Source organism: Hyperoodon ampullatus (genome assembly GCF_949752795.1).
Source record: "Hyperoodon ampullatus genome assembly, chromosome: 1".
Lineage (NCBI taxonomy): Eukaryota > Metazoa > Chordata > Mammalia > Artiodactyla > Ziphiidae > Hyperoodon > Hyperoodon ampullatus.
Window position 1 is genome coordinate 203,986,771 of NC_136914.1, and position 230,932 is coordinate 204,217,702.

At 41.8% G+C, this 230,932-nt stretch overlaps 3 protein-coding genes across 9 annotated transcripts; 1 reads left to right on the plus strand and 2 right to left on the minus strand.

The window, feature by feature from the left end:
* Positions 1 to 2,202: 2,202 nt before the first annotated feature.
* Positions 2,203 to 39,016, minus strand: STN1 (STN1 subunit of CST complex). Of its 2 annotated transcripts, XM_079701738.1 has the most exons (10): positions 38,922 to 39,016; positions 38,362 to 38,554; positions 31,005 to 31,100; positions 26,167 to 26,235; positions 21,224 to 21,382; positions 20,374 to 20,497; positions 19,079 to 19,250; positions 14,226 to 14,348; positions 11,236 to 11,308; positions 2,203 to 2,989 (listed from the first exon to the last, which is right to left on the minus strand). In XM_079701738.1, the coding sequence occupies exons 2-10, from the start codon at positions 38,492 to 38,494 to the stop codon at positions 2,832 to 2,834; spliced, it is 1,107 nt and encodes a 368-aa protein (XP_079557864.1). In that variant the 5' UTR covers positions 38,495 to 38,554; positions 38,922 to 39,016; the 3' UTR covers positions 2,203 to 2,831. The 2 variants fall into 2 exon arrangements, with proteins under 2 accessions (XP_079557864.1, XP_079557865.1); XM_079701739.1 differs by lacking the exon at positions 31,005 to 31,100.
* A 42,944-nt stretch (positions 39,017 to 81,960) lies between these two features.
* SLK (STE20 like kinase) lies at positions 81,961 to 134,801 on the plus strand (the record flags this gene model as incomplete). Of its 2 annotated transcripts, XM_079715042.1 has the most annotated exons (19): positions 81,961 to 82,110; positions 99,808 to 99,972; positions 102,176 to 102,224; positions 102,556 to 102,705; positions 109,183 to 109,255; positions 109,418 to 109,612; positions 110,157 to 110,238; positions 112,208 to 112,336; positions 112,683 to 114,059; positions 116,272 to 116,402; positions 116,629 to 116,752; positions 118,222 to 118,401; positions 120,871 to 120,963; positions 128,133 to 128,262; positions 128,886 to 129,010; positions 129,529 to 129,717; positions 130,272 to 130,397; positions 131,353 to 131,466; positions 134,655 to 134,801. In XM_079715042.1, 19 exons carry the CDS (start codon positions 81,961 to 81,963, stop codon positions 134,799 to 134,801), a joined length of 3,729 nt encoding a protein of 1,242 aa, XP_079571168.1. The 2 variants fall into 2 exon arrangements, with proteins under 2 accessions (XP_079571168.1, XP_079571169.1); XM_079715043.1 differs by lacking the exon at positions 120,871 to 120,963.
* Positions 134,802 to 139,352: 4,551 nt separating this feature from the next.
* Positions 139,353 to 191,036, minus strand: COL17A1 (collagen type XVII alpha 1 chain). Of its 5 annotated transcripts, XM_079706294.1 has the most exons (57): positions 190,897 to 191,036; positions 183,679 to 183,741; positions 181,732 to 181,776; positions 180,374 to 180,478; positions 179,239 to 179,373; positions 176,978 to 177,025; positions 176,036 to 176,071; positions 174,782 to 174,829; positions 173,240 to 173,383; positions 171,873 to 172,031; positions 171,191 to 171,262; positions 169,563 to 169,634; positions 168,679 to 168,747; positions 167,433 to 167,594; positions 166,979 to 167,059; positions 165,792 to 165,836; positions 164,549 to 164,761; positions 163,744 to 163,965; positions 163,355 to 163,384; positions 162,950 to 162,976; positions 161,568 to 161,594; positions 161,403 to 161,465; positions 160,534 to 160,638; positions 159,699 to 159,761; positions 159,011 to 159,046; positions 158,323 to 158,376; positions 157,916 to 157,951; positions 157,349 to 157,384; positions 156,635 to 156,697; positions 155,392 to 155,427; positions 155,053 to 155,124; positions 154,188 to 154,214; positions 153,192 to 153,227; positions 151,332 to 151,367; positions 151,018 to 151,098; positions 149,648 to 149,683; positions 149,042 to 149,119; positions 148,077 to 148,130; positions 147,916 to 147,957; positions 147,702 to 147,755; positions 147,181 to 147,237; positions 146,847 to 146,873; positions 146,484 to 146,516; positions 146,329 to 146,403; positions 145,969 to 146,019; positions 145,386 to 145,511; positions 144,768 to 144,905; positions 144,362 to 144,430; positions 143,913 to 144,053; positions 143,319 to 143,408; positions 143,108 to 143,218; positions 142,480 to 142,626; positions 141,852 to 142,196; positions 141,232 to 141,369; positions 140,926 to 140,988; positions 140,690 to 140,770; positions 139,353 to 140,329 (listed from the first exon to the last, which is right to left on the minus strand). In XM_079706294.1, exons 2-57 carry the CDS (start codon positions 183,728 to 183,730, stop codon positions 140,277 to 140,279), a joined length of 4,545 nt encoding a protein of 1,514 aa, XP_079562420.1. In that variant the 5' UTR covers positions 183,731 to 183,741; positions 190,897 to 191,036; the 3' UTR covers positions 139,353 to 140,276. The 5 variants fall into 5 exon arrangements, with proteins under 5 accessions (XP_079562420.1, XP_079562417.1, XP_079562418.1 ...); XM_079706291.1 differs by lacking the exon at positions 190,897 to 191,036 and having other exon boundaries at positions 183,679 to 186,590; XM_079706292.1 differs by lacking the exons at positions 147,916 to 147,957; positions 190,897 to 191,036 and having other exon boundaries at positions 183,679 to 186,590.
* Between the last annotated feature and the right edge of the window lie 39,896 nt (positions 191,037 to 230,932).

The window sequence follows — 230,932 nt, forward strand, 5'->3', positions numbered from 1 at the left end:
AGGCAGCTATTAGCAGGTGGAGGGCAGCCAGACACACACATAGAAGTGGTATTGCTTGGAAGATGTGTCAGGCACTGTTCTAGGTGCTGGGACACAGGAAACAAAACAGAGAAAAAGTCCTGCCCTCATGGAGCATTTTTTCCATTAGGGAGAATAAATATTGAATAATAAGCAGGGTAAGTAAGAAACATACGGAATGTGTTCCACGGTGACAAGGAATGTGGAGAAAAATAAGTACTGTGGAGTTCTGGGGAGGAGGGAGAAGGGGATGGTTGCAATCAGCAAAAGAGGGATCAGGGCAGGCCTCACTGAAAAGGTGACACTCAAGGAATGACCCAGAGGAGGGGAGGGGGAAGCCCACCACATGGTTATCCAGGTGAAGAACATTCCAGGCAGAGGAAACAGCAAGTCCAAAGGCCCTGAGTCAGGAATGTCCCTGGTGTGTGTGAGGAACACCAGGGCCTGAGAAGCTGAGCAGAGGTGAAGGGGAAATGGCAGGAGAGGAGGCCCTGCAGAGCAGAGCCCTGGTGACACTGTGCTGCCTCAGGTGCCGGAAGCAGAGGACGGCAGAGTCTGAGTCAAGCTGTGCTGCTGTGCTGACAGTGAACTGAAGAGGGGCCAGGGGAGCAGGGAGGGCAGTAGGAGGCCCCACAATACTCCAGGTGGTGGCGGTGGAGGAGTGAGATGCTGCCGCCATTGTGCGCAGGTCGGATGTGGGATGTGAGAGAAAGGAGTCAACGGGTTTGGCCTGAGCAACTTGAAACATGGAGCTGCCTTTTCCTGAATCAGGGAAAACTTCAGAAGCAGCACGTTTGGGGTCAGGGGTGGTAGGGGGCCTGGCTTTGGGCGTCTTATGTGTGTGATGTCTGTTGGACACCTAAGTGGGACTGTCAGCAGAAGGCTGAGTGTAGGTCAGAAGTTCGAAGAGGTCCGAACTGGATGTAAACTGGGGAGTTTGTCAGCGTACAGATGATCTGAGACTGGTTGAGATCGCCATGGGAGCAAGGTAAACAGAAAAGAGGCCTGGGACCAAACCCTAGGAGTGGAGTGGTCAAATGTATGTACGTGTATACACACTACATTTATACAGATGGATATGCAGAAACACGCTCTCTGTTTAGATATATACATACACACACACACAGGTAGTTTCAGATCAGTGGTATTATATAAACAGATCTCAATTTTCTTCCCACTAAATCTACTGGGAATACTGCTCCATTAAATTAATGGCTGCATAGTATTCATAGTGTACATTACCATAATTAATTTTCCTCTATAGACAAATATTTTTCCTAATTACGGAATTTTAAATTACACAGCAATGGGCATCATGTGCATTCATCCTCTCCCATCTATGTGATCATCTCCTTGGGATAAACCCTAGAAGTGGGGCGGTTGTGGGCGAGGATGTGTCCTTTTTATGTTCTGATGCAAGACTCCTTCCTGGCAGCTCCAGTCATCTGAGATGTATTCAATATGGATCAGCTGCCAACCTTACGGAAGAACTACTGGGATGTCATTCTAGGTAAACTCTGTTCTACAGGGACCCTTCTCAACACGGGGCAGCTTTCTGGGTAATCGCTGTTAGCAAAAAGGCACAGAGGTTTAGGTCAAGTCAGAAAAGTCCAAGACAGGAAGCAATCTGTCGGTACTAGCTTTTGGTCTGACATATGGAGCTACAGCCAATTTCTAAGTGTAAAGCCACTCCATTTCCACACAGAGCAGAACAATGCGCCAGGCCTGCAGGCTCTCCAGCAGAGCCATTAAAAGCTTGTTACATCAAGTGCAAATGCAGCAGCCAAAGGCAGATGTGCCTTTTGTGAAATGACTGTAATTAACGCCAAATCTTTCTCCGAACTTTCTTTTCACTGGCTGGATTTGTCATCGTCCTGTAAGAACAAGCCTATTACATACCTTGGATTTTTTCCCTTTACCTTGTCGTTCTGAGCAAAAGCATGACCCATCACCTGTCTAGGCAAATACTGAGTGTTTGGATGGTGTCAGGACGCCCTGCACGTTCAATGGTAACCTTGAAAATAACATCTACCACTGCCAAGTAATTGGTCAGCAGCCTCTGCCAAGAACTTCAGGGTATTAAGGGATAATGTATTTAGTCACAGTGTCCTCAAGCACAGGGAAATGTACTGAAACACCTTCTGATTCAGAAGGAAAATAAGGAAAACGACAAATACAGAGCCATGCCTTGGATCCTGTTTATTCCCATCGATGGGCTGGTCTGTAGACAGAATTCAACCCAAGACTCTGGACCCATCACTGGTGTTTGACCCACAGAAATTGTAGGTCAGCGACACTCATCCAGGGAGAACGAGTCCTCTATAACAGGTTCTTAACCATCAAGATACACCAAGAAAGTACCTGATAGTCTGAAGTTTTAAAAAGTGTCTGAACTGGTGATCTGTACGCTCTTCAGCTCCCGCAGTACAAACGCCTTTTCCACGGGATGCCCCTTTTCCATGGGATGCCCCTTTACCACAACAGAGCCTCCAACCAGTTCAGCTATCAACACTGTTTCTTCCTCTTCTGCTCTGTGAGTGATGCTTGGTCCAGCCAGGAGGTCAATGAGGAGGGTTTTCTTGTATGTTGTGGCTGAGATAAGTCTTTTATCCCAGGATACAGCGGGCAGAAGGCAGCCTCCAGAATTCATGCCAAGTTCCATTCTTCAAATGACCATATTTCATAGTTTATTATGAGATAATTGCCACCAGACCTATAAGCCTCAGCACCATGTTAAAATGAGAGCCCGGGAGTGAACGCCACCTGTTTTCTCCTCCTCCCCTGCTCCACTCGTGCTGCCTGCCGGCCTCTCCTCAGAACGCAGTGTAGTAGTTCTCTGTGGTGCTGACGATGTCACTCTGGTCCTCCAAGAGCTCCAGCACTTGCCGCAGCACAGTTTCACTCAGGCCTGGGCTGAGGCTCAGGCGAGCACAGGCCAGGACGTGCAGGAAGTGGCAGCCCTTCTCCACGTCTGCAGGAAAAAGGGAGTTGGCTAAGCTTGGACACACCTGTCAGACCCTCCTCTCTCTCTCCTGTCCTCTCCTCTAAATGGAAGTCCTTCTTCATAGTTCCTGGATCAGAACCTGCAGCTTAATAAGATCCCCAGATGATTCTTATGCACATTAAAGGAAGAGATGCACTGGCCTAGCTTATCAGTGAGAACGAACCAAAACGCCTGTTCTCAGGTCTGTGCCATGGACCACTGCTCGGGGATGCAGACCTTCAACCTTCCAGGATTCCCAATCAATAATTTTATACTCGTAACCCAGTGGGGATTTAGTGCTTGAGAGGCTTTTTTCTCTGATGAAGTTACATGTAGGAGCACATGCATTCAGTTCTAACCCCCTAGCTTCCCAGGCGGGAGCCCTCTTGTGGCTGACAGCAGAGCCAGCTTGCAGCAGCCTCCATATTCCTTCTGTAAATCCTGGACGGTGGGACTGCGGTGGTGACCTTTGGCCTGTTCTCACTCCTCTCTGCCTAGGCTTCCAAAAAGTCTGCCTGTGACAGCTGTATTCTAGGAACCTCTCACCCTCTACCCAAAACAAATGAGACCACTCGTAGCAGTTCAGGATGAGTGACCGCTTTCCTAGTTGAAATCAATGATTTGGAGTAGTGGTATTCACACTGAAGTTATGACCATTAGAGGATCATGAAATCAATTTAGTGGGTTGTGGTGAGCATTCTTTTCTTACCAAACAGACTAGAGTATGAGATTACAGAATGTATTGCATTTCAGGTATGATAAATATTGAGAAACTTTATATTCAACTATATATGTATATGTATAGTTGAAATAAAATTTATAATAAAATTATATAATTTACTAGGTGATGATGTAAAATTTATTTGTAACATCGAGTCAAAGTGAAACCTCATTCCTGGAAACAAACCCTCCCCAGTTTCCACCAAAACCCCATTCACAGGGCCAGGCCTCTCACCGCCGTATCCCCAGCATCTGGCCCACTAATGCTCTGCACAGTCACTGAATGTTGTTTTCAGATGATAAAATGCTTTAGGCTCCAGGAAAGTCCTCAAAGAGGGGTTGTGGTGATGGGCAGAGCATGGTTGGGATTCTGTGCACCTTTGTGGCTTTGGGCAAGTCACTGCATCTTTAAGCCTCAGTTTTCTGACCCATGGGGAGTGGGGCTGGGGGGCACCTCTGAGGTCCTTCCCAGCGCTAAGGGTCAGGGATGCTCACAGGCAGTGGTCCTGGGCTAACAAAGACTTGCAAATTCTGACCTCTAGTGGCTAGTCAACTCATTATTCCTCCCGACTGGGTTACTGTTGGGAAACTTGCCACCTCCCCTGGTCTCCATATTTCCAGGCTATTTCTTCAACATTCATTCGATCAAGATTTCCTGAACGGGCTTCCCTGGTGGCGCAGTGGTTGAGAGTCCTCCTGCTGATGCAGGGGACGCGGGTTCGTGCCCCAGTCTGGGAGGATCCCACATGCCGCGGAGCGGCTGGGTCCGTGAGCCATGGCTGCTGGGCCTGTGCGTCCGGAGCCTGCGTTCCGCAACGGGAGAGGCCACAGCAGTGAGAGGCCCACGTACCGCAAAAAAAAAAAAAAAAAAAAAAGAAAACAGATTTCCTGAACACCTACTACATGTTCAGCGCTGAGCAAGGAGAAGCAAGTACAGAGTGCAGACAGAGAGCTGACTCTGGAGTCCAAAGGACCCGAATAAAAATGCTGGCTCTATGACTGGGGCAAAGTGGTCCAGGTCTCTCGCATCCTCATCTGTTAAATGGGAAGAAAAGCACCCACTTCACTCGTGGTTGTGTGGGTGAAAGAAGACCCATGGTGGGGGCTTCTTCCATGGAGAATTACTATGATTCTATCGTCATATCCATAACCTAAGAAGATGAACATAACCTTGTCCCTGCTCTAAAGAAGCTTTGACTCTTCCCGAGAGGAAGGGTTGATGATGGAGGGTGAAGGACTCCAACCAAACTGGCCTTGCACACGGCAGAGAGGAAGCACTGGGAATTTCAGCACTGCTCAGCTTGTGATCTTAGTTCTTTTAAGACCTGGGTGCTCAGGCTCAGGGCTCAAGGTGACTTACAGGCATAAGTGGTCAGCAATGCTGACTGCCCCAAAGGCCTTACACTACTTCTTCACAAACGCCATTCTGCCGTCGAGGGTTCTCTGGTAAGGTTGTTCACAAAGTGACCTTCCATTCACGTGGGGAGAAGGATTGGTGTTAGTTCTTTAAATGTTTGGAATTCACCAGTGAAGCCATCAGGTCCAAGGCTTTTCTTTGTTGGGAGATTTTTGATTATTGATTCAATCTCCTTACTATGTATCTATTCAGATTTTCTATTTCTTCAGGATTTAGTCTTGGTAGGTTTTGTGTTTCTAGGAATTTCCATTTCACCTGGTTATCCAATTTGTTGGCGTACAATTGTTTACAATACTTTGTTATAATCCTTTTTATTTCTGTAGAATCAGTACTAATGTCCTCATTTTCATTTCTGATTTTAGTAACTGGAGTTTTTTCTCTTTTTTCTTAGTCTACCTAGCTAAATGTTTGGCAATTTTAGGGATCTTTTCAAAGAACCAACTTTTGGTTTCATTGATTTTCTCTACTGTTTTTCTATTCTCTATTTCATTTATTTGTGCTCTAATCTTTATTATTTCCTTCCTTCTGCTAGCTTTGAGTTACTTTCTTCTTCTTTTTCTAGTTCCTTAAATTGTAAAGTTATGTAAGTGTTCTTAGCTATACACTTCCCCTCATACAAAGCTCTTCTGTGTCCTAGAAGTTTTGGTACTTTGTGTTTTTGTTTTCATTCATCTCTAAGTATTTTCTAATTTCCCATATGATTTCTTCTTTAGTCTACTGATGAAGAGTATGTTGTTTAATTCCCACAAATTTGTTTTCAGTTTTACTTCTGTTATTGACTTTTAACTTCAGAAGATGCTGGTCAGAGAAGATACTTTGTATGATATCTACCTTTTAAAATCTATTGAGACTTAATTAGTGGTCTCTCCTGGAAAAGGTCCCATGTACATGTTGTATGCTGTATGTATGCTGTTGTCAGGTAGTCTTTTGTGTGCGTCTGTTAGATCTAGCTGATATATTGTGTTATTTAAGTCCTCTATTTCCTTATCTTCTGTCTAGTTGTTCTATCCATTATTGACAGTGGGATACTGAAATCTCCAACTATTATCATAGAACCATTTACTTCTTTCAATTCCGTCAGTTTTTGCTTCATATATTTTGACGGTCTGTCATTAGGTACAAAATGTTTTAAGATTACTATGTCTTCTGGCTGTATTGAACCTTTTATTAATATATAATGTCCTTCTTTGTCTCCTGCAACATTTTTTTAAATTTAGTTGTTTATTTATTGGCTGTGTTGGGTCTTCGTTGCTGTGCACGGGCTTTCTCTAGTTGTGGTGAGCAGGGGCTACTCTTCGTTGGGGTGTGCAAACTTCTCATTGTCGTGGCTTCTCTTGTTGTGGAGCATGGGCTCTAGGCGCACAGGCTTCAGTAGTTGTGGCACGTGGGCTCAGTAGTTGTGGCTTGTGGGCTCTAGAGCGCAGGCTCAGTAGTTGTGGCACATGGGCTTAGTTGCTCCGTAGCATGTGGGATCTTCCCAGACCAGGGATTGAACCCATGTTCCCTGTATTGGCAGGCGGATTCTTAACCACTGTGCCACCAAGGAAGCCCTCTTGCAACATTTTTGATTTAAAGTTTATTTTGTCTGACATTAGTATAACTGCCCCTGTTCTCTTTTGGTTACTATTTGCATGGGATATATTTTTCTGTCCTTTCACTTTCAACCGATCTGCGCTTTTGGATCTAAAGTGAGTTTCTTGTAGTTGGCATATAGTTGGAATTCTCGGGGTTTTTTTTTTCAATCCATTCTGCCAATCTCTGTCTTTTGATGGGAGAGTTCAATCCATTTACATTTAACCTAATTACTGATTAGAGGGACTTACTTCTGACATTTTGCTATTTGTTTTCTAGATGCCTTATAGCTTTTGGTCCCTCAATTCCTGCATTACTGTCTTCTTTTGTGTTTAGCTGATTTTTTTAATAGTGAAATGTTTAAAATTTCCTTTTGTGTATATTCTAGAGTTATTTTCTTTGTGGTTACCACAGGGATTACATTTAGCATCCCATAGTTATAACACACTAATTTGAATTTATTCTAGTTTAACTTCAATAATATATAAAACCTCTGTTCCTTCTCCTTTGCAGCTCTGTCCCCACCCTTTTCAGGTGTTGATGTCACAAAACCACAACTTTATACACTGTGCCCAAGAACACAGACTAATAATTCTTTTAAATGTATTAGGCTCCTAAGATTCTTGGTTTACAGGTTTTTTTTTCTTTTAGCATTTTGAATATACCAGCCTACTGCCTTCCAGCCTCCAAAGTTTCAGATAAGAAATCTGATCATCTTACTGATGTGACAAGTTGTTTTTCTCTTGTAGCTTTCAAGTTTCTTTCTTTTGTTTTGACTCTCAAAAGTTTGATTATAATGTGTCTTGGTGTGGTCTCTTTGAGTTCATCTTAATTGGAGTTAACTGAGCTTCTTGGATGTTTATATTCATGTCCTTCATCCTATTAGGGATGTTTTCAGCCATTATTTCTTCAAATATTCTCTCTGCCCCTTTCTCTCTTCTTCTGGGACTCCCACAATGCATATGTTGGTCCATTTGATGATGTCCCACAGGTTCTTTAGGTTCTGTTCACTTCAGATTCTTCCTGCTCAAATCTGCCTTTGGATCACTGGTAAACTTTTCATTTCAGTTACTGTACTTTTCAGAACCTCTTTTTGGTTCCTTTTTAGTTTTTGTATCTCTTTATTGATATTTTCTATTTTGTTCACCCATCATTTTCTTGAGCATCTTTAAGACAACTGTTTCAAAGTCTTTGGGTAATAAATCTGCCATCAGGTCTTTTTCAGGGACAGTTTCTGTTGCTTTTTTTCCCCTTTGAATGGGCCATAGTTTCCTGTCTCTTTGAATGTCTTTCATTTTTAGTTGAAAACTGGACATTTGAATCTAATAATGTGGTAACTCTGGAGATTAGATTCTTCACCTTCTGTGGTGTTTGCTGCTTTTTGTTATTGTTTTTATTTTTTTATTTTTTGGTTGTTGTAGGCTATCTCTGTGTCAAGGAGCAGCCTGAGATGGAAACCTAAGGTCTTCTCAGGTCTATTTCTGAGCCTGTGCCTTTTCCTGGGCATGTGTGGTCGCTTTCTAATTTTCCCCATATATGCAGGTGCTTCTGAATGTTCTAGTCTTTCTTTTCTGGCTCCAAAAGGGGTAAAAAAGAGAAATGAAGGGGTTTAAAAAAAAAAGGGTGCCAGTCTTTTAAACCCCCTGGAAGTCACTTCAGCTGTTGGGTGAGGAGCTTACAACAATGGGAGGAGATACAACAATGGCCACCCACCTCTCTGCCTGCACCTCTGTGATCAGAAGCAGCAACTGGTGATCAGAGCACAAATCCCTGATACATGGAGGACTGGGTCCTTTTTGCCCCTGCTAGCTCCCACAAGCTCTGTACAAACTGCTCCAGAAACACATGCACAGCCGCCTGCCATGTAGCCGGGGATGGGAGATGAGTAGCTGTTACTAAGATCTGAAAATTGACTAAAATTAACCCCAATTTATTGTCCAAACATTCCTCTGGAAGTTGCTAGCCTTGACAGACTCCAGAGTTCCAAAACAGCTACATCAGACAGATGCAATTGTTGTCTAAGTGGAGGGAAGGATTCTTGGTGTTCTTACTCTGCCATATTCCTAAGAGTTTCATAAAACACCAATTTATTTCATCCTCATAACAACCCACAATGTAGGTATGATTATTATCCCTGCTTTGTGTATAAAGAAACTGAGGCACAGACTTGCTCAAGGCCACACAGCTACAAAGTGGCAGAGCTGGGATTCAAACCTAAGCAAGGTGGCTCCAGAGCCCAGCTCTTCGCAACTATGCATGTGGCCCATCTTCAGACAAACCCTATATCAGTGCTTTAGGGACCTAAAACTGGCCCATGTTTATAATCCTTTCATTATTGTAGGTTTACCCTCTGCTGAAATATTCATAAGTGACTAAAGGTTTTAAGTTCTCCTACCAATCATACTGCCAAGGAAAACTCAATGGTATGTTTCATACGGAAAGGTTAGAAACAAACTGAAGGTTCAGTAGGAATACTTAAATAAATGGTTGAATATCTATCAATACATATAGTGGAATACTGTGCAGCCATTAAAAAGACAGGTACTTTTACACATACTGTTGCTGAATGACCGCTAGAAGCCAATGTTAGATTTAAAATACAAGGTATAAAACACTGAGTATTGTATGCTAAGCTTTACTTATGTTTTTTAGAAAGGATAAACTATACAAACATGTTTATAAGTGCATATAACATCTCTAGAAGGATATGCCAGAAACTAGTAACACCCACTGCCTTTGGAAAGGGGAACACAGAGCCTGGGGCTCAGTGTTGGGAGGGAGTCTCACTTTTTCTGTGTGTGTTTTTGTACTTTTTGACTTTTTACCCTGTGCATACATTATTCAGAATAATTTTTTAATGTCATAGGTATTTCTTATGAAAAGGGGTGGCTGTAACAGACTCTGACAGTTCCTACAAGGTATGTTTACTGGTATTCTCAGTTACTCATGCTCCAGAATTTGTCTCCTGGGAGTTTACTAGTTCCAGAGAATTGGCTTATGTTTTTTAAAGGCTCCCATTTACAGACTGAGTAGCAGAGCCTGTCCACCTTGACACACACACTCACCAAAGCAGGAGCTGGCCTGTGGATTAGAAGTGGATATAAAACCTGCCACTTTATAGGCCCTCAGGTCACCAAGGCTGTTTGGTTCTCCTAAGAAATGAAGTGTGAATTGCTTTCATTTGCTTCAGCAGGCCCTAGGATTACTTTAATCCACCCTGTTCCTAATACACATCAAAATGAGAATCTAGCCAGATGGCGTGGGACTACCATGAGTGCAGGAATGTCACCTGGGGACCAGCCTCTCCTCTCATCCCTTCTTGGTTGAAGAATCCCACATTTCACAGCTCTAAAAAGCTCCTTAAATTGTGGATAGGTGGTTTCTCCCCCAACTAAAGGATATTTATCCTTCTTGTTCTGAATGACGTGAACAATAGTTAGAAACCTTGCATTAAAATAATAGATTGCTTTCAGTTTATTTTAAGAGCTGTTGTCACACCACTCTGGGAGGTGACTTCATGGGTCCTTAAAAGCTAAATAAGGCTGCATACCATAAACACCAGGGCTGGAGATCTGGTCCAGCTCCACCTGCTGACTCAGCCTGGAACAGGTCCAGGCCCCAGGGATATATGGGCTTTAAGGACTGGAGATGGACCTCCCGAGAGAGAAAGAAAGCAGAATGAGGAGGCCTGTGCTCATTAACAAGCCTTTCCACTTTTCTTCTGGCGTCATTTGTTGACATATGCCAACATTTTTTAATAGCACATGTTTTCAAAAGGTAGACTTTGAAAAGTCACCTTTAAGAGCGATCAGTGTACACAGGATTTAAACATAGGACTAACGCTTTCTTCTCTTTCTAACTAGTATGAAAATGGTAATGTCTGTTGTCAGACTCTCTACAGTTTGAGTTTCTAACCACTAGGGGCCGACCTAACTCCACTAAAACCAACTATTTTCTCAACCATTTCTTTTGCAAATTATCAGGTTTCAAGATGACTGAATTACACTGTTCACAAACTGTAATGTCTAGAACCATTCCTCCCAACCTTGAAGGGCTTGATGTTAGAAGAGAGGAAAATGTCAGGTTTCGGTTCAGAGACAAGAAGGAAGAGTGGAACAAGAAATAACACAAATTACAGAGGACACGAAACCAGAAGGATGTTAAAAAGTCCTAGCCTAACAGCTGACCTTGCTGTATCAGAATCACTTGAGGAGCTCACCTGTCTAGCCCCCATCCCAGCCCCTAGTGAATCAGAATCCCTAGGGGTGGTACCTGAGTGTTGTATGTTCAAAAAAGCTCCAAGGTTGGCTCTTACGTGTGGCCCATGTCAGAACAACTGTGCAAGGCTAACGCTCACTTTAGAAAGGAGGAGTCTGAGGCTCAGAGAGGGCAGGTATCTTGACCAGTCATGCTTCCAAGTTGTTACTGGGAAAGGCCCCAGGTTTCTTGACTCTCCATCTAGTGCTCTCCGGGAAGGAACAGCCCCCTCCAGGGCACCGAGACACATGTACATTACACCACTTACGATTTGGTTTCTGGCAGTCTTCTTGAATGATCTGGTGGATCTTTCTGTGCAATTCTTTGTCTTCTCTGGTTACCTAAATAGGAAAAACAGTTCGGAAAGAAATGTTAAGTAAAACAGAGGTTGTGTCATCCAGACTCCCAAATTAGTCTTTAGGATAGTTTCTAAAGATTTCATAACAATCCGCAATCCTACACCAACAATGAGTGTCGCTTTTGATACCTGGCTAGTTGTCAAACCAGTTCTGTCCCTAAGTAGCTCACTGCTCTGAAGTCCACCCACAGGCATATTCCCTCGGGAGGTGGTTTACGGGGGGCCGTGATAGAAAGAAAAGCTGGAATCCCTTGCTTTCAAGGGGCAACTTTCTTCTTAAATATTCATAAAATTTCTCTTATTCATTAGATTCTTGGGGGAGGCACAAGTGATCAAACCCGAGGACTCTTTCCTCTTGTGTTTCTTCTTTTCTGTCTTGGGTTTCACATTCCTTCACCCAACCATGGGGAAAAAAACAAAAGAAATAAAACTGTAAGGCAAAGCTAGCAAGAGAGTAAATCTAGCTTATGAATGGAAACACTGTCTGTTCTCAAAGGCAAACATAACCAAGGTTCCTTTCTCAGCCAGCTCCGGTAAGAGGGAAGCAGCCATCAAATGGGTTTCACCATCATGTTCAACAGTAAATCTAAAATCAAAGAGAAATAAAGGGAAAAAGAGGAAGAAAGGAAGGGGAAAAAAGGAAGAACGGAAGGAGAAAAAAAAAAGTACGCAAACAAACACATATGTCAGGAATGCTCCTTGGACTGACGGACTTGGAATGAGCAGATTTAAGAATGGGGATTCTGATAAGGACCCTTCTCTGGACTTACAGGGTGTTGGGAAGATTAAGTAAGGTAATGTGGGAGAGCTGCTGAAAGCTGGAAAGCACTATACAGAGAGAAGATAACTCTGTCCCTGAGGCAATGCCCTCAGGAAAACAGAAACCTAGGAGCCAGGGTTGAGGTAGAGGGGCGGAGTGAAGTCAGAGAAGGGGGGTGGCTCTGCTGAGGAAAACAGAGCTATTAGAACTGGATCACCCCATTCCAGCTCAGACTGATTCACAGGAGGAAGTGCCCCAGCCCTGCCACACCTCATCCCTAGACTGCTGCCCATGGTCTGCTGTTCCTCAGGAAGAGCGGCTTCCTACTGACCCAGGAGGCCACGCAGAGCCTCCCGGGGGGCGATGTGAGGGTGCGGGTGGGGGTGGGAGGGTGTTAGGGTGAGTTGCCCAGCATGAGCTTCTCCAACCCCCCAAGAAGCAACCAGCTCCCACCAGGCCTGCCCATCCTGGGAGGTGGGGGGAGTGGGGGGCTGCCCTCACCCTTATACGGAATGGAATACCCTTTTCAGAAGTTATTTAAATAGTATTTAAAACATATCTTAATTGTTCTAAATGTTCTAAAATGGGGAATCACTAGAGTTAATCAACATCAAGAAAATGTCCTATCAAGGAAAGCTTCCCCTCGGGAATCATGCCTGTAAAGAATGAGGCTTCTGACTCTAGGTCCATCCACCTCACTACAAATTTCGTTTCTTTTTATGGCTGAGTAATATTCCATTGTGAAGTAAGTCAGAAAGAGAAAGACAAATACCATATGCTAACACATATATACGGAATCTAAGAAAAAAAAATGTCATAAGAACCTAGGGGTAAGACGGGAATAAAGACACAGACCTACTAGACAATGGACTTGAGGATATGGGGAGGGGGAAGGGTAAGCTGTGACAAAGTGAGAGAGTGGCATGGACATATATACACTACCAAACATAAAATAGCTAGCTAGTGGGAAGCAGCCGCATAGCACAGGGAGATCAGCTCGGTGCTTCTTTGACCACCTAGAGGGGTGGGATGGGGAGGGTGGGAGGCAGGGAGACGCAAAAGGGAGGAGATATGGGAATATATGTATATGTATAGCTAACTCACTTTGTTATAAAGCAGAAACTAACACACCATTGTAAAGCAATTATATTCCAATAAAGATGTAAAAAAAAAAAAAAAAGAATGAGGCTTCTGGGATCTCTCAGAGTTCTGATCTGTCTTCAGGAGAATCGCTCACAGCTGGAGCTACATCTATGCTACTAAAGTGGACATCAATATCGATAACAATATCAGTATCAGCTTGGTTCCTCCCATATTAAAGGTGGGCAGTGAGAGGTGAACTTTTAACTCAAAGTATGAGGTAGACAAGCACTTGTACCCCTGGTGGGAATGTTAATTGGTACCACTTTTGGAGGAGGCAATCAAAAGCTTAAAGGTACATGCCCTTTACTCCAGCAATTCCCCTTTTAAGAGTCAATCTTATGGAAATACTTACATAAGTCCACAAAAAAACAGACATAGCAACACTATATGTGAGTTGGAAACAATATAAATGTCCATCAGAGATAAGTGGTTAAACAATTTATGGCAAGTTCCCACAATATGGAAAACCATGCAGATGTCAAAAAGAATGAGATAGATTTATAAGGACTAATATGGAAAGATGACTGTGATGTGCTATTTTGGCATCCCAAAAAGTTGCTGAGCATTATTTAGAGCAGTGGTTCTCCACTGTGTCAGGGGACACTTGGCAATGTCTGGAGTCGCTTAGGTTGCCACAGTTGGGGGTGCTGCTACCGGCATCTAGTAGGTGAAGGCCAAGGATGTACCAAACATCCTACAATGCAAAGGACAACACCCCACAACAAAGAATCATCTGGCTCAAACAGTGCTGAAGCTGAGAAATCCTGATTTAGAGGAAGATCACATTTTTTTGGTAACAGGAGCATATATTTACATGTGTGCCGAAGGCTGTACTGTTAAAAGCGGTATCTTGAGGAAAGATAAGGGCCAACTTTCACTCCTTACTTTGTGTACCTCCTAATGACTGATTTTTAAAAAACAGTAAATAAACAATCCTAAGTAATAAATATATTTGCAATTGAAGCTAAGAAAAAAAATTAAGTTGCAGGTCTCTTACATAGAATAGGTTATCAAAACCACCATCTTTCTGGAAAACAAGTCCTTCTTCCTGCAGCAGCTTTATAGCATTCCTAAATATACTATGAATTGCCTTGGAAGTGGTGTCATTCTTAAAATCCACCTGTAGGAAGAAAAAAAGGAAAAAAAAAAAGAAGAAAAAAAATAAGTCCCATCTTACAGCACTTGAGGGCAACTCCCTAGACCAACTGGTTATAAATTCACCCAACAGGCTTTTTATCTGCTGAGTCAAAAAGATTCAGGTACGCACGGGTCTAGCAGGATGGTATTTAAGGAGGATTGGGAAGTTTGCTCCGGCAGAATCACACTCGATAACTGTTCCACACCTTGGATATGATTTTTTGTTTGTTTAATTCATTTAACTCAATGATATAAAATGGAAATCTCAGAATGACAATCTTTGATTTATTTTTTTATACAGAGCCAAAAATTCTACACCTACTGGCTCACTTTTTTCATTAAAATTGTGGCCATATATACAACTTCTTCCTACGGACATCAAAGAATTTTACACACATTGAAATAATAAGTTGGGGATTCCAGCACATAGAGAGTATTAAATAGACTCCTCATTTTAAATGGAGGACAGTGGAGCAAACAGCTGTGCAGAGATCTGTCAAAGGGGAGGGTCCATGGGCTGAAGGTGGACAGGGCCCTAGGGGAAGCAAGAACACCATGAGGAAGGACCCTCTGCTGCTGTCAGTTTGCTCTCTCCTCAATTTCAGTATCCCTTCCCTTCTCTAAGAGTCAAGTTTGCCTAGAGAGGTTACCAGGTCATCCTACTTCTTATTTCAAGGAGGCCAGGTTTTCAGCTATGTCCTACCATGGTTAACTAGATTGTGTGCTTCTTGAGTTGGGGACTCATCTCGGCCACCTGCTCCCTGACACATAGTGGGTGATGGAGAAAATATGTGTGCAATCAAGGGAAATACCCCATATAGGTAGGCGATATCCTCCTAATTATTCCATTAGGGATTTTCAGTTCATTCCTAAAACAAAGGAAGTGGTAAGTAATAAGTGTCCTTCAAGGTACAGATCCATTTGTAATGTGACAGAAATACATCAAGATACTAGAAAGATCAGAGTGCCAAAGAAACAAGGCAAAGCTTCCAAAAGGGTGTTGGAAGGCACAGTCCTACTCCTCTAATGGAAGGTCCTTATGGAGGCTGTCTGGGGCAGCACCCACAGATGTTGAAACAGAGAGCGGGCCTGGGATTTGCTGATGACATTCCCACAAAGTGACAGGGAGAGGAAAGGAACTCCCAAATGGCCTCAAGTATTGACAGTTCCATCCTGAAAGAAACCTTGGCTTTCTAGAAGAGGCCTCCCAGACAGGCACTGTTTGAATCTAACAGATCTTGGTGATGTTTCACAAATGTGCTCTCCCGAGCTGAACAGGAGAGACTAACATTCTTAATTAATAGCCTAGGTTTTTCCTCAACAGAACAGGCCTGGAGAGCCTGGCCAGTAGAACAGGAGGGCCTGAGAGTTGACAAGCACTCCAGGTTATGACAGCACCCATTCTCTGAAGGGAGAATAGGTTGAGAAATATTTGATGACTCCCACGGGCAGAAAAGCTATCTGGGTGTGTGTAGAATAAACACCTCACCCAGCGATCCTCAGTCACATATCTTTTTATTCAGGGGGGCTTGAGGCAAAGCTGTTTTTAATTTCATACGTGAGTGCTCTGACTTAGGAAAAGAATGCTCAACCCAACACAGGCTCCCCTACCTGACTTTATAACTACTTCATCTTCATAATTCTCAGGAGATTCGTCTTCTTTGGTCAATTTAATATAAGGATCCTAAGGGTTGAGTTTATGAGGTCTCTTACCAATATAGAAATAAATTGGAAACTGACTAGAAATGTTGTTGCACGATTATTCCTGTCATTAAAAATGACTCTTGGTTATCCTCAGACCATACAGAAAGCCCGGTTCCTCCTCCCGGATTTCAGTCAGATCAAGCAGCAGGAAGAGAGGGTGTGAGGCCTGGGAGAGTAAAAGCAGTTTCTGCTGTGAACAAGGAGGACCCAGCAGAAAAGGTTCTCTGTAAATATAAACAATATGTGAAGCTTCCTTTCCAAAAACATTTGCCTCAGCTGACCTCAGGACATAATTCCCTGCTGGTTATAAAGACACAGTCTCAAGGATAAAGCCTCCAATCGTCCCTCTAGCTAGTAGCTTTTCCTGGCCTGAGATGTGTGTCTTTCTTGTCTTTTTCTAAAGAGCAATGACAGACTCATCCCATTCAGGAAACCAAAACTGTTCAGAAACAAAAACAGTGACCGGCTGAACGGGCTGAGCCTTAGCAGGGCCTCTCCTTGTGGCAGGTCAGGAACTGGGTGGATCTCTGAAATATATATATAGTCTTCATTCCCAAACAAACTCAACATTTATCGAGTTGTCAAAGAAACAATGGCTTTGCAAGGTTTGCTTATCATGTTTCTGGATTTGCTAAAAAGGGCCACTGTGGAAAAAAAGAAAGGGGGAAAACATTCAAACCCACTCTCCCCAGCCTCTAAGCTAAGACAACATCACAATGATTTTTTTTTGTTAAGCTTTCATCTGTATGACTACAGAAAGTGCCAAAGGATCTAAGGTTTCACCATCATTGTAAAGCATCCTGGGTCTCCCAGGCTCTATTAAACAGAATTCAATTTAATGACACTGACCTCCCCAACCAGAGCCATGTGAGGGAATAATTCATAAATGATGGAAAAGTAGTTTCCAAAGACAAAACAGATATACTGCCATATTCATTTCTTTTTAAACATATAGCACCGGGCAGACACAAATTTCTGCTCTAAGCATTCTCAAAAAGATATCACACCAAAAGTCCTCCCTGGAATGTTCTGAATGGAGAGGCCTTTTAGTCCTCAATTCTCCCTACTTAATTATCGCAGAAGAGCTGGCTCACAGGAAGAACACGGTCTTTGTTAAGCTTCAAAGTTTCCTTCTAAACATGCCAGGAGAGTGGTCAGAAGTCCTGGGAGGCCAAGTTGGCATTGAGCCTCCTCTAAATGATTAAATGGGAGGAAGGTCACTCCTGCTGTCAGTGGACAGCTGGGGAGCTACAACTGTGCAGAAGCAACGGTGGCACAGAACAAAGCGGCCAGTCCTGACCCTCCCCACCTCGGTGTTTCCTGAGACAATATCCCTCATCTCCATGTATGAAATTGCGGGTCACTGGGCACGCAGCCTGGTGACAGGAAGAGATAATCAAGTTCACGAATGAAACTGAGAAGCAGTGGTCATGCTTAGGAGGTCAGGACAGGGACCTGGTATCTCTTCCACCAGAATCACAAAGAATAATTATGTTACCTCACAAGGGTACTCATGGCAGCCCTGGTGGTAATGGCAAAAGACTAGAAAACATCTAAACAGTCCAGGAATGGAGAGACCCCTTAAGGAAATTATGATACACATAGTGAAAGATTATTATAGAGTGGCAAATATGTAAGTATGGCTAGGAAAGGACCTATAAGACATGCTGTCCAGTGAAAACCTAGGTAGATATCGTGTTTAGTATGATACCATTTGTGTAAAAAAGGGGACACAACTACTTCTAGTTTATATATGCAGATTATCTCCAGAAGGATACTCATGAGACTAGTAATGGTGCTCGTCTCTGTAGAAAGGGGAGGAGGAAGGAGGATGGGAAGGAAACTTAAAAACTAGACAGTTTCCTGGACTATTCCAACTTTTATTTTTTATTTATCTAGTTTTGTTTTCTCGTTTTGGTTTTTGGCTGCGCCGCGCAGCTTGCAGGATCTTAGTTCCCCGAAAGCAGTGAAAGCACCGAGTCCTAACCACTGGACCACCAGGGAACTCCCGGACTATTTGAATTTTTAAAACCATTCATTCCTTCAATCAACAAATAATTGTGGAGAGCATGCTTTATGCCAACCCTGTTCTAGAGAGCAAAGAATGAGACAGACAAAGCCTCTGCTCTCAGAGAACTTAAATTCTGGCGGGGTAATAGGCACACAAACAAATAAATGCCAGTGCTATCACGAAATGTGGAAACAGAGTGATAACACAGTGAGGAAGCTGGTGGCTATCAGAGCAGAAGGTCAGGGAGGGCAAGAAGGTGACATTCAAGCAGAGCTCATTCCCAGTGGAATAAATGAAATAAATAAATACGAGTCGTGTTACAGCAACAAAAAAACTAAGGAGTTGCAATGAAAAGGAAAGCCTAAAACCAAAGTCTCAGATAATTCTTAATTCCAAGCAAATAAGTAAACACCAGACAACTTGAGTTCACCTCTAACACTATGGGTGTTAAAAAATGAGGACAGCTCTTTCTAGGATGAATAAAAAATTACTTGAGTATTCTCTGCAATTTTTACTTATAAACCAGACTGAATACAACTTGATCTTTATTCAAACTCCTAAGACATGACAGATCAACCTTATTCTGGAGAAGACAGAACAAGCCATTAAAAACCTTGGTTCGAGTTCAAGAATCATCTTGCTGATCAAAAAATAATCTTGGAAGGATAATTTTAGCTCTTCTCATCTATTTCCCCCTCAGTTGGTTCCTGCTGACATTAAATACTCATCTCAGTGAGTACTAAGTGCTATGAACCTTATACTATTTTTTTTTTCTACCTGATGATTAAGCTTTATGAGATTAAGGAGGGGAAGAGGGCATGTCCATTCTCCTTTCAAATTCTCTGTGGTCAGTGACCTTTCCAGAATAGAATCAACATAACCTCTATACTCCGGGTACACCCTATGAGTCTCAATGCCACAGTCATGTCCACCCACACCCTCCATCTGCAGATGTGGGGCAGGGGCCTCGAATTCTCACATGGGCATGCCGCACTTACTCGCCCGGAGCAGTCGCTGTGAATCACAGGCTGGTTGGCAAGGGATAGCAGGGACTCCACCGTTTCCAACTCCTGCTGGTAAAAGGTTTGCACTCTGTCCTCCACAAGGAATTCTTTGACTTTTTCACTCAGCAGATACGTGAGACTGTCAAGGTCCAGGGCGCCTGGATTGCTGCTGGGGGAAAGTTTTAACAAGCCCTGAAGAAAACGATTACTTTTGTTCCTTTTGGACACATGTAAAACTGAAACAGCCAGCAAGTGCAATACTACACTGACGCATGTTTTTGACATAAGGAGCAGTTCACCCAGTGAACACTGTGTGGTTGTTTAAAAGGATGAGGCGGAACTGCAGGAACTGATATTCCTGATAGATTTAGAAAAAAGTCAAGCTGCAGAATAGTATGTAAGGGATGGTACCATTTTTGTAAGGAAGCAAATGACAACCCACACAATACGTGGGTGGATAGTCATGCTTGTGTATGCAACCAAAGAAAAACGTCTAACAGGATACACACATCAACCTCTGCACAGTGGTAACCTCTGGGGAATGGTACTGACCGCGGGAGACAGGAAAGTGGAGAACTTCCACGTTTTACTTTATACAGGTCTACAGTTTGGGTTTTTTTAATATAATTTTTTGGAATATGTAATCTATAAATATTGAATATGTTTAAAAAATGGAAGGGTACATGGTGGAGACTCTCCTTTCTATCCTTCTTCCAGTCCCCCTCCCACTACCCCCCCCACCAGCAGCCACTATGATTATTTCTGTCTCCTCTGAGTTATCTGAGGCGCATAGTAACAAATATACATATATTCTTACTCCTCCTGTTTATTTTTCCATCCCTGAAAGAGAATAAAATCATCCCTGGTTGAGAGCGACTGGTATTGTTTCTTTGATTATGATGTGCCTTGGTGCAGTTTTCTTCAGGTTTCTTGCCTTGGGGTTCATTGAGCTTCTTGGATCTGTGAGTTTACAGTTCTCATCAAACTTGGAAAATTTTCATCCATGATTTCTTCAAATATTTTTTCTCTGCTCCCCCCTCCACTCCTTCAGAGACTCCAATTACACATATATCTTCCTTACCAAACCTTAGAACACCTGCACTATGAACACCTTCACTTTACAGGTGAGGACACTGAGGCGTCCAGAGGGGGACAGACTTGCCCGGAGCCCCACAGTGAGTGAGTGGACAGTTCAGGATTTGGACCCAGGCCCACCCCAGAATCTGGGATCCCACTGGTTGGCCTCATTGCTGTGGTCACATCCTCGGTAGTCACAGTCCAGAACTTACCTCAGTGCCTCTTTTTTCTCGAGGGCTGGGTTGCGGAAAGGCTGGTCATAAACTTTCCTGTAGATGGTGGGCAGCTCAAGCATCCTTGCAATTTGAATGTTGCACACTGGATCATCCACTTTATCTAACAAGCCACAGGGGAAAACATGCCACAGAAATTACACTGAGATTAGTTCTTTCCCATGTCCAGATTGCTGCCAGGACAACAGTAAACGTTGCACTTGGTGGGTCTCCTTCCTCATGGATGCCCAGGATCACAGTCTAAACGCACTGAATGGTTCCCAGTCATCCTGCGAGAGGGGATGCAATACCCTAAGTGACACAGGCATGGCCAGAGTAGACCAGGGCTAGGGAAAGCGCATGAGTGTATTCACTGATCTGGTACAATGGTGGACAACTGGGATGTCCTTGAGATTTCCAAGTACAAACCAGCCAGAGCGGTGCAAAGGGCACCACTCAGATGACAGAGAACTGTCACACTTTTGATTAGCTGTTTTCTTTCAAAGTTAATGGAGTCAATGGTGTTCAAGAAATTTCCATCATTTTGAAGACTATGAACACTCTTCCCTAAATGGATTCACACTCAGAGACTCTACTATGTTGCCCAAATACTGAATAAAATTTGTCAGCCATAGACAATAAATCACTTGTTTTCTTTCCCAATTTATTTATAGTTACCTCTTCAAAATAAAATTAAGAAATGCTACTTTTCTAAAGAAAGCATGTTGTTCCTTCATTAGAGTTAAATCTTTTTATTTGAACTTTTTAGAAGTTTGACTTTTCGCTAAATGAGCTTACTGGACACACACACAGAATAACAACCAATTTGGCAGAGATATCTTGTGCTTACAATAAGCAGTGGCATAAATTTCTCGCTCTCCTCTGTACATGCGGACGTGACCTCTGATCCGGATAATGTCCCCAATTTCTACCTTTGTTCTCTGTGCAATGGTCTCTTGCAGCTTCTTAAGCTGTGAGGTTAAGCTCAGCTCTCTTGCACTCGTAGCAGCTGTAGTTGTTGGGGCCAGAAGGAAGGAGAGAAATGCGTTAACACAATCACTCCACCACATTTGAGAGAGAGTCTGTGGTAAGACCGACATGAGACATTTATTTATTCTACTTCTGATTGGTTGCTCTACTGTAGGAAATCTGCGTAATCTTTCGAAATCCTCTACTGGATAAAAGGCATAAGGCTTGACAACCCAGTGGGTGAGTTCCAATGTCTTCTTTCCTACGCCTGCATCGCCTGTGCAAAGGGCTCTACGCCTGCCTGAGCTGAATTCTGTGTGAGTTCAGCCGGGTTTGGTGGCAATAGCTCTAAACAACCCTTTAAAGTGTCCTTGCTGGAAGATAGAGGCCTGGCCTGAGGGGAAAGGTGCCCAAGAGTCTACATTTGTGGTTGTTTATGGGGAAGGCGAATTAGCCAGAGTTTGATTTTCCACCAAGGTGCTCAACACCCTAATCTCTCTCTTTTCTTTGTTGAGTAGCTAGGCTAACCTTCTCTTTCTCTCTCTCTCTGTTCTAAGGACTTTATAACCTATCAGTGCATCCAATCCTCACAACCACTCTTATTATTAGCCCCATTTTTCAGATGAGGAAACTGAGTCACAGAGAGGTCAAGCAACTTGCCCACAGTAAAACAACTAGTTAGCAACAAAGCTGGAGTTCAAACCCTGGCAGTCTCTGACTCCAGAGCCTTCCTACTTATTCTTTATTCTCTGCTGCCTGCCCCATGAGTATACTTATATTTTCCATGGTTATAGCTCATGTGTATAAACAATTTTGTGTTGTTTTTCTGTCTAGCATCACTTCAAATACACATATGTATCCACAGAATCTATACAACTCAGCATTTTAAATAACAAAATAGCATCCTGTCATGTTCATATGCCACAGTTTGTTTAGCTAATCTTGTTAAATATTTCTTCCTTCTTCCATAATTTTTTATTTTGGTTTTTATCACTAGCACTGTATGGGGCTGAGAGGTCAGCTTGGGTGAAGGGAGTCAGACAGACCTGGCTTGAATGTCAGGTCACTTCTTATTAGCTGTGTGACCTTGGGCAGACTGCTTAACCTTGCTGTACCTGTTTCCTCAGTTATGATGTGGATTTAACAGTCCCCTTCACATATGGAGCTGTTGTGTATGATCTTAGTTAACCCTTACATCATGAGCTTTAGTGCAATGTCAGATCTACAGGAAACATTCAATAAATGTCAGCTACTTGTGAAAATGAACAATTAAGCCCTCAAGACAAAAATTTTGTTTTCTTTGGGGTCTTTCATTGGGGATTACTGGATAGAAGAGTACAAACAGGTTTAGAGCTCCTTACATATTATCAGAATGTTTGTCAAAAAAACCCAATCAAACCATTCTCTTTTTACAAGGTGTCACCAGCAATGTGTGTAGGCTTGCAGCTCCTATACTGGCTTCAGTCATTTGGATTTTTAACACCTTAAAAAATACATAATGATTCTATAATGTTTTATTTTTGCTTTTAAATTGCCAGAGAGACCATGTGTTTTTATATAAGATGATCTGCTCTCTGCATTTCTTTATGTATAAGCCCTTCATCTCTTTTGAACACTTTATGTTCATTTCTGAAAAAAATGCAGGGAAGCTTTATCAGTTATGCTTATTACATCCACTCTCCCCATTCTACTGCTTTCGTTTTTATGTTTATTTGATTTCATTTTAATACATAAAAGTCTGAAAAAAATGTTTTAGTTTATCCCTCTTGTCACTGATGATAGCTTTCATTGCTTTAACAGCTTAACATATAAGAGCTTAACACAGATACCCCCATATTTATTGTGATAAATACACAACTCTATCTTCTTTGGATTATTTTATGTAAGTTGTAAGACAGTGATCACAGTTACCTCTTTTTTAATATTGTTATCTACTTGAACCAACAACATTTGTTAAATGCTTACTTATTTCCTGCTGTTGTATTATTTCTGCTTTGTCATATACTAGGGTTCCTATAATGGAATGAATAATGGTCTGTTGATCAAATTTTGTGCTTCCTAATCTAATACAACTTAGATAACCATGGCTCTGTAATGTGCAAAGGCATTATTACTTTTAACACACCGACTATAGTAAGGGAAACAGCAACCTAAGGAGCCTGGAGAACTTTGCATAGACCAGTAACCAATAGCTTGGAATCTAGACACAATCAGCATTAATGTTACTCAACTTACTGGGTTTCTTCAGAAAATACCCAAGTATTACTTTTTAAAAGGTTATTCTGTCTGGGTTCCTATCCCTAAGTCCTCTTCCATTTAGGCTGAACTTTAAAAGTATTTATAAATTTCACTGCCATGATTCAGACATTATAGGTGATAATAAATGCTTCATATAGCACTGCTGAAATGATCAGACTGAGGGCTGGTCTGAGAAAAAGAGGCTCAGCTTTCATTTAAAGGGTGAACCAAACTGCCAAAAGAAGGTCTCAAGCTGTGTAATTTAATGAGTATAATGAGATAGTTGGAGCCTGACAGAATTTCATTTTAAGTAGCCTATTCCACGCTGAGAGATAAATCCTCTTTAAAATTCTAATATTAAGCTCCAAGCTTTCTTAACTTTTCTCATAAGCTAAGTCCAAATGGTACAATCAGTGTGACATTTATAGGAGTTAATATTATATTTTTATACTGTAACTGACTAGAACATGATTTTGACTCAGACTAAATTTTGTTTAAAAAAATCAGTCTTCAATGGACACTTTCCAGTGGAAAGCTTTAAAACCGAGGGCGATTAAATTAAAGGAGAGAATGGGATAGTTGGGAACAATTTTAAAATATCACTTCATATATAACATGATGAGAATCACTTTCAGGCTTTCTCCTTGTACCCTTACCCTCACTTCTTATTCTCAAAGCAATTTCTGATTAAGGCTACCAACTGTGACTGTTCATCTATTCATCTACTTACAGATATTTTAAAAATCTCACTTTCAGTATTAATAGACATTTTATCTAAAAAATTACTGAATCATATAATATTTCTGCTGCCATTTATTTTTTAAAAAAGAGTTGATTTTGAAAATTAAAACAATGTCGAAAACAACAGTTGATAAACTACAGCCCATGGACCAAATCTACCCACAATCTGTTTTTGTAAATAAAGTTTTATTAGAACACAACCATGCTTGTTTGTTTATGTACTGTCTATAGTTGCTTTGGTGTTAACAATGGCAGTGTTGAACAGTTGAGATGCAGACCATACGGCCCACAAACCAGAAAACAATTATTGTCTGGCCCTGTACAGAAAAAGTCCGCTGACACTTGGTTTAAAACAAGAATGCGTATTGAAACTACACCTTCTGATTGAAGATCGTGACAATACCACAACCATAAATCTGCAAATAATTTTAATACCCTGGACATATATGAAAGTTCAAATATCTGATTGTCTTATAGGTTTATTTCTTACCTCTGAGATATCTGCACAAAAACCTGTTGTCTGCCTTAAGTTTTTTCTAATCTACAAAGCTTCCTAAGCTAAGTAGTACCACTGATATAGATGTTCCCAAATTAGGAAATAGGAATACCGAAGTTATATGAAAGTGATGGCCAAATTCTAAATATAAATACATCAGAAAATTAAGCAAAGGAGCATCTCACTGGTCAGTACAGTCAAAGTAGGAAGTTGAGATTCTGACAGGTAATGTCAAAAAAAAAAAGAAGAAACTACTCCAAGTGTTACACATTCTTACCACGCGTATAACAGGAGGACATAGATAGTAGATGTTAGATATCAGAGCAGGTAATAGTTACTGAATAACCCCAGTGTATATGGCATCATAATGCATATGCTATAAAACAGAGAAAAACAAGGCCCCAGTTTCCATAGCTTCTCTAGAACCAAAAATGATCACCACTATTGCACAATATATATTTTTTTAATATTATGAACTTATGCAACTCAAAAAACTACCTAAGGGGGCTTCCCTGGTGGCGCAGTGGTTGAGAGTCTGCCTGCCGATGCAGGGGACACGGGTTCGTGCCCCGGTCTGGGAAGATCCCACATGCCGCGGAGCAGCTGGGCCCGTGAGCCATGGCTGCTGAGCCTGTGCGTCCGGAGCCTGTGCTTCGCAACGGGAGAGACCACAACAATGAGAGGCCCACATACCACAAAAAAAAAAAAAAAAAAAAAAAAACTACCTAAGGACTATTAAAACAGGCTCAAGAAATTCCAAATGCTGTTTCAGTTACAGTCAATGAGTTCAATATACTATTTTAAAGTTCTTTTTTAGTTTATATTATTTAATGGCTAACTTCAAGGGAATCCTATCTTACCTTCTCATCAGTCTTAGAACTCCTGGCATATTTGTTTGAACAAGCTAGAGGTTTCAGAAAATTTAGATCATGGGAGCATAGATGTTAGTGGCAACCATGTCAGGGCAAAAGCTTTCAAAAAAGCTTTGGTCAAGTGATATGCCCAGAGCAAGGGGATTCTCACCTGATCAGCAATTAGGCTAAACTATCTTGACCTGTGGAATAACTGGCATGGTAAAAATGAGACACTGAAACTTCTAGTAACCTATTCACATTCCTGTAGGCTTAGGAGGAAGTGAGCTCCATAGAAATGAGAGCAAGAAAAGCAACTGGCTGCCCACTAATATCAGTTTGCAGAGCAGCCAAAGTTCTGGGTGTAGTGCTTCAAGTTGATCAGTGTAATTCACCAATGAATAAATGTGAAAATTACTCCAGCTAGTCTGCTGAGCTACCCTGAGTAAAATCTACTGGTTAGCTGTAAAGGTAAAGAAGCGTGGCAAATAAAATTACCTGATGAGGATATGGTATTATTCAATTTCTTCCAGCAGATGCAGTTTATAACTCCAGTGCTATCATCCACTGCAAGAGAAGCGTAAAAGTGTAGAACAGAGATATGGGCATTCCAGGTGAATTAGCACATTGCCATTGCATTCAGCCGAACTGGAAGATGACATTTTCAATAGCCTGGTTGGGCAAATCCCTGAGCACACTTTTCTTCCACCCTTAGAAATAATCTCTCACCACACTCCAGTGGGAATTGCTTGTCTGCAATGTCAGTGTAATACATGAGCCCAGCAGAATGTAGTCAGCGTTTCTCTTACCCCATCTCAAGGGTATTAACCTCTCCTAAAAATGGTGTCCTCAGGAAGTTAAGTGCAAAGATCTCAATATCTGCTAACATGTAAAATCAGCCTTGCACTCCAACCTGCGACCAGAGACCACTGCCTGATCTGTAGTTAGAGGCACTCAGAGCACAGCCATCTGTCACCATGTGCCTCTCTCGCTAGCTTGCTGACTTACCAAGACAAAGCATCCCAAGTCTTTTGGCCTGGGCTTCTCTTTGAAAGAGCTTCTGCCCAGTCCTTACCACTGCAGGGGATGTAAGGAAAGCTAAGCATATCACAGAAGGGCAAAGTTTTATTTTCATAATAAAAAATAATTATACTTTGGTCACACAAGCAGTACTGGTCTGGCTTATTTTAGCCACAGTGCAAAAAAAAAAAAAAGAATTTCCATTGTACTTGGATTTATAACTGCAGAAAAATTTGCAGACGTTTCAAGGATGATAGGATCAAGGAATGAGAGGTGTTTCTCTTGGCCTAATTTTTGACAATCTCAGAACAGAGGTTGATCAACATGGGTTAAGTGGGCTTAATGATTTTTAAAAAATCATCAGCTAGACTGTTGTAAAAACGCATGTAATTTAGAAGAAACATATGGCAAAATTCCTTTATTGCTTGTTTAAGTCTGTGTTTAAAGCAGAAGCTGAGAAGAATACTTCTTATACTGAAATAAATTCTAGATGGATTTTATTTTATTAAATACAATATAGGTAAACTTAAGAAGATGAGAAAAAAAATGGGTGAATACTTTCAATCCTGGGCTTACAGTTGGTGGGGGGGAGACTTCTTTAAACAAACCTGAAAATCACAACTCATTCTAAAAGTCTGATATATTTGACCAACTAAAAACTAACACTGTATAGCAATTTTCCAAATAATGGAGTTAATATCTTAATATATAAAGAACTCATATAAATTAATAAGGAAAAGACCAAAACTATAAGAGAAAAAGTGGCAAAGAAAAAGAATACGCCATTCATGGAAGGTACAAAAATGACCAGCAGACATATGTCAGTATGCTAAATCACTAGTTACCAGAAAAAAGAAAGCAAATTTAAATAACTTCTCAACTACTAGAATGACAAATATTAAAAATACTGATACCCTCATATGCTGTTAGCAGGAGTGTAAATTCATACCAAATTTCTAAAGACTAAGTTTGGAAATGTGTATCAAATTTTGAAATGTATATATCCTTTGACTTAGTATTTACTTCCAGTAATTTATCCTAAAGAGAAAAATGGAACAAATGCACAGATATATATATTTTGTATAAGGCTGTTCATTATAATATTGTTTATAGTACTGGAAGTTGGAAATAACCTAAATGTTTATAAATATATAAGTGGTTAAATAAATTACAATGGCAAGGCATATGAGAATACAAAGTTATAATGAAGATCCACGGTCATTGCTATTAATCTCATTGCAAAACAGAAATTATATATATATAGTCATATATATCATATATAATCTAATTTATGTAAAACATTAAATAGTGTGTTTTGACAGAAATGATCTTAAGACATGAAAATGCTAACAGCAGTTTCTTTTGGAGTATGTAGAAGGAACCCCATATTCAATGTATACATTGACTGTAAGCCTAATTCCAGAAACATTAAAAACAGAAAGAAATAAGGCATATCTATATTTCTTCATATTAGGAACATGTTAGAAAAACCAGGAAGGATGTTCACCTAAACACTGATATTGTTTTTATCTGATTTACAGCATTTCACATGAGCTTTATGTACTTCATTAAAATTTTCTCTAGCTTTAAATTTTATTTCATAGTGAGTATCATTTTAAGAAGCAAAAAAAAATCAATAAGGAGATTTTGAGTTAAAAAATAATGTATGACACTTCTAGGCACACTATTTCTCTGGCCACTTTAAAATTTTGCCTTATAATTCTAAGTCAAAAAATATTAGCACATGAGCATTTGTTCTAGAAAACGTGAGGTCATTCTGGTCTTGACTGTAGTCTCCCAGGGTTCTAGGTCTGAGCTTGAGTTGCTGCCAGGTGCTCTGTGTGCTCAGGGCACCGCCACCAAACTCTCTGACTTCCTGGTTGGTAACCTCTCCCAGCAGACACTGCCCTGGCATCCCGAGGCCTGGCTACTGGAAGGCCCTGGAAGGGGAGTGTCCTTGCCATGCTGGGCAGTGTCCTCCCTAGCTAGGCAGCATGGCCTGGGCTGCCGGCCTTTTGTTTCAGCCATGGGACGAATCAGGGTGAGCAGGAAGTAACCCCAGCATATAGGCCTGCAGTGAGTCAGGAGGAACAGGACCTGGGACAGCAGGAGTAGCCACCTGGCAGGTGGCCTGAGAGCCAAGCTGGGCCTGAGAACATCAGGGTATGTGCAGCTCTCCCTTGAACAGGCCTCACAGGAATTAAAGTCCCAAGTGTTTATACTCTCAATTACTTCAGCCTTCAGACACTTTTCATTTCCCCACAAACCACAGATGTGCCATGCTCTCACGACATCCAGTCTAAGAGAAATGTTTACTGGGGAAGAGTCAGCCATATTGCCTTCATCTCTTTATGATGGGAAAAGGGGTTAAATGAAACGCCTTTAGGTCAGAGGCATTATATCTGGCCTGGTTCTACAGCCAGGACTGATGTCCTCAAATAGCCTCATTCTGATCTAAAAATCAGAAAATTAAAAACCAGATGCAGCTGATTTTTGGGGGGGTGGGAGGAGGAGCATGGGACAGAGAAAAATCTTTTTCTTTTTTAAAAAAATTTTTTAATAGACTTTATTTTTAGAGCAGTTTTAGGTTCACAGCAAAAGTGAGCAGAAGATACCGAGGTTTCCCATTATCCCCTGCCCCCTCACACATGCAGCTTCCGCATTACCAACATCCCCACCAGAGTGGTACGTTGGTTTCAACTGATGAATCTACATTGACACATCATTATCACTCAAAGTCCATAGTTTACATTAGGGTTCACGCTTGGTGTTGTATATCCTGGGGGTTTGGTCAAACGTATAATGACACACATCCACCATTAGAGAATCATACAGAATAGTTTCTATGCCCTAAAATTCCTCTGTGCTCCACCTATTCATCCCTCCCTGCCCCCTAGCCCCTGATTAACACTGATAGAAAAATCTCTTTTTCTTTTAGAGTTTGAGTTATATGGAGACTACACAGCACACTGGAGTCAGTAAAGAGACTGGACCCATCAGTGGAACCTTGAGCAAGTAACTGAGCCTTAGTTTTCTCATCTATAAAATGGAAATAATATCTGTCTTTTCCCATTTCAAAAGACTGGGAGGAGAATAACATGAAATTATGCATGCATACGTGCTCTGTAAACTGACAGATACTATCATTTCATCACTGGTACTTGGAGAGGAAGTACTATAATGTACCACAGATAATGTACTTGCCAGCAGCTGGGTATGCTGTAGGAACTTAGTGAATGTTTGTTGAACTGCCTGGAGAAAAAGAGAACCAGTATCTTTGGTAAAATAAAGCAGAGAAGAGATCCAGTATGGGGATGCATGACAAGATAATCTATTTCAGAGTTTTAAAAAAATATAAGCTGTGAAAAAGCAGAGGGCATGAGAAATCTCATCTCTCACACGTTATTGTATAAGCACAAGACAATCATCCCCAGGAAAATGAATATATGTTGAAGAAACTGTATCTGTAAATTATCAATCATGCACAGACTGCCAATGAAATGTTCTTGGTCACCTAGTTCAACTGCCTTCTGTTTTTCCCCAAGTAGAAAAAGAATACAAATCCAAGTGAATACAACAAAAAATGACAATGTTAATTATAGCAAAGGTTGGAATTCAAAGTTAAGCTTCCCACAGAATATCCAGCTTGGCCTCTTAACTACAGAGAATCTTAGGCAATATATTAAAATGATTACATTAAACTCAATGCAAAAAAAAAAGTCAAGACCCATGACACTAAAATCATATTCTAATAGTTCACTGGTGTCCAAACTACAGAAACCCTTTACTTAGTTTCTATCATCATAAGGGAAGGGAAATTTTCTGATAATGGATATTTACCCCTTTGGGTACTAAAAAGCTTTTTTTTTTTTAACTGTTCTGGATATAAATCTTATAAATTATTTTTCATATCTCCCTGTCTTCTTAAAGAGTCTACTTTAATGTTAATCTGGCCTTTTATTTTAAAGGTATCAATATAAACATATATTGCCATCCTTTGCTATTTATAGCTATGCCCTAGGTATCAGGTATCTGTCCCTGATCAACCAGTGACCCTAGACTGTAGTTTAATTCTTCTGCCTCCTAGCTCCCCAGCAGCTGTCACCTGACAATATTCATCAGTATCATTCCCACCCGTTGCCTCATTTTACACTTAGTCCACGTTGGTGGCTGCAAATGGTTCCCAATAGAGGACAAGCACATGGGGGTTATGAGAGGCCCCAGCTGCTCTGAAAGGCTGGGGTTGCTTCAAATTCAATGTCCAGCTAAGTGGGGTCCTTCCACATAAACTCAGTGTCAGACACAATTGTTCTTACCTCCACAAATGTAGAAAGCATCTCTTTCTCTCACTCCAATTACAGTTCCCAAGATATCTACCTGTTTTATTGGATGCCCATTGTAAAAAAATACACCTGAAATTAAAGGGAAAAAAAGGCAAAGTCCATATAACGTATGATGACATTTTCTGCTTCAGTAAATGTTAACTGTGTCAAAAATCAGTGGCATGCTGCTTGCTAAAATTTCAGACTTAAGAATCAGCTCTTGACAAATGCCAAACCCCAAGAAATTCAGATGTCTTTTCCTCAAGGGTTATAAGTAGAAAGTGTGGCTTTAAAGAAGCTTGTACTAGCACAGAAAAGAGAAAACCAATATTGTCCAACTAGATCTGGTTAATCTTCTTTCCACTTGTGAAAATGAAATGCACCTGCCTGTAGAACTCTCATAAGGGGCCTAAAAACAGCCGCAGTATTATGAGACACAACACAGTACTATGTTTTGAGGGACTGGAAAAGGAAAGAGAGAGGAAACCAAGAGAAAAGGCTTTTCTAGGAAACCAGTCATCATTTCTACGAATTAGCAGTAGCACTTTTTTTTTTTTTTAAGAAAAAGAGAAGATAATTAGGTTACAAAACACTACCCTTTGGGGCCAGCAGATTACGACTCAAAAACTTCTCTTTTTAAAATTCTATTTTCAAAGCCTAGGCAACAGATGCCAGCAGGCAGGTTCCCGCCAGAGGAGAAGCGTGAGAGGAAGAACCCTACCCACCGACTCCCAGAGGCCTTTTTTGGACTCTGTGACGGAGATGGAACAGAGGGTCTCCTGGCAGTGGTGAGCCCTCAATTCCCACCCGAGACCCCAGCGCTGTCCCGGCTCCCGTGGGGCCCCCAACATCCTTACCTGAACTGCCTGTTTGGGCTTAAGCTACTTGCATTGTGTTCCTGTCACCTGCAGCTAAAGAGTCTGGACTAAAATCCTCTCCAACCTTTTTTTTTTCCTCCCTACGATGAAAGACTTCTTTACTTTCAGAAAGAGGCTATAAACTTTTAAATGGAGACTTCCTTTTCAAATAAATACATGAATCGCAAACAAAGAATCAGTCATCACTTCAGGTATTTGGCCACCCTCACCCTCTCCGGTCCTCGCCAAGTCTGGTCAGAGTCTGTCTTCTCCACATCCATGGGGGGAGGGGACCCTGCAGCCTGAACCCTGAAGCCCTTCAGAACCCCCAGAATGGCCTCCACTGATGGTTCTCGTTTCCCATGTGGACAAAGGGGCTGGGGACCAATCGCCCATGGCCGCGTCCCCAGGGGATGGACAAGGAGCTTCTGAGCCTCAGTTAGCCAGAGATTCCAGGGAGTGAGATGTGGTTTGAAGATGTCAAATTCAGCCGAAAGAAGGGCCCTCCCCCTAGCAGAGGCATACTTCTAAAGATGACTTAGTGGACTGGAGACCGTGCAGAGGGCAACCTTGGGGGCCAAGAGCTGAAACGGCAGGGCCACATGAGGGAAGGAGCCTGGGTCCCTGTGTCATCCCCAGAGCAGAGTCGCTTCCCTCCAGGAACACTTGGACTGAATAGGGTCAAACTGGTTCCACAGAAGATCCATGAAATCTTAAGAGCAGGACGGTTCTGATTGACTTCTCCTGAGTTCTTACCATTGAAACCCAGTGATGACCTGTGGGGAGACCCTCAGTCCTCCAGCCCTGCCTGCCTGCACTGATCAGACACAAAGGAGAGAGGGCACCTTCAGAGGAGGGTGACCCCCATAGGACCTTTGCTGGCAGACTTGGGCCTACTGCAGCAGAAGGGAAGTTTAAATGGGGAGAATGAGCCTACCCCAGGGTCAGGGGCATGGCATCCTCTGCTGAATGAAGTGTGCCCCACCATCATGCCCTGACACGCTTGTGTGCAGAGACAGGCTATGGTATGGCCCTGCTTTGGTCCAGCTTTGCTGTAGGGCTAAGGCGGGGGGATGAGGGTGGCCTGAGCTCCACACTGGTCTCTGGCTGCAGTCAGCCCTTTCTGCTTCCCCAAATGCGCTGGACTTTCTATCTGTGTGCTGAGCAGAGCCAAGTTAGAGAGAGCTCTTTCCTAGAACCTGACTGGCCTCTGTCTCCCCCAGCCTAACTGATGGTCTGTCCTGGTTGCCGGGCATTAGAGACAGTGTGCTCCTGGTGCCATCAGAGACGGTACACCCCCCCAGGGCTCTGCGTGGCTGGTGTGGCTCCCAGGACACCAGCAGTGGGAGGCCCTGTGGACCCATGGAGGGCCTGCTGCCTGCCCCTGAAGAGTCTTTCCAGCTGGTCCAGAAGCCACTGTGGGGTGCTCTGCTGGTGATGTTGAAAGCTTGAGACAAGCCCCAGGATTCTTTGGGTCTTCCTGGGACACCCTGGTATGTGCCGCTATGGTGGTTTTTATAATGAAGAGCCGACACGCTTTAAGAAGGGGAAAAGAGCCAGCCAAAAGGTGTTCTGCCTGGGCTGAAGTATACAGAAAAGGCAAGTATACAGAGAAGACTGGACTGACGACACAAGCCAACAAGGTCGTCAAGTCACCTGTGGTAGACGCCAGTCCTCCAATATTACCAACTCTGCACTGGGCAACACTTGAAAAAACCTGAACAGGTCTCCACTGGAGGGCACAGTAGACTTTCTTGAAGAAATACAGAAAAGGGAGCCCCCTAAACTTTCTTTTTTTAAATTTATTTTATTATTTATTTATTTATTTTTGGCTGTGTTGGGTCTTCACTGCTGCCTGCGGGCTTTCTCTAGCTGCAGTGAGCGGGAGCCACTCCTCGTTGCGGTGCGCGGGCTTCTCATTGCGGTGGCTTCCCTTGCTGCAGAGCATGGGCTCTTGGCACACAGGCTTCAGTAGTTGTGGCTCATGGGCTCCAGAGCGCAGGCTCAGTAGTTGTGGCACACGGGCTTAGTTGCTCCACGGCATGTGGGATCCTCCCGGACCAGGGCTCGAACCTGTGTCCCTTGCATTGGCAGGCAGATTCTTAACCACTGCACCACCAAAGAAGCCCCTAAACTTTCATCTCATAGACTGACAATGCTCGTCTTCAAGGAGAGAGTCGCTCATAGATGCGAAAAAACAAGGAAAAACATCATAAAAGCAACAGAAAAAGAACAATGGAGGACAAATTAGCAGAAAATAACAGATGGTTTGAATAAAATCACAAAGAGAAAATTGATTGAGAAGGATATAAACTGCTTGAAAATAGAGAAGAAAGTTGCCCCAGTGTGTAGAAACTTGAACTATACACGTCAGAAGCACAACCTGCACAAGAAGAAGGAGGACATGGATGGGACTTCCCTGGTGGTCCACTGATTAAGACTCCACGCTTCCAATGCAGGGGGTGCAGGTTTGATCCCTGGTCAGGGACCTGAGATCCCACATGCTGCACAGTGTGGCCAAAAAGTAAAAATGAAAAAGAAGGAGGACATGGAAAAAGCAATGGAGAGAACCACTTCCTTCTATTAACACTAGAATCTCCTCTATGAGAAAAGAACTTGAGAAAGCTGGATGGCAGCTCTATCGACTGAGAGAAAGCTTGATGAGCTAAGAAAAGAAAATAACAACAACAGATACTGGCTAATGCTGAGTTTAATTTGCAGCCTTTCCCAAGTGGTCCTTTCACTCCTGCTGCCTTTGGTCTACATGCAGCCCACAGAGCTCCAACCATATCAGGGGATCCATCCCCTGGATCATCAGGTCCCCAGGAAGGAGGAGGGTCACTCTGGAAGGGCTCAGGGACCCAGGGTCACAGGTAGCTTTGATTCAGCTTTCACAGCAGTGACAGCTACATCCACAGCAAGACATCTGCCTTTTTTCTCTTTTTTAAAAGTACTTTTGGGACTTTCCTGGTGGCGAGGTCGTTAAGAATCCGCCTGCCAATGCAGGGGACACAGGGGACACATCCCAAACCAAACCACCACAGTCAAGCTTCACGATATTCTATTAGTTTAACTCTAAATTCACAGGTTAATTTCGGGGAGGTGACATTCTACAACCACTTTGCAAGGCAATTCAGACGCTAACTAGCCAGAGTAAGGTTGAATTTCACAGGTTAAGGATACTGCCTCCCTCAAGAGACTCTCACTTCAAGCATCAGCCCCAAGTTTGAGGGTCCTCAGGCCATGCACACTTCTGAGCAACTGGCTACCAACACCCTCCACAACAACCTCAGGTTTGATACTTTAATAGAATGACACACAGGACTCAGGAAGGTGCTATACTTAAGATTACAGTTTTATAATGAAGGGGACAAACCAGGACTAGCCAAATGAAGAGATGCATAGGACAAGGTCTAGGAGAGTCTAAGCATAAAGCTGCCATGTCCTCAGGACACATCACCCTCACACATCAAGTATGATTACCAACCAGGAAAGCTCATCTAAGCCTCAATGTCCAGAGTTTTAATTAGGGTTTCATTACATAGGCAAGATTGACTGAATCACTGCCCACTTGACAACTCAATCTCCAGTCCCCCTCCCCTCCTGCGGGGTAGGGTTGATGTCACCTGGCTCAAAACCAACCCTCTACGCACATGGTTGGTTTTTCGGGCCTGAAAGGCCCCCACCCTGAAACTACCTAGCAGCCCAGCATGAGGCACCTCATCAGCATAAACTCAGATGTGGTTCAAGGGGTCCACCATGAATAACAAAAACACTCCTATCATTCCAGAAATCCAAAGATCTTCCAGGAACCTCGAACACAGGCCAGCCAAATTCTTCATTACACATTTGTTTCTTTGTGTGTGTGTAAGATACTCTTTGCTGTTTAAACATTTCTAAATTTTATGCAGTCAAAATAAAAGGTTTATTTTTTTTATGACAACCAAACCAAACACAACAACAAAACAATACAAAAATAAAACCTAGACTAGTAGCATTTCCCAGCCCTCAGAACCCTAGAGTATAGTCTAAAGAAGATCACTCTATGAAATTATGGTTAATGTGTTCTTCAACCATGAGGTTTTGAAACCAAGCAGGGCCCTCCTGGATACAAAAGCATTTCCGTGTCCCTCGTTTCTTTTTTGTAGGAAAAAGGCTTCAGGATCCTAGACCTTCCCTGAGTTCCAAAGGGCAGATTCAAGTAGTTACTAATTAGGGGAGTGAGGGAATGCAGAAACAAAGAAAAAGCAGTCAAGAAACAATAGTGCAGCAATAAAACAGAGTCCTAGTTCCCCCTCAAGGGATATACCTAATAATCTGATATACATCTTTGAGTTGTTCTGCAGAAACTAAGACCCTCACCCAGGTGGAGGATGGTAACTACAAGCTGAGACCCCAGACTGGTCAGAACCAGAAGGTTGATGATTGAGATTCCTGGAATACCACCCTGTTACCTCACCACCAACCAATCAGAAGAAAGTCATAAACCCTGTAGCCCTCACCCCAAATGTTGCTTTTAAAAACTCTTCCCTGAGGGGACTTCCCTGGTGGCGCAGTGGTTAAGAATCCGCCTGCCAATGAAGGGGACATGGGTTCGAGCCCTGGTCCAGGAAGATCCCACATGCCGGGGAGCAACTAAGCTTGTGTGCCACAACTACTGAGCCCACATGCCACAACTATTGAAGCCCATGCGCCTAGAGCCCATGCTCCGCAACAAGAGGAGCCACCACAATGAGGAGCCTGTGCAACGCAATGAAGAGTAGCTCCCGCTCGCCGCAACTAGAGAAAGCCCACGCACAGCAATGAAGACCCAATGCAGCCATAAATACATACATACATACATACATACATACATAAACTCTTCCCTGAAAACCATGAGGGAGTTCGGGTTTTTTGAGCCTGAGCTGCCTGTTCTCCTTGCTTGGCCCTTGCAATAAACCTCTCTCTGCTCCAAACTTCAACGTTTTGGTTTGTTTGGACTCACTGTGTGTCAGGCACACAAACTTGGGTTTGACAACAGTTTCATTTTAAAAACTACATCTGAAACATTACCACCAGTGACATAACAAAGATCACTGGGAGAAGTTTTCCTTGGTTTGTTGTTACTACATTATACAGTTCTTCACCCACAGGAAGAGTTAAGCTTCTATAGCATCCCTGATACTTCCTTGAGTACCTACAGAAGATCTTTACGCAAGCCTGGCATTTGGTGTGAATGAATTTCTTCCTGAGGAGATGAGCTATGAAGACTACCAGACTGTTCTGGAAAACAGACAACAGTGGGGGAGGATGGCTGCCTTCCAAGGAAAAAACCAGATCATTTCCAACAATGTTTAGAAAATGAAGGTGTGGTGAAAAATCTGCACAAAAGACTTTAGTATAAGGTCATCCAAATATATCTGTACATAGAACGGGAAACACACAAAACGTGGTCTCATTAAAATTGCATGCTTGAGATTCTTAACTACTTCTGACTCATAGCTTTCTATTCATTCAAAATAGCAAAGAGAGTTTAACCAAACTTCTCATATAGCACAGTAAACATGTGAAGATACATCCACAACTATGTAAATTACTTAAATTTACCCTAAACTATATTTGCTATATTTGGGGGTATGAAGATCCTATTTTTAGTGACCACCACTCTAATTTAAAAAAATGAGTTCAACTTTACATTTATAATGCTTTGTTGCTCCAATTACTACTACTTGAGAGCCCACCAGAGGCCAGGCACTGTTTAAGTGCTGGGATTACATAGATGAACAAGGCACATGATGTCCTCCCTCTCAGGGAGTTTATTTTATTTTGATTCTCATCTATTCAAAATAAAACCAGGGCTTCCCTGGTGGTGCAGTGGTTGAGAATCCGCCTGCCGATGCAGGGGATACGGGTTCGTGCCCCGGTCCGGGAAGATCCCACATGCCGCGGAGCGGCTGGGCCCGTGAGCCATGGCCACTGAGCCTGTGCGTCTGGAGCTTGTGCTCCGCAACGGGAGAGGCCACAACAGTGAGAGGCCCGCGTACCGCAAAAAATAAATAAATAAATAAATAAAACCAAACCCCACAAGAAAATCAGGCATGGTTAATCCTCATTTTACAAAGAAGACACCTAAACTTTACAGGTGAGTCACATGCCCAGGCCAGGTAAGTGGTGAAGTTAGGAAAGGGAGCAAGGCCTGAGCTTTCCACCACAAGCAGGCCCAGAGAAAAACTGAGTATTTTTAAATATGAAAGACCTCAAACCCAGGTAAAAAACATTCTTCAGTACAAAGTTACTCCCCCAAGCATCTATTTAAAAAATAAAAATAAAAAAGAGACTGTTTTTAACTTGCACAGAAATGAACTTGTTTGAGGATCCAGGTTATGTCAATTTCAAAGGCTGCAGCTGGAAAGGCTCTGCTAAGCCCCTAAGCCCCAGATTTCTGTAGCTTTGGGGAAGGGAGGGTGGGGTGCAGATGCAGCACAGAGCAGCCACCAGGCCGACCAGCCACATACCTGGCACCTGGTGGGACTCCTTCAAGTCCAGGATATCCCTGATGTAGAGTTTTGCGAAGGCTAGAAACACAGGATCCAAACCCCACAAGAGGGAAGGAGTTTCCTCTTCACACCGGCTGGATTCAGACTGCATCAGGAGGCTGGGCTGTGGCTTCCAGCCAACACTGAAAAGCTCTGCATTAGAGCCGAAGAGCTGGATGGGAGACAAAAATCAGGACGCAAGGCTGTTAACGTGGATGAAATCCACACGGCCCCTAAGCTATTCCCAGACGGGCATCCCGAACTCTGGAAGGGGTAGATCAGGGGTCCGGGGCCTGTCAAACTGCACGCCAGGGGCCTCCTAGAGCCGGCGGCCTCCTAGCGCCAGAAGGGCCGGGCCTGCGTGCTCCGAGGACCTGTAAAGAGGTGCTTCTCCAGTGAGGACCCGTGAGTTCCTTATGGCTCTTCCCCAGGAAACTCCTCTGCCCCATGGGAGTGTTTCTCCTTCTCCAAAAGTACCAATTTCTAAACGGTTAAACACCGACTTTTCACTCTGGGGACAGATGGCCATATATGCGTACCCTGAAACCGCTTTAATGGGTGGAGTCCAGAGAGGAATGGGCGTCCTCGTGGGCACACAACAGAGAGGTAGAGTGGGTGGGTCTGTCCGTAGCCCTGCCGCTGCACCTTCCGGTGTTCAGGATGACACTGAGAAAGGGTGGAAAAGGAAACGAAAAACAGATCAGCCGTAGCCCCTCCCGCCGGGCCCGCGCCCGCGCCGTCGGCCCGCAAGTCCCTGGAGCGCGCAGGCCCGGCCCTTCCGGCGCTAGGAGGCCACTGGCGCCCACGGCCTGGAGGCGCCGCCGCCGGCCCCGCCCGGAGCAGGAGCGCTAGGCCGAGGTCACCTCTGCTTGCTCCCAGCGGGGGGTGGGGGTAGGGCCTGACACCCTCCCTCGCGCTAAACCAACCACTGTGTCCCCGCCCCGGCCTTTCCTTCGCACCGCCCGCGGCCTCGCCCCATCCCCACGAGGCCACGCCCCACTCCGCCCACGGCCGCGCCCCATTTTGCGTCTCGCGGCTGCTTCGCCGGATACCCTTTTCCAGGTGGTGGCGGGGTTGGTAGGATTACGCGTGGTCCGTTTGACTCTAGCAGCGCCCTCCCTGAGCCTCCCGGGGAGCGCAGAGCCCAAATCACCGAGGCCTGGGAGCTGGCCCTGAAACTCCCGCTGCCCAGACCCCGCCTTCCAAGTCCTCCTTTCATCCGGACCCCACCAGTCGTGGGACCCTGAGCCATGACCTCCGAGAGGTTGGAACTGGTTCAGACAACTTTTTTTTTTTCAGTCCCTGATATTGTAAATGAACACATAAACAAAGCAATACAAAAGCAGGATTACATTGTGGCGTATTTAAAATGTTTATTTACACTTGATAAATGATTTATTAACACACGCAATCTCTGGTACTGTACAGTCTCACTTTAGATAATGTCAGGATCTAAATTTGAGCCCATGAGGGAATGCGAGGCCTTTGCTCTGCCCAAGACTAGCCTTCTTTGCAAGATCATGACAAAGTTTGTCTCCCTTCCTCTTACAATGTCTATACTACGGAATGTTGTACATTTAAGAATTTTGAAAACTGGCGTTCTGGTAAATTATGGCCACCTTGATGGTGCCTGTCCCCAGTAGTCCTAATTTAAGGTGAGAAGAGATAGCCATGTTGCACTTTCATAAATAAATAAATAAGCCACATCATAACATTACTTGAGATGGCAGGAGTTCTCCCTAATTTACAGGGACTCTGTAAAATGGCAGGAGTACAGGTCATGTTGGCAGGCCATTCCCAGGCGAGGTAAGTGGTGGCCAAAGAGATAATTGCTAAACTATTTAGCAGAGAAGGAACTGCAAGCAGCTGGAACAGAAAATGTATGTCATTAGAATCATGGCATTTAATTACATCCCTGGCCACTGAAGAAGCTAAAAAACAGAATCCTTGGTAAAGCATTGCCCAGACTCTACTGCGATGAACAGTTGGATCTGTCAGGTTTAAGATTTAATTAAGAGAAGACACCTTTCTAATAGGGGGAGGTCCTCTTCAAGGAAGGACACCCAGTATGACACCCAGTAGGACGGGTGCTTCCAGCTGACTTGTAAGATGGGGAAAGACAGGTTGGGCAACATTTTTTGACTGTACACATCTGCTCCAGGGTGGCACTCAAGAAGAAAATCACTACTGGGTGTACACAGAGCCTGAGAAGTTTTCGGCAATGACTCTTATGACTCTCAAGTGTAGAGTGCTAGAAACAAGGGCCCTTGGGGACTCCAAGCTTACTGCTGGCCTTGGGGAGGGTCACACCCAGTTGGGGTGACCAGAGCAGACTGCCCCTGAAGTCATCATTTACAGTGAAGGGAGGACTCTTTGGAGTCTAGGGATGCTCCTTTTGATCTGAGCTCAAAATGTGGAGTAGGGTGTGGAATGGAATTTTCTAGACTGCTGAAGCATCTAGAGGAGTATGGGAGGATCCTCTTCCCTGTCATCTCCATCAGGATAGATTCCAGTTTCCCCAGGCCACTGCCTAGATGTGCAAAGGGACTGGAGGGCTCTTCAGCTGGGGATTCCACAACACGGCAAAGCAGATATTTCAAAACTCAACAGTCAACACAATGCTAGGAACCTTTCTTATGGCTTCTCAATGTGAAATAACTTGGTTTTGCAAGCTTTTTTGACAGACTAGACAACCCTTTCTAGAACGTTAAGACTTTAGGAAATTCTTCTGGAAAATGAGGTGTTGAACTGCATGTCTTCTACCTCAAAACGCAAACTGTCTTGCCTTAACCATTTTCGGCATTTTAGAATGTCTTTCGACAGGTAGAATAGAGTTTGTCCACTTGCAAGCTGAGTTAGATTTGAAGTTTAAATTAGCGGATGAGTAGTTTGAAGTTTATAATAAAGACAACTTATCAACATTCTTACTATGTTAATGTTATAACCCTGGGGGGCCATTTTCAGCCGCTCAGCATACTTTGAGCACTCTCTGTATGCTATGGGGGAGCACTAAGAATTTTTATTTCACTGGAGCAAAAAGAGGAATATATTAAATAACAAAGCAAGAGGCTAAATTGCATGGCCTGAATAATAACTATGGTGGATTACAGGAGGTAAATTGGAAGGGAAGAGAAGGGGGCTCATCAAGTAAGATAATATATGTAACCACTGGAACAAGGTAAGCACTCAATACATATAAGCTATTATCATCATTCACTATGGAGTGGGGATTTAAGCTGGAGTTTGAAACTATGGAGGAACTATTCATTCATTCATTCGTTCATTCATGAAACGTATTTGTCAAGCACTTGTCAAGCACTGCACTGGACACTGCGGGGTAAAGAGGAGATAAGACAGATCAAGTACAGCCCTCATGGAGCTTCCATCCTGTTGCGGGGAAAGAGGAAAGACAGTAGACAAATAAATGAATAAAATAAGTACAGATTGTTCTTAGTGCTTTGAAGGGATTAAAAGTATATTTGATCACTCATAATGGGGTGGGGGATCTACTTTATACAGATCTACTTTGATTGGATGAGATGAGACCCGAAGATGGGAAGGAGCCAGCCACGAAAAGTGCTAAGGAAAGAGCATTCCAGGCAGCGGTCAGAGTAAGCGTGAATATCTGGAGGCAAGAAAATACTTCCCTATTGGAGGAACAGAAAAGAGCAAAGCGAGAGTGGTTGCATTCGTAATTGGAGACATAAGCAGAAGGCAGAACCCAGAGGACCTCGTAGGCCATGACAGGTTGGAATTTTATTCTCAGTCTCCCTATAAGTAAAGAGAGGGATAATATTGTGATGGGGTGAGAGCAGGGCAAAGGCGCAGGATGAGCAAGGCATGTCTGTGGGCAAAAGCCAACACAGCAGCCTGGCTGGGGAGGGCAGCTGCAGCAGAAGCAGGCTGGAGACCAAGGTTTTAGCTAGATTCTGAATGGCTTGAATTAGTTTTTATTTTTATTCCCTGTAAGCAATAGGGTGTTGTTGATTATTGATCAGAGGAATGATTTAATGAATTTAAAAAATTTCAGGGAGGGCTTCCCTGGTGGCGCAGTGGTTGAGAGTCCGCCTGCCGATGCAGGGGACACGGGTTTGTGCCCCGGTCCAGGAAGATCCCACATGCCGCAGAGCAGCTGGGCCCGTGAGCCATGGCCGCTGAGCCTGCGCGTCCGGAGCCTGTGCTCCGCAACGGGAGAGGCCACAACAGTGAGAGGCCCGTGTACCGCAAAAAAAAAAAAAAAAAAAAAAAAAAAAAAAATTTCAGGGATACCTGCCACATCTAACATACTACGGTAGGGAATCCAAAAATATGTAAGAAGACTTCTCTACTCAATTTACTGAATCTATTCTAAAAATTGCGTCTAGGGATATTCACCAAATGACAGTGAAGACTAGTGTAAGAAAATACTGCTGGGTCTATTGCAGGGGCCTCACCTGTACCACTTCTCCTGCCTCCTCAGCGGTGTTGCTCAGTCCCCTGCCATGTCACCTGCTCCCGCTCTCTGGCTTCCCCTGGGCACATCTGCAGGCTTTCCCCTCTTTTTAAATGTCATTCAACTTTAAGAAAACAGCATCTCTGAAAACCCCAGGCCTTGAATTACTGTTCTCTCGCTCTCTTGCTCTCTGTTCAAAGTTAAATTTCTTGGAAGAGTTATATGCATTCCTCATCCACACTTCCTCATCTCTGATTCGATCTATCATCATTTGGCTCACCCTAACTTAACTTTCAACTATCTCTACCCCAGTCCACCACTCCACTGAAACTTCCCTCCTGAAGTTAACAATTACATTCAAATTCTCAAATACAATGGTACTTTCCTTTCCTTATCATGCTTCATCTTTTTTTCTGATTTTCTAGCTTTAGATGTTGATCTGATCGTATTCTCTTCCTACCCACCTTGGTTTCCTGTTATCCTTTTGGGTTTCCCTTCTAACTTTCCATTTCTTCCTTTGCAGTGTCCTCTTCCTCTGTTAATCTCTTACATATTGATGTTCCCCAAAGTTCAATCTCCTGCCCACTTCCTTCTCATCCCATGTACTGTTACTGAGTAGCCTAATCCAAACCTATGGCTTCAACTGAACCAATATTCCAGGGACTCTCCCCTCTTCACGTTTAGCCCAGAACTTTCTCCTGAGCTCCACATCTGAAGTTCCAACTGGACACTCCTGGGTACTGCAAACTAAACCTCTTCCTCCATAGTTCTGTCTCTCTCTTCCCTGACTCATGAACATCACCACCACCCGCCAAGTCAGAAAACTGGAATGTTTCACGGATATCTCCCTCTCTCTCACCCTTAGATGCAATTAGTCACAAAGATCTGTCAACTCTGCTTCCTAAATATGTTTTCTTAATTTAGTCCCTCCTCCCTGCTCCCATTTGCCATAGTCCAGACTTTCATCATTTATTGCCTGGATCACTGCCATCACCTTCCAACCAGTCCTTCTGCCTCTAGTTGTGTCTCCCTCCAATTTATCATCTATGTTACTGTCAGGATGATCCTTATAGAATGTAATTTAGACAGTGTTACTCCCTTGTCTAAAATCTTTCAATGACTATATGTAGTCTGCAAAGTAAAGTTCAAGTTTCCTTGTATTTCATACCAGGTTCCTCATGGCCTGGCCATGACCCAACTCTGTGGGCTCTTCTCCCACCAACCCCTCATAGCTATCCTACTCTCTAGGTCAGCATCCCCAATACTGTTCTGAGCTGCACTTCCTCAAGATATTAATAAAAGTCTGGGCAAATGAGTTTGAGAAAGGATGAAAACACATTTCAACACAGTAATATGCATTGAGAATGTCCAAGAAATCAACAGAGTGGGTCAAGTTTGAGCACCAAATTCCTTTAACATTTCAAAGAGTTCAATTTGGGAAATGCTACTGAAGGCATCAGAGTTCCTGGAATATGCCATACTCTTTTTCATTTCTCCCCACTCTGCCTGGGTTGTCATTCACTTATTAATCAATTAATTTTTAAAAACAAACTGTATGTCCTAAAGAGTGCAATATACTGGGAATACAAATGGCAAAAAGGCTCTAAGTAAGCTAAATAAGTAAACCCATGATTACAACAGGTCACGATAAATGCTATGTAACTTGGCAGAATAAGGTGGGGGACCTGATAGAGTTGGTGGGATCAGGAAACAGTAACCTTGCCTCCCCTTTTTTCACCTGGGTTATTTCTGAGATAGGTGTCAGTTTTCACTTTGTGTATTTTGAGTCCTAGCTGTTAAGTGCACATATATTTATAATTGTTAAATTTCCTGATGTATTGACTCTTATCTTTATGAAATGTCCCTCTTAGTCTCTAGTAATATCTCTTGTCTTAAAGTCTGTTTTGTCTAATATTAATATAACCACTTCAGTTCTCTAATGGTTACTGTTTGAATGGAATATCTTTTTCTATCCTTTCACTTTCAACCTACTTCCGTCTTTGAATCTAAGATGTGTCTCTTGTAGACAGCATATAGTTGGATCTTGCCTTTTTATCCAGTCTGACAATCTCTGCATTTTGATTGGGGTGTTTAGACTCTTCACATTTAATGTAATTATTGATATGGTTGGACTTATATTTGCCATTTATCTATTTGTTTTCTATAGCTCAATTCTCTTTTTCATTCTTCTTCTCTGCCTTGACTGGCTTCTTTTGTGTTAAATATTTTCAGTGTAACATTTAAATTATTCTGTTAATTTTGAAAAATAATTTAGTCTTTTTTAGGGATTATAATCTAAGGATTACAATATGCATCTTAATTTATCACAATTTACTTCAGATTAATACTAATTTAATTCTAGAAAAATATAGAAACTTTGCTTCAATATATCTCTATTCCTTTCTCCCCTTTTGTGCTATTATTGTTGTATATGTTACATCTATATATGCTATAAAACCAACAATACAATGTTGTAATTATTGCTTTAAATAATTGTATGTATTTAAAGAAGTTAAGACATGAGAAATAGATAACTGCAGTCTTTTATATTAGCCCATATAATTATCATCTCTGGTAATCTTCATTTCACCCTGTAGGTATGGGCACGCCAAACTGAATGAGCCCCTTCAACTGTGGCAGAGGTACTGTTGGTACTGACAGCCTGCTCTGCCCTGACAGAACATCTACATTGGCCAACCTGGGGTGGGGGCAGGGAGGAGAATGGGAGGGGCCAGAATGCCACAGACTCCCACTGTTCTTACCTGAAGTTCAAGCATGAGCACTTTTCAGATTGTTTTGTGTCTTTGATCTATTCTCAGAGGGCTGAAATGGTTATTTTGGTCTCTTTTTTTTTTAAGGCCTGCAACGTGCGGGATCTTAGTTCCCTGACCAGGGATTGAACCTGTGCCCCCTGCATTGGGAACGCAGAGTCTTAACCACTGGACCACCAGGGAAGTCTCGTTTTGGTCAGTTTTGTCCAGTTTTATGATTGCATTTTGGGGAGATCATTGCTGATCTTCTCAACCAGCTATGGCTGGAAGTCTCTGATGGCAGGGCTTTTAGTTAACGGCAGATCCATTGGGTCAGGCAGGATAAGGTAGCCAAGAAATAAGAAGTAAAGGACTGAATCTTAGAACAAGGTCAGAAATTACCTAGTTGGAGAAAGCAGTTACTCACAGCCCATCCTGCCACATGGAGTTTGAGAAGATTCCTAAGTCAGCAGAAGGCACTGTGTGAACCAGTGCAATCCACTGGAGCACTTTCTGGAATGGGAAGAACTGGAATTGACATTAAAAGATGGCTGAGGGTGAAATACTGTCTAGGTCCTTACATTTAAATGAAGTAACCTCTCCTTCCTGCCTAAGTGGTCTGATTTCACCAAAGGGGATCCAGACATTAGGATGATGACCTCTGTAAAGATGAAGACAGCAGGAGGTAATGAGCTGGGGTTCATCCTGGAGGGCAGAGAGCGACTTCCCATAAGGAAAACTTGTGTCCCAGGAGCCTGGCTTGAGTGCATGAGAAAGAATTTTGCATTTTGTATTTTAAAAGTCCGTATCTCAAAGAAAGAAGAATGGTGGTTGCCAGGAGCTGGGGTGAGGAGTGAATGGGGAGTTATTAGTCAGCAAGTACAGTGTTTCAGTTTTGCAAGATGAAAAGAGTTCTGGGGATAGATGGTGGTGATGGTTGCACAACAACATGAATGTACTTAGTACCGCTTAGTACCACTTAAAAATGATTAAGATGGTAAATGTTATATGTGTATGTTACCACAATTTTAAAAATTGGAAAAAAAAGCTTGTATCTCAGGGCAATACTGGGCATGGTTGTGTTTCACGGTGAGTTAACTTATGTGACAGGCATCTGTGCACTACATTATGTCTGGTCAATTAAGCCACAAATCTACACAATGTCTTGCCAAGGGTGGAGGTTCCTGTGCTTACTGGGTAGTTTATGAGATAGATGGACAATTTTGAATTGGAGTAATGCTTATAATGAGGTGAGTAGACACAATCAAACCTTGATTCTTGACTTTAAGTCTTAGATGCACATCCACTCTTCTGAGCAAGCCCTAGAGTGTTGCTCTGACAGATGACAGATGTCCTTACAGGGGCAGAGCTGGCAACATAACTACTTCCCTAGTGGCTACCAGCTACCAGTGAGCACACCAGCTGGAAAATAAACTTCTGTATCTTATTCTTATATTCCTCTTCTTACTATAAACATGCTGCAAGGATTGTAAAGCACTAGGAGCTGACTAAGGATTAAGTTTTGGAGAAATGGGATTAATAGTCATAATAATAGGCCAGGATAAAAGGATTAATAAAAAGGTCAAAAAGAAATGAGAACTTTTCTGGGGAAGGAGGTGGGAGGGAGGGATAAATTAGGAGTTGGGATTAACAGATACACACTACTATATATAAAATAGATAGGGCTTCCCTGGTGGCGCAGTGGTTGAGAGTCCGCCTGATGATGCAGGGGACACGGGTTCGTGCCCCAGTCCGGGAAGATCCCACATGCCGCGGAGCGGCTGGGCCCGTGAGCCATGGCCGCTGAGCCTGCGCATCCGGAGCCTGTGCTCCGCAATGGGAGAGGCCACAACAGTGAGAGGCCCGCGTACCGCAAAAAAAAAAAAAAAAAAAAAAAAAAAAGATAAACAACAAGGACCTACTGTATATCACAGGGAATTATTGATATATTCTATATCTTGTAATAATCTATAATGGAAAAGCATCTGAAAAGAATATATATATTATATATATAACTGAATTACTTTGCTGTATACCTGAAACTAACACAACACTGTAAATCAACTATACTTCAATTAAAAAAAAAGAAATGGATATTTGTGCTCTTTAGAATTTAAAAAAACATGAGAACTTTTTATGCAGGACCTTTGTAAAAACTTATAATCTTGATCAAATAAATTATGTACAGACATTAAACTAATTAAAAATGATGGTGTGTTTTCCAGTTTTTTAATGTTGGCTAAATATTACTTATTTAATAACAAAAGTCATTTTAAAATTAGCATGCCTTGAATTTCACAAATGTGATGTTGGGTGAAACAAGCCATACACAGAAGAGAGTACATACTGTATGACTCTGTTTATATAAAATGCAAACCAGGCAAAAGTATTCTATGGTGTTTGAAGTCAGGATACTGGTTACTTTTCTGTTGGGGGTGGTGACTTTCCAGAAGGGAGCATGAAGGGGGTTTCTGAGGATACTGGTCATTTAATGTTTCTTCATCTGTATCTATATTTTATTTCAATAAAGTATTTAAAATTTTTTCATCCTTAGTATTTGAATTAGTTGCATTTAAAGTTGAGAGGAACCTAATGAGATTGATGAAAACATGATCAGTAGCCAAGGAAAAAAAATAAATAAATAAAGTTGAGAGGAATTAAAAAGCGAAAACTTATTAAATTATAAGACCCCACATTTTGTGTTATTGTCACTTGCATAGACCATTTTAATGTTAATGTAATTCAAGAGATAAGATACAGCATCATCCTTCATTTTTCTTAATTATTTGACATGTGCCTATAGGCTCAAGTAGCCATAGCATTTCATAAGCATTAGCATAAAGCTGGCCGATGGAATAGAATTTTATTTCTCTTACCAATTTATAATTCTCCCCAGGGCTACTTTCAATCAAGGAAAAATTTAACTCCCCAGTGATGTCAAAGACAGCATATTGCAGAGGTTAACTGACGAGTCACCCGGAGAAGATGGAACAGCCATTGTGCTGACATGTTCAAGAGCTAATCGGTTCTGATGATGTAATTTGCAGTAGTGCTTGATGTCTATTAGCCTGATGTGAGACAGCTGCTGTGGGCCCCGAGGATTAAAGTGTGAAGCATGAGGGGTGAGTGCTTTCAAATGGAGAGAGACTTTTATAGAGCCAAGTGAATAAACCTGGTCATGCTGGTTACCCTACCTAGACAGCCTGCTCACTTCTTCCTTATTTATACAGATTTTACCAGGCCTAACACAGTCTCACCTCCAGGCTCACTTTATCCAAGACCACTTCAGTCAACACTGATGCTCCCTTCCATGAACTCCTGTGGAATTTACAGTCAGAATTATATGCTTTAGCACTTACCTCTTAAATGTTTATCATGTACCCTCAACTTGACCAGAAGCTACTAAGGCCATAATTTTTTCTGTATCTCTCACTGCATAGAACCTAATGGTAGGCACAAAATTTAAATAAAAAATAATTGGGCAAAATATTGATAATTGTTCAAGCAGAGGAATGGTTACACATGGGTTTCTGCTACTATTCTTTCTACTTTTGTGTGCTTGGAAATTCCCTTGATAGCAGGGTTGGCAGATTTAGCAAATAATCATGCAGGATGCCCTGTTAAATTTGAATTTCAGATAAACAATGAATAATCTCTTATTATTAATAATTTATATTATATTTTGATATATCACCCATAATTTTTCATACCATTGAATTTAATCATATAATTTATAATAATATTATTCATGTATATATTTTATTAAAACATTATATTAATATTATATTATATTTTTCTATTATTATTTTATGTTCCTATGGGACATATTTTTACCAAAACATTATTTCTTATGTATCTGAAATGCAAATTTAACTGGGTGACCTGTATTTTATCTAGCAACCTGACTTGCTAGAAACTTAAAAACATAATTGGTGATTAATCCATGGGCTTGGAGAAAGTGGATGGTAGAAACAGTGCCTTTTCTCTTAGAGTGTGATCTGGTGTCACTTACCTGTTAAAAAGGCAGCTTCCTATGCTCCCCTACTCTGCCCCAGAGGTGCCAAATCAGTATTTCTGCTGGTGGGACTCTGCACTTGCAACAAGATCCCAGATGATTCTGATGCTGTTGCTAGCTAACCTGATGTCTATGTTTTTGGTTTTTCTGATATGATCTTTTATTTCCTTATAGTGGCCTTATTTAAGCAACGTCTACTCTGTTTTTTTTTTTTTTTAAAGGGCTTCAAATGCTTGGCTTTTTATTTATTTATTTATTTATTTATGGCTGTGTTGGGTCTTCATTGCTGTGCGAGGGCTTTCTCTAGTTGTGGCAGGCGGGGGCCACTCTTTATCGCAGTGCGCGGGCCTCTCACTATCACGGCCTCTCATTGCAGAGCACAGGCTCCAGATGCGCAGGCTCAGTAGTTGTGGCTCACGGGCCTAGTTGCTCCGCGGCATGTGAGATCTTCCCAGACCAGGGCTCGAACCCGTGTCCCCTGCATTAGCAGGCGGATTCTCAACCACTGCGCCACCAGGGAAGCCCTCTACTCTGTTTTTATGTCAGAGACTTCACTGAAGAGATGTTGATATTCTTGTTCCATGACTCACCCACTAAAGTTTACAAGTCAAATACTGTCACAAATATTCTATTTGCCTTTTGCAGTAAAAGTTCCCCCTTGAATATTCATCCAATAGCCCAGCATCTTAACAACTAATTTATATTGTACTAATATTTATTCATTGTTATGAGAACTAGTAGTTGGCAAATTTTAGGGTAACAAAACATCCTGATTTGCTTGGGACTGTTCCAGTTTCAGCACTGATATTCATATGTCTTGTGCTGTCCCTCAGTCCTGGTTGCCCCAGCCGCCCTACCTGTAGTAAATGTCTCGGTAAACCACCCAGATTCCTACTTCAGGACCAAGGCCCTCTTTTCACCAGCTGCTGGTAGTGTCAGCTCACAGTTGAGACCCTACTCAGGCAACTGCCTCATTCCAAATTATGCCCTGCCTCCAGGAGCTGTAAGCCATTGACGTAGCCCCAATCCTCAATTCAGGATGTCTCTGATTGGCCATCCCAGCTCTAGAGCTCCCCGTGGGGACAGCTGAGGCCTCTGTTACAACTGCCTTGCAATTCAACTTCTCCTACTACCCAATCCTGCTTCTCTTGCTCCCTCGCAGAGGCAGCTCCTGAGGGCACTCCCTAATATACCCCTACAGGCAAATCACAGAGTTCGAGTCTGGAGAAATCTGCCCTCCAATAGCTGGCACAGAATTGGGGTGGTCCTAGGAAAGAGATTCTGGAATAAGATTTTGGAGCTGGGTTACCTAATGACTGGCTGGTAATGAAAACCCCTCACTAGTGGTAGGTGGAGGCCCTGACAAAGTAGCAGTGCAATTGTGAAATTTTCATCAGCAGCAAACTGGGGCGGGATGCCAGCGGAAGGGAATGTACTGGAGGGTGCAGCATCCTGGGCACCCAGAGGTTCAGGGAGAGTAGTAATTTAAGGACAACGGAATGGGTGTTACTGGCCACTATCTATGTATTGGGCAGAGACAAGAAAGGCTGACAGTGATTAATCACCAATTTGAGAGGCTGAACCTCCTTAGGTTGAGGCCCAGAACTTAAATCATAAGGTAGCAGAGCTCCAGTGAAGACAGAATTCTCAATCCTAACAAGTCGGCTGTGTCAAAATCATGGCCTTAATTGAGAAAGAATGATGAGATCCTGAGATATGGAATGAGGACATGTGGGCCGATGTCCTTGTAAGTCTCTCCAGATTTCCTATGAATCCTTTGGACTATAGAAGGGACCTACTCTCCAGGTTAAAAGTTAGCACTCTTCGCTTTTGAAGTTTATACAGGGATTTTTGCCTTACAAGAAAACACTTCCTATAGATACACACCACTTTATATAAAATAGATAAACAATAAAAATTTACTATATAGCACATGGAACTATATTCAGTATCTTGTAATAACCTATAATGGAAAAGAATCTGAAGCTGTACACCTGAAACTAACACAATATTTGAAATCATCTAAAGTTTAATAAATAAAATTAAAAAAAATACTTCCTTTCCTCAAAGGATCTTAAGGTACTCTGCCACCTCCACTCCCCACCCCCAAAACCAATAACTAGGTTTAAGTCACAACATAAGTGATGGGAAAAAAAGAGACTGTGTCTCAGAAAAGCTGTATTGGCGGAAGCTGGAAGAGTATATATAGATCTTGGGTATACGTGGTCAAGGCAGGGAAGAACGTAAAGCTGGGTAAGGAAGAACTCATTTCTAAGAGAGCATTCACCTATGATATAGGAATTCACCCTGGGAAGGACCCCAGGAGATGTTGCCATCACACTGCTAGGATGACTGTTTGAAGCTTGGAGAAAACATCATATCAAATCGGTCTGCTGTATCAATGATATCATATTCATCACATTAGGTGAGCGGGAAGTGCCAATAAGTTGAAGGCTTTGGTGAGATACTTGTGCATCAGAGGGTGGGAGTTAAACCCTACAAATATCCAGGGCTCTTGTACATCAGTGAAGTTTTTAGAGGTGTAGAGGCTGGGCTATACTGGGACATCCCCTCCAAAGTAAAGGACAAATTTGCATTTCATGCCTTCCACTACTAAGAAGGGAGCACAATGCGTGGTAGGCCCTTAGGGTTCTGCAGTCAGCATTTTCCACACTCGTGAATACTGCTTTGGTCCTTTTGCTGGTAACTAAGAAGACTTCTAGCTTTCAATGGGGTTTTGAAGTAAGTCCAGGATGTGGTGACAGCAGCCCTGACAGTTCGGCCTTTCTAGCCAGCAGACCAGTGCATTTGAAGTTGTTTGCATTGCCTTGTAAACTCCCTCTCCATCACCCCCTAAAGTCTTCAGTGAAGTGGTACCTCCCACTGTGGGTGTGAGAGGCAGCGGAGTTTCACGTTCAGATTCTTTTGCTACAAAACAGAGACTCTAATATGGAAGTTAAAACCCCAGGCAACAGAGAACCTAAGTACCCTGGAAATTTTCAGAAAACCAGGGAAATGGAGCCAAAAATGGATTGGCAGAGAGACCCCATCTGACAACTGTGTTGCACATCTAATTCATCATTATACAAATTAGGAAGGTGGGGAGGAACTGTTAAAAAGCAGCCAAATGAGTTATAAAAGGCAGCAAAATATTAATGCTTTCCAGAGTTGTTCTCCAACAATTTGCATGGAAAATATAAAGGTGCTGCTGAAGCTTTAACCCATGTTTCCTGACTAGGGGATAAAATTGGGATCCTGATATAAAATCATGTTTCTCTTGTTCTTCCCCCAGATACCAGGTGGCATCACCATTTCCCTCCTCTGACTCTGTTCCAGCTCCCTGGGATTCTGTCTGTGGCCAAGGCAGCCAATGCCTGGGCAAAAAGTGCCCGATTTCTCCTACAGATGCCCTTGCTGTCCCCTGCCAAGGCTGCCAGTCCCCACGCGGCCACTGCAGGTGCTGCCCTTTGGGCTCTCAGTGCCCCACAGACAACCCAGCCAAATTGCCTTCATGGCCTTGACCTCCCTCCATCACTGCCTTTCCCCAAAACCAGAGCTGGGCCAGGGGATACCATGGGTAACCCACTCTGACTTGTACTCAGCAGTGCCATATTTAGTGATTTGATACCCAGAAGTGATCATTTTTAAACACGCTTCCATCTGATAAATTATTTTCAGTAATAATCATGAAAAAAATGAATAGTGATAATGGCCAGAAGAGAAATGCAGCAGTGAAAGTTTTCTTTTTTTGAATTATGTATGGATAACCAGGCCTGTAAATAAATAAGAAAGGAAAGCAGAAGGAAAGCTTGTAGTACAAAAAGGAAGAAGTTAGTAAGATTGCTTTTAATTCCATGAATGTATTTTTGCCATTTTATTATGAATTTTTCCAGCATACAGCAAAGTTGAAGAAGTTTTAATGATAACGTATGACCAGCATGTAGATTTTACCAGTAATATTTTACTATAGTTGCCTTATCAGATAGTTACCCACCTATCCATTCCTCTATCTATCTATCAATCTTATCTTTCATATTTAAACTATTTTAAAATGGTGTTAGATATATAGAAAAGTTGCAAAGATAAGTACAGAGCTTTCTCACGTAGCCTGCACCTAGTTTTCCCTATTATTAACAGCTTATATTAGTGTAGTACATTTGTTACAACTAATGAAACAATATTGATACATCTTTTTAAACTAAACTCATACTTTATTCAGATTTCTGTAGTTTTTTTCATAATATCCTTTCTCTGTTCCAGGATCTTCTCCAGGATATCATATTACATTTAGTTGCCATGTCTCCCTAGGCTCCTCTGGGATATAACAGTTTCTCAGACTTCCCTTGTTTTTGATGACCTTGACAGTTTTGAGGAGTACTGGTCAGGTATTTTGTAGAATGTCCCTTAATTTGATGTTTTTCTCACGGTTATCCTGGTGTTACAGGTTCTGGGGAAGAAGACCACAGAAATTAAGCCACTTTCAGCACATAATTATCAAAGGTCCATGCTATCCACACGATTTATTACTGAGGATGTTCACCTTGGTCACCTGGCCAAGGTAGCGTTTGCCAGGTTTCTTCATTGTAAAGCTACCTTTCCCTCTCCTTTTCATACTGTGCTCTTTGGAAGCAAATCACTAAGTGTAACCCACCCTTAGGTAGTGGAGGGAGGATTATTTGGGGTTGTTTTATATGGGGAGATTTGTCTCTTCTCATCTATTTATTTATCTATTTAATTATTTATTTATATTAAAATAGATTCTTGGGTATTTATTTTATACTTTGGACTAAAATCCAGTCTTTTTTTTTGCCCCAGTTTCTCCTGCTTTGGCGTTTGGGAGCTCTTCCAATTAGCTCTGGTATCCCTTTGATATACCCTCATAGTTTTATTTTTTGAGCACTTCCTTACTTTCTGGCACTACAAGGTGCTCCAGGCTCATCTTGTATATTCCCAGACCCAGTCCTAGAATCAGCCATTTCTCCAAGGAGCCCTGGTTCCTTTTATTGGAGAATGGTGTCAGAAACCAAGATCTGGGCACAAGGGGTGCTTGTTGCTACTAGAGTATTGTTCTTTCCAAGCCCTCTCAGCAGCTAGAGCTAAGAAATATATGCATGTATACTAACCTGTGTATAAGAACATATATAGATATTTAGATATAGATTATTATAGGTTATGTAATCTATATCTATATAAGGATGCAGATTATGTCTGTATCTATCCATCAATATCTGCATTAAGATTAACATGAGTTCATACTAATTCTTCTATTCTAATCCAGAACCACAAGGCTCCTTCTAGCCTCCTCCTTTTGCTGATCTGTAACCTCTCTCACTGATAGTAGGAAACCTGGCTATCCACCAGCCATTTACTTATTTGCTCACTCCTGGCATACACATATAGCAGTTTTAGAATTGTTAACTTGTCCCCCTGGAGAAACACCTTTACCAACCAGAGTATAGTCTGATGTACTCTTTCTTTTGTCTTTAGTCTTACAGTTTCCAGTCATTTCCAAAGTTAGGTAGGTCAGCATCTCTTTTCCCTATTTCCCTTAGTGAGCTCATGTTGCACATTAGTAATATAGTTAGATTCTTTTGTCACAGGCTGTATTCCATCCCAGGATTCCCCCACCCTCCTAGTTGATTTTTTTAAAATTTTGCATAATTAAGGTTCACACATGTTCTGTAAAGTTCTATGGGTTTCTACAAATGGATAGTGTTGTGTAGCTACTGCTACAGTAATATGCAGAATAGTTTCATGGCCCTATAAGTCCCCTGTGCTTAATCTAGTCAGTCCTTCTCTCTCCCCAAATCCTTAGCAATGACTGGCTGATCAGTTTTCCATCTCTAATGAGTTTTGCCTTTCCCAGAATGTAGACTATCTTTCTGCCTTCTTTCATTTTGCAATATGCATTTAAGATTCACCCATGTTGTTACACGAATGAATGCTTGTTCCTTTTGAAAAAATGGAAAGAACATATGCCAATTTTAGTTCAATCTCAATAATGAGTAATAACATTTCAAGACTTAATGTCTGCAAATTAAGAACTTCATCAAAATTGATCTGTGCATCTTCATATTTAAAGGACAGTACAACCAGATTTGACAATCTATCTATTCATAGTTGATCAAAGAACTTTTTTTATTCATTTTAACTTTGAAAAGTTTCTTTCATATAAAGTAACAGATGTGCAAATTTCACAGTAAAACCTTACCACTGTTAGAGCTGTAGGAAAAGACGTTCAATTTCACTCTAAGAGAAATGCGAATTAGAATTATGCAATAATATTTACACTTCTCATTTTGTCAAAGATCAAAGAGTTTGATGACATAATATGTGAGTGAGAATGTGAGATAGGAGGAACTCCACTATATTGCAGATAGAAGTGTAAATTGGAGTATCCTTTAAAATTATGGCAATAGCTATAAAAATTACAAATGCACATGCCTTTTGGTTCTGCATTCAACTTACAGGATTTTTTTCTGTAGAGGAGCTTACATATGTGTGAAATGAGGTATGTAAAGATTATTTACTGCAGCATTGTTTGTAATGGCCTATAATTAGAAATAACATAAATGTCCATCAATAAAGGACAGATTAATCAAATTAAATCAAATCAAGTCAATTTAAATTGTACAGTGTCATTAAATAGCCTATACGAAAAGATATAATAAGTGAAGAATGCAAGGTACAGAGCTGTGAGTATAGTATCTGTATTAGGGCTTTTTAGAGAAATAGAACAAATAGGATTAATGGATGGGTGGATAGATAGATAGATAGATAGATAGATAGATAGATAGGAGAAGATTATAGGAATTGACTCATGGGCTTATGGAGGGCATGAAGTCCCACAATCTGCCATCTGTAAGCTGGAGAACCAAGAAAGCCAGTGGTGTGATTCAGTCTGAGAACAGAGGCCTGAGAAACATGGGGGCTGATGATGTAAGTCCAAGTCCAAAGGCCTTAGAATCTGGGACTGACAATGTAAGTCCCAGTCTGAGTCTGAAAGCCTGAGAACCAAGAGCACCAAAGTCTGAGGGCAGGAGAAGATGGATGTCTCTCCTAGCTTTACCTTTTTTTGAAGATTTACCCTTTTCCAGCCTTTCTGTTCTATTCAGGCCCTCAGAGGATTGGATGATGCCCACCTGCATTGGTGAGGGTGGATCTTCTTTACTCAGCCTACTGATTCAAATGCTAACCTCTTCCACAAACACCCTCACAGACACACCCAGAAATAATGTTTATTATCTATTTGGGACATCCTTAGCCCAGTCAAGTTGACACATAAAATTAACCACCATCGTATCCTTCCATTTATTTACAAAACATTTGCTTGCATATGCAAAGCTTATCTCTTGAAGGATACTCAAGAAATTTATAATGGTGGCTGATTTGAGGGAGAGAAGGTAGACAACTGGGCTGCAGGGTGGAAGGAGACCTACTTTTCATTGTGTACCCTTTGTCCTTGTAAAACTTGTACCATGTTAATATACATGTAAATGTGATATAATAAATTAAATGTGAATTTAAAATCCTTGAAGAGTATAAAATAACTGCAGAGAGCAGTAGGGGAGTGAGAGCCTTTAGCTCTGGATTTAGCATAATCTTGGCAACAGAAAAAAGAAAGAAGATGAATGGCATTGAGTGCAACAGGCTTAAATGTGGCCAGTGTCACAGTGATTCCCCTGCCAGATAAGAAAACATCTGTATCTAAGGATAAAATGCTTATGCAAGGAATGCAACAGTACATAGATGAATATGAGTATTTTGTAAAACTGGATGAGAAAAAGCATTCTGAGAAAATGAGGGGAAGTTTTATATTGAGGATTGATCCTGAGAGTCATCCTGGACCTTCCTTATCCCTCCATCTACATATCTATGAATCATCAAATCCTAGCAATTTAACCACTAAAAGATATCACAAATATCTCAACTTTCCTCTACCACTTCCCTAGCCTAATCTACCACTAGTCACTAACCCAGACTGGCAGTCCTGAATCCCTTCATTCTAAATTAGAATCCTTAGTAGTCTCTATTCTCTTTCACAGAACCCTTTATTTGTCTTCATAAGTCTTGTCCATATATGAGAATACTTATTGGTGTACTTGTTTGATTAATGTCTCTTTCCCCAACTGGACTATAAGCTCCAAGAAGTCAGAGACCATGTCTGTTTTGCTAATCACTATATCCCCAACTCCAAACTTTGTGTTGAATAAATGAATGAACTAGATTATGGAATTCATTTGATAAACATAGCTGTATACATAAGGGGAATATTTTAAAACTGCATTGATGAGAATATAAGGAGATAAATTATCAGAAGCAGCTATGTACTTGGTCATGAAGGATGGTCTAAAAAATACACTAGGTTTTTTCAGTCTCTGACCTCCACAAGTGTGCCATGCTTTGAGAGCTGTCTTCCTAGATGCTTCAGCAAGGCATAAGACTTCAATACTAGTAAACTGAACAATTCTCCTTTTCACTATTTCACTCTACTTTTGTGTACAGCAAAGAGCTTCTTATTTGAAGACGTGAGGTCAAAGAAGACTGTATATATTGTTTTAGCATCACCTCCCTAGCAAGTCTGTACAGGTTGAGTATGAACTGGATGGAGTTCATGGCGAAGTTTTGCTTCAGGAATTTCCTGAAATAACTCTCCACAAAAGTTCGGCTCTCAGAATTGAAGATTACATTGACCTCATGCACTGCTAGTGCCCATTTAAAAATTTTCTGGGAATCAAGACCACCATGAAGAAGTTTCCAGTGATTGTTACCAGGTTTTAATGACCAAAAGTACTCTGTACATACTTTTTTCCATGTTCCATTGTGATAATTGTAATGTATTGCAATAATTTATGTGTCTGTTTCTTCTGCTTTTGTAATGTGCCCTTCTCAAGGACAGGAATGTAATAGGAACTCAATATATATGTCTTAAATGAATAATCTGAATTCAGTACCTGCATTTGCCTCTTGGAGGAAAATTTTATTAGAGAGAGAACAGTTCTAGTGTAATTCACCACTGATTAGCACCGTAGCTCTGGACAGATCATTTAATCTTTCTTCATTTTCCTCCCTTTTAAATAATTATGAAAAATGTAAATATAAAGAATAATAAAATTAACATCTACCTACCACCCAGTTTTATAAAATTTTAATATTTCATCAATTATGACAGAGAGAATGCCGTGTGTTCATCAAATCCTATTTCATTTTCCTCTTCCCTGGACACACAAAAAGATTGCATCCCCCAGCTTCCTTTGCAGGCAGGTTGGTACCATGAGACTCGTTGTGTCAATGGGCTGTAAGCAGATGTGGTGTGTGTGTGTAAGTTCCAAAGTAAGCATAGAAGAATGAATTCTCTGGGCTCTCTTCCCTGCTGCAGAGACCATGGAAGCATGTTTTAAAATGGCATTATTGGAAGATCTGGAACCTCCATCAGCCTGAACGACTGATGTATCCCTGAATGACTACATGGATCAGTGTTTGAGAATATCCCTTGCTCTACATCTTCATCAACACTGAATTTATTTATTTCTTTCTTTATTTATTTGCGGTACGCAGGCCTCTCACTGTTGTGGCCTCTCCCGTTGCGGAGCACAGGCTCCGGACACGCAGGCTCAGCCGCCATGGCTCACGGGCCTAGCCGCTCCACGGCATGTGGGATCTTCCCGGACTGGGGCACGAAACCATGTCCCCTGCATCGACAGGCGGACCCTCAACCACTGCACCACCAGGGAAGCACAACACTGACTTTTGTTAGCTTTTAAAACTTTTCTGCCAGTTTGAAGGTGTGAAATCATTGTTTTAATTTGTGTGTGTGCATGTTTAAAATATTTTTCGATTTCTTTCCTTATTTTATTTGTTTATTTTTTGGCTGTGTTGGGTCTTCGTTGCTGCACGTGGGCTTTCTCTAGTTGCGGCGAGTGCGGGATACTCTTCCTTGACGTGCGCGGGCTCCTCATTGCGTGGCTTCTCTTGTTGTGGAGCACTGGCTCTAGGCACATGGGCTTCAGTAGTTGCAACACACAGGCTCAGTAGTTGTGACTCACGGGCTTAGTTACTCCGTGGTATGTGGGATCTTCCCGGACCAGGGCACAAACCCGTGTCCCCTGCATTGGCAGGTAGATTCTTAACCGCTGCACCACCAGGGAAGTCCTTAATTTGTGTTTTGCTGATTATGAGTGATCCTGAGCATCTTTTCAAATGCTTGTTTGTCACTGAGTTCTGTGAGTGCCTGTCCCTTCACCCATGATGATGGTGGGTTTCCTTATCCTAGTGTTTTGTAGGAATACTTTTTTATTTTGGAAATTAATCTTTTGTCAGTTACGTTCACTGTAAATACTTTCTCCAAATCTGTAGCTTATCTTTTTTACTTCGTTTAAAGTATCTTTGTTAGATAGAAGTTTAATTTATTATAAAATAAAAATAAAAAAGAAAGAAGTTTAATTTATTATTCTCCTTCTTCTGCAGCTTTGTGTAAGAATTCTTTCCTATCTCATGGTCGTAAAGATATTTTTCTGTATTTCTTTTTGAAAGTTTTAAAAACTTCTCATTTTAAGTCTTTAATCCATCTGTAAAAGTTTCTGAGCCTGTATACACGTGTGTATGCATGTGTGTATACATGTGTGTATGCGTGTGTGTATGCACGTGTGTGTGTGTGTTTAGTACGGTATTAATGTTATTTTTTTCCATAAAAATAGCCAATGTCCCAAGACCATTTATTATTTATTTATTTTTTGGCCAAGACACATGACTTTTGAGAACTAGTTCCCCAACCAGGGATTGAACCCGGGCCACGACACTGAAAGCCTGGAATCCTAACCACTAGGCAAACAGGGAACTCCCCCCAAGACCATTTACTGACTAGTCTATCATTTCAATTGATGGTAATACAACTTTGCCATATATCAAATTTCCATTTGTGCTGGGTTCTGTTTATAGGTCCTTTAATCTGTTTCATTGGTTATTTTTCTGTCCCTGGGTCAAAGCTATGCTGTCTTAATGGCTATAATTTTATAGGTCTTGATATCTGGTAGTATGAATATTCCTCTATCTTGATTTTCATTATTGTCTCTGTACTGCTGACCCTTTGTATTTCAATGAAAACTTTGGGTTGAGCTTGTCAAACTCTACCAATAGCTAAAGCTGAGATTTTTTACTATCACATTTTCTGGTTAGTACTAATGATGCATAGAAATTCTATTGATTTTCATATTTTGATTTTGTACCCAGAAATCTTGTGCCCTAATATTAATTGTATGTAGACTTTTTGGAATTTATAGATAACCTATAGACTGTAAATAAGAACAGCTTTGGTTCTTCCTTTCCAAATCTTATATTGCTCCTGTACAGTATTAAAAGGAAATGGTTACTCTTACTCTTTATTTTAATAAAAATGCCTTTAAAGATTCACCATGAAGTATTTGTTTGCTCTTGTTTTGTCCCTCTATGCTTTTCTGGTGAATATACTTAAGCTAAAGAAGTATATTCAAACTTTTTATGCTTCATTCTCCTCGTTTGTAATATGTAGATATCACCACCTGTTTTACCTATTTTGCTAGGCTATAGTGAGGATTAAATGAGATATCTTCTAGAAAAACCTCTGAAAACAGCAAAGTACTATATTCAAATGTCAGTTTGTGTGTGTGTATATTTTTTTGTTCACTGCTGTATCCTTAGTACCTAGAACATTTTCTGGGACAAAGTTGGTGCTCAATAAATATGTGTCAAATGACTGTAAAGAAAGAGTACTAATAATAAACAAATGTTTCATGTAAAGTAATATTTCCTTACATCTTAGCAGAGACGGCAGCAAGGGCATGCATGCTGCCATTCCCTACCAGTGGCAGAAGCCACTAAATTGTCTCAGAACCTCTTCTGAACTTGAACGCTCAAACTCAGAACCCTTTTCAGCTCAGTGTTCTAGCCAGCCATTTGCAACTTATTGTAGTTGGCATATGAAAAAGAACTTGTTTACCAATGTGCCTTAAAATTTAACCAAACGATAGCATTTAATCTCTACTTGATTGGGCATATGGTACTGTTTGAAATTGAGGGCTTAGTATTTACAAAGGTAAATAGCCATGGGAGGGTTACATAACAACCAGCACATAGAAATTCCATTCTGTTTAGTTGGCTTATTTTTCTCATATAGTTCTTCAAAAGTTGAAAACAAAAGATATCTGTTAAGTTAAAAGCAACATTAGGCCTACACAAAATTTTCCTTTTTATTAGTAAAATGCTCCGTTCATAAATTTATCTTTATTATTATATTGCTAGCTGGAAATGAATTGTGAGCATGATTTTAATAATTGGTTAAAGGGCTTAATTTAAAAAAAATTGTTTTCCAGCAAAGCTTACTGAATCTTCTATTTCTGATAGGTAGAAATTGAGGTGAATCATAATAAGTCATTCTCTCACATACAAGAACAAATAAGCATTAAATTTCCAAAGTGATTGTTAAGAACATAATTTTATTTTGTACGTTTATATTGCTTCTCATATTACATTTGTCATGTTCACTTCTTCTCATGTTATTAATCTGCAGTTTCATGTAAAAAGGGACCTTGTGTGTTTCTCTTCCCAGACATTTCCACCTGTCACCTCCCTCCCACTTATCACAAACCCCTGTCAATTTTTGCCCTAGAATATACAAAATTTAGTGATTAAAAATAGAAATGTAAGATGTGTGCACTGGAAGGACACGTTCATTTACTGAGAGGTAGGTGATCAATGAAACATATTATCTTGTATTAAACCACGAACACCTTACACCTGGAAAGATCTGTGATTTCCCTGTGGTCCGTGATGCCTGTCATTTCTCAATTCTTGGCTTCCTGGGGAAATGAACGTGTTCCAACTTTGCACTCCTGCTGCTGGGCTTTTAAGAAATGTGTCATAACATTCAAAAAAATTCAGGTGCTATTTTCTCCACTAACCAACTTTGCCAAAATCAAGACTTGAGGCTCTTATGAAAGATTAAAATTTCAAAGCTAGTACTTCGTAGAGAAGGGCATACATCATTATTTCGTTCTAATCTGCAGCCACCTGACAGGCTCAAGAAGCAATCATGGCCAGGAACCAGATTTCACATATTGTAAAGTCATTGTTGCTTTTCAATTTTGATTTAGCCCATACAAAAGCTAACAAGTAAGGAAATTTGCATGATAAAATATTATAGGAAAAAAGAGAGTTCACAGTAGTATGGTTGATATATATACATAAATATGTGTATATATATGACATTAGGCAAGTTAGCTAAGGCCTCAAATTTCCTCTTCTGAAAAATGGAGATAATAGTATCTATCTCATAGGATTATGGTGAGTGTTAAATAAAATAATCTATGCAAAGTACATAGCACAGCACCTGGTAAGAATGTGTACAATAATATATAGTTTATGTAGACTACGTATTATTATCCATATTTTAGAACAAAGGTTGGATGGATATAAACCTAAATCTTAACAATGCTTATTTTGGGGTGGTGGTATTATAGGTGATTGCTTTTTTCTTTCCTTTGCTTTGACAGTATTTCTAAATTTTCTCCCATGAGTCTATATTACTTTAAAAAATAATAAATTTATTTTATTTTATTTATTTTTCTTTTTGGCTACTTTGGGTCTTTGTTGCTGTGCATGGGCTTTCTCTAGTTGTGGTGAGTGGGGGCTACTCTTCATTGCAGTGTGTGGTCTTTTCATTGTCTTGGTTTCTCTTGTTGCAGAGCACAGGCTCTAGGCACATGAGCTTCAGTAGTTGTGGCACTCAGGCTCAGTAGTTGTGGTGCACAGGTTCAGTAGTTGTGGCACACAGGCTTAGTTGCTCCATGGCATGTGAGATCTTCCTGGACCAGGGATCGAACCTGTGTCCACTGCATTGGCAAGTGGATTCTTAACCACTGCGCAACCAGGGAAGTCCCCATATTACTTTTTTCTTCAGTAAGAAGTCAGTGTCTGGGCTTCCCTGGTGGCGCAGTGGTTGAGAGTCCGCTTGCCGATGCAGGGGACGCGGGTTCGTGCCGCGGTCCGGGGGGATCCCACATGCCGCGGAGCGCCCGGGCCCGTGAGCCATGGCCGCTGAGCCTGCGCGTCCGGAGCCTGTGCTCCGCAATGGGAGAGGCCACAACAGTGAGAGGCCCGCGTACCGCAAAAAAAAAAAAAAAAAAAGTCAGTGTCCCTTGACCAAAAGTAGTCAGGTGGTTCTCACTCACCAGAATGATGGGGCATATAAATGAATGTCTGGAGCTGCCTGTGTTAGGTCATGATAATGGTCCCCAATGAATCCCAGCTCCCAGTGTCCACGCCCCTTTGAAATGTGGCTTTGCCACTCCTCCCATCAACAAAGAGAGTCTAATTTTCCACCACTTGAAACTGGGCTGGCTTTCTGACTTGCTTTGACTAACAGAATGTGACAGAAGTGATGCTGTGTGAATTTCAGGACCTAGACCTTAAGAGACCTTGCAGCTTCTGGACTTCCCTGTTAGTGTAGTGGTTAAGAATCCGCCTGCCAATGCAGGAGACCTGGGTTTGAGCCCTAGTTCAGGAAGATCCCACATGCCATGGAGCAACTAAGCCCTTGTGCCACAACTACTGAGCCTGTGTGCCACAACTACTGAAGCCCGTGCACCTAGAGCCCATGCTCTGCAACAAGAGAAGCCACTATAATGAGAAGCCTATGCACCGCAATGAAAAGTAGCCCCTGCTTGCCGCAACTAGAGAAAGCCCGTGTGCCGCAACAAAGACTCATTGCAGCCAAAAATAAATAAATAAATAAATAAATAAATAAATAAAAGAGACCTTGCAGCTTATGCTTTTGCCATCTTGCAATCCTGAGATGCTTCATGCCGTGTGGAAGCCCAGTTTAGCATACCTGAAGGATAGCTTTTGTGTCCCAAAAGACAGCCAGCACTAGCTGCCAGACATGTGAGTGAGACCATCTTGGACCCTCCAGCTCCAGGCAAGTGGTCAGATGACTACAGCCACATAAGTGACCCCAGCTGAGCCTGAAAAGGAGATGCCTAGAGATTCAATACACAAGATTGTGAGACATAATATAACACTGATATTTTAAATTACCATGTGTTGGGTTGGTTTGTTACACAGCAATGGATACCTGAAACACTGCACTTCATAAATGCCTAGGCTGCCCAAACAGCTTCAACTTCACAGGGGATGCTGCAGAAAGAAGGGATTGCTCTCCAAACATATTAATTTACTGTACAGTTGTAGAGAGTAAAAAAGTCTTCTTTTTATCTTCGATTTGTTACCTGAACTTAACCTTACGCTGTTGTAAATCTATACAGCTGTCCCTTGGTGGATATGGAATTGAGGATTTCCTCAATCACCTACCCCAGGGGCAAGAGTGCTCATTTCCAGGAGTCCCTGTTTGAAACTTTTGAGAAGCATTGTCTCACTCTTATTTACCTATTGTGTGTCCCCCATTTTCTGGAGCTACCCTGGCTGGGATATCAAGGGACAAAACATTCATTCATTCATTAATCTGCTTCTTAAATATTTATTGAGCACATTGAGACTGGGCTAAGCAATAAAAGAAAGCAAGTGACTTTAAGACATGGTCACTGCTCTCCAAGACAGGAAGATAAGACATGCAGATAACGTCAATAGAAGGTAATCCATGCTAAATCACTGAGCGAATTACGGACAACTCATAAACCATATGAGTTTAGGGGAAGAAGGCCTTCCAATTAGAAGGGTCAGGATTGGGTTTATAGGAAACACGCAATTTGATTTTAGCCTTAAAGATTGAATTAAGCATTTGGTGGAGGTGAGATGGTGAAGGGCCACCCGGACAAGGGAATTTTCATGAACAAAGGGCAGGAAGGAGATACAAGACACATTTGAGAGGTGTCCAGGAGACAAATTTAACTGAAGTGGAGGGTTCATTTACTGAAATAAATGAAACAAACATTTTCTGAATGCCTGCTGGGTGTCAGACACTCTGCTAGTCTCCGAAAATATTGAGATAAATGACAGTGGACCAATTTCTAAGGAATGAGTAATCTAGTGTGCCAGTAGCAAATACACCATTGTAGTGGATAGGATGATAAGCTTGTGGCTGAGTATCAAGGAAGATAAGTCTGGAAAAGTAGGTTGAGGCCAAACTATTGGAAGACCTTGAAAGCCAAGATTTCCCCCGTATGGTTCAGAGAAATCTCCACTTTAAAAAAAAAAAAAAAAAAAAGAAACTTTTTTTTTTCCATATTAAGCTTTCTTTGGAACAGTGTAATAGATAAGAATGGAACTATTCTCTCTCAGTCCTTTTCCCTATGGCAGCCCCAGTGTTCCTCTACAGTCCCAGATAACACAGTTTCAAAAACAATATTATTGTGCTGGTAATAGGGGCTTATTGAAGTTTTTTGGTTAAAATCAGGAGAGTCACATAATGTATGTAACATGTCCAGTCAAAATAGATCACAATTGTTGAGCAATTACTAGGTAGCAAGTATCATATTAAGTGTTTTCGAACATCAGGATGGTACTATTATTATCCCCGTTTTAGAGGGGAGGGGTGTTTTCAGAGAGATTAGGTAAATTATCCAAGGTGTACGGTGGCCAGAGTAGAGTCAATGAGACCTCAGAGTCTGTGTCATAGGTTAGGCACAGCTGGGAGGGTGTGAAGCCTCTAAGCTATACTGCCTTCTAATCTGCTCAGCTCATACCAGATACTTGATTAATGGTATCTATTAGTATTATCATTTTTTCTAGTGCTCTTAAAAGAGGACAAGGGTCTAGGAATTGCTTCATACATTTGGATATACAATTTTAGTTGAGGCAGATGAGTTAATGGCCCAGAATCACTAAATTTAAAGACAATTTGGAACGTCCCTGGTGGTCCAGTGGTTAAGACTCTGTGCTCCCATGGAAGGGGGCACAGGTTCAATCCCTGGTTGGGGAACTAAGATCCCTCATGCCATGTGGTGAAGCCAAAACTTTAAAAATAAATAAATAAAATGAAAATAAAGTCATCTGGTTTCAATACAGTAAATAAGGTACCAAATGATATCATTATTTACAATTCATCTGTTCTGCTGGGATATTATACAGATTCATGAAAATATCACCTTGATGGGTTTTGAGCTACTTAGAACAGTTTTCTCCATAAAGAAAAATGAAAAAAAAAATGACCAAGAAAAGTACCAAGGGTTGTATGGAGGAAATGCATAGTTAAAGAAATGCAATTTCAAACAGTGAGGTTCCAAGGCTGCCATGTGGAGTTGTTCACCTTGGGCAATGTGCAAAGGTGACTGGCCAAGGGAAGAGCAGTGTGGAAATGGAGTTCTGAATGGAAAATTCCACATTCTGGCATGGTCTGTGTCCATCTAGAAAGTTGGGAGTGGGGAGGGAACTTTTAAAATTTATTCACCCAGAGGGGACACCTTTAAAAAATTTAAACAAAGGCATTCTATAGGTTTGCAGGAGTGTGAAGTAATATTTCCCACCTATTATTATTGGCAAAGATGAAAACCTTTTTGTTAAGCTCACAACTGGTGAGAGTACAAGGGAAAGAGGCATTCTCTTGCATTGATTTTGGGAATTTTTGGAATTTAAATTGGGACTGCCTTTTAGGGAAACAATTTAACAATATCTTAATTTTTTTTTAATTCTCACAGCATTTGATCTAAGAATTCTACTTCTATGAATCTATGCTTTAGATATACTACACAAATAGGCAAAGGTAACATTACAGGATGCTCCTTGCAATATTATTTGTGAAAAGAAAAACCAAAAAACCACCTACATATTTGTGTAGGAAAGTCTGATTAAAAAATTATGGTGGGGCTTCCCTGGTGGCGCAGTGGTTGGGAGTCTGCCTGCTGATGCAGGGGACGCGGGTTCGTGCCCTCGTCTGGGAGGATCCCACGTGCCGCGGAGCAGCTGGGCCCGTGAGCCATGGCCGCTGAGCCTGCGCGTCCGGAGCCTGTGCTCCGCAGTGGGAGAGGCCGCAGCGGTGAGAGGCCCGCATACCACACAAAAAAAAGTTTTTTTTAAAAAAATAAATAAAATAAAATAAAAATTATGGTGTATCTATATAATGGTATAATATGGAGCCACTAGGAGGAAATCTGTATGTACTTATATGAAAAGATATACAGAATATATCTAAATGAAACCAATCAGATTGCACAACATTTTAGATATTATGCTCTCATTTGTGCGAAAAAAGGGACATACATGTGTATAGGGTTATGGATTTATAGGGCATTTCTGGAAGGATATACAAGCAATAGTTAACAGAGGTTCCTTCTGGGAAGCTAGGAGAGTAGGGGTATGATTTTAATCTTCCATTTTATATCCTGTTTTGTTGTTTAACTATTTTTTAAAAAAATAAGATGAAAACAAACAGGAGGGGTTTTGGATCCCATGTTCATCGCAGCATTATTTACAACAGTCAAGATACGGAAACAATCTAGGTGTCCATAATTGGATGAATGGATAAAGAAGATGAGATACATATACACATACTTACATACACACAATGGAATATTATTCAGCTATGAGAAAAGACATTCTGCCGTTTGTGGATAGACCTTGAGGGTATTAGGCTAAGTGAAATAAGTCAGAGAAAGACAAATACTGTACAATATCAATTACAAATGGAATCTAGAAAAGCTGAACGCCCAGAAAAAGAGACTAGAATGATTGTTACCAGGGGTTGGGGTGTGTGGGGAAATGGGAGATATTGGTCAAAGTGTGCACACTTTCAGCTATAGGATGAATAAGTTCTGAGGACCTAACATACAGCATTGTGATTATAGTTAATAATACTATATTATATACTTGAAACTTGCTAAGAGAGTAGATCTTAAATGTCTCACCACAAACAAAGAAATGGTAATTATGTTACATGATAGAAGTGTTAGCTAATGCTATGATGGTAATCATTTTGCAATATATAAATGTAACGAATCAATACATTGTATACCTCAAATTTACACAGTATGTCAATTATATCTCACTACAGCTGGGAATAACAGGGGATTTGAGGGAACCCAGCTCTGAGACAGAGATAACTGTGCTGCAAGTTTATTACTTGCTCATGCTTGGGTTCAACACCTGTGGAAGGAAGGGAAGGAAGCAGGATTGGGCAGGAAGAAGGTGGGCTGTGAAGTAGTCTCAACAATGGCCTCAGTTAAGCCTATCGGGATCTCTGGAGCTGGGATGGCTCTTCAGAGGTGTCCTGCATCGGGGTGAGAGGGCCAGACCTTGATGTACCCTGGCATCAACCAGTCAATGGGTGAGGCTGTCACAGGAAGATGTGACCTCGGGGGAGGAGACTATTGAGCTGAGTCAGTTCTGGTCTCCCATCGCCCAAAAGGAATAAGTCCTTCAGTTCTGAAGAGGGAACTGGGTGGCCTATTTAACACCACTTCTGTTGCAAAGCCCATTGTCCTGCAGGCTCAATAGCATTTTAAATTTGTCAGGAGAACCCCACATGGTTAACCCTTCAAAAGACAGCTGAGGGCTTCACTGGCTGCACAGTGGTTAAGAATCCACCTGCCAATGCAGGGTCCCGGGTTCGAGCTCTGGTCCGGGAGGATCCCACACACCGCGGAGCAACTAAGCCCATGCGCCACAACTACTGAGCCTGTGCTCTGGAGCCCGCGAGCCACAACTACTGAGCCCGTGTGCCACAACTACTGAAGCCTGCGCACATAGAGCCTGTGCTCCGCAAAAAGAGAAGCCACTGCAATGAGAAGCTCATGCACCACAACGAAGAGTAGCCCCGTGCTCGCTACAACTAGAGAAAGCCCGTGCACAGCAACGAACACCCAACACAGCCAAAAAAAAAAAAAGACAGCTGATACAGCTAAGAACAGCACTGGCTTTTGGCTATTGATCCTCAAACATTGCCTCCTCATATTAAAATATCGACCAACACCATTTAATTGCTGGTCTTCTTGAGCTCTTAACTTCTCATATTAAGCAAATTGTAAAAGATGAAATGTCTTCTATATCAAAAACATCACTTTTTCTTTTTTTAAACCCTACTTCCACCCACTCATTGTTTGACTCTTATTGGAGTGGTTTTAAATCCTCTGTTGAATTTGCTACCTGCTCTTGGGAATTAAGGGAATACTGAATTTTTCCTTCTGTGTAGTACATATATAAGTAATACTTTGACTACACAGAAACCCTCATTCTTTAATAAAAATGATGTTTTATTGAAGCTGAAGAAGCACATCAGTGCACGTACAGTGCTTTTATATTAAAAATCAAGCTAGCTTGTTTTGCCAGTTTAATAAAGGGGTGTGTAATTTGAAAATAATTAAGTTGGCCTGGTTTACAGGAGTGTACCACCTTGTAAATGAGTTTATCTGGAGAATCTGGATGCTATCAAAACATAATGGAACATAACCTCCCTTTGGGAAAATAAATCATGTGGCTTGAGAGGAAGACAAAGGAAAGCTCTGGAAGAGAGCTTGTGCTTCTGAGTTTGTGGGTTTAGCAAGATCCGTTCTGGGGTTGGATGGCAATAATACTGGCGTCAAAGCAGTCTTTATCCTTTAATAATTCCCTAATCCTTGTTGTTATGTGAACCAGCAAACATTTGAAAGGCAAAGCTGTAGAATGGAATTAAGATGGTTTCCTGAATGAGGCAGAAAGTTTCAAGGGGAGCAAAGAACTTACAGTTTTCCACTGGAAGCCTACATTTTGAGAAATTTAGTGAATACCAATTAGAAACAAAATGTTCTACAAATCTCAGTATAAATATTGGTGCTAATCAAAGGCATAAAAACCACCAAAGGGGCTTCCACATTATAGGAAGAGTCACTTAAAGGGGAGATCTCTCCCAGTGGTGGCCCAGACTTGTATGTCTGGAAGCTTATTGGTTTGGATTTACCTCTAACCATTTACATAACATTGAGAAAAACTATGTCTATAATATTGGTCCATCTCAAAGAATGGAGGGGGTCATTGCCAACAGAAATGATGGGGGGGCCAAAGCCCACTCAGGTCACCCCTGCATACTACCACTTTTCTTTCCTATGAAAATAACTTTTCAATAAACAAAGTTATCAAAGGACCATTTCTTAATGTTTTGCTTAGGGACCCTGACTGTAAACTTAAGTTAGCTGCATATCCGTAATACAAACCTGGATTTATTATTACCATTACTAAGGAGAAGCCTGTGAGTTGCCTTTGAATAAGATACAAGGTCACAATAATTGATTATAATTATTAATTGATTATATAACATCATTAAAATGTATTTTTCAGTTTCATTGGGGTATAATTAACACAGTAAATAGCACGTATTTAAAGTGTACAATTTGGGCTTTCCTGGTGGCGCAGTGGATAAAAATCTGTCTGCCAATGCAGAGGATGCAGGTTCGATCCCTGGTCTGGGAAGATCCCACATGCCGTGGAGCAACTAAGCCCGTGTGCCCCAACTACTGAGCCTGTGCACTATAGTCCACGAGCCACAACTACTGAAGCCCACATGCCTAGTGCCTGTGCTCCGCAACAAGAGAAGACACCGCAATGAGAAGCCCGTGCACCACAACGAAGACCCAACGCAGCCAAAAATAAAAATAAATTAATTAATTAAAAATTAAAAAAAATAAAGCATACAATTTGGTAAGTTTTGACATAAATATTCACCTATGAATCCATCACCATAATCAAAATAATGAACACATTTATCACCCCCACCAAGTTTCCATGTACTACTAAGTCCTCTCCCTCTTCATTCCCAACAACCACTGGCATGATTTTTATCACTATAGTTTAGTTTGCCTTTTAGTTTCCATGTACTCCTTTTTGTCTGGCTTCTTTCACTCAACATGGTTTTTGAGATTCATCCATGTTATTGTGCACATCAAATAGTTCATTCCTTTTTGTTGCTAAGTAGTGTTCCATTGTATGGTGTGATGGTTGATTTTATGTGTCAACTTGACTGGGCTAAGGGATGCCCAGAAAGCTGGTAAAACATCATTTCTGGGTATATGTATGTAGGAGTGTTTCAGAAGAGATTAGCATTTGAATTGGTAGACTGAGTAAAGAAGATCCACTCTCACCAGTGTAGGTGGGTAGCATCCATCTGTAAAGGGCCTGAATAGAACTAAAAGGCAAAGCAAGGGTGAATTTGCTCTCTGAACAGGGACATCCATATTCTCCTGCCCTCGGTAAGGAACACAACATGTTACAATTATTTTAGGTTTTCTCTGAAAAAAAAAAACTCATTAAAAAGTAACCATAGTTTTCAATTATTTTAAAAGTTGTAATAGAAGTCAATAGGATTTACCTTTGCAATTTAATTGGATGTCTGCACATCTATATGTGAGGCTGTTGGAAAAAGGGATAATTTGGGGTGGGTTTGGAAGAACGAAACTTCTGCTGCAGCAGTGGGTAGATGACAGCTTCTCAGGTGGAGGGATAGGGCACTAAGTCCATAAGAAGAGGGGAGACAGGAAGAACAGAATATAGAGTCATAGAACTTGAGGGCACAAAATTCTTTAGAGGTCACCCCGTCGAATGTCTCATATTTAAAAGACCTTTCTGAAATGCCATGGGATAGCACAGAGCCTAAGACAATAGAAAAGATGGAAAGAGAATATCCCAGATGTTTCAATGATGACACTGAGGTCTATGTTAGAGGCCAGTGATACCACCACTTGATGAATCACCTTTGTTAAAACCAGAAAAGATGTCCCTTTGGGCTGACAGACTCACAGGCTCTCAGCCTGATTAATGAAATGTGTGCTGGATTTCAGCCTTCCCAGACCCCTTTGGTGGTGTGCTTTTGTATTTTGGCACAAAAGCCAAACAAGTGTCTTTCCCCAAGCCAGAGAGGAATCTAGAAACCAGAATTTCTAACTCAGTTGGTTTGAGAGGGAGCTGATTAGAGTCAGCACAGTTTGAACACAAAGGTTCAAACAAAATAACTTTTCCAGCAATCAAGTATAGATCAGGGTGGCTAAGACTTGATAATAAGGCCAGGGGATGGAAATCAAGGTGCTGTGGATCCAGGATAAGAGGAGACTAAGGACTGATTGGAGAACTCTATCTGCAGAGGTCAGGTTCTAGTGGAGGATCTGAAAGGCTAAAGGAGAATGATGACAGGGGTATTTGTGAAGCTGGTCAATATCCTACTCGGCACAATGCTATACTTTGATGCTACAGTTTTTAATCCAAAGTTCCCTCATGCTGAAGTGATACATCTGAGCTGAGACATGGGGAAACTGAATATGTGTGGGGACTGTGAATTGGTCTCTGATAAGAAAACCAAAACAAAACCTCCATTTGATTTTGGATGATGACAATATGAATAAACTTGAGTTCCACTAGATATGAGACAGGATATAATTTCTAAATTTATCCACTTCAGTCCAATGTTTTCTTTTTTAAAATAATTAATTAATTAATTAATTTTTGGCTGTGTTGGGTCTTCGTTGCTGCACGTGGGCTTTTTCTAGTTGCGGCGAGCAGGGGCTACTCTTCGTTGTGGTGCGTGGGCTTCTCATTGCAGTGGCTTCTCTTGTTGCGGAGCACGGGCTCTAGGCGTGCGGGCTTCAGTAGTTGTGGCACGTGGCCTCAGTAGTTGTGGCTTGCGGGCTCCAGAGCGCAGGCTCAGCAGTTGTGACACACGGGCTTAGTTGCTCCGCGGCATGTGGGATCTTCCCGGACCAGGGCTCAAACCCGTGTCCCCTGCGTTGGAAGGCAGATTCTCAACCACTGCGCCACCAGGGAAGTCCCCAATGTTGTCTTTAAGGACAAATAAACAGACAACTTTGTATCAGTATATTAGAAGTATGTTGTGTAGTTCAATTTAAGATCAGGTGAGAATTTTAGGAAACATTCTATAACATTCAACACCTAAACTGAAGTATACATACACCTGAAACTAACACGACATTGTAAATCAATGATACTTCACTTAAAAAAAATAAATTGAAGTACACATTGCTACTATTACTTTCCAAGCAAAGACAGAATGTAGAGGTTTTTTTTTTTTAAACTTATGTAGCCTTTGATTATGACCCCAGGGACTTTGAAATAGCTACTGAGATGCCATCTACGCTTTTTAACTGCCATTAAAATAATTTTAAATTTGGTTAGGCAAATTTAAGGTATTTCACTTTATTACCAGAATTAACTGGATTACATATGAATTTTTCTAGTTAAAACTATCTTGATATTAACTCTTCAATTTTAAGGGTTAGAATTTCAATTACTGAATTACTGAAAGGTTAGTCTGGTTTTCTTAAAGTCTGGTCTATTGAACACCTTTCTTGCAAGATGGCACTTTAAAATACAGATTTTACGGTTAAAAATGTTTGAGAAACAGTGGATAATCTTGTGCAGAAATGCAAAACACGTTAGCCCATTAAATGTTCTGCAGTAAGAGAAATTTTAAAACTTTATTTAACCAAGAGTTTCCCAAAGTTATATGGCTGTAGTACTCCTTTTTAAAGTAAAGTTTTTTGTTTGTTTGTTTGTTTGTTTGTTTTATTAGTTTCTGCTTTATAACAAAGTGAATCAGTCATACATATACATCTGTTCCCACTAAAGTAAAGTTTTGATTTACTTAACCTTGTTCCAGTTATAGATTGCTGCTTAACAAACTTTCCTAAAACGTAGTCACTTAAATTAACAGCAGTTGTTTATTTAGTTCATGAATCTGCAATTTGGGCAGGGCTCAGTGGGGAAGGTTTGGCTCATCTCCACTGGATGTCAGCTGGGGTAGTTTGAATAGAGTTCACTCGCCTGGCTGGCAGGTTGATGCTGGCTGTCAGGTGCGAGCTCAACCAGGACTGAGGGTCTGGGGCCTCTGTTTCCTTCCACACAGTTTCCTCCACATGGGCCTCTCCGTGGGTTATTTTGGGCTCCCTTAGAGCATGGTGGCTGGGTTCCAAGAGTGAGCGTTCCAAATGACAGGAAGTGGAAATTGCCAATTTCTTAAAGTCTGGGTCTAGAAACTGGCACAAGTGTCACTTCTGCTGTATTATATTGGTTAAGCAGTCACAGATCTAAGATTCATGGGGAGGGAACATAGATACTTCTCTTGGTGGAAGGAGTTTCAAAAAATGGAGTGGATATATGTTAAAATTATACACATAGAAAAATGCACAAACCACAAGAGCAGAGTTTAGAGAAATTTTGCATAATAAATGCACCCGTGTAATCAGCATCCAGAAACCTCCCTCCACCCCCACTCTGCTCCCACCCCTTTGTCCTCTTCCAGTCACTACTCCCTCAAGGGTAACCAACATCCAGGACTATAATACTAAAGGTTAGTACAGGGTTTCTCAACCTCAGCTGGATAATTCCTTGTTGGGGGTTAGGTGGGGAACTGCCCTGTGCATTGCAGGATATTTAGCAGCATCTCTGGCCTCTACCCACCAGATGCCAGAAGCACCCTCTCCCCTAGTTGTGACAACCAAAAATGTCTGCAAAAATTGCCAAATATCTGGGAGGGGGGCAAGCAAGATCACCCCCAGTTGAGAATCACTGGGTTAGAAGATAATTCCTCTCTTTTATTGTTTGTCTAAATCCCACTTAACCATCTAGAATGTAAGTTCCTAGAATATATGCCTGGCGTATAGTAGCAAATGGAGACTATCTATTGAATGAAGGGCTGAATGAAAGGTAGCAATTCTAAATAGGTATTTAAAGACTTAACTCTATATATTTACACAGCTGAACCCTCAATTACAAATAATTTGTTCGTTTTTGGGAGAAATGCCATTTTATGAAGTTCACATGGATTTAAAAACTCGAGAATATATATGCATGTAAATAGAAATATATATTGGTTAATTTCTTCCTGCAGCAACATAAAATACAAGCCACGGAAATAGAAAAAAAACTGTGATCACCCAGACAAATAGGCAGTATCTCATGATAGTGTTAATGATTTACTGTAATAAGCCACAAACTGTGGTTTGTAATTGCTGTGACAGCTTCGTGAAACAGGAATTTGCAGTAACAAAGTTTTCGTTAAAAATCTGGGTGAGGCACTAGGTTCTAAAAGATTAGAAGGGGAGGAGGAAGAAGGACAAGATGGTAACAAGGGCTTGGAAAGTTATTTCTTTACAAGAAAAATCTAAAAATTTCTTTTGGAAGATAGCCACTGACTTTACTCTGAAAATATCCCTCCCTCCCCCCAGCACATGTGACAGTGTGACATCTCACTAGGTAAATTTTGTAAGGGTTATCCCAAGAATAGTTTTCAGTGGAAATGGGATTGTCAATGAATTCAGCAGACATGCCCTTCTTTTTGAAATTCCTAACTACAGTTATTACTCTTCAGTCAAAATTGTGCCAGAAAAATGGACACAGTTACTAGTAGATAAGGCAACTAAAGTTAGGGGCACCATGAAAACAGAATTTTATAGTTGCCAGAGCTCTTAGAGACCATACAATCATTCTGAAAGGGCAAACTACTACCAAAATTTTACCTTAGCAGTTATCCTGTTTTCTGGGTCATTCTGAATTGTTTCATCTCCTTGAAAACACCTCTGTTAAAAGTGAAACTCGTGTAATCCTCAGGGTGTAGAGCAGTGACTTGCCCACAGAGCTGGTTAATCACAGGACAAGTAATTTTGAGCCAGTGCTCAAAACGATCACATCCAACATATGTCTTATGTAGCAAAGAGAGAAGAAACATAATACATACAACTATGGAGCCATATTAGCACAAAGGCTTCTATCAACCTCACAGGCTTGGTTGCCTGAATGCTGTGGCTAGTTAACGTCTGAATGAAATAAATTTGATATGGATCATTCAAATCCTTAAAGTTCAAAAGATGTTATGGTGTCTAGATTTTTAAACTGGAATTTGAATACCACTTATAAAAGAAGTATGTCTGTACAGTTTTGTTTTTTTTTAATTTCCTAAGATCTGAATATGTTAAGACTTGTCCTTACACTGTGAAATGCTTTTGATTCATTTGAGCAGAAGCAGCTAGGGATGAGGAGGGGGGGGAGTGTGAGTGTAACAGTTCTGTATGATGCAGAAAGGGAGATGAAGTAGAAGGGAGGAATTTTTGGATTCCCTTTTTGAATCAAAAATAGCTTAAATCAAGTAATTTGTTTACTTTTAAAACAGGAAAAAATGACCAAAAATCTGTAGTTTCCTGAATGACACACAAATCCTATTTCAGGAGAATAATTGTCATAATTGCAGGTTACTTTCTTAAAATACCTGAAAAAATTCCTTCCTAAAAATGTAACTTCACAAGGATAGAAAAATATATTTACACCACAGGGTGCTCGTACACCAAAGGAATTTGCTCCTTCCATGTAACCTCCACAGTAGCATTTAAAGAACTTATTAGCAAATTTACTGCCTAAATTAAGAATATGGAAGGGAAAAGGAATTGACATGTACTTTGATTTCACTAGGTATAAAACTCTTTTATTTTCATTCATTATCCAACAAAAATTTATGGAATATGACAAAGACATTAGGCTAGATGCAGGGGGTGTAAGGATGAGCAAGACACAGTCCCTGCCCTCAAAGTCTAGAGGGAGAAACATACATATACTTTCAGACACATACTCAAATGTACACATGCTCACACACACAAACAGACCCACATATACCCCCATACACATATATTCACATACATATTCATTGCTCATACACAAACACACCCAACACCCATACACTTTCACATACTCACACACATTCACATATAAACATATTTACACATACACACACATGTACATATGGGAGCTCACAAAGTGGAGACCATGAGTAGAGTATGTTTCCAAGTTACAAAGGGAAGGAGAAAGAAATAACAGTGGCAACAATCCTGTGAGACAGCTATTCCAGAAGCTCAGTACGGCTAAGGAGATAGTCATAGTGGAGTTGTTAAATCCTAAGGAACTGGTTTACCAAGATCTAGATTCAAGTTCAGATCCTCCATTACTACCTCTGAGGTCATGACTATGTTATTTATATTTAATGCTGTCTCAGGTTTCCTCACTTTTATTTGGGAGCTATCACAGAACTTACCTCAAAGGGTTTATATGAGGTTTAAATGAGATGATACATGTAAACCACTTAGCACAGTGCCTGGCATGTAGTAAGCACTCCATACATATTCAGTTTTTAATTTTTAATGAGATCCTTATTATTATCAGTGAAGGTTAGTTACCTGGTAAATTGTGAAGACAGTTCTCCCCTCACCAATCTGTTAGTGAGTGGAGACAAAACATTGTGTATTAAATGAATACTTTATGTGACCACTGTTTAAACTTAATTTTTTTTTTTTTTTTTTTTTTTTTTTGCGGTACACGGGCCTTTCACTGTTGTGGCCTCTCCCGTTGCGGAGCACAGGCTCCGGACGCACAGGCTCAGCGGCCATGGCTCACAGGCCCAGCCACTCCACGGCATGTGGGATCTTCCCGGACCGGGGCACGAACTCGTGTCCCCTGCATTGGCAGGCGGACTCTCAACCACTATGCCACCAGGGAAGCCCAAACTTAATTTTTAAAGTATTAAAAATTCAAGGAAGGCAAACTATTATTTACAGATAACACGAACATCTAGATATAATGGTCATTATTGGGAAAATCTGAATCTGACTAAATATCATCTCACCTGGTATTATTAAATAATTTCTGTGGCTGTAACTTCATGGAAAAACTATATAAGCTATTATTAACTCCACGATCATTTCACCAAAGTATGTTGGACTTGATCACCTCATTTATACACTACTGACAATGTCATTTGATATTATTCATTGATATGATGAGGCAATTTATAAGATAAGAAATAAAGGTGGCCAGTATACATCTGAAAAGTTGTTACATCACCAACAATCAGAGAATTGTAAATGAGAGATTATTTTGGACTATCTTGGCAAAGTTTAAAAAGATGGATTGGGTGCTATTGAGGGGCTGGTGACACTGGCATTCTCATACATACATTGTTAGTAGGAGCAGAGATTAGTACAACCTTTCTAGAGGCCAATTTGGCAATACAAGTAAAAACATTTAAAAATATGTTCTTTGATTCAGCAGTTCCACTTCTTGAATTTTATCTTAAAGGAATATAATCAGACAAATACACAAAAATGCTTGTATATGCATGCTCACTGCAGTGTTGTTTATGATGACAAAAAATTGGAAACCACCTAAATGCCTGTCAGTAGAGAAATGCTTAAACAAATGATGGTAGAGCTATACACTGGGACTCTATGCAGCTATTAAAAAGATAGATCTATTTGTGTTGACATGAAAGATGTCCATGATCCATATCAGATACCATTTTTATATTAAAAAAGTATATGCATAGAAAAAAATTTGGTCATCTACAACTTTTTAAAAGCAGCTTCATTGTGGTATAATTTACATACCATACAATTCACCCATTGTAACTCTACAGTCCAATGGCTTTTGGTAAATGCATACAGTTTTGCAAACATTACCACAATCCAGTTTTAGAACTTTTTTGTTACCATCCAAAGTTCCCGCCTGCTCATTAAGGCTTAACTCTTAACAGTGGTTAGGTTGGGGGTGAAGTCTGGGAGGGTGAAGGCAGGAGGGGAGAATTATAGACAGCTTCCTAGTTTATCATTTCTGTCTCATTTGAATTAATTTACAACAAGGATATACTATCTTTTAATTGAGAAAACAGTTAAGGTTTTTCTATTTTGAAAAGAACAAAAAAAGGAAACAGACTTATACCCTTTGACCCAAATCTACTTCTGGTAATTTATCCCAAGGAAATAATCAAATATGTGGAAAAGGATCTGTGAACAAAGATATTTATTAATGTTTTATCTGAAACAGAGAAAAGTTGTTAAGCAATCTAAATATCTCATGATGGAAGAAAACAATTACTAATCACACTGAAATATGAAAGGTACAGGATGCAAATATTTATATGCAATCTTTATAATTTTATCCATGTAAAAAATCTTAATGCACAGCCAGAAAGTCCTGTTTGGAAATATAATGAAATCTTGCCAATGGCTATCTCTGGATGGTAAAATTATAGCACTTTAAATTTTTTTGTGCATTTCCCACAATGAGTATTATCTTTACATCTAAAGCCAACTACATAAATGATACTAATTAAAAATAGGGCTTCCCTGGTGGCGCAGTGGTTGAGAGCCCGCCTGCCGATGCAGGGGACACGGGTTCGTGCCCCGGTCCGGGAAGATCCCACATGCTGCGGAGCGGCTAGGCCCGTGAGCCATGGCGGCTGAGCCTGCGCGTCCGGAGCCTGCGCGTCCGGAGCCTGTGCTCCGCAACAGGAGAGGCCACAACAGTGAGAGGCCCGCGTACCGCAAAAAAAAAAAAAAAAAAAAAAAGATTAATTATGGTATTGTTTTCACAGGTGTTTCCATTTGTCAAAACATAAAAGTGTATATTTTATTTAATTTATTTTTACAATAACTTATTTTCTCATTTTTATTGAAATGTAGTTGATTTACAATGTTGTGTTAGTTTCAGGTGTACAGCAAAGTGATTCAGACCATATATATATATATATAAATATATATATTCTTTTTTAGATTCTTTTCCATTATAGGTTATTACAAGATACTGAGTATAGTTACCTAAAAGTATATATTTTAAATATGTACATTTTATTGTATATCAGTTATACCTCAATAAACCTATTAAAAAATAGTCTTGAGAAACAAGATCATCATATCCCTCTTACTACAAGAGGGGTTTTGTTATGCCATTTTGGGGCTGGAGGACAAAATGATTTGGTAGGGGTACTTGGACAGCAAAATGGCCTCTGCTCCAGATAGCATGGATTCATTCATTCATTCATTCATGGGATCTGCCTTCCTATCACATGCCAGGAATGTTGGTAGGTACCTGGATATCATGATGCTTAACCAGCCACTGCCCTGAAAGTGCTCCCTCCTAGTGGAGGGGAAGGCGCGGCATCATCTGACAGATTGCAGCCAGCACCCACATGAGGTCATCTTCCACCAGTGCTGTCCAAGGGGCCCGGAGCCAGATCAGGAAGTGAAGGCCTTAGTAAGTGGTTCAGATGGAGTCAAGAAGGGTGACACCAGGATTACGGCTATGGAAGTGGCCAGAAGAAGGTAGATTACCCTCAAGGGAGTGTCGTGATCATCACTCAAGAAGCGGGCTTAAACAATTTTTATATTTTATGGCTGTCTTACGTGCACACTTGGAACAACAGCAGGAACTGAAATTGAGCGTTTGCCGGTGCAGGCACCTTGCAAAGGGCTTACATCCATTGCCTCATTTACTCCTCGCCACAACCCCCAGGTCGGGACTTTAAGGACCTTCATTTCACAATGAAGAAACTGAGGCTCGGAGAGGTTAGTCGCCCAAGGTCACAGAGCTCGTAAGCTCTGGATCCAAAGCAAACAGCTACCACAGATACTTCCCTCTCACTCTGGGGCCCGTTTGAGAACGAAAAGGTCCAGATCGGGACAGCTCAGCTTTCGCTCGCTACGCATTTTCCCAGATCCAGAATGGAGGAAACATCCGCTAGCACAACCAACAGGGTCGTGCGCAAAGAGGCAACTCCATCAAAGCCGTTGGCTGACAAGAATTTGGGGCTTGGAGAACAAACCCGGAGCAACCGTCAACCAGCTACCAGCTCAAGCACCAACAGGGAACCCCGCGCCGAGGGCAAGCGAGCCTCCTAGGGCCGCCAGCTTGCGGGGCTCAACGCGCGTGCGCGGGGCCAGAGGGGCCACCCCCGCGCGAGTGCGCGGAGAGCCTGGCGCGCGGCCGGGGGAGCGCGCGGGCGCGCTGCGGCGTCGGCGTTGGCGCGCACTCTAGGCCGAGGCTGCGTGGGCTGGGGAGGGAGCTAGGCGGAGGCGGCGGCGGCAGCGGCTGCGGCAGCGGTGGCGGCAGCGGCGGCAGCTGCGCCCCAGAGCCCAGGGGGACGCGCGGACCTCGCACCGCGGGTGCAGACGGCTGCGGAGGAGACCCCGGGCTCCCGGCCCGGGGCGGGAGAGCTCGGCCAGACGACTGCCCGCCTCAGAGGCTGCCGGCCGCGTCCCTATCCCGGAGTGGCCGACGCCCCTGGAGACTCGCCGTGACACGGGCCTAACCGCGGTGGCCGCGGGCGTCCGGACCACTCGGGCCCGTCGGGCCGGGCCGGTCGGGGAACAAGCGTCCGGGCAGGTGCCGCCCCCCGAGGGCCGGCCGGGGGCCAGGCGCTTAGCCGCGCGGCCCACGGGCCGGGCTCGGCGGAGGGGCCGCCCGCGCAGCGTCCCCACCCCGTGGGCCGGAGCGGGAGTCGCGCCCCGCCTTCTCCGGAGGCGGCCGGGCCGGAGCGGCGGGATCCCGGACAGCCAGCGCCCGCCGTCGCCCGCCGGGCTCGCGCGGGAGAGGAGGGAGGAGAAACTTTGCCTCTTATTGTTGTTTTTACTCCTTAAGTGTAAGGAACTCTGTTGGGAGGAAGAATGTCCTTCTTCAATTTCCGTAAGATCTTCAAGTTGGGGAGCGAGAAGAAGAAGAAGCAGTACGAACATGTGAAGAGGGACCTAAACCCCGAGGAGTTTTGGGAAATTATAGGAGAATTGGGCGACGGAGCCTTTGGGAAAGTGTACAAGGTAAGAGGGAGAAACGGGAAGTTGCACTTGTGAGATCAAACAGCCTGTGGCCCGGAGTGGCACGAGGATTTCTCGCTCCCGCGTCCTGTTCCTGTCTCTTGGACCTTCTTCTGACTTCGTAAACGTACGTTGGAACTTTATTTAGGTTATCATCCAAGCAGCAGCTAAGAGGTAGGGTTTAAGGTTGAACAAAATGGGGCCTGGATGTAGTTTAAAGAGTAGTTGCCAAACGGAGGCAAAGTTTACCGTCTGCTCTGTTAAACGTTAAAGGAAATGAGGGTGTTCTTTAATTTAAAGGAGGGGTCTGGTTGTGGCCCTCAAGCATTTTCAAATCAGAAACTCATTATACTTTTCAGTGGATTTCAATTTGTGTACTAGCTGTTTGCATTCGTATGTATACTTACACTAAAGCAGTTCCCTTTTGGGGTCCAGAGTATATATTTGGTTGTATCTATTGCTCATACATAACCAGTCTCTTGGGGATGAGAGCAAAGTGATTGCTACTTGCAGACTATTCTTGAGTTGGTTGCTTGACAGCATACTGTAAAATGGAGTGGAATTTCTGATAGAAAATTTTCTGAAGAAAACCTGCATCTGGTATTAGTTTCTAAATATAATTATAATAAGCATTGACTAGAAGTCAATTTAAGGGCTTAAGAAATTTTAAAAAACATGCACTTACATATATACACACACATATTTTTACATACAGATGTTCATTTCAGTAGAAAGAGGTTTGCCGTTTCAATAGGAAGGCATGGGTTAACTGTTTACTGTCTTGTAAGGAGTATATGAATGATGTCATCAGATATTTTCATCCTGAAGGGTGAGGATTTTATGAGACAGTTTAAGGGGAAGGACCCACAGGGTTGCCTAGAAGTGAAAATATAAATAACTTAAGTTTATACAGGACTCTGCGGTTTTTAAAGTACTTTCACATAATTTGGCCCCCGTCAGAGTTCTGCGAGATATGCAGGTCAGTAGTATCTACATTTCATAGATGAGGACACTGAGACTCAAATTGTTCACATTCACACAAGTCACAGCCTAGATTTGATTTCAAGTCTTCTGACCCCGTATTTACTGTTACTTTTTTTTTTTTTTTACTTTAATGTCTATTGGTAGAAGTGATAGCATTTTTCCTTCTAAGCATCATCACACTGTCTGCCTTTGCCCTGCCTCTAATGCATCTCAAAGCCCCTCATTCTTAGTCTGAAATATCTACTCTTTTCTGTGTGCTTTCAAAACACATTGTTCACCTTGCTTACTATGGCACTTGTCACATGTTAATGTATTTATGTTTTTATGATAAGACTAGGGGCCAAAACTATATACATTTGGGTTAATTCTATTGCCTTAGCACATAGTGCATTTCTCTTTATATTTGTGGAAACGAAAGAATGTGTGTTACCTGCTTGTGAGCGCTATTGAAGCTACTGTGTGCTGTGAAAGTTGACAAAGTAAACTTCAGTGCCTAATGTGGAGGGTAGACTATGGATTTCAACAAGAGCTTACAGTATAGAATGTATGGTAGACAGGGCTTTTAGTGCAGTGGGAAGATCACTCCTGGGAGTTAAGAATTGTGTTTTATTGCTGGTTGTCACAAACCAGCTTCGAGATCTTCGAGAAATTTAATGTCTTTGGACCTCCTTTTTCTGAGGTGGAAAATCATAGATTTCCCTAAGTGTTTAGATTCTTTTACCCATTAATGTTTTGTGAGTATGCAGTTATCTAGGAAAGGCAAAAATAAATCCTCAAGGTATCTGGGATCTGGTAGTTGGCAGTAGGTGATTATGGGCAGTTTTCGTGGTATAAATGTTTTATTGAACAGAAACAGTGTAATATTAAGACACTGGCTCCAGAGTTGGACTATATCTTGGCTCTCTCAATAGCAGCCTGTGACCTTGGACAAGTTACTTAATCGTTCCGTGTCTCATTTTTCTCATCAGTAAGACCTCCTCCTCAGTGTGTGTGAATTAAAGGAGATAAAAAATGTAAGACACAAAAAAGGGCTCAGAACATGGCAGAAAATTACTGTTATTACATTTACAGCTCGGAAACAAAATATGGGATGGGACAGGAAAAGGGACCTACGAAGATAGTAAACCATTTTCTGGCACAGGCAGATTGTGTGGACATGATAACGCTATGTGATTTAATTCTTTAATGACTCTGCAGGGGGAATGTATCTTCCTATAGTGGGAGACCAATTGAAGAATTTTTGAAAAGCAAGAGACTTACTCCATGTAGTTGAACACTATAAGATTGTGTCAAGGATAATTTTTGTGGGCTTGGTATCTATTTTAGTGGGATATTTGAAGAGTGTGAGTCCTTTGCATCTTTTCTTTTCATCTTTCTATTTTATGCTTTCAAGGAGTAAGCTCTGAGATATTTTTAAAAAGAAAATTTAAAATTTAAACTTATCTGACCTGTTCTGCCTTTTTTGTAACCTTTTTTATTGTACAAGATTCTCTAGAAATTTTAAATTTATAAACTTCTGTGTAAGAGAAAAAGCTTTGATAGCTTTTTTTTTTTTTACAATTGTATGTATTAGTATGTAATAGAAAACTATTTCTAAAGTTGATTCCAACTGTCATTTGCTTATGGAAATTAGTAACTGTTACAAAGGTTAAATTTCTAAATAGGCAAAATCACTTTTCCATCATATTGTTGTATGCTTTGCACCCAGTCCTGCACTATACAACTCTGTAACAGTTACTTTCTTGCCTGAAAGATCTTCCCAATTTAAAATTTATTTTCTCTTTTTAATAGTATTATTTGACACATAAATGAAGATATGTAGTATCCCTCACAATTTTTTATGTTTGGATTTCTGTTGCTTTGAACAGAAAAAAAAAAAAAAAAAAGGAATGACATGAAATGATCTATTGAATTGAAGCTGAACTATTGACTGTGTGCTGGATGAAAGTGATTCCTTTTATGTCCCTGATGGGCATGCACCTTTTAAAAAAAAAAGTAGTGAAATATATAATCTTTGTATTGAGAAGTATAAAACATATATGTACGTTTAGCAAACAATAGTAAAGTGAACTCATATTAACAACCATCAGAGTAAAGGAATTCTGCCAGTACCCCAGAATCCTTCCCACCTCCTTTCTGAATTGCTTCCTCTCTCCCCCTAAAGGAAACCACTATCCTATCTGTAAGTTTTTCATTTCTTTCCTTTCTTCATAGTTTACTATCTAGGAGTGTATAACTAAACATGATACCTTTAGTTTTGTATGTATTGAGTGTATTTTGTGTCTTGCCTCTTTTGAAATCAGCATTATGTTTGTAAGGTTTTTGTCTTTGTTATCGCTAAAGCGGTATGTAGTTAATTGTTGCATAGAATTCCAATATATGGTTACATCACCAATTATTTACCATTGTACTGTTAATGGATATATCAGTTGTTTCCAGTGTTTGGCTTTTATACACAGTACTGGTGCATATATGTATGAGTTTCACTAAGACTTAACTCAGGAGTAGAATTGCTGGGTTATAGGGTAGTGTATCTTTAATTTTACTAGATGATGCCATACTATACCAGTTTACACTCCCACCAGCAGCGTATGATAATTTCCTTGCTCTGCATTCTCTCCAACATTTGATATTGTCAGAATTTTTAAGTTTTGACAATCTGATGTTATAGTTTCCCTTGTGGTTTTAATACATCTTTCTCTGACTGCTAATAAGGGATTCTTTTCACAGGTTTATTAGTAATTTGAATTTCTTCTTTTGTGTTCAAGTTTCTTGTTCATGTACCTCTTGGATGTCTTTTTCTTGTTTATTTGTAGTGTATTCTGGATTTTAACCATTTGCTGGTTATGGTTATTGCAAATACATTTTCATTCTGTGCCTGTCTTTTCATTTTCTTTATGGTGTCTTTTTATGAACAGGAAGTTCTTGACTTTAATATACTCCAACTTTGTTTTTTCTTTTTCAGTTAATGCTTTCTGTATTGTATTTGAGAAATTCTTTCCTGGAGTGTCCTTCCAGTTATTGGATGGGATGCTGCCCGATTGATGAATCACCTAATAAAGCTAATTAGATCTTTGGAAAAAAAAAAAAAAAAAAGAAAAGCTTTCCTAACCTGAGATCATGGAGATAATCCCCTATTTTATCTTCTAAGAGCCTTATGATTTTGCCTTTAACATTTAGGTCTACAACCCTAAATGTTAGAATAGATTTTTGCAAATGGTATGATATAGGGGTCCAATTTCATTTTTTTCTCCAATGGATACACAGTTGTCCCAAGACTCTTCATCACTGGGGGAAACTATTCTTCCACTGCTCTGCAGTGCTGTCTGCAACATGTGTCTTTTTCTGCGATCTCTAGTCTCTTCATTAATCTATGAGTCTATTCCTTTGTCAGTATCCTGCTGTCTTAATTAGGAAAGCATTAAAACAAATCTCTGCTAGAGAAAGACTTCCCCTTGTTCTTATTCAGCAGTGTCTAGTATATTCTTGGCCTTTAGTGCTTTCATGTACATTTCAGAATAAGCTTAACTGAGTTCCACAAAAAAACCTGTTGTGCCTTTTTGAAGGGGTTTTATTGAATTTATATTTAGATCAAGTTTGGAAAAATTAACGTCTCCATGATACTGAGTCTTCCTACCTATGCATATGTTTTATCTCTAGGTCTTTTTTTTAATAATCTCTCAATGATGGCTTATAATTTTCCTCCCCAGAAGTCTTAGGAGCTCAAACTACTTCAAGAGTGTCTTAAATGCATTGTTTTTCCTCTTGGAATTTCTTCCTTGTTTTGGTTATGTACAACCTTCAGTAGTCTTCTGAGAAAGGATGAATGGAAGGTTCGGTTTTTAAGACCAGGACTGTCTGAATATGTCTGTATTATAATGTCATACTTGATGTATAGTTTGGTCCTAGAAGTCTAGTTCAAAAATACATTTTTGAACTAGCGTTGGTGAGGACAAAGAGCAATTGAGAAAATCCCCATCCCTTACTTATGGCCAGGCTTCCAAAGTGATTGTATGAATTTATACCCCCATAAGTAAGGGATGGGGATTTTCTCAATTGCTCTTTGTCCTCCCCAACACTTGCTATTGTTATTAATACTGTTATTAATATTTTATGTTAGCCATTCTGGTGAGTGTGAAGTGGTTTTATTTACATTTTCCTTATGACTAAAAAAATTGAGTCATGTGCCTATCATGTGCCTATCGGATATTTGGGTATTTTCTTTTTTGTGAAATTTCCTGTTTGTTTGCCCATTTTAAAAAATAGCTGTATTGAGGTATAATTTATATAACTCAAAATTCACCTATTTTTTGTTTATAACTTGATGAGTTTTAATAACTTTGTACAGTTTTGCAACCATCACTACAATCTAGCTTTAGAATCCTCTTTTGACCACCTGAAGTTCCCTTGTGCCCATTTACAGTCAATTCCTGTTCCTGCTGGGGTTTTCTTTGTCTGATTACTAATGAGGTTGAGTTCCTTTTTATATACTTATTGGCCATTTGGATTTCTTCTTCCCTGAAGTGCTTGTTAAAGTCTTTTGGGTTCTTTTTCTTTTTCTCATTGATTTATGGGAGTCTATATATTCCGGAAACTAATCCTCTCAAGTTATATATGATGCACATTATTTTCTCTTGCTTTGTAATTTGTCTTTTCTTTCTCTTTATGATATCCTTCTTTTGTATAGACATTTCAGATTTTAATGTAGTTCAGTTTATTAACTTTTTATACTTAGTGCTTTTTGTCTTAAAATTTCCTTATCCAGGGTGATGAAGATGTCCTCCTATGTTATGTTCTTAAAGTTTTGTGGTGTTGCCTTCTTCCTATACATTAGGTCTATAATTAGACTGATGTTGGTTTTTGTCTATAGTGTGAAGTAGGGGTCCAGTTTCATTTTTTCTATGTAGATACCCAGTTGTCTCAACACAATTTACTGAAAAGACCACCCTTTCCGTATTGCTTTGCAATGCCTCCATCATATGTCGAATGTCAATATACACATGGTATATTTCTATGAATTTCCTATTTCTTTAGGATAAATTCCTAGAAGTAGAATTGTTAGGGTAAAATACATGATCATTTATTAATGTTTACTTTGAAATTACTCTAGAAAGGTTTATAAATTTATTTTTAAATTAATTTTTAATTATATTGTAAGATGTTATGGAAAAACCTGAATGAACTTTTTGGCCAATCCAATACATAATTAAAGAAGTTCTATTTATTGGGAAAATTAACTTATTAGAGATTAAAGTTGGTTTCTTTGACCATTACTGTAATTATTGTTCCTTCTCTTCTCTCCATAAGTGTAACTATTATCATTGGTTTCTTTTTCTGTTTGTTTTGTTTTGGGGGGTTTTTTTTGGCTGTGCTGCGCAGCTTGTGGGATCTCAGTTCTCTGATCAGGAATTGAACCCAGGCCACGGCAGTAAAAACACTGAATCCTGTCCTCTGGACCACCAGGGAACTCCCCATCATCAGTTTCATGTATATGTGTCTAGATATTTTTCTGTGTACTTAAGTATATATACATGGGTTACACCTATTTAAACAACCCAACAATGGTCTATTTCTGTGCCTTTGTTCCTTGACCTTTTTCAATGTTAGTTTTTATCCTTTTAAAAAAGTATTTGCTTTTTCACTAGACAAAAAGAGTATCTGTTTATTTCATTTTCCATTTCTCTCATTTTTAAAGAGATTGCCATTTAAAAATTAATTGAATTATTCATATTCTAATAAGAGTTGTTTTCTTGTTGATTTGAAAGTACTTTTTATGTACTATGAAAATGAGCACTTTATAATAATGGTGCAGTTATTTTAGTTACTTTAGTTTATGCTGCTTTTTTGATATAAAGACATATAATGTTCTTTATTCTACAAAATCTGTCATTGTGTTACTTTGCTTTTTTCCCTTCACTTTCATGCTTAGAAAAGCCTTCCCTACCCAGAAATTAGATAAATATTTATCTATATTTTCTTCTAAACTTCTTAATAGTTCAGTTATGAAGAATTTTAATTTTAATTCATCTGGAATACAATTTTTTTTCTATGGATTGACATGATGCTCTATTCTACCTTAAAAAAACCAAAAATATATTTCCTCTATTTCTAGAAATGTAAATACTATTATTTTGAAAATATAGCAAAGTATAAAGAAGAATATATAAAAATAATTCTACCTTTTAGATAACCTGTTAATTTAAAAGAACTCAAGGGTATACTCATGTGGTTAGAAACTTGAAGAGTACAAAAAATGATAAAATTGAAAAATGAAAGCCTTCCCCGCCAGTCTTTTTTCCTGAATTTAACCACTATAATAATATCTGTGTATCTTTTCAGGTAAAATTTTATGCCTGTATGGGCATATATACAAATGTTTCTTTGTAAAACTGAAAATGTATCGACACATGCACGTTAGTATATACAGGTGAACTTAACTGCCTATCAAATTGATAGCATAATCATACTGGAAAAGTGCTTCAAATGATGTTTTAAATTAATTAATTTATTTATTTTTGGCTGTGTTGCGTCTTCGTTGCAGTACACGGGCTTCTCATTGTGGTGGCTTATCTTGTTGTAGAGCACGGGCTCTAGGTGCGCGGGCTTCAGTAGTTGTGGCACACAGGCTCAATAGTTGTGGCTCGTGGGCTCTAGAGCGCAGGCTCAGTAGTTGTGGTACATGGGCTTAGTTGCTCTGTGGCACGTGGGATCTTCCCGGACGAGGGCTCGAACCCGTGTCCCCTGCATTGGCAGGCGGGTTCTTAACCACTGCGCCACCAGGGAAGTCCCAAATGATTTTTGAATAGAGTGCTCTGACTAGTGGGATATATTTAAAGGATAAAAAGAACAGCAAAGAATGCTTGAACTTTATTAAATAGGTTTGTTACTAGTAGTGATACTAATGTTGTAATTCTGAAAATACTTTGTATGTACTATAGGATAGAGCAAATTAATTAATATAGTGCTGTTTTAGGAACTAGGGTTGTAACTTGGAGAAAGGGGTTATAAGCTTGAAATGTAAGGAAGAACCCTGCGACGTTGATTTTTGAACTGGAGGTTTTAGTTTGAACTCGTGATAACACATGCACTCATGCCCCCAACACACAGACACACACACACACACACACACACACTACATATATACATATTCCTGTTTTCCACTGAAAAGGCCTAGAAGTAATGGTAACTAGTACTCCTAGCTCTTGGTTTCTAAATACCATTCCCCACTAAAAGGAACCAGGGCTCGTTGAAAAGTCTGATCCAGGTCTGGGCTAGAGAAGTACAAAAGTGATAAAATTGAAAAGTAAAAGCCTCCCCACTACTCATTTTTTCCCAAAGGAGCCTGGATATCTTGGACTAGAAAGCAAAGATATGCTCAAAAATAAATGGGGACATGCCCAAAGAATACTGGTTAGTTTTGAGCAACAAAAATATCAACAAAATAGTAGCCTAATAGAGGAATGCTAGTTAGTTAATATATAAAGATTGATAAATTAGAAAAACCACTATTTTGCAACCACACTATAATAATTCAGGCAAAAATTATTGATGGATGCTAAAAAAATCATTGTGTGGAAGGCTGTGGAGGAACATGGTTTCACCCCGTAAGTATTGTAAGTAAGTATCACCCCGTAAATGTACCTTTTTGGTAGAGAGAGCTGATGGATACCATCTTAATCAAGTGATCAAACCTAGGGTTAATCAACAGTAACAGGAGGAACTGTATTTTCTGATGTAATTCAGTGGGAACTGTATAATCACCTAATGTAGTATTTTTGTTAAAGATATCTAACCTGAATCTGATAATGAGGAAACAGTCAGACAAATCCATGGTTTGAACTTTTAAAAATGTAAGCAATAAAGGATTTTTTTTTTTTAGATATTTGAGAAATTTGAATATGGAGTATATATTAGATATTGTATCAATGTTAAATTCTTTGGGTATGTTAATTATATTGTGGTTATGTGTGAAGTGCAGCTTACTTTGCAAGTGGCATAGTAAAAAAGAAATGCATATATGTGTGTGTTAGTATATACATATGTATCTTTTACATATATATGTGAAATATATGTGTGTGGATCTTGTGTGTGTGTATGTGAGAGTGAGAAAAGCAAATATAACAAAATGTTAATTGGTGACTCTGGGTGAGGCGTGTATGGGTGTTCACTGTTCACTCCTCTGTAGGTTTGAATTTTTCAAAATAAAAAAGTAAGGGGTCATATTTTAAAATACTCTTCTGCACATTGCTTTATTTCACTTAACAGTTCTCCTTTTCACATTTTTTTCCTCCCTCTATATAGTCATCATTTTTCTCTTTCTCTTTTTCTGTGAAAGGAGAAAGAAAGTCTCCTTTCAGAGTAGGCAACTACTTCTATACTATTACTAAAGTTATTTGGTGTTTGTTAAATACCGCATTATGTTTTGTACTCAATACCACATGAAGTCCAAATTCCTAGCATGTATACATTTATGTTTTAAAAGAGTTAACTGAAACTTTGGATTGCAAAAGTAGCTTTAACGTGCTGGCTTTTCTTTTCTCCTTATTTGTAAAAATCTTCGTATTTGTGTTGAATAACTTACCTTGACAACAGCATGTTTTGGCCCTTCTATAATTTAACGTTAAGAATGTTTGTGTGTCGGGCTTCCCTGGTGGCGCAGTGGTTGAGAGTCCGCCTGCCGATGCAGGGGACGCGGGTTCGTGCCCCGGTCTGGGAAGATCCCACATGCCGTGGAGCGGCTGGGCCTGTGAGCCATGGCTGTTGAGCCTGCGTGTCCGGAGCCTGTGCTCCGCAACGGGAGAGGCCACAACAGTGAGAGGCCCACATACCACAAAAAAAAAAAAAAAAAAGAATGTTTGTGTGGTAATGACCTGCCTTATCATTTAAAAGCCTTTATTTTTCTTGAATTAATGTCCAGAAGTAGTACATCTTTGTCGTATTTTTAAATATTTTTTTGAAATTGTCTTTTCGTGTTCTCACTTTTTCATCTGTTCAACTATGCAGCCTGTGCAAATTTCCACAGCTTATCTTTCACACAATTGTCAATAATGTTTCAGTTTATTCAGGCTGCTCCGAGTCAGCAAGTCCTTGAAATAAGTGGGAAAACTGTGTGATCTGAGAATTGGTAAAACATTTTGGAAACTGCAGATTTAGCCAAAGTTAACTTATTACTGACATTTTGCTGTTGGTATCTTGACTGACAATAACTCAGTTTTCAATAAATAACCAGAACAATATAAATAAAATAGTGTTTGGGAATATAAAGAGAATATAGAGTATATTCCTTTCTCTTTTGCAGAATTCAGGAAATGACATGAAAACTCTTTTAAAAATTTATTTATTTATTTATTTATTTATTTGGCCATGCCAAGCGGCATGTGGGATCTTAGCTCCCTGGTCAGGGATGAACTCATGGCCCCTGCAGTGGAAGCGCAGAGTCCTAACCACTGGACCGCCAGGAAATTCCCCGGAAATTGCTTTTTTTTTTTTTTTTTTTGGCTGTATGTGGGCCTCTCACTGCCGTGGCCTCTCCCGTTGCGGAGCACAGGCTCCGGACATGCAGGCTCAGCGGCCATGGCTCACGGGCCCAGCCGCTCCGAGGCATGTGGGATCCTCCCGGACCGGGGCACGAACCCATGTCCCCCGCATCGGCAGGCGGACTCTCAACCACTGCGCCACCAGGGAAGCCCCCGGAAATTGCTTTTTTAAAAAGGATTTCTGTAATATTTTCCAGATGTTATGGGAAGAGTATGTATAGTTGATCCTCATTATTTGCGGATTCTGTATTTGTGAATTTGTCTACTTGCTAAAATCTGTTTGTAGTCCCCAAATCTATACATGCATTACTTTCACAGTCATTTGTGTACGTGTGCAAAGCTATGTAAAATGTGAGTCCCTAGACCCACACATTACATGCTGAGATTGAACTAAGTGATGCTATGTCTTCTTGTCTCAGCTCTCATACAGAGATTTCCAAAGGATGCAGACAGTAGAGAGCAATGTAGTGAAGTGCAAGAAGCTCCTGCCTTGGGACCAGTTGGGTGGGGTTTGAATCCCAGCTCTGGCACCTGTTAATTGGGGCAGCCACCTAACATTTTTGAACCTCATTTTCTCTTTTGTAAAATAAAGAAAATAGAATCTACCAGAATGAGTTGTTTTTGAGATTGAAGATTATAATCTACGTGAGGAGGGGTGTGTGTGTGTATTTCTTTTAGGAGCAGTGCTTCAGTATTCACTAATTCAGGGTTTGTAATGACCTATATAGAACATAACTAGCACAAATAATGGAAAGCAACTGTATATCTTTGCCAAGTGATGTTGAGTAATTTTATTCTTATTTGATATTCACACTCATTCCTAGCAAAATCTTATCAGGGCTCTGAGAAGATCACCAGAATTAGCATATAATGTAAAATAGGTAGCAACAATAGCTAAACAATCTAAAACTATCTGCTTTCTCTAGTGCTATTCTTTTTTTTTTTCCCTTACTTAACTGCTCTTTGGAACTTTGAATGTTTATTAACCAATATTTATTTTTAATTTTTTTAACTTTATTTTATGTTGGAGTATAGCTGATTAACAATGTTGTGATAGCTTCAGGTGCACAGCAAAGGGACTCAACTATACATATACATGCATCTCTCCTCCCCCAAACTCCCCTCCCATCCAGGCTGCCACATAACATTGAGCAGAGTTCTCTGTGCTATACAGTAGGTCCTTGTTGGTTATCTATTTTATTTCTTTATTTTTAAATGCATAGACCTTTTTTAAAGTTTTATTTATTTTATTTTTGTCTGCATTGGGTCTTTGTTGCTGTGCGCAGGCTTTTCTCTAGTTGAGGAGAGTGGGGGCTGCTCTTCGTTGCGTTGCGCAGGCTTCGCATTGCAGCTGCTTCTCGTTGCTGAGCATGGGCCCTAGAGCACAGGCTCAGTAGTTGTGCCGGGCTTAGTTGCTCTGCGGCATGTGGGATCTTCCTGGACTAGGGCTCGAACCCATGTCCCCTGCATTGGCAGGCGGATTCTTAACCACTGCGCCACCAGGGAAGCCCCAAGAATAGCTCAGTCTGCCTTTAAGGGGCTTGCTGAAAGCCACCTAACAGCTGGAGGTGCCGGGGAATGAACCTGGGGCCTGGTACATGCACGTCCATGTTGATCCCAAACTCTGTGACTATCCCTTCTCCCCATCCTTCCCAGTATGAGTTTGTTTCTGTTTTATAAATAAGTTCATTTGTATCATTTCTTTTTAGATTCTGCATAACCAAATATTTAATACTACTCTGTGTCTTAGTTCTCCCATCTATAATCCTCATCTGTTTTAGAAGGATTATGCCACTTATTAAATTCGTGTCTTTCAGCTCCAGACACCCCCTTCTATAGCTCTACTTTGTGATGCAGTTCTAAGATTTTGCAAATCACATTTCTGACTTGCCAGCTGCTCACTTTTAGGTTTCAGAAGTATGGAGCACTAGAGGGAGGCTGCAAGGAGGAGGAGGAAGAAAGAACCTACGCCTTTCTCTTTGTTTCCTGTGGGCTCCCTGTCTGCTTTCCTGTTACTTTGACCATCATCCTAGTGGAAGGTCTTCACTCCAGCAACAGCAGTCCTGAATTCAGTTTGTAGTTTTTCCAACACTCACAGAGCTAGCCTCATCACAACCCTTACTAACACCAGCTCCACTTGGCTAGTCCCCTCTTCTTCAAAAGGTACCCTAGTCCCACAAGATCCTCTTCCAAGTTCAGAGCCGCCAGAGGCTGCTGAGCAGAGCAGCACTCTCTCCTCAGGGAGCTCAGTTTCAGCTCTGCAGAATCTTTCCTCCAGGTTTCTGAGTTTTAGTCATTCCAGTCTCTTTCCTTGGCTCCTGTGATTCGTGAAGATAAAAACATAGTGATTTTTAAGTGATCACGACTGATCTCTGAAAACTGTTTATCTATTGAAGTTATGTCTCCTTTAAATTAATATCTGAGTATTTGTTATTTCATTCTTGTTTTTTATTAACATTTGTTTAGTTATAATTACGTCTTTATGTGAAGAATTTTCATGCTTTTAGGTAGTAGATGAGACTTTCTTTTTTTTTTAAATGAATTTATTTATTTATTCATTTTTGGCTGCATTGGGTCTTCGTTGCTGTGCACGGGCTTTCTCTAGTTGTGGTGAGCGGGGACTACTCTTCGTTGAGGTGTGCGGGCTTCTCATTGCTGTGGCTTCTCTTGTTGTGGAGCACGGGCTCTAGACACCGGGCTTCAGTAGTTGTGGCTCGTGGGCTCTAGAGCACGGGCTCAGTAGTTGTGGCGCACGGGCTTAGTTGCTCCGTGGCATGTGGGATCTTCCTGGACCAGGGCTCGAACCCGTGTCCCCTGCACTGGCAGGCGGATTCTTAACCACTGAGCCACCAGGGAAGTCCCGAGACTGTTTCTTTTTAACACTTTATTTGCATTATGTTTGTTGATAGTTTTACACACTTAACAACAATTTATTTCAGTTTTGATTTTTAGAGTTCTCTGGAATCATATCCTGATGAGTAATCAAGTTATTTTCAAACAATAATGTAAGAAGCACTATATTTTCTAATGTAAATTTTATTTATTATTTGTATTTAACCAAATGGTATTATTGTTGGTTTAATCAGTATACCCAGGGCATGGAATAATGAAATTTGTTACTACAAAGAACTTTAGAGATTATCTAGTATTAATTATTTTTCCCCTTTCATGCCATTCTATTCGCAAGTAAAATACACATCTTTAAAATCTTCCAGGACATTGGTAGAGGCATGCAGAAGCAGGATGACTTTTAACTCTACTCACAATATCCTTGGTCTCTTACCAGGGCTCGTATTTTATAGTGTTCCTCTTTAAGGACCGTTCCCCTGTGCTCTTTCTTCCCAAAGTGTTATGTTAAAATGGTGAGAGAAGGGCTTATTTCTCACTGGCTTATTTCCTGACTTGGGGGAGGGCGAGTTCTATTTATTACTTTTTCAACTGTAGTGTCTTTCTTAGAGAGATAAACTTAATGCCATATTTCAGCAGTTAATGATAGACTTTTTTTTTTTTTTTTTTTGCATTACGCGGGCCTCTCACTGTTGTGGCCTCTCCCGTTGCGGAGCACAGGCTCCGGACACGCAGGCTCAGCGACCATGGCTCACGGGCTTAGCCGCTCCGCAGCATGTGGGATCTTCCCAGACCGGGGCATGAACCCATGTCCCCTGCATCGGCAGGTGGACTCTCAACCACTGCGCCACCAGGGAAGCCCCTAGGATAGACTTTTAACTTTTAAACATCTCTCAAATTGGGATATGTCCCAATTTATTGATTGACGCCTTAGTATTGTTGTTTGCCAGATGGCAGTTGTGATGTATCACCAAAGCTTTTCATGGCTAGAGAATGATTGTGTGGAAAAACACAGACATTAGATAATTCTGAGTGAAAAAGTGACTCAGGAGTTAAGTGTGAAGAAGTGTTTAATTTTTCACGTATGCACAAGAATAATATACGCTAACAATTTTTGTCTATATTTATCCCGAAGAGCTCTTAAAAAGGAATAATGTGAAAATTCTAAATGATAAAGTGCCTGGCAGTTTTGCTTCCTTAGTGGAATATAAGATAATGGCACATCTTAAAAGGCTTTGTAGATTTGATAAAATACGGTAGATTAGCATATTATTCTAGCGTGGTAGTTATGACTGATAAAGTTATCTTTTTATCCATACATATTCTCTGAACCCTAAACATTAGGGTTACTTTCTTAGTAATTAGTATTAATTTTTATCTCTACCTAAGGAAGTAAAATGTAGCAAAATCTAATTAGGAGAATTCCCATATATAGGCTAATACCTGGTTTGTTTATTCTTTCTACCTAAGGAAGTAAAATGTAGCAAAATCTACTTAGGATAATTCCTATATATAGGCTGATACCTGGTTTATTTATTCTTTCATCATCATCTCAAAGGTTAGATAATAGATCCCTAAGAAATATCCCGTAGACTGATTTTTTTGTATCTTATTTCTCTGTAAAAATAATACATGTCCATTTAAAAATGTAAACAATATGAAAAATATAGAAAAAGTCAAAAGCACGTGAAACTCTGCCATCCCCACTGATGATGTTTTTCCTGATATTTCTATGTAGCTATCCCTGTGTGAAAATGGATGTGTAGTTTTTGGTAAACTGCATACCTTTTGTGTTTAGTAAGTTACTTTTTTTCCATTCAGTGATATGTTGTGGCTTTTGTCCCATCTTAAGAAATATTAATTGGTTAGTCAAATCATTTTAATGGTTGCATAATTTTCCATTGTAGAAGCATACTGAATGATTTAAGTAGATTCCCGTTAATGGACATTTAGGCTGATTAAGTTTTCTTTATTGTAAACAGTGCTTTGATGAATATTTTGTGCATGCATTTTTTTTGGTAAAATTATCTCCTTATAAATTATTAAAAATGGGATTTGGACATTTATTTGTTTATTAAAACACTTATTACTAGCTTTTGAAAGTTTGCTATTTTTTCTTTTAAGGTGATTTACTGAAGTGATGATAACATATATAATATTGAAATGTCTTTTAAAAACCTCATTAGTATTTTAAGATTTGATTCCTAATTTTAAAAAAATGATCTTGGCTTCTACTACATATTTGGAAACCTTTTATTTCTAATAAATGGAGGTGAGAAGTTATTCAATTAAAGAAAAAATGGAAAAGTTAAAGTACTAAAAACAATGAAAAATACTTAAACTGATGGAAGTATAGGGAAACTGGAAAGGGTAATGATTAAAATAAAGAAAGGGCTTTGGAAACAACCTGGATTTGAATCCTGATTCAACCTCTTACTAGCTCTACATGACCTCGGGGAAGCCTTTTAATGTCTCTAAATTTATTTATCCTCCTTAAAAGTAGGGATGCTAATATATCATGGGGTCATTTTGAGGATTAAATAATAATAGTAATAATTCCAGATAACATGTTTGAATCTTTTTTACTATGTATGGCAGGCATTGTATTAAATGTTTATATGTCTTTTTTTCACTTGGCAAATATTTATTATCTTAATTCTCACAAACTCGTGAGATATAAGTATGCTTTATTGATGAGGAAGCTAAAACTAAGAAAGGGAGTTTGTTAAGTTGCCCAAGCAACATAGTTAACAAGTGGCAGAATCAGAATTTGAGCCCTACCAGTCTGACCCCATAGAGCCTGCAATAGCATGCATCAGTTAATATTTATGTTTAGGCTATCTTTAAAAAATAAGAATGTCAAGAGAATGAGAAGACAAGCCACTTGGAGAAAATGTTGGCAAAAGATATATCTGATAAAAGACCGTTATTCAAAATATATTAAGAATTCTTAAACCTCAACAATTAGAAAACCTACAGTCTGATTAAAAAATGACCAGAAGGGCTTCCCTGGTGGCGTAGTGGTTGAGAGTCCGCCTGCCAATGCAGGGGACATGGGTTCGAGCCCTGGTCTGGGAGGATCCCACGTGCTGCAGAGCGGCTGGGCCCGTGAGCCACAGCTGCTGGGCCTGCGTGTCTGGAGCCTGTGCTCCGCAACAAGAGAGGCCGCGATAGTGAGGGGCCCGCTCACCGCGATGAAGAGTGGCCCCCGCTCGCCACAACTAGAGAAAGCCCTCGCACAGAAACGAAGACCCAACACAGCACTAAATAAATAAATAAATAAATAAATAATTAATTAAAAAAAAAAAAATGACCAGAAGATTTGGACACCTCACTGAAGAAGATATTCAGATGGCCAATAAGCATATGAAAAGATGCTCACTATCATATGTCATTAGGGAGTTACAAGTTAAAACAAGGAGATACCACTACACACGTATTAGAATGACAAAAATCTACACCAACAACACCAAATGTTGGCAGGGGTGTGGAGCAACAGGAACTCTCATTCATTGCTGTTGGGAATGCAAAATAGTATAGCCACTTTAGAAGACAGTTTGGCAGTATCTTGCAAAACTACACATACTCTTACCATATGATCCAGTAATTCTGCTCCTTGGTACTTACTCAAAGGGGTTGAAAACTTAATGTCCACACAAAAACCTGCACACAGATGTTTATAGCAGCCTTATTCATGATTGATAAAACTTGGAAACAACCAAGATGTCTTCAGTAGGTGAATGGATAAACAAACTGGCACATCTATATAATTGACTATTATTCAGTGCTAAAACGAAATTAGGTATCAAACCATGAGAAGACATGGAGGAGTCTTAAATGCTTGTTACTAAGTGAAAGAAGCCAATCTGAAAAGGCTACATACTGTATGAAAAACAAAACTATGGAGACAGTAAAAAGATCAGTGGAAGGGTTAGGAAGAAGGGCAGGACGAATAGGCGGTGCATAGAGATTTTTAGGGCAGTGAAACTATTGTGTATGATATTATAATGGTGGATACATATCATACATTTGTCCAGACCCGTAGAGCACATACCAGGAGTTAATCCTAATGTAAACAGTGGACTTTTGGTAATAATGATGTGTCAATATAGGTTCATCAGTTGTAACAAATGTACCACTGTGGTGCAGAATGTTGATAGCGAGGGAGGCTGTGCATGTGTAGGGAGGAGAGTACATGGGAACTCTGTGTACTTTCTGCTCAGATTTTCTGGGAGCCTAAAACTACTCTAAAAAATAAAGTTTATTAAAAAAAATAATATTTAAAAAGCAAGTATGCGTTATAAGCGTGAACTTCTGATACTTTTGCTTTTAGGCCCAGAATAAAGAGACCAATGTTTTAGCTGCTGCAAAGGTGATTGACACCAAATCTGAAGAAGAACTTGAAGATTACATGGTTGAAATTGATATATTAGCATCTTGTGATCACCCTAATATAGTCAAGCTTCTAGATGCCTTCTATTATGAGAACAATCTTTGGGTAAGTATTTTCTGTTAATCTGTAGGAATAACCAAAATGAGTTAATTGTCCTAAAGAGGTTTATAAGTTGTGTAGGCCTATTTTATGTACTACCTCTTCTTTTTAGTCACTTATGCTACTTGAATGAGAATTGACCTGCTGGTGAGAGGGTCATTAACAACATAATTATCCTTAGCTTCAACAGATGTTTTGATGTGTATTTCAGATTGTACTGAATTTCATGATTGTTTGACATTGGACTCAAATGTAGAAACTTGGTTAAGAATATTAAATTTCCTAAATAATGAAATTAGATGCCTTTCTTGTTTTTAATTAATTTTTTTTCCCAGTTGGAACTTCTTTCTTTCTTTGAAGTCTTTTTTTCCCCAGCACTTTAAAAATTTTATTTTTTCTTTTTTAATTGAAGTATAGTTGATTTACAATGTTGTGTTAGTTTGAAGTGTCTTGTTTAAATTTAAGTGTCTTGATTTAAATTTAAGCATTTACTTAAAATGTTTTAAAGTTTCTTTTGTTTTCTTTGCAATTGTTTATAATTTCTTACACTAAACTTCTGATAAATCATGTAATAAATTATAAAATGCTTACTAGAAATGTTAAATATTGGGTTTGCCAAAAAGTTCATTCAGGTTTTTCCTTACGGAAACTTTTTGGCCAACCCAACGTTTATCTTATATATTATCAAGCCCAACTTTAGTGCATGATGTAGTGGCCAAGTCTGTACATAAAAATTTTATTCATTTTTAGGAAATATTAGGCATAAATAAATATATAAGTAAAATGTTAATATTTAGTATAATAACCAGTCACTTGCTCTGCACTGATGCTAATTCAATCAATAGGACTTTTTGAAATGGAGTTTTAGTTTTTTCTCCTTGAAGGAAGAAACAAAGTGTTATGAAAGAAGAGTAGATTGTACAAGCTGTACCTGATTGGGAATCAGAAGGCCTTTATTTTTTGATTTTGATGATGCTAGGCAGGAGCTTGAATAAGTCAATTAACCTTTATGACTTGTTTACTCATCTCTAGGATGAGTAATGATCTGTCTCTCAAATTATTTTTCATATGATATAATGAATTTCAAAACAATTTATTGGCAAGCTCCTGTAAAAAATAAAGTGTTGTTATACAGAGGAGAAAAAAGTGTGAAGCTACACAATTTGTTAAGGTATGTAATTTAAAAAAAATCTATAGTTATTATTAGTGTGGTACCTTCTAATATAGTTGTTCAGAGTTCTAGCAGAATGTTTCCAGAGATAGTAATGAAAATGAATTCCTAGACAACTTAATAAATAGATAAGATCTTTATTTGAGACTATTACAAAATAAAAAGCTGGACAACTGTGAGGGACAGTTTAGTGGGAGAGATAGACATTAATTAATCAAAGAATCATAATAAATATAACATTAAAACTGTGATAAGGGTCAAGAAAGAAAGGTGCATGGTGGTATGTACCAGGGAGATCTGGGAAGGCATCCACCAGGAAGTGATAATTGAGCTAGGATCTGAAGCTTTTGTATATGTTTTTTTCCCTATTTTTCAGAAAAACTAAAAGTTTCCCTTTTCAGGGTTTATTCCTAGAAATAAAGTTAAAAGATATACTTGATCACTTACTTCACAATAGTTACCTTAAAAAGGAGAGTATAAAATCTTTCAGTGGTGATGAAATGGATATATAATACTGTCCTGAATAAAAATTCTACACCTGGTAATTTTACAGAAGCAGGGATACTAAAAATGATGATTAAAAAAATGCACATATTTCCACAATGTGTTTTCTTTGTGCTTTCTTAGTTGTATATCATTAAGACTTGTAACTCTTTTTTTTTTTTTTTTTTTTTTTTTGTGGTACGCGGGCCTCTCACTGTTGTGGCCTCTCCCGTTGCGGAGCACAGGCTCCGGATGCGCAGGCTCAGCAGCCATGGCTCACAGGCCCAGCCGCTCCGCGGCATATGGGATCCTCCCAGACCGGGGCACGAACCCGTATCCCCTGCATCGGCAGGCGGACTCTCAACCACTGCGCCACCAGGGAGGCCCAAGACTTGTAACTCTTTTTACAAAGAAAATCTTTATGGTTGTTAGCATACTATTGTTTCTGTAACCTAGGTTATTTTATAGCTATTTCTTTATCTTTTATGCTAAATTGAAGAAAAAATACTCAAACTCAATGTCATTTTAGACACATGCTTTTTTATTTGCCTGCAGATCCTCATTGAATTTTGTGCAGGTGGAGCAGTGGATGCTGTGATGCTTGGTAAATGGTTTTTTGTTCTTCATGTTAATATCTTAAATTATACTTTAAAAAAGTCAAATGATTTCAAACATTTATACATATATATTTATCTTATTGTTTAGAGACATTCAGTAAGTTAAGAAATCAGCCTAATTATTTTTATATTCTTGGATAATTGTAATAAAATTCTAAAATTAAACATTGAGTATAATATGTGAAGAAAGTTTTGTGTATAGTTTTTTAAAAATCAGTTCATTGTGTATGATCTTTGACAGTGATGGTAAAGTTATATAGCCTGCTGATATGCTTTCACTGTACAAAAATGCAGATTTGTTTACTTTTTTCCTTGTAGAACTTGAGAGACCATTAACTGAGTCCCAAATACAAGTAGTTTGTAAGCAGACTTTAGAGGCATTGAACTACTTACATGATAATAAAATCATCCACAGAGATCTAAAGGCTGGAAACATTCTTTTTACCTTAGATGGAGATATTAAGTTGGGTAAGTTTATTCCTTTATATAAAACATTTGAATTTGTGCTTTGAGATTTCCCCCGTATGTCTGTAACTTAATATTGTTTTGTTATGAGTCAAATATGTGAAACGTGGAGAATTACATTCAAATATGTGAAACATGGAGAATTACTCGGTGTTAATTTTTTTCCCCCATTTATTTAGGTCTTCTTTAATATCTTTCAACAGTGTTGAATAGTTTTCAAAGTACAGGTCTTTCAATTCCTGTATGCTTTTATTTATTTATTTATTTATTTTAAACATCTTTATTGGAGTATAATTGCTTTACAATGGTGTGTTAGTTTCTGCTTTATAACAAAGTGAATCAGCTATACATAGACATATATCCCCGTATCTCCTCAGTGTTAATTTTTAAGATACTTCCTAGGAGGGAATTCCCTGGAGGTCCAGTGGTGAGGACTCAGCGCTTTCACTGCTGAGGGCCCGGGTTCAATTCCTGGTCAGGGAGCTAAGATCCCATACACCATGCAGTGTGGACAAAAAAACAAAACAAAATTTCCTTGGATACATAATTATTCATTAACTCCCAGAATTCCTAAGTATAGGCACCTCATATAAAGACTCTTTAAAAAGTAAGAAAGGATGGATTTTTATTTTTAAAATGGCACACTTTTAAAAGACTGGCTAATTATTTGTATGTAGACTTAATACTTGTAAATATAATACATTTAGAAAATGCCATAGTATGTAAAACCACTAACTTAGTTTTATCTTCATTTCCAAGACTCATATCTAGTGGTTTTCTTTTTCCATGTTTAGTTTTATATTTTATTTTGTAGATATGGTATCTTGGCTAAACTAACAAAGTAACTAACCTTAAGTCTGAAAAAGATGCCTAAAATAAGTGTAAGGACTAGAATTTTTAATTTTGTTTTTTACACTGAGGGAATAAAGGATAATTTAATAAGGAGTAGATGTAGATTTTAGATGGGAATTAATGAATTTCATATATACGCATACAAATAGAAGTAAGTATCCCCAAGATATGAATTAAAAAAAAATCTGGTGATGAAGTCTAAATTTGGGTATTTTGGAAGGATATTAAAAACAAATATATTCAAAGGCCATGCTGATACCAGTGATCATAGCCATTTCACTTCACTTTGTCATGACATCTAAACAGGTATAATTTGATATACTACTAAATTTTAACCTTTTTATTAAGAAATGGATACAGATACAGAAAACCACACTAACAGTTGTGTAGTTTATTGACTTGTAGCTTTGTACACAATAGCTTTGTAACCACCACCTAGTTAAAGAAATAGAATGGGACTTCACTGGTGGTCCAGTGGTAAAGAATCCACCTTGCAATGCAGGGTACGCGGGTTCAATCCCCCCTGGTCGGGGAACTAAGATCCCACATGCCGCGGGGCAGCTAAGCCCAAGTGCTGCAAACTACAGAGTCCACACTCTCTGGAGCCTGAGAACCATAACTAGAGAGAAAAAACCCACACGCCACAACTAGAGAGAAGCCTGTGAGCCTCAACAAAGAGGCCGCGCGCCGCAGCGAAAGATCCTGCATGCCTCAACGAAAAAAAAGAACTAGAATTATGTCAGGCACCCTGGCAGCTGTTTCATGTGCCCGCTCTCAATCACACTGTCCCTCCCTTCTCCACAGGTAATCTATATCCTGACTTTTATAGTAATCACTTCCTTGTGTTTCTTTATGGCTCTATCACCCAATGTTCATGTCTAGACTTTAGAGTTTAGACTTACCCATATTTAAAACCTGCTTTTTCTTCTAAGTCTCTTTTAATTTATAGGTTGCCCGCCACCGCCCTGCCATTCCTTTTTTCTCTTTACATTTTATCTATGGCATGCATTCTCATGGCATGCTTTCTCAAAGAAAGTTGGTTCTTTGGGGACAAAAAATTTTAGTGTTACCATGGTTGTGACCCTCCAAAGGCCCATAGATATACACAAACAGATATACAGTATATCTGTGGCATTAAAATTTCATGGGGGGGAGGGAGGATTCGGAAAAAATGTCTAAAAAGGCTCCTTAGGAGAGAGATGAAAAAAAGGTTGAGAAACACTGATGTATAGGACCTAGGCTGTTGGACCTGTAGAGTTTCTCTCATCTTACATTTTGCTGACTGTGTACTCCTGATGACTTTAGTAAGTTCCTCTCTGTATTTCCCTCAATTTGCAGATGAATCCAAAAGCCTCATCAGTCTCAAGTTTGACTTTTTTGGCAAGACTATAGGTGGTTTTGTGTTCTTTCATTGGGAGGCATGTAATACCGGCTTTTTGATCTTTTTTTTGATGTTAGCAGCTGTTGATGTTTAATGCCTGGATCCGTTCTTTGATTGGAGTGGAAAAATGAATTATATCATTTTGTTTTCATTTATTATTTTTGATAATAATTTTGGTGTAATTATTCATCAGTTATTTCATTATTTTCATTTATCATCATTATAAAATTAGGAATACTTATATAAAAAGACACTTCCCTTCAACTGTTTGGTTTTTCAGGAGTATAGTTCATATAGACAGGACAGGAAAAATGCTTGATTCTTACCTTTTATTTATTTAGCTTTAAAGACAATGAATTGGTTCTCTCTCATCCTTAGTTTGTGGCCAGTATTTTTTTAAATGGCATTATTAATTCATGAATTTAATTTTATTTTATAGGTTTCAAATCTATTACAATTTTTATCCTTATTAAAGCTCACGTTGTACCATCTTGGTCAGTGGGAGTTTCTTCAAGCTGGCTTGTTAATCTTTTTGACATGACTCTACTAATCTTTGGTAGATTCCTTGCTGTCTGTTAGGTTGAGATGTTTCAGGCTCATCTTTTACATTTCCTGCCTCAGACCTGTAATTAGCCATTTCTTCAGGAAGCCCTGAAGAAGAAGTTTTAGTAGGACATGGTATTTCAAGACCACAATCTGAGTGTTAGACATGCTTATAGTTTCTGGATTTGCCTTCATTCTAGGCCTTTCCAAAGGACAGAGCTAGGCTCTCATGAGTTCCTACATATGTCCTATTCAAATTCAGGATAAAGCCTTTTTTTTTTTTCCTTCTCTTAGCCCCTTCTGTATTACATCTGTATCACTTTTCTTCTATCCTGAGAATCTTGCTTCTCAAGAACGTTGATGATAGATTTGGAGTATTCTGTAATTACTCATTTTAACCTTCATTTCTATATTCAGCGCTCACCACCGCTCTTGTTCATGTCTCTTTGGTTATGTTGGTTGTCTGAAGTTCATTCTCTGGTAGATTTCTCTGAAAGGGCTCTCTGAGTTCTTATATAATGGTAACACTTCTACCCTTTATACTTTGAAGGTCAGTTTTGCTGGATAGAAAATCCTTGGTTCACATTTCTTTCCTTGAATATCTAAAATATGTTCCTCTGTTTTCTTCTGACATAAAGCGTTATTGAAAAGTCTGATGAGAATCTGATTTTCTTTCTCGTGTAAGTCATGTGCTCTTTTTGCCTAGATGCCAAAGACTTTTTTTTTTAAGGACTATACTTTGACTAAACTTTTCTAAGTGTTGTTTTTTTGTTTCCCGCTCACCCCCCGCCCCCCAGGAAGGTTTTCTGTAATTATAGATATAAGTATTTATTCTGTTCCCTTACACTGACTTTCTCCTTTTAGAGACTTTTATTATCTTTTTGTTGGGCTTGACAATCATCAGTAGTTATAACTTTCTCTCAGGTTCTTTTTATCTTTCTTCATTTTTATTCATTGTGGCAAAATATACTTAAAATTCACTGTCCTAACCATGTTTAAGTGCACAGTTTCGTAGCATGCAGCGCATTCACACTGTCGTGCAGCCAACACCACCACCCCTCTCCAGAACCTTTTCATCTTCCTCAACTGAAACTCTGTACACACTAAAACACTTAAGTCCCCATTTCCTCCTTCCCCCAGCCCCTGGCAACCATTCTCCTTTCTGTCTCTGAATTTGACTACTCTACGTACCCCATATAAATGGAATCCTGCAATACTTGTCCTTCTGTGACTGGCTTATTTTACTTAGCATAATATCTTTAAGGTTCATCCATGGTGTAGCATGTGTTAATTTTCTTCCTTTTTAAGGCTGAATAATATTCTGTTATATGTATACACCATATTTTATTTATCCATTCATCCATTGATGGACACTTTGGTTGCTTCCACCTTTCGGCTTTTGTGAATAATGCTGCTATGAACATGGGTGTACAATATCTATTTGGGTCCCCGCTTTCAGTTCTTTTGGGTATATACCCAGAAGTGGAATCGCTGGATCATATGGTAATTCTCTGTTTAATTTTTTGAGGAACTACTGTACCATTTTCCACAGTGGTTGCACCAGTTTACGTTTCCACAACAATGCACAAGAGTTCCAGTTGCTCCACCTCCTTGCCAGCATTTGTTATTTTCTGTATTTTTGATGATAACTATCTTAATGGGTGTGAAGTGGTAATGGGTGTGAGTTTGTTGTGTTTATTTGCTCTTGCATTCCTCCTACCTTAGCCTTTGTTTCTAAAATTGTTTTTTATTTCTAATTTTCCCTTGAGTTCTGTCACCTCATTTATGAGTTTTAAAATTCTGACTTCTGTTACTCTTTTATGTCATCATTTTTTAGTCTTGTAGCTCGTTTTGAAATACAATTTTGATCTTTTTTAGTGCATGTTTTTCTGTAAGTGTACTAAAATCTTATTTGAATACAGGAATATACTTTTGTGTAAAATAATGCATGCCATTAAAAATAAGTATATTTTTGAAGATTTAGGAATGCCAAAATAGTTTTGAGTTGGTTGACATTTAAAATAGTTGCACTTTGTTTCATTAATTCATAAATACAGAGAACCTTCCAATTCTGTGACATCGTATTAAGTGTACACAGATGCATATAGAACCATACTATCCTCAAGAACCATATATACATTACAATAATCAAATTTTAATGGTCTTGTCAGATCACATTGTTACAAATGGAAATAAGTATATAAAATGCTATTTTAACAGACCAACATATATATGCCATATCATTATAAGTAGAACTGTAAAGCACATAATGGCCTTAGTTTTCCCCTTTGCACAAACATGAAGATGCCTTCTTGTCCCTCCTTAGTTTACCTCCTGCTCATAAGAGTGCTTCAAGAGGTACGAATGTTGACAGTGGACCTTAGTGGTTTAGGCCTGTTTCTCGACCTCCTTTCCCAGTCATGTTCTGAGGGGAAAAAAGTTAAAAAGAATAGACCATCAGTAGGTTCTAGGAACACACTGGAATACGTACTGAGCTGACTCTACCTGAGTAGAAAACCTCTTCTGGCAGGAATTTCATATTGTGATCTCAATCCCGTCCTGTGGAAACATGGCAAGTTATAAGTTGAGGAAGTAGGGGGGTAATAGGGATGGAGAGTCCTGAATACATCTATTTATGTTGCATTTTCTGCAGATATATCTTCCAAGTATAGTATGTTCTATTGGCAAATTCATTTATTAATTTAATTATAAAACATTAATGAAATATCTAGTGTAACAAAAGACTTCATACACCATATTAAGAAGCTTAAACATCATTCTACAGGCAATAGGTAGCTGCCAAGATGTTTTAAGCAGGAGAACTACATGGTCAAAAAAAGAAAAGAAAGAACTATATAATAGACATAAATAATTAGAATATAGGGCAGGATTTCATGAGTTTTAAGAGTTCTACTGCCAAAGTATCACGAAGGTTAAAATTACACATATGATTAATAACAGTAGCTGACATTTATTGTGTGTATATTCTGTGCCAGGCCTTGGGGCATGAATACTAAATACAGGATTTTTGGTATTCAGTTTTGAGAATTGTGGCATGTCAAATGAAACTTTAAAAGTTAAATGTATATGGCATGAGGTAATTTATGCAGCAATAGCAATTTTATATTGCTATTAATGATTGAACTTTAAGCTGAAAAGGAGTTAACAACCGATAAAGCTATAATGTTGCTGTGCCCTATAATTTAAATTAGAAAGCATCGTTCCTAATTTTTTTCTTAGTGGTATAATTTTATGAGGAAGTTAGCAAGACATATGCTGTCATAAAGGCTGTTTTGGTATAATTTCTGTTTTTCACACTATAGAAAAAATGTCCCTTAATTTAATTGTAACATATAACACTAGTTGGCATTTATTTTGGTGAAGTGGATAGACTGATCTATTTTAAAGTTACTATTTTTTTTTTCAATTCTGGAGTATTTGTGATCTGAAGATGTGTAAGGATGGTGGTATCAAGTGTATTAATGATGGAATCTTTTCTTTGGCAGTTTTTTTTGGGGGGGTGGGGGTATGGTAGAAAGAGGGTGGTCAAAATTAGGATGATAGGGAAGTTATTTCTCTTTCTATTTTGCTCGCCCTTTAATAACAGTGGCCTTATTAAAGACTTGATATACTTTTCCCTTATGTTCAATATAGCGCTCTTTGCTTAAAAACTATCATTAATACTTTTGTATGATTATTTCAAGCGGATTTTGGAGTATCAGCTAAAAACACAAGGACAATTCAAAGGAGAGATTCCTTTATCGGCACACCCTATTGGTATGTATTCAGTTTTATGGATTTGCAGCGTTAGTTATGTCAACAGTTATTATTACTCATTAATTTTGTCCACATAATCAATTATACTGTCTATCTTTCATGTGGTTTGTGATCACTGCTCTTCAGTTAAACATCTTAATTTTCAGTTCTCTGTCTTCATAGGATGGCTCCTGAGGTAGTCATGTGTGAAACATCTAAGGACAGACCCTATGACTACAAAGCTGATGTTTGGTCCCTGGGTATCACTTTAATAGAAATGGCTGAGATAGAACCACCTCATCATGAATTAAATCCAATGCGAGTGCTGCTAAAAATAGCAAAATCTGAGCCCCCTACATTAGCACAGCCATCAAAATGGTAAAGTATTCCTAAACAATTTTTTTTAAGAAGCAAAACTTGATGCTTTATTCTTCCAACTTTCCAAGGGTATTTAAATTTAGGTACATGGTACAAAGATTGTATGAAGTAGAAAACTGATTTTTGGTGTATTTTCAAGACTTAAGGACCATATAAACTCCTGTAACTAACTTTCCCCATAAATTAAAAAATACCAGTGATTTGAGTTCTACATGAAAGAGATATTTTCTGTACTATGAGAAAGTGAGGCATAGATGTGATTGATCTGTATTTGTGGAGTTTAATATAATGGAAGAATTTTTGTGATTTTTAGCATACTTATGGATATATGGCTGCATCTCAATGACTTAAACTGTGAATCTATTTACATATATGTAACTTGTATTTATAGATAAATGACTTATGAAATATTAATAGTCTCATAACTAGTTTTCTTATGTTGAATTAATACTATTACATACATAATGGAACTTAACCATAATTTCTCAGAGTTTTGATTTCAATAACAAGAAAAATAGAATGTCATTAAAATTTTATTTTGAAGGTCTTCAAATTTTAAGGACTTTCTAAAGAAATGCTTGGAAAAGAACGTGGATTCCAGGTGGACTACATCTCAGCTACTGCAGGTAAGATAAGAGTAGTATGACAATGGCAAACCATATAATTGTTGTAACATCTCTTTAAGAAGAATACAGTTTCAGATTCCTTCAGTGTGCCCTCTTTCCACTTGAGTTTCCCTGTGCAAACTCACTCAAGATTCATTGTAGTAGTTAACATTTGCTTTAGAAACATTTGCTGCTGTTACTAAGGGGCATTTATTTAGCTTTTAAATTTCTTGTATGCTTTTTTGATTCAGTTTAATTGTGTTTTTTTCATTTTGTTTAGTTATTTCCACTTTGTCAGTTACTTACATTTTTGTCTCTCCAGTTACTAGAAAATAAGCACCTTGGTGGCAGGGGCCATGAGCTAATTAAATTTTTTTTAATGTCCCTTACAGTGAGGGTAAATGTTCAGTAAATATTGCTAACTTTTAAAAAATGGTGTTAAAGTGATTGGATAATTTTGTTTTATAGCAGGACTTGTTTGTAACATTTGAAATAAAATTTTGTCAATAATAGTATAGGTAGAGAAATAGAATGACAAGTCTTGAGGCAGTTACTGTTAGATTGAGTACAACTCCTCCATTATAGTTTCTTAGGTTGATCTATTTATCTGGGGGGAGAAGCAGGAAAAATTTCCTTTCTCTGTACAACAAGTATATTCTTGGAACACACTTTCTCTTATTATTTCACTAGCCCCCCCATTTGAAGGCCTTAATCTGTGACAAACACCAAGTGTTGAGTGTACAGAGGTGAATAAAATATCTTCTTACTCTTGAGAATATTAGAACTATGTCAAAAAACAGATGTTTATAGACACTTATTATTAATTTTTATTGGAGTATAGTTGCTTTACAATGTTGTATTAGTTTCTGCTGTACAACAAGTGAATCAGTTATACGTATACATATATCCACTCTTTTTTAGATTTCCTTCCCATTTAGGTCACCACAGATCACTGAGTAGAGTTCCTGTGCTAAACAGTAGGTCCTCATTAGTTATCTATTTTATGCATAGTAGTGTGTATATGTCAATCCCAGTCTCCCAGTTCGTCCTACGCCCCCTTCCCCACCTCAGTAACCATAAGTTTGTTCTCTACATCTGTGACTTTGTTCATCTGTACCATTTTCCTAGATCCCACATATAAGTGGTATTATATGATATTTGTTTTTCTAACTTACTTCACTCTGTATGACAATCTCTAGGTCCATCCATGACTCTGCAAATGGCACTATTTCATTCCTTTTTATGGCTGAGTAATATTCCATTTTATAGATGTACCACATCTTCTTTATCCATTCCTCTGTCAATGGACACTTAGGTTGCTTCCATGTCCTGGCTGTTGTAAATAGTGCTGCAGTGAACATCGGGGAGAATGCATCCTTTCAAATTACGGTTTTCTCCAGATACATGCCTAGGAGTGGGATTGCTGGGTCATATGGTAGCTCTATTTTTAGATTTTCAAGGAACCTGCATACTGTTCTCCCTAGTGGCTGTACCAATTTACAGTCCCACCAACAGTGTATGAGGTAGATACTTTTAACAGAACTTTAAAGCTTTTTGTAATTCTTTTATTGAGGCTTTATACATATTGTTACTTTCTAACAAACATATTGTAAACATATTGTTACTTTATAAAACTAGTAATGTACTTGAAACTTGCTTTAAATTTTAATTTAGATTTTAGGTTATGAAGTTTTCAGACATACAGAAAAGTATATATACCTACTACCCAGATGTAATATGTTATCATTTTTGACATATTTCTTTCAGATTCTTAAAAAAAGGTACAGATACAGTTGCAGGCAGCCCTTACTCCTGCTCAATTCCCTCCCCCTCCTTCTTTTCCCAGATGTAATATCATCTGAAGTTGTTTGTATTTTTCCTACTTATATGTTTATATTTTTGCCACATAACAATGTGTTTTATATATTTGAAATTTACTTCACAAGCATTTCAGTTGTTACTGAGTATGCTCTTTTTAATGATCAAACAGCATCCCTTTGTGACAGTTGATTCCAACAAACCAGTTCGAGAATTGATTGCAGAGGCAAAGGCTGAAGTAACAGAAGAAGTTGAAGATGGCAAAGAGGAGGATGAGGATGAGGAAACAGAAAATTCTCTGGTTAGTATTTAGAAAGGAAGTTTCATTTAGGTAATTTTTAGAGTTGAGTTTTGAGGTATGATTGCAGCTGTGTCTAAGAATTAATTGACGGGTAGCATTACAAAAACCTTTAATTTTAGAGGTGAAGATTTATTAAGTTTGCTCCTTGCTGCCCATTTTTGTCATATTTATTATGTGAAGATTTGTCAATTCTTTAAGTTATTTTTATAATTTCATCAAATTTTACTGAATAAAGATATTAAATCATTATACATATGAATTAAGTCATTTTTATATATGGAACGTTGTTTTGGTTACCATCTTGAAATTATGTTTTAACACTAAAACTGTATAAAATCTTTTTTAGCCAATACCTGCAAGTAAGCGTGCCTCCTCTGACCTTAGTATTGCCAGCTCTGAAGAAGATAAGCTTTCACAAAATGCTTGTATTTTGGAATCTGTCTCAGAAAAAACAGAACGTAATACTTCTGAAGATAAATTTAACAGTAAAATTCTTACTGAAAAACCAGCCACCGACGAGCCTGAAAATACTGTGGTAGGCATTAATGAACATGTTAATGATACTCATTTAGAAGCTATGGCTGAACTTCATAATAGAGCAACAGTAATCGAGGAAAATGGGAGAGAGGAGAAGAGACCCAAGCTTGAAAATCTACCTGACACAGAAGACCATGAAACAGTGGACATTAATTCAGTCGATGAAGGAAAAGAAAATAACATAATGATAACTTCAGAAACAAATATTGAACAGAATCTGAAACCTGAGGAAGAAGGGGATCGAGAAAAGCAACAGATATTTGAAAATAAGTTTATAAAATCTGAAGAAATTGAAGACACTACTATTCAGACAATGGACTTAGTTTCTCAAGAGACTGGAGAAAAAGAGGCAGATATTCAGGCAATTGAAAGTGAAGTTGAGTTTACAAAGGAAGACACCCTCGAGAAATTAGGAAGAGATGACAAAACTGAAAAAGATATGATCAGTGATACAAGCAAAGTGATAGGAACAAATGAGGCAGAAGATGTTGCTCAGAAGGCAACTGAAAACAGTGCTGAGGATTCTCAGAGTAATGATGGGAAAGAAGTGGGTGAAGCAGGCCAGAAATTAGTGATCAAGTCCACAGAGGGTCCTGAGGCTGGTGGTACTGAGGAAGTTTCTATTAAAGAAATAGTTGAAACTAATGAGATAGATCAAAAATCTGTAGAAGGTAAAGGTGAGGAAGAGGAACAGTTAATCAGCAGTTCAGAGAACATAGTGGAGACCAATGAGGAGCTCGGGACAAATGAAGCTGAGATTACTGAATCAAGTAGCACTGAAGGGATGGAGGTCAGAAGTGCGGTGACTGATAGTGACCAAAAGGCTTTAGGAAGTGAAACTCAGGATGCTCATGAAGCCACTGCTCAGATGGACACAGAGCAGAAAGATATCCCATGCGAAGTGCCAATTAAAGCAGAACCTCAAGCTCCTGCCACTTCACAGTCCAGTGAACCTCAGCCTGTTCTAATACCCAGTATTAATATCAACCCTGAAGATGCAGAAAATAAAGGAGAAATAGGTGCTTTATCAAAAACTGAAACCACGTTACCAGAATCTGAGAATCAAAAGGAAAATGATACTGATTCAGGCACTGGTTCCACTGCTGATAATAGCAGCATTGACTTGAATTTATCCATCTCTAGCTTCCTAAGCAAAACTAAAGACAATGGATCAATATCTTTACAAGTAAGTGTACACGGGTCCTTGTTTGGGTTTTTCTTTGTTATTTTGGCAGTTGAGAGTTTATGTGAAACTGACATCTTGAAAACAAAACAACACTAAATCAGTGTGGTATTAACCCTATAAAATTCTTCAGGCCTATGAGGGCAATCAATTAAAAAAAAATAAAGAGCTTCTGGGTGTCATCTTTAAATTTTTTGGTAGTACCTATCTATTTTTGCCAACTTGATAGAAACAGTATAATACAGTTGCTTACTGGAATTTGGGTTTTCCTATTGTACATACCTAGGTATAATTGTAGCAAGAATCAGCAGTATATGAAAGAATTGAGGACTTGAAAGAATGATCTCTTTTTAAGAATGTTTAGGGTATAAACAGCCCTTGTTACCACTGGCACGTGCGGTGACCGCTCTTACCTCCTCAGTCATAGCAATCACTACTGCCGTGAGAATCATCGTGGGAAGAAAGCCAGATACTAAACCTCGAACACTTGGAGCTGTTAAGCACAATTCTCCAATCTGAGTTACTAGGGGGAGCTGTGTAGAAGTATGGAATGGGGCCATAGAATCAGTATTTATAGCAAAAGATCCCATGAAATTCTGATACAGGTGAGACTCTGGATTGACAGGTGGCAGAAAAGCAGAAAGAACTGAAGAAAATTGACCTTAGGGATAGGATTCCAGGGCATGACTGATCAGCCTGCATATCTGTCCCAAATTATTATATGTATTGCCTAGATAGTCTTCAGTTTTCAGGTTGTTTCCCTGCTGAAATTCCATTAATCTGAAGTTCATTCACTGAGTTAATAGTTAGCCTTTCCAAAAAATGCAGATACTTATGTGAGAATTAAGGTGATATTAGCTGTGGATACTTTAGTAGGAACTGAAGAAATGGAAAATTTGGAAGTTACAGGGAGGTAGATTTATTTTTGGAGCATGCCCACTTTAGGTTTTAGAGGAAGTCTGGATAGGGTGGCCGTAGTCCAGGGCTTAGGGAGAGCAGTGTGAGAATACTGGAAGCCTAAAGAGTACAACAGTAAGAGGCTGAAGAAAGGTGATTAGAAAGTGCCAAAGATCAACTTAAAAATTCTAATGCATTTTGAATGTAGTATTTTCACAGTCCCCTTTTGCTCCCTCTGCTTTCTAACCTTTTCCACCTATCAAAACTAAGTAATTATCTGTTCTGAATACTTACATGTTTACCAAGATGTATTTGTAGCAGTGTTATACTTCTGTTATTTCTCTTTGCTTTTAAAAAGCATTTGGATAACCAACTGAGGAATAAAGAGTTTGGTCTTGATAAAGAATTTTGGGCAATAGCTAACAGACAGATCTGGTATTTTGGGAGTGCAGTAAAGGTGCTGTCTTTCTAGTAACTCTAAAATCATTCATCCATCTCCGGCCCTGAGGTGGAAGAGGGCTGGTGATACTATTGTTGTTGATGAAATGGATTTTGAATCCCAGTCCTGGCAGTGTTTAAAAGTTATCTGGGAGGGGCTTCCCTGGTGGAGCAGTGGTTGAGAGTCCGCCCGCCGATGCAGGGGACACGCGTTCGGGCCCCAGTCCGGGAAGATCCCACATGCCGCGGAGCGGCTAGGCCCGTGAGCCATGGCCGCTGAGCCTGCGCGTCCGGAGCCTGTGCTCCGCAATGGGAGAGGCCACAACAGTGAGAGGCCCGCATACCGCAAAAAAAAAAAAAAGTTGTCTGGGAGCCTTTCAAAATGAAATTCTCAGCCACCCTCAGACCTGTTGATTTAGATTCTTTAAGGGATGAGTCCCAGGAATTCCTTTTTAATTGCTTTGTAAGTGTTTCTAAAACAGAAAAGCAGAGGTATCTGCGAACCTACAAGATAAAAAGAGGAAAGAATGATTAACATGTGAAAGTTGCACTAATTACTCTTTTTTGTGAATTGCTTGTTACCACTTGTGCCTAATTATGATGTGGTATAAAAATTTTACATGCACATCATCAAAATGCATAATTTCAGTTGAAAAAAATTTGATTTTATCTGTAAAATCATGTGAAAGTCAGATGAGGTGTGAGATGATATAATTGGCTTCAAAGTTGAGTCTTACTGCTTTCTATTCATGATTTATATGTGTAGTCTTCATAGTCTTCATAGCTGTTTAGTTTCTTGTTTTTGTTTTTTTAAGAAGAAAATGTTTTCTCTCTCTAGTATTCCCCATATAAAGCCTAACTAAAATAAAATCTCACTCAGGAAACAAGAAGACAAAAGAAAACGTTGAAGAAAACACGCAAATTTGTTGTTGATGGTGTCGAAGTGAGTGTAACAACATCAAAGATAGTTACAGATAGTGATTCCAAAACTGAAGAATTGAGGTTTCTTAGGTGAGTAGAGAAACAACATGATTTAAACTGGTTTTGTGACTTCTCAAGTCTCTGCAGAGTCTGAAGAAAAGAGAAACAAGAGTAAAGTCTTGGCTAATTTTGGATTCGTGTATTACTTTTCCATTTGAAAATAAATGTTACTTTTAAAGTTTTTTTCTTTTAAAGCATTACTTCAAAGGTGTAACTTTTGCTGTCTTTCTCTATCCTTGCCATTAAATTTTATCAGACGTCAGGAACTTCGGGAATTAAGATTTCTTCAAAAAGAAGAGCAAAGAGCCCAACAGCAGCTCAATGGCAAACTGCAACAACAGCGAGAGCAGATTTTCCGGCGTTTTGAGCAGGAGATGATGGTAAAGTCTTGGAGTTTTGTACCCTTTTGTTAATAAAGAAATTTAAGGCTTAGAAAAAAACCCACCACTGGCAGGTTTTAGAACTTGTTCTCTAATTACTAGATTTCTCTGGCTTTGTGATGTATTTCTCGCCTTTATCTCTTTGGTGTTTTAGATGCTTTCTTTTTCTCTTCTCTCCTCTTCTCTTCTCTTCTCCTTTTGCCTGACTTACAGTGTGGTGGGTGTTTTCATTTTTCTCTGATTAAATCTGTCATGAAAACCTGGAATCATGAAGCTAGTCGATGGTTTGCAAAGTTCTTCGGTGTGCCTGTTGCTGTATAACTTTTTATTGTTACAGTTTGACCTCTCAGAATTAGAATCCAAGATTTAAACCAGCCTAGAGCAGTTGTCTTCAAACTTGGCTGAGTATTAGAACTTCCTGGGGAATTTTTCAAAATACACTTACTTTTCTAGCTACTACAGTTAAGCTTCCACATCCCTTTTCACAGCTGCTAGAGAAGTTAGTGCTGACTTGTAAAGGGTAATTGTCACCGAGTCTTTAAATTTTTACTTTGTGTCCAAAGTTGGAAAAGGTATTATTAATGTGATATAAAATTTCAGTAACTTATGTTGAACATGTAGCTTAATGTAGGTTAGAAAAAAGATCATTTGAAATGTTATAGGATTCATGGTTGATTATAGTACTTACATTTTTATAATTTTAAGTGGTAAGGATTGTTTTGTGTGAAGGTTGGCATTGCTGATTACATATGTTGGATCATAACTGAGAATTCCTAAGAAAATAATGAACTTTTGTTCTCTTTGAGTATTTTTACAGTACTTATATTCTGTTTTTTCAGAACTTTATAAAAACTGTTTCTCCCCCCCCATATTTTCCAAAATATTTTGCTTTTTAATTTTTTTTAAAAGAAAACACCCTTTACAAATACTTAACTCTACCTGTGTCTAAAATTGCAATGTTACTCAAGTATTATATAAGCAGGAATCTTTTGTTGAGAGAGTAGATTTATAATTCTAAAAGGTTTGTTTCAATGAAATATGATATTTAAGAATCTTAATGAGGAAGGGTAAATTTGAAAATGACAAGTAATGGTACGTTTTTAAAATAGACTTCAAATGAGACCTTTGATTTATCAAAAATTTTATAGGATAAATATTGAAATTTTTCTTACTTTAGTATTTCATAGCAACTGGATATTCTTCTAGATTGTCTAAAAATTTTGAACATTCTACACGTGTACAATAGAAAAAAGTTTTCCATATTAGAAAAAAACGAAATACACATCTTTTTGAAAAAATTTTAAAACATATTTTAGTGCATTTGAACTTGTTCAGTATTGCAAAGGGTACGTATTACGTCACTCAATTTAAATGCCAGTTATGTGCTCTTAGTAAACATCTTCAGTATAATGAATTAATATGAGCGTTAATGTTAAAGTTAAATGACCTTGAGCTACATCATTTTACAGAGCAAGAAACGACAGTATGACCAAGAGATTGAGAATCTAGAAAAACAGCAGAAACAGACTATTGAACGTCTAGAACAGGAACACACAAATCGCTTACGAGATGAAGCCAAACGCATTAAAGGTGAACAAGAGAAAGAGTTGTCCAAATTTCAGAATATGTTAAAGAACCGAAAGAAGGAGGTAAGCGTAACTACTGTTTTTAATGTACACTTAAGACTGTCTAAGGAATTAAGATAATACTTGGTAGTTAAATGGCACTCATTCTTTTTTTTTTTGGTCTTCCCAGCATTTATGTAGGGTAGTAGTAAGGTCAGATGTTATCTCATTTTACTGCCAAGAAAACTGGAGCAGAAGAGGTTTTAATGGCCTGTTCAAGTTCACAAACTATTATTAAATGTCCAACTAACCCTTGAACCAAGTCTTCAAATTGAGTGTAATCCATTTTCCTTTCAACCTATCACTCCTCCTTTATTAATGCAACATTTAAGGCCTGACATAGTAATGTTTTTTTTTGTTTTTTGTTTTTTTTTTAGTAATGTTTTTTTTTCAAGAAAACATACTGTGTTCTGTTTGCAGGTGGCAATAATAATTCATCTTAATATTTATTTGTAATATTTAATTCATGCTTAAAAATTTTTTTTTCTCTTGATTAGCTTGATTACCTTTCTTGGACTTTGTGTCAAAACAAAAGCTGAGTAAGCTGAAATTTGGAATAATATCTTTAAGTTTATCAAATTGTGAGATACTTTGAAGAATCACAGGTGGAAAGTATCTGTAAAGTCATTTGATTATAATGAATTTTTTCTTTTTTCCTGTAACTGTTCCATATTGTCATAGAATCTATTTGTGCTATTATTTACTATGAAAGATTGTCATTGTTTCAGAAGGAGGATTTACGTATTGTATTAGTGTGTCTTTTTCTTCCCCAATTAAGGTAATACTAAGAGAGCTTTTACATATTAGCGGTTTTGAGAGATAATTTTATAATTTATTCTGTTCCTTTAGTGTAAGACGAGAATTCATCTTTTCATGATATGAAAGACCCCAGGACAATATTATGATCAGTTTTATTAGTTTTGGAACACACTAATATCAACCAAACTAGTGAATACATTTTCACTTTTGTTACATGTCCCAAGTACTCAGATTCATTGATTTTAACAATGAAATTATGCAGATAATGGAACATCATTTTGCTGAACTTGAGGATCTGCTTTAAACAGGATAGAATCAAATGTTAATAAATACAGTGCCTTCTATGATTTCTTTAGGTAAAGATGAATGAAATGGTATATAGCCTTTTGATGTGGCTACCATTTCTAAAAATTACTGTTTATTATGTTTTATGTAGAATTGCTTTATATACCATGATGTATGACTTTACTGTATTAACTAAATGTTAATTTTCTTGAAACCATGAGTAGTTTTTATTAAGATGTTATTTTTTAATATCAGGTTAAATTTTAAAAATTTTGTAGGTAAGTATATGATTTAATTATAGATATATAGAAGTTTCTAGTTATTGTTACTGTTTTGGACTAGGAGAGGTTTAGCCAGAGAACATGTTTGAGATAGTGATATGCATATTTTAAATAATTCTATTCTGTATTTTTTTCCTTATCGCTAAACTTCTTGCATTTGGGGAGTCTCTTCTTTTTCATGGTGATTTGGTTTCATGAGAGATTACTGATGGGAAATTTTAAATACACTATGTTAAATCAAAATCAGTCTCTTTCACAGACCATCAATGGCGTGTGGTGATTTGGAATCTGGTTGCTTTTGGTGCTTCTACTTATAAACACGTGATCGTTTTTCGTAGTTGGATTACAGATCTATTGTTAGGTGGAATACATATCTAGGGTTTTGAAATGATTGAAAGAAGGAGCTCTAAAATACACTTCATTTTATAATTACTTTATTTGGTATAATAAATCATAGCATATAAACTTATTTTATGAGGGGTTATATTACTGATTTTAAAGCTGACAGTTGATTTTGGCTTAAATTATCAGCAAAGGAGAATGTTTTTCTAATCTAATCCCAAAATCATCAGATGTGTTCATTTTTATCGCACCATATATAAAATACTTTATTATGAAAAAAGAAAACTTAGTATCCATTTGTCTCTCCTTTGTGTATTCTAATGCTTACTTTCCCTTTTGTTTTTCTTTTGATCTCATTAAGTGGATTTCATTTAGAATTATTTCATTGGTTTTATCAAGCCAATTATGAAATTTTGCAGATTTAGAAATGAGTGGCATTTGTTTTCTTTATATCCAATATTTCAAACAGTGTCAGTAGATATGTTTATAATTTTATGATCTTTCAAGGTCAGTTGAGTTTATCACCTTTAGTTCAGCGTTAGCGTTGCAAGTAATGCTTTACTGATTGTCTTTGGATCTAACGAGAGAATGATATGTAGGGATAATTAAGCAACTAATTTTCCTTGTATGGTGTAATGTCCCTTTCTGCACTGAGATTAAGCATGTTCTATCCTTTCATTCTTTTTCACCAAACTAACACCTATGCTAATGCATGTTGAAAGGAGCTTTTTAACAGCTTTATTTGACTTGTAGCTTGTCTGCTCTCATAAATGCTTGCTGTGGAGAAAGTGTTTTTCCCCACCTCCTGCATGCTTATACACTGTAGGTTATAAATGAAGTGGAGAAAGCACCCAAAGAGCTGAGAAAAGAGCTCATGAAACGCAGGAAAGAGGAGCTTGCACAAAGCCAGCATGCTCAGGTAACAGCAGCAGCTTAATGCTACTAAAAACAGAAAGTGGCAATATTCTCACAGCTCAGTAAACCATGGTTGAAAGGGTAAATTCTGTACTTATTATATGATGTTGACGTCTCCTTATACAAAGGTTCCCAGGGCATTCTTTATGTAGTACTAAATTCACACTAATGGTGACATTTAAGTTGCTAACATGGAATTAAGTGAAATGTTTGGAAAGCTGACTCCAGATGAAATAAATGTGTATGTTAATATATAATCCACTGCATTCTTATTTTAATCATGATAAAAGCTTGTGTTTAAGTGGTAATGTCAATGGTTGATAGAAGATTTTTAGGGCAGAAAAATATAGAGGGTGAGTATATAAGCTTTATGCATACAAAAGGAATGCATATTTAAAAGGCCATTGATTCGGGAGCTCCCTTATGGCCTGGTGGTTAGGATTCCGGGCTTTCACTGCTGTGGCTTGGGTTCCTTCCCTGGGTGGGGGAACTGAGATCCTGCAAGCCTGGTATATGGTAATGTTAAATGGTAGATCAAACACTTATTACTGTTAAACTCAACAGTATAAGCAACTTAAAACCAGATTTTAAATATTAAGTATGTTGTTTTTCTTTTTGATTCAGAATCCAGCAGTTACAGAAATAGACAGTTTTTACCTATATAAACCTGATTCTAGGTTATGATAAGGCCAATTGATGGGTGAATTCTCTACAAAATAGATAAACTGGTATTTTCAACAGATTTTTCTAGAAGTATCTCACATGAGTATGAGGTCTTTTATACTTGGGATCACCTTTCTTTTAATTAAGCTTGCACTCAGCTGGGAGGCAAAGAGAGAAATGAGCTCAGTTTGTAGTTACAGATGTTAATGAAAGGAAGAAGAGACATGGATTATTTATTTGTTGCTTTAAATTTATCTTTTTAATGTGGGTTTTATGTAATTTAAAAAGTGGTTCCCAGACTTTTGAATTTTATAGATTCATGAAAAGAAACATAAAAGCAACGCAAACCTTTGGGAGGCATGACAAATGGGTTGCCATTAAAAATTTTTTTGTTTTTGTCAAGGAAGGTTATTTGAAACTGCCATTTATTTGTCACCATCATTTCAAAAGAGAGATGATTTTAACACCATGAAAAATAAGGAAACGATCTCAGAATTTAAAATTTTAATAAAACTAGCCTATTTGAATACATTTAGTTGTTTTTTTCTTCCTGTGAGCCAATGAAACATTTTGTCTTGGCCTGGTAGGGAAATTACTACAAGCACACCTCGTTTTATTGCTCTTCACTTTATTGCGCTTTTGCAGTATTGTGATTTTTACAAATTGAAGGTTCACGCAGCCCTGCATTGCGCAAATCTGTTAGCACCATTTTTCCAGCAGCTTTGCTCACTTCATGCCTCTGTGTCACATTTTGGTAATACTCACAATATTTCAAACTTTTCCCTTTTTATATTTGGTATGATGATCTGTGATCTTTGATGTTACTACTACGACTTGCTGAAGGCTCAGGTGATGGTTAGCATTTTTTAGCAATAAACTACTTTTTAATTAAGGTATGTAGTTTTTTTAGACATAATGCTATTGCACACTTTAATAGACTATAGTGTAAACATAGCTTATATATTTGGTAAACCGAAAAATTCATGTGACTTGCTTTATTGCGGTGGTCTAGAGCCGAACCTACAGCATCTCCAAGGTGTGCCCGTAGTTAAGGTGATAATAGCAAACACAGCATTTACTGTATGGCACATACTGTTCTAAATGCTTTACCTATATGAACTCATTTAACCTCACAACACAGGAGGTAGTTACTCATATTACCCCCATTCTGCAGGTGAGGGAACTAAAGCACAGGAGGTTGAATGACTCTCCCACGTTCATGCATTTGGTTAGTGATAGAGCCCGAATTCTCATCTAGGCAAGTTTGGCTCCATGTTTCATACACTGAACCACCGCATCATACTGCCTCTTGTATTTAAGCTACCCCTTCTGTGCCTAATCTAAATTATTGGCTTGGCCCAGTGGTTGTTGGCCATGTCTTATTAATAGGTGAAGAGGAAGTCCTTGCTGGCCACACATCAAGTTTTGGGTAATTTGGACTTCAAACCAGAAGATAACAATTTGGTTTTGCCTTGTAAAGGAATGTAAAGTTTTTAATTCCAAAAGGTAATATGTCAGACTCTAGAGTTGAAATTGAGAATTTAGTGTTGAATGGTAAGTGATCCAATGCTTTAATAAAACTTTGTTGGTGATTTTTCATATAATTTGAGGGGCTAGCCTGTATTTTCCAACTAAAGCTGAAAGAAGTAGTAAATTTCTCTCTGTAAATTTAATGAAGAATTTAGTAATCAAACAAATTTCAAAAGTATTTCTATTTAGCTACCACTTTTGATGAAGATGTTAACACATGATAACTTGAGTCTAATATTTTAAACTTTTTAAAGAGTTTATGAATAATAGCCATATGGTCGTGGAACTAGAATGTATTTGATCATCTAGTCCAGTGGTTTTCAAACTGTACTCTCAGGAGCTCTTGAGTTTGGAAGAAGCATCTCGAGAATCCTTCAAAAAGTGAGGACAGTAGGGCTCTGGGCCCCTGCTTCCAGAGCAGGACCACTTTTTATCTGTTTTATAAACTGAGATTGTTTTGGTGAGTTTTTTAAAAAGAGAGTTCAACTGGTTTAAAAACAATGGCAGCAAATTAGAGTTTGGAAACCACTGATCTAGTTCAAATCCTTCATTTTACAGATGAGAAAGAGACCCCTTTGTTAAGTGACTTGTTCCAGGCCTCAGGAAACTCTGCGTTTGTATAATTATTCTTTCCATTTACAAAAAGTCATTCAGCTCTATTCTTACCTGGGAAGTGCGTTGTATTCTGATCCACAGGGCGTTGCTCAGGTCATGATTCAGTCTTTTCAGTTGTCATCTTGTGCAGTCTTCAACGCCCAAATGCAGGACGTAAGTCCCGCGTGCCTTGTAGGAGGGTGCCTTTTTCTGTTTTACCTGCTTTTTCTTTGGCTCACATGTGCCTTTTCACTGTTAGCTTCATTTGTTGTAAATCCAGAAGATTGATAGATGATAATGTCAGTGATGACAGTAGTAATAACCTGACATGAACTTTATAGTACAGTATTCTTTGAAGAGTTCACATTTGATTCTCATTGCCAACCCCAAATATAGGGATGGAGTGTATCTGTTTTACAGATGAGGAAATCGAGGCACAGAAGACTAAGTGATTTGCCTAAAGTCACAAAAGAGATTAGTGGTAGAGCTGGAACTAGAACACTTCTACAGTGTTCTTTTTTCTGTCTACACCACCACAAATTTTAATCTGAGATTTTCATCTTTTTCAAGAAATATCTTCTCAATAGTATTTTATGAACTTTGCACATGTGAGAAATTGAATGCTGTGGTTAGATTTTTATCTTCGTGTGAAGTGACATTTTGATTGCATATATGTTTATGTAGATGTTTTAATTATGGATATGGTCAGAAAAGCCATGTTAAAAGTGGTGATTTTAGTTCCATTTAGTTTTCACTGTTCAAATTGTCCATAATGAATGGTGGGTTGCTATTCTCCATGTTGCAGTTTTAAATTAAGTCTGGAATTCCAGGCTGTATTCTTTCTCACAGTTTCTATAGGGAAATGACTAGCTTATTTAACACTGTAATATTTGTTTGTGATGTTTGATATACACAACTGGAGTAGATAGAATACAGCTTGATTTCAACCACTCCTTCCCCTGCCCCGAAATTATTTATTTATTTATTTATTTATTTATTTATATTATTGTCAGCCATTGGACTCTATAGTTTTCTAAAAGAGTAGTCAAAATGTTAATTATTTTTTGACGAGAGGGAGAAATTATGAATTATGAACACTTTTCTGATCATTACCATTTTTAGCTTTTAAGTTAAAATGACCAGATGCTGTACAAATAGCGCCACGTATCATAACCCTTTCTTATAGTTTTCTAGAACCCAAAGCTGTATTTTTAACGTTCACAGTTATCTGACTAATAGGATAAAATTCCTTATCAGAATTAAAACTTGTACATTTAAAGAACACTCATTTTACAATTTCTGTGTCCATTTTGAAATTGTTACTCTTAGTGATCAAATTGATCTGTTATTTTTTTAAATGAGTTTAATTTGTGCAGTGTTTTTGGAATGTAAGATCACTTTTCTTTTAGATCCTAAGAGTAATTTCTAATTACAGATTCCACTGTGAATGTATTATACTTGGCTTTTGAAGTTAGGAAATTTAATGAAAGCTCAGTGATATTAAATTTTCATTTCTTTTGTGGTAATAAAATATATTAATTAGTGTGTAAGGGACCTTTCTGGTAGTTTTTGGCTTTAATATAAAAAAAATCAAATGTGCAGTATTCTTGACTATGTAATCATCCACACTCTGCTTGATTATTCAGGTCCATAGCTCTGTAAGGCAGCTGGTGTCTTTGCAAACTCTGATGGTTAGGAAACACTTCCATACGTTGCTAGGCTTGACCTGTTGATCTTTATTTATCTTCTGGAGCAGCACAGTGCTAGTTCTGCCCGCTTCTACATAACAGTCTTAGCTCCTTTTTCCTCTCATGTCCTGGCCGCTTCAGGGCATGCTTTTGTAGTTCCTTGTCATTCATTTTGAGTCTTGATTTCTGGACCCTTATTCCTTGCTTTGAGTTCTCTGTGGTTTACTTTTGAACTTTTCAAAGTATGTTACTAAGGGAAGGGACCCACTACTCTTTATATGGGCTGACAGATAAAACCAATTTGGGACCAATAGAGTGGAAATTCCTTGAAGGCAGTACTGTCTTTTATTAATTTTAGTAACCCTGTAAGTAGTACAGTCCCCAGCATTTACTAAGTGCCTAATAAAGGTTTTCTTTGACCTGAACTCTTATCTTGCTTAATTTAGACATAAATATAATAATATGACCAAAAACTGCATTGACAAGAAATCACGTTCACTTTTTTAGTGGCACTGGCTTATACAGCTGACCCTTGAACACCTCAGGTATTGGGGTGCTGACCTTCTGCACAATTGAAAATTCACATATAACTTTACAGTTGGCCCTCCGCATCCGTGGTTCCACATCTGGACATTCATCCAACCATAGAATGTGTAGTACTGCAGTACATACTTAGTGAAAAACTCCACGTTTAAGTGGACCCACACAGTTCAAACCTGTGTTGTTCAAGGGTCCACTGTATTTACCTTTTTTAGTTTCATATAAATATTTATTTGCCCCATCTTTTACACTTGATTTTTTTGATAAATATAAATGTAATATTTTTATTTATGATAATTTGGACCCATTATTTCTGTCCACACAGATATTTTTTAAAAGTTCTTTATGCAAACTAGTGGTAAAAATGTTGAACAAAAGAAAACTTTTGATATATCTGCAGGTTATATTGTTTATTAAACAAGTTTGCATATAGAAATTTTACAATGAAATTAGAGAATCAATTTAATTTTTATTACAAATGATATTTACTGTAGGAAAAGAGAAGCTTGACAACTTACTTTGTTATAACTGCTTATAAGATAGGATGGAGATTTTTGCACCTCTTTAAATAAAACTCAAAAGCCTTATTCTAGATAGTTGAATTTAAATATTCATTGAGTTTTTATTTTTTTCTTTGCTGTGATAAAGTGATGTAGGTGACTGTAGTCAAGTTGGCAATTGTAATTTTTTTTGTATAAATTTGCTCAGCATTTATTATACCTACGGAACTGACAATGTGTGTGCTATTTTTTTTTTAACGACATATAAGTACATTTCCTGTCCCCAGTACATAAGACCACAGCTCAATAAATACAAAAGTACATGTTATTCCACTTGCACCTGGCAATTGTATTTTATGGAGACAGTTTATTAGTCTTTCTGCTACTGTATATTTGTATTTATGCTAAAATACAAATCATGATGTAGATAAGACAGCAGCATTTGTGACAACAAACTAACAGGATGTCATGGATGGTAAGACCTGATTCTCACCTCCAGAGAAACAGTAGTAAGACAAGCATCCTGAGGAACACTGCTGACTCACTCTTTGTGCACTGAAGACCAGGCTGGTAGTGATCCAGATCCTGCCAGACTCTGTCCAAGGCCTAAAAAATAGTTCCAAAATGGATCTTGAGGTTTTACATCTCTTAGATGTGCAAGAGGAGGGATTATAGGTGAAGTGCTGCTGTTCAACCCTAAATGTCTAAGTCTGTGCTCAAATTGATCAGAATACCCTTGAGCTAATCACAAACTGCTATAACAGCCAAGAGAGGGATGGAGAGCCAAACGTTTACTGGCAAAATTTGCATTTCTTCAATTTGAGTATGGTTCCTTTCCTTCTGCAAATGTATAATCTAGCATAATGACCATAAGTCACTTTAACGTTTCCTTTCCTTACACAGTAATTGAAGGATTTTTTTTGAAAGTATAAGTTTGGCATTTGGGCAAAAATGGTATATACTCAGTAAATACTGTTGAATGAATGAGTGAATCCCTTACATGTTGGTAGAATTCTCTGATTATAAGCAATTTTGTTTGTAGAGTCATAAAATGTAATTCATTTTCCTATTTCTAGTTCACATTTCTCTAGCAATGCATTATTTCTCATTAAATCCTTAAAGTATTGTTCTTTTTAGGCACAGGCTAAAGATACAGAAACTGTCTTTCTCTGTTAGTGTAGCCATGGTATGGCTTCCTAACTCTTTATTAATAGAAAAATAGAGAGTTTAAAATCCCGATATCGATATCTGTTTTTCTTGTTTGCTCTTTATTGCCTCTCTTCCTGAAAGACATTTCTTGTTTGTTCTTGTTTTGTCCACACTCTAGTGAAATGAATAGTCAGTTTTAGAAACTGTAAATTTATTTTTTTCCCAAAGATGTAGGGCATTTTAATTATGAGTGGTGTTTTTGTATGTGTTATTCTTAATAGTGAGTTTAGAATATTATGTATTCTAGTACTTTCTTTCTGGTCTTGAATTGGGTGACTAATACATTTATGTTATGTCTATACTATATAATTTTGATGATTTTTAAATCTAGTTGACTTTAGAAACTTGGTTCAGAAATCTTGTTAATCACTAATATATACAGAGGTATAGATAAATGGATGTTTTGCTCAGTAGATACTTATTAACTGATGGTTAACTATGTCTAATAGGAACAAGAGTTTGTTCAGAAGCAACAACAAGAATTAGATGGCTCTCTGAAAAAGATCATCCAACAGCAGAAGGCAGAGTTAGCCAATATTGAAAGAGAGTGCCTGAATAACAAACAACAGCTCATGAGAGGTATATGAAATTATGCAGCATATGTGTATATATATCTCAAAACATTGCAGAGATATACCTTGGAAATTATTTGAATGTTTTCTGTTGCTAGAGTGGTAGAGGGAAAGATGAAGCAACTTAAAGTAAATAAGAGGAAAATACTTTATAAAATTAAGAAATACTGCAAGATACAGAATTCCTTTAAGGCAATAGAAGTGAACATAAACATATAATCCTTAAAACATCTTTTTTGTCCAGATGATGGTAGAAATATACCTGAATAATTTTATATACTCATTATGCCTTACAATGTTGGTATACTTAAACTGGCTACATGATAGAATGGAATTTTAAGCACTTATTTCCCCTAACAAATACCTTATATTTTTTTTCTTTCTCACTAAGATGATTAAATGGAATTTTGGTGTTGTGGGTAGGGCATTCTCTGTTTACAGGACATCAGAGCAGAACGGAAAGTGGTAATGGATATTATCTTTATGTTGGTAATATTCCATTTATAGCTCAGAATGTCCGTGTGTATTAATTAGTGTATTAGAACACTTGTATGTAAATATTAAAATGAAGACCAAAGTACATTAGTAAAAAGAGCAAAGTTGCATTTTGAAATTGCTTTCTTCTTCTAGCTAGAGAAGCTGCGATTTGGGAGCTTGAAGAACGACACTTACAAGAAAAACACCAGCTGCTCAAACAGCAACTTAAAGATCAGTATTTTATGCAAAGACATCAGCTACTTAAGCGCCATGAGAAGGTTAATGAAAGGAAAATTTGTTCACTTTTTTGTTCATTTTAAAGTTTGCAGAGCTATTTATTTTTGAAACATATTTTTTTACAGGATAAAGTTTAGATTTCCTTTCTTTTATCCTAAAATTTCTTTGAAATTTGGAGTAGTTAATTGTATGTTGGTCATGACTGCAAACTCTTTTCTACAAATTCCAAGGAAGGTAACTAATTACAATGCTTAAAGACCTCTTATACATTATAATCTTCATCTTGTCTCTCAGAGTTAGCTATTTTGGCTCTATTTATGGTTCAGGTATCTTAAAAATGTGGACTCCCTATTCTTAGTATCGAGAGTCAATATAAATCTCTCATTACTAATAGCTTATTTTTCTTATAAATTATTTTTTGCCTAATATTTTGCTGGTTGGTATGCAACAAGGGAGAGAGTAATTTGGGGAAGCAACAGCAAAATGACATGTTTGAGCATACGTGTGGGTACTGAGTATTAAATTATGTCTACATCACTGGACTCTGAAACTTTCATAGGAAACAGAACAAATGCAGCGTTACAATCAACGACTTATTGAGGAGTTGAAAAACAGACAGACTCAAGAAAGAGCAAGACTGCCTAAGATTCAGCGCAGTGAAGCCAAGACTCGCATGGCCATGTTTAAGAAGAGTTTGAGAATTAACCCAACAGCAACACCAGATCAGGATCGTGACAAAATTAAACAAGTAAATAAGCAAATTACTCTCTTTAAGTTTAAAAATTTTGAATGGCCTTTAGAAGTACCACATAATTGTGCTGTAAACATTTGGAGCTACCTTGGGCTCATTGATGTTCACCATGGCTCTGTACACATATGGCATATACCAACTCAGTCTCCCTCAGGTGCTGGCCACGGAGAGCTACTCTCTTCCACGCCCCACACCAGATCCAGGGCTAGGCTGGTCCTAAGACCAGCCCTGGGAATAAGATGACTTGACCAACTTTTCAGTCAAACGTGTGGCCTCACTATACTTCTACAGTCACAGATCCCACACGCAAATTAACTGAGGTCACTAAGCAGGTAGGAGGAACAAGGTTTTAATCAGAAGTCTCTCTCCACCTCCCTACACCCCACCAAAGCCATGACGTAGACTCCAGCTTTGAGTCCCAGCATATTATTACTTGCAGCTTTAGTTTATTGTACTTTAAGCTTTGTTACATTCCTTAATTACACCTTTGGAAGATGCAGAAATTACATTACTTGTTAACCATATTTATCTTTTGTTTTTCTTATTTATAGTTTGCTTCTCAAGAAGAAAAGAGGCAGAAAAATGAGAGACTGGCTCAGCATCAAAAACATGAAAATCAAATGCGGGATCTTCAGTTGCAGTGTGAAGCCAATGTCCGAGAACTGCATCAGCTGCAGGTTAGCTGCAGAAGCATGAATGCAAAGCTGGTAGTAGATGCACAGTACAGGTGGCTGGTTTTGAGGAAATAATAGCTACTCAGAGTAAGCTGCACATTGCTTGTGAAGATGCTTGGATTTAAAGGTTTTCTTTCCTCTCTAGACCCAAAGGAAGATCAGTTTAGTATCGCAGGCACTTGTTTAGAACTTACACAGCCGTGATTAGTATAAACATGAAGCTAATTTATGATATAAGAAGTTGCGTCTTTCAAAAGTACTATTGAGAATTTTTAGTGTATTTTGCAAAGAAGATGAACGAAGTTTTAAAAATGATGTAGGCATTTTTGTTATCATTCTGAATTTAAAATTTCTTTTTATTTAGGGAGAAATAGTTCATTTTCTTCAAGGTTTTTGAAAAAGGTGATAAATACATGAGAATTCTTTTCCTAAGGAATTTAAACATTACTTTAGAGAGGACTGTTTTTGAACCTTACCTGGGGTATGCAGCTCTCTAATATATATAAAATAATATAATATAATGTATTGTAATGTAATATAATTTCTAAAATGTTTACAGTTTCAGAGTAGTGTATACATTGTGGATATGCTACATATTTGCTTAATTTACTAGAGTGGAATGGTTTCTAACCCCATGTTCTGGTACGATTGGGTAAAATGCTTGCAAGTTGCCCTCTGAAGTGTCAGTTTTGTGAGAACCTTCTTTGAAGGAAAATCAGGATCAAACTAGTTCTTTCTATTCAAGTTCTTTTCATATGGATAACAGATCTAGCCTCTAAACTTGCAAAAATGAAGTTATGACTCTTCATAGTTCTTGGCCTTTGGTTGTTAGAGGAGAATTTCAACCTCAGTAATAGCTTTATGTTTAATGAATACTTTATTATTTTGGAAGATAATTGTATTTGTGAAAAATTGCTAACTTGATCTGAAATTTTTTAAATCCAAACTTTATTTTCAGAATGAAAAATGCCACCTCTTGGTTGAGCATGAGACTCAGAAACTAAAGGAGTTAGATGAGGAACACAGCCAAGAATTAAAGGAATGGAGAGAGAAATTGAGACCTAGGAAAAAGGTAATTTTAAAAGCTTTAATTAAAATATGCTTGCATTCATCCATCCCTCCATCCTCCCAGCTATTGGCTCTTGACCTAATATGTGTCAGGAACAGTGTCAGGGACAGGAGACACAGAGGTGAAGAGTCAAAGTCCCTGTCCCCGAAAGGTTCCGAATCTAGTGGACAAGCCGTGGCAGATCAGTAGCAGCATTTGTCTGAAGGAGGTAAGCACAAGATACAGGGCAGAGGAGCACAGTGTGCCAGCGAAGGAGGAGGAGTGCTTAAGTCTGCGCAGGGAAGTCCGGAAGGGTCAGAGAGGAGACGCCGTGTACGCCAAGTGGGGCTTGATAGATGAGCAAGAGCTTGCTAGGAGGACAGACAGATTGGAGTGGAATGGGGCAATTTAAGTACAGAAAAGAGAATGAGTGAAAATAATGTGTACAGGAATCATAAGTAGCTCCCTATCATTGTAGCATTAGAGGGAGTGTGTGCCTGTGTGTAGGCATTAGGGAGGGAGAGAGGGAAGGGATGACAGCTTTGTCTGGATGAGTCGACTGGAGCCAGATTACACGGCCCTTATGTGCTGTGTTAATTGACAATTTAGTAAAATAGGGTTGGCTTCCTACCCCGCGCCAGCCAGCCAGCCAGCTATCTTCTTTGTTTGCACTTGACTCCCTGCTAGCCTGGTCCAACTGGTCAACCATTTCAACTCTGTCTTTGCTATTATTGCGTGATTCTCTCTCTTTGCCAACTGTCAAACTTAAACCTTTATTTTCTCTTGGGCTTCCTGCCTGCTATACATTTCAAGCATTCACCCAATGGGTTAATCAAGGAAATATGTATTTAGCACCTACCATGTGCTAATAGTGTGGCTTTTTAACTTGAATTTTGTTTTTTGCTACATTTTTGAATAGGTAGTTCATTCACGTGTTTCTGAATTCAAAGGGTACACAGAGGGGGTGAAAGTGAGAAGTCCCTTCTCCAGTTCCTCCTTTCACCCTTTGCAGTCTAGCTTTCGCCTCAAATTCCTCCCCAGTTGAATTGGTTGACAGTGGTCACCAGTGGCATCATCTACCTGTTCTTCTTAAAAATCTTCTTCAAATTTTCTTCTCACCTGACTTTTGTGACATACTCTCTTCTTTCTCTGTGCTCTTTATCACCTTTCTTTGTCATCTAGTCACCGGAAATGTAGACATTTTCCAGTTTTACACTCTTACCTCTGCTCTTTATCTTGATGATCTTGTAGATTGTCATGGCTTCAGCTGTTGCATATTTAAGGACAATTCCAAAACTTGTATAGAACATGAATTATAGTCATACAGGTCTGGGTTCAGATCTCAGTGCTGACACTGATTAATTTTGTCTCTTAACACTTCTGAGCCCAGTTCTCCTCATTTGTAAAATGAGGATGTTACTACCTCCCTAATTGGGGTTGTTAAGACAGTTAACAGAAGTGATGTGTGTACAGTACTTGTCCCAGTACTTGAGATGTGGTCAGGATCCAATGAATGGTTGTTATGGTTATTATTTTATTGTTTTTATTATCGGTTCATGCTCTCAGCTCTCATTTTCCATATGGATGTTCCATTCCTCCTCATTTCATTCATTCTGTCCCATTATCATCTCATCAAAGGTTTCTTTTTCTGATGACTGCATATAAAATATAGCTTCAATGCCTACCTCGAACACTCTCTATCCCCTCAACCTTTCTTTGTTTTTCTTCATAATATTCATCACCACCAGACACACTTCTTTATTGTGTGTCTTCTCCCACCAGAATGTAAGCTCCTTGAAAGCGGGGACATTATCTCGTTGTTCACTGATATATACCCAGCTTCTGGAACAATTCCTGCACATTGTAAATGATCAGTACATACCTGTTGAATGTTGTTGAACATTGACTAAAGATTGTAAACTCAGTGGAGATAAAACTAAACTCAACCTCTTTTTTCCTTCATCTCCATCTCATCTTTCCCCCTCTCTCCAGTCCTACCCACCATCAGGTGTTCTTCCTAACATTCCTGTTCTCTTAACTGACATCTAGGCTAGAAACCTGAATTACCTTTCATTTCCATCACACCCCACATTCAATCAGATGACAAATAATTTTGACTCTTATTTCATAATATTTCTCTTTCCCTTTACTGTCTTCCTACTCTTTGCTTAAAATTGTTCAGTAATGTCCTAATGGTCCTTCTGGTCTCTTGTTCCCTTTCCTCCTACTTGCTTGCCATCACCAGAGTGTTTATCCTCAAGAGCATCTCTGTTACTGTCATAGTGGTGCTGATAAATCTTCAGTTCCAAAAGAGTGGAATATAAACGCCTCACTTTGACTTTGAAGCCTTCATAGTGCCACACTTTGCCCATATCAGCCCTTCTAGCTTCGTCTCCCATTAGCCACTTTGTTCCCAGTTCATGTTCCAGTACTGGGTATAATCACCGTTACTCACAGCAACTCCACAGTTTCCTGCCTCTGTGCATTGTTTCAGCTCACTTTGTCTGGCGTGTCTTCCCCATCCTGTCTGTCAAATTCTTATCTTTCCTTTGAAACTAAGCTCATGGTTTTCCTCTTCTGAGAAACCTTCCTATCCTTCCATCTTTTCCTGTACTTTGTATTTTTACAGCAGTACTTCTCCTGAGTCACTTGTCCACAAAGTAATTGATACCTCAGATATTTATCAAGCACTTATTATATTTGCTCCGTATTGTGGGGTTGTAAAGATGAATCTGGTTTAGGTCTTACCTTCAAACAGTTTATAGTTCAATGTGAAAGAAAAGACATGCACATCAGTAATCAAAATAAAAAAATAGAAAATGGTAAGTTCCATGTGGAAGAGACAGTTAATATCAATAGTTAATAATAGGTGCCATCTCTTGAGTACCTAGTGTGTGTTAAGTACATTATTATCACATTTAATCCTCTCATAGCAGCCCAGTAGAAGTAGATGGTATTATCGCTGTTTCATAGCAGAAGAATGAAATGATTCTGTAATATAGAGAGGTTAAGTAATTGCCCCCAAGTTATCCATTCATGTGGCTGAGCCAGGACTTGAACCCACGGCTGTACAGCCTATGGTCCTAGCTGTTGAGCAGTCTCTTCTTCCTTAGGATAACAAAGTCTTTGGGGCAAATAATTTTATCTGGGCTGTCAGAGTAAATTCTGTTTTTAATACCAGTGCATAATTTCTTTTTCCCTTCCTTTTTAAGACACTGGAAGAGGAGTTTGCTAGGAAACTACAGGAACAGGAAGTGTTCTTTAAAATGACCGGGGAGTCTGAATGCCTTAACCCATCAACACAGAGCCGGATTTCCAAATTCTATCCTATTCCTAGCTTGCATTCCACTGGATCGTAACAATGGGAAGCATTCTGTGGTTGGGTTTGTCTTAAGTATGTCATTCTGTTCTCTTCATCTTCTGCCATAGTCTATATCAGAGAGCTCACGAAGACAATCACCTGCCTCACCTTCTAGATGTTTTTTTGTTTGTTTTATTTGTTTAGCAAAGATAAAGGGAAAGGCACTAAGACAGATGCTGGGCCATGCTGGCAAAGTAGCATCTTGCAGTAATTCCCTAAGGTGATTTTTGTATATAATCTTAAAAATTGTGTTGTTTAGATACTGTTACCTGAAAAACTGGTAGAGATATAATGTTTAAAGTTATTTAAAAAAACCCTGTTATGTCACTTAAGTATTACTAAATATCTTTTTTCCTGACTTAACTTCTCAATCATGCCTAAAATCTATAGTTGAAACTGCTGTAGAGAGTTGGAATAATTTTTTGGTGAATCAGCTCTCATGAAAAGACTATGAGTTGCTCAAAATATGATATTGATTCAGTAAATAAATCTATTATCTTTAAATGTTAGCATCAAACTCTTTTAAAAGAGAAAAATTATTTCAATAATTTGTCTAAAATACTTACCTGTTTAGGCATGAGCTAATAATTAAGGGTGCTAGTTTTATTAAAATAGTGCCTAAAACACTAAATTTCAGTTGAGTCTAAAATTGCATTTCCTTTTTTGATTCAACAGGGACAAAACGCCCTTAGCATTAAGCATTATTGTTTTTTAAATCTTGCTCCTATTACCAATTGATAGAAATTTTCATCCTAAAGTATATGTTGTACAAAGTTGGAAAGATGAAAAAAATAAATGGTAGCTTTTAGATGTCCAAATTGGAAATGTAAACCTCACCAAATTAAAAAAAATACAGATATAGCTATCTATCTCAGCTTATTTCCTAAAATAATACATGAGCTGGTTAAATGACTTCTCCCATCTTAGCAAATTCTGTTTAAAACTGTTGGAGGCTGGCAGGCTCTGAGTTATATTTATGAATATATTTTTATGAAATTAATCTTAAAAGAGGCATTTGTTCAGAATAGTTTTTAAGAAAGAATTTAAAATATTTAGGCAAATATCAGAAATGACTTTTCGTTGTTTTGAGATCGAGTCATTTATATTTTGGTTTTGTTTTGTTCCATGTTTAAATTATTTACTTTGATTTGAGTGGGAAAAGCCTGAAACCTTTATCATGAGGTTGCTGATACGTGTAATTATTAATGAAATGTTCACTCTAGTCCCTTTTGAGGGTTAGAAGTTCAAGCACGTGTCAGGTCGAAACAGTATTATAAACCATATTTCGGGGTGTGGGACAGTACATTTGTAGACGAAGTTTGCTGCCTGCCATGTGCGCCTGTTCTGTCATGAGTGCCAGGTACCAAATTGTAGAAATTTCAGTTTTTAGTTATATTACATTTGAGGCTCGTGAAAAATGCAAATGAAACTTTGTGGGAACACTGATTCATGTTAAGAAAATGTAAATATCTGTAGCACTTTCTTGCAGTTAATCTGAAGACTTTGAATGCTGAACCTTATTTTATTTTGTCAGTGGTTTAGATGATTTAAAAATGCATGTGATTTTAATTTTGTAATTGTTTTGACAAGCATAATTTACTTGGACAACTTTGTAGGTAGCCTTAACTTCTGGCCAAGTTTGTTTTTTATATAAATATATATACATATATATATATTATGTATGGTTGTAAATTCATACACTTATCACATGAATGTGTTACTGTATACAAAACTTTTAATGCTTTATTCTCAAATGCTGGGTTGAAAAATGTTTTGAAAGCCTTTTAAAATATATATCTTTATAAAGTAATGTTCAGGATGATGATGGAAATTGTTTATATTGTTATGATAGAAATGACAGTATAATGTTACCCAGTGTATTTAATGATTTATTTGAAGAGGGAGAGAGGAAGAAGGTTCTCATACCACTTTCTCCTTTGAAATTTTCAGTTTATTGGCTTTTTAAAAATTAATACATCAGGCAGTGGACAGTTTTTCAGTATCGTTTAAAGGCTGTCCTGTGTGCTGAATAGTTTATGGCACATAATTAATTTGGTCTGAATATTTGGTTCTTTTTCTTCCTTTCAAGTTGACATTCAGAGTATTGAATAAAGAGGCTCAGAGTAGAACAATTGACATGCTGGTAAGTTTGTTAGCACCTCTCGCATCTCCCGTAAAACTGCCCTTTGGATTCCTTGTTCACGCTTGAGTTCTCTTGCAAAAGTGACCAGACCATATGCATGTAGGAGCAGGACTACAGAATGATATGTATGTAGAGGTAAAACCTTCATTTTAATACTTAAAGTTACTTAAATCTGTTCAAAAGGTATTTTGTTGTATAGACCATGCTGTTTGTACCCATCCCTGCCCACTTCTTGCTAGACCCTGTATTCACGTACAGAAGAGTGATCCTTCTCTCTTGCATGAAGTGTAGGTGGGGGCTTGGGGAGGGACACAGACATCTTTGAAATCAAAGAGTACAGTCAAATGCATTCCTGAGTTGGTGGTTTTGTTGCTGTGGCAGAATGTACTATGAAATGCGTAGAAGAAATTCTCCACCTGTTGCCCCCTAATTACCCAGCCTCCCTTCCTCTCCCTGCGTGCTGTGGACACACCAGGCCACCACGCTTCTGCAGGTCTAGCTCATGGAGCTCGTTGCACCAGGTTGCCTTTCCTAGTCCTGTCAACCCTTGGTTGGGTGTGAATTGCTGAATTAGCCGCTATACTATATGGACTCACAGTTAAGCTTTTTCTTACTGTTTTCTATGGGGAAGCTATAGGGTGGGTAAGGAGGAAATTTGGAGTGCTTATACCTTGCTGAAAATGTTGAAACTTTCCTGTGACAGGATACAGCAAATTGTAATTAAATATAAACCAGAACCAGACCTACCTCTAAGTAGTGTTTCCTCAAGCACAAAGCTCTCAGGCACATGAGACCCACTGTAATGGAGGGTCTCTGATTTCTTGAGCATCAGTGAGTTTCAGAAGCGATTGTCTTTTGTAGTCTCCTAGTTCCCTTGTAACTACACACTTTTTCCCCCATTCCACACTGTGCTTAAATGACAAAGACTCTTCTGAGAAGCCAAATTCTGTCAAATGATTAGCTAGAGATATTGTTGATTACAGGGAAACGTAGAGCTGTGAGGTGGCGGCGGCGAGCTCTGTAGTTCCAGTTCTAATAGGCTTCTGGTTGAACAAATCAGTTCTTTCCTGGGAAAGGATCTTTTGTAGGAAATGGGATATTTTAAATGCTTTTCTTAAGTTGAAGGCACAACAATTAATGCCACTACTGTTGCTATCCTGTGGCTGACATGGTTTTGATACAGCTTTAAAACTTCTGTTACTAAGCTTGGGGTAGAATGTGATACCAGTTTTAAATGTTGGCTGTAGCTTTTTGTAATCCTTCTCTGATTTGCAGTGTAATAACTTCACAAGCTAAATTTTCAGAAAGAATTTTGTTTCAGAAAATGCCTCTTGTCTATTTGGGAGCAACATGTCTTTTCAATCATGGGGTTGGCAAATGAAAAATAAAGTTATTTCTTACTCTACTTTGGGAAGCAGTCTTTTATTGAGACTATTTGAAACTAGACTGTCCTGCATGAGAACATTTTGTAGCATTTTTTAAAATCCTAATTATATTTTAAAACTCGCAGTCCTCCAGATCTTCTGACCCTTCAGACTCACTACTATTCCAGACCATCTGTAGTCATCACACACAAGAGGGTCCTTTTTACTGGTAACTTGGGAGTGTCTTTCATTGCCCAAACCCCGCCTTTGCATGGTGCTTAAAATATTTCCATCCGCATATGTATATATACCTTTTTTTATGTCCTTTTTTCCCCTTGGAATGGATTATTTTTCTCACCAAACATTTCACAAACTGTGACGTCACTTCTGCTAAAAACAACCTCTTTTCAATCATTCATACATTCATGCAAGATTCAGTGGACATACTAGGCTGACCATTTGGCACGTGGTCAGTTTGGATGGAGGGAGGCACAGCATGTCATTTTCTAATCCAGGAGCATTGCATACTGTGGAGCTCATGCTTGACTTTTTTTTTTAATGAAACAAAAGAGGCTAAGATCCACCGCCATCCAGCTGAGGACATATCTCATATCTGGGTTCTGTCCAGAGAAGCTAGCAAGTTTGGGCTTTTACCCTATTTCTCTTGGGCATAGGATTCTATGAAGACTTTTGGATAGCTTGGATAGGCAAATCTCATAACTAGGACAAAACTCAGAAGTCTGGTTAATCAAGATAAGAATCATTAAAGGGGATATAATACTTGAGCTTTTAAAGCTACTATTACAAAAACAAATTGAGTCAGCCTTTAGGTAAAACTAAAATATGAAAAAGGCACGATGCATGCATTCATTCATTATACATAGTAAGTTTTCATTAGACAGTAAAATGTCAAACTTAATTAACCGAAAATATTTTCTTTCCCTCTTTCTTTTCCTCCTTTCCTTTCTTCCTTCCTTCTTCCCTCCTCCCCTCCCTTCTTTTTTTTTTTTTTTTTTTGGTTAGATGGATCACATTAAACATATTAAAAAAGAAAAAACCCTTTAATTGGAAATTTTGCAATTGAAATGACTCATCTAATAGACCACATGAATGTTTGTAGACATTGAAAAGTGCAATAAAACCAACTGCGCCCAGTCCCCCATGCGTTTCCTAAGTGCAGCGCAGGGGTGCCGGCTTCCGGTGTCGGGCAGTCTGCTCTCCCCCCCACCGCTTTCTTTCCTCCTTGACCCCGGCCTTTCTCTTCCTATCCGCTGCAACCTAGTTCAGTGTTAACATACTATCAACTCTAGCGTGGACCTATGGAGACAGATCATAGCTGCAATCAAACAAACTTCCTAAGTGGGAATGTGATACATAGTGAGAAATAACTAGTAGAAACCCTGTCACCACCCTCAGGGGAAGTGGATTTCTTAAGTTTTTCAGCTGAGAGAGTTTTTTTCTATGACTAGAGAATGCAGAGTGAAGAGAGGAGAAAGGAGCTGAGAGCACAGCCTTGCAGCGTTGACCAGAACAGTCCCATCGAGTGGCTCCCAGGAAGGCACCCCCATCCCATCTTCCATTTTCTGGGCTCATTTTTAAGGTGAAGCTCAAGGGCTCCTGTAACAACTTTTATGTACCTGGCTTTCCTAGGCTGGGGCTTGAACTCAGTGTTAAAGAAGCTGAGGAGCTCAGGCCTGGACAGCAGGGAGGCCAGCTTCATCCTACCACACTGCATGCGGCCACTGTTGAGTCTACCCCGTGAAGCTGTTTCAGACTGTGTACCTTGGACTGAATTCTACGTACATATATTTTGCTCCAGACTAAGATAAGGGTTCTAGTTGACTATTTGCTGTGCTGCCTCAGTAGGACAGTGAGATTCCAGCTTTTACCCTCTGGAGAGGTCTTGACATAAGCGCCATAAGCCACTGCAACAACTGGTCCAGGCGGCTGTTCTGCCAAGGGTCGCTCATGGCTTGACAGCGATGCTTCTCCTTCTCCGGCCAGCATAGACTTGGTCACCTAGAAGTTGGAAGATGAATGGGAAGTTAGAAAATGTCCTGTGGTCTGTGGGGACTTCCGCTTGGGTAATTACAGTAACTGTGACTACTACAAAACCGGCTTGAAAGATGAACTCTTTCGTAAGACTATCAATTGATTTAAATTGATTACCCTATTTCATTACCAGCTTGGTTCTCCTTTTCCTCCCTGCATTGACACTCTTCTTCCTTTCTCCCTGGCTGTTCATTTGATAGTTACACAAAGTATGCTGTTGCCAGTATCTGCCTTTCATAACTGGCATTTGCCTAAAATTTTCAGGCTTGCTCTGGAACATGTGGCCTGCTTCCCAGCACTCCAGAAACTGTGGCAAGTGAGGCTTACCTTTGTCTCCTTTTTCTCCCTTGTGTCCTCGAGGGCCGGGTGGCCCAGGCTGACCTGGTGGCCCAGCAGGGCCTCTCTCACCTAGGAGGACAGAAGGGGGCACGGCTAAGCGAGGCACAGTGCAGGGCCTGAAGGAGCCGCACACGTTCCCAGCACAGCGCTGGCAAAGGAGCTGCTTCCCACAAGAGGCAGTCATTAACACGGGATCCTGGTGGCTGTTTCCTGCCGCCACTTACCTTTGGGGCCAGGGGTGCCCATCTCGCCCTTCTGCCCAGGGGGTCCTGGGATGGCTCCATAGGCTGCAAGGGGGAAAAACTGGCCTTAGACGAGAGCTCATCCTGGAGCTTGGGAAGTAAAGTGATTTGTTCAGACTAACACAGGCAGGTAGTGGTAGAGTTTGGACTTGTAAGAAGAAAACGGTTTAGAATTTATCCGATTTTCAGCATCTCAAGCGTTAACAAGGTTTTTGGGGAGACTAGTTTCTGTGGAGCAGACTGCACGGCAAGTGGGGTGTTGGGAAGGTAATCGGGGGACGCCCTTACTTCTGAAAAAGTCCATGAGGTCCTCGGTCACGTTGCTGTAGGCGGAGAAGACCTTGCTGATGCCAGGGGGCCCCTGGGGCCCAGGCCGGCCTGGTGGGCCCCGCACAGTGTAGGCCATCCCTTGGAGCAGGCCCTGACCTGTAAAAACCAGAGTGGGTGGGCACAGGCAGCAGGGGTCGCCCGGCACCCTCCTCGCGGTGGGAGCGCGGTGCCCTCTGGCTCCCATCCCAGCCAAACTCTCCTGTGCTGCAGCGAGGGAAGAGCCTCCTTAGTCTCCCCTGTTGACAGGCATGTCTCGCCTCCGTGGGCTTGTTTCACAGGCCTTTTACTGCATAAGCTGTGCTGGTGAGCCGCCCGGGAAAGGGCTTCTTAGTCAACAACCTTCCCTCAGCCCCACCAGAAAACCTTCATAGTCATATAGACTCTTCTGGGAAAACAAAGGACAAAGACCCCAGCATCTCTGTTCCCTGCAGCATAGGTTCCAGTCCCGACTGGGCCCCTTGAACTAAGCTTGTCTTCAGTCCCTGCCCGTCTGATTCCAGAACTGCTGTCCTCCTGGATGTGGAGATGCTCACTTGCTCCTGTAACCCCGCAGCGCTGAAGCCTGTGTCCCCACTTACGCTGCAAGCTTTCAGACACCCGAACGGCCAGCTCGTTGTAATCCAGACGTCCAGCAAAGCTGGCCCCGAAACCGCCGTCACCGCCATACGTGCCGCCTTCTGCCGCTGCCCCATAGCCTCGGCCCAGGCCCGTGTCCAGGCCAAAGGCTCCCCCTTCGCCCAGGGAGCCTCCGCTGGCTCCTCCTATGCCCGTGGAGGAGCTGTAGGAAGAGGCCCGACTGAGAGAAGAGGAGCTGCCGCCCCGGCTGTAGGAACTGTCCGTGGACACCAGGCGGCTGTCCCCGGGGGGACCCTGGGGCCCGGGAGGACCCGGCGGGCCGACGATGAAGCTGCGCACGTCAGGACCTGTGGGGAAGAAGCGGCGTTAGTGGGAGCCAGGTCTGGGGGAGAGAAAGAAGTGGGACTTGGGGGTGTCTCTCCCAGGGCCTCAGCACCCCTGAGCAGGATGTGAACTCGCACCGAGCGGGAGCATGTGGGCTGGGAGGAATCCAGGCTTCCTCGGCCGACCAGGGCGGCTTATGTGTTTGGCCTCCAGTTCCCTTCAAGCCCCGGCTGGCTGCCCCTCTCACAGGGAGAAGCGTGGTCTGGGAGGGGATGGAGGAGGGAGAGTGACATCAGGGACACCCACTTGTGAGGTAGCTGATCAGCTCACTCCGGAAGTTGTCGCTGTTTTCAGCTGCGTATGTCACCAGAGCTCCTGAGACACCCGGGGGCCCTCGAGGGCCTGGGGGCCCAGGGGGACCAGGAGGGCCTGGGATGGATGACAAGCCAGCAGCTGAACAGGGGGCAAGAGAAAGAGAAAGATCAGGGATCCCCTGCCAGGACCGCGGAATTCCCAGCCTGGGCCCGTCTGGAAGGAGGCGGTGAGGGAGGCCTCCACACCCGTGTCCCGTCCCCCCTGGAGTGACGGCTCCCCGCTGCCCTCCACCCCCAGTCCCGGCCTCACTCAACCCAAATCATACCCCTTCCCCTCAGCCCTTCTGCTGCTGGGAGTTGGGGCTCCCGGCTGGGCACCTGGTCACCCACTGGCCCGAGTTCTCTCGTGACTTGGATGCATGGTGTCCCCCCACTTCTCCCCCTGCCAGGGCTGAAAGCACCTCAACATCAAGTGTGTCCCCCTCCAGGGCCCCAGAGCCCAGCCCTGTACCCGCTCTAGGAGCACTGGTGCCTGGGCTGAGCCCTCCATGGCTGCCCTGGCTCAGACCCGCGGGAGCCCTGGAGGTCAGGCTGCAGCCCTCGCCTGCCTCACTCCTTACTCTGCAGGTAGGATGAGAGGTCCTCTATGCTGATGCTGGACCACGCGCTGCCTGGGAGCCCTGGTGGCCCAGGGGGACCTGGGGGCCCAACAATGCCTCTGAATTCAGACCCTGAGACACCAAGGAAGAGCAAGGATCCGTCAAAGCCTGGGCCAAGGAGCTCTGCCCTCCACCCCGAAGCACTCGATCAGATGGCCCTGCTCGGCCCTACCTTGGAGCAAGGACAGGAGCTCCTCGTAGGATGTTCCCGGCAAGCCTGGGGGCCCTGGGGGGCCAGGAAGCCCAATGCTGACTCCGGAGCCTGAGGAACAAATCCCAAGTTGCGATGGATGCAGATCAGACAGGGAAGGGCAGATGGAAACACCGTGTCAGAGAGGAAGCCAGACAGAAGCCACCTGAACAGAAGTGGAGGCCGGGGTAGGGGTGAGAGGGACAGCGGGAAGAGACCGGCAGAGAGCAACGCGGATGCGAGACCCTGGGCAACGGCACCACGGAGGAGAGGCCCCAGGGCCGGGGAAGAGTGCAGGTCAGACGTGCCCACAGCCCTCCTCCTGCTGGGCGTGTGGGCGTGTGCATGTGTGTGTAGAGAAGTGTGCATGTGAGTCGTGTGCAGGACGGTGCTCGGGCCACTCATTCTGGCTTCCCTCACCAAGCTCTGTGACCTGCTCTGGAGCCACAGGTTTGAACAGCTCTGAGGTGCCCCCACTCCCTCTGGGTTGGGTGCAGCCTGGCGGGAGAGAGCCAGGGGGCCATTTCCGGGATGTCCTGCCCTGCTGCCCGCCCTGCCACGGAGGCGGACACTCACTGGACATGTAGCTGAGGACGCGGCTGCTCAGCTCTGCGTAGTCCAAAGACTGGAGGGACCAACCTCCACTGGCTCCTGGTGGCCCTGGGGGACCCCGAGGGCCCATCAGGTACTGCTGTAGATACTGACGCACATCATCCCCTGAAAGGACAGGAGGCACCAGTATGGACCACACGTCCAGCCTAACCTCCCCGCAGACTGGCTCGAGTGACGTGTGAGCTGGGGGTTCTCAGACCCCCAGGGGGACATCAACAAGCTTCCGGTAGCTGAAGGGGCTCCTGCCCGGTTGCCTGCCCTTAGAGGGGAGAGCTGATGCCCCCTTTCCAGCTGGCTGCTGGGAGCGAGGAGGGAGCGGCTCCTTGTCCCAAGGGACCGCCAAGTGTGCCTGACAAGTGCGGCCAGGAGAGAGGGAAGGCACCCCACCCTCTAGCCCACCGCAGCCGACTCACGCTGGAGCACAGCCAGGATGTCTTGTGAAGAGATGGAGGTGGAGGACGTGCTGATGCTGTACCCCGAAGCTGTGGGGAAGGAAACCGGTTACCCGCTTAGCTGGTACTGAAGCAACGCACTCACTACTCCAGAATCACAAAGACCCGGTGAACCAGCTGTTTCCGTTTGGGGGAAATGAATGCATGGGGGTGTTAGCAGGCTATTTATAATTTCTTATTTCTATATTTCTTAATCTGAACAAACCTTTTTTGAAGCTAGATTCGGCGGCCTGATTACCGTGAATTCAGCATTGAACATCACATTCAGAAAAAGGGCAAAGCAAACAGCAAATTAAGAGATGAGGCTCCAGGAATAACCGTGGACCCTGGGAGGAAGGTGTCATTACAGGGGTGGGGAGAGGCTTACTCTGTAAGTAGCTCACGACGAGGCTGGCCAGCTCTGAGTAGTTGAAAGTCTCCCCCGTGATGGTGGTGACAGGCCCGGGGGGACCAGGTGGGCCTGGGGGACCCTGAACTCCAGATAGATAAGACCTGATACTGTCACCTGTCAACAAATAAAGCAAAGTCAGGCTTGTCCCCAAGAGGGCGTGTCCTCCCCACAGAGGTGACCTGAAGTACTTGATGAAATGCACCCACCCATCCCACACAGGGGCCAAGGCAGGGCCAGCAGGGAGCCTAGACTCCCCTTGCTATAGATGGAGAAACTGAGGCCAACTCTGTGCTGGGCCAGGTGGATCTCCATGGCTGTGGACTAACAAGACTCCAGTCAGCCACCCACTTGACAAAGCTCTGGTGCCCACATGTGTGAAAACCACACCCTCACCTCCATGGCACACGGATGAGGTCGGGGGAGTACACACCAGTGTGAAAGTGTGTGCGCGTGTGCACGTGCATGTGGATGAGCATGTGGGTGTACGAGCCTCTGCTGCGGTGAGGACAAGTCTATGTATCAATACGGGGGCAGCTGTGAGAAGGCGGGTGTCCGGGAGCTCACAGACTGCCCACTCAGACGCCGGGCACTCACTCTGCATGTAGTCAGAGACGTACTGCTGAATCTCCAGGCCGGAGCTGCTGATGGAGCCTGGAGGCCCGGGGGGCCCTGGTGGGCCTGGCGGGCCCTGCATGAACATGGTGCTCGATGACGATCCCCCTGCAGGAGAGAAAGCCTCTGAGTTGGTCTCTCCACCCTGGGGTCCAACAAGGGAGCCCAGGCAATGCTTTCACAGTCTGAGGAGGGAGAGTCTTTCTCAGTAGGAGGACTAAGACAGTGGCAAGGAGCTGTCCCAGGCCGAGCCCTCCCTTTCCTTCGGCCACCTGCTCACCGCGCACACGGCCTCCCTCGCCCCTGAACCCCCAGCTCCCAGGCTCTGTTCTCGCCATCATTCATCATCGGCGTTGCTAGTCATCTTTATCGTGCAGGCATCCTTCCCTCCCACCCCCGGTAACTTGTAACCTCCTTAAAGGCAGTTCAGAGATCCCAGCACGTGGAGAAAGTATCTCATCAACACTGACTCATGGATAAGTGAATGAATTAGTTAATTAACATCCTCATTGGCATGATCAGCCTCGCTTGAAGAAGGAGAATTTTGGGCCCCTTTGGTTCTTACCTCGAGAGGGTCCACTGGGAATGCCGGGAGCCCCTGGGACTCCGGGATCACCTGGAATCCAAAACAAGCAGCTCTGTTTGCATCACCTCCTCCAGGAAGCCTCCCCTGGTTCCTCAAGTTCAACCACACTGTCAGCTGTGGCTCAACAACTGTCCCATGTTTCTCAGTCTCATTTCTGCAATGGTGTCACAGCTTCCCTGGGCAGAGACTGTCTCCCCACACCCGTCCCTTTCTCCCTCCAGGCTCTCCTCTCTTCAGCCTCTTCTTCCTCCCAAGGCTGTAGCATCAGCAAGTACTCGCTGCCCTCTCTTCAGGCTCTGGGAGCCAGCCTTGCTCCCACTCCTCCCCGCCTTCACTGACCTCTGTCACCCTTGGGTCCCTGAGGGCCGGGTGGGCCTGGCGGTCCTTGTAGGTTGAGTCCGAGAGAACTGGAGCCTGGAGGCCAACAACACAGTGCAGTCAGCCAGGTGGGAAGAGGCTCTGGCAGAGCCAGCAGCAGGGGGCTCAGCACTTACCTGAGGCTGAGAACCCTGGGAGGCCTCGCTCGCCTGAGGGACACAGCAGAGAGGGGACAGTCAGCTGTGCCAGCCTCCCTCTCCCCGTGCCCCAGCCCAAGACACCACCTCCCTCCCGGGGCTCCCCAAGATTCATGATGGCTGGGGCAGCACCGGCCCTCGGGTAGTATCTAGAGCTGCCGCACAGACACACACAGACACACATACACACACACACACACGCATGTAAGTTCTCAACCATCAGAGACACGCTCTTATCTACCCTCATCTGGACCAAACTCAAGAAGCTCAGGGATCTTGGAAGGTCAGCCTTTGCCACTCCCACCCCTACCCCAGGTTTGTTTGATGCCAGTTCTACTGTACCTTGGTGTCCTCGGGGGCCTGGGGCACCTGGAGGAGAAGACAGTCATGAGATGTGTCCCACCCAGATGCTGTGACTGCAAGGGGCCCACGGGGAAGGGTTCGGGGCCCCAGGGCCCCTCGTGCCTCTCCTCCCATCAGGACAAGGCAGAGGCGGATATTCTTGGCAGAGCTTCCGACCACCCCCCACGCCCTGCTGCAGGCTGCTGAGCTCCTAATGGGATAGGGCAGGAGGGTGAAGGCCCGCTCATTCAGCCTCATCCGAACTCTCCCGGCTACCAGCTGGCTCAGCAGGGGTTCACACAGGCTCCTGCGCTCCCTAAGACACTGTGCTCACCTTGCTCTCCCTTGGGGCCTGGGGGGCCAGGTGGGCCTGGAGGGCCAGAGAAGGTCTCTGTAGAGGAAAGAAATAGTTTTGAGTGTGGACGATGGATGGATGGATGAATTTTCCACTAGGAACAAGTTCTGGGCTAAAGTCTGTTCTAAAGTTATTTCCATATGTTTCTATGTTATACTGTCAGCATTTATCTCATTTCATGAGCATGTGTCCTACCTACTTTATCAGAGCTGGGCTCCCTGAGGACAGGAACTAGGTCTCCCCAGTTAGCCCAGAAGCTCCCCAAAGGCAGATCTCCCCCAGGCTAGGCAACCAGGGATTCTCAGGGTGGCTGGGTTGGCATCAGTACCTTCTCTCCACGCAGCAGGTAGCATGGAGTTTATGCAAACACACTCACGGTGGAAAGTCAGAAGGAGGAAGCATGGTGAGTAGGTCAGAAAGGCTGCGTGCCCATGACCATGGCATGTGCTGGGGCTGGGGCTGAGGTAGAGAACAGGAGCGACTTGACTCCCCAGCATTACCTGAGCTGGTCAGGAGAGATCCTGGTGGGCCTGGTGGGCCTGGCAAGCCTTCCCCTAGATAAGAGAGCACCCAAGACCTATTAATGCCAAGAGGTGGGCCAGGAACACTCTGCCCAGGAGCCGAAGTGACAGAGAAGCTGTTTCCTAAGAGCCGGCCCGGAAGAAGCCTGGGCTCTGGGTCCCATCATCTCTCACCCCACTGCTCAGCTCTCACCTGCTGGGCCTCGGGGTCCTGGGGGTCCTGGAATGGATGGTCCTGTAGAAGAGGGTGAGGAAGAGGCAATGCTGAACCCAGGATCTTGGCTTCCTCACTAAGTGCCTTGAGCCCCCTGCCCCTAAGATTCCCCACCTTCCAAAGATCCCTGAGGTGCTCACCTGGTGGCCCAGGTGGTCCACGTGGGCCTGGGGGACCTCGTAAATCAAGACCCTCTGTGGAAAGGAGAAACCAGAAATGAGCAAAAGCTGTCATAAGGCTGCTCTCCGCCAGCCTCACCCCTCACCAGGATCCTCGGTGCCTGTGCTCACACCCACACACCAGGCCATGGGTCATGGGTCGTGGCACAGGACCCTCCAAGACCCCCTCTGCTAGAGGTGCCTTTTGCTCAGAGGCAGGGCGGGGCTGAGTCGAGCTCCCTGGTGGCTGATGGGGGTGTGCAGTGATGATTAAGAGCATGGCTTCGGAGTCAGACAGCCTGAGTTCAAATCCTGCCTCATCACTGCCAGCTTGTGGGCAAGTTCTTGACCTTTCAGCCTCAGCTTCCTCCACTGTAAACCAGAGGCCCAAGATCTACATCACCAGGGCCTTGTGCAGACTCAGTGGGATGACAAGGCACAGCGCCTAGCACATGGTAACTGTTAGACCAGGGCTGGCGTTGTCTCTGCTGTTCAAGTGTCCAGGTGCCCAGGTGGGAGGCCCAGCAGCATCTCTGCCTGGGTTCTTTAAAGGACTCTGGGAAGCGGAGGACCCAGGAGTCAGCACTCCTAGGCCGGGCCTGTGGCTGAGAACCCAGGGACCCTCGTCATTATTCATGGTGTGGGGGGTTCAGGACTCCTCCAGTCACACTCACAGGGCTGGGCTCAGAGGCCCCATGTGACCCTGGTCCTCCTGGAATCCGGAGAGCCTCTCTGACAGCTGTGCCATCCCCTGTGACTCATCCTCCACAGCTGATAAAACCCCTGCTGTTCCTTCTCAGCGAGCACTGCGTTTCAGAGGAACTGGCCATCCTTACACTGGGGCTCACGATGACTCACTGGTGCAGCTGCCGCAGGCCCCAGTGCATGGCCACCTCTCCCACTCCCACCCCTGTGTCACCTGTCCCGGAGAACACGGAGGCACTCACGGGCGGAGAGGACCTCAGAGATGGAGCTGCTGCTGCCCATGAACGATTCACCAGGAAGTCCTGGCTCCCCTCGCGGGCCTGTGGGGAGGACACAGAGTTGGGGGACACCGCCTGCAGCTGTCAGTGCTTTCCCTCTGGAGCTGCCTGGGTGCTCTGGGTGGGGCAGGGCCAAGCGGGGCTGACTGTGGGCGGGGCTGAGGTGACTGTGGGCGGGGCCAGAGTGTTGGCTGGGAGCAAGACACACCCCAGGAGGAACTGGAGTCCGTTTTTTTGGTATTTGGATAAGTTGCTGGACAGTGACACGATTCTCAGGATCTGGTCACCAGAGGCCTGAGGCCTGTGAAGATAGCTGAGCTTGATCCTGACCCAGGAGACTCAATCTCCCTTTTGGGAGGACCCCTACCTTCTCAGAAATATGGAAGAAGGTGGGAGGAGGTGCCTTCTCTGGCTGCTGAGGCCTTGCCGGGGCCTTGGAGAAGAGCCCAGTGGCCCCTCACCTCCCTTCCCAGCATGCACATCTCTCACTTAAAGGTGGGGCCCAGGGCCACCCCAGGAAGGAAGCTCTCCATAGCCTACAGTCATGCGTTCTTTCAGGGTGTGACATACCTTGCTGTCCTGGAAGACCAGCTGGGCCAATGGGGCCTGGAAATGGGGTTGGGGAAGAAAAGGTTTTATCATACCTCTAGGGGCAGAGTTCTAGAAAGAACCGAAGAAAAGGCAGGTGCCTGGATACATAAGTACCTTCCTCACAAGGCATGGAACAGTGGCCCAAAGAGATCACCTTGCTTACTTGAAAGCAATAAGCAATTTGAGATCAGGCCTGTGGTCCATTCCAGTGAGAATTCCTCTGCCAGGCACTGGGGCCCCTGGGATGGGCAGGACTGCCCTCTCTGACACTGTCCTCCGATGGTTAGGGACTTCTAAATACCCCCAGTGTCCCCACTGTCACTGGAGTTTATCAGGAGGGAAGGCCGATCCATACTTGCATTGGTCATATTAAATAATGTATTTCATTTACACACAAACATTTTAAATAATTAAAAAATAGATATAAAAAAACAGGCATTTTGGATAAATAGAAAAAAGTATCACCCACAATTCTTTAACTTACAGGCATTTTGTTGTATTTCCTTCCAGCATTTTTTTATCTTTATAAATATAGTTGCAACTACAGAGCACACATTATCGAGTATTCTGCTCTTTTATTTTTTGCAGTACGCGGGCCTCTCACTGTTGTGGCCTCTCCCGTTGCAGAGCACAGGCTCCGGACGCGCAGGCTAAGCGGCCATGGCTCACGGGCCCAGCCGCTCCGCAGCATGTGGGATCCTCCCGGACAGGAGCACAAACCCGTGTCCCCTGCATCGGCAGGCGGACTCTCAACCACCGCGCCACCAGGGAAGCCCTGCTCTTTTATTTAAAAAAAATTTTTTATTGGAGTATAGCTGAGTTACAACGTTGTGTTATCTGCCCTTTTAAATAACACTGTTATCTGCTAACAACTTTAAGTCTTCGTATTTTTGTGGCCATCTCATTATTGTTGGACAATTGGGGGGTATTTGCTTCAAATAGATTCCCAGCACTTTTGTTGTTCTTGATGCATATTATCAAGTTGTTTTCCAAGAGGAAACAACTTGAGGACTGACTCTGACAAGTCAAATACTGGATCTGGAGGCAGAAGGACCTGGGCCAAACCCTGACTCTGCTATTTCTTATCCGTGTGACCTTAGGCGTGTCATTTACCTGCTCGAGCCTCCAATGGTACTGCGGGGACCTAGTGAAGCAATGCCATGCAGGGCTTGGGCTACTTGCTGGGGAGTGATCAGGGCTCACCGGGCTGTCTGGGAGGGGCTTTCTCAGCCCCTTCCTACTCTTCCCCGGGTTCCGGCCCGGGTTACAGGATTTGAGCGAATGCCGCTATAGTCAAATGCAACCAAGGCCTGATGCTGATCTGGGGCAAAGCAAGAAAACAGACTGACCTGAGGCACCTGGAGGTCCTGGAGGTCCCATGGCTCCAGGAGGTCCCGGGGGACCTGGGACAGTGAGAGTCGATGATCCCTCTGAAAACAGAAGGCACGTTGAACGCTGAGTCCCACTCTCCTCGCTCAGAGGGGACCCAGGCCAGGCTGTGGGCCAGGTCGGGCCAGTATTACGTCTGAAATCCCCCCACCCTCCTCACTTCTGACTGGAAGAGTTCAGCCCTGCACTTTGCCCAAAGCACCGAGCCCGCGGACTTGGAGGGTTGAGGCAGAGCCGGGGCAGACGCCCAGTACACAGTGCAGGGCCTGCTCACCTGAAGTCACGATCCTGCCTGGAGCTCCCGGTTCACCTGGGAGGGGAGGAAAAGGAGAGTGGTTATTCCCAGCATCAATTAGTGGCTCAGTGAATCATTTTCAAGGCTTCTGATTGCATTTGAGACCCACTCCTGGGCTTCTAACCCTCAGGCTAAAGGCATTTTAATGAACTGAAGGGAAGCATACAGGATGCATTAAGCACCAATCTCTGCACTGGAGACCCTGGAGGCTCGAGCATCAATCTTCTTGGCCCACATTAGCTTTTGGAAGAAGCTGGGACTCTGCGAAGGGGCTTCATTTGTGGGTGTTGGAGAGTTTGCCTTTTGGTGAGGCCAGAATGAGCTGACTCAGGAGTCGTTCCCCCTCCCACACTCCATCTTCTCCCACACTGGGCATTGCAGGCTCTTACTAGGAATTGCTTTAGGTGGGAAAATCACTGAGAGGTCAAAGAGCAGAGGCAGTGAGCCTGCAGGGTGGAGCCTGGTTCCCAGTGCTCCTCAGGTGCTAATTCCCTGGGACAGTAGTAGGGTCTGCACAGTCAAGAGGGGGTTCTGTGGTCTGGGAAACTCTGAGTTATGTAAAGGTTAACAGATCGCTTCTCTGCCTTGTGTCTTAGAGGGTTGAAAATGGAAATGTGCACAGAGGACTTCCAAGAAGGGAGTGCCAGATTCACACTTTCCCAAGGCTGTCGCGATGGAAATCCACATTCTGAAGAACAAGGTGAGTGAAGTAGAGGATGGAAAACCCTTGACTGGAGATTCTTCTGGGACTTTTTTTTGTCATTTCCCAAGGCCTGTGGGCAATTCAGTCATCCACACACTGAGGGGTGATATTGATTTCCCCCTTTGGGGAAGTAGAGGGATGGGCTCTGCTTGCAATCTGCCAGCCCCTCAAGGTCAAGGCCAAGAGAAAGCACTTGACTTTATTTTTGTTGGAACACAATCCAGTATCAGGTAAAATGTCCACCTCTTGTGCACACTGGACAGAGAGTCACAGGCCCTGGAGAAGGGCAGGGTGTCTCTCCTTGAGAATCCCCAAGCATCTGATCTCTTACTAAAGACGCCATCAATCCATGAGCAGATCTGTGGACCCAGAGATGTGTCTGCTTGGGATGTACTTGAAAGAACTCCTTGGCCCAACCCGTTGTTAGCCATAGTTTCTGGAAAGCACGTCCCCCCCCCACAAGGTGACAGTGACAGAGGGCAGCTCCACCGAACGTCAGGGTTCAGGAACGTGGGGTCACAGGGACAGGAGAAGGACCGTCCCTGAGCAGCCCCTTTCCTGGACTGGCTCAGGGTTGGGGTCTGATGGCCCAGAACCGGATGCGAATGTCACCCTACATGTAAGGGTCCAAGTCCTGAGGATGCCTCTCTGAGAACTCTGACTTTGCCCTCTTAGTAACATCTGAGAGGCTCCTCCCTGCCTGCATCAAAGGCCCCTCTCAGAAAGGGGGTGGCAGTGTCCCCGTTACCCTGAGGCCTGTGTGGACCATAACACTTGTCCCAGGGAAGAGGCACATCATGGGGGGACCACGCCTCAGTGAGGGGACAGAGCATTCGTGGGGGGCATTACAGAGTCAGCGGTGGGGACAGCAGCCTTGCAGATCCTCCTCCATCGAGGGCTTGGAGACAGCCGGGCACCAAAGCGAGGCTCTGGATTGTGGGGGGAAGGGTGGGGCCTGAGGACTCAGGGCTTAATTGGTCAGAAGAATCCCTGGCTTCCCAGCCTCACAGCCTTCCACTGAAGCCACTAGATGCCACTATTGATCCAGGCTGTGGCCACAGAGGGACCTCCCTCCTGCCAATGCCTCCCCTCCTGCAAAAATGACCAGTGACTGTCTAATTTGGAAAATCACTTACCTTTAGCCCCTGGTCGGCCGGGGGTACCAGGAAGTCCTGGTGTGATTGAAAACAAGTCAGTCAGGATGATTAAGGGCCAGGAATTCCAGACCCCCTGTTTTAGTACCTAGCGCTCTGTCACTGGCAAGGCCACGATTCTGACTGAAACCTGCAGACCTACCTGGCTCAACCTTCTGCCTTAGCCCAGCTCCCTTGAGGGAGCCTCTTGCTCTGAGCCCTTCTCCCTCTCTAGGAAATGGAGCAACAGCTGGGCTGGAGGCAGAGGCTCACAGGCCGAGCTTTGAGGGATCCCAGTCCCTCTGGGTAATGAGCCCCCTGCAGCCTGCAAAGCGGCCATTGTAACCCACCGGCCCTGCAGCCTGGGGGAGTAGGGGCTGGGCTTCCTGCATCTGATGCAACACCCCCTCTTGCTTTTGTCCACAACTCCACCAGGGAGCATTTGAAAGATATCCCTGTGCGCTCAACTGTTGGGGGGGAGATGCTGTTTGATTTTATTTTACATCTTTGCCTAATTTCCTTTAGGAGTTGGGGCTGGTGTGGTGACAGCTTCTCAAATCCAAGTGGGTGCACACTGTCCAACTATCAGACAGGCTTTGACACTGGGGCTGTCCCAGGGAGGCTGGGCCCTTCTGCATGAGATGAGTGCCCACTCCCTACTGTGCCACAGGGGATGTGGGCCTCTGTAGGGCTAATGGGACTCCTGGGCCTGGAGCCTCCTTTTGGGGGTCCCTGCACCAAAGGGGACCAGGCTCAGGCAGACAGAATTCACACATGATCTAACCTCATCTCTCCTAGAATGGCTTTCTAGATTGTTCTGTGCATATTTTTCCTTCCTAAGGTGTTTCTCAAGACACATTAAAATGACCTGAACCCATTTTTGCTGGGGGAGTGAGGGAAGGAGAGGAAACACTAAGGTGACTGGAGAAGCATCTGCCGAATGCTGGGATTGGGAGGCTTGGCGGTGGCATTTGAAGTGGCAGTGACCTGATGACTCACCCTGAGGTCCTTGGGGTCCTGTGAGACCTATGGAGAGTAGAAGACATGAGAGGAGAGTTGAAGGGCGGAGGAGCCGACCCCTCAGCAGCAGGAGCGGGCGGAAGGGATTGGTGGGCACAGGAGGATGAACCCCGTGTCTGGGACAGCTGGACTCCAGGGTCCTCACAGCCCTGGATGAGAGCAGTTTTCTGACTCACTGCTCCATCAGGGGATGGTTCTTAGCCCATTTGGGGTCAAGACCCTTTGGTGTCTGAGAGCTACAAACCCCAAAATTTCATACACTCACTGATCCCTAATGCTGCCCCCAGGCTCCCTCCTGGGTGCTCTCCATCTGTGCACCCACCAAAGGAGCCCAGAGGCCCCCTGTTCCTCATTGGCTCCTGAGGATTGCCACCTTGTCCTCCCGGCTTTCTTGGTTTGTTTTGATTTGTTCTTCCTGCAGCCCTGAGGATCTTGCTCCTGCTGGGCCTTTGGTGGAGACCCTAACAATGGCTTATCTCCCCAGACTGGTGGGTATTGGCGAGGGTCCAGGTATGGCCCAAGGGGGTCCACTGGGGAAGGGCTCAGAGGACCCAGACACTGAGGTGGTGATAAACTGCCATTTTTAAGAGACTCCTTGCCCCTTTCTAGAACTCCTTGCTTTCAGTGTTGATCTCTCTTTTCCAAGTTGCCAGACTTGGTGACTCAGGTGTCAGGACTCACAGCCGCTATGCCCGGCTCAAGCCAGCAGTTGTGGCATTTTCCTAATGAGCTGCTAGAGGAAAATGGATTAAGGAAGGTACATACGCATACGCACACGCACACACACACACACACACACACACACACACACTGCATGGCCAGCTCCCGCTTCCCACTCTGTTACCTGGCTTTCCTGGGTCTCCAGAAGGTCCTGGTAAGCCCCGGATGCCGGGCATCCCTGGAAGACCTTGTTCCCCTAGAGAAAGCATGACCAACATGGAAACGTTTTCCTTTTAGGCAAGCTGACCAGCCAACGCATCGGAGCCAATGGTCTCTTGGGGTTTTACTGAGTAACTTGCTGGCAGGTGGTAGGGAGGAGGGAGATGAGACTGGGACCTTGCACACCTCCCTGTGATGTACGCCCTCTGGCCTTGTGATCGGGGGGCTGGGGGCTGCGCGCTGGGACATGGGCAGTGGGGCAGTGGCGGGCCGGGGGAGTGAGGACCGCAGCTGAGTGACCAACCTCTTGGGCCTTGGTGTCCGTCGGGTCCAGCTTGTCCTAGGAAAGAAGATGCAAGCTCATCAGTGACTCTGGGAGCTACTCTGAGACTCCCTCTCTCCACTGCCTTACAGCCTCACAAGCTGTCCCCTAGGTGGGGCACCCATGCATCCCCTCCTGCAGCCATTAGACGAGGAAGAAGCCCTGTCGTTGTCACACCTGCAGGGTGCAGCTTTCCCCCTGCCCTCTCCTCCTAAACCAGTAATGCCTCTTTTCTCCTGCTGAGAACTGTTCCACGGCGCCCACTGCATCTCCCGCATTGATGGCACAGGACTCGCACACACCAGATGCTCAGTACACGTCGGCCTCATTTGGTCCAGGTCCTGGAGGTCAAGATTCTCCAAGATCTTGTCTCCTCTGCTGTAGGCATTATCTTAACCTCCGTCCAAAGTGATGTCCTTCTGGGACCAGCTCTTCCCACCTGCTTTTTCCCACCTCTTTGTCTTTCCTCACTCATGTCTCTGCGTGGCATTTTCTAAATTGATGTGATTAAAATCTTCTTTACTTTTTAGAACCATCTGAAAAGGCACCTCTTTCATCCTTCCGCTTGGAAGAAACTTCTCTCTCTACTGTTTCCGCATAGCACCCTGTACCTTTCACGGCCCTTGTCATCTCACACAAACTTGATCTCCCCTCGAGGGAGGTAAAACATCTTACTCTCCCAGCACAGCATCCTGCACACCATCAGCGCTTCCTAACACTTTGTTAATGAATGAGATCATGAATGCACCACGTCTCCATTGGTGGGGCTTAGACCCTTCTGGGATGTGGTGTCAAATGCCTGGCCCCGTGGGGGGGTCTTTAGCCAGCTTCCTTGTCCTGGCTGACAGGTCCCTCAGTAAGGGTCAGCCAGAGGGCTGAACCCTGGAGTATCAGGGCTATGCCTGGAATTCTGCGGGTTCCAAAGAACCTCAGCCCTTGTTTGTCCTCCCCAAGGGCCTGAGGGTCTTAGAGGCAGGAACCGGGGCAGACGGACCATGTCCTGCCAAGCCCCTCCAGAGCAGTAAGAAACTGTTAGAGACAGCAGCAGCTCTCTGAACCCCAAGAGGGATGCCCAGATCCAGGAACAGCCTGTAAATGGAGCCTCTACCAGGGGTGGGTAGATTAGAGAATGGGAGCTGCAGCTCTAGGAGAATCTCAACTCTAGGGCCATGATGATGACCGCGGTGGGGCAGACCCATGGTGTTTGCTGCTGTGAGACACTCACCCATTGCTCCTTTAGGCCCGGGCTCGCCCACAGCACCAGGTAAACCTTTCAAGCCGGGCTCGCCTGCAAAGGAAATGGACTAGGTGTTTGGAGGAGCTTGACAGTGGTAGAACACTCTACCCTCCCGGCCACCCCCAAGCCTGCCACCTCCCCACCCAGAGGAGCTTGGTGTGTCAACCAGAGGCGGGAGACACAGCGTCAGCTTTGATTCTAAAGTCAGGCCTCCCACCCCCGGCAGCAGGCACGGACTGGCCCAGAGGCCACGCCTGGTCTGAAGGGGCCTGTGTATGAGTCTTATTTCCTTGGCACCAAAAAGCTGCCCCTTGTAGCCAAAGCACTAGTACTGTTAAAGTCCTTTTTAATCATGCAAGTTGGCAGGAGGTAAGTGGATACAAGTAGTGCAAACTTTCTGCCACTTAGGGAAGAGCTTAATTTTCCCAACTCAATTCTTCAAAAGAATCAGAGATAATCATAAACTCCCTTTTCTGCCCCAAACCTTTACTATCTGGACCATACATGTTGATGCTGGCTTATACTCCATTCAGTGCTTTATTTTATCTTGTCCTGCTTTTTTCTAGATTGCAAGTCCCCTGAAGGCTTTAGACAGAGGTTCTGTCTCCTACTTCTGTATTTCCCCCCCCGCCATCTCTGGTACCCAATGGATTTACAAAAAGTCTTTAGTGGATCACAGTAGATGTCCTGTGTGGGACTGACCTGTGAGGCCTCGGGGTCCTTTCTCACCCTGGTCACCTAAAATAAAAATGGGGCGGGGGTGGTGGTGGAGGAAGCAAGCATCAGTCAGGAGCAAGGAAAAGAATCTCACCCAGTAAGAGGGACCCCGGGCTGCAGAACGGTTCCCACTCTACCTGTAAGCTGCTGTCAGCTGAATGTTGGTAAGAACTCAGCATTAACAAAGCCCAAAAGGCACACTAGATAGATCTCTTCCGGGTCAGGGCCCACCCACAAACTGACCCAGGCCCTGCTGTCACACCAGTGTGTGCTGTGGGCAAGAGGGGGACCGGACTAGAGGGGAGAAGCCTCGGTGCTGCATCCATGCCACCCCGAGGGCCACCCAGCCACAGCATCGTGACGCTCGTGCTGTTCCTCCTCTTTGTGCCTCAGTTTCCCTGAGAGGTTCGACTAGAATCTCAGATCCCTCCCAGCCCCAGGGTCCAGGAGCCAAGTCGTATGGGTTTTTGGACACCGGGACAGGGGTCACATCTGGGTTCCCAGGAGTCGGCAGGCTGTGGTGTTGTCCGGGCAGCAGCATGAGAAGCATACCTTTGGGTCCTGGTGGTCCCATAGGTCCTTTGTCACCTGAAGAGGAAATGGACACCTTAGTGTAAAGAGCCTTGGTAGCGACGACCAACAAGGGGCAGAGTCTGTGTCTGAAGACAGGCTCCCCCGCAGTCCTGACTGCCCCCTCCCCTCATGCACCTGTCGGCCTGCACAGGCTGTTGGCATGTCCACCAGACCCTGTCCCCCCAGACCTCCTCCTTTTTTTTTTGGCCGTACCACACAGCATGTGGGATCTTAGTTCTCTGACCAGGGTTTGACCTGTGTCCCCTGTGTTGGAAGCATGGAGTCTTAACCACTGGACCGCCAGGGAAGTCCCCCAGACCTCCTTCTTAAGTGAGTGGCATCTACAAGGTGATGTCCCCTCGCTCTAACCCCTTCCCCCAGCTTACCTTTGATGCCAGGGAGTCCCACTTCACCTCGGAGCCCTTGGCGACCTACAGAGCCTGCACACAGAGGAAACCACACGGGTGGATGAGTGTCCCCAGCTTTGGAAGGGACGGACATGCACAAGGCACACATACACACAACACGTACACACACCTACTTGGCACACAAATGTACACACACACATAGGCACACACACTCCCTGGGGTAAAAGTCAAGGGCTGCTGTTCACAGACTCCTCCCCATGTCCCTGCTACATCGTCCTGGTCTAGGTTCCTTGTCCCTGAGACTACCAGGCCCGGGGATGAGGACCCCTCATGGGACCCTGGCAGAGACGTTGGCCTGCATCACAGAGTGGGCTGAAGCTCAAGACTCCCAGGACAGCGGGACAAGCTCTGGCCCACAGGGGATCAGGTGAGGCAGGCGCTTTGCTCAGATCGTGGCAGGCTGGGAGCTGCCTGCCGCTGAAGCTGCTGGAGGGCCTCGTGCCCCAAGTCAGGTCAGAACAGATCTCAGGGGACCCATCGGTACCAGCCTCAGCCGCAGGGGACACACGTGCAGATGTGACTTTTGTGTCTCTTAGAGGCTCGCTTTATAATTGCTTCTTTTGCTTGAAAAATGTTTGTTTCTCCATTTAACATCCCCCTCTTTGCCCCAGAAATAGCATCTATTTATGAGAAGAAGGCTACTGACCTGGGGGACCCTGTGGGCCAGGAAAACCGCTAGAACCTGAGGAGGACAACACGACAACAATGATCAGATGGGTCGGGTAGAGGCCAGGGACACTGACCCCATGGTGAGTGGCAGGTGGGAGGGGTGGAGCACGTACCCCCAGGTGAGGGCTGCGTGTGCGCACCAGGACCCCAGAGCCAGTGGGTCCAGGAGTGATCCCAGTGCAAAGTCCTCCTTAGGGAGGAAGCTGTAGCTGCTGGGATCAAGAGACCCTTTGCTCCTTCCCGGTCAAACATTTGAGCTGGGGTGGGGCAGGGAGGAGAGTGGGCCAGATGGGCGTCGCACTGTGAGAAGGCCCCATTTGCCTGGCTTGTCCAGACATATTGCTCTCAAACATTTGCATCTCGGCCCTAGCCAGCAAGGAAATTGTCTGACTTCTGATTTCCAGATCCATTCCCCCACTTAGGGGCCACATAACAGGGCCATCAAAGAGAGATGGAAATGTGACTCCCAAATCCACCACAGAGCCAAAAATACAGCCCCGATCCTGATGCCCAGGGACTTCTTTGTGGGGGGACCCTCTGTGGGCCCGTCGACCCCGCACAGGCCTGGGACCGTGGGTTAGGACCATCTGGGATCCCAGTGCCTGGATCTCTGAGATCCATCCTGGTTGTGGCAAACTTGGGTACCGTCTGGGTACCTGACTTACCTTTGGGACCCACAGAACCTGGGACACCAGGTGGGCCTTGAATGCCCGGTTGACCAGCATCCCCTGGGGAGAAATAAGCACTTTGAGAGGGTACACCAGTTTGGTTGCCCACCCAGCCCAGTGGTGTCATTTGCAGGGTAGAGGGAACACTTCCCACCCTGCCAGTGGTCTCTGATCCACTGGGGCCTCCATGAGGCCAAGAATCAGCAAAACACCTTCAGTTTCTACCTCCAGAGTCTTTATATTCCATGATGTCTGGCATTCAGTAGGTGCTCAATAAATATTTGTTGCCTGGTTGAGCAATATTTTTAAGAGAGAGTGAAGCTAAAAATAAAGCTTCTTGCTCACAATCTTTTGGCCTTGAGAGAATTTCTGCTGTCTGTGCTTCATTTCCCCTGATGAAAGCAGGCTCATGGTTAAGTATCTAATGCAACATCTTCCCAGCTCCCTCCAGGGCTGGGCTTGTGTCTGAAGCTTTCCCCGCCTCCTTCCAGCCACGAGAGGCTCCAGGGCAGGCACCCCACTCTGCCTTCCGTCAGGCCCTGCCGTGAGCTCTCCACCTCAGCCCTGACTCATCCCCACCCCCTCTCGGGAATATCATTTCTCCCTGTGACCACGTTCTGTGGACTCAGACTGCAGGGGTCTTAGCCCCAGGCTTGAACTCACAGTCCAGCCCACGCCCCCTCATTAGACCACAGTCTCTGCAGGGCCCAGCACAGCCCCTGGCTCAAGGCAGGTACTCAGCTAATGCTAGTAAAAGACAGAGGGAAGGAGAACGATGTAAGAAGGAAGTGTGGACGCAGCTAACCCTCCTGGTGAAGGAATCACCTCTTACCTCTGTCTCCTTTCTCTCCAAACCCAGGAGGTCCTGGTTCACCACGAGGTCCCATGGGGCCTTCTCGCCCTCTCTGGCCCATGGGTCCCTCCATGCCAGGCTCTCCTAAAGACAGGAATGTCCATCTCAGTTAGGGCCGCAAAGGACGCCACAGGCAGCACCTCGCTGGCAGGACACCTGCCTGGAGCGTCCACACCCAACTCCCTACCTCTCTCTCTCCCCTGTAGCCCAGACTCAAAGCAGAAGCCAGAGAGTTTGAAAATGCAAGTGGATCATGTCCCATTTCTGCCCCAACCTGCAAATGGCTTCTCTACTCACTGGGAGTAAAAGCTGAACCCTCACAAGGCCTCCAGTGTCCCTCCCTCTCGACTCTCTGCCTTCTTAGTGGGCTCCAGCACCCGCCCCCATTCCTCCTGTTCCCCCCCAAGCTCCTGTTCCCCGCAAGACTCACGGGCACACGCTTGCCCCAGGGCGTGTAGCTGCTCCCTCTGCCTAGAAGGTTCCCCCAGATCTCCTCAGGCCTGGCTCTCTCCCTGTCTTCACATCTTTGCTCAAGTGGCACCTTCTCAGCAAGGCCTTCCCTGCCGGCCCTATTTTCAATTACCCCTCAGCCCTCCCAAGGCTCCACTGGGCTCTGTGTTCCCATTTCACGAGCCACTTCCTCCCTCTATGTACTTCACTTATTTATCATGTCTGTTGTTTATCTCCACCCAAAAGTAGGTAGGGGTTTTGTTTTGTTCACCACATCTCCCCAGCACCTAAAACAGGGTCTGGCACACAGCAGGCACTTAACGAACATTTACTGAATGAATGAATGAATGAATGAATGAGAGAATGAGGGAATAAGTGAACAGAAAAACGGTTCTCACCCACGCTGCCTTTTTGTCCCTTTGGTCCCTCCGGACCTTGGTGGCCCAAGGGCCCGGGGATACCTGTGGACACACAAGAATAACTCAGCCCTGCTTTCCTCCCAAACCCCAGGAGCAAGGACCGGGCAGCCTGCAACCCCAGCAGAACCATCAGAGGCTACGCACCTGGAGTCCCAGGGAACCCTCGATCTCCTGTGGGAACACAGAGAAAAAAGTCAGCCAGAGGACTCAGGCCGGTCACCTAAAGGAGCCAGCAGTGGAATTCAGGTAGGATCGCCAAATTTAGCAAGTGAAAATATGGGACTCTCAGTTAAGTTTGAATTGCAGGAAAACATTGAATAAACTTTTACTTATAGTGCCAAATGATTTAGTGTTTATATGTAATTCACATGTGACTGGGCATCCTATATTACAGTCAGGAGGGGTGTGGGACCTGCAAGCTGGAGCCTTGAGGAAGGGGGGCTGAGGCAGTGACCCAGGGTGTGCATGTCAGGGCAGGGAATCCTGAAGTTGAGGGCCACCAAATGGAGGAACCCCAATTCCTGCACCGGGATCTCCTGGGAAGGAGAGAGGGGTGACCCTGTCATTCCCAATAGTGATTCTCAGAATGGTCTGTGCAGCCCTGCCCTCAGAACCACCCGGGTTGATCCAGGCCACAGGCTCACGGCCCCACCCACACCTGCTCATCAGAGGCTCTGGGAGTAGGGCCCAGAATCTTCCGGCAATTCCCACATACCCTGAATCTTGAGAATCCCACTCAGCTAGATCGAGGGGCACTTCTGTGGTCACTGGGATTGGAAAGATCTTCCTCCCACCCCTAGGCCTGTCCCAGTGATTGTCAGACCACTTTTCTGAGGACATATATCAGTTTCCTACAGCGATACTGTGCCACCCAAGTTAGCAGGTGACTGTCCCCCAGCTAACCAACACTGAGGGGCACCTTTTCCTGTGACTATGTCCTGTCTCCCTGCCAGCCGCCCCTACTTCCCCTGAAGGCAGGTGGTGTTGCTCCTACTGAATGTCCCCCCCAGGTGCTCCATTTCTGACTGGTGGCTTTTATTCCCAGGCTCCCTGGGCTAAAACCCCTGAGAGCAGGCTGCTCACCTGGATCGGTGATTCCTGACCTGGTTCATCAGAATTAACCTGGGGGGAGGGGGTCTGTCCCCAGAGCATCTGGTTCCTGGCAGGGCCCAGGAATCTGTATTTCTCAAAATCTCCCCAGGGGTTGTGCAGTAGCAGGCCCTCAGGCTGCCCTTTGCAGCTGGGGGAGATGCAGGTCCTGGACGCAGGCCTCCTCAGGGTTCCTGGCGTGGGAATCCCTGAGAAGGGGCCAGCGACAGTGCTGTCCCAGAGATGTAGCCTTGCTCTGTCATGAAGCCCCCGGGTCCCAAAAGCCCGAGGGTGTGCAGGCTGCTCTGCAATTCACGATCCTACCACAAGGGGAGATGGCCAGGGGAGTGGGAGATGCATTTTCTGACACTTGCTGATTACTTCAAACTGTCAACCCTCACTAATATTTAGGGTAAAATTTTCCAGGTTTTGTTTACCTTTAGGGCCTTGACTTCCCATGTCACCTAAAATCAGAAAGACATGAAAACTGTGAGATGGGGTGAGAACCCAAGGGCCATTCTCTCCTAGTATCTTAAGGCCAGCTGACAGCATGTAAATGGCATTTCAAGGTGAGCTGGCGTGTGGTGTCGCTTCCTCGCGGTCTCCGTCTGCGTCTCTTGGGCACTTCACTCGGCCTCTCTTAGATGATGCCTTAGTTCCCTTCTCATTCTAAGATATTCTGACTGTAGAGCCAATTCTCAACCCTCCCAACAGATTCTGTAAGATCTTTCCACTGCTCATCCTTCAGTTTGGAAAAAAGAGAAGTTTTCCGATCCTCCCCGAAAACCCAGCTCCAAGTGCAGGAAATGAGAGCAGGGAAAGGGCTCCATCCACTGTGATACCTTTAGGGCCAGGGCTTCCTCGGAGATTTCCTACAAGAGACAGCAAAGCCTGAGTTAGCTGCACATCTTCTGTGTCACACACACATACACTCATGCACACACACATTTGAAGGGGATCACCACGGTACAGTAGGAAGAAACAGAGGCTAGGACTAGCAATCTGATTCTAAAGTGTGCAGGTTGTGTGATCTTGATCATGGGCAATTCTCCCCAGGTCTGAGTTTTACTAGCTGTAAAACAGGATAGCAACACGGGTCCTCCCTCCCTCCCTCCCAGGGCTGTCAAGAGGGCTGAATGAGGGGAGCTTGAGAGTGCCCTAAATGGGTACCACTCCACATACAGGAGCCGGGACCGGGAGCCACTGGCCCTTTGCCTTGCGATGTGCTCACCGTTTTCCTGTTCTGCCATCAGCTTGCCCCTCATGAATTGCCAGAGGTCTTCTTGACTGTAGCCATCAAGCCCAGATTTCCCGACACCTTCCCCCAGCCTCGGTGCGACACCCTGCTTGGAGTCCTGGCTGCTCCGCTCCATCTTCTCGTTGTAAAGCAACACGCTGCTCCTGACCTTCTCCAGCTCGTCCACACGTGCTTTCAGGTTCCTCACCTCCTCGGCTGAAATGGACACACGGAGGCAGTGTCAGCACAGGGGCCCCCGAGCCAGTGCCTTCCAAGCTTCCAGGGGAGCCTGAAAAAAGGGGGCTCTGGAGTCCGTGGCGGCTTCTTCATGCCATGGGGACATTTTGCTGGCGTATTTTGGGGGAGACAGTCTGTTGTGGCTACCAGCAGGATGAGCTACTCAAATTCGGAACTGAGCCTTGAAGACGCCTGGCCATCATCTGAGATGGTCACAAAGCCGGCCCTCTCTCCCAGGGAGCTGGTGTGAGAGCCAACAGAACGTGGAAAGTAAAAAGGCTATGAAAGGCCTGGCCTGATTGTTAAGGGCAGCCAGATGCTTAGTGCAGGATGCCACGGGGTTGGGGCCTGGGGCCAGGACTGAGGAGCTGCCTTAGAGTCCCAGCTCAGCCACGGAGCAGCCATGGGACCTTGGCCAGGTGCCTCCTGGAGGCCCAGTGTTCTCATCTGCAGTAACGTGGGGTCTGCACCCATGATCTCAGGACCCTTGGCCCCTGACACTTGGGACACTCGCTGATTCTTGCCCTTCAGAACAGGCAGCGGGGCTGCCATCACCACATACCCAGAGCGATGAGGCCAAAGAGCAGCCCCAGGAGCAGCAGCCAGGTGAGAAGCAGGCCTAGCAGCCACTTCCACCAGCTGCAGCAGGAGCCGCAGGGGCACCAGGCTGGCGCTACCCCCCACGAGCCCTTGCCGCCTCCACCGGAGACCCCGCTGCCAGCGCCCCTGCCGCTGCTACTGCCGCCCCCACGGTGGCGGTTGTAGCCGTAGAAGTCTGTGGAAGAGAGGGCAAGGGTAAGGTGAATGCAGGCAGCTCTTGCCCTCTTCCCTCCAAATTCTCAAACGTTTGGTGCCTTCCTGTGGGCCTGAGTGAATGTGAGTGGGGCTTTCAGCTTCCTGTGTGGCTCCTGGAAAAAAACACAGGGCTGTGGCTGGCGAAGAGTGGAGGTCTGACAATCCTGGCCTTGAGCTGTGTGACCCAGAGAAAGTCACTTAACCTCTCTGTTTCATTTTTTATAAAATAGAGTTCAAAGCTGACCTTTCTTCATGAGAGGGATGTTGAATGAAATGAGATAAGGCATGTAGAGTAATTAGCAGAGGATGTAGCAGATACGACCAGGCTTAAAATTCGTGGTTATGAATGTGGATCTGCTACAACCTCCTGCGTTTTATTATGCCCAAAGCTGAATAATTCCCATCTTCATGTCTCAGTTCACACGGCTCTTTCTTTGTAATCCCCACAGTGCCTAGAACTACACTCAGCTCTTAAGGGGTGGTCAGGAAGCTTTTTATTTTTATTTATTTTTTAGTTTCAGTGAAAGTGTTTTTAGTTTTTAGTATCTAAAATGGGCTGATACCCCTTGATCTGCTTCTCTCACAAGATGATGGGAGCAAGTGAGGAAAGTGTAAAGGCCTGGAGAAGTGTGTGGTCTTAGTGTCACCTTGGAACCCTGTGTGGGTGGGGGGAGGGGAGTGGTTTGTAAGACACAACAGTAGCCTTGCTGTGCTGCTCCTGCCACGTTGGCAGACTCTGCAGCTAAGGGCAGACAATGGGCACCCACCAGGGGCAGCGTGGCTCGTGAGCACATCTCCTGAGCTAAGCTCCTTCTGCAGCCCTGCTCCAGCCCCCAGCCAGCCGCTCTCCTGCCCTCCACCCCGCTCCCATTGAAGGCTTTTGGGGAAGATCTGTAAGAGTTGGGTGGCTCATGCCTGCCCTGGCTCCAGGCTAGGGGGCCGTTATCTATTCCATTCACCATAACCAGCCCTTTCTGCTCCAGTCACTGCAGGACCCAGGTCTTACTCACCTGCAGAGGCGGCCTTGCCCTTTGCAGACACGGTCTTCACGTCTCCTGAAATACAAACACCAAGAACATGTGTTTTGACTGAGCCTTTCAACTGCAGGAGCCCACAGTCCAGTCCAGCCTGTGCATGGACTTGGGACAGGGCTTGAAGTAGATGTGCCCCCAGGGACCTTATGGAACAGCCACATGCAGGTGCAGGAACATCCATTAACTAAGTCCTCACAGATCTCATATTTGCAATAATCACATTGTTAAAGACATGGCTTGGCAAACAAGTCACAGTGGGAAAAAGCACAGTGTCATAACCTTCTTGTGACCTTCAATCTCTAAAGCCCGAGACATTTTTTGGAGGACATTTTTTAGGAATGACCATGGCATTCAAATAATAAATGTGCCTGTGAGAAATGACTCTTGATTTCTTGGTTATAAGACTGCACACAGGTTCCTTACCTGGGGTGGAGGGAACAGAAAGGCAAAGATGGGCTTGGAGGAGGGCTGATCATGAGTCCTGGATGCTGTTTGACCATTGAGTTTGTGGGCATGTGTGGAATTTTCTGGGAAAACTGTTTATAGCTTTCACCAGATTCTGAAAAGGATCTTTTGGCTCCAAACCCCACCTCCACCCCTAAAATGTAAGGAACTGCTAACTTAGAAGACTTGGCTTCCAACCTTGAGAGGATTATAACTGATGTCATTTTCATTAAAAAAAAAAATGTTCTGTGACTTAACTTTTCTCTTCCTTTACTGACCTCCTTAAAATCAGTGATTTGGAGAGATTCATAGCAACCAGAGCAGTGAAGAAACGCGGTTATGCAAGACAGAATCCAGGTATTTGGGAAGAAAAAAAATAAAGCTAGCAAGTGCTTTGAAAAGCCTTTTTCTATTAGCTCTGAAAATTATGGAGGACAAGTAAGGTGAGCAAAAAATACCACTGTGGACTTTAGATGTACCATGAGAAGACTTTGCTTTTATAATTAGCACACGTGAATCAACAGGGGAGCTTGTTAAAATGCAGCCTCCGACACAGCAGGTCTGGGCTAGGGCCCAGGATTCTGCATTTCTAACGCGCTCCCAGGTCTTACAGATGCTGCTGGTCCAGGACCACTCAGACTACTGAGGTCTTGGGAGACAAATTAATGACAGATGGATTGGCCGAAGTCAAAGTGGATAGCGATCAGATTTGCTCTTACCATTAGCTTCTGACATTAGGTAGGTGTCGGTGGTATATGCAGCTTGCTTTTCCTTTTTTAGGGTGTCCTCTGAAAAAGAAGCTATGCACACAACCCATGATGATCCCGGATTTTCTCTCCCGACTCCCGCCACCCCACATCCTTTCCTGCTTGTGGAGGTAGAAGTTAGCCTGGTAGGAAGAGGGCCTGCTTTCCCGGGGTTAATCCCCCCAGTCTGGGCCTGTGGTTAGGAGACTTATTGTTGCCCAAAGACACTCTGGGAGCTCTTTGCTGGAATTTCCCTGACTTGTCTGCATTCAAGGCAGACCCTGGGACACCCTATTTGGCAGACATTTTCAATTTGAATGGGATGACTGTGGTTTCATCATTCAAATGTCTCAAACCATCTTGCTAGGACATTTGTCTACGCTGTTTGTCCTTCTTCCAAGACCCAAGTCTCGTGGCTGCCACGTACTTGCAGTGACACTGGCGGGGGAGGCGGTGAAGACCTTTCCGCTGTCCTTGGACATGATCAGCAGCTCCATCTCCTTCTTTGCAGGTGTGTTGTCTTTCTCCAGGATCAGGAATTTACAGTCCTTGTGCAAGAGGTCATTGTTCTGGACACCTGTGGTACTGGCTGGAGAGGAGAGAAGTGGGTGAGGAGGACGGAAATAGTGGAGGGAGAGGAAGAGGGAAGAAATGACCAGAAGAAGGAGAAGAGGCAGAGAAGGAGGGTGGAGGAAAAGAAAGGGTTAGTGGGTGTGTCGGAGGGTCTCCTGCTCCTGCTCGTCGTGGTTACTAAGAAGCATCTTGGGGACCAGAGACACCCTCCCCTGCCTAGCTGGGCCTGGCCATCAGGGGGTCGGGTCAATGTCAGAAGTGCTGGGGGCTGGCCTGAGGGGCTGCCCCCCACCTGAACATTACAGGGTCTTCAGTGAATGGTCAAAAGTTGCTGTGTCAGGCAGGCCTTTCTTTAATTAACTGAGTGGGTTCATTTCTAACTGCAGGTCTCAAGGGTTTGCAGCCTGGGGGCACTTTTCCTGACCCCTCCGTCCAGCGTACACACAGGCCCGTCTCTCCCACCTCATTATGTCAGCCCTTCAATGATGTGTCATTTCCTGTAATTATCTTGTATACTTTTTCCACTTGTTTGTTATCTGCCTCCTCCACTGGAACTGTCAGCCTGGTGAGGGCAGGAATCTAGCCTCCTTGTCTATGTCTGTAATCCAGGAACTCAGAACACAGTCTCACACAAAGCAGGTGCTCAGTAAACAGCTTTTGAATGAATGAATTGTTGAATGGAGGGAAACGCACCAGGATCAGAGCAACGGAAGAGATGGACACATGACTAGTGGCAGCCTAAGTTGATAGATTCTATGGGAAGTAGGGAGGGTGCGGCAGCTTCTGGGGGGGCGCCCTGGCCCTTGTGATGGGTAACCAGTAACCAGGTCAGGGGCTTCCAACAAGGGTGGGGGCTGGGGTATGAGTGCCTGACCCTGGGCAGGTGTGGAGCTTCCTGGCCCCCTGGGACAGGAAGGCCAAGGTAAGGTAAGGGGCATACCCACCTGCCCACTCCTGGAAACAACCAAGAGGCCCGTGGGGTGAGTCCCATTTGCAGACCTCAGACCACCAATGGGTTATGTCCCCTCCTGCCATGTGTCACTTGGAAACAACTCTTCCTGTGTGCCAGCCTGCCCCCAGCAGCTGGGGACAGCACTCACCTGTGGAGGTGGACACCCCAGTGCTCACAACGGCAGGGCTCTGGGGCATGTTTTTCTTCACACCATATGCTGCAAGAGAGGAACCTATGAACGAGCAGAGCCAGCATAGGAGGGCAGCTCCACGCTGGGTGGAAGCAGCCTGACCACCTCCCCAGGTGACAGGAAGATATTGGGCTGGCCAAAAATTTCGTTCGGGTTCTTGGTAGCATCCCGGACAAACTTTTGGCCAACCCGATAATAATGAACAGAATAATAATGAATAATGGAATCAACTCTCTCCCGCCTTGGGGGCAACAGTGAGTTTAGATGACAACTTCTATGATATAATCCCCATCCTTGGAGGACCATTCCAAAGGCCACCTGCCCCGTGAAGTCCTCCCAGACCCTCCCACATCTCCTTCCCTTCTGAATTCCTTCAGCTAACACCTGCTCTGCACAGCTTGATTCATGCTAACAGGATCCCCCAGATGTTTCATGTGTATTAGACTTTCTACTCCAACTTAACAGTAAGCAAGCTGAGTGCAAAGGCTGAGGCTCGTACCTTTTCTGTCCCCGCCCCCGCCCCCCCCTGCCTGGGTGCACTATAAAGTCAGCCAGATGATTGATTTGCAGTGACAGTGGGCTATCAAGGACAGCAGGGAGACATGGGGATATATAGGAGACACCCCCAGCACAGGCACCCACTGATGTCTGAGCCAGCTCATGATTCAGGTTGGCATCTCTGGGTCGAGGTGTGGAGGGTTGTTTCTTTGGTGGGAAAGGTCGATTGATTTTTAGGGACATTTTGGACCCTCTAATTCCCTTGTTGAAAAGGGCTATTGTGAGTTATAGCTGCAAAGAGGAGTTATTTCCCAGCCCCTAGGCTCCAAACCCCAGTTACGGACCTGTGGAGGTGGTGGCCATGCCATGGGACAGGGCGGGTGAACTGGGGGCCAGGTTGTTCTGCATGCCAAACACTGTGAGAGGAATTGAGGACAGGTGAGTGCAGGTACATAGATGAGGCCCCCCAGGTTAGGGCAGCCAGTCCCAGGAGCCCCCCAAACCATTTTCACAAGTAATGCCTTTGCATACGACAGAGATCCCGGACATTCTCGGTTCCCACGCTCTCACTGACATGGCAATTTTTTTAATACCCCATCTCCCTACCCCAGGCAAAAGTTACTAAGCTCCATTTATTGAGTAGTTAGGTTCACACAACTTAATAGTGGTAGTTCGCATAGGGTCTGTTGCTGTATGCCTCAAAATTTTAAAATATCCCAGGGGTTCCCTTCCCTGCAGGACCCTTGGATGCCGTGGTGTACAGTGTGGGAACTGTGGATACAGACACAGTGGAGGCTAAGAAGCACTGACTGGGCAGGACCCTAGTTTTCCTCCTTTCTTTTTTTTTTTTTTTTTTGCGGTACGCGGGCCTCTCACTGTTGTGGCCTCTCCCGTTGCGGAGCACAGGCTTCGGACATGCAGGCTCAGCAGCCATGGCTCACGGGCCCAGCCGCTCCGTGGCATGTGGGATCTTCCCGGACTGGGGCACGAACCCGTGTCCCCTGCATCGGCAGGCGGACTCTCAACCACTGCGCCACCAGGGAAACCCCCTCCTTTCTTTTCTTGGCTCAAACACACAAAACTCCCCTCGTCCCCATTACGATTTCAAAGGCTGGTTATTTGTTTGTTTTTAACAATGTGCAGAAGCTCATTCCTCCCCAGGTAACAGCTTCTCTTATTCCATCCTGTCTAGAGTTTGGGCCACAAGATCATGGATCCAACATCAGCCTGCCCTCCTCAGTCAGGACTTTGCAAAGTACTGATTGAATAACAAAGGCAGGAGGAACAAAGCATGAACCTGGTGTCTTCTGGGCTTGTGGGACTCTAGTCAATTGGAGATGTTAAAATCAGAAGCCAAGAATACCAGCCAAGGAAATAAGGAAGGCCCACATCACCGTATTTATTAGTCATGATATCACAGAGAGGAGGCAGATTGCTTTAACAAAAGATGTGGGCGGTTAACTTATTTACGTATAGGCTATTATGATGTATGTTGAACTAGAGTGAACACATACTTCTTTAAAATGATCCTATGTTTGCCTTGGACTTTAAGCAGTAACATTATTGAGCCCCCAGGGAACTGCGCTATTTATAAAAAGATGTGAAGTGAAGCTCTTTCTAAATTAACAATGCTTTCCACCTGGAAATGTCCTGAGCTCCGCCTCACTTGGCCCCTTTATTTCCATCTCTCCGCCTCTCCCATTAAGTAAGGGGACCAGAGCAGAATAAGCACATAGTGTGGTCTCCGGCGCCCTCCCCCTTAGCCCTTTCCCTCAGGGACTGAGCCGTGTCTCCCATGGAGGGCAGGCTCTGTGCCTTCTAACGCAGCTCCTTGGCTGCGGATTCCACGTTGCCATGGGTGTGGAGGAAGTCCTCGTGCTCTTGGTCAGGAAGAACATCCTCCCTACAAACCATTCCATTTTCCTCCCTAGGCAAGAGCATCCCTGTTTGTTTCAAGCTGGCAAGCACTGACCTGAGGAGCTGGTGCTGATTCCAGGCTGCAGAGCTGGGGAGCTGGAGGCCATGTTATTTGGAACTCCAAAGACTGCGGGGGAAGAGGAAGGCTGGTGAGAGGACATCCACACAGAATAGGGGCAAAGAAGCACCAGAAGAAATGCCAGCATTGCACTGTGTTACATTTCTGTTTTTAGGAAAAACCTGGGCTCTTGCTTTGCGGCACGGAACCAACCATTAGTCTGTGGAGTGCCTTGGGTCATAACAGCCAAGGGGCGGTCACAGGTTGGTGGGGTTTGAGTGGACATCAATTCCAGCCAAGCCCCTCTTGTTAGTGACCATTTTACATAGAAGGCACTTTAAGCCCAGAGAGGTTAAATGACCTCTTAAGGTCACACAGTTAATCCACATGGAGTGAAACTAGGTTCCTTGCATTTGTTTTCATGTTCTTTCCCATTACATTTTTTTTTTTTTTTGGATACACTGTACCATGTAGTCCTTTCCATAGGGGACCCACCAGAGGAAATGCCATAGAAGTTGAATTGAATTGAAGTTCCAGTGGAAAAATCTTGGGATGCTTGGCCACAGAAAGCCCCTCTAAGAAGCCTTGGGGATGGCAAATGCTGGAGGGGTCATTCAGCTCCATCATAAGGTGTGGAGGGTTTATGACTGGGAGGGGATGTGGACTGCAAGCCACGTACCTGATCCTGCAGAATAGGCATTGGTGTTGAGGAGGGATGAGCTCTGGGCTGTGATGTTGTTGTGATAGGTGCCCATGGAGGACCCTGCCGGCAGTGTGGAGGACCACATGTGGGAGGGAAGGTTGGCATCCAGGATGGTTGTGTCATAGGTGCCGGACACTGGAAACAGACATGCCCGACCACACCCCAGTGAGAGACAAACCCCCTCTGTAATGGGGGGAACCAGTGGGCTTGGTTTGCAGGACTTTCCTGGTTTTAGCCCTGAAGATCCCATGCCCTGGCAACCCCTTCAGTCTGGGGTGAACTGGGGCAGTTGGTCATCTCACTTCTTTTTGAAATCTCAGAGCTGGTGAAAACCTGACCTCTTGGGTTAGAAATTCTTTTTGGCTCTTGGTGAAATCTGAGGTAGGTAAATTTTGCTCTGTGGTCCACCCATTTCTCCTGCTAAGCCCCTTTGCCACCTCCTGGTGCACTGTCCCCACCAACGGTCTCTCTCTCCCTCTGTTGCTGACTCCACCTTCAAAGATGCCGTGGACCCATGACTCCCTTACAGTAAAATTCCAGGTAGACAGGGAAGCCCTCGGTCCCAAGGCCACGCTGCACAGGTGGCAGCCTTCTCCGGTTGAACCCTCCTTAAACATTCCCATGTGCCAACCAGACCCAAGGGGCACTCTGCCCCCAAGAGGGGCTATGGGTACTTCTTCAAGTCTGAAGTCAATTCTGCCTATTTCTTATCTGAGAGGGAGTTAGCCACTCAGGTCACAAAGTACCCTGAGATTTTGGTTTTATATTGAAAAACACAAGATCACTATCTCAAGATGGCTTTTCTTCAGTAATGAATGAGAAGAAAGCTTCACCTCATAGCAGAACTGGCTTCTTTCCTCATCTCCCCCCAGAGACCTTGCCCTTGGTAGGCACGTGATATATGAATGCTGAACTACACTCATCCTGCTTGACTTCCCCCAGAGGCCCTCACATCCACACGGGCAGTGGCCGTGTCCATCCTGCTCATTGTCTTTCCTCAGTGCCTGGTGCTTGGCGTATAATAAATGTTCATTGGATGAATGAGTGAATGATAGAAAACACTGCAACTTTCCCCAATAGTCTTCATTCAGGAAACCTGAATTCCCAGGACATGTCAAGAATCTCCTGGGAGAGAATCTCTAGGATGTAGAGCCGGACTATAGCCAGCACATAGAATGGTTGACCAGACAGGGATGAGAAGGGTCCAGCCCACATTTTCACGCTGCAGGAAGAGCAATGCTCAGGATTTTGTGAAGTCTCTGCCACGGCCTGAAAGCCCCGCCCGGACACATCTGCCACCTTTTTCCCTTCCTTCCACAGCAGGTCGGGGCTGTGGGGCTTACCTGACTGGGAGCTCGCTGTCACCAATTTGGCCTCCACGGTGCCTTTCTTGGGGATGGGGAGTGTGTTAGAGGAATTCCGGGTGGGGCTCACGCTTGCTGATCGGCTTCCCTTGACCAAACGCTTGACGTCATCCAATTCCGTCCCTGTAAAGGAATCCTCCACTTTTTCATCAGGCCCAGGATTCCTTCCTCAGTCCAAGTGCAGTGGGAGGAACATTCGCTGCACTCTGAATACCAGGGAGTATGAAGCATCCACCTCACCCACCAGGACATTTTTGGTTAGCCTTATAATTTTTGCCTTTTGTCAATTTATAGCACTGATTAACCTGGAGTTTTGTAATATTAGTGGCCGCATAAATACAGTGCCTCTACAAGGAAGTCAAAGTTCTCAGTACATATTTCCTAATTAGACCTCGTCAGACAGCACAGGGAAGATTCTGTGGCTGGAAGACACTGTCATCCTGGAACATTTACACCCAGGACAGTTGGAGCACCAGACCCCTTGAAACGAATGCTTCAACAGTGGTCTCATCCCGGGTACAGGATGCCTCAGGTGTTGGGTCCCTGACCTTGTATGCTCTGTAGTGGGGTAGTTATGGGCCACAAATTCAAAAGGAATTTGTGGCCCATAACTCTTAAATATTACGCTGCTTTCCTGTGGGTTAATTGCAAGACCCTCTGGCTGATATAATCTGTAGAGAGGTGATTCAGTGGAGCGAGCAGCCCATGCCTCCTGAGGTGGCAAACAGAGAGGAGGGAGGTGTTGTGCAAGGGCAACACACAGGACATCTTCAGACAACATTGCTGGAGGACTGCCCAGGCAGCCCCTCTCCCGAGAGCTCCATTCTTTTTGCTCAGCACCCCGAGCCTGGAAGGACTCAGGTGAGACAGCATCAGGCCTGGAGTCCAGCCCAGGCCCTGAGCTCTTTGGGCAAGTCCCAGCCTGTGATTGCTGAGCCATTCAACCCAGATCTTTCTCCTCCTAGTCTTTGTACTTGGCTCTTGCCCATTTGGGCTCATTTCAAAATGGCAAACAACAGGAGTCCAACACAGTCAACAGACAGAGACTTGGAAATCCTCGACGTTCGAGATAAAGTTTAAACTCTCACGCTCTGCTTCTGAGCCTTCTCTAAGCTTCACCAGCCCCACTGTGTCCTCTCCTGCTCTTTTTCCTTCAGCTGCACCGAACCTTCCTCCCGTGTCTCTGCCCTCTCATCTCGCTGAGTCTAGCTGACCCACCCTTCAGTCTCCCTTCAAGTGACTGACTAGCCCGGGGAGACTCCTGTGGCCCCCACTCCCTCAGCTCCCTGAGCTGTCATGGTTGGTAGGTTTATTGTCTCCCCTTAGTCTGTGGACTGTGAAGCATCAGGGACCATGACTGACTCAGATCCTCACCCCCTGCACCCAGCCCGGAGTCCCCGTCACAGAAGGCCTTAGACATGTCACTTATGATGGAGTGACTGCACACACACACGCGCACGTGTGCACACGCACAGCAGTAGCCCTGGATTCCTGGGTCCTTCCCAAGACCTGAGCACTTACATCGGGTAGATGGGGATGCACTCTGCAGTCGAACTCGGATCTCGCTCTCTGTACAGGGGAGAGATGGAGAAGCTGTGAATGAAGGAGCTCGGCTGACAGTGCCTGGCACTGAGCTCTGAGCGGCAGATTATCTTTGGGCTGATCTGCAATCTGTGTCCTGGGAACAGAAAAGCTAGGTGCGCCCAGGAAGAGTGCTTAGAAAGAGTCGTCTTCTCTCCACCCCCCAGCCTGCCCACAGCTAACCTCTCAGGCGCCTGGAGCAGAAACGCCGGGCTGAGCCCCGAGACTCTATCACAATCGGCAATGACCAGCCCCTTTCACAGGACCCACTCCGCATTGCCAGAACCAAGCCGCTCTCCTGCCTCCAGGGTTTCTCAAGCAATAGCAAGACAATTCTAAAGCCTGTAGTGTTTCCTTAGCCATTCTGGCCTTTTTAGGGCAGAAAGTGGGTGATTTAACATTATTAGCTTCAGGTGGAGTATGGGCATCTATCGGACTATCAGCCTAAAGTTGTAGGTGGTCGGTATGTGCCTAACTTTCCAGTTACCAATACAACCAGGCCCCTGGGAAGTTTAGACTGGTCATTGAGAACTCCCAGGGCCTCTGAAGAATTCTGCCTTCAATATATCTCTCATACGCTCCTTGCCACCCTCACCGGATAGATCAAGGGCAGCTTTCTCCAGGACACATTCCCTCCTAGGGCCTTATCTACAGGCAGTTGTGGAGAGTGCGAAACTCTCATGGAGCCCTATGTCCCCTGGAATAATGAAAAAGAAGGGCTTGTGCTCATTTTTTGCTGCATAAAGGCAATTACAGCACATCTTGTTAAAGTCACCCAGGAGACTAGGTGTGAAACCAGATGTGACGCCAGCACCTTCAGACAATCCACAGCAGTGCAAACCACTCCATGTACTTGCTAGGTCGCTGTCAAAATCTACCCTTCCCACCCTCATGGAGCCAGCGGAAGATGCGCAGACGCTGCAGGCTCCTTGAGGGTAGAAGTCATGACTTATTCATTCTTATTTTTTTTTTTATTAGTCTCTGCTTTACAACAAAGTGAATCAGTCATACATATACATCTGTTCCCACATCCCCTCCCTCCTGCGTCTCCCTCCCTCCCACCCTCCCCATCCCACCCCTCCAGGCTTATTCAGTCTTTACACCTCACATTTCCTTTCTCACAGCTGGACACGCATTAGCATCTCAGAAAATACTGGTTGAATGAACTGAACTGAATCCAGCAACAGAGCTCACCTCGTGTTTGGCTCCGTCCTCTGGTTGAAACAGATGCTGAGAAACAAAGGAAATATTAGGCATATATAAGAGGTGGCATGCTAAATATTTGTGACTTGGAGGAAGACCTATTTGGGTGGGAGGAGGAGGTTGTTTTCATAGTGCATTTATATCCAGATAGAAGCCTTAATGTATGGTGGATGCTTAATAAATGATGCCCACATAGCCAAAGGGCAGAGAAAGTTTTGTCAGCCTCAGTGCATTTAGGGTATTAAGTTAGCAAATGAATGTGGAGTTGGCTCACACTTAGTGTTAACTAAGGAAATTGTTTGGGAGCATGATCCATTCGGACTGGCTGACCACACTGGTCAACTGTATCAAAAGACTGCCAGGTCTTTCCCTTTCCAGGTCTTTTGTTAGAGACTGCCTTCGTTTTCCCACTGTATGCAAATAAATACATGAAATTATAATCCCTGTAAAATCAACGATCATATCATAAATTCATATGCACAGTGAGAACCCAAGAATGTGGACTAAAGATTTAAGGTCATGTGAAGATGCAGCCTAGGGTTTCATTTGGTTAAAATGTGTCCCTTTGAGACTGCTTTGGAGGAGGTGCTGGGATGTTTGACATTTGTTCATTCTAAGCCCTGCCCCCCTTTGCAGAGAGGTCTCTGTGGGTCCTGTGGAAGGAAAAATCCTATGACTGTTGCCTGGCGTGAGGGCTTATCTGTCCAAGCCTGAGCCTTGTATGAATAACTTGCCATTTCACGAGCGAAGACTTATGACAGCAAGCGAATGTGGCTGACAGTCCCCTTAAGATGCTTCAGAATAAAGAGCAGGGAAAAGAGGTCAGCAGAGGTCAAACTCCTCTAGAAGAATCCACTTAACTCATCATATTCCCCCCTCCATCCCCGCCAGGCATGTTTGACCATTTCTTCAGAAACTAAGGATAGGACATACCAAATTCCTTCCGAGGGTACTCAGGGGAAGAGTTGCCGCTGGAGCTCCCTGGAGAGAGGACAAAACACTTAGTACAAATGGCCCCTTAAGCCCAAACGGCTTCCAAGAGAGAGGGTCCTTTCTAAACCTCTGAAGCCTGGGTGTTCAGCACCAGATTTAAACATGATTCGCCCAGTGGATGCGCTTGTGGCACTTCCTTCCGGTCACTGATCTACCTTGGTGGGGCAAGGTTTCAGCAAAGGAGAGCAGGAAGTTTTCGTTTCCTTTTTGTTTTCACATCCTCGACTGCATTTGCCCTATGCAGTGCTGACGCCAGCGACCCGGCTCTGATCAAATGAACGTGCTGTCAGCACCAGGGCTTCTCTGACTCCATGCAGCTCGTCCCAGATGTGGGCCTTGTGAAATGAAGAGACAAGCCCACGTGCCGGCAGAGCAGCAGGAAGCACTGTGGTGACCCCATCCACCTGGCTGAGATTTGGGGCTCTCCCTACCCCTGGCATCTGTGGGTCAAAATCATTTACTGGGGTACCCATCTTAATCCTGCTTCTCCATCATTGGTACCCATATCCATTCACTCTTAGACCCATTTGCCACCTGGCTTGTCTATTTTCCACTAAAACTGCTTCTGCAGATCACCAGGAACTCCAGTAATCTTAGGAGCAGGACCCAGATGTCTTCCTCTCACCTTCTCCTTCTTGGTCATGAGCTTCCTCCCTCTCTCTCTCTCTCTCTCTCTCTCTCCCTCCCCCCACCCCCCATGACTTCAATGGCATCGCCATTGACTCCTCCTCCTTTCTGTGATCTGACTCTTCTTTCTCCATCTTCCCCCAACTTTATCTTTCTATGCTCCCTTCTGCTTTTTTTTTGTTTCCGGTACGTGGGCCTCTCACTGCTGTGGCCTCTCCCGTTGCAAAGCACAGGCTCCGGACGCGCAGGCTCAGCGGCCATGGCTCACGGGCCCAGCCGCTCCGCGGCATGTGGGATCTTCCCGGACCGGGGCACGAACCCATGTCCCCTGCGTCGGCAGGTGGACTCTCAACCACTGCGCCACCAGGGAAGCCCCCCTTCTGCTTTTAAACTCTTTCCTTGACCAACTCCTTCAGTTTTCCAACCTCTACTAACAACTCTGTGAATAACCCCAAACCGGGTGTCTTGCCTTGACTTCTTCCCTTAGTTCAAGTCCTATGTGTCCCACTGCCTGCTTGGTACCCCCACCAGAAAGCTGTGCCAGCAGCTCTACTTTAGGACAAAATAACTGAACTCATCCACTGGGAGGCCTCCACGTGGCTTCCCTGCTTCAGTCGTTGGCACCACAATGAACCCAACCACCTGTGTCTGAAATCTCAGTGGAATCACTGACTCCTTTTTCTCCCTTCCCACCAAACTTGAATAATTGACAAGCCTGTCAATTCCAGCTCTGCAACACCTTTCACTCCAGGTCCTCCTGTCGGCTCCCATTGCTACCACCGCAGTCCCGGCCAAGGTTCCCCTCCCCGGACTACTGATCACCTCCTAACTTGTCACCGTGTTCAGCCTCCTCCCGCCCTATTCGTCCTGAGCATGGCAACCAGAGTTCTAGTTCTGGACAACAGACATGATGGACGCTTCTGCTCAGACATCTCTGTGTCTCCTCATTGTGTGCAGAATAAAGCCCAAACATCTTGGCCTAGCACCGAATCTGAGTCTTTCCGTCTGTCTTCACACAAGTACCACTGCTGCTCGCTGCCTGAGCCCTGGACTCCTGTCTTCGCTGTGCTGCAGGCTCCCGCAGCCTGGAACAGCCCAGCTCTCCATCGGGTAAAAGTCTTACACATCATGAAGGCCCAGCTCAGATGCCACCTCCCACATAGACTCTTCCCTGAAGACCCATCTGGAAATGATAATCCCCTTCTACTTTACATTATGGTTTTTTTTTAATCTGTCATCTTAACTTGTCTATTAGATTCTAGGCCCTTTGAAGAGAAGATCCAGGTCTGATTCATTTAAGCATCCATCAAGGCATTCTGCACGGCATTAAACGCCTGGTAGATGTCTGATAAAATACCAGTTGAAAAAGTGACTAAATGGATAAATGAATAAATGAGGGGTCGATAAATCAACAAAATCCCCAAGTAACCTGAGTCCATAAAAGAACCGAAACAAGAGTGGAAAGAAAGGTGGGAAGGCCCAGGTGAAGACAGGTGGCTGAGGCTTCAGTCTTCAAAGGATGAGAGAAGTTACTGAGGGGAGAGAGTAGCTCTCAAAGTCTGTGGGACTGGTACCTTCGTATGTTCCATGGCGGGTGACATGAGTTTTTCTCTCAAAGGTCGAGCCTGGTGAGTTGGGCAGAGTGGAGGCCAACTCACCAGGGGTCCTCCTGTAACTGGAGGTAGAGGCATTGCCTCGTGTGCTCCCACCTACAAGAGGGGAAAAAGCACAGACCCTCAGAGCACTTCACAGATTGACATACGGTTCCACTAAGTGCATGCAGACTGCTCCTAATAAAGGAGGGCCCTATGGAGGGGCCAGGGGACTTCAGGAGAGCACGTCCGAAAGGATCCACCCCTCAGCATTCCCGCGGCTGCTCAGAAATGGGAGATGGAATTATTGCTACTGGAAGGTAGGGAGGTCCTTTATGTCTGTGGCCAAAGTGCACGGAAATGGAAAAACAGGATGTTTCTTGAGGACCTGGCCTGCAATCATAGAGCACTGCTGGGTGGACTAGAATACAACCCCACGTGGAAGTATTCCTCGAGAGGTAAGGGCAGGCACTGCACTTGGTCAGCCCAGCTGTTTGCCTGTCTTGGGCCTTTTCTTTAGTGTCATTCCAAGATTTTAAAAATGGCTTCAGCGGTCGTGTGTGTGTGTGTGTGTGTGTGTATGTGTGTGTGTGTATGTGTGTTTTCCCCGCTTTGTTTTGTTTCAGTTTGAAAGCTACCATGAAAGAATGTTTCTTTGGGAACAACTGGGCCTGTGTTGGATGCTTGCCCAGTGGAAACGCACAAAGTGTGAGTTCATATGTCACCAGATTTCCTTAGCACAGTAACCCAATCAGTTAAGTTTCTTTTGTTGCTGTTAATTCAAATTGTAAACCCTCAGGCATGTACACCCTTTTCTAAAAGAGATGGCTTAAAGAGAGTAATTCAGTGGGAAAGGAGTCAACTCCCCAGGAAGCCTTCTTAATTAATTATTGTTATTTATATTGGGGGAGAGAATGATAACTGATTCCATTTTAAGTAGGCTTCAAATGTGGATAATTCGAAAGTCTCACCTTTGGTGGGATGTGTGTCCTTTACACAGCTCTTTGGGGTATTTGGAATGGGTGACAAACAGTGGTAATGGTCTCCCTCCATCCAGGACCCTCTCTCTCCCTGTCCACCTGCCCTTCCCCCAGCCCTCACACCAGCAGGCACTTACTTGAGTTTATGTAGCCGCTGCTGCCATGCATCAGGCTCTGTTTCTCCAGCCGGCTCCCTCCACCAAGAGAACCTGTTTTAGCATAGCCGTTGCTGGTGCCCCCTTCTGCAGAAAGGAGGAGCAGGTGACAGTTTACAAGTGGAGTCAGTGCAGAGGGTTTCCTCATTCCCTGCCCCTCGGAAGCCTTCCCTGGCTTCTCACCCACGAGGATCTTGGTTTGGGGCCCCTTCCCCACCTTCACTGCACGATACATGCTGCCATGCTCTTGGTTTGTTTGTTTTTGATACAAATGTCAAGAGCAAATATTCTACCCAATTTAAAAAGAAAGTTCCCTGGGTGGAACATAGCAAGTTGCTGATTAGGAAAATTAAATATTTGAAAAGTCAGCAAGTGATGAAAACTCCTTGAGGCCAAGGCCTGGGCTGGGCTCGCTTTTTTTGAATGCCTGGTCGGTACACTGGACATGGCAGCCACTGGAAGTGCTGGAGGGATGAGTGAGAGCTCTGGGTTGCTGGTGTTTCACCTGGCAGCCCATCATGCTCCAACCTCGTTTGTGGATGGAGGGATCTCCCCACTCCCCACACTGAGCCAGGCTTCCCGAGAGGTGCAGGGCTAGTTTGAGGGCTCAGATCTCCATTATAGAATCCACTAACCCTAACAACCTCCCGAGAAAAAAGTGGATTCAGACGGAAGCCTGGCTGTGGTTGCCTCCTCCCACCGCAGGCCCAGGCTGGATAAGATTTCTGAAATTTTAGTGTCTAGATCAGGCAAACTTATAGAGACAGAAAGTAGATTTGCGGTTTTCAGGGGCTGGGGAGAAGGGAGGGGGAATGGGAGTGACTGCTAATGGCCGTGGAGGTTTTTTCTGAGTGATGGAAATGTTCTAAAACTAGATTGTTGCAAAGGGGCTGCACGACTCTGTAAATACACTAACAACTATTGAATTATACACTTTGAACTGGTGGATTTTGTGAGATATAAGGTAATTTCAATACAGCTGTTTAAAAGAAAGATTTCAGGGCTTTCCTTGTGGCGCAGTGGTTGAGAGTCTGCCTACCGATGCAGGGGACACGGGTTTGTGCCCCGGTCCGGGAGGATCCCACATGCTGCGGAGCGGCTGGGCCCGTGAGCCATGGCCACTGAGCCTGCGCGTCCGGAGCCTGTGCTCCGCAACGGGAGAGGCCACAACAGTGAGAGGCCTGCGTACCACAAAAAAAAGTAAATAAAATAAAATACAATAAAGATTTCAGATACTTTGGACTTGCTCAACGGGAGAGTAAGTACCCATGGAAAAGGTTACATGTGGAGCCCTTCACACAGGCCTTACTGAGAAGAAAGCTCTCAAGATGGTCACTTACTTGGTGGTAAGGACGTAAGTCTTGTAGTTATTGTTTCCGTGATAACTAGAAAAAGACAAAGAAAAGATGAGATCTTAAGTAATGTACTGAAATCTCTGTACTTTGGCAGGGTCTCACATCGTTCATAGGTTCGGCACATTAAATTAGGTTCAATATAGACTTTTATACACTTGTGCTTTAAGGAATTTGATCTGACCCACTGTAAAAGCAAATAGGTGCAATAACAATAGGGCTTAATGTACCTGGAAAATAGGTTTATAACGCTTTGGTACCAAAAGTAGTTAGTAACCCACCGATTTGAACAATGAATTGTCTTGCATTAATGTCTCTCATATAACAATTAGATCTAGTCCAGTCCTGGATTTGCCTTTGAAAGAGGATCAGGCCCTCAAGTCACTCTCTCTCTGCACTGTCCCTTCTAAATGGTCACCCAGTCCAGCTGAGGCCAGTATATCATCCTGGCTGATTACACTGTGATGCGAATAATTACCTTGAACCTTTTTATGAATTTGGGGGTGTATCAAGGACATCATAATTCATTCTAAAGTCTTCAGGGTCACCCCTGAGTGTGAGGAGGTGTAGGAAGGAAGGGGGTCGGTAAGTCACATTTGGTGCTTGGACAGATGAACATCCAAGACAGACTTGAAGAACCAGTCCCTTTGCCTCCCGAAATTGAGAAGATTCCAAGTGATGGTGAGTCTATAGAGGTCACAAAAGCTTCCGGTGTTTTTTAAAAACACCAATTAGAAGAAAGACCTCTTGCCTTCCTGAATCACTCTCTCCTCTACAGCAGCATGGGGAGGTGAGTAGATTCCCGAAACCATAACTGGGCCAATTCTGTGCTCTGACTGTGACCATCATCAACCACTACCTCCCTCTGGGTTGGACATCAAGGAGCACCTATCTAGCTAAGGTCACTGGTTTCTAGAAGCACCCTTCTCGTGCACACGCCCGAGCATATTCATATGCATGTTGTGAATGCACGTATGGTTGGTGAAAGGAGAAAAGGATGAAGAAGATTGTGGGGCATCACTCTGTGCTGCTGGCAACTGCTGCATCCCACACTGGTCTTACTGCTCCCAGCCCTCACCCTTTCCTTCTTCACCCTGCGTGTTCCTATTAGTTTGGTTGTCCTAGCAGCAACATGGGGTTATGAATGGAGCAGAAGCATCATTCCATGCATAAAAGGAAATGGTTTTTCAGACTAAAATGGCAGCTTGATTTGAATAATAGTCCTTGAGCTTTCACTAAACCTCTCATTGTGTGGACCTTTGGGATTCTATGACACATAAAAATAAGTTCTTTCTTAACCTGAAGTTCCAAGTCTGTGGAGCCAGAATTTTTTATTGGCAATATATGAAAGTCACAGGATAAATGAAAGAGTCAGAGCTGCTAAGGGGCTATTTTAAATGTCTCTGAGTTTATCATTTGGGCAGTTTCACAAAAGAAATGTGTCTGTTTTCAGTTTTCAGTGTAGACTGCAACTGTGACACCAGTGTGATTCCAACTTTGTCCCTGCAATAATGGGGATATTATTCTTTTGGATTTCTGTTGCCCTGTATCCCTAAAAAAGAACACAGTTAAATAAGCTGTTGCAAATTCATTCAACAGGATGTTATGAAACCACTAAAAAGGCTGGTTATAAAAACTGTAACATAGAAATGATGATTTTCATCTTTGAAGAAAAAGCAGAACACATTTTGATTACAAGTGTGTTAAAAAAAATCAACAAAAGGCTTCTTATAGGAAGAAATAGTCTATTTAGGAAAACATTTAAAATGATACAGTGGGGAAAAAAAGCAAAAAGAAAAAGCTAAGAAAAAAACTAAAAACAAAAACATAAGAAATAGAAAAAAAGATACAGTAGTTGCAGTAGAATTAGGAATAAATTATTTACTCTTTCCAAAAATTTTTTTACTTTTATAATGACACGTATCATGCTCTTACATCTTTCAGTGACTTCAGTGCCATCTCGTTTGTTCTTCTTGGTGACATCCATACCATCGCCACCTACGGAAAAAGCCAGAAACCATGAATAACCATGTCTATGACCATCACTTTTCATAAGTATAGGTCCCTACTCTTCAAGCTGAGAACCAAAACTTGATTCCTAGAATTCAAAGCATAATTCTATCGTGTGTATATTTTTTTAACAAGAGTCATTCCTACTTCCTGTATCAGTGAGAGAGTAATTTAATAGTTCCACCTTGGATTCTACTCCTTTGTATTGGGATCTTTTATTTTTTATTTTTTTTTTTATTGAATGGAGACACCATAATTTATCTCATTCCCCACTGATAAAGATTTAAGTTGCTTTCAACTTTATTTAACTTTTTATAATGGAAAATATATACAAACAGGGAGAATAGGACAATGAATATCCCTGTTCCCATAATCCAGCCACAACAATAAAAAATTCATAACCTGTTTTTTTAAATTTTATTAATTTTTTAATACAGCATGTTCTTATTAGTCATCCATTTTATACACATCAGTGTATACATGTCAATCCCAATCGCCCAATTCATCCCACCACTACCACCCACCCCTGCCGCTTTCCCCCATTGGAGTCCATACGTTTTTCCTCTACTTCTGTGTCTCAACTTCTGCTCTGCAAACTGGTTCATCTGTACCATTTTCTAGGTTCCACATAAATGTGTTAACATACGATATTTGTTTTTCTCTTTCTGACTTACTTCACTCTGTATGACAGTCTCTAGATCCATCCACATCTCTACAAATGACCCAATTTCATTTCTTTTTATGGCTGAGTAATATTCCATTGCATATATGTGCCACATCTTCTTTATCCATTCATCTGTCAATAGGCATTTAGGTTGCTTCCATGACCTGGCTATTGTAAATAGTGCTGCAATGAACATTGGGGGGCATGTGTCTTTTTGAATTATGGTTTTCTCAGGGTATATGCCCAGTAGTGGGATTGCTGGGTCATATGGTAGTTCTATTTTTCGTTTTTTAAGGAACCTCCATACTGTTCTCCATAGTGGCTGTATCAATTTACATTCCCACCAACAGTGCAAGAGGGTTCCCTTTTCTCCACACCCTCTCCAGCATTTGTTGTTTGTAGATTTTCTGATGATGCCCATTATAACTGGTGTGAGGTGATACCTCATTGTAGTTTTGATTTGCATTTCTCTAACAATTAGTGATGTTGAGCAGCTTTTCATGTGCTTCTTGGCCATCTGTATGCCTTCTTTGGAGAAGTGCCTATTTAGGTCTTCTGCCCATTTTTGGATTGGGTTTTTTTCTTTTAATATTGAGCTGTATGAGCTGTTTATATATTTTGGATATTAATCCTTTGTCCATTGATTCATTTGCAAATATTTTCTCCCTTCTGAGGGCTGTCTTTTCATCTTGTTTATGGTTTCCTTTGCTGTGCAAAAGCTTTTAAGTTTCATTAGGTCCCATTTGTTTATTTTTCTTTTTATTTCCATTACTGTAGGAGATGGATCAAAAAATATCTTGCTGTGATTTGTGTCAAAGAGTGTTCTTCCTATGTTTTCCTCTAAGAGTTTTATAGTGTCCGGTCTTACATTTAGGTCTCTAATCCATTTTGAGTTTATTTTTGTGGATGGTGTTAGGGAGTGTTCTAATTTCATTCTTTTACATGTAGCTGTTCAGTTTTCCCAGCACCACTTATTGAAGAGACTGTCTTTTCTCCATTGTATATCCTTGCCTCCTTTGGCATAGATTAGTTGACCATAGGTGCATGGGTTTATCTCTGTGCTTTCTATCCTGTTCCATTGATCTATATTTCTGTTTTTGTGCCAGTACCATATTGTCTTGATTACTGTAGCTTTGTAGTATACTCTGAAGTCAGGGAGTCTGTTTCCTCCAGCTCCATTTTTTTCCCTCAAGAGCGCTTTGGCTATTCGGGGTCTTTTGTGTCTCCATACAAATTTTAAGATTTTTTGTTCTAGTTCCATAAAAATTGCCATTGGTAATTTGATAGGGATTGCATTGAATCTGTGGATTGCTTTGGGTAGTATAGTCATTTTCACAATATTGATTCTTCCAATCCAAGAACATGGTATATCGCTCTATCTGTTGGTATATCTTTAATTTCTTTCATCAGTGTCTTATAGTTTTCTGCATACAGGTCTTTTGTCTCCCTAGGTAGGTTTATTCCTAGGTATTTTATTCTTTTTGTTGCAGTGGTAAATGGGAGTGTTTCCTTAATTTCTCCTTCAGATTTTTCATCATTAGTGTATAGGAATCCAAGAGATTTCTGTGCATTAATTTTGTATCCTGCAACTTTACCAAATTCATTGATTAGCTCTTGTAGTTTTCTGGTGGCATCTTTAGGATTCTCTATGTATAGTGTCATGTCATCTGAAAACAATGACAGCTTTACTTCTTCTTTTCCAATTTGGATTCCTTTTATTTCTTTTTCTTCTCTGATTGCCATGGTTAGGACTTCCAAAACTATGTTGAATAATAGTGATTTGATTCCTAGAATTCAAACTTGAATTCAAAACTTGATTCCTAGAATTCGAAGCATAATTCTTTTGTGTGTATATTTTTAACGAGTCATTCCCACTTCTTGTATCAGTGAGAGAATAATTTAATAGTTCCACCTTGGATTCTATTCCTTTGTATTGGGATTTTTTTTTTTTTAAGTTCTAATTGAGCAGGCTGCCCCCTGCTGAATGTTAAAGGTCTTACATAGAAGGTCTGGTGCCCTGACTATAAAACTTCTGTTTTTTGCCCAAGTAACACACAGCTGAAGGATATCTGTCAAAGCACATGGTGCTTTCAACTAATTCATTTTGATGCATCCCATAATGTTCAGTGTTCTATATGGAGCTCTACAAATACAAGACATTCATGCTTCATTAGAGTTTGGATGTGAGAATGATGTTTGATGGATTCAAATCAGGATAAAAATCATAATGGTCACACTTGTGTGGAACTTTATACTTCTTACAACATGAAACTTTCTCTTCGTAACACACCAGGCCTACTATGCTTATTTACAGACATAAGTAGTGAAAACATGAAGAAAATCAGTGTAAAATCTACTGAAATACATAGGAAAATATTTGTATATGTCATCTATGTTCTCCCTTCACTCTTACTCTGTGTTCTGAGTAGAAAAATCATTGAGATCTTGTCTGCTGTGTCCTGAAGCCTGGATGAGACGAGGCAAGGCTGACTTAAGGGGTGTGGTCGGGCTGGGGGGTTGGGGAGGAGCATGATTCAGGCTTGAACACACAGGAGACGGTGGCAAGGATCCCTGACCAACTGGGTGCGTTTGGCTGTAGTTCCCAGTCTCAGGCTCTGCAGGGAGTTGAAATCTGGCTTTCCCTGTGGTTCTCTCCTCCCATCCCCCCAACCTTCCCTTCCTCCTAGTTTACTTTTTGGATGCAGTCCAAATTGGATTCTAGAGTTCTGGAGCAAGCTACTTCTGCCCAGGACAACCCTTTCTTGAACGCTTTTAGTCTTTTTCTCCTGCCTGGTGACCTTAGGGTCTACTTATCCATTAGGTGCAATGGGCACAGTGCCTAGCCCCATCATACTTTCAGGGGCCCTCAAAAATGTTTGAACTTCTTTTTATAATTGAAAGGAAAAATGAACACAATGCAACCTGGATTATATTCTTTCAATGCAGGGTTTTTTGTTTGTTTGTTTGTTGTTGTTGTTGTCGTTGCTTGTTTTTTTCCTGGAGGCAGGACATCCACAAAGGCAAAATTATCTAGGGCCGACAGAAGTCCTAGTGCAGCCCTGGGTGACTTTCCCACTGAAAATCAAGACCTCACAAGACCAACTGGTCAACTACCCAGAGAAATTCACCAAGATCCACACACTTAGCGTCAGGGCCTGATTGAATGTGCCAACTTTTTGCTCATCAGAGTTTTTTAAGTGCAGCAAGGAATGAGGCATCATGGAAAAACTCCTGGCTGCATCTGAGAAGACACAGTTCTTTGCAGGTATGTTTCCCAGAGCCAAAGAGCAGGGGCTCCATAAGCAATTTAACAATGGAGTCCAGCCTCATTAGAGGGCCAAACCTAGCCTGTGACTGTCTGCATTCCAGCTATTACCTGTATGACTTATGTCACACCAACCTACCTACAACCTGACACCCTCTCTGAAATCCTTTGTTTAAGCATTAATTGCCTTTGGTACCTCTGAAATCCCTCTCCTTCCCCCCCCCCCCAGTTGGTCATTAGCTGTGAAGCAGGAGGTATTTTGGAGATCAAACGTTCAAATGCCCCTGGCTGCTGGTGAGGAGCCACCTAGGATGGCACCTGAATTGATATGAAATATCATCCTGAAAGGAACTGTTTATAACAATCCATGGAAACTTTAACTTCCCACAAGTTATTGCTTACTATGATCCTTTAATGAAAGTTGCTGCCGGCAGCTATAAATTTGGGGTTGGCTGGGTTGTTTCCACTTGTAGCCATCAAGGCAGACTGATGATAGCTCCATTCCATTTGTTAAGAGTCTCAGCATCTAGGCAGCAAAACTGGCAAGTGTTTTCTTGCTCTTTCTGTACCCAGAGATATAACAGACATTTCTAGGTATCCCCCATCTTTTTCTTAGGTCCCAATGATGAAGCCTTAAGATCTGCAGCAAAAAGCCAAGAGTTCCCTAACTTCCAGAGGACGTGAGGAGACAGCCTGCTAGAAATCAGATGCCCCCCTCCAGGGCCTGGGGGCTCTTCACTGACTGGTGCTCTGGGATAGAAGGCCCCATAGGTGGGTACAGGTAGATTGGTTCTTGCGTCTCTCTCAGCCTGTAGCCCCTAAATGGCTGCATCCCATGGCCTTAACACAATGATTTCTCGGGCCTGAAGTACACAGGACGGAGCTCTGCTGACTTTGCCAAAGCTCTTTCCCAGATTCATAGTCTGAAATGGCAGAGATGTTTTGGGAGGTAGATTCCTTTAAACCAAAGGTAAGAGGAAGCTTTCTGTGAGTTATCAAAGGAAAATGATGGGTTGAGGGCACAAATCTGGACAGGGATCATCCCATGGGGCCTATAGTTTTCCCACAGGACTTCCTTTTTAAATATTTTAAGTGCCGATAGTTTTAAAAAGTGTAACTTAAGGGAAAGGAAAGTTACATGCCTAGGCACGTGTCTGAGCCTGCCTCTCCCAGCAGTGCTCATCCGTACACCTTCCTCCAAAAGCACTACTTAATGGAAGCACAGTCAAGTAGAATAATTTTAAACTTCTTGGATGTTTGAGCCACTTAACTAGAACCGAGGATAAGTAGGTCATTTAAGTTCTTAATTCCAAAATTATGTTAATTTCCATCCGTATTTCTAAGGGGCTGCTTTGTGGCTATTTCAATACTTAATGTTCTTTTGAAGATGTAAAAACGATCCTGTGTCATTTTCTTTATGTAAGAAAACACAATTCAAAGTCATTTTTCTACTTGTATGAGGTTTTTTCCTTTCCCCTTCATTTAAATGATGTCACATCCACCTGAGACTATTCCGATGAGGATGGGGTGTAACCCAGGCACAACCCGCTGATACCAACAGAAAACCATCTCACTGAACTTCTTATGATAACAACTCATGAGACACTTGGTCTTTGACACAAAGAAGGGAATAGAGAAGCTAAGTGTTTTTCTACTTTCCAATCTCTGCATACTTTACATTGTAAAACAAAACAACAACGGAATAACCAAAGTGTAGGAAAACCACCCACTAGCTATTGCTCTATTAACAGAGAAGGGGCAAGCAGTTTGCAGGGGATACGAATGCCCATGCCCTAGAGTTAACTGTTTCAGAGGCTTCTGTCTCCACGCCCCCCACCCCCATGCCTCTCCAGCAATGGGTCTCCAGCTTGCTGCATTTGGCATCCCCCACTTTCATAACCCAGGGGTGAGGGAGCTTGGGCCCTGGCTTTGTGATCATGCCGCTTGTTTCGAGCCATGTTTGGTTAAATCCTGCCGCCGCTAACCATGGCAAATGAGCCAAACCAGACAGATGCAAACTTCTTTTGGTCAGGCATAATTTAAGAATGTGGTTAGTCCTTAGGTCAAATCGGTTTCACCAATCTGGGTTTCTATCCAAGCTTGAAGCAGGACTCCTTGCTTTAACTGCCCCCATGTAAACTCTGATCAGATTTGTGTGAGTGTTTTGAAGGGGCTGAGAGTAAAGCAAGCCCCCTCTGATTCTCGGAAGGCCCATGGGGGGCTGGACATGTGCTTTAGTTTAGTTCCGACTTTGTGCTTTAGCTCTAAGAGAAAGCATGTGGGTGTAAGAAGAAACAATTCTCCTTTCCAAATAATTTTCTTTTAAAAATCTCACTCACTACATTTTATGGACAGAACAAATCCAACCCTTAAGGCTACTAATTGACCGCTTCTCAAAAGAAGTGAGGTGCCAGAGGCTTACTTCCAAAAGTAAAGTGGTAATTTGTCAGTTAGTAGTTAATGTGGTCCAGTGAGATACCTAAACTGGTAATTCTCACCCCAAAATGAATTCCTTTTGGCCCAAATTGGCCAGTAAAAGTAAGACAGATTTTTTTTTCTTGTTCCAAGTTTGCCTCCAGGAAGTTCCTGGATTAATTATATCATTTCAGATATTCCACTTTACTTTAGATTAGGGGCAGTACTTGTCAGCGTGATATACAGCAGTGTCCACCCAGCCCCTTGAGCTTTATCAGAAACTGCCAGCACAGACACCCGGGCAGCACTTTGGTTCTTAGTTCTCAGGGGCTACTTCTAGAAGCCCCAACTCACCTACACTTTAACTTCACCGCTGAGCTGTCCTCTGCTGTCAAGGGGAGAGAGGGAAGTAGAGGAGGGTGGGGAGAGAGAAACTGATTGAGAGGGAAGGAATTATAAACTCATCATATTCTAAATAAAACAATTTAACACAAGTCTTTTTACAATACTGAAAACAATACCAAAGAAATCTGGCCACTGGAGCTCACTTTATCTTAACTGGCCTTTTTCTTCTCTTTCCCACTGACAAAACTTTCTTATTGTTCCTTTAAAAGACTTACCCTAAAAATAGAACACATAAGCCAAAGTAATCACTTATGATCAATTAATCACTTCAACCAGAACACTGGAAACTAAATAATGTCATCTCAGATTCTCTGACAAACATTGAAGTTCTCAGTAGCAAACCTCAAATTAAAATCTCACAAGAAGAGAAAACGGTCAAATTCCTATTACTTACCTAGTTTGAGGTGTTGAAGGAATCAGAAACAACTTTGAGTAAAGGCTCCCTCTCTCCTTCTTCCTCTGACGTTTTCTTCTAGACGTCCGCTGTTCCCACTTTTTTTTATCCAGACCCAGCCAAGGTGTGTTAGAGCTGAGTGATCTTTCAAAAATGTTCACTTCTTCTCTTGCCCTTGTTTCTTTCAGTTCTTTGCTTCCAAACAAGTCCTGACAAAGGTGTGTCAGCGTTTACAGTGTGACTCCACCCTTCCAATTATCTGACACTTGCCAGATTAAAAAAAATCCGCCTCCAGGATCAAACTTTACAGGAGGCAGAAACCTTCTCCAGTTTAGGTGGATCAATCATTTATGGGCCATGGGCACAATGGTGCAACTGTTCAGAATAAGGAAAAGACATTTTATTGCTCCTCCTTACCTTCTACAGCCAGGGAGCTGCCACAACCCGGTATTCTCCTCTCCCCTCGCGAGCTGCCATGGGAATAGTCAAAATCCCCATGTGCATGACTCATGGTGTAGGCATGTAGGGGCCTGTGGTCAAGGTCTGAGCCTGAGCCCTAGAAAAACTGTGAAGTTGACAGGATTTATATTCAATACCTGTTTCCCCTATATATACCTTTTCCCTCTTTCCCCCATTCTGACCCAACCCAGGTCAATCTCACCTGAAGGAAACAGTGGGTGAACTAATTCAGAGTAAGACATTAATGACTGAAAATATAGAGCAATTGGTGGCATAGGGTTCATTTTTTAAAAGTAACCAGGTATAGTAATGCTGAGTCTAAGGTGTGATGTGAGTGACAGGATTTTAGGCATTTAGCCACCTAGTAATGGAGAGAGATACTGTTGGGGAGGGTTAAGGACGTTCTTGGCCCTCAATTCAGCACCCACATAGTCTCTACACATGCAAAGACATGTGAGGACTCCCAGAGGCCCTGTAACTCCAGGTACATTTCATGGGGCCATTAGACTTTTCTAAGAGGGCTAATTTGCGCCAATCTAGAAAGTTCTCATGAGCACCTGGATAGCATCTGGCTTTCTGGGACCCCTGAACACTAACTTGAGGGACTTCCCTGGCAGTCCAGTGGTTAAGACTTTGCCTTCCAATGCAGGGGGTGCAGGTTCGATCCCTGGTTGGGGAGCTAAGATTACACATGCCTCTGGGCCAAAAGAACAAAACATAAAACAGAAGCAATATTGTAACAAATTCAATAAAGACTTTAAATATGGTCCATATCCCTCCACAGCCCCACCCCCAGAAAAGAGTAATTTGAGACTCTTGGTGTTGGGAATATGGGAAGTCTGACCCTAGAACTCACACAGATGGTTCTTTGGAACCATAGCATCTTCTTGGGATCCAATGCCAGGTTTGGATTCCCTGTTCTGAGGCATTATTCCAAGATCCTGGAGGGGAGCTAAGGGATTCCTGTAGCATAGTGCCCATGCATGTCTACACCGTGCTATTGTGGGTACTCACACTGCATGGGAGGGTAGCAGACCACTAAGCACCCCTTGTGGGATTCTCACTCCTAAGCTCCCAATATTCCTGCATTGAAGTTACTCATTTCAGACCCCTTTCAATGGTCTAGAATGCGACACTTATTGGGTTCTTGTTTTCTGGGATGTTCCTGCCTTCCCTAAATAAATATTTACTCAACATGTCTGCTGTTAATCTCACAGAAGAGCATTGAATGTTCTGGAAGAGGGAGAGCTTTCAGCATGAAATGAACATAACCCTGCCTCATTTATTCACTTATTCATTAACTCATGAATTAAACAAAGATATATTGGCTTATTGCCTCCTGCTTGGAGCCAGACATTGAACTGAGAATTTGGTGGTGAAATATAGACATATTCTCAGTCCTTATAGAGTTCAGAGTCTAGTGGAGGAAGATAGGCCTTAAATGTATTAGTCAGCTAGGGCTGCTGTAACAAGATACTACTGGTTTTTTAAAAAGCCAGAAATAACAAGTCCAAATGGAGTCATTTGCCCCCACAAGAGCAAAGCAAGACTTAATTGCAATTCCAACCTCTCCCAGAAATGGAACATTTAAGTAGACAATCCGAAATTTCCTGATCAGCACTTAGTGAGGTAATCTGCATAATAAGACTCCTGCTGTTCCCTTCCCCCACAAAATGATGACCTGGCCTGAAACAATTCTTTCTTGTCTTTTGCTAATAACATCCTTGCCCAACCCTCCTTCTGCCTAAAGACCTGCCATTTTGTACAACCCCTTGGAGAGCCCTTCTATTTATTGGACAGGATACTGACTGATTCATGAATCCTTGAACAAAGCCAATTAGACCTTCAAATTTACTTGGTCAAATTTTGTTTTTTAACAGATTGGTGGCAGTAGTGGGATCCAAAGTGAACTTCCGATGGCTTTCAGAACATTCAGGCATGGTACCCCGTGAACTATTTTGAGTTCACTGCCTTTTCTCACTGTTTCTGAGGGAGGTTGGCAAGTTCCTCTCTGGTTAGCTCTGCTTTTTTTGCATTCAAGCTCCCAATCTAATTGACTTTCCTCTACAGGACAGGTCAGCTTGAGCTTGTAGATGATTCTACCCAGAGCCCAACTGAGCTGGTGGATGCTTCTGCCTACAGCCCAGCCCCTAACTTTTCAGACCACAATTCCCCAGGTGAAAAACCCAGCCCTTAGCTCTGTCCCTAGATTCCACTTTGGACACTGTTGATAATTTGGTCTGCAGTTCTCTGTTTGTTTGGAGTCCTTCCCCAGGTTTCATGTTGGGAGCTGTTGTGGGCAGCTGGAGCTCTCCATAGGTGTGGAATTAGACTACAGTCCCCACTCTTTGGGGTTTGCTGGTCCAATCGTTTCCCCAATCCAAGGTTCCATAGGAATTGGTGGGGTGTGCACAAGGCCATCTTCTGGCCAGGACACAGTAACATCTCTTACTTACTGCTAATACATTAAGGTGTTTGTCTTGTTTTGTGCAGCTAAAGGCTATTGCTAAGTGGGTACCTGGAAAACCAAAAGAAACCCCTGTGGGTTTTGTCCCAGGATCCCCAGATTCCATGTTGGGAACTGTTGGTGGCAGCTCTAGTTCCCCATTTATTTGGAATCATTCTGAAGTCCCCATTTTTGGGGACCTGCAGGTTCAGTTCTTTCTCCACTCCCCAGATTATTAGTATGGCTCTAAGAAACCCAAAGGCCTAGCTAAAGAAATGGGATTCTTTATATCCAAAGAGTTGTGTGTGTCACCTTCTGGCATACTTGCTTACTTTGTGTTTAAAAACTATAGTCCTGGAAGTTGAAGATCTCTAACAAGATGGCAAGATTTTATTAAAAACAATCTAGAATTACAACAGTCATTATGAGGAAAATTCCAAAGAGATAAGATCATTTAAAAAGTGCACTTAAAAGAAAGAGCTCCTAAATCAAACAGAATTGAATACCTATTTTAATTAGCATGATGAAGGTTCCAAAATTTTTGAAATTTCAAAATAGTTTCATTAAAAGATTGGTTGTACAGTCAGTGCACGTGTGTGTACTCTGCGCATGCCCAGTGCAGGGCCTTTTACATATAGCTCTTCATTTCATCACCACAACCCATTAGGGAGGGATTATGATCCTCATGAAAGCCTGTAGCCTGTTAAGAGGCATTGCTGATATTCAAAGCCAGTTCTTTTTCCAAAGCCCATGTTCTTATTCACCTGGAGATGCTGCCACAGCATCTCTTCCCTAACCCCATTAGTTTTTGCTGTTGTCTACTTCTGTCCCAATGATTTGTTCACTCATGCATCATATATCAAATAGCTATGAGATTCTTAATATGCGTCCTGCCCTGTGCTAGATGCTCTCAATACAGCAGGGAAATCAATGTGTTTCTTCCATTCATGGAACTTACAGCCAATCAGAGGAAACTGAGAATTACTAATCATCATCATCAAACAGTATTTATTTAGTACCTAGAAAGTGCAGTCTCTGTCATTTTTGCAGCAATGCTTTACTTTTGTGATATCACCTTCACTTTACATATAAGGACATTTGGCAATTGGTTCTGATTTCAGTCAGCTGTAAAGTGTCTGATCTGGGATGCCAGCCTTGGCCTGCAGAATGTTCTGTTGCCTCCTCATGACATCACCCTGCCTCATTACTATGCCTCTTGATTCTTCAATGAATCGCTCATCAGGAACATAAGTCCCCTGTGCCACTATCTTTTGCATTTTTTTGCCACTACCATGTTGTTACTTTCCCTCTAAGTCACTTCTCTGTCAGAATCTCCCACAGATGGGATTTTTTTACAAAGTAATGTGTTCAAAGTAATGTGCTAATACTGTCTCTAACAGCCTCATCTCCCATGAGAAACACACATGCACATGCACACACACACACACACACTTTAGCCATGGCGCGTGTATTAAATGAACTGAAAAAAAAAAGATTGGTTGTAATGGCTAATGAAAAATTAAAGACACTAAAGGTATTTAAAACAACACCTAGGCATCCCCCATTACATCCTTCTAGGCGGTCATCACAACACTGGCTCAGAAATTGATGCCTCAATTGTAATCAACTGAAAGAAACACTGGAAAAAAGATTCTCTTCAAAGGCCCTCGCAAATTCTTCAACATCAACTTAAGTGCCCCGATATAGGTCCCTCCCAGAGTTGACAAAATTCTGAGGGCTTTTCTGGTAAACTGCTACATTATTCCCTTAAACAGCCAAGGGGAAACTAAAGTTAAAATTTATTGGGTTGTTCAATACTGCCAGAAATATTCAGTTTGTTCCAACTGAAACCTGACAAGATATTTGAAAGGATTTAATAACTTTATGATCAGAAATGTGGCCAGATTGGAAGCTGTTATTCAGGGCCTGCTAGGAGTTTTTTATTTTTAGGGTTCTCCCCTTAGCTAAATGTATCCAGAGGGAAGGAGACATTCCAGCAATAGGTGGATGGGTACATCCCATCTCAGAATATAGAGACTAACCCAATTTTTTTTTTAAGTTCACGTGATCTAAGGTTAATCTTTCATAAATAAAATCTAGTTTGTTGGTTGGTTTAATTAAAACAGACATGTCTTTAGAGTTACCAGCATTAAATATAACACTTTTATTCTACCTTGATTTACAAATTTGTCAGCAAGAAAAATAGGTATGATGAAGTTTTTATAGATAATATAAACCACTTTTAGGAGCATATGATTTAGATGGGTGTAATTGGATAAGAGTTCATAGATAAACTTTTTAACAACAATTATATTTTATGGTATATGTACTTAAAACTAGCGACTAAAATTTTTTTGGTAGTTTGAAACCTTAGAGTTTTGCTAAATTAAGGTAAATGATGGGAATTCATTGAATATCTAGAGGCCAAATTTAAAAAAAACTGAAACATTAATTATTGAACATAGGTTTATCTATTTTAGGCTTCTTTTTAGAGAAACTAAAGATAAATTTGGTTCTCTTAGAAAACATGTCTTTTGTCACGTTGAAAGATTGCACTGTGAAGAAGCACATGTTTCTAGAAATAATGAAATGTATTCATGAATTTGTCAAACTAAAGAACACTGGTATAAGAGACAGTCTACGATCGTTCACTTCTTAAATTTTCACTAGAAATAAAGTTTCTAAAGGTTTAGAATACTAATGTAATTAAAGCTACTGAAAACAAAAAATGAGACATCTCCATATGCAAAGAAAGTAGGTTGTGTGTTTTTGGCTAAGAAAAGTATGAAGACTGAAGATGCATTTTTGTTAAGGGAAATGAGAGTAATTTTGTCTAAACTAGAATTTCTGGTTATTTCAGAATGGAAGGGAAGAAAATGAAGGACTAAATGTATACAGAAAGAAAGAGGAAAAAAAAATTTACCTTGTGTAATCAAGCTGACTAAAATCCCATTGTTACTATAAGGGTTTTCAAAATTAAGATTTGACATCACAGTGTATTTATGTAACTAGAACTTTTCTTTCATCTGCTAACTAGATAATTAAGTATTTTTTCATACTGATCTGTGATACTATTTAGTCAAGTATCCAAACATTTTGATATCTTCAACAAACCTTCCAAAATCAAGTTCCAAAAATGAAGTCTTTTTGACCTGGAAAATACTTTGGGATTTTTCCAGAGGGCCCCTGGAACATTCCAAAATATTTCTTAGACTAATTTGGCTTACTTGATACATTAAATTACATGGGAAGTATTGCTAAATAAGAAGTAACATTAAGCCTTGTTCATGTTCTGTCTGCATAGATAGGTGTTATAAGTGTTCCAGAAATTATGTAAAATTCCTGGAAGTCTGATGTGTCCTGCTATAAAATGTTGTCTGTTATCAAAATTGAGGCTCACACTAAAAGGACTGAACATGAGTATCAGGGAAATGCCCTGGCTGACTTTCACGCAAGAGAAGGAGCAATAGAATCTATAAAGATTGTGGCACATGTGGATGAAGCCTATTCTGCTTCTGCAAAAAATGACCCCTCATCGCCCGACTTTGAAAATCTGATGTCCTTGTAACATGGCAACAATCTGCTCCTGAATCAGAGACATTAAGATGGGTAAACAATGGCTGTAAATTAATCTCCAAAATATATAAACAGCTCATGCAGCTCAATATTAAAAAAAACAAACAACCCAATCCAAAAATGGACAGAAGACCTAAATAGACATTTCTCCAAAGAAGACCTACAGATGGCCCAGAAGCACATGAAACACTGCTCAACATCACTAATTATTAGAGACATGCAAATCAAAACTACAACGAGGTATCACCTCACACCAGTTGGAATGGGCATCATCAGAAAATCTACAAACAACAAATGCTGGAGAGGGTGTGGAGAAAAGGGAACCCTCTTGCACTGTTGGTGGGAATGAAAATTGATACAGCCACTATGGAGAACAGTACGGAGGTTCCTTAAAAAACGAAAAATAGAATTACCATATGACCCAGCAATCCCACTACTGGGCATATACCCAGGGAAAACCATAATTCAAAAAGACACATGCCCCCCAATGTTCATTGCAGCACTATTTACAATAGCCAGGTCATGGAAGCAACCTAAATGCCCATTGACAGAGGAATGGATAAAGAAGATGTGGTACATATATACAATGGATTATTACTCAGCCATAAAAAGGAACGAAATTGGGTTATTTGTAGAGATGTGGATGGATCTACAGACTGTCATACAGAGTGAAGTAAGTCAGAAAAAGAAAAACAAATATTGTATATTAACGCATATATGTGGAACCTAGAAAAATGGTACAGATGAACTGGTTTGCAGGGCAGAAATAGAGGCACAGATGTAGAGAACAAATGTATGGACACCAAGGGGGTAAAGCGGTTGGGGAGGTCGGTGGTGTGATGAATTGAGAGATTGGGTTTGACATATATACACTAATATGTATAAAATGGATAACTAATAAGAACCTGCTGTATAAAAAAATAAATAAAATTAAATTCAAGAAAAAAAAATAAAGGAACAGACAGGCCTATGGGAAAAACAAGTTGGTGGCTTGGTTCTTCCCGGCTCTCTGGCAAACCCCATTTTTTGTTTGCAAATTTCTTAACTCACTATAGAAAAAAATTTTTTGTCTCCAAAGGCCTCAGAACTCCTCCTCTGGGCCCTTTGAGTGTCTGTACCTGAACTTTGTCCAACTGTCATTTAGTATGGGTTATCAGTATGTTCTTGTTGTTGCATGTACATTTTCTGGGTGGGTTGTAGTCTTCCCTGCGGCACTTATATAAACAATCAGGCCAAATTTAATATAAGCAAATTAGTTTTAGTGAGGTTATGTTTGGGGAAAAATGTAGAGAGAAGAATTATGTTTGTACTTTTATAGATATTAGATTCTAGCCTTGTTAATTATCTTTGAGGTTTTGTTATATAAATGTAAACTAGACTGAATCCTGAATTCTTCTAGTTTCCTCAAATATATGGCCATGAGAAATGTTTCACATTTTCTCCCACCCTTCTGCTTTGAAATCACAAAACAAAAGATGGCCCTTCAATCTCCTTGAAAGGGACTGTACCGGGTCCTCCTCACTACCCAGATGGCAGCCAAACTTCAGGACTTGAGCCTCAGATACACATCACACAGATAAAAGGGCTACACCTGACATCTGGTTCTGTACAAATGCTAGAGACCTTCAAATCTAATTGACGAGGAAGAGGAGGAGCTGCCATTGAGGTAGACTGCTTCCACCCAAAATGATGGATCAAGACCGACTTTAACTAAACATGAAACCCTTTCTTATCTTTCCTTTACTCTGGCATTGACCTTTCCTTTACTCTGGCATACACCCTCATCTGTATCTCCCAGGCCGTTGATAAGGGGAGTAACCCCTGGAATTTAGAGCAACTTTTATTTCAGGCTAAGAGAAATTTCACTGACCCCTGGCTTGAATGGGCACATGCAACAATTCTTACAAATGAATCCATTAACAGTGCCGCCTTAGTGGAAGTAGTTTGTGCCCCAACAGGATTTATCTTTTTCTGTGGTGGTTATGATTCTCCTTGGACCTATGAGTGCCTAGATGGCTGGTGCACAGGTGAACAATGCTTCCTGTGTTATCTAACCATGTCCCTAACTATTCTGGAAAGGACTGACCAGGAGTTTTTTTCATGATTCATGGTTCACTGCCTTTAGCAGGGCCCTAGTTCCCTGATTAGGAGTAGATGTGAATGAGACTATGATCAGAAACCTCTCCTTAACTCTTTTTTCCTTAGTCCTATTGAGATATAATTGACACACAGCACTGTATAGATTTGACATAAATACACTACCATGTGTAAAATAGATAGCTAGTGGGAACCTGCTGTATAGCACAGGGAGCTCAGCTCAGTGCTCTGTGAAGATCTAGATGGGTGGGATGGGGGGAGGGGCAGGGAGGTCCAAGAGGGAGGGGTTCACTGATTCACTTCGCTGTACAGCAGAAACTAACACAACATTGTAAATCAATTACACTCCAAAAAAAAATGTATAGCATAATGACTTGACCTTCATACATCATGAAATGACTACCACACTAACTTTAGTAAACATCCATCATCTCGTATAGCTATAAAATTAAAGACATAGAAGAAAATATTTTTTCCTTGTGATGAGAACTCCTGGGATTTACTCTTAACAATTTTCATATGTAACATACAGCAGTGTTAAATATATTTATCTTGCTGTACATTACATCTGTAGTACTTATTTTTTATCTGAAAGTTTATACCTTTTGACTGCCTTCATTCATTTCTCCCTTCTCCCACTCCTCGCCTGTAGTAACTACAAATCTGATCTCTTTTTATGAGTTTGCTTTGAAATATGATTGACCAACATTATGTTAGTTCCTAGTGCACAACATAGTGATTCAATATTTCTATGCATTTCAAAATGATCACCATGATAAGTCTAGTTACAATGTCACTATACAAATTATTAGTTATTGACTATATTCCCCACACTGTGCATTTCATACTTGTGATTAATTTATTTTGTACCTCTTAATCTCCATCACCTATTTCTCTCCTCCCTCCATCTTCCTGAAACTTCTCCTTAACCCTTGATGATAATGCAGATTCTATTGCTAAGCCATTACCTGCCCAGCAAAAGTCTTTGGACTCTCTCTGGCCAAGGTTGTTCTTATTAATAGAATACTCCTTGATTATCTTTTAACTGATTAAGGAGGTGTCTGGGCTGTGGCCAACACTACCTGCTACACCTGGATTAACACTTCTGGGGAAGTTGAAACTCAGATATATAAGGTCACTGAGTAAGCCACTTGGCTTTAGAAGATGACTCCTTTCGTGGGGTCTTTTTTTGACTTATTTGATTCTGATTGGTTTTGGTCTTGGGGACCATGGCTCCCAAGTGCACTCAAAATATTGGGAATTGATATGCTTATAGTTATTATAAAAATCTCCCTGGTGCATTGTGTCCTCTCAAAATCTTTAAATACATGTTTCCAGCCACTAACTGCCAAGCAAATGATCTCCCTAAGACTGGAACATCAAAAAAAGGAATGAGGAGACCTTCAAGATGGCGGAAGAGTAAGACGTGGAGATCACCTTCCTCCCCACAAATACATCAGAAATACATCTACATGTGGAACAACTCCTACAGAACACCTACTGAACGCTAGCAGAAGACCTCAGACTTCCCGAAAGGCAATAAACTCCCCACGTACCTGGGTAGGGCAAAAGAAAAAAGGAAAAACAGAAACAAAAGAATAGGGACAGGCCCTGCACCTCTGGGAGGGAGCTGTGAAGGAGGAAAGGTTTCCACACACTAGGAAGCCCCTTTACTGGTGGAGACGGGGGCGTGGGGTGGCCGGGGGGAAGCTTCAGAGCCACGGAGGAGAGCGCAGCAATAGGGGTGCAGAGGGCAAGCAGAGAGATTCCCTCACAAAGGATCAGTGCCGACCAGCACTCATCAGCCTGAGACGCTTGTCTGCTCACCCACCGGGGCGGGCAGGGGCTGGGAGCTGAGGCTCGGGCTTCGGAGGTCAGACCCCAGGGAGAGGACTGGGGTTGGCGGCCTGAACACAGCCTGAACGGGGCTAGTGAGCCACAGCTAGCCGGGAGGGAGTCCGGGAAAAAGTCTGGAACTGCCGAAGAGGCAAGAGACCATTGTTTTGGGGTGCGCGAGGAGAGGGGATTCAAAGCACCGACTAAACGAGTTGCAGAGACAGGCGCAAGCCGCGGCTATCAGCACGGATCCCAGAGACGGGCATGAAACGCTAAGCTGCTGCTGCAGCCACCAAGAAACGGGTGTGCAAGCACAGGTCACTATCCACACCTCCCCTCCTGGGAGCCTGTGCAGCCCGCCACTGCCAGGGTCCCGTGCGTGATCCAGGGACAACTTCCCCGGGAGAACGCACGGCGCGCCTCAGGCTGGTGCAACGTCAAGCTGGCCTCTGCTGCCTCAGGCTCACCCGGCATCCATACCCCTCCCTCCCTCCCTGCCTGAGTGAGCCAGAGCCCCCGAATCAGCCTCTTCTTCAACCTCGTCCTGTCTGGGCAGGAACAGACGCCCTCAGGTGACCTACACACAGAGATGGGACCAAATCCAAAGCTGAACCCCAGGAGCTGTGCAAACAAAGAAGAGAAAGGGAAATTTCTCCCAGCAGCCTCAGGAGCAGCGGATTAAATCTCCACAATCAACTTGATGTACCCTGCATCTGTGGAGTACCTGAATAGACAGCAAATCATCCCAAAATTGAGGTGGTAGACTTTGGGAACAATGATATATATATATTTTTCCTTTTCCTCTTTTTTTTTTTTTTTGAGGTACGCAGGCCTCTCACTGTTGTGGCCTCTCCTGTTGCGGAGCACAGGCTCCAGATGCACAGGCTCAGCAGCCATAGCTCACGGGCCCAGCCGCTCCGTGGCATATGGGATCCTCCCGGACCGGGGCACGAACCCATATCCCCTGCATCGGCAGGCAGACTTTCAACCACTGCGCCACCAGGGAGGCCCACCTTTTCCTCTTTTTTGAGAGTGTATGTGTATACTTTTTTGTGTGATTTTTTCTGTATAGCTTTGCTTTTACCATTTGTCCTAGGGTTATGTCTGTCCATTAAAATTTTTTTTTAATAATTATTTTTTATTTTAATAACTTTAATTTATTTTTTTAAATTTTTCTTTCTTTCTTTTTTTCTCCCTTTTCTTCTGAGCCATGTGGCTGAGAGGGTCTTTGTGTTCCGGCCAGGTGTTAGGCCTGCGCCTCTGAGGTGGGAGAGCCGAGTTCAGGACATTGGTCCACCAGAGACCTCCGGCTTTACATAATATCAGGTGGCGGTAGCTCTCCCAAAGATCTCCATCTCAGCGCTAAGACCCAGCTCCCCTCAATGACCAGCAAGCTCCAGCGCTGGACACCCTATGCCAAAAAACTAGCAAGACAGGAAAGCAACCCCACCCATTAGCAGAGAGGCTGCCTAAAATCATAAGGTCACAGACAGCCCAAAACACACCACCAGACGTGGTCTTGCCCACCAGAAAGACAAAATCTAGCCTCAACCACCAGAACATAGGCACTAGTCTCCTTCACCAGGAAGCCTATACAATCCACTGAACCAACCTTACCCACTGGGGGCAGACACCAAAAACAATGGGAACTACGAATCTGCAGCCTGCAAAAAGGAGACCTCAAACACAGTAAATTAAGCAAAATGAGAAGACAGAGAAACACAGAGCAGATGAAGGAGCAAGGTAAAAACCCAACGGACCAAACAAATGAAGAGGAGATAGGCAGTCTACCTGAAAAAGAATTCAGAGTAATGACAGTAAAGATGATTCAAAATCTTGGAAATAGAATGGAGAAAATACAAGAAATGTTTAACAAAGACCTAAAAGAACTAAAGAGCAAACAAACAGTGATGAACAACACAATAAATGAAATTAAAAATTATCTAAAAGGAATCAATAGCAGAATAACTGAGGCAGAAGAACGGATAAGTGACCTGGAAGATAAAATAGTAGAAATAACTACTGCAGAGCAGAATAAAGAAAAAAGAATGAAAAGAATTGAGGACAGTCGCAGAGGCCTCTGGGACAACATTAAGTGCACCAACATTCGAATTATAGGGGTCCCAGAAGAAGAAGAGAAAAAGAAAGGGACTGAGAAAGTATTTGAAGAGATTATAGTTGAAAACTTCCCTAATATGGGATAGGAAGTAGTTAATCAAGTCCAGGAAGTACAGAGAGTCCCATACAGGATAAATCCAAGGAGAAACATGCCAAGACACGTGTCAAACAATCAAAAATTAAATACAAAGAAAAATATTAAAAGCAGCAAGAGAAAAACAACAAACAACATACAAGGGAATCCCCATAAGGTTAACAGCTGATCTTTCAGCACAAACTCTGCAAGCTAGAAGGGAGTGGCAGGACATATTTAAAGTGATGAAAGGGAAAAACCTACAACCAAAATTACTCTACCCAGCAAGGATCTCATTCAGATTTGATGGAGAAATTAAAACCTTTACAGACAAGCAAAAGCTAAGAGAATTCAGCACCACCAAACCAGCTTTGCAACAAATGCTAAAGGAACTTCTCTAGGCAGGAAACACAAGAGAAGGAAAAGACCTACAATACCAAACCCAAAACAATTAAGAAAATGGTAATAGGAACACACATAGCAATAACTACCTTAAATGTAAATGGATTAAATGCTCCAACCAAAAGACATAGAGAGGCTAAATGGATACAAAAACAAGACCTGTATATATGCTGTCTACAAGAGACTCATTTCAGACCTAGGGACACATACAGACTGAAAGTGATGGGATGGAAAAAGACATTCCATGCAAATGGAAATCAAAAGAAAGCTGGAGTAGCAATTCTCATATCAGACAAAATAAACTTTAAAATAAAGACTATTACAAGATACAAAGAAGGACACTACAGAATGATCAAGGGATCAATCCAAGAAGATATAACAATTGTAAATATTTATGCACCCAACATAGGAGCACCTCAGTACATAAGGCAAATTGTAAGAGCCATAAAAGGGGAAATCGACAGTAACACAATCATAGTAGGGGACTTTAACACCCCAGTCTCACCACTGGACAGATCATCCAAAAGGAAAAATAAATAAGGAAACACAAGCTTTAAATGACACATTAAACAAGATGGACTTAATTGATACTTATAGGACATTCCATCCAAAAACAACAGAATACACTTTCTTCTCAAGTGCTAATGGAACATTCTCCAGGATAGATCATATCTTGGGTCACAAATCAAGCCTTGGTAAATTTAAGAAAATTGAAATCGTATCAAGTATATTTTCCTACCACAACGCTATGAGACTAGATATCAATTACAGGAAAAAATCTTTAAAAATACAAACACATGGAGGCTGAACAATACACTACTCAATAACGAAGTGATCACTGAAGAAATCAAAGAGGAAATCAAAAAATACCTAGAAACAAATGACAGTGAAAACACGATGACACAAAACCTATGGGATGCAGCAAAAGCAGTTCTAAGAGGGAAGTTTATAGCAATACAGTCCTACCTCAAGAAATAAAAAACATCTCAAATAAACAACCTAAACTTACACCTAAAGCAATTAGAGAAAGAATAACAAAACCCCCCAAAGTTAGCAGAAGGCAAGAAATCATAAAGATCAGATCAGAAATAAATGAAAAAGAAATGAAGGAAATGATAGCAAAGATCAATAAAACTAAAAGCTGGTTCTTTGAGAAGATAAAGAAAATGGATAAACCATTAGCCAGACTTATCAAGAAAAAAAGGGAGAAGACTCAAATCAATAGAATTAGAAATGAAAAAGGAGAAGTAACAACTGACAATGCAGAAATACAAAGGATCATGAGAGATTACTACAAGCAACTATATGCCAATAAAATGGACAACCTGGAAGAAATGGACAACTTCTTAGAAAAACACAACCTTCCAAGAGGGAACCAGGAAGAAATAGAAGATATAAACAGACAGATCACCGCTGTAATTGAGACTGATTAAAAATCTTCCAACAAACAAAAGCCCAGGACCAGATGGCTTCACAGCCGAATTCTATTAAACATTTAGAGAAGAGCTAACACCTATCCTTCTCAAACTCTTCCAAAATATAGCAGAGGGAGGAACACTCGCAAACTCATTCTACGAGGCCACCATCACCCTGATGCCAAAACCAAAGATGTTACAAATAAAGAAAACTACAGGCCAACATCCCTGATGAACATAGATGCAAAAATCCTCAACAAAATACTAGCAAACAGAATCCAACAGCACATTAAAAGGATCATACACCATGATCAAGTGGGGTTTATCCCAGGAATGCAAGGATTCTTCAATATACGCAAATCAATCAATGTGATACACCATATTAACATGATACACCTTGGCCATTTCCCCCCCAATAGGAAATGATCCCGCCTGGAACAATTTTTTTTTTCCAAGCTAATAACGTACTTGTCCCACCTTCCTTCTGCCTATAAAAATCTTCCATTTTGTACAACCCCCAGGAGAAAAAACCATATGATCATCTCAATAGATGCAGAAAAAGCTTTTGACAAAATTCAACACCCACTTATGATAAAAATCCTCCAGAAAGTAGGCATAGAGGGAACTTACCTCAACATAATAAAGGTCATATATGACAAACCCACAGCCAATATTGTTCTCAATGGTGAAAAACTGAAACCATTTCCACTAAGATCAGGAACAAGACAAGGTTGCCCACTCTCACCACTATTATTCAACATAGTTTTGGAAGTTTTAGCCACAACAATCAGAGAAGAAAAAGAAATAAAAGGAATCTGAATTGGAAAAGAAGAAGTAAAACTGTCACAGTTTGCAGATGATATGATACTATACATAGAGAATCCTAAGGATGCTACCAGAAAACTACTAGAGCTAATCAATGAATCTGGTAAAGTTGCAGGATACAAAATTAATGCACAGAAATCTCTTGCATTCCTATACACTAATGATGAAAAATCTGAAAGAGAAATTAAGGAAACACTCCCATTTACCATTGCAATGAAAAGAATAAAATACCTAGGAATAAACCGACCTAAGGAGAAAAACGTCCTGTATGCAGAAAACTATAAGACATTGGTGAAAGAAGTTAAAGATGATACAAACAGATGGAGAGATATACCATGTTTTTGGATTGGAAGAATCAACATTGTGAAAATGACTCTACTACCCAAAGCAATCTACAGATTCAGTGCAATCCCTGTCAAACTACCATTGGCATGTTTCACAGAACTAGAACAAAAAATTTCACAATTTGTATGGAAACACAAAAGACCCCGAATAGCCAAAGCAATCTTGAGAAAGAAAACCGGAGCTGGAGGAATCAGGCTCCCTGACTTCGGACTATACTACAAAGCTACAATAATCAAGACAATATGGTACTGGCACAAAAACAGAAATACAGATCAATGGAACAGGATAGAAAGCCCAGAGATAAACCCATACACACACAGCCACCTTATTTTTGACAAAGGAGGCAAGAATATATAATGGAGAAAAGATAGCCTCTTCAATAAGTGGTTCTGGGAAAACTGTACAGTTACATGTAAAAGAATGAAATTAGAACACTCCCTAACACCATACACAAAAATAAGCTCAAAATGGATTAAAGACTTAAATGTAAGGCCAGACACTGTAAAACTCTTAGAGGAAAACATAGGCAGAACACTCTCTGACATAAATCACAGCAAGATCCTTTTTGACCCACCTCCTAGAGAAATGGAAATAGAAACAAAAATAAACAAATGGGACCGAATGAAACTTAAAAGCTTTTGCACAGCAAAGGAAACCATAAATAAGATGAAAAGACAACACTCAGAATGGGAGAAAATATTTGCAAATGAAGCAACTGACAAAGGATTAATCTCTAAAATTTACAAGCACTCAATATCAAAAAAACAAACAACCCAATCCAAAAATGGGCAGAAGACCTAAATAGACATTTCTCCAGAGAAGATATACAGATGGCCAACAAACACATGAAAGAATGCTCAGTGTCACTAATCATTAGAGAAATGCAAATCAAAACTGCTGAGGTATCACCTCACACCAGTCAGAATGGCCATCATCAAAAAATCTACAAACAATAAATGCTGGAGAGGGTGTGGAGAAAAGGGAACCCTCTTGCATTGTTGGTGGGAATGTAAATTGATACAGCCACTGTGGAGAACAGTATGGAGGTTCCTTAAAAAACTAAAAATAGAACTACCATATGACCCAGCAATCCCACTACTGGGTATATACCCAGAGAAAACCATAATTCAAAAAGAGTCATGTACCACAATGTTCACTGCAGCTCTATCTACAATAGCCAGGACATGGAAGCAACCTAAGTGTCTATCAATAGATGAATGGATAAAGAAGATGTGGCACATATATACAATGGAATATTAGCCATAAAAAGAAACGAAATTGAGTTATGTGTAGTGAGGTGGATGGACATAGAGCCTGTCATACAGAGTGAAGTAAGTCAGTCAGAAAGAGAAAAACAAATACTGTATGCTAACACATATGTATGGAATCTAAAAAAAAAAAAAAAGGTTCTGAAGAACCTAGGGGCAAGACAGGAATAAAGACACAGATGTGGAGAATGGACTTGAGGACACAGGGAGGGAGAAGGATAAGCTGGGATGAAGTGAGAGAGTCGCATGGACATATATACACCACCAAATGTAAAATAGATGGCTAGTGGGAAGCAGCCGCATAGCACAGGGAGATCAGCTCAGTGCTTTGTGTCCACCTAGAGGGGTGGGATAGGGAGGGTGGGAGGGAGATGCAAGAGGGAGGAGATATGGGGATATATGTATATGTATAGCTGATTCACTTTGTTATACAGGAGAAACTAACACACCATTGTAAAGCAATTATACTCCAATAAAGATGTTTTAAAAAAATAAAAAAGGAATGAGAGAATGACCAGTTTGAGGATTATAAACCTGGGACTGTGACCGTGAATGTCACAGGGATTAAACAAAATATCATGTCCTCTGGATACCACACCCAAGATCAACAAAGCTGCAAGAACTACAGAGTGGTAGCCAAGAGTGGTGCTAATTCCTTAAATTTTGATCATGTCTCTCAGTTGGGCTGAGAGTTTATCAAAAGGGGAATTTGTTAAAAAGATGTAACAAGCCCCAAACGGAGTCATCTGCCCCCACAACAGCAAAACAAGACTTACTGCAATTTCCACGTCTCCCAGGAACGTGATCTTTAAACATGCAATCTGAAATTTCCTTATCAACCCTAGTGAGGTAATCTGCATAATGAGACCTTGGCCATTTCCCCCCCAATAGGAAATGATCCCGCCTGGAACAATTTATTTTTTTCCAAGCTAATAACGTACTTGTCCCACCTTCCTTCTGCCTATAAAAATCTTCCATTTTGTACAACCCCCAGGAGAAACTTTCTATTTACTGGATGGGATGCTGCCTGATCCATCATTGAATAAAACCAATTAGATCTTCAAATTTACTCAGTGTAATTTTGTTTTGTTTTTTAACAGCTTAAACAACACAGATTAATTGTCTCACAATTCTGGAGGCTGGAAGTCCAAGATCAAGGTATTGGCAGGTTTGGCTTATCCTGAGGCCGCTCTCCTTTGCTCGCAGATGGCTATCTTCTTGCTGTCTTTGCGTGGCCCTCTCTGTGCATGTGCATCCCTGGTCTCTCTGTGTGTCCTAATCTCCTCTTCCTATAGGGACACCAGTCAGATTGGATTAGGGCTCACCTAACAGCCTCATTTAAACTTAATTGCTTCTTATAAGGCCATATCTCCAAATACTATCACATTCTCAGGTATTAGGGGCTAGGTTTCAACATCTGAATTTTGAGGACAATTCATAACAAATTATCTACATAACAAGCAAGTTTGTACCAATGTACAATTAAGAATGTGATAACTATTATAAAGGAAGAGTGATGAGGCCAATATATTTAAGTACACCTATGGAAGAGAGGGTGGCAGTGAAAGAGAAGCTGGAGAGATAGGCAGGGGCTAGATCACACAAGACCTCAAGAGCTGTGGTAGGGAGGCATTTTTTGGTACTGACAAATGTTTTTTATTTATTTATTTTTGGCTGTGTTGTGTCTTCGATGCAGTGCAGGGGCTTTCTCTAGTTGCGGTGCGAGGGCTTCTCACTGTGGTGGCTTCTCTTGTTGCGGAGCACGGGCTCTAGGTTTGTGGGCTTCAGTAGTTGTGGCACATGGGCTTAGTTGCTCTGCAGCATGTGGGATCTTCCCAGGCCAGGGCTCGAACCCGTGTCCCCTGCACTGGCAGACAGATTCTTAACAACTGTGCTACCAGGGAAGTCCCCGACCGATGTCTTTAAATTGACATTAAGGATTAACTCTATACAGGCACTCTCTTGAGAGTTTGTATTATTAAGAAAGAAGAGAGACTGGAACTAATCTTTTCTAAGGTCTATTATGTGCCAGATATTTTACATACTTCATCTTATTTAACCCCTACAGTAACTCTAATAGGTGTATACTATTATTATCTTTATTTTATAGCTGAGAAGAGTGAAATTCAGAGAGGCTGAGTCAGCAGGCCAAAGATCTTACATCTAATATGGCCCCAGAAATAGATAAGGAGCTGGAAATGGAGTCAATGATTGATCATGCCTACATGATGAAGCCTCCATAAAACCCCAATAGTATGAGATTCAGTGAGCTTCCAGGTTGGTGAACGTAGCCACACACTGGGAGGCTGACACACCCCCAACTTCACGGGGACAGAAGCTCCTGCTCTTGGGACCCTCCCAGACCTCGCCCTATGCATCTCTTTACCTGGCTGGCTGTTCATCTGTATCCTTTATTATATCTTTTAATAAACTTGTAAATGTAAATAAGTGCTTCCCTGAGTTCTGTGAGCTATTCTAGCAAATAATCAAATGCAAGGGGGAGAGGGTAATGGAAACCTCCAATTTGTGGCTAAGTTGAACAGAAGTTGTAGGTAACCTGGGGACCTACTACTTGCCATGGGCACCTGAAGTTGGGGAACACTCTTGCGAGACTGAGCCCTTAACCTGTGGGATCTGATGTTATCTCCAGGTAGAGTGTCAGTATTGATTGAATTCTTGGATACCTAACTGGTGTAGTACAATTGGCTGGTGTGGGGAAAATACCCCACATCTGGTATCAGAAGTGTTGAGTGTGTGAGAGTAATGAAAAACAGGGGGAGGACGGGGAGGTTTTTATACAGTGGCAGAACCTATAACCCACTTGACTTTTTAACCCTTGTTTCCCAACGCCTTGTGTATTATTAAAATATATGTATGCCCATAGCTTTGCATTGAAATAAAGTAGTATCAAAACAGATCAGGCTGAGGGCAAATGACAACTTAAATAAGAACTAAAACCATTGGAACGATGGGGATAGTTTCAGTCTATAGCATTATGGTGTTGGTATAATTTATTGATGACTTAAGATACAAATCTGTCTTCTAGGACTCAGCATCCATAGAATCTATTATTCAACTATAACAACTATATAAAATCAAACATGCTAACCAACCATGGGAATCAGCATGGCTGGTTTTTCCTTCCCTTAGGTTCTTGTAATAGTAGTGATATTCTCCAGGGACAATGGAAAAGTCAGATCTGAAATAGATCAACCCCAATGTAATTCATCCTGGATCCTCTAAGCTAACTCAATAGCTACTAAGCCTGTGTGTATGTATGTGTGTGTGTGTGTGTGTGTGTGTGTGTGCATGTTCCCACGTGTTCATATGCATGCATGTGTGAGTACTGTTTACAGAGCCCTGTAGTAGGCACTTTGGGGGAGAAGAAAATTAAAAGAATTCAAGTGCTTATATTCTAGTTACTCAAGCCTCATAGTTTATTGTGCTTAGCAAAATCATTTACAATAAGACATTATCTTGGTACATGAAGTGAAAGAAAACTTATGTTCACCCAACATTCATATAATAAGCTCCTACAATATGCTGGTACTGGAGAATTGTCTTTTAAATGTTTTAAATTAAACCAAGAAACAACAAAATTCTTGCTAAAATGAAGAACAAAATATAGGAGATAGCAGTGACTAAGACACCGGAAAGGTGTTTCTTGTTCCCTGCTCCATTTGGAGCTGTGTTGATGAGTCATAGTTAATCAATTTTTGATGCATCAGAAAGAAAATTTCCTTAAGAGGTAACTAGAAAAATATTCACCCTGCCCAAATTATCTGACTTTTAAATAGGTTGGGGAGAAAAAAATGTCTGTTTATATGTAGCCCAGATTGGCACCTGGTGTCTAGACTCTCATCCCTGGCTGAGTGACAAGAGTAAAGGTGGCCCCCGTTTTACATGGCTGATGAGTTTCTGAAAAGTGATGTGTAAATCCAGTTTTTGGTGATCAGGGTGAGTGTTTTTGTCAAATGGCTAGTCACTACCTCATCAATCTTCATGAATGTTGATTTCTCTTTGTTTGGTTTAAAGGAGTGAACTCTATAGATGGATTTCTACCTATTCTGTGACTCTCCTCTCATAAAACAGTATCACATAATATGTGATATGGTGATATGGTGATATGGTGTGATATGGTGTTTTTATGATACTTTCATCTGGGGATCCTGAAGCTTTGGAACACATTTGCCTTGCATTCCTAAGAAACAATATGAAGTGAAGTTTGCTAAGGTGAGAGAAGAAAATTTTCTATTTAGTGAGATAATTTCAGTATCTACAATCATTGATTTAGCTCTTTTGTTGACAGTAAATCCACTGATTAAAAAAAAAAGAATTCTTGCACATTAAAATAAAAATGATACAATAATTATTTTTTTCTGTTTGTGACTACTTTTCTAAGGCTAGAGGACTGTATTTCCACCTACCTTCTCTTTGGTTAGCAGGTGCTTCTGGATAATAAGACTTCCCTGTAAACAATTATGACAGCAGCATATGTTACAGTCTATGGAAAGATTTGGCTTTTGGAAAGATGCAGCAAAAAAATAGTACCAGTTCCTGCCCTTCACATGTCAGCTTAATGTCTCTATCTGCTTTTCTTGTCTATCACTGTTCTTGACTTGTACCCAAACTGTGTTTGCCTTTATTCTAATAACAAGCACCCTGGTTTCCTTTCTTCCAATTTCAAATGTATTCATTGATTTATCCTTTCAAAACTCACATATATTTGCTGAATGACTAAAGAAACACCTATTGAGGATCTAACAGGAGCAAGGCATTGGGTGTATAGATACAACTGAGGATGAGCTGTAAAACCTGCCCTCAAGGAATTGACAATGTAAAGAAAAGACATATGGCTATATTCACCACACATACAAATAATTACAATACAAGGAAGACTGTAAACCATAAGAGAATGAAGAACTATGGAAATTCACTTCCAGCTGGGGACATCGGCCAATGCTTCATGAAAGAGGTGTCATTTGAGCTGGACTTCAAAGGATGAACAGTACTAAGAAGCTGAAGGCAGAGCTGGAATTTCAAGCACAGAGTCCAGCATGAGAGGCACAAACCCAGGAGAGAGTAGAGCTTGCGTGGCGGATGGTGAAACATATTGTAAAAAAAGAGTAACTGGGGAGAGGTTGGAAGTATAGGGTGTGCCAGTCAGATCATGGGGAATCTGAAATGCCAGTCTGAGGAGGGTCTGCATTATTCCGTGGGTGAAGGGGAGTTGTGGGAAGTCAAAAATGAAATGATGAGGGCTTCCCTGGTGGTGCAGTGGTTGAAAGTCCGCCTGCCGATGCAGGGGACATGGGTTCGTGCCCCGGGCCAGGAAGATCCCATATGCCGCGGAGCGGCTGGGCCCGTGAGCCATGGCTGCTGAGCCTGCGCGTCCGGAACCTGTGCTCCGCAACGGGAGAGGCTACAACAGTGAGAGGCCCACGTACCGCAAAAAAAAAAAAAAAAAAAAATGAAATGGTGAGAACTGGGCCGAACGAAGATGAATTTGGTGACAATGTAGAGCGGACCAGAAAAGATAGAGATGAGATAGGGGGGCTGATCAGAACACTATGGCAGCTATAGTTTAGGTGAAAGATAATAAGAGCCTAAAGTTTAGCAAGGCAAAGATGAAAAAGGAAAGGAACCCGGGGGCAGGGGCTGTATCAGTGAGGCTGGGACAAGACAAGGCACCTAGTGATTGCTGTTGGATGAGAGAGAGGACAATGCCTAGGATGATGCTTAGAGTTTTCCAAACCAACCACTGACCACAGCACATTCCCTCTCCTTCCCCGCCAAGTTACCTTCCTCTGAAGTCCACCTGGTAGAGCTTACATTTCAATGGAGGATTAAAAAAAAGAAAAAAGTTTACTCCTTTTGGTTTGGGTTCTTCCCCATCCACATTTTGTTCCGTGTTCATGACCTAACACATTACAAATGGGAGGTTTAAAAAAATGATTTACTTTTCTGTCTTGAAGAATTTAGATATTAAGACAATAGGATATTAGAATTTATCACCAGTAGGTAATACACTTAATTAGTGAAAAACCACCATGTGTTATGTCTAACACACGCCCTACTAAATTATCTGTAGCTTGTTTCTGATAATTCAACATTAATAGATTAGTTTTATCAAAAGACAGCAATGGACCAAATATGTGAAGTGCTGGCCTTAGCAGATGCTACCCTTTCATAATCAGAGAAAAACATGCCGGTATTCCAAAAGCTTCCCGCAATCATGGAAGAAACGAAAATCCTCTTGTCTGAGAGGGAAACGATTTCTAGTCTTATATTTGGCATTGTTGACCTGCCCACCCTGGTGGTGTTAAGCCTCTCTAAGAACTGAGGAAGCCAAGATATTTGCACTTTATTTGCTCAGAAATGACATGGGAGGTATGCCAGAAGCATCAAGGAGATGAAAAGCTCAGTGCTGCTCATAGACAAAGATGTGTTCCAGTGTTTGAATATAAGTAGGTCAGTTGTTTAAAATTTGTATTAGGCTTGATCCTTATTGAGAAGCAAGGAAAAACAATTTAACAAAACAGCAGAAAACCACCTGACAGTGGGATTTATTACTGGGTTTTATTGGCTTTTAGCCCAAAGATCTACAAGGTCTGTATCAGGTGATGAGAATTATTTTGTACTGTAGGCCATGATTCAGAAGATGGGCTTGGCTCTCACAAAACATGTCCACACAAGGACTACCTTCATTAAGATGAAGACCGAACCCTATTATCTGGTTGGTGATTACCACTATTTTCCTCACGGGTATTATCTCTCGTATATAGACTCACACTGAAAATCAGGTCTCATTGCCTGACATACGTATTGACTTATTCCACTGATTATAACATGCATTTGAAAGTTTTTGAATTACTGTTACATCAGTGGTTCCCAACTTGTGTTTTGGAGGACCTGGGTTTTTTTTTTTTTTTTTTTTTTTTTTTTGCCATCTGCCAGAATCAGATGTAAATCAGATTAAATTAAATTCAGTAAAATTCCCTTTTTTAGTGTCCTATGAGTTTTGACAAATGCATATAGGTGTGTAACCTCCACCACATTCAAGATACAGAACAGTTCCATCACACCCCCAAATCCCTTGTGCTCCACTGTAGTCCACCCCCAATTCCAGCCCTTAGAGACTACTCATCATTTTTTAATTTTTATTGGAGTATAGTTGCTTTACAATGTTGTGTTAGTTTCTACTGTACAGCAAAGTGAATCAGCTATACATATACATATATATATATCTCCTCTTTCTTGGACCTCCTTCCCATTTATGTCACCACAGAGTACTGAGCAGAGTTCCTTGTGCTATACAGTAGTTTCTCATTAGTTATCTATTTTATACGTAATATCAATAGTGTATATATGTCAATCCCAATCTCCCAATTCATCCCCCCCCCACTTCTCCCCTGGTATCCATACATTTGTTCTCTACCTCTGTGTCTCTATTTCTGCTTTGTAAATAAGATCATCTATACCAATTTTTTCAGATTCCACATATATGCGTTAATATACAATATTTGTTTTTCTCTTTCTGACTTACTTCACTCTGTATGACAGTCTCTAGGTCCATCCACGTCTCTACATATGATCCAATTTTGTTCCTTTTAATGGCTGAGTAATATTCCATTGTATATATGTACCACATCTTCTTTATCCATTCATCTGTTGATGGACATGTAGGTCACTTCCATGTCCTGGCTATTGTAAATAGTGCTGCAATGAACATTGGGGTTCATGTGTCTTTTCGAATTATGGTTTTCTCAGTGTATATGCCCAGTAGTGGGATTGCTGGGTCATAAGGTAGCTCTATTTTTAGTTTTTTAAGGAACCTCCATACTGTTCTCCATGGTGGCTGTATCAATTTACATTCCCACCAACAGTGCAAGAGGGTTCCCTTTTCTCCACACCCTGGACCTAGTTAAACTTAAAAACTTTTACACAGCAAAGGAAACCATAAACAAGACGAAAAGACAACCCTCAGAATGGGAGAAAATATTTGCAAATGAAGCAACTGACAAGGGATTAATCTCCAAAATATACAAAGAGCTCATGCAGCTCAATATCAAAAAAAAAAAAAACCCAATCAAAACATGGGCAGAAGACCTAAATAGACATTTCTCCAAGGAAGACATACAGATGGCCAAGAGACACATGAAAAGATGCTCAACATCACTAATTTTTAGAGAAATGCAAATCAAAACTACAATGAGGTATCACCTCACACTGGTCAGAATGGCCATCACCAAAAAAATCTTTCTGCTTACTTTGGATTTTATTTGCTCTTCTTTTTCTAGTTTCCTAAGGTGGAACATTAGACAATTGATTTTAGGTCTTTCTTCTTTCCTAATATATTCATTTAATGCTATAAATTTCCCTCAAACACTGCTTTCACTGTATACATCAAATTTTGGTAACTTTTGTTTTCATTTTCTCCTAGTTTAAATATTTTTAAATGTGTCTTGAGATTTCTTCTTTGACTCATGTGTTATTTAGAAGCATGTCATTTAATTTCCATGTATTTTGGGATTTTCCAGTTATCTTTCTGTTACTGATTTCTAATTTAATTCCACTGTCATTGAGAGCAGACATTATATGATTTCTATTTTAAATGTGTTTAGGTGTATTTTATGGACCAGAATGTTGTCTATCTTGGTGAATGTTCCATGTGAGCTTGAAAAAAATGTGTATTTTGTTGTTTTTGGATAAAGTAGTCTATAGATGTCAATTATATCCAGGTGATCAATGGTGTTGTTGGGTTCAGTTATGTCCTTACTGGTTTTCTGCCTGCTGGGTCTGTCCATTTCTGATAGAGGAATGTTGACGTCTCCAACTATCATAGTTGATTCATCTATTTCTCTTTGCAATTCTATTAGTGTTTGCTTCATGAAGTTTGATGTTCTGTTAGGTGTATACACATTAAGAATTGTCATGTCTTTTTCTAGAATTGACCTCTTTATCATTTTGTAATGCTCTTCCATACCCCTGATAATTTTCCTTGCTTTGTCTACTCTGTCTGAAATGAATATAGCTATTTTGGCTTTCTTTAGATTAGTGTTAGCATGTCATGTTTTTCTCAATTGTTTAGTTTTCATCCATACTTTTAATCTATATGCATCTTTATATTGAAAGTGGGTTTCTTATAGACAACATACCATTGGTCTTGTGTTTTGATCCACTCTGACAATCTGTATTTTAACTGGTGCATTTAGATCATTGACATTCAAAGTGATTATTAATATAGTTGGATTAATACCTATAATATTTGTTACTGTTTTCTATTTGTTACCCTTGTTCTTTGTTTCTATTTTTGTCTTCCACTCTTCCTGCTCTTTGTGATTTTAAATGAGTATTTTATGATTCCAGTTTCTCTCCTTTCTTAGCATATTGGTTATATTTCTTCTTTAACTTTATTTAGTGGTTGCCCTAGAGTTTGCCATATATGTTTACAGCTAAAGTCCACTTTCAGATAATGCTATACCACTTCATGGGAAGTATGAGTACCTTATAATAACAAAATAAACCTAACTCCTCTCTCCTGTCCCTTGTATCATTGCTGCTTTCATTTAACTTATATAAGATTACGTAAGTGTGTATACACACACACACACAATGGATAAGCATCCATAATTGAATACATTTTTGGTATTATTTTGAACTGTTATATTAAATCAATTAAGAATATGAGAAACAAGGGTTTTTTCCTGAGAAAATGTCTGCATTTTTTAGTATCCCAAAGTATACTTCCAGACCATGAGACATACTAGATATAAAGGTCATTTCAGAATAAAAAACTAGTCAACTATTTAAGAAGTTATGAAAGACTAAATATTTATGCAATTAATGACTTCAAAATAAATAAAAATTGGTATTAAGTAGACATAAACCCATAACCATGGTTATTTTAACACTTCTCTTTCAATAATTGATAGAACAGGGAACAGTCTCTCAGGATATAGATATTTGAAAAACCTGTGAAGTTAACCAACATGACTTAATTGGCATGACTTAATTGGCATTTATAGAACACTATGCCTAACAATAACAGAAAACACATTCAGTTTAAGTACACAAAGACGTTTCATCAAAAGAAACCATATGCTAAGCCATAAAACAAATCTCAATAAATTTCAAACCATACTGAAATACATAACTTATAGAATACATTCTCTGACCACAGAAGTGTTAAATTAATCAGTATATAATTGAGAACAAACTAGTGGTTACCCGTAGGGAGAGAGAAGCGGGGAGGGGCAAGATAGAGGTAGGGGATTAAGAGGTAAAAACTACTCTGTGAAATTAAGCTACAAAGATATATTGTACAACACAGGGAATATAGCCAATATTTTATAATAATGATAAGTGGAGTATAACTTTTAAAAATTGTGAATTGCTATGTTGTACACCTGAAACATCAACCACACCTCAAATAAAGATTAAAAACAGAAAAAAAAAGAATCAGTATCTAAAAGGTATCTAGAAAATTCCTAAGTGTTTGGAAATTATACCACACAATTTTAAATAACACAACAATCAAGTAAAAAATAACAAAGTAAATAAAAAAAAGTTTTTTGGAACTAAATGAAAATGAAAACACAATAAATGAAAATCTGAGTAGACAGCTATATCATTCTATAGAGGGAAACTGAGACCTTTATAGGCTTATAAGAGATGAGTGCATTAGTTTCCTATGGCTACTGTAACAAAGTACCACAAACTTGGTGACTTAAAACAATACACATTTATGCACTTACAGTTCTGGATGTCAGAAATCCGAAGTCGGTTTCACTGGCCAGAAATCACGATGTCGGCTGGGTGCTCTCCCTCTGGAGGCTTTAGGGAAGAATTCATTTCTTTGCTTTTTCCAGTTAATAGAGCTATATTATTTGCAGCCCTTGGTTCCTGGATGTTCTTCCATCTTTATAGCCAAAATTATAACATTTTGCCTCAATCACCACACTGCCTTCCATCTCTGCAGTAGTGAGTAGTAGCGCCCCCTGCCTCCCTCTTATAAGGACGCTTGTGATTACATCATTGGACCCACCTGGATAATCTAGGCTACTCTTCTCATCTTAAAATCCGTAACTCCCTCACAGCTATAGAATCCTTTTTGCCATATAAGATAACATCTTCACAGGGTCCAGGAAGCAGTACTTGGATGTCTTCGGGGCCATTATTCAGCCTGTAGCTTAAAAAGTTGTAAAAGGCTGTTCACACACCACAGGGGACCACAAGTCATCTCAATAGAAGGGCAGTCAGGTGAAGCATTCTATAGGGTTTGGGTGTGGGCTGGGTGGTTTTGGGTAAGGTTCAAAGAAGCAAGGTTTTCATCTGGATTGAGGTGTCAGAAAGTTCCAGAAATTTTTATTTTACCTTCCCTTATTCCTTTTTTCATGCTCTTCCTTACTTTATGTAGACCCAATTTTTCACCTTTATCATTTTTCTTCTCTCTAAGGAACTTCTAACATTTCTTGGAAAGCAGGTCTATTGGCAATGCAGTCCCTCAATTTTTGTTTGTCTAAGAAAGTCTTTATTTCTCTTGCACTTTTGAAGGATAATTTCAGAGGGTACAGAACTGTAGGTTGGTGGGTTTTTTCTCTCAATACGTTAAATATTTCACTCCACTCATTGCATGGTTTCTGAGAAGTCAGATACAATTCTTATCTTTGTTCCTCTATAGGTAAAGTATTCTTTTCTTTTGACTTCTTTCAGCATTTTATCTTTTATTTTCTGTAGTTTGACAATGATATGCCTATGTGTAGTTTTTTTTGGCATTTATCCTGCTTGGTGTTCTCTGAGCCTCCTGGATCTGGGGTTTGGTGTCTGATATGAATTTGGGGACATTCTCAGCCATTATTGCTTTAAATATTTCTTCTGCTTCTTTCTCTCTTTGTTATCCTTCTGGTATCCCCGTCAGATATATGTTATACCTCTTGTAATAGTCTCACAGACCTATATTTTTCAGTCTTTGTTCTTTTTGCTTTTCTATTTTTGAGAAGTTTATTGTTATATTCTCTAGCCCAGAGATTCTTTTCTCAGCTGTGTCTAGTCTACTAATAAGCCTGTCAAAGTTATTCTTTATTTCTTTTATGACTTAAAAAAATATAGGGCTTCCCTGGTGGCGCAGTCGTTGAGAGTCCGCCTGCCGATGCAGGGGACGTGGGTTCGTGCTCCGGTCTGGGAAGATCCCACATGCCGCGGAGCTGCTGTGCCCGTGAGCCATGGCCGCTGAGCCTGCGCGTCCGGAGCCTGTGCTCTGCAACGGGAGAGGCCACAACAGTGAGAGGCCCGCGTACCGCAAAAAAAAAAAAAAAAAAAATATATATATATATATATATATATCTATCTAGGATTTCTTTTTGGTTCTTTCTTAATATTTCCATCTCTCTGCCTACATTGCCCATCTGTTCTTGCATCCTGTCTACTTTATCCATTAGAGCCAGTAGCGTATTAATCATAGTAGTTTTAAATTCCCAGTCTGATCATTTCAAAATCCCTGCCATATCTGGTTTTAACGCTTGTCTGATTCTTCAAACTGTGCTTTTTTGCCTTTTGGTATGCCTTCTAATTTTTTATTGCTAGCTGGACATGATGTACCAGGTAAAAGGAACTGCTGTAAATAGGCCTCTAAGAATGTGGTGGTGAGGTTTGGGGGAGGGGGAGCATTCTTTAGTCCTATGATTGGGTGTCAGTCTTAAAGCCTATGCTTTTGGACTGTGAACTTTACAAATGTGGATTTTTTTTCTCCCCATGTAGGTGGGACAGAATAGCTGGAGTTGGTTGGAGTTGGGTATTTCCCTTCCCCAGGTCAGTTAGGCTCATAAAAATACTCCAAGAGGTTAGACTCTAGTTAACTAGTTTTCCCTGAGGTTGGGCCTTGTTAAGAACAGAGGGCTCTGGTGTATTTCAACATGGTTCCTTTTGTCCTCCTCCTGCCAGAAGCAAGAAGGGATTTTTCTCCAATATTTACTGTGGGAATGTGGTCAAGCTCCTGGAGGTTAATCTCATAGTATTGTGGGGACCCCTTTGACTGGGTCCCCCTGGAGTTTTCAACTCCCAGAGCTGTCCACACTAGCAGTTGGTTGGTTACAGTTCAGGTTTTCCTACACCAGCACTGGTTCCTGGGGTAGTTTCTTCTCATGAGTCTCTGCTCCAGTAAGCCTTGACTCCCTGTGTTCACCTGTCTGCCTCTCCAATCTTGCAGGCAGTAGTTTGCCCTGTGTCCTCCCCTCTCTTAGGAATCCAAGGATGATGACTCCTCACATGCAGAACTGGAAACCAGAAGTCTTTATTGTTGTTATATTCTCAGTTTCATTCATTTCTGCTCTTTTATTATTTCCTCCCTTCTGCTTGATTCTAGTTTTCTTGTTTTTGTTTTTTCTGGCTGTGCTGAGAGGTATGCAGGATCTTAGTTCCTCAACCAGAGATTGAACCTGGGCCCTCGGCAATGAAAGGGCCGAGTCCTAACCACTGGACCTCCAGGGAATTCCTTGTTTATTGTCTCTTAAGATGGAAGCTTAGATAATTGATTTGAGATATTTCTTCTCATCTATTATAAACTTTACTAGTAAATATTCTAAGTATGTGCTACATCCTACAAATTTTGATATATTGTATTTTCATTTCATTTAAGGTACCTTTTAATTTCCCTTGTGACTTCCTTTTTGACACATGAGTAATTTAATTTTAAAATATTTGGGGGATTTTCCAAATATTTTCTGTTATTAATTTCTACCTTAATTATGTTGTGGTCAGAGAACAGACTTGGTATGATTGCAATTACCTTAAATTTGTTGAGGTTTGTTTTATGTCCTGGGAAAAAGACTTTTGAAATTGATTAAAATTTTACTTGAATTTTTCTTACTTCCTTATAAGGTGATTGGGTCTTTCCCTTGTGTCCTGCTACAGGTGACCAGTACTTGTATCCCATATCCTGGGAGAAAACCCTGCTTTTCCTTAATTTCAGGCTGCTTCATTGCCCTGAAAACTCAGCATTCTGAGAGGTTGAAGCAAATTTATGATTTTATATTTCATCTGGATTTTTATTGTTGCTAGTATGGGAGCAATGCTCATTTCAACTTTTACATTCCAGGCACATGTGGAAACCCTAAAGTTAAAAAAAAAATAGAGTGGGAATTTTAGGACACCAAGAGACTTAGGCAATCGAAGGGTGGTCCATTGTTCCTTTATTATCTTCCCAATACAATACTTAAAATCATTCAAATTTTTCTTCATATGTGTTTCAGCTACCGGCTAATGAGATTTCTTCTTTTTTTGCCTAGATGTTCTGGAATGCCCACTTTTGGACTGGGAGTAGATGCATTGGGTTTTGTCTGCTATCAGGTGACTGCTTCAAAAAAAATGTTCTGACTTCTTTTATTACCACTCTTGTGGCAGAAATGATTGGCAGTGATGACATCTAACCATAACCTCTGTGATCTCATTTGAGACTGGTTCAGTGGGCAGACTTTTGCTTTTTTTTTTTTTTTCTTTTACATTAACTAGTAAGAAAGCAGTACATAGTATTATATTTGTTGAAATATTTGAGATTCGTCCTCTAGGAAAGATGCACACACAAGTTAGGGTGATTTACTTCAGAACTCTTAATTTCATTTTTTCCCCATAGAGGTATACAAATCATTAATAGTGTGGTGAGTGTTCAGGGACTTTGGTCTTATAGAGAGGAATGGACCAAGCATTTCCAGAAGTGGGCAGTACATGTAGGGTTATTACCACAGCTCTGTGCACAGCACACTGTTGACTGAGAATGTATTACCTGTTATAGTGGTCATGGTGGTTGCCTCCCTATTTCTTCCCCAAACTTCATCTTAATCCATTGCCCTTGTTTGTGATGGATTTATTGAAGGAACTATGACCCATTCCTGGCCATTGGTACATGAAGAAAGCCTGTCCAGGGACTTGTTGCTTCTAAGGAGACAAAAGAGAAACAACCCTTTTCTTTTTCAGGACATTGTTATCTGGGTACTGCTAAAGCACTACAGCCACAAGAGTCAAATCTCCACAGTGAGGTGACGAGAATTGAAAACATCCTTGCTCCTCAATGCCAACACTTGAGCACCTGAATAAACAGTCCTGGAGCCACCCTACCTCTGGATCCCTTGTATGTACGAGCATAGGCTTCCTTATCATTTAAGCCAATATGGTTATTGGAGTTGAAAGCGTCCTCACATATACCTAATAATAAGTTATAGTTTTCTCCAAATATAGATGCATAATAAGTAATAGTATTCTCTAAATATGTGTAGATGCTGTTGTGAATAATAAAGCACAAGTTCATTTTTAATGTTATTGGTGTCAAAGTAGCCCTCTGGAATTGCCTAATTTTTCAATCAATTGATTCCAAAAGTACAAGTACCATGATGTGTAACTCTACAAAATACTTTGACCGTAAGAAGAAATATTTACATTTCCAAAGGTTGAGGGTGATTCACGCAGACTCAAATGTAGCTTGCTCACTGTGAAGACCACACAGACACCTAATTTTTACAAGTACCATGAAGAAATTAAACATTCTCAGAAGACGGTAGACTCTTTGAGACTAATTTTAGTTAAAAGTGGGCATAGTTCTAATATTAATATCATAAAATCTTGGAGCTCAAAGAGGTCTTAGAGATCAAATAATGATGATGCAAGTGAGAAGACTGAGAACGAAATAAACTAAATAAGTTACTGAAGGTAGTTAACGGTCGAGTCAGGACTAGGATACAGATCTTTTGTTTGCTTCTTTTTGCTATAGCATTTGGGAAAGTTGTTTAAGATGCTCTTAACTATCCTAAATACTGGGGAACTTGAAGAATTACCCAAAATATGTGGCCCAAATCTATGCTATTAAAATCCTGTGCAAGTTTTAACAATTCTCAATTATGAACTTGAACAGAATAGCCCTGCTCTTGATGATTTTTATCACCCACCATTTTCTCTTGGAAGAAGTGGGCTCAGCTATCCTACATACTAACAGGATACTTGAAAGGGCAGGATAGTTAGCGTGGCATAAAATCAAATATGTTTTATAAGATAATTTTTTTGCCACCTACTTTACATTTATCAGATTGTATTAATTTCATCTATATAAATAAAACAGCCACAGCAGGAAGAGTACCTGAAATGGGGTACTAAAATTTAATCATGTCTGATTATCTCAAATACTCCACCTATTCAGAGTAGCTAGAGGACTTAATTAAACTTTTAAATGGCAAAAAAGATAAAGATCCAATAAGCAGTTTTTCTTTTTCCCCAGAACTAACAAGAAGCAACTTTAACTTCAGTAAAAGTATTTCATAATAATCCTGTAACTTTCAAGAGTATTATAAATAAGTTTCAAGAAGTGATCAATTAATAATGTATTACCATAACTTAAATAACATTTTAATAGGTAGTTTTGGAAGGAAGTCAACAATCTAAATTGAAAACCTGGGAAAACAAACCCAGGCTGAGAAGAAATATCCCACTTGATGGTTGGCCATATTGATTTACTATATATAGAAGCCCTGCCAATATTCAAGGCTGCCTGTTTTCTTAGGGATAACTCATGGGTAGAGAATAATGTTCTTGGCACAGGAAAAGCACAAAAGGGGACTTTTCCTCTAAAGGGATAAAAATGCAGCAGGTATGTGACCTTTGGTTTTCCATTTTTGGTTTGTCTTGGTTAACTCGGGCATCTGAGAAAGGACTGAGTGAGTTAAGTTGTTTACATGAACCTTAACATACTTAATCAGCCTATGAGGATTTTTTAGGTGAGGAGAGAGAGACACAAGTGGGAGACTAATGAAAGACAAGGGTTTTCTCTGATGCTCAGACAAGTGGGGTTGGGGGAAGGGTAGGGTGGAAAGACACTTCCATTAGTTCCAAGATCTGATAAGTTAATAGTTGAAGGGGATTTCATTACAAAAGCTGGAAAGTCTAAAATAGAAGGTTAATTTCATCTCATCTCACACCAGAGAAAAACTCCACAGTAATGATCTACTTGTGCTCCCAGTTTTTACAGCCCCTCAGACTACCAGCTTTATCATCTCAGAATACCCTCAGGCTTGTTCTACTATGGAGCAGGATTCTGTATACCAGTCGGCAAAAATAAAAAGTGTGATTAGAAGCCTGTTCCTAACCTCATAGTTCTCGAGATGAAGCTCTGAAATAAAGATCTGGGGTTGAGGTTCATTTGTTTTTCCCATGGGGAATGATTCCCTATTTTGCCTTAGGTATATAGAGGGACAAGATCTTGCCTGTTCTTCTGGTCCTGGAGTTTTTACAGTCTTGTAACTTTTTGTATGTTTTCTTTTTGGGTTCTGTTGCCAGCTTACTTTAAGTCTAATGTTCTAATCTCTCTGAGTGATGACATGTCATAACTGTAACCCCAAGACATTTTCAGGTAAAGGCAAGATGCAGGCACTCCTTGATTTTATTTGTGGGAAGTACATTCTAGCCTACACGGAAATGTGTAAGAAATATTCTGTCATTGTGAGGGGCTTAGTAAAATCATGCTGACATCTGGTAGTTTTGAAGGGTGCTTAGATCTATGAAAAGAACATTTTCCAAAGAAATTATTTGTTTTCAACAGTTGTTCCAAAAAGAGGCTTAAATGACTCCTGTGATTTTTTATTTAAACGAGTGAAAGCACCTGTTATTCCTAAGGCAGCTGCCTTCACATGCTGAGTATCAATCTGTACACCCCAGATTCCTGGGATCCCTGGCAGAGGTTTTCCCATTGGAATGGAGGATTTCACTGAAATATAAATGGGCAAGAGTTTGTGAACTAACTCCCTTTAGTCAACACATGAGGCAGGATGTGAAAACCAACAGCAGGAGGTCCCTTTCAGCTGAAACCCTGGCCTGTAGACTTGAAGCATATTCTTTTTTGCAGTCTTTTTTTTTTTTTTTTTTTTTTTTTTTTTTTGCGATACGCGGGCTTCTCACTGTTGTGGCCTCTCCCGTTGCGGAGCACAGGCTCCGGACGCGCAGGCTCAGCGGCCATGGCTCACGGGCCCAGCCGCTCCACAGCATGTGGGATCTTCCCGGACCGGGGCACGAACCCGTGTCCCCTGCATCAGCAGGCGGACTCTCAACCACTGCACCACCAGGGAAGCCCTTTTGCAGTCTTTTAAACAAAACAGTACAAGCACTCCTCGATGCTTATTCACATGGTACAGAGTGTATTAAGAGTTTTCTGTAGGTTTCTAATATAAATGAATATAAAAACACAGTTCAGCTTGCCGCCTTCAGGTGTGGTGCTCACAAAGCAATTAGGAAATAGTATAGATTAGAGCTCAGTACATCCCCATACAACTCAAGATGTTGTCCTAAAAATTTGGAGTTCAGAGGCAAGAATCATTTTCATATGAGAAGAACAAGGCATTCATTCTTAATAAAGCAAATGACATCTACCACACAGTAAATGAAATTAGCACACAGCTTATTTTTAGATGAGTGTGATATTCCACAAAGCACTAGCTCTATGGATGAACCCTGCATTCCATTACCAGTGTTTACATTTGTGCAGCTTGATTTACCCAAACACATCTGAGAACCTTGCATTTCAGAAAGCAGCTAACAGGATTCACCAGAGGACAGATTTGGCCTCAGAATGGGGAAGCCTATTGGTATCTCAGAGACTTTCTCAGCCACACCTGAACCAGCAGGTCATGATGTATCATTAGGTGAGCACGTTTTCAGAAAAGAAAGAGATGTCTATATATTTGCTGTTTCTAAACAAGATTTATGATCTGGTGGATGGAAACAACAAAGATGAGTGATGGAAAAAATATAATTCGGGATACTTTGAGAACTCCCAAAAGCTTCATGCAAAGGAGTATAATATAGGAGACAACCAGAATTAATGAATGTAATTCTTGCTTTGTGGTACCTCAAACTCATGTAACACACTGCTTTGTTGTAGTGGTTGAAGACACTATTTTAGTCAATAGGTAATTGTCATCATGCTTGTAGGTATACAAGTAGATATTAAAGTGTTTCAAAATGGTTTTATTAGGGATAGTTAGGGAGTGTGGGGTTGACATGTACACACTGCTATATTTGAAGTGGATAACCAATAAGGACCTACTGTATATAGCACAGGGAACTCTGTTCAATATTATGTAACAACCTAAATGGGAAAATAATTTGAAAAAGAATAGATACATGTATATGTATAACTGAATCACTTTGCTGTACACCTAAAACTAACACAAACTTGTTAATCAACTACACTCCAATATAATGATTTTCCTAAATAATTCCCCATAATTTTATCATTTTAATATTTTCCATGAAGAAAAAAGTTCATTAAACCTAAGGTCATTACATGTCAATCCAATCCTTCCTCAAGTTCTGATTTAGAAAAATTAGTATTAAAATGAGACTGTACCAGTGGTAATTTTGGTATTATCTGGCTTAAAATGTTGGTAAACACATCCTGTCTCATGACAACTTTGAGCTGCCTTTGATGTGATCCTTGACTTTGGATTTTGTTAGTTCTATTTGTGGATTGTGTTTATGTGACAAATTGTTTGGTTGTTTCTGAACACCTCTGAGTGTATCTGCTTTCTCTTCTTCCAATGTATAATCGACACTCGCAGTATGTTGTTCTTTTCAATGACTAAAAAGTGGATTTTTCTCTAATCCAATGCTCGTAATTACATATCCAGCAAAGTTCACTCTAAGACCAAAATGCAGTCTTTAGATTTTCCCCGTTAGCCCTGTATACTTACTAGAAACCACCACTGCCTGCTTCTTCTTAGTAAACTAAGGCAGGTGAGAACAGTTATCTTCCCTTCCTGTCATAACGATAGTCATTTCTGAGGTGCTTCCTGGGAAGGAGTGGAGGAGAAATCTGCTGTCCAGACCCTCTCCAGGTGAGTATGATTGATATTCACATGGTAGGGTGTACTAAGCCTTTTAAGATGACTGTGCCAGGAGTAAGAACTTGCACATCCTGTCCTGAGTCTTGTGTTGATTCAGAGCGTGACTCAGTGATCCTCACTGTAGGGGCTGAGGGTAGAATGGCCCATGGCAAGTCTTCCTCGAAACATTATAATAGAATCTTTCACCAGAATGTTGATACACCTTGTAACTGCCAAAGACAAGTGGAAGGTAGAAGAAGCAACTTCTCTTGCCCAAGTACTTGACTCTGAATCCTTAACTTGATTATTACTTAATTCAAACCATTGGCTAATGGCATAAAAAGAAAATTACATTCTATCTGGAAAATAGCTGTAATTATAAAGAAGACAAAATCAATCAGCAATGGGAAAGAATAATCATTACGGAAACTGTATGAAGCCAAGAAACCAAATACCAACTTAAACTAAAAAGAAATTTAAAAATCCATTCAACTGTAGTGGTGAATATATGTCATTATACATTTGTCAAAACCCATAGAATGTATATCCCAAAGAAGGAACCCTAATGTAAACCATGGACTTTAGTTAATAATAATGTATCAATACTGTCTCACCAATTGTAACAAATGTACCACACTAATGATGTTAGATGTTCATAACAGAGGAAACTATGTGGTTGGTGGGAAGAGGAAGTGAGCAGGTATTATGGTAACTCTTTGTTAATTTTTGCTCAATATTTCTGTAAACCTAAAAGTGCTCTAAAAATAGTCTATTCATACTACAAGGATTTAAAAAAAATTATATATATGTATGTGTGTATATATATATATATTTAACATAACTAATACATAGAAATGCTTATTACCTTAAAACTAAAGCTAACCATCAAGCTTTTCTTGTAAATCCAACTGAGGTCTGAGTTACAGAACCCTTAGGAAGAGAGACTGATACTCCTAATTTTTTTTTTTAGCATTTCAGATTCTACTTCACAGCAATGAAGCCAACACTTGAGATAAGCAATTAGTAAAAATAAATATAATTAAAATTATGACACATCCTTGAATATGAAGCATTACTTGCAAAATGAAACTTGACTCAAACTGAAGTGTCTGACCAGGCCTTCAGCAGTATGAAAGCGCCTGGAGAAAACTAGACTTGGGTCCCCAAATTCATGCCATGTTCTTTGAGCCATTTTATTTGTGTCTGGATAATGAGATTTCCAAATCCTTTTCTTCCATGCCTCTCAATAAACATGGAAGACTTAGTAGGGTAGACATGGGAGAAGTAACACTGCAGCCCCACCATGAGATGAGGGCTGCCCAAGGCTACTTAGCAGATTGGCTTCCTGCAGTCCTCAGAAATCAGTCATGCCAGTCAATACCTAGAAATGTGCTAGACTCACCTACTTGTCAAGAACAAGAAATAGACAAGTTACTCTGAGCCTCAGAGGAGTTCTGAGAGGAAGATGAGTCAAGATTTAAACATTTGTATTTTCCATAGCTTGAGCACCTACCTTTTTCAGTCGTTAGCTGTGAGCTTTACCATTCTCTCTTCTTGAGAATGACTGGTGAAGAGCACACGTTAAAACAAGACATGCTTCTTCTACATTTCCCATTTCCTACTCCCACTCTTTGGGATATCCTCCTATACAGTAACTCCAGGAGGTACAGATATACTTATTCATTCATGGTATATATTATACCATAAATAACAGAAATGTGTAGCAGATAAGACGTTTTTCTTATAAATTCTGTATTTGTAAGGCAGTGTTCCTCTAATATAAGAGGGAGTTAAGAGAGGAATGGTTGGGCTCTCCATGGATCCTTCAGTGAAGTCTTAGGGGTGCCCTAAAAACTAGGACTCTAAAGCTTCAGACAGTGGGATGCTGGCAATAACAGACCGTGTGCTTCTGCAAGTGGTGGAGCATTGGATGACATGGTGATTTGGGGATTTTATGCTCTTTGCAGAATAGCATGAGATAAAGCCACATTTAATTTTGGCACTAGGAGCAATAATATTAGAAAGAAAATGACCAAACTACATGTTTACACGTCTTTACCAAAAAAAAGAAAGAAAACCTTTTATAAAACAAGTATTTGTTAAATGTTGAATAAACATTTAAAATAAATCATTTACTGATGTTTCCTCTTAATATTCATTATCTACCTATTCATCCTGTTATCTGTCATCCATTGGCAGACACTACAGTTTTAAGAAGAGTATACAGAAAAAATATATAACTGGAAGCATTCTAGTTCTATTTTAATGTTTCCTGCATATTTAGAAAAGATCATCCTGATTTTGATTTTACCTGTGAAACACCTCAGACCAGCTCACAGAACACTAATGTTCTCTTGGAGTACAATCTGAGAAGTTCTGGCTAAATGAAAGGGATGAGAAAAGTTCCCTCATCAAGCAGCTCTCTTGTACTGCCCCTGCCACCTGCCTCTATCCTCAGCTTTAAGGTAATCACCACCTTCACGACCACATGTTCAGTGTTAATATGTTAATATCCATATTAAGCACTTTATCTGCTTCATTAGATTTAATGGAGTAGATATTATTACCCATGTGATATAGTATGAGGAAACACTTTTAATGCGGTTATCGTTAGCATGGCTTATAAAGGCAGGGTTGAGACTTAAACCCAGGTATGTCTGACTTCACTATCCATTCTCTTAACTGCTACCTATGCTTCCTTCATGACCAAATATGTAGCAACAAGAGTGGAAAATAACAACCCATTGTATTCTGTAAGCCTGTCAATAAGCCCTTAAATCTGGTGTTCGAAAACTTCTCAGTCATAAATCTATCACTATATTACCCAAGGAGTATCTGTGTCCTGTAATCAGGTTTTATATACTTGTAGAATATATTTTACAGAATTAGTCGTAAAAAAGAGGTGTTGATTGAAAAGTAAGAAGGAAGATTCTATCAGGATTGTTGTGAAGACAATAACATATAGTTCATATACCATTTTTTTCCCATGAAGCCTTCCTTGACTCAACCTTCTGGGAACTCCCTAAGCACTTTCCCTATACCCTTAGCACTTTTATCTCACAATTGAACCCACCAAAATCTGCTAAGTCTTTTGTGCAGGTGCTGGGGATACAGAGATCAAAGACATGGTCCCTACTCTCAAATAGCTCATGGTGAAATGTGTATTATGATACCTACAGGGTGCTATAAAAGAGGAAAAGCATTTATGTCTAGGTAGAAGACTTGAGGGAGGGAGAAAAAAAGGAGAACTTGGGCCAATGGGAAGGAAGTGAGATGGAGTGGGGATTATGACCCTTGATCCTAGTCTTCAGGTGGGAGTA

Coding starts and splice junctions, on each gene's coding strand:
- STN1 (XM_079701738.1), bottom strand. CDS start 38,494: ATGCAGTCTGAATCCAGCCGGTGTGAAGAGGAAACTCCTTCCCTCTTG. Junction 31,101..38,361: donor GGAGTCCCACCAGGTGCCAG/GTATGTGGCTGG, acceptor CTTTAATTTCAG/GTGTATTTTTTTACAATGGG. Junction 14,349..19,078: donor ACAGCGACTGCTCCGGGCGA/GTAAGTGCGGCA, acceptor TTCTTCCTACAG/GTGGATTTTAAGAATGACAC.
- COL17A1 (XM_079706291.1), bottom strand. CDS start 183,796: ATGAAAAGTGATGGTCATAGACATGGTTATTCATGGTTTCTGGCTTTT. Junction 157,952..158,322: donor GGGACTCCCTGGCATCAAAG/GTAAGCTGGGGG, acceptor TTTCCTCTTCAG/GTGACAAAGGACCTATGGGA. Junction 154,215..155,052: donor TGGAGACCCAGGAAAGCCAG/GTAACAGAGTGG, acceptor TACTCTCCATAG/GTCTCACAGGACCCCAAGGA.